Here is a 282976-nt window from a genome sequence, read left to right as displayed (position 1 = left end):
CCATAAAATATTTAATAGTCTATTAGTCACATTTTTTTTTTATATTTTTTTTATTTATCTTAAGGACTCTTCAAGTGACTCACGTTCCTGTAAGGGTATAAATTCACGTAATATTTTGTTCTCGGAAGAGTCTAGATAATCAATCTTGTGAGACTTTGTTCTTATCATCTAATATGTTCTATACCATTTGTAACACCCAAAATATGTGTATAATTTGCTGAGGTATTCATTAATCTGACATAAGATGAGTAGGTAAACCAAGTTTTTTTTTTTTAAATCAAAATGAATATCTTTACAAAATAAAAATAAATTGAACCTTTAAGTTACATACTATTTGGATTGAAAGAATATTAAAAAAAAACCTGCATCATTTATGTACGGCTCTTAGAGTTCAAAAGTCTCCCAATGTCCATTTCAGGGGCCCTGGCAGGCTACATTCAAGACGAAAATGGAAACCTAAAAAACAAACAAATAATCAATTAGGGCTAGTTTGATTCAATATATTTGCTCAATCTTATTTTCTAAGTATCAGTTACTTACCCCTGTTTGATTCAGCACAGCGGCGGATTCAAGGGGTGCAAGAAGGACTTAAGCACCCCCTTGACTTAAGACCATCTCCAACCCACAAACTCATTCTCAAACCCAAAATGCAGTAAACGTCACATCAAACAGTAATTTATCTCCAACCCAAAAACTCATTTCCAAACCCAAAAGAATATTCTTAGAATATTCCTTTCTTATACAAACTTTTTAACCTTATTAATATTATCTATATATTTATCAACTTTACATATTTAACTCCAATCTTTTTTTATTAATTCAATAAAATTAATTATATATCACTACTTTATAATAAATCAATAATATATTTAAATAAACGAACACATTATATAATAACAAACATTATTAATAAAAAAACACTTATACACATAGATATAAAATAAATTAGATAAAATTTAAGTATAATAAATTTAATGATTTAATTATACATTTAAAAAAAAATATAATTTTGTATCTTAAGAGTAAAAAAAACATAAATTAAATAATTAATTTACATGTAAAAAAAATTAGAAGTAAAAAAAAAAAAGTAAAAAGTGTGAGGGCCATTTTTTAAAAATGGCCAAAAATTGGTGATAATGAATAGTCCAAACGCAAATATGCGTCTGAACTGATGAGAGAGAAGATTGATACGCATTATAGGTTTCTTTTTGCCGGTGGGTTGGAGGAGATTGTGCGTGCCGGTTGAAGTTGGTCTAAGCACCTTGACTTTTGTGAAAAATTTGATATAATTTATACAAATTAATTATTATATATATATATATATATATATATATATATATATATATATATATATATATATATATAATTAGAAAGGATAAAAGTGGAACAAAAGAGTGTTGACGAAGGTGGTTATCACTCCTCTATGTATGATCACTATATGTTTTTTTAGGGCTAGTTTCCTATATAGATTGATTTTGAAATATACTCTTAAAATATGTTTATGTGATAAATACCATTAATAAGCTATATTTTGATATTCAATTTTACCATTAAAACTATTTTATTCATTTATACAAGAAAGTTTGTACTATACTTTATAATACTTTATAGTCTATAAACAAAAACATCTTTGTCAATTGGCTTATGTTCAAATAAGAAAAGAGTGATGTTTGGTGAAATGATTGTATTCAATTATAATGGAATATTACTGAATGAAAATTTGTATTATATTGTTTAAGTGTATAGACTTATGTTTAGTATATCTATGAACAAATTAAACTATATCTATATGTTAAAAATGAATTTGTGTTTGTGATGCATTTCATGAAATATTTGTTTGGGATCACAAATTAATTGTCAACTGTTTTACAACAAAAGGATCAAAACATGGTACTAGTTGTCAGTTTGATCAAAACGATGAAAGATAAGTTACATAAATTTAGAGACGAAGAATGTGAGAAATTTTTGGACGACATCAGCACATTTTGTAGTCAGCATATGCATATGATCCCAATACCGAATATGGAAGAAAATATGAGAACTTGTGGTCGAAGCATACACAATGGACAAATATTACTAATTTTCATCACTATCGTGTTGAAATATTTTGTAAGATATTAATTTTCATCACCCGTAGTCAAATAATATATTGAATTTTATTGTTTTCTAATAGCATTTTTTATTCATTTTTTTTATAATAATAGGTTCTTGATACGATGATTCAAGATATGCATTGTTTGTTTAGATCCAAATGACTCATTTTCTCAATTTGATATTGGTAAGATACTCTACATTGCTGAATTTTATTCGGAAGATTTTTCGTTAATTGACTTCAGACTTAAATTCAAAATGTACTAAATGATTTTTTTATGATTCAAGATTTGGAAAGTTTTTGCTAAGAAGATGGTTGAAACTGGGAAACATAGAGTTTCTACATTAGTATATTCGGTTGATTGAGTTAACATAGGTTTTACCTGTTACGACTGTTTCAGTTGAAAATGTCTTTTCTGCGATAAAATTATCAAGATTAATTTACGTAATAGTATAGGTGATGAGTGGATGAACGACAGATTGGTAATAGTATACATCGAGAAAGAGATTTTTGCCACAATTGAAAATAAACAAATTTTACAATATTTTCAATAAATGAACATCCGAAAAACTCAATTGTCTCCATTTGTTTGTACGTCTAGCAGTAGTTGAATTGTAAAAGTATAAATATTTTATTAGTATCGACGTGATTTTGTATTTTTATTATTATAATTATTATTAATTATACTTTTATTTTATTTTTTATATAAATTATAATCGATAATTAGACTGATTCAGCATATTCTTAATTGTAGCTTATTCCTGTTGTATTCTCCGAATCAAACAAGCATTAAGTACAACATCATAGTGAAATAAAAAAACAGACGAATGAGAGTTGACCGGTAGCTGCCACTTTACAGATCTGCTTGTCAGTGTGTAAAAATTGAATCTTTAGTTTTTGGATATCCGGCGAAGGAAACAAACAAACAAAGTCAACAGTGAAATTGAGATTTGAGAGAGAAAGAAAAACAGAGAGATGGAGTCGCCTTACAAATCAGATATACTGAAAGGGAAGGTTGCTCTTTTGACCGGAGGTGGTTCAGGAATTGGGTTTGAGATCTCCAAGCAATTCGGATTGCATGGAGCTTCCATCGCCATTATGGGCCGCCGTCAACAAGTCATCGACTCCGCCGTCTCCGATCTCCACTCTCTTGGAATTCAGGTAAACCATTCTTTCATTTTTGTCTTTCAGCTTTAAACCCATCTTCTGTTCAATTTGTCTGCCAATCATTTTCTCAGGCAGATGGGTTTGCGGGCGACGTTCGCAAACAAGAAGATGCAAAAAGAGTCGTTGAATCAACATTTAAAAGATTCGGCAAAATCGACATTCTTGTAAATGCTGCAGCAGGAAATTTCCTAGTATCAGCTGATGATCTATCTCCAAACGGGTTCAAAACAGTTATGGATATTGATTCAGTTGGCACGTTCACAATGTGTCGTGAATCATTAGAATACATTAAGAAAGGTGGAAAAGGAAAAAGCTCATCTGATGGTGGTGGAATAATATTGAACATTAGTGTTACTATGCATTACACAGCTTATTGGTATCAAATCCATGTTTCTGCAGCCAAAGCTGCTGTTGATGCCATAACCAGAAACTTGGCACTTGAATGGGGCACCGAGTATGATATAAGAGTGAATGGAATCGCGCCTGGCCCGATTGGCGATACCCCGGGAATGAGTAAGCTCTTGCCAAAGGAGATCAGGGACAGCCAATATATTGAGTCTAATAAAATTGGGGAGAAATGGGATATTGCCATGGCTGCAATTTATCTTGTTTCAGATGCAGGTAAATATGTCAATGGCTCGACGCTTGTGGTTGATGGAGGACATTGGTTTGACAAACCTCGTTATCTGCCTAAAGATGCAGTGAAGCAGTTATCACGGGTTGTGGAGAAGAGATCGAGACAAGAGCCTTCAGGACTAGCACCACCGAAAAGTAAACTTTGATTTTTAAGCCTGTAATTCAGATGGACTAACTTGATTTTGTGTTATAAGATGCTTGATTTTTGCAATTGTATTGTACTGGATTTTGACATCTATTTTTGAATTAGTCGAATCCCGATTGATTGGATCAAATCCCTCCTATGGTGGTGAACGTGAACAGGGTAGGGTAATTCACATCATATTGAGTTTTAAAAATGTTTAGGATAGAGATGACCAAACTATTTAACTGTTAAAAATAATAAATAATTAATAATCTTGGAAAACATTAAATGTGATGATGAATCTCAAGAGTTGAAGATCGATCGTGACAGGAAGATGAAGCTCAAGAGATGCATTATTTAATGTCATGAATTGCATTTACTTTGAGTTCTAGATTATTCTATTTTATCATTTAAATTGAGAGTTTCTCATTAGTTTTTTAATATCTCAAAATTAAGTGAGCTGTAGCTACTTAAAGAATTCTATCAATAAAATCCTATTTTCTTAGTTATAATATTTTCCGCACCAACAAATTTGGTATCAGAGCAAAGTTACGTTTCAATCTTGAAATGGCATCTACTCTATTCTCATACTCTCCAAGTCAAGTTCCTATCTTTGAAGGTGAATTCTATGAATTCTGGAGCAGCCAAATGGAAACATTTTTCATATCCCTAGGTCTTTGGGATATGATAGATGAAGAAGAACTCGATGTGCCCGATGAAGACGACGAAGGATATGCGAAATTTGAAAAGGATCTCAAAAAACGAGATGCATTAGCTTTGCGCTATATTCAACAAGGAGTTGGGAAAACCATATTTCCTCGTATTTTTGGAGTAAAAAAGGCTCAAGATGCTTGGGTGATATTGAAACAGGAATTTCAAGGTACGGAGAAGACGATCGCATTAAAACTCCAAGCTCTATGGAAAGATTTTGACAATCTAAAGATGGAAGATCGAGAAAAGGTACAAGATTTTTCTTCTCGTGTTTCTACTATTGTCAATCAAATAAAAAGCAGCGGAGATGAAATCAAAGACAAAAAGGTTGTTGAAAAGGTTCTTCGAAGCCTTCCTCAAAAGTTTGATCATGTTGCTGCTGCGATTGAAGAATCAAAAGATTTGTCCAAAATGACAATATATGAGTTGACTGGATCTCTTCTAGCACATGAGCAAAGAATTAATCGTTCTTGTACTCCATCAACTGATCAAGCCTTCAAATCCAAGCAAGTACCAGAAGCGTTTTCAAGAAGTCATCACAACAAATTTGGTAAGAAAAATGAAAAGGCATTCGGTTGGAAAGGCAAAGCACCACAACAATCTGGTGATTCTTATTTCTGTATCATTTGCAAGAAAACAAATCATGAGTCAAAAGATTGTTATTTCAAATGCAAAAGATGCAAAATCCCTAATCATTCTCAAAGGGATTGTCGATTTCAAAATCAGGAGAAGAAAGAAGATGATGCAAAATTTGTGAAAGAAGATTATGACGTTATGTTTGTTTCTCTGAATGGTGAAGAGAAGTCAAACAGTCGATGGTATCTTGATAGCGGTGCTAGCAACCATATGACCAGCAATAAAGATATGTTTGTGGAGCTCAACTCAGACATTACTTCAACTGTTGTTCTTGGAGATGGTTCTTATCAAGATGCGAAAGGAAAAGGAACCATTGCTGTTCCAACTTCGGGAGGTAATAAAAAGCTTATCACGGATGTTCTTTATGTCCCTAATATTTCATATAATCTTCTTAGTATTGGACAACTTATTAAGAAGGACGAGTTATCTACAATTGAGAAAAATTCAACATGGGAACTCGTGGACTTGCCAGATGGAAAGAAAACTATTGGTTTAAAATGGGTCTACAAAGTAAAGTACAGTGAGGATGGTTTGATTCAAAAACATAAAGCTCGACTTGTCGCAAAGGGTTATTCTCAACAACCGGGAGTTGACTTCTCAGAAACTTATGCTCCTGTTGCAAGAATGGAGACAATCCGTACTTGTGTAGCCATTGCAGCTCAGTTGGAGGTAAATATATTTCAACTTGATGTAAAATCAGCTTTTCTAAATGGAGAAATTCAAGAAGAGGTGTATGTTGAGCAGCCCGAAGGTTTTGAGATCAAAGAAGAAGAGAAGAAAGTTTATCGACTAAAAAAGGCATTGTATGGGTTAAAGCAGGCACCCCGAGCGTGGAACAGCAAAATCAATAGCTATTTCATCAAGAAAGGCTTTAATCGAAGTAAAAGTGAATCATCTCTCTATGTGAAGACTATTGACAAAGATTTCTTGATTGTATGTCTATATGTAGATGATCTCATCTATTTTGGAACAAACAAAGCTATGGTGGCAGAATTCAAGAATCAAATGATGAAAGATTTTGAGATGACAGACTTGGGACTCATGAAATATTTTCTTGGTATACAAGTTAAGCAAAGTCCAGGAAGAATCTTTCTATCTCAAGAAAAATATATTGAAGATCTGCTCAAGAAATTCAATATGAGTCAATGCAAGCCCCTCTCCACTCCTATGGCGTTGAATGAAAAATTTCAAGTTAACGACGACGGTGAGAAAGCTGACTCAACTAGTTATAGAAAGTTGATTGGTTCATTAATCTATCTCAACACGAGACCGGATATCACACATTCGGTAAGCTTGCTTTCTAGATTTTTGAATGAGCCAAGTCAAATTCATTTTGCAGCCGCAAAAAGAATCCTTAGATATCTTAAAGGCACAAAAACTCAAGGCATTGAATTCAAAAAGGAAAGTGAATGTAAGCTGGTTGGTTATACAGATAGTGATTGGGCAGGCTCGATTGATGATCGAAAAAGTACCTCCGGTTATATTTTTTGTCTTGGATCAAATGTAATATCATGGAGTTCAAGAAAGCAGAAATCTGTGGCATTGTCATCAGCCGAAGCAGAGTATATAGCATGTACCGATGCAGCTTGTGAAGCTGTTTGGCTTCAAAGAATTTTAAAGGATATGAAGTTTGAGCAATGTGAGCCGACAATTATTCATTGTGACAATATGTCAGCTATTGCAATGACAAAGAATCCTGTTTTTCATGCTCGGTCCAAACATATTGAACTACGACATCATTTTATTCGAGATTTGGTTACTCAAGAAGTAATTTCCATGAAGTTTATCAAGACAGAGGATCAGCCAGCAGATATCATGACCAAAGCCGTCACGATTGACAAGTTCGACAAATTCAAGAAGAAACTCAAGATTACTAATTAAGAGGGGGTGTTAAAAATAATAAATAATTAATAATCTTGGAAAACATTAAATGTGATGATGAATCTCAAGAGTTGAAGATCGATCGTGACAGGAAGATGAAGCTCAAGAGATGCATTATTTAATGTCATGAATTGCATTTACTTTGAGTTCTAGATTATTCTATTTTATCATTTAAATTGAGAGTTTCTCATTAGTTTTTTAATATCTCAAAATTAAGTGAGCTGTAGCTACTTAAAGAATTCTATCAATAAAATCCTATTTTCTTAGTTATAATATTTTCCGCACCAACAAATTTGGTATCAGAGCAAAGTTACGTTTCAATCTTGAAATGGCATCTACTCTATTCTCATACTCTCCAAGTCAAGTTCCTATCTTTGAAGGTGAATTCTATGAATTCTGGAGCAGCCAAATGGAAACATTTTTCATATCCCTAGGTCTTTGGGATATGATAGATGAAGAAGAACTCGATGTGCCCGATGAAGACGACGAAGGATATGCGAAATTTGAAAAGGATCTCAAAAAACGAGATGCATTAGCTTTGCGCTATATTCAACAAGGAGTTGGGAAAACCATATTTCCTCGTATTTTTGGAGTAAAAAAGGCTCAAGATGCTTGGGTGATATTGAAACAGGAATTTCAAGGTACGGAGAAGACGATCGCATTAAAACTCCAAGCTCTATGGAAAGATTTTGACAATCTAAAGATGGAAGATCGAGAAAAGGTACAAGATTTTTCTTCTCGTGTTTCTACTATTGTCAATCAAATAAAAAGCAGCGGAGATGAAATCAAAGACAAAAAGGTTGTTGAAAAGGTTCTTCGAAGCCTTCCTCAAAAGTTTGATCATGTTGCTGCTGCGATTGAAGAATCAAAAGATTTGTCCAAAATGACAATATATGAGTTGACTGGATCTCTTCTAGCACATGAGCAAAGAATTAATCGTTCTTGTACTCCATCAACTGATCAAGCCTTCAAATCCAAGCAAGTACCGTTAGCGTTTTCAAGAAGTCATCACAACAAATTTGGTAAGAAAAATGAAAAGGCATTCGGTTGGAAAGGCAAAGCACCACAACAATCTGGTGATTCTTATTTCTGTATCATTTGCAAGAAAACAAATCATGAGTCAAAAGATTGTTATTTCAAATGCAAAAGATGCAAAATCCCTAATCATTCTCAAAGGGATTGTCGATTTCAAAATCAGGAGAAGAAAGAAGATGATGCAAAATTTGTGAAAGAAGATTATGACGTTATGTTTGTTTCTCTGAATGGTGAAGAGAAGTCAAACAGTCGATGGTATCTTGATAGCGGTGCTAGCAACCATATGACCAGCAATAAAGATATGTTTGTGGAGCTCAACTCAGACATTACTTCAACTGTTGTTCTTGGAGATGGTTCTTATCAAGATGCGAAAGGAAAAGGAACCATTGCTGTTCCAACTTCGGGAGGTAATAAAAAGCTTATCACGGATGTTCTTTATGTCCCTAATATTTCATATAATCTTCTTAGTATTGGACAACTTATTAAGAAGGACGAGTTATCTACAATTGAGAAAAATTCAACATGGGAACTCGTGGACTTGCCAGATGGAAAGAAAACTATTGGTTTAAAATGGGTCTACAAAGTAAAGTACAGTGAGGATGGTTTGATTCAAAAACATAAAGCTCGACTTGTCGCAAAGGGTTATTCTCAACAACCGGGAGTTGACTTCTCAGAAACTTATGCTCCTGTTGCAAGAATGGAGACAATCCGTACTTGTGTAGCCATTGCAGCTCAGTTGGAGGTAAATATATTTCAACTTGATGTAAAATCAGCTTTTCTAAATGGAGAAATTCAAGAAGAGGTGTATGTTGAGCAGCCCGAAGGTTTTGAGATCAAAGAAGAAGAGAAGAAAGTTTATCGACTAAAAAAGGCATTGTATGGGTTAAAGCAGGCACCCCGAGCGTGGAACAGCAAAATCAATAGCTATTTCATCAAGAAAGGCTTTAATCGAAGTAAAAGTGAATCATCTCTCTATGTGAAGACTATTGACAAAGATTTCTTGATTGTATGTCTATATGTAGATGATCTCATCTATTTTGGAACAAACAAAGCTATGGTGGCAGAATTCAAGAATCAAATGATGAAAGATTTTGAGATGACAGACTTGGGACTCATGAAATATTTTCTTGGTATACAAGTTAAGCAAAGTCCAGGAAGAATCTTTCTATCTCAAGAAAAATATATTGAAGATCTGCTCAAGAAATTCAATATGAGTCAATGCAAGCCCCTCTCCACTCCTATGGCGTTGAATGAAAAATTTCAAGTTAACGACGACGGTGAGAAAGCTGACTCAACTAGTTATAGAAAGTTGATTGGTTCATTAATCTATCTCAACACGAGACCGGATATCACACATTCGGTAAGCTTGCTTTCTAGATTTTTGAATGAGCCAAGTCAAATTCATTTTGCAGCCGCAAAAAGAATCCTTAGATATCTTAAAGGCACAAAAACTCAAGGCATTGAATTCAAAAGGAAAGTGAATGTAAGCTGGTTGGTTATACAGATAGTGATTGGGCAGGCTCGATTGATGATCGAAAAAGTACCTCCGGTTATATTTTTTGTCTTGGATCAAATGTAATATCATGGAGTTCAAGAAAGCAGAAATCTGTGGCATTGTCATCAGCCGAAGCAGAGTATATAGCATGTACCGATGCAGCTTGTGAAGCTGTTTGGCTTCAAAGAATTTTAAAGGATATGAAGTTTGAGCAATGTGAGCCGACAATTATTCATTGTGACAATATGTCAGCTATTGCAATGACAAAGAATCCTGTTTTTCATGCTCGGTCCAAACATATTGAACTACGACATCATTTTATTCGAGATTTGGTTACTCAAGAAGTAATTTCCATGAAGTTTATCAAGACAGAGGATCAGCCAGCAGATATCATGACCAAAGCCGTCACGATTGACAAGTTCGACAAATTCAAGAAGAAACTCAAGATTACTAATTAAGAGGGGGTGTTAAAAATAATAAATAATTAATAATCTTGGAAAACATTAAATGTGATGATGAATCTCAAGAGTTGAAGATCGATCGTGACAGGAAGATGAAGCTCAAGAGATGCATTATTTAATGTCATGAATTGCATTTACTTTGAGTTCTAGATTATTCTATTTTATCATTTAAATTGAGAGTTTCTCATTAGTTTTTTAATATCTCAAAATTAAGTGAGCTGTAGCTACTTAAAGAATTCTATCAATAAAATCCTATTTTCTTAGTTATAATATTTTCCGCACCAACAAATTTGGTATCAGAGCAAAGTTACGTTTCAATCTTGAAATGGCATCTACTCTATTCTCATACTCTCCAAGTCAAGTTCCTATCTTTGAAGGTGAATTCTATGAATTCTGGAGCAGCCAAATGGAAACATTTTTCATATCCCTAGGTCTTTGGGATATGATAGATGAAGAAGAACTCGATGTGCCCGATGAAGACGACGAAGGATATGCGAAATTTGAAAAGGATCTCAAAAAACGAGATGCATTAGCTTTGCGCTATATTCAACAAGGAGTTGGGAAAACCATATTTCCTCGTATTTTTGGAGTAAAAAAGGCTCAAGATGCTTGGGTGATATTGAAACAGGAATTTCAAGGTACGGAGAAGACGATCGCATTAAAACTCCAAGCTCTATGGAAAGATTTTGACAATCTAAAGATGGAAGATCGAGAAAAGGTACAAGATTTTTCTTCTCGTGTTTCTACTATTGTCAATCAAATAAAAAGCAGCGGAGATGAAATCAAAGACAAAAAGGTTGTTGAAAAGGTTCTTCGAAGCCTTCCTCAAAAGTTTGATCATGTTGCTGCTGCGATTGAAGAATCAAAAGATTTGTCCAAAATGACAATATATGAGTTGACTGGATCTCTTCTAGCACATGAGCAAAGAATTAATCGTTCTTGTACTCCATCAACTGATCAAGCCTTCAAATCCAAGCAAGTACCGTTAGCGTTTTCAAGAAGTCATCACAACAAATTTGGTAAGAAAAATGAAAAGGCATTCGGTTGGAAAGGCAAAGCACCACAACAATCTGGTGATTCTTATTTCTGTATCATTTGCAAGAAAACAAATCATGAGTCAAAAGATTGTTATTTCAAATGCAAAAGATGCAAAATCCCTAATCATTCTCAAAGGGATTGTCGATTTCAAAATCAGGAGAAGAAAGAAGATGATGCAAAATTTGTGAAAGAAGATTATGACGTTATGTTTGTTTCTCTGAATGGTGAAGAGAAGTCAAACAGTCGATGGTATCTTGATAGCGGTGCTAGCAACCATATGACCAGCAATAAAGATATGTTTGTGGAGCTCAACTCAGACATTACTTCAACTGTTGTTCTTGGAGATGGTTCTTATCAAGATGCGAAAGGAAAAGGAACCATTGCTGTTCCAACTTCGGGAGGTAATAAAAAGCTTATCACGGATGTTCTTTATGTCCCTAATATTTCATATAATCTTCTTAGTATTGGACAACTTATTAAGAAGGACGAGTTATCTACAATTGAGAAAAATTCAACATGGGAACTCGTGGACTTGCCAGATGGAAAGAAAACTATTGGTTTAAAATGGGTCTACAAAGTAAAGTACAGTGAGGATGGTTTGATTCAAAAACATAAAGCTCGACTTGTCGCAAAGGGTTATTCTCAACAACCGGGAGTTGACTTCTCAGAAACTTATGCTCCTGTTGCAAGAATGGAGACAATCCGTACTTGTGTAGCCATTGCAGCTCAGTTGGAGGTAAATATATTTCAACTTGATGTAAAATCAGCTTTTCTAAATGGAGAAATTCAAGAAGAGGTGTATGTTGAGCAGCCCGAAGGTTTTGAGATCAAAGAAGAAGAGAAGAAAGTTTATCGACTAAAAAAGGCATTGTATGGGTTAAAGCAGGCACCCCGAGCGTGGAACAGCAAAATCAATAGCTATTTCATCAAGAAAGGCTTTAATCGAAGTAAAAGTGAATCATCTCTCTATGTGAAGACTATTGACAAAGATTTCTTGATTGTATGTCTATATGTAGATGATCTCATCTATTTTGGAACAAACAAAGCTATGGTGGCAGAATTCAAGAATCAAATGATGAAAGATTTTGAGATGACAGACTTGGGACTCATGAAATATTTTCTTGGTATACAAGTTAAGCAAAGTCCAGGAAGAATCTTTCTATCTCAAGAAAAATATATTGAAGATCTGCTCAAGAAATTCAATATGAGTCAATGCAAGCCCCTCTCCACTCCTATGGCGTTGAATGAAAAATTTCAAGTTAACGACGACGGTGAGAAAGCTGACTCAACTAGTTATAGAAAGTTGATTGGTTCATTAATCTATCTCAACACGAGACCGGATATCACACATTCGGTAAGCTTGCTTTCTAGATTTTTGAATGAGCCAAGTCAAATTCATTTTGCAGCCGCAAAAAGAATCCTTAGATATCTTAAAGGCACAAAAACTCAAGGCATTGAATTCAAAAAGGAAAGTGAATGTAAGCTGGTTGGTTATACAGATAGTGATTGGGCAGGCTCGATTGATGATCGAAAAAGTACCTCCGGTTATATTTTTTGTCTTGGATCAAATGTAATATCATGGAGTTCAAGAAAGCAGAAATCTGTGGCATTGTCATCAGCCGAAGCAGAGTATATAGCATGTACCGATGCAGCTTGTGAAGCTGTTTGGCTTCAAAGAATTTTAAAGGATATGAAGTTTGAGCAATGTGAGCCGACAATTATTCATTGTGACAATATGTCAGCTATTGCAATGACAAAGAATCCTGTTTTTCATGCTCGGTCCAAACATATTGAACTACGACATCATTTTATTCGAGATTTGGTTACTCAAGAAGTAATTTCCATGAAGTTTATCAAGACAGAGGATCAGCCAGCAGATATCATGACCAAAGCCGTCACGATTGACAAGTTCGACAAATTCAAGAAGAAACTCAAGATTACTAATTAAGAGGGGGTGTTAAAAATAATAAATAATTAATAATCTTGGAAAACATTAAATGTGATGATGAATCTCAAGAGTTGAAGATCGATCGTGACAGGAAGATGAAGCTCAAGAGATGCATTATTTAATGTCATGAATTGCATTTACTTTGAGTTCTAGATTATTCTATTTTATCATTTAAATTGAGAGTTTCTCATTAGTTTTTTAATATCTCAAAATTAAGTGAGCTGTAGCTACTTAAAGAATTCTATCAATAAAATCCTATTTTCTTAGTTATAATATTTTCCGCACCAACATTAACTACAACTCTGTTATTGTTGTTCAATACAATGTTGTAGTAAAAATGAAGAACAGATTCATGAAAAAAAAAATATGTGATGATTTGAACATCCAATGAACTTCTGTACTAGTAATCTATCTAGGCATATATGAAGATGAAAAAACAATGCAACATAACACGAACAAGGAATGTAGACATTAAAGATGATTGAAACAACTAAATCAAATTCAATGATGAACCCACAAGTCTTAACAAGCATAAAATTGATATGTCAAAGGTTTCTTCTTCAAACAAGGAAGATTCAAAGGAACAACCCTAATTGATATGTCAAAGGTTTCTTCTTCAAACAATAAGATTCAAAGGAACAACCCTAATATGATTTCAGAAGAAAGTTAAAGATTATTTGAACAACTAAATCAAATTCAATGATGAACCCACAAGTCTTAACAAGCATAAAATTGATATGTCAAAGGTTTCTTCTTCAAACAAGAAGATTCGAAGGAACAACCCTTATACGATTTCAGAAGAAAGTTAAAGAACTCTTATAAAGAAAGAAACATGAGGGTTTCAACTCTTTCTTCTCGCAAGGTTCCATTGCCGCCGCGAATCGATCGCAAATAGCTTAAACGTTGCTTCGCGTCGCCGGCGACCGTGTAAGGGAGAAAGGCAAAAAAAAAAATTTGGACCATTTCTCGATTTGTGCGTGTCATCCTTGCGCAGGGGCCATGCTAATCTTCTCTGTATCGTTCCAATTTTATCGGATGTCCCCGAAGGGACGAACTCTACTCTTTCGTTTGCTTACAAGAAGACTGTACTGTTCCATTCGAAAAGCGATGTGGGAGAAAGGTCTCCTTACTAGGCCATGTGGAGACTAACTAGCTGGAGCTCATTATTCATTATTTATAAATCGTTTATTAAAAAAAAAAGTTTTGCTTAATTTTGAAACATATTTTAAGAGTTTATTGTACAAAATATATGCATAATTTTAAAACAAATTTTAAGTAACTATATTTAACAATCACTCTTTTTGACAAAGAAAAAAAACGATCAATAAATATAAATATTTTCTTAAATTGACACAAAAAAATTATTCTTAATTTTTCAATGAGAAAACTCTCTAGACATTTAGCCTATATATATTTGAAAATAGAATCGAAAAAAAAAATGTATTAAGTTATAATATTATCTTGTCTACAATAAAATACTCTCTAAAAAACAATTTATTAACATTTTCAATCTCCCCAAATAATTGTCTAGGAGGCTCTCCGACAGTTTTTTCTCTAGTTGTAAAAAGAGGGTATTATTATTACTTCATTTTAATCATCTGTGCTTATCTGGAACTTCTGTTTGGTTTTCTTGAAATCGTGCAGTTTTTATCAGTTTTTTTATTGTCATTTCTCTTCTCTTAAGGTCTTTCTATCAAAATTTCATTTCACCATATGTTTTTGTAGGTTTTACAATGTATTTGAAAAGGGTAAGTTGAAAACAGAACACTAAGCAATCCCCTTATAGATGGAAATAAGAGGTTTAAGTTTTCATTATTCAGGATTCGCGATAAAAGCTCTTTCACCCATGTAATCATTTGCTTCTATCAAATAAAAACCATTAGTTTATTTCAAACAAACCAAAATAAAAACTCATCAACCATCCTTTTGCAACAATGCTATAGAAGGTTGGCTTTTAGTTTAAAATACAAGTGATACACAAACTAACTGATCTCTGCCTGGTAGAGTACAGAAAATTGTTACATCTAACTGAACTTCACTGCCCTGAGACCTCTTACCACCATAGTTAAGAAAGTTTTCTATGAAAAGTAAAGATTTAAGCATTATATAATATAGTTTGTTCAAAGCCGACCTAATCCAGAATAGACAGCTTTTCGGAAAAGAGGATGAACATCTTCTGTTAGCACCTCCGCTTCCAGCTTGTCAACATAATTCCATATCTGTTAGAACAACAAATTCAGCATGTTATATTGCGAGTTACCTTTTGTCATTGCAGGCGAAAGACAGACAGACAGACAAAACATGATTCAGGATTTCCATACCTCAGAAGCATATTGGCGTGTAATTGCCTTCAAATAACCCAGCGTCGTTAAACACCATTGCTCATTTTCAGAAATCTCATAAGAGCTGCTGCCAGATTTTTCTCCAGTTGGATCGCTACCAAGAAAATCAAATTTAAAGGTCAATAGCTTGTTTGATCTAGAGCTTTTTTTTAATTAAACCAATCCTAATATTTCTTGGTATAAGAAAACGTGGATTATTTGGGTTAAATGACTAAATTATCCTTTGTACAATAATTTTAAAAAATCAAGGGTATTTTAGTTAATGATTTGATTGATGATGGTATAAGGGGTTATTTGGATTAACCCTTCATCAAACAAGACCAAGCTATTATTCTACTTTGTCTAGAACAGAACCTTTTATTGGGTTCCGTTTTCTCCTTGTCCAATTCCATTGCAGATGAACCTTCCTCAAGATCAATGGACATTCCATCTGCCTGACTGGATGGCCGCTTTGTGCTGCCTTGAAATGTCTCCTCATTTAAGCGTCCCATCAAAACTGTCGAGAAACTTTTGAATAAGCTGAGGAATAATGTCTGCATATAAAATTTTAGAGTCAAGAAGAATACCAGTAAAAAATCAGATAAGATAAAACATAGAATTTGGAAAAGAGTATGTAGTACCTCATTTTCAGAAAAGGCTTGTGAAATGAGAACCTCCTTTGATGCCAATGATTCTTGAACGGCTACCTCCTCCATTATTGCCTTATCAGCAATAACTTTCAGACGTTTCATTCTTCCAGTGTTTTCTCCAAGAACAGGTTCACCATCCACTAGGGTAATCTTCGACTCTGCAGCCTGTAACTCAGCCTTAGCCTTCGTTGCAACCATTGAAACAGATACAATAACCTTTTTCAGGTTTGAAATCTCTTTTCTCAGATCAGAGATACGATTGTATGTCTTATTAACAGCATTCTGGAGTATCTGTTAATAAAGAAAAAGGAAAACAAAGGAATGTCAATTACTGTCGGTGTTACATAATACAGTTTATAAGTTAATCTAAACAATTAAGTGCTTACTACAACTAAGTTCATTTGGTAACTTTTATCTAAAACCACTTAACTAATTAGATTCATCTCAATCTAAGCTAGAAAATTTGACCCCTGAAATTAATAACAACTACTTGATATTGTAAAATAACAACTTTTAACCCCTGAAATTAATCAAACTACGTGTTATTGTAAAATAGTCTTTTAAGTACTTTCCTGACTTTTTACCTAAAACTTAGATATTGTCATTTGGTTTATTCAACAATTACTTTTAGGATACTTAACTAATTTGAAACTTAAAATTATGTATCCAGTCTTTGGCACTTTATTTTCAGTTTTATCAAATGCTTAAGACTTTTGGTGCCATTACCTCCCATGGACGATCAGAGATGTGAAACTGCTCAATGTTTACAGGAGAAAAGATCCATCTCACAATGGCTAGATTTGAGATCAGACGATAACCCATCATTCGATCAATTGCTAAAGCTGTCATCTGTGAACTGTTTTTCCAACAAGAGCTCACTTCATTTATCAGCATGATCTGCTTATCCTCATCGTCGCACATCCTTCCAATTGTTTGGCCATACCTCTCCAAGACAGTGATCAAATGTGTAAAGCTCTTTGATCCAAAGTCTAGAAGGGTCTGCACAATTACTCTGAGTGTTGTTTCAAAACCGTGAACGGGAATTAAACTTTCTTCGATCCAAACAATTATCTCGCGAACAGTTTTCTTCCCTTTCACCATGCCTCTGAGTTCCACACTAACTGCAAATTCAGTACTATTTTCAGTGTCCTCTGCACTGTATTTGAAGTTCAGACCACCCTTTGGCGGAAGTAGCTCCTCTAACGCAGGGGCATTCTCGATGCTCTGTATGGAAACACCAAAAGCTAAAAATCAACACAACTTACATCGATAATGATAAACAAGCAACTACAGAGAGCAAACATTTCCCTATTTTATAATGCATTTTGTTTGGCAGGAGCAGCAACTGAATACTAGTTGAGAGTCGACAGCAAATGTGAGATTTCTTAATGAAAACTACAGTATTTACACAACATTTAATCAATTCAATGTGGCCTGATGAATGAGTTGTACATTCAGGTCATATGTTCAAAACTTGGTATAGACATTGTTTGTAATATTATTAGAAGCTGTATTTGCAACAACACAGTTAATACAAACTGACATTTAGAAGAAAAAACATTAGTTGTTCAACATTCTAAATGGATCATTACCTGCTTAACTTTGTCCCAGTATGATAAACGAGTTTCCCTTTCAAGAACCTCCTGAACAAAAACACGCTGTGGTGCCCATTTCGGAAGGTCCAGCACAAAAGCCCATTCTTCCCAAGGCCAAATGAATTGAAAGTTTGATCTACAGAAAAACAAAGTGAGCATACAGGTTCAGATTCTTGGAAGAAAAACTAAATGCCCAAAAAAATGACTAACACAGAAATATATATAATCGTGAACTTGAGCACCTTCTCATATCAAGAAGTCATAACCAAAAGAATTGCTAATCGTGAATACCAAGGAATCATCTTCTTTCACATTTGTAATAGCAGAGAACAGAACAATTAAATAAATTCTAATTATAACGTGCAGTCGTCATATCAAATTATGTCATATCTGTATCTTCAGTTCTCAAGACCCACAGGAAGATGGCAGCCCAAAAAGAAAACATTTGTTTTTTCACTTTTACATTTAGATGATTCGCCCAAAAAATATGAAAGTTGATAGGACTTTCAAGTCCACAAAATGATGCTAGGTACAGAAATCGACTTGGCACATGAAAGCATTGGGCTACCACTAAATCCGCAAACTTACAAATGAAGCGAAAACCAAAGGATGAGTCGTGTTCTGCATTCCATGTCCAGATCAGCTATCTTATCAAACAGGGCACGTACAGCACCTGCAACAACTGCTGGGAAGGCACCCGGAAGAGCCTAGTAAATAAACCTTAAATGTTAGGAACTACATAAACATAAGCTTTGTAAGGATTTGAGAAGAGACAAGAGTCCACGCACCTTACAGAGATCCATAATAACCAATGTGTAATACATTGGCTTGAATGGAGGATTAGGTAATAAGAGTAGCTACATGAAGAAAAGAAGGATGTCAAATAACACTTGTTAAATGCAAGAGTTGCCACATAGAACTAATTGAATTCTTAAAATTCTCTTTGGCTTCAATTATTTTTTATTTTTTATTTTTTATTATGTTTTTGTATCTGGGTCCAGATGTAGAAATGTTTGGAAACTAGACTTAGTTAGAGACAGATTGAGAAATTAATTTTTTTGTTTTGTATATGGATCGAGAAACAAAAACCAAAATAAAAAGAGTTTCCATATGGGGTTGGGTTTGCTTAGTTTAGTAGCTTAGCTTATACACATGAATTTAATGTTTCTATAGAGACATTAGAAGTCGAAGTGTACATCCTATAATGTTTCAAAATAACACATGAAAACTACAAGGAGCCTTACAGAAACCTTAGCTACAAAATCTAATGAAGACCCAGAAAAGAAGCAGGAAATCAAATTACCTGAGAGAATATAGTTTCAGCCATAAGATGCTCATATCTGAAAGGCACAGGCAAACCAACCATGTATGCCGCACATTCCTTTCGACTAGCTTTGCATGAACCAAAGAGAAACATTAAGAAACATGACATATCAAATAAGAAACCAGAATCCTGGTATAACAGAAAAAATAAGCAGGATCTGGAAACAACTCAAGCAAGTGGTACAAAAACATAAGCGACTAAAGGCTATATGGTTTATACACAACTAACACAAACTTGTCCATGCCAAGCAAGAAGCAAAAAGCTCCAGCAGGTTGACCTTACAGGCTTACATGAAGTTCAAGCAAAACTTGGCACCTTCTGTAACAGGCAATGCAATTAGTATTTGAAGCCATGATATATCTAATGTAGGTCCAGATGGTTGTCTTTATAATGTACATTTCCTCTAAGTATAAAGTTTTCTTATCCTGTACATTATGTGCCTCAAATCCCAAGGATAATCTTGAAAATATACTACCTAGGTACCAAGCTACAAAGTCAAAAGACAGCATTGTCCCTATTTGAAATGATGCCTGCAATGAATCTGTATGTGAATACAAGCCTCAATGAGAAACCACCAATTTATTTTGAGAAACGCATACAATTTCATTTGGTATAAAAGTGTGGTTAGTTCTATGATGATTATTGGACTGATCTAATTGGGATACACCAAAATAACAAATGGTGTCTCATCTACAGATACATATCCAGATGGGAAGTTAGTCAATGCCTCCTAATCAAATAGGGCCATTATATTAAATAAATCCTGAGCCATTAATAAGACAAATAAATATTCTCAATACTAGGATAACGGTTGGGTCAATATAAGGATCTGGTAGTTAATATACCGCAAGAAAATAATGACCATATCGAAAAACAAGAATTACCAACAAATCATATGAATTAATAATCTCAAGATGATGAAACCATGAGAACAGATGAGTAATTAAGGAACAACATGAACCGGAGCAGGAGTTCATATTCTCCCATAAATTATGGTGCTGATATTTCATTAGAAATCTAATTGGAATAAGTTATGAAAACAAACCAGCCATTTAGGTAGAATAGGACATCCAGTAAATATTCTTCCACAACAAATCGATCTATAGGTTGTAGATCCTGCAATAACCAAAAAGAGACAATATAATTAAACAGAAGTTCAAACACCAGACATATGAAGATGAGTTAACCGTCCAGGACCAGACTGACATCCATAGAATAAGATTTGACATAAGACTCTTCAAGACTTCAATTCAGAATCACCAATAATAGATAAAGATTAACCATAATCACCCCCAAAAGGCTCAGAGTTAATAAAGCAAAATATGGTATTAGACTATTAGTAATAGAAACAAAATTTAAGCAGAAAAGGAGTCAAGTATGTCAACCAATCATAAAACACCAATAGAGTTTACAACATAAATCGCCATAGCATAAAAAAATATAAACACCTCTATTCTATCAGCAGGAAAGATGTTGAGCCGCCTTATCCGCTGAGGATACTTGAACTCCGCCTCATGCTTTTGCTTGCCAGAGATGATAAGAGATGGTACTTCGGGTGGGCCTGGTTGCTCAGGACAGCTGATTGGACCAATATCGTGAGATTTCCCAGCAACCAATTGGGCCTCAAAAGCAAGATGGGGCCTGGGAACTAAAGACAGAAAACGTGGTAGCACAAAATAAGAGTATAATTGCAAAATCTTCAATCCAAATACATTTAACCTATCAACAAGGATGAATTAAAATGTAGACAATGAAAGTAATTCATATTGGTCAGACTGGAGACCAGAAAATAATGATTCTTCTCTACATAAATTACCATGAAAATATTGAAACCACTACTTGAAACACCCTTGATCACTTCATCTACATACAAGGTAACAAGAGAATATAATAGGTGCACATATACTGTAAAAAATGATATTGTAATCATGTCAGTTTTGAGAGTAGAGGCCCAAAAAATACAAAAGATCTGTTCCAATGTGCTCAATTAGTCACAAATAAAAAATAAACATGAATATGCTGACAGAAAAGATCAAATCTGCATGATACATTTTCCAGAAAACAATAGACCAAACAGCACATATAGATCTTCTATCAAATCTTTGGAGAAAGCAGAAGTTCTAGCTAGTTTACAGTGAGCAAATCAAGAGAGATTTAGGAGCAGTAAAATCTTGACCAACGGAAAATAAAATGCAAGTACGGATAAAGTTCAAGTGGATTAGAAAATGAATGATACCACTGTCAGGTTTCCATCCTTTGTTTGAAAGCTCTTCGATTCTAACCCATAAATCTTCTAGAAAATCCTGAAATTTTATGAAACCACAGAAAATGTATTAGCAAGTTAATACAAAATAAACAGTAAACAATATACCAAAATTCATACTGCCAATATAGCAAGCATGGTAAACATTCAGGTCCTTAGATGAAAGAATATTTTAGAAGAAAAAAGTTTCTATCATCAAAACCCCAAAAAGAAATGCATAATGTCTTTGGAAATCATACCTGATCAGTAATCAATTTGTCACTATTGATTACATCCTCGAACACACAGAAACCAATGTCAGATACATGTCTTCTTATTCTTAAATAGGCTTCTATTCCGACCATAACCCGCTCAAACTCCTCAGGAAGTTGCTGCATTTCAGAATATGTCATCAAATAGATGCCTAGTCTAATAATGTTTGTTCAAATGAACTTGTATGATCAATATGATATTGCCACGAAACAATGTCCCAATAGACATATCCTCTACAGGATGAGTACAACTCATTTTCAAGGCTTATAAAGCGCGTGCATGGCATATATTTGAAGGATACATTTATATTCAGATAGCCAGTTATAGAAGCTTCTCTAGAAATAGCAAATCTGTTGAGTTTTGTCCCCAACAACTACCTCTAATCCAACTTTCGAACCTCCACTCCAAAACAAGCTTTAAATAAAAAAACTGAAAGAAACTTGGAAGATTTTATTATGGAATTCATCCCTTATCAAATCTCATCTCAAGGCTTAAAATTAACACTTGTAACAAAAGAGTACAAGTACAAGCACAAGGAAATTCATAGATGTGTTATCTTGAAGAAGTTGTTGGTTTTACATTTAATCTTAAGTGTTTTGTGATACTCAAATATTTATAAAATATTAAATTAAAATAATTCAAGAACGATTCTCTTTATAAACAGATCTTTTATATATTTCTCATTGAATATGGGTGTTTCTATGTAAGAAAAAAAAATAGAGAAATATAACTAGTAAAAAAATGGAGTTTCCAAATAGCCACAGTAGGAGAATTGAAAGTGTAAATTTCATCATTAATCAAATTAGTGATTTTAGATTAAATCCAAAATCTTAGTCAACACTTTTGAAGTAAAATACTATAAGTAAAGTTAGAGAAGATTGCCTGCCTCGCATTTTATGTAGCAAAATTAGTTCAATTTTGGTAATACTATTGTTCAGCAGAATAGCCAACATTATGCATGACATCCTTAGAAAAACAATAGTACAGTCCATGTTTAATGTAAACCACTTAGTAAAAACAACTAAGAGCTTGTTAAATTAGATGTGTTACCAGAATTTTTATCCCACAAATCTTATAGTATAATCAAGATGGAAAGATTAAACCATGATCATTACAAGATCAAATCAGTAACTCAAGAAGTCTAAATAATTTACCAAATAGCACAGGCGTACACAAATCCTTATATTTTTATCAAAAACAGAATAGGATTGAAGACAATTATGTATTTGAACCCAGCATCAAAAGCAAACACTACCTCAACTAATTCAGCTCCTCCCCAAGGTAGGCTGGACAAAATACAAGCTATGTAAAAATCAGCACGTGCTTGCCAGGAGGGATTTCCCTTCTCCTCATCTATAGTTATTGCTGCAGATGACAATAGGGTTTCATAGACAACCACTAAAGAACTTGGTTGAAGAACGTTGTTGCACATCTACCATAATGAAACAGAAGCAAGTGATGAGTAAATTATAGGTTCATATGGTGAATTGTTACCATAATAAACAACTTCGTTTAGTGGAAAACAGAAGAACTAACGTTCTAAAAATAAATCTTAAGCTTTAGGACACTATCTGTCCAGGTACTAAACCATGATCATGGGAACAAGGAAATTCCATAAATGTATCCATTGCAAGACAGGATTTATTGACAGATGAATCACATACCAATACAGTAAGGAACCGCATCAATATACGAACCCTGTTACAATCTTCCACGTACAGAGCCTCCTGAAATAGACAAGCTTTACCTGAGAAGGAAATTATAAAACCCATGCATGCAAGACAATATTTTTCGATGATGATGTGCTTTTTCTAGCACATGTTCCAGCATGAACATGATAGTGACATGTCAATCCAGGAAGAACACCTAACACACACCTCAATGGTTCCTGGAATCCTAAGATAAAAACTAATTACTATGAACTTGTCTGCACAAGGATCTTGACTATAAAACAGACATGTGGTTATAGTTTCCATAGCATACTAAGATTACATCAAATGTTCTGAAAAAGAAAAAACAATTTGAACTGTTTATTCCACATGCTATATAAGAAAGAGCAATAATATTTGAAATTATTCAGGGGAAAAAAGGCTCAAATAACCCATCAAAATTGTACAAAATGCTTAAATCACGCATTAAATGTTAATTTAACCATATTTACCTATTCAACTTTTTCAACCAGGTCAAATAGTCTACTCCATGTACATTAACATAACAACATTAAAATCTCTAAACTTTTTTAACAATCTGAGCACTCATCTAACATCCATTAAAATCTCTAAAAAAAACATTGAGTCATACCCATAAAGATAAGAAAATAAACTAATTTAGTATCTTAACGAGTCTCCAAAAGAGGTTGAAATTTATTTTTAATGGTTTTGTGACTAGAGTTTATTCCTTACAGGAGGCTAGCACTACCTTAATGATGTGGCCTCCCATTTAATTCAGGGTGTTCTTAGTGAGAATCAAACTTAAGATTTTTGGTCATTTATGTAATCTTTCCACTTGAACTAATGTAACCTCATATGGAAAGAGTCTCACGTTCGACTCCCACTAAGAACAGCCTTAAGTTGGGGCCCATGGCAGTGGGGAATCTTGCTAGCCTCCTACAGGGAATAGTCCTTGGTCGCAAAATGAAAAAGTTGAAATTAACTGTTGTGACTAAGATTTTCACATGCAACATTGAAGTAAGTCAACGAATCCTTAATTCCTTATGCATATATTAGGGCTACTTACCTGCAAATTGTTTTGAATGGACTCCAGCACATTTTTGACAAAATTCTCGTTCTCCAAGTTCAGCAAACCAAGCTAAATAGATATAAAGGTTGCACATGAGCTATATGCGAAATGGGAAAGAATAGAATCTTAAGGCAGTAAATAACAATAAATAAATGAAGTGTCAGAAAGACAACATGAGAAATGAAAGCATGAAAACAATTCAAATTCCACGAGCACATAAATTCTGAGAGAAAAGATAAAACATGTTTCAAGAGAGATGATGCAAAACATACCACAACAAACTTCTTATTTTCTTTTTCATTTTTTTGAGAAAATACACTGTCTTCTATTAAAATAAATTATTGTCATATAATGAAGCAGGATGTAAGTATCAATTTTTTAACTTTAGATGGTTGATATTAAGACAGATAACTTGTCAAATGATTGACGATGTGGGTGAGGAACAGCAGGACTTGAAATGTACAGTTGGAGGACATCAGACGACACAACAGCTAAAATCAATGAAAGCATCATAGCAACAACTGTTCTAAAAAAACTACGTTAGGTGCACAGATAGAAGCCATAGTCCAATGGATCTAACCATGAAAATGGATAATATTAGGTAATTAATTCTTGGTAATGCAGCACACTTATCTGTACTATAAAGAAGATGCAGTCCGATGACTATAAAAGAAAGAGCAAGAGAAAGTAACAGAGGTATGAGATGAGATGAGATGTACGCACCACTGTCCCATAAAATGGAATCTTGTGCGGCAGTTGTTCAGCACACTGAATAAGGAACTGCAAGGGTGAATAGAGCAAGATAGAGATTTGATTAGTCAAGAAACTCTAGTTAGAATAAAATAGTGTTTCTGTCCAAGTCAAGAAAAATAAAGTGAACAGCTGAAGAAACATACGCTCAAAATATCATCTTTATAGTGATCCAACTCTCGACGAACAACACCGGAGCATGTGTCCTGCAAATGAAGAAATAACACCTCCTCCAATGAACTCAAAGGAATAGTTGGGGTTCACATAAAAGCTACTACACAATTTTAATCCTAAAGATACTGAAACATGTCATACACATAAAGAGAGAGAGAGAGAGAGGATAATGAAACTAGGGTTTGAAGAGGAGCTAATTAAGAAAGAAACTGACAATGTGATCTTTGAAATCAACATTTCCACTGTATTCTGGGCACTTCTCCCCGATACGCAGCAGAAGACTCCTCCAGCTGCTCATACTGAACAATTCTTCTTCTTCTTCTTCCTCAACCAGCACAAATGGTGAGGCCAAGTTTCTAAAGGCTGGCAAGAGAAAGAACGATTTAGGCAGAGGTTTTAACCGGATTTTATAGTCAAGGTTTTCGCTTAGTAAACCGGTCTAAGGAGGCCTGTTTATTAAATAAATAATTATATATATTTTCTTTTTTTAGATTTTAAAATAGGCTATGTAATAACAGTTCTATATGCTCTTATTTAAAAACCGGACTGGATCTATATAAATAAGCAAATAAATTGCTTTTATATAATAAGAGAGTGAATAAAAATTTACTATTTTTTCAGCCAATTTGAGTTATTGTTCCATCTGTTATCTCTTCTAAATTTTATATCAAAATATTTTTCAAAATAATATTACAACTTTATTGTAAAAACCTTAAAGTTATTATTTTGTTAAAGAATATAATTATGAAATACTTGTCTATCTAATTTTTCTTTTTCAAATGGTTATTATTATTATTATAATTAGTTTAGAGTTAATATTGGTTATTTCTACTAAATGAATAAATATTTTTTTCTTCTCTATTTAAAAAAAGATTGTTAATGGGGATATTTTTTTAATTATTATATTTATTTGGAGTTGTACCACAAAATTATTATTTTATTTTTGTTAGTGACAATGGTATCATAATAATAAATATTCATAACAATAACAATATTGAGTTTGTAAAAATATAAAAAAATTATATATTTGGACATTTATTAGATTTACAGTTTTATTATTATTATTATATTAGAAACTTTGATTTACTTTCCTTTCAAATTAAATTAAAGCGTTTTTATGATTAATTAAATTCGTGAATCTTACTCTCTTATGAACTACTTTTGTTAATTAATTTTATTATTATTAAAAACTTAAAATTATTATTTTGTTAAAGAATATATAATTATAAAAGATTTGTCTAAATTAGTGTATAATTAAATAATTCCACTAATTGATAATTTATAATATGTCTTATTTTTTACTCACACTAAATAGTATAAATAAATATATTTTTTCTTCTCAATTTGAAAGGATTGTCATTAGATATTCTGTCATTTTTTACAGTAATTATTATATTTATTTAGAGTTTCATATCACTATTTTTTTTCATTTTAAGTAATAGTAATTTCATCAAAATAATATTATGCTAGTAATGTACAAATTTTTCGGTTATTTAACTTTTTTCATGAATCTTACTTGAGATCAATATATAAGAAAAAAAACATGTGAAAAATCTCTATGAAAAAATGCACATTTTTGTTATTGTAGATTGTTCACATATTTATACAAATTTAATGATATAAAAAAATATACGTTTTTAGGAGATTGCAAATTTCCTATAAAACATCTTTATCTACCAAATATTTTATTTTAATATGAAAAAATAAAAGAAAGTAGAGACAAATCTTAAAAAAAAGTTTAATAATCTTTTGTCTCACAAACTATTTGTCACGCCTAAACCAAAAACAGAGGTATGCAGTCGCCGCATGTCATTATCCTGAAGCAAACTAGAAGTCTACCATCGTAGTTTGTCCTTTCCACTAAGGATGACAATTTAAAACCGTCCCGCGAAAACCGAACCGAATTGTCCCATTTGAAATGATTTTTCCTCGAAACCGAACGGGGAGGGGACATGAATGATATTTGTGTCCCCCGACCCGAACACCATAAACATAATTAAATATATTAAATTACCAATATATTTATTTATTCATTATATTTTATAAGAGTAGTAAAGTTATTTCTTTATAATAATATAAAATTTAATATATTATAATATATATTATATTAAAAAAATCGTTTATATAGTTTTATTGTATAATTTTTTATTTTTTTTTTAAATTTTTTTTATTAATGATACCCCACGGGTTTCCCCCAAACCGAAAAATATCGAACGAGGCGAAAATGATAAATGTATTCCCTGCCTCGATTCGCCTATTCCCTACCCCGATCCGCTATTGCCATTCCTACTTTCCACGGACTTGCCTTCTTTAACAAGCACTAAATGTATGTCCCAAGCTAAAACTGGGAAAACCAAAACTAACCTGGATATATAACTAATTTAATAACATCTTTTTTCTAAAATGAAGTTAATCATTTTTTAAATAAAAAAAAGATAATAATCTAAGTAATGTCATCTACTTAAATTTAAGATTTTAAAAATAAAAACTGAATTAGTAACTTTTAAACTCTTAAACACCAATTTTGTATCATTGATTTATTTGTATATTATAAAAATAAATTAAATATTGGAATTTTTGTTGTAAAGTTATAAAAGCTGAAATTAGTAAATTTATTGTTAAAACCTTAAAATTATTATTTTGTTAAAGAACATAATATAAAATATTTGTCTATCTAACTTTTCCTTTTACTTTTTATTTTTCAAATAGTTATTACTATTAGTGTAGAGTTAATATTGATTACTTCCACTAAATGGTAATTTCTAATATATCTTATTTTTACACTAGATAGCATAAATAAGTATTTTTCTTCTTAATTTGAAAAGATTGTTAATGCAGATTTTTTTCAAGTAATTATTATATTAAGTGAGAGTTGCGTACCACTAAAAGTTATAATTTTTTTACAGGAAAACAATCTCAAGCTTATATAAATTTACCAAAATAGTAAAAAAAACTTATCCTTATTTTTCAAAAATCTTACTCCACAGTCCACATCAATTTATAGAAAACAAGATGTGAAATATATTTATAAAAGAATGCAATTTATTATTATTATTATTATATTTATTTGTTAAATATTTATACAAATTTAATTGTATCAATAATATAATAATAATAAAAAAATAAATAAAAGAGAGTATCAAACTAATCTTTAATGGATGACAATATTGAACCAAATAATACAAATTCTATTGAAAAATGTGAATCACATTACACAAAATTTAATCTGATAGGTTATTCGTTTGCCTTTCAGATCCTCCTAATTCACAACCAAATTAGTATAATACAAGAACAATATAAATAAAGAAAGAAGCCTATAATAAAACAATTCAAAAAGGGAATCCTTTCCTTACTTCTTTCTTGGAGGATTCAGCCAACCTCTTGACACATTTCATATTTGTATAAAACTCCATAAGTTCTTGAGCAACATCCTGCGGGTAACAATCAATGAACACCTCAATGAATCTCTTCTCCGTCATCCTAATCGCAGACAAGAATCTCGATTCTTCCACCTTCGAAACGAGACCCATTTCTTCAATCTTCTTCACAAGACGAAACCTAGGTTTGAGTTTCGACTCCAAATTCAACTGCAGTAAAACAGGCAGCTTCACAACCACTTGTGGCGACATTTTCATCGTCCCACATACAAAAGTCATGTTCCTTTGAACTTTCTCTGTCGACATTGTCAGCAGATAAGGAGATCTCCCTATAAGACCCAAAACCTCCTCAGTCGACAATCCAAACTTCTCTATGTTGGCTAACTTCTCTCGAATAGTCTCAACTCTGGAGATTGCAACCAGAGTTACCACGTATTTGTACATTTTCGATTCCTTAGACACTCCAGTCTTGTGAATGTAATCCCATTTCTCATCATTCAAAGATGTTCTTGGAATCAAAGTGGGTCGAGACAGAAGCATGAGAACAAAATCATTGCCTGTAATTCCTATTTCCTCATACAAACTCACTACAGGTTTAATTTGATTCTCAAAGTTGTATGTAAGAAGGGAAGGATTACGCAAGATCACTTTCCTCAGAACTTCCTTTGTCTTGAATAATCCCAAGAAATATTCAATCCGCTCATCAAATCTCTTGTTCAAACTATAACGAAACAAACGTGGACGACATTGAACAGTACGAATAAGATCGGAAGCTGTCAGGCCTAAGCTACCGAGAATGTTCAGTTTCGATTGAAGAGTATCGGGACCGTACTTACGCATAGAAGGAAAACGTTCAAACAATTTCCCTATCTCGGATTCACTACAACCCCAACTACGGAGAACTCCTTCGGCGTTGACTGTTACTATATTTCCGCCTAGGGTTTCCTCCGATTCATAGTCTGTTTTAGCGATAGAAGAATCAGTAACGTCTAAGGTTGTTTTACTTGAACACGAAGAAGACGAAGAAACGTACCTAATCCAATTTCCATACAGTTTCAAAAGGATTGGCGTTTTCTGTGTCGGGAGTAAGTTTGCAGATAATGTTAACGTGAAAGAACGCAATCTAGATTTCATGATACAAATACAACTAATGATATCCAAATTTAAATCCAATAAAGAGGTTCCCCGATGAAGAGAAAATCATCTCCTGTCTACGTCATCAAAAATGGAGAAAGAACTGCACTTGCCTGAGTTAGCAGAACCAGCCATTGATCATCGGAAGAAGAAGAAGAAGAAGAAGAGCTAAATCGCTATAGACGGCGGCCTGCCAACCGCTGGATCTATCTTCACGATCAAGAAGGGCAGTTTTAGAAGGATGATAGCGATAATGTTTTTCTATAGAAATGGGCTATTTGTCTTGGTCCATTTAATATTTAAACCCAACTTAAATTACTACATCCATTTGCAAATAAGGCCCATAACATTAATATTATTATTTTTTTTACTTAATTAAGAATTTTTTATTAATATATATTAATAAGAAATTAGTTACGAGGGAATTTGAATGAAGTAATAATTTGACTTAATCGGATTAAAAATATAAAATAATTTATCTATTTTTTTTTTTTTTGGACACCGTTATATTATATATATATTTTTTTAAATGATAAAATTATATAATTTTTTTTAATATTATATATATTGTAATATATAAATTTTTTATTATTTATAAAACTCTTATAAAATATAAAAAATAAAATAAAAAATATGGTTAATATTATATATCTAATTCTCTTTATAGTGTTTGAATGAATCATCACTTTATTTTGGTCAAACTAGACAAATCTTCCCTAAGAATGTAGTTTCAAGTTGTAAAATTGTTATCATTAAGTTAAACTTAATTTTAATTTTATTTATAAAAGTAAAGTGAATTTATATTTTAAAATTTAAAAATAAATTATTGTTTATTTAAATAAATAAAATAATTTTGTAACTATTTATTTCTTTTTAGAATCATGTTTTTTTTATAATACTTAATATATATAATTACTACTTTTAGAGTAAATTCTTACTATTTAAACAAATTCTCAATCATTTTTCAAATGATAACAATATTTTAAAGTTAACTATCCGATTTTGACATTGCACGTGCATAAATCTAATTGTAACAATAATTTTCTTTTTATTAGAAATATTATTCTTTGATTTTTCAATTCAGTATCCTATATATTAACTAATTATTAATAGTTTCTTATGAAATTTAATTGAAGGCATGTTGATGATAGGGCAATTTCTGGAGGGTTATAATCACCAGTATTACCTTCACCTCCCCGCCGGAGGTGGAGGTGGCGGTTTGGGAGTTAAACCGCTACATTTGGTCATGCAAACACACTTGCGCTTCAACAACAACAACACACTCTTACATGTCTCACTTTTTTTTTTCTTTTTTTTTGGGGGGGGAAACAGCTTAGTGCCATTTCATTAAAAAACCCAAAAGAGGGAAAAAAATACAAAAATTTAAGATCAGATCTAGACAATTTCTAGATTTGACAATGAAACAATAATTGAATTACAGACAATAACAATAATCAATTAGCGCATACAACGTTTTTACTTTTATTCTATTTGTGACCTTCTCAAACGAAATATCACATATATGACAGAGCTTTCTATTCTCTTCATTCCTTTCGATTCCTCTCCAGGATTGAATGAGTGCATTTCCATCTGAAGTTATATCTCTCCAAATATCTTCAGCGGTTCTACTTCTTCCACTGTGAGTTCTTGAATTTCTTTCTTTCCAGATATTGTAGATTACTGCTCCAAAGTAGCATTTCAACATACTTACATAGAAGGATCTTCCTTTTGCTTTATTCTTCATCCACTCTTGGATTTCTTCCCATATTCTTGGAAAGTTGATGATGTTCATGTTTGCAGCATACATCTTCCAGATTTGTATTACAAAAGAGCATTCCCCAAATAAATGGTTTATGCTTTCCTCAACTCCCGAACATAGGACACAGTTGATATCAGGAATGTTTATATATTTTCGAATTCTGTCTTTTGCTGTCAACCTTTTCCTGTATACCAACCTGAGAATAAATTGGTGACGATGAATAATCTTTGGAGACCATACCACATTATGCCAATCTACCTCCCGTCCTCTTGTTCTAACCATTTCCATGCCTTTCCTGTAATAAACTTCTCATTGCTTTCTATTTTCCAGCTTATTTCATCATTATTTTCATTGAGTTGCTTCTGCCTCATTAGGTTTAGGATTCTATCACCTTCTGGAATACGCCTCAAAAGTGAATCACATCTACCTACATATACGTCTCTAAATGAGTACTTGATGTATTCTCTTCTAACTCTGTTTCCTTGCATTTCTTCTTTGAATATAATGTGAATATTATTCAGCCAAGGATCATGCCAGAATAGTACCCCTCTTCCATTTCCAATTATGGTTTTCACCATTTGAAAGACATCTTTTCTTATTTTTAGGATTTTCTTCAATGACCATGCCATTCTTTCGTTGATGTTTAGTGTCCAGATACCAACCCTAAGTTCCTGGGTTCGAGCCCGTCAGGCGGCAAGTTCTGCGCCTGGTTAAATGATTAAGTGTGTTTGCGGGCTACATACTTAATCCTTTGCCCCATTATCCCCTCTTCTATCCTAGCGGCAAAAAGATGTGGATACCAACCCTAAGTTCCTGGGTTCGAGCCCGTCAGGCGGCAAGTTCTGCGTCTGGTTAAATGATTAAGTGTGTTTGCGGGCTACATACTTAATCTTTTGCCCCATTTTCTAGGTCTCATAGCTCACCCTCTTACAATATGTTGCTGCAATTTTTGCTATTCGTGCATTTACCTTGAAATTTTTTGCTGTTCCTGAAGCATGTTTTCGCTTGCGTCTCTACCCATAGTTTCTCATCACAATTCCAATTATTAATAAAAATAATAAAAATATTACTTGACATTTTGTATATATTAATATAAGTTAAAGAGTTTGAATTCATGTACACATACGGGCAAGTAGGAGAAAGAGGACGAAGTAGAGGCCAGTGAACTTTATGATCTTGAGTTTAAAGCTTAATCTTGATCTATATATTTTTTGTTTTTGCATGCATAAAGTGCTCATTTTATACTAGAAAGACCTTTCCTAGTTGAGAACAAGCTAGGGAAAAGGAGAGAAAGGAGAGTTTCATGGATCATTTTTATTACTGTAAAACTAGTACTTAAAGCTATAGTTGAACCCTATTTCTTTTTCCTTTCTAGATCTTCTTCTTTTCTGGGTAAAATTAAATTAATGTGGGTTAAATATACATGCTCTAATATGATTGTAGTATATAACTGTTTTATACTCCAAAATATGGTACATTGAGATCTGGCTTGGAAGTTTTTGTGGATAATATTAAATTAATTAATGGAGGCTCCAAGGTTAGCAGATTACACTGGATATGAGCTTCAATTGATAATATACATAACTAATTAGTTATGTAACTTTTTTATATTTCGTTAGGCATGTCTCAATGTTAACTGAGGTTTCAATTAATTAGTTATGTGTTGATTTTTTTTAAATGGTGACAAGACATAATATTAAAAGATCTTTCTCAACCCCACGACAACATATAACACACAAAAAGGAGCCACTACGAAAAAAAAAAAGATGGATGTCAAGTCAAAACTCAACCACAAAAGAAAAACAAATTATGCGAAAAAGTAAAACTATAGTTTGATACCATTTTTATATTAAAAGTAGTCTTAAACAATTTCTAAGCAATATTTATAAATTTGTACAAAAAAAAAAAAAAAAAAAAAATTAAAAAAAAATCTACAAATTAATTTTCAGATCATCAATATTTTAGAAGAAATAACATATTTGTCTACTAACTTGGCTTGATGTCTGATGATATGTATGTATTGAAATTTTTTATTATTATTATTAAAACGAACCTCACAAAATATATCAAATTTATTTAAAGTAACACAAATTTTAAACACCTTTAAAAATTAAATTAAATTAAATTGACATGTCAAGTATAATAATCTTACAAAACTTAACCTTAAAACAAATTTTAACATTAATTAAAATCTCTCTTAATTCTCTCACCCTCTCATTTACCGTTCACTTTATATAAATTTTGTCAAGTTCATTTTCATAAATAGAATATTTTCTAACCATAGGTATATTTAATTAAGATCTCTAGCTAGTTCATAAATAAATAAATAAATAAATAAATATGATATTTGTCTCTTTATAATATTATTTTAAAAAGTGAGTTTCATTAATTAGTAAAGATATATGGTGGCATGGTGAAATAAAGTTAGAGGACATTTTAATGATAAATTAAAATTAAAAACTGTATTATAATAAAATGGAAGGCAACCCATGTATAAAAAAATTAAACAACAAATTAATAATACTTGAAAGTAATTAGCAACAAGAGAGATATTATTTATTAAAGCCAAACAAACAAAGAACAGATAATAATAATAATAATAGAAATCAAGGCAAACAAACAAACAACAAATACTTAAAAGTGAACAATAGAAAGATTAAAGCCAAACAAACAAAAGAGATAATAGAAATGAAGCCAAGCAAACAACTGACAGATAATAATAGAAATAAAGCCAAAACAACAACAACAGATAACTTGAAATTAAGTAAGCAACAGAAGTAAAACATGCGCAACCCACACCCCAACCAAAACCTCGTGTCTTCGTTCATCCTGATCCTGTCATTTCTAATAAAGCATCTGTGGGATCACCCAACTGACCCAAGATAGCTCCCGCCACAGTATTTGCAGCAGACAGCAATTTCAGCGCAATTCGCCGCAGATTGTTCTTCGACCAACTAACCCCCTCCTTCTCCATTAGCAGCAGGATGTCACGAATTATGTCCATCCTGAACTCTCCCATACAATAAACGTGACACCAATAAGCCCTGCACGCAGACTCGTAAGACCACCCCCCCGGCCCCTGTATGTTTGTCCCAGGCACATATAAAGTAGTTTTGTGGCAACGAAAACAAGCTTCGCTTCCTCCAACGACATAATACTTTAGGTTGAAATTTGCACCGGCGAAGCTGATGTTGAGAGGCAGATTGGTCAAGCAGCAAGGGTGGAGGTCCAAGCCACTCATGTATTCGGAACGGTAAAGGAAGCCACTGATCTGTTTTCCGCAGGCAACGCAGAAGCTGGACTGGGAACTGGCGGACGGGAGTTGGAGGAAATAGAAGTTGCGGCCGGGGAAATGAGGGGGGTTTTGGATGGTGAGTGAAGGGTTGCGGCATTTCTCATGGAGGTCGTATTTGCAGGTACCGGTACTATAGCAACAGTAGCGAGAGCCAAAGCCCTCTTCTTTGCAGCCATCGCACTCGAAGAAGTAGTTGAAACTATGGTTGTCATCTCTTGTAGACTTGAGTTGTAGTTCGTGCCCTTCCTTGCACGTGTTGTTGTAGTACTTATCAGCCATTGATCGATATCGATGAATAATGGATTATGAATGAATGAATGAATGATTATGATTATGATATATTATATCTTCTCTTAATTTGAATAATCTCGATCTGCTAGCTAGCTTGCTTTTATACACAAATAGTTCGATCGATCGATCGAGACAACTTTCCAAAAAGGTGCCTTGTGTGTGAAACTGATTAGTCGTTATAACCTGCATGCTGGTAATTACGTACGTACAAATATATATATCTCTCATATATTTTTCAAAACATCCACACATTACGCGTGTTACGCGGAGGAGGAGGAGGGATAGATGAAGGGAAGGAAGAGCTATAGGTTAATTAAATTTAAGGTCAGTCAGTCAGTCAGTCAGTCAAAGAAACCATCCAAATTTATTTATTTATTTATTATATTTAGAATGATCGATCGATCGATCGATCGATCGGACGTCGTAACCCCCCACCCAACAACCCTCGGCATATATCATTAGCATCCACGGGAAAGTTGTTAAGAATTGGTGTCAAGTTAATTAGTCACTAACACAACTAATTAAACACACCACCTTTTACAGTACGCGGAGAGAGAGAGAGAGACAATGCTAACAAAAGTGAGCTTAGTTTCTTTGAATTATATATATATATATATATATATTTATTTATTTATTTTTATTTATCTTTAATTATTATCTTATAAATGAATAAAAAAAATATGAATGCTAGGTGAACCAACAATTAGAAAAAACTCTGAGATTACTCATGACGGTAATGATTCATAAAAAAAAAAATAATAATAATATAGGATGCATATTCTGATTAACATATAATGATGGGGTGAGACAATAACCGAAAGAAAAACTAAGAAGATGTAATTGTCGGATAAAAATAAAACATCGACAGAAACATGAATAAAATAAAAATCATTATTAAAATAAATATAATAATAAATTTACGAGAGTCCTCCATCCATGGCTAGTCAGACAAACGGAAGACTATCTTGTTCTCTGCGCTTAATAACGAAAACAATACTTTGATATAATGTTATAATATTAGAGGAAGATTATATTAAATTACATAAATTACGTCTAATTTAGAATTATGAAATAATTAATATTTTAATATAATAATATTGTGATATTATCCCCCCATATATTAATTTATATATAAATATTAATAACAACCTCAAGTCACCAACAGACTAAAACATGCATCTTCAAACATTCAACCAATTCAGACTCACTTTTACTAATTTTAGGAAAAACACTAATATACTCTGATTTGGCATCAACCGCGTCTAGAAGCCAATTTTAAACTAATCAAACAATATAAGAGTCATGCATGGTTATACTTCAACAATTCTTAAATTTTTTTAATATATTTAAACTATTTTAAAAATATATAACAGGATCGACTTCAATTTATTTATTTTTTTAATAAAATAAATTTATGCAATAATATATGAAAATAAAATTAATTTTAAAACAGAAACTTAAAAAGATGTGGGTCTGAGTATAAACTATCACTATAAAACAATTGAATTATTTTGATTTTTTTTTCACCATCATTTTTTTTTAATTTATCGAAATAAGATTAATAAATATTATTTTGATAAAAAAATTGTAATAAGATAAAATTTTATGTCTTATTTTTTTTTATCATTACTCTAATTTATTTTTCCTGTAATAACAATTTCTTGTAATATAAACATTTAAAAATATATATTATTATAAAAAAATATAATAATAAATTCATGGATAGTCATGGACGGGGTCAAAAGTGGTATATATATATATATATATATATATATATATATATATATATATATATATATATATATATATATATATAATGCTTAATTTTTAAAGTGTCTGGATTGCCGGGTTGAGAACTGTGGTTAATTTGGATATATGTGAGAGTAAATGGATACTTGAGTCGGATTGTGGGTTGACCTGCACATAAACTTAAAACGGTTAAAAATAATTAAAAATGTTATAGGTATGGTTCGAACTTGTAACCTAACAAAACAAATATAACTTTTTAACCAATTAGGCTAATAACAATTTATATTTTAAATTCAACCCAAAATTTGATAAACGCGTTAAATTTTAACAATATAAGTTCAACTTTTTAACTAATTAATCTCTATATATATAATGATGCTTAATTTTTAAAATGTCTGGATTGTCGGGTTGAGAGCTGTGATTAATTTGGATATATGTGAGAGTAAATGGATACTTGAGTCGGATTGTGGTTGACCCGCCCATAAACTTAAAACGGTTAAAAATAAAATTAAAAATAAGTTCAACTTTTTAACTAATTAATCTATATATATAATGATGCTTAATTTTTAAAGTGTCCGGATTGCCGGGTCGAGAGTTGTGGTTAATTTGGATATATGTGAGAGTAAATGGATCATTGGGTCGGATTGTGGATTGACCCGCCCATAAACTTAAAACGGTTAAAAAAAATTAAAAATGCTATAGATATGGTTCAACTTGCAACCTAACAAAACAAATACAACCTTTTAACCAACTAGGCTAATAACACTTTATATTTTAAATTCAACCCAAAATTTGATAAACGCGTGAAATTTTAACAATATAAGTTCAATTTTTTAACTAACTAATCTCTATATTTATAATGATGCTTAATTTTTAAAGTGTCCGGATTGCGGGTCGAGAGCTGTGGCTAACTTGAATATATGTGAGAGTAAATGGATACTTGGGTCGGATTGTGGTTTGAACCGCCCATAAAAAATTTATCGTAATATTTTTTTCACGGTTTTTTATATTATTACTAGTGCAAATGCACAAGATAGATTCTAGTGTTTTTAAGAACTAAAATAAGACTATAATAATATTTTATAATAAAAAAATATTCTATTAAATGGTATATACAGATTTAGAAGAAAAAAAATTAATACACTAATTAATTAATATATATATATATATATAATAAACCACCTCAAAATCCATGTCACCACCACCAGACCAAAGCATAAGTTGAAACATTCAATCAATTCAGACTACCCTTTTAGTAATTTTTTACTCCTTCCAATTTTAATTGAATGATTTAATTATTAATAAAATATATGACCGGAAAAACACTAACAATAACTCCGATTTGGTATCATGCGCGTCTACAAACCAATTTTAAAATAGTCAAACAATATATTCCGATTGATATATCAAACCATTCTTAATTTTTTTAATATATATTTATTTTATTAGTTTATTTATTTGCTTAAACAAACTAACGGTTAATATATATATATATATATATATATATATTTATATATATATTTATATTACTTATTTATTTTACTTACACATATAAAATAAAATAACATTTTTAATATTATTTTAAATTCAACATATTTATTAAACTATTATTTATTTTATTTGAAATATTTGATATTATTAATAATAGTTAGATAAAATTTATTTTGGATATACTTAAAATAATTTTTTAAAATATTTTTATATGCTCTACTTTATTAAAAATAATAAATTTGGAGAACAAAAATAATATCTACCAGAAAATAAATAAAAAGCTTAAGATTTTCTATACTTTTATTTTAAAAACTGAAACGAGATCGTCACTCCTTTGTAGTGCATCATCTATGGGGAAGAACGATATCAAATCCTTGCTTCAACCTTAAGTCTTTCTGCTTTAGGACTAGTTCAATCTTTTCTTTTATATAGCGAATTGAGATTACTAATAATCGGGTGGAGGTTGAGGATAGAACATGTTTGGTGCTTCGCAATTGCCTCCTTCGCCTCTAACTGTGATGTGAATCAATCCTATCGAGAAAGTTTAGGATGCGGATGTGACTAGTCTAGAGAGAGGATGCGAAATGAAATAAAGTGACCTGCCGATAACATGCCGCATCGAATTTGTTGTCTTTTCGCTGTCCCTATAATTGGAATAACTTAAATATAACTAAACACATGTTAAACAAATATGGAGCAGTAGTTGTTGGTTGCAATATCATAAAGTACTTAAAATAACAACTCTTTATGGTATTTGCAACTTATGGAAATTACTTATTCTTCAATCATGAAGTGATGACTATCTATTTGCAAATGAGATGCAATATTATGGAGGGATCCAGAATTTGGTGGTCGGATGAACTTAAAATTTTTTTAGGCGTGATAATTAAAGTAAAAAATGATTTTTTTTTTTTTTTTTTAATAAAACGGGTAAATAAAAATAAGTTTTACAATTTTTTAATAATTAAATAAATAAAATATTGAAATTTGTTGAAATTTTTTAATAATAAAATGGTAATGTCACATTATAACTGTAATTTTATTTTTATTTTTTATATGCTTTCAATCTAATTAATCTGTTGCTCATAACGACATATCTCTATATCTTACTTACACTAGCTATCTATTCAAATAAAGGTCATGAGCAGAGCAGAGGCTTATCTTTCAAATATCTTATAAACAGATCTGTCAAGAACATAAAAAGTTGAATTCGAGGGAGGAGTAACAACAATCAATCATTATTACTACGCAAGAAGACTCTTCTCTTAGTCGATCCATACATGGAATGGAAGAGCGGATTTTGAACATATATTGTTCGCCTATCTTCTTCTTCTTCTTCCAAGTTCCACCATTGACGCCCCAAATGCATCAGCTACGTACATGTCGTTGAAAATCAGCCTTCTGTCACAAGATCGTCACGAACTACATTCTTCTTCTCATCATCCGAGCTGACTTTGATTTCCATATTCTTCTTTTCGCTATCAGACGAGGTTTCGATTTTATCAAGGTCGAGATTAATGGTATGCTTTGAACTTTGCGCTTTCCTGAACCACAAAAAAAATCCAATTGAATATGTAAAAATGGTGGAAATTGTCGAGAAATAAATATATGTGCGCTTACCTTTTTAAATTGCTGGGCGGAGTCTGGACGAGCTGTAGATCAAGACGAACCGAAGGAATACGGAGGATTTGACACTTCAAATCCTAAATACGAGCGAATATAAACCCTAACACTCACCTGAATAATTATGTCAAGATTTGATAAGTTAGCGTGAAGATGAGCAGTACATAGAGAGACAGAGATGACGAAAGATGAAATCTTCAAAGTGTGAATAGGGAGAGAAATGAAATTTTAATTAGAATTTCATCGGTCTTGAAATTTTAGTTAGAATCTTACTTGTCTTACAACATTCAATCATTATGAATTACAATATCTTCATTAATTACAAACATTTAAAAACATTATAAAAAGGGTTATTTTTTAAATTTGACTTCTTACTATCGTCTTTTCATCCAATTTTCCGGTAAATTAGCAGGTGACAAACGCATAATTTTAAATGCGCTGGTAATCACTTAATATTTTTTTTTGACGAAATTATTCTTATCGCGAGACGCAATTGGATGCCATGTGAAAAGTCCACAATCGCGAGACGCACTCCAGTTGTGAGAATCAACCGGCATTTGCGAGAATCAACCGACAATCGCAAGATGCATTCGCGAGAAGCAACCGAAATTTGCGAGATGCAATCGGCAATCGCGAGACTCAACTGGCATTCGTGAGACTCAACCGGCATTCGCGAGAGTCAACCGGCATTCGCGAGACGCAACCGGCATTCGCGAGACGCAACCGACAATCCGATTGTGGAGTTTTCACATGGCATCCGACCGGTTGCGTTTCGCGATAGAAGCAATTTCATCAAAAAAAAATATGAAGTGATCACCAGCGTATTTAAAATTATGCGCTAGTCACTAACTCATTTACTCCCCTTTTTAGGGTATTTCGTCAAATTTCCTAGTTTACCCTATTATATAGTCATTTCGTCAAATTTCCCCTCATGTTGTGTACGTCTTCTTTTATAAAATATAATCAAATATTATTTTATATTTTAAAAATATATATATTACTTAATTTATTAACTAAAATATTTTAAAATTTTAAAATAAAAAATATTTTATTATTATATATTAACATATGTCTTTCTAAAATTTTGTTATTATATATTAACATATCAATTTAAAAAAAAAAATTTTTTGTCAAACTTATCTTCGATCTTTTTTTATTTCTTTTTTTAAGTTATTTCAAATTTATTTAAATAACTCTAAACAAAACAAATGAATTTTATCAAAATATTATTTATTATTAATGATATCTAAATAGATTTTATAGAAAAATAAATAATTATAATTTTAAAGAAAATATTGTTATTTCATATATACAATATAATGGTTTGATATTTCATATTAAATAAAAAAATTTGAGTAATATTGTAGGCCAAAACTAAGTTTTTCTTAAAGTAAAATTATATTTATTTAAAAAGCTAATTAAATTGTTTCACTCTAAATACATTAATTAATTTTGCATGATTAGAAGTGTCAAAATATATATATATATATATATATATATAATAATGCTTAAATTTAAATGGTTTGGTCAAAACATGTGCCTAAGACCATCTCCAACCCATAAACTCATTCTCAAACCCAAAATGCAGTAAACATCTCATCAAACAGTAATTAATCTCCAACCCAAAAATTCATTCTCAAACCCAAAGGAATATTGTTAGAATATTTTTTTTCTTATACTAACTTTTTAACCTTATTAATATTATCTATATATTTATTAATTTTACATATTTAACCCTAATATTTTCTCTTTAATTTAATAAAATTAAAATAAAATTAATTATATATCAATAATTCATAAACAACAAAATAATTCTATTACATTTAAATAAACAAACATATTATATTAAAACAAATATTGTTAATATATTATAAGATAATTTATAAAATTAAAATTATAAAATATAAGTTAAAAATATAATATAAACTATAAAATATAAAATAAATTAGATTCAATTTCAATAGGGATGGAGAAAAAAAGCACCCAAAACTAATTATGGGTGCAGTTGGAAATGTCTAGTTTGAATATTTGTGGGAATGAAAATGAGTACATATCCACTGATCAATTTGAATAAAAAAACAGATAAAATATTTTATAATCCTTCTTTCATTTCATTCCCTAACTAATAAATTAAGATATATATATTAATACTTAAATCTAGATGGCCAGATTGAATCATGTTTAATTTGAAGATATGCGTGAGTAAAAATGGTACGGTACACCGATATAGGTCAAACCGACAAAAGTAAATGAATAAAAAAAATTATAATCTTTCTCTTATTCAATTTTATAACTAATAAATTATATTTTGTTAAAGAATTATTAAATTTTATAAATACAAATTTAATTATATATTATTAAAATAATAAATGTTTATTATATGTTTTAATAAAAACATATATATTTAAATAATTAATAATATAAAAAATAAATATCTATAACTTGAAATATATAATCAACCTTGACAATATAAGAATTAATAAATATTAAAAATAAAAAGTAAAATATTTATTAAATATTTTATAAATACAATTATAAATATATATATATATATATATTTAAATAATTAATAATAAAAAATATTAAATATAACATAAATAATTAATTTTGAAATAAAAAATGAATTTAATTATATTAAAATAATAAGTTTTTATTATATATTTAAAATATAAATTCATATATTTAAATAATTAATAATATAAATTGAATATCTATAATTATATATATATATATATATATATATATATATATATATTAAGAGAGAATTTAATTAATTAATATATTAAATATATAATCACATTAATTATAAAAAAATTAATAAATTTTATAAATAAAAAATATATTATATTATATTTAAATAATAATGTTTATTATATATTTTAAAATACAAATACCTTTAAACTTTTTTTTTTATTTCTTTTCTAATTTAATTTATTAACTGATAAATTTAATATATAATAACGTTAACAATACACAAATTATTAAATTTTATGAATAAAATTTTAATTATAATACATTAAAATAATAAATATTTATTATATATTTTAAAATTCTTTTTCTCATTTAAATCTCTAACTAATAAATTAAATATATAATAACATTAAAAGGAATTAATAAATTTGATAAATACAATTTTAATTATATTATATTATATTAAAATAATAAATAATTATTATATATTTTTAAAATACAAATACATATATTTAAATAATTAATACTAAAATAATTTAAATATTTATAACATAAATAAAATATATAATTAATCTTAATAATGTAAGAATTAATAAATTTTAAGAAAAAAAAATAAATTTAATTATATTAAAATAATAAGTGTTTAACTTGAATTTAATTAATTAATAATTAAATATATAATAACATTACCGATTCAATAAATTTTATAAATAAAAATTTAATTATATTAGATATAATTTCTCTTATATATATTATATATAGTTTTTAAAGTATATATATAATTATATATTATATCTCTAATAATTATTTTTTTATTTTCTCTCTTATCATATACATATATATATATATATATATATATATATATATATATATATATATATAAAACTTTTTTTATATAATTTAAAGATAATAAAATTTATATATATATATTTTTAATTTTTAATTTTAAAAAAAAATATTTTAAATATATATATATATATATATTATGTTATAAAAATTAAGATAAAAATATAATTATTTTTATTATATATTTATATATATATTTTGGTATAAATATAAAAAGTTTATATAATATATATAGTTATTCAAAATTTAACTTATAAATTATATAAATATACATAAAAATATAAAAAGATAAAACTTATATCATTTCATCTCAAAAACTCATTCTCAAACTCAAAATGCAGTAAGTGTCACATCTAACAGTAATTTATCTCCAACCCAAAAACTCATTTTCAAATTCAAAAGAATATTGTTAGAATATTCTCTTTTACACATTTTTACAATTATATCTATATATTTATCAACTTTACAAATTAAACCCTAATATTTTTCAAAATTACACTCATTAAATAAAATTAGTTAAAATCAATAATTTATACACATATTATAATATATGAACAATAAAATTATATCAAAGAAAATATTATTATAAAAATAAATTAAACATTATTAAATAAATTTAATTAAACTAAATAAATAAATAAAAATTATATCAAAACAAATATTATTAAATTATTTTGTTATTAAAAAATATTAATAAAAAATAAAATATAAAAATAAAACATAAAAAACATATCAATAATTAGAGGATTATTTTGTTTTGTTTTTTATTTTGAGTTTGTGAAAAGTTCATACCCAAATTTGCATTTTTATCGGAGAGAAAATGGGTATAAACCCATTTTGAGATTTGTTTTAGGTGTGGGTTAGAGGACAAAAACCCATTTTGGGGTGATTTGCAGTTGGGTTGGGATGCCCTAGCGTTCGTCCAATTGAGTTTCTAAGATCATCTATGAAAGTGTAATCGAATGTTTATACATACCTAAACGCAAAATTATGGTGAGTCAAAATCATAATATTCAAAACTATTAAGTAATTTTAATAAATACAAAATAAATTCACGTACAATACATACGAAAAATATAAAACAAAATAAATTAAAAAATAATTATAATAATTTAAAATGTGTACTCAATGAGTCTTATACTTAATAAATAATCAAAATTCAATGTTTTGATATTTTTTTTCTAAATTATTTTTTTCTTACATAATAGACGTTGTAATTTATATGTTTAATCCGCATACATTATATTTTTCAAACTTTATATACTCAATGATTGAATTTAAAAATAAATTTAGATTGAATTTAAGTTTTACCAACTAAAATCAATTTAAAGATTTGAATAATATAATTTTGATTTGAAATATTTATATATATAAATAATATTTTATTTATATTTTATTTCTTACACATGCACATAATTCTTACTAGTTATATATATTTTTGCATTAACTTGTAATCATGCGCAAATTAGATATGTAACCAATATTTTTGGAGTGTTATTTTTATAGATGCTAACAATTATTCAAGGATCAATGATTGTAAATCAATGGTAGGGCCATGTTCTTCTTAGGTTTTTTAAATAACCTATATTAAACCAATTTTCCAATCAATCATTTTCACACATCACATCACTTATTTCATTAACCAAAATACTAAAATACCCTCTATTAAAAATTATTATTTTTTATTTTATTTATATAAATCAATACCCTTTAAGTCTTTTTATCAAAAATAATCATCACTTCCACAAAATCATAAATCATCATTATTTTTTTTCCTCTCTAGGTTATTTAAATAACCCCAATCCAAACAAGGCCTAGGATAATATGTTAAAGTAAAGAAACTAATAATTGTATTTAATGTTAGAAAAATGACAAATATCTATACTGGAACCATTTCCTGTCCTACCCACCTTTCAAACAAATTTTCCCAAACTACCCACCTTTTCATTCATATTCCCAAACTACCCATCTTTCTCTCTCTAAATCATTAATCAACCTTTTAATTAAACATCTTTCACATTAAATTCACTAATTATTTTATTTTATAAATACAAAAATATATATAATTAAAATTAAACATTATAAATATAATTCAAATAAATATTATAAACTAAAATAAAATATTATACACTAAAATAAATTAAATTACATAATGTTTTAATATTATATTATTTATTAAAATAAAATAAAATATATTATATAAATATTAAAATAATACATATATTACATAAATATTAAAATAACCCGTATATTTTAAAGTTTATTGTAATTTATTTTATTTTAAATTTTTTTAAATTATTATTTTTATAAATATTTTAAGATTTAGGTAATTTATTTTAAGATTTAGTTTATTTTATTTTATTTAAGGTTTATGTTATTTATTTAATTTTAGTTTATAATATTTATTTTGATATTTAATTTAGTATGTTTAGTTTTAATTATATATTATATTTATAAAATTAAGTAGAAATAAAATATATGTGTTGTTTTAATATTTAATGTAATATATGTGTTATTTTAATATTTATATAATATAATATATTTTATTTTAATATTTAATATTAAAGGTGTAGGTAATAATTTTTGTTTTAGTTTATAATATTTATTTGTATTATTTAATTTATAATGCTTATTTTTAATTATATATATTATAATTATAAAATTAAGTAAAAATAAATTATATGTGTTATTTTAATATTTATGTAATATATTTTATTTAATATATATTATTAATTTTAATTATATATATTTGTATTTATAAAATAAAATAATTAGTGAATTTAATGTGTAAGATGGGTAATTAAAAAGTTGATTAATGATTTAGAGAGAGAAATGTGGGTAGTTTGGGAATGTGAATGAAAAGGTGGGTAGCTTGAGAAAAATTGTTTAAAAGTTGGGTAGAACAGGAATTGGTGGGCCAACTATTGGCCTAGCTTTGGTCTACTTAATGACGTAGGTTGAAATTAAAAAAAAAAAAAAATTCTCTCTCTCTTACTAATTAATTAATTTATCTCTCTTCTAGTTAATTAATTTATTTAAATACTAAATTATAAACCCTAAACTATAAACCCTAAATTATAAACCCTAAATTCTAAACCATAAACCCTAAATCATAAACCCTAATTAATATCTCTTATTTAGTTGAATTATGAATTTATCAAAGAAATAAGTGAAAAAAATTAATTGATTAATAATTAGTTACTTGGAGAGAAAATAATTAATGCGTGAGAATAGAAATATTAGATAAACATTTATTTATAAGTAATAAAACTAAAAAAATATTAATAAGTCAATAGAAAAAAATAATAAAAAAAAGAAAAAAGAGGGCATTTAAAAAATAAATAAAAAATATTTGATAAATAAAGGAATTGAAAAGTCATAAAAATAAAATAAAAATAAAAGAGATAAATTCATAATTCAACTAATCAGTGATATTAATTAGGGTTTAAGATTTTTTTTTTTTTTTGGAAAACGAATTAGCGTCATTTCATTAAAAATTCTCAAAAACGAAAAAAAAAAAAACCATGAGTTTAAGAGATCATTCTAGAAAGGCCTAGAATGATTTTGAAGTCGTAACATTCTGAATAAAAGCTAAAAACGTAAATGAATTATCTGTTTACAATGTTTTCAATTCTAGTGAGTTTAAAAAACGGTAAATTCCAGTTCCTGCAGATATTCCAGTTCTGCTCCGTGCTTGGAATTCCTCTCCATGTTCCCGCGAGGGTGCTGCAATCCGATACAATATCTTTCCATAACTCATCAATGCTTCTGCGGGTTCTGTCACATATCCTTGCATTCCGTTCTTGCCAAATGTTATACACCACTACTCCAAAACCGCACTTAAACACGCTTGTTGCAAATCTATTTCCCTTGACTTTGAGTAGTGTCGTTTCTTTGATTTCATTCCATTCGTTCGGGAAACTGATCAGCTCCAGGCTTTTATAGAATCTGTCCCAAAGCTCCAAAGCAATACAACTGCTCCCGAATAGGATTTATGATTTAGGATTTAGGATTTAGGGTTTAGAGTTTAGAGTTTATGGTTTAGATTTTAGGGTTTATTTAAACATATTATTAAAATATTTAATGTGAGAGTTTGTTGTAAATTGTTGAGTTAATTTATCCGTTAAATGAGAGATAATAAATATAAAAGAAATGAGTAAAATAATAATTAATGGGATAAATTAATTTGTAGAGATAGAGAGAAAAATTATTTAATAAGAGAAGAGATAAATTAATTAATAAAAGGATAGATAATATTCTACGTGATAAGCGTGTCTTAATTATTATTATATTTTTATTTATTAATTATACATTTCGCTACCACGTAGACCCAGTAGAACAGTAGAATAAATAAGTTAGGTAATAATATATAAGCATTAGGATAAATATTATCAATTTAGTTTATTTAAACAAAATTTACTCCATTTTTTTTAGACCTAATCTAATTTATTGAATTTTTTTTTTTTTAAAAATTAAGAAGAATTAGCCTGATGTTTCTCCATTTTTACTTAAAGGCTATTGATATTTTGAACTATTTTCGTATGACCACTTTGATATATTTGTAATTGTATTATTATAATATTTATATTTTATGTTTAAAAAACATGATATATTTAAGAATTCTATTATAAATTCAGCAATGTGGGTACGTAGCAGCAAAAATAAGTTTAGGAATTCGACAAGACATGTCACGTGGGAGTAGAAAGAAAAATTAAAAATGTTATATTTTGGGGCCAAATTGTTTTGAAAAATCACATTTCGGATTCCGAAAAATTATAATTTGATCCCAAAATGTATTTTTTTTCAAATTCTGATGTGGGAACAATATGGTCTGCCACATCAAATTGGTAGTCTTATTTCTTTTGATGAGTTTATCATTCCTCCTTTTTTTTATATATATATATAAATAAAAGAAATAACATTAACTAGTAAACATCCCGGCATATATATACATTCTTGCGGCGGTGCTGATAAATATGCAACCGAAAATTCTGGACATAAATACCCCTTCTGCAGGGTTAACAATTATTCTGGTAATTGTTGTTTAATCTGAAAATATATTATTATTTTAATTACATGAATGAGCCACAATGCAAGTACGGTTGTACTTGTATTCATATTATAGAGATCTTATAACAATAAATTACTTATAATTTATTATTCTTAAATCATTTTTATTATTCTAGATATTAATTTATCATGAAACTTGAAGAAAATTGCATAACGCTCCAATGATTCATAGGGAAATTTCGGGTAGCTTAGTTATTATCAATCGCCCACCTTCATCTTCCCGGCATTCACCACCTTCGTCTCCACGTTGAGATGGTGGAGGTCGAGGAGTTGAGCCAAAACCGCTGTACCTTGCCATTCAAACACAGTTATGCTTAAGAGCACCCCTACACCTCCCGCCTAGAAAATGTTCCCTCTTGCAAATGTCGTTGCAATTCTCATTGTTCCACACCTACCCTCAAACTTTTTGCTTTCCCTATAACATGTATTCACATGAGCTCCCACCCATATTTCTTCTGCACAGTTCTAATTATTAATCAAATTAATTTGTTACATCATTTTATTATATATTTCATATAAGTTCATTAGAGAATGAGATATTGATACATACGAGCAAGCAGGAGAAAGAACTTCATGATCGATCTATGTACTAATATGACTCTAAAACTTAATCTTAGATCTATTTTATTATATTTGTTGTTTTGCATGCTTATATTCATACATATACAGGGGCGGAGCCAAGATTTGAAATCTATCGGGGCTAATTTTTTTATACAAAATCTATCGGGGCTAACTTGATAATAATATCAAATTTTAATATGAATGTTGCCCTTTAACGACGAGAAACTTGTTAATAACGACGGGAAAATACCGTCGTTATTGTCACAACATACCAAGTATTTTAAGCTACCCGGGCTACAGCCTAGGTAGCTTTATACATGAATTCGCCCTTGTGCATATATATATTTTGAAATATATAACTGTTTTATACTCCATAAAATCGTTCTTAGTTAAGAACTGGCTTGGAAGTTTTGTGGATAATATTAAATTAGTTAATGGAGGTTCCAAGGTTTGCAGATTACACTATAAATATATGAGCTTCAATTGATAATATACATAATTAATTAGTTCTATTATAACTTTTTTTTTCTTTTATATTTTGTTAAGCATATGTCAATGCTAATTGGGGTTTTCATTAATTAGTTATGCGTTGAATTTTTTTTTTTAAATGGTCACAAGACATAATATTAAAAGAACTTTCCCAATCCCACAATATGTAACACACAAAAGGAGCAATTAGGAAAAAAAGATGGGTTTCATTGTGTTAAGTCAAAACTCAACCACAAAAATAAAGAAAAAATTTATGCTAAAAAGTCAAATTATAGTTCTTTTTTACATTAAAAGTAGTCTTTTAACAATTAATAAGCAATATCTATACACTTGTACAAAAAAAAAGGTTACAAATTAATATTCATGGAAGATCATTAACATTTCAGAAGAAATAAAATATTTGTCTATGAAATTTGTTGTTTGATGTCTCAATTATATTTTTTTGTTTATTTATTAAAACGAACTTGACAAAATATATCAAATTTATTTAAAGTAACAAAAATTTTAAACACTGTTATAATTAAATTAAATTAAATTGACCTGTCAAGTATAATCCAATTGTATAATTACAAAATTTAACCTTAAAACAAATTTTAACATTAATTGAAAATCTCTCTTCTCTCACCTTCCCATTTACCGTTCACTTTATATTTTTCTCGAATAATTTGATCATACACTAACCTACACGACCTTAATCAAATGAGATAGTACCACATGTAAATAAATGGAAATGGAAGATGTCGCGTTGTTATTTAGGGCTAAGATATGTCCCAATATATAATTCAAAACTATATAAATAAAAAAATAAAAAAATATATCTCAAATTAGAGTTAGAGAAAGAGAAAGATAAAGAGAAAGAGAGAAAGAGAGAAAGGGGAAGATATGTAACAGGTGAGAGAGAATTTTAGTCAATGTTAAGATTTTTGTTTGAATATTAATTTTATAATTAAAATAAATAATAAATAATATAAAATTTCGTTTTACTTGATAATTTTGTCTAGTTCATTTTCATAAATATAATATTTTCTAACCATAGGTGCATTTAAGATCTCTAGCTAGTTCATAAATAAATAAATATGATATATTTGTCTCTTTAATTATATTATTTTAAAAAGTGAGTTTCATTAATTAATGAATTATTAGTAAAGATATATAGTGACATGGTGGTGAAATAAAGTTAGAGGACATTTTAGTTATAAATTAAAATTAAAGACTATATATTATAATAAAATGGAAGACAACCCATGCATAAAATTAAACAACAAATTAATTAATACTATTAGCAACAAGAGAAATATTATTAATTAAAGCCAAACAAACAACTGATAATAATAGAAATCAAACCAAACAAACAAACAACAACAAATACTTGAAAGTAAATACTTGAAATTAAGTAAGCTAGCATTAACAGAAGTAAAACATCCGCAACCCACACCAACCAAATTACCTCGTGTCTTCTTCGTTCATGATCCTGTCATCGTTTTCAATAAAAGACCTGTCGCAATATTTGCAACAGACAGCCATTTCCTCACAAATTTCTGTTTCTCCTTCTTCTCAATTAGCAGCAGCTCGGACTCACGAATCTGCATCATCAACTCCCGCATACAATAAACATGACACCAATCATGAGGCTCGCAAGTAGACACGTAAGACCACCCCGGCACCTCTTTGTCGACTGTCCCAGGCCCAGATAAAGTAGGTTTCCAGCAATGAAAACAATCTTTGATCTGGCTTTTAATTCCTCCAACGACTTGATGTAGGGTGAACTCCATATTGGCGGAGGTGATGTTGTGATCCAGATTGTTGCAGCAAGGGTGGAGGTACAAGCCACTGGCGCCCTCGGACTCGGAGTGGTAAAAGAAGCCAAGGATCTGTTTTCCGCATGCATTGCAGAAGCGGGACTGGGACTTGGAACTGGAAGCTGAGAGGTGGCGGTGGAAATTAGGGTTTGGGATGGTGACTGAATTAGCGCGGTAGCATTCCTCATGGAGTTGGTGTTTGCCGCAGTTACAGCAACAGTAGCGAAAGCCAAAGCCAGGTTGTTTGCAGCCATCGCGCACTCGAAGGAGTTGGAAATATGTTTGTCATCGCTTGTAGACTTGAGTTGTAGTAGGTGCTGCCCTTCCTTGCACTTGTTGTTGTTGTACTGATGATCAGCCATTGATATCGATCGATCCATCGATGAATAATGGATTATGAATGAATGATTATGATTATGAATATTATGATTATGATATGATATATATTTTCTCTTTGAATCTCTGCTAGCTAGCTAGCTTTTATACACAAATATATGATTACGTACAATCTCTCTCGTATATTTTTCAAAACATCATAACACATCCACACATTACGCGTGTTACGGGAGGAGGAGGAGGAAGAGGTTAATTAAATTTTAAGGTCAGTCAAGAGAAATTAATTAGTTAGTTAGATAGTTAAAGGCCGTCCAAATTTATTTATTTATTTATTTATATTTGAAATGATCGATGATCATCGGAGACGTCCCCCCAACAACCCTCGATCCTCTTCGCTCGCATATATCATTCACAAATTAATTAATTAGCATCCACGGGAAAGTTGTTAGGAATTGGTGTCAAGTTAATTCCTGTAAATAATTATATCATGAATTGACTAATTAATTAATTAATTAATAGTATTACTATTTAATTAAGAAATAATAAAAATATAACAATTTTCATAACATCACACCACACCACACCGTACGCGGAGAGGGAGGGAGAGAAAGAGACAAGGCTAAGGAAAGACCAATTAGTAGTTCTTTGAAAATTTTGGAATTATTTCTCTTTAACTATTAAAAGTAGTTATTGTTTGAACAGAAGAAGATGCTAGCTAATAGAAGATATTAGGATAAGGCCAGTTTATAAACAAAATTAATACAATAATATAATTTATTAATAATATTGTTATACACATATATTATCTTATCTCATCAAACTCAATATCGAAATAACTTGAACAATTTAGAGTTAAAGACGAGATTGAGAAATAATAATGTTATTAACATTTTATAATCTAACTAACTCGGGAGTGTTGAAATCCATATATTGATCATATAATCAAATCAATATTAAATACATAAATCACATCTAATTTAGAATTATAAAATAATTAATACTATAATATAATATTATCCCATATATTAATTTATATATAATTAATAACAACCTCAAAATCCAAGTCATATAAGCAGACTAAACCATGCATCTTGAAACATTCAACCAATTCAGACTGACTTTTAGTCATTTTAGGAAAAACACTAATATACTCTGATTTGACATCAACCGCGTCTAGAAGCCAATTTTAAACTAATCAAACAATATAAGAGTCATGCATGGTTATACTTCAACAATTCTTAAATTTTTTAAACTATCTTTAAAATATATACTAGGATCTGACTTCAATTTTTTTTTTAATATTAATACTATATATTATATCTCATTCAAGTAAAAAATAATATTCAAAACTCGAAAATATCACAGATTTCTTCTAAGTTAAACATGAGGAAACGCATTTAAGTGAAAATTACTTCACTTTTGTTTATATTGTAAATGAAAATAAATCAAACTTCACTCTTACTTCACTTCTATTAGTAATGTGGTAAATGAAAGTGAAACAAATTTTACTCGATAGCGCTTCACTATTATCAAGTGAAACTTCTATTAACACAGATCAGATCTTCTGCCACCGAATGGGGTGTTCCCATGTTACGGACTAATCAAAACTCAGCATTATTATTATATTAATAAATTAAAACTGGGTTGAAAGGAAGAGATAGAACCCGGAACCCGTATTTCATTCCGGATTTTGTAGAAACGGAAATGAGTAAAGATTTCTTCGCTTCACTTCGTTTTACATGACCATTGAAGAGACGGTCTACACTGTTTTATATGAGGCTGTCCATGTAAAACTGATTGATATATATTCAATCAGTTGAGTGAAGCGAACTTCAACTGACTCTGATTTATAAATTATGTTTATAAATTTATTTGTGATGTATTTAAATGATTAAATAATAATTCATATAATTTTATTTCTAATATATATAAAATAATAATTATGAACTAATATAATTTTATTTCAAGATCAGTTTAAAATAATAATTATAAATTATGTGATTTAAGATATTTAAATTAATTTGTATGAATGATTATAATTATATGTTATAATTGTGATATTTTCAAATGAATTTGTACAAATTATTTGATAATGTATATATATTTATATATTCAATATGCACAAATTTCTTTGTAATGTATTGAAATATATTTTGACAAATTATTAAAAATTTATATAATTATATAATTATATATTTAATATATACATATAAAAACATATTTTTAATTATTTATGAAAGATATTTAAATTATTTTGTAAATATATTTAAATGAATTTGTAAAACAAAAGTATTCAATTTTTTTTTGTAACATATTTAAATAAATTTGTAAAACAAGCACTCAAAAGTATTCACCTGGGTATTTACAGCACTCAAATGTGTGAAACAAGCACTACCAGGTGAAACTTACTTCACTCAATATTTACAACACTGATAGAAGTGAAACAAACTTCACTAGGTATTTACATTTGTAAGATATTTAAATAAATTTAATTTAATTATTTTATATAATTATATTTTGAATATAAATAAAACAATATGTTCAAAATTTTTAGTAATATATTTAAATGAATTTGTAAAACAAAATATTTTAAAATTTATTTCTAAGATATTTAAAAAGAATATTTAAATTATTTTATATTTTATATAATTATATATTAAATATAAATAAATGTTAATGTAAAACCACTAATACATTTATGTAAAAACATTTATACGTTCATGTAAAAGCATTAATGCCTTCACGTAAGTCTGCAAAATAATTAAAAAAAAACAAGCTCTACCAGGTGAAGCTTGTTTCACCTAGGTATTACAACGCTCAAATTAGTGAAACAAACACTACCAGGTGAAGTTTGCTTCCCTCAATACTTACCGCGTTGATAGAAGTGAATCAAACTTTACTAGATATTTATATTTGTAAGATATTTAAATGAATTTATTTTTATTATTTTCTATGATATATATATATAACAACATGTTTAAACTTTTTTTTTAATATATTTAAATAAATTTGTAAAACAAAATATTTTAAAATTTATTTGTAAGATATTTAAAAAAAATATTTAAATTATTTTATATTTTATATAATTATATATTAAATATATATAAATGTTAATGTAAAACCATTAACACATTTATGTAAAAAGTGCTTATTTTACACATTTGAGCGCTGTAAATACCCAGGCTTCACCTGGTAGCGTTTATTTTTTTTAATTTTTTTGCAGACTTAAATGAAGGCATAAATGTTTTTACATTAACGTATAAATGTTTTTACATAAATGTGTTAGTGGTTTTACATGAACATTTATTTATATTTAATATATAATTATATAAAATATAAAATATTTTAAACATTTTTTTTAAATATCTTAAAAATAAATTTTAAAATATTTTATTTTACAAATTTATTTAAATATATTACAAAAAAAAAATTGAATACTTTTGTTTTACAAATTCATTTAAATATATTTACAAAATAATTTAAATATCTTTCAAAAATAATTAAAAATATGTTTTTATAGGTATATATTTAATATATAATTATATAATTATATAAATTTTTAAATAATTTGTCAAAATATATTTCAATACATTACAGAAATTTGTGCATATATACATTATGAAATAATTTGTACAAATTCATTTGAATATATCACAATTATAAAATATAATTAAAATCATTTATAAAAATTAATTTAAATATCTCAAATCACATAATTTATTATTATTATTTTAGACAGATCTTAATATAAAATTATATTAATTTATAGTTATTATTTTATATATATCAAAAATAAAATTATATGAATTATTATTTAATAATTTAAATACATCACATATAAATTTATAAACATAATTTATAAATCAGAGTCAAATGAAGTTCTCTTCACTCAATAGTAAATATATATCAATCAGTTTTACATTGACAACATCATGTAAAACGGTGTAGACCGTCTCTTCAATGGGTCATGTAAAACAGAGTGAAGCGAAAGAAGCTTCACTTATTTCCATTTTTGTTGAACCCGGAATGAAGTACGGGTTTCGGGTTCTCTCTTTTCCTTTTAACCCAATTTTAATTTATTAATATAATAATACTGCTGAGTTTTAATTGGTTCGCAATAGAAGAACACCCATTCGGTAGTAGAAGATCTAATTTGCTATTAACATTGTATATGGAAGTGAAACAAACTTCACTTGATAACTTCACTTGTAATTTATAATATATATTTATATATTATTAATAATTAAATCTTCTATTAAGTTTAGTTGAATAGTTTAAACAAATTCAAAAAATTTCGGTTGCACTCCCAATATTCACTTTCTCTTTCATCGATTTTTCAAACTCTGACACGAATCTTCTCCGCTACAATCTTCTCGCAAAAATGGTCTTTGTTAAGGTGGCGTTGAAATTTCTTTGTGGGCTTTGGGATGATGCTAATGCAAAATTGGATCCCTTGAAAGGTGTAGCGATTTGCTATTAGACCTCTGCGATTTCTCCGATACAAATCGTTCGTCAGGTTTTTGCCTTATTTCTACATATTCGTTTACATAATTGAATAGACTTCGGTCTGTTCTATTGAATTGTCAAGTGCAATTCTGGATAAGTTAATTTCTCTGTGTGCTATTTCTTAGCACTGATATGCACTAGTTGCAGTTAGTTTCTTTATTCTATTACAGTGTTGGTTTTCATAGCCGTTGTTGAAGCACTACAGCAACCGCTGAATGTTGTATCCGACCCTGCATTGGTTGTGGTATCTTGAATCCTACAGTTTCTTAGGATTAAATATTGTACTCGTTTGAGAGTATGTCATCTCAATAACCGGTGCACGCATGTCCGGTTTGTTAAGTCAGAAAATTCACCATGCTAATCTGGAGGGATTCCATCTGTGTCCGCAAACTGTAGGAAAATAGTAAGGAAAGACATATGGCTAAATCTCTTAACAATGTTGGAAAGTCAAGCCAAAATGCAAAGATGTTGTTTCATCAATTGATTGCAAATGTAATTTGAAATCAAGTTCAAAACTCCTTTCAAGCATGTCTTCTCACCTTAAATCTTGATAAGTTGGATTATTGTGCGAATTTGGACTCTGAAATCACGTTAGTGGATTGTAATCATATTAAATGTGGTAGACTGCGTGAAAGTGTTGAGGGGTGTAAATATATTTTTAACCAAACTGATAGCATTATTTTTAATGATTTGGCTAATCTTGATAATATTATTGTTATTCATGAGATTGAAATTCTTAATATGATTAAGACTATAGTTGCACAGGTTTATATGAACTATTTAGGTATGATTATTTCATTTATTTTTAATGTTGAATTGAACCCTCTAGGTATTAATAATCTGCTTGATGTTTATGTTAATATGGTTGATGCTAATTGTTCAGAAACCTTGAATTCTTTCTAAGTTTGATAATCTTGATGGAGGCAGTAATGACTAGGGATGAAAACGGGTACCCTACTCGTCGGGTAGTGAAGTACTCATCTCCGAACCCGATGGGTATATCTATTTGTATTTTCATTCCCGATTCGCCGAGTACCCGATACCCGTCGGGTACCCCATTACCCGATTAAAATATAAATTTTATTTATTATTTTCTAAATATACTAAATACTAAATATTAAAATACATATGAAAATATTACTTACTTGTATAGTTATATTATAAAAGTTGAATAATATACGTACATGAACTTCAACAAAAATTAGAGAGAAGTTCAATAAAAATTAAAGAAAATATTGAAACAAAAGAGATAAGAGATATTAATCTTAAAAATAAGAAATGAATAGAGAAGGAAATTTTTTTTATTAAAGAAAGAAAGATAAAGAGTCATGGGAAATATAAATTAAATTAATTATGGCGCGGAGAGTGGGTGGTTAAGTGTTGGTATAACTAATTAATTAATATATTTAATGTAAATTTATAATGATGGTATTGATTTGAAATTTGAAAACTCAATTTAATTTTTAATATATATATATATATTTAATATTAATATTTCAGGTATCGGGTATTAGGTATCGGGTATCGGGTATCGGGTTTTGCACACTCCCCATCCCTAATTTCGAATCCGATCAGGTAATCATTTTCAGTCCCCATCCCTGACCCCGATTAAAATACCCGAACTCGAACCCGACCATCGGGTATCCACGGGTATCCACGGGTATCCACGGGTATCGGATATACGAGTATCCATCTCGAGTATCCATAAAGGTGATCTGATTTCTCAGGTTGACATGCACTAGTAAAAAAAAGTCTATACCAATCGGTTGTATAGGGTAATATCGATTGGATTTAATTTGATTGTCACCAATCGATAAAATCTCTCTCGGTATTACAAATTCAATGTATACCGTTTGGACTCTAACTAATCGGTATAGGGTAACACCAATTAGTATTGTAACCAATCGGTATATACCTTTTCTCAAAGAAAAAAGATAAATAAAAATCGATGAATCATGTTAATGATCATCCTCTCCATCATCATTTTTGGAATCACTAAAATTTTGTTTTCAAGGTCTGGTTGTTGCCTTTTGTTAAATTCATCTAGGGAAAACTTGCAATAATTAGTTTTTAAACATATAGTAAGGATAAAGGATAGTATGTATCACATGAAACATAGTAAAAAGACAAATGATGCATCAATTCAATAACTTACAAGCAACATCCTATCATGGGACAAATATTGAAGTCTCAAGCTATCAACCATTCAATCTTTCCTGCAATAATCAAAATGTGTAGACATATAACTGGCTAAATCTTTCCTGCAATAGTCAAGTAAGCTCCAAAAAATACTATTCTTTAGGTATCTCAACCTGAAAGAGAAATTACCAAATTTGTAGGTGAGATTTATTTTGGTTTGAGTCTTTGAGAAGGGGTGAGATCACATCTTCTAGCAAATGAAGATGGGTTGGATCATGATTCTAAATTATTTAGTTCATTCTAATCTTAGATCACAAACTAATAGGATTGCTTACAGATCAAATGACATCAAAAGGTAGGCATGGCAATTTAGCCCCGATGGTTGGGTACTCGAAGGAACCGAACCGATCGGTTCGGGTAATTTTCTTGTTTTTCAGTTTCGAGTAATTTCGGATCGGAACTGATCAGTTTCGGTTCGGGTTCGGTTCGGTTCTGGGTACTCGAAAAAAAATCAATATTTAGTTTTTTCTGGTTCTCCCTTTTCCGTTCGTGTTGGCGGCATTCCCGACCTAGCATGAGATTCTCTTCTCTTTTGTATTTCCGCTGCCCTCCGTTTATATAATTCCATTCTTACATATTGAGCTAGAGATGGCAATGGGTACCCGTATGCCCGATACCCGTGGGTACCCGATAGTCGGGTTCGGGTATTTTAAATCGGAGTCAGGGTTGGGATTAGGCATGGGGAGAGGGAGAAGGTACCCGGTCGGGTACGGGGTCGGGGATGAGGAGTGTGCGAAACCCAAACCTGATACCCGATACCCGACTATATTAATATTATTGATTTTTTTTTTTATTAATGTTTAATGTTTAATGTGTGACTTTTTAAAAATGCTTCATCATTGAAAATGTATCATAAATATACATCATTTAATTTGATCTTATCCACACTTCACTCCAAACATAGTCATAAATACACTACACTCCAACTTTAATTATTTTATATTCCCCAAAAAAATATTTCTCTACATAACTTCAATTTTTATTTTAATAACAAAATATTACTCTCTCTCATAATTTTTTATATTCAATCTCTAATTTTTTTTCTATGTTCATTCTACTTTTTCTCTACTATAGTTTATCTTCTTCAAGATTTACAAAAATTATGAGGTATGTAAGTAATGGTTTTATTTTTATTTTTAATATTTCGATATTACTAATGTCAAAATTATTTATTAAAGTCGTGTTTCTTTTTCTTCAATCATTATAATCTTATAAGTAATTTAATCGGGTAATGGGGTACCCGTCGGGGATCGGGTACCCGACAAATTGGGGATGGGTATAGAAGTAGAGATACCCGTCGGGTTCGGGATTGGGATCAAGTAGTAAAATGAATATTGGATTCGGGAATGAGTACTTCACTACCCGTCGGGTAAGGTACCCGCTGTCATCCCTATATTGAACTATACTTGGTTTAAAATAATTTAGGATGAACACAATGACAGAAAAATGGAAAATAAGAGAGAGAAATAGATGAGGAAGAAGATAAATGTTAAGTTAGAGAAAATGAAATATTTTTTTAGTATATCGTTTATTTTATTTAATATAATTTTTATAATGTTTTTATTAAAAAAAATTTTAAAGCTTAAAACACATTAATTATTTATTTATTGTATCATTTAATATTTTAAAATATTTTTTTTAATCTCATCCAAATTATATTTAAACATAAATTAAAAATTAAAAATATATTAACTTGTTAAAATTAATTAAGTAAAACAAAAAAAAAATTAAAAATTTGGCCTAGTTCGGTTCCGGTTCGGGTCTGGGTACCCATCGGTTCCGAACCGATATTTCGGGTAATTTAAATACCCGTTTTTTTCCGGGCAAAATCAGGTCTGGTTCGATTCGGATCAGGATTGGGTCCCGAAACCCGGAAATTTGCCATGCCTATCAAAAGGGGCCATGGCATGGCAAAATCATCACTACTTTATTTCTTATGACATTTGAAAACTGAGAATCAACAACCAGAAGAAGAATATATAGATATTGATAGTCAGTCATATACCGGAAAATAAAGAACTGATTCAATGAAGTATAAAAAGCGCAGATTTAGCGGAGATCCCAATCTCATGAATAAAAACAACCATGGTTTACATTCAAATTCATCAGATCTTTAATTCATAACAAACAAAGTTAATACTGCAATTGATCCAAAATGAAGAAGATAAGATTACTTACTATTAAGCTTTAACCTCCTTGCCGTCAATCTCCAAGCTCCGTGTCTGAAATTCGATGCCAATTGTAGTCTTTGAATGCAGATTAAACTCATTACGAGCGTATCGAGAAAGAAGATTAGATTTGCCAACGGGCGAAATCCCCAATGACTACCACCTTGAATAAATAATCCTCTCTACTCGCTTCGTCGTCACACATATATATATAAAGAGAGTATAATGGATTATAACTTCATATAACTTATAAATCATCTTAACAAAAAGATTATACTATATCTTCTTTCAAGTATCACATTAACAGAACTAAAACTAGATAAATCATGTTTAAAATCAAAGTAAAAACACAAAATTCTTGATTGATAAATGAATGTTGTGAATTAACCTGATAATGCTGCTGAGAATAGCAAATGCGCTAGGATGTAGAAGAATGTGGAAGAAGAAGGTCGAAGGCTCTTGGTGGTCAGAGCAACAAAGAGTGCTTGGTTCTGATAAACTGAGAACTTGGAGGGTTTCGATGGGTAGAAGACGAGTTCCCGCCTTTCTTTGCTCCGACGTTCATGGCGGGATAACTAGGATTTACTCGTATTATTATTACCTTGAGGTAGAGTAGGAGATGATACCTTCCGCGGTTTTTTTCTTCTTTTAATGACAAGCATGCATTACTGAAAACCAATTGGTATTGATATTTGATAAACGCGGTAAATTTGTCGACATTTTTTCGTGGGGTTTTTAGAGGCGGTACCGATTTGTTTTTAAATCAATCGGTATTATATATGGGGTATTCTAATAATACCGATTGATATTTCAACCAATCGGTAAAAATTGTCGTTGTAGACCATTTTTTTACTAGTGCATGTTCAAGGAAACTTATAAATGTGAAGAAGATAATAATATGAATGCTACAGAATCGGAAGTATGTGTGAATAAAATGAGGACCGACGAAGGCATAAAGGCTATAACATAGAGTTAGAAGCCTTATTTACATTAATTTAAATGGAATTGCTACTGACATAAAGTCTAAGAGAATTATAATCTCTTTGGTAGAGGATGTTAGGAACAACAAAGAAGTAGAGTTGTATCTAACTGATTTTAATGTTTTTGTTAGTTGTTACTTTGTCTGAACTATGGACATAATTCTGATAATAATCAATGGACTTTCATTCTTTTTTTGTTTCAGCCATTGTAATGCAATGGAGGGTGCTTCCCATGAAAGAGATTATCCAGATCAACCTCAATCGTCATCTTGGGAGATTGGTGCAGCAACGTCCAAGTACAAAGAGTCTGACCAAAAGTCTTCTTGCCTCCAATAACTTATTCATATCCCTTAGTTCATATTTCATATATCTATCATGTAAAACTATAATTTATTTATCAGTATAAGCGTAAATAGAAGAGATTATCATATAAAACTATCATTTATTCATCATTATAGACATAAATAAAAGAAATTATCATCTAAAAGTATTTTTCATTGCATAAATAGAAAAAATTATCATGTAAAACTATTATTTATTCATCAGTATATGCTTAAATAGAAAAAATTATCATGTATTCATCCATATCTAACGTTTAGACTCTTTAATTAGCTAGCATTGAATGTCTAATATTGTATTTCATCAAATTAACGTATAGACAACGATGCTAATTAGTTAGGACAAATTAACAAATTAATGAGAAATTTTAATTCTCAGCAATATATTCTCATTCATTATTCATTTCACATCACTACATCATCTTATATTTTTTCACTCTAGAATTCCAAATGTCCTCTTCTTGTTTTGTGAGTGTTTTTCGAATTCTTTGATTGATATTTCCGTTGAAACCCGGTGATAGTTCAGGTACGAGTTCTTTGCTCGATATTTCCGTTGAAACCCAGTGATAGTTCAGATACGCTAATCAAGTTCAACGAGTAGTGATTTCGGTGCATAATCACTATTGGATTTGTTGTACCCTGAGAGACAGTCATCTACGATAAGTTCCAACACAAACGGGAGACAATGAAACTGTTTTAAGAGAAATATGTCTAACACATGTCTCGAATCAACATCTCAATCGGTGATTTCGTTCTTTATATATTTAATTTTATTTAATTTCTTTGTAACATCATATGTATATATATTTTAATTTATTTCAAGACAAGATTTCTAACAAAAATAAGATAAATTGAAAGATGGAAATGATATTTTAATTCTTAGAGTAGCTTGTCAAATTCTACTTCTATATCTTCAGGTCCATAGGTTTGATTATTTACAGAAACAAGTCATTAAGGATGAAGAATATAAGGTATAAATAGTTAAGAGGTTATACCTTCTGAATGAGTTTTGTGACTTTCTCTTGTGTGGCAAAAGCTTGATCCTTTAGTGTTTTAGCCATAACAGAGTCAAGTTTTTGATTTCGACTTCTAGAGGATAATGCAACAGTTGTTACCTGTAAAAACCATATCTATAATCAAACTGTTTACAAACACAACTCAAAGAAGAAATAAATAGAAGCAATCCGCTCCCCCATTTGGAAACTCTTTTTCTATGATCACATTTGAAAACAGAAGTTAGTCAAACACAAGTTCAAAATTTTATTGGTAATTTCTCATCTGGATCATCCGGAACCAAAAACAAAAAATATTTCAAATTAGTCCCTTCATCTTAGTCAAAAATAAGATGATCATTAGAGTTTGAACAATTATGTATTTCTATAGCTTGATAACCCAATTTTTGTTCAGAAGGTTATCCTATTCTATCAAAGGAATTAAGATAAATATGAAAAGTAAGGTAAAACAGACCTTAATAACAAAGGAAAGCATTGGATCCACAACAAATTTGGTGACTCAGAAAATAAAATCTTCACGTGTAGATTTAAGACTTTTCTCCCGCTCCTGTAAGCAAGAGAGACTTGTTTCAACCATTAAAATTTTTACATTCCGAAATTAAAATAAATATTCCCGGTGTAGTATGATGATCATATTTTATTATTGGACAAAGGGTGCAAAAATCTGAAATAATTTTCAAAATTGGCTTAGAACGACCCTTCAATAGTGGTCCAAACACCTATTTCCAAAAATACTTGAACTTCAGATGTTTTCATACCTTCAGAATAACCGATTTGAAAAATCATGAACATGGAGCATAATAATGATGTTGGATAAAACAAACCCAAAAACCAGCTTGAGGCTTGTTTGTGCATCCAAACCCCATTTTTCATAAAAAGTATTAATTTGAGAGAACTGGAACGTTCAGATTGATCGGTTCGAAAAATTATGTATTTTGAGTATAATATTGTCGCTTGTAATTTTGTACAAAAGACTTTTAAAAGGGAAAAAATGTCAAAAGGAGATGAACCGGACGAGTCAAGGACGAGTTTTACAACACGCATTAAAAGAATCAAAACACGTACGCTGACGTCATGTTTACGCAAGGCGCGCAATATTTGAAACAATGCTCAAGGTATGTATTTGGCACTTTGATTCGTTGAAGAAATCTTACAAGGATCACCAACATTAAAAATTCACCTAGATCACTATACTTAATAGAAACAGATGATTTTGGGTGATTTAGAAAGCTTGAAAAGTCCTTTACAAGATCTGTTTGTATCCAAAATTGATTCGAGTTTAACCTCTCGAAATCGGCAGTACAAGACAATGTGACCAAGACGGGATCAAAACAAAAATGCTTGCAATGTGAAATGAATAACTGAAATTATAAAGCTTCAAATTTGGAATGTGACATATAGATGGAAATTTAAGACATAGACGGTTCGAATAACACTGTCATTCAATAGCTAAGGTGGTCAATTCATCTTGACAACCTGATGCAAGTTAACCCATGCACTTCGATCTTAAAGTGAATTGAAGCATCGTGTGATTTAAAAAATCATATCTTTGTACTCATTTGACCATATCATGCAAGTGAGCTACCATTGGAAATATATTTGAATTGGATTTCATTTTATAGCAAGTAACACTCGTGATTTGACTTACAACCCACTCTAGATTGCCCGTACACTAGACTATTCCTTTCAAGACCCACAAAGCTCCATCAAGAATTGCATGTACCTGCGGCTTGTGTCGTATTTTTTGGACAAAATGAATTATTTAGCCAACCTCAATACATTTCTAATTCACCCTGGCTCAGCCTTAATGGTATCCCGAGTCAAATGTTATGGATATTTGAAGTTTTAGTTGATCCATGTTGGCTGAAACTAGAAACTCAAAAGAAGCCTGACTTTGAAATTGTGTAACTTTGGTCACACTCCATCATTTGATCTGTTTTAAGTTGGTGAATGAAAGTGGACAGGTTACCTACACATAGGGCTTAGTCTTAGTCTAAATAAGCTTGAACTCAGTCTGGGGTGATCCACTAAGTAAGTTGTTGGTTGAGTCAACTCCATAAATAAAATATCCCAAATATACCTTTGACTAAGAGGTATATAAGGACATTACTTCCTTCAATTGAGGCACAGTTTTTTATTTGTATGGTTTACACTCATCCTTAGAGAGAGCGCGCCTGACTTGAGAGGTAAGTAACCAATTCAAGAACACTTGGAGATCATTCCATCCAGGAGAACAACTACTCCGACAAGTCAATTCTTTCGATTGTTCTTCTTATACTTCAATTCTTAAGGTAGGTTTCTTTAGACTTATATGTTGTAATTCATTTGAGATGTCGGTTCTGTACAACGGCGTCGACATTATGTTGATTCATATAATTCAATGATTAATTTATAGTTTGTTATTAATTAATGAATTGATGAATGATGTTTGAATGCTTAGTTTATATTAGTTGCTAGAGTCTAGGTAGATTGAGTCTAGTTCTAAGAAGAGGTTGTGTCTTGGATATACTCGTTTCTCAAATTTCTTCTCGCCTCGTCATAGCTAGGTCAACTGAGGAAGAACTTCTACCAGTTGTTCGGAAGAGTTGTAGGCCATCTCCTCATTGTAGCGAAGGCACTATCGAAGCTCTAGAAGACGAGGAGAGCACCCGTTCCATTTGTGGAGCTAATGCGTTGACGAATAGGAGATCGTAGATAGTAATCGTTTTCTAATTTTTAGATCTGTATAGGAATCCATTTTGATTCTTTTGTTCTTCATTCTAGTGAACTAAAATCATTGTTCGAAGTCTTCAATGCATTGGCAAGCCTACGAAGCGACGAGCTCCAATCCTCCGTGGCAATGAAGAGGCAGAATGAAGATTCATCTGGAAAACTAGAAGTCCAAATTAGAAGAATAGTGTGTGTCTCTATTCTTCGACGTTGAATTCCAATCGCGAATCAGAAGGCAGCTAGACGACGAAGGTGAAGCTGATTCTGAGACGACTAAGCGAATCTCCCTAAACAGTTGTGGCGTCGAGAACCAGCAAGGTGGAAGAGAACAACGAGGAAGACGATGAAGGTTGCATGTTCCGTTTTCCTCTTTTGTTATTTCTAAATTCCTAAACTTTTGCAAGATGTTCAAAGAGGCTCATGCGCTCTCAATACCTTTAAATTTGTCTAGCAACTTTAATTATGAATTAATTTATTAATTTGAAAATAGTTTGGCCTCCAACTATCTAGATTTGGATTGTTTTCAATAAATTTGAATTAATTCGACCCATGGACTATTGTTTACGTTCAATTCAGCCCTCAAACTTTATATTTGTCCAATTTTAGATATAAAGTTTATTTTCCATATTTTTTGAAATTTTCATATGACATGTTTGGTTCCTTTACACCAAACAACCTTGTTTCTTCAATTGTATCCTCTAAATTATTTTAGAAAAAATTTAAAAATTCAAGGATGTTCAAAAATATTATTTTCAACAATAATAATATCTTTCTATAACTTTTAGGGATCGTTTCAAAAACATCTCATTTTAAAAGTTTATATATTGAGCTCCATATCTCAAAAAATTATGAAATTTTTGCAATAGGTTCACCAAATTATTTTTGACCTTTCTAAATTTTTTTATAATTTTTAGAATACTTTCGTAAAAATACTCATTTTAGCGGGGTCTAGTAATCCTGAAAAGTTCCGAATTCGAGTGCGAAGTGTTTCTAAAAATATGTTCGACGGGCACAAAAACTCTCAAAATTTTCCAACCTATTGGGAAAATCTCTTGATTTCGGGACTCCAATTCCCCTCTCCGATCTTTAATCCACTTCCCAATACACTCATGCCTTTTTGTATAACTATTCATAGTTTAGATCAACAAGAAAACTTCCATGTAAATATGCAAAGAGTTGAGTGCACATTTTGGTTCACATGTGTGCTCGGGGAGAGCATTCAAGGTTCTATTATATCTTCTTTTGTTTAGGAAAATCTAATGAGAGTTCAGAGTCATCTCTAGACTAAATATAGGGCATCTTGTTAAATAGACTTAAGACAAGATAATGAAAACCAAAAGAATTATAATGGTTTGATGTGAACCTTTATCAAATTTAATCAAAGCTAAGATTACTCCTTTTAGATTAGATAAAAGGTTAGGAAATACACAATCAAACGAATTCTGAACTCATAATGTAAACGTGTAACGTACCTTCATAAAAAATGACCAACTACATTCGAGTAAAGACTATCCTACAGGATAGACGCATATGACATAATTGTAACGAACATTTCCTCATGTGTAACCAAACACCGAATTCTTAATCGTTGAATACTCTTATTTTCTTTTTGTAGTTTCTTTGTAAAGTAAACTAAAGTGGTGAATCTTAATGTTAGCCGAATTACTATATTTTTTTACACGTACTAAAATGGAACATGTACGGGCCAAGAAAGAGATATATGATATAGAAATCTACTTTGGCTCCTAATATCAAACATATAAGACAACATCCTATATGAATAGTCTTTTTATCTAATTTTTGTGGGATTCGAGAGGAAGGTAAATCACGGGATTCTATAGCATAATTTTTATAGAAAAAATATTTTTCTAAAAAGTGCACGGGTCTTATTAATTACCATTCAAGTCATTCGTTGTGTCCCTTCCGTGGGCGGAACGCTCGAAAGGATATGTAAGGAATGTGACCGACCAATTTCGGATCGCACAAACCGCTCTTAAAAACATAGCATTTGAATGGATAAATCTACTATTATGAACATATCGTTTTATGCTCTAAAAGAAAAGACGTTAAGTGAACCCTGAAATTGGTAGACACATAAAAAAAAAAAAAAAAAAAAAAAACTGTGTACCAAAAAAATATCTTGGATGTCAGGGAGACGAAATAAGTGCCTACAACTCCTCTCTATATTTATTAGATACACAATTGTTTTAACTCTTTTTCTTATTTTTTTTTTTTAATTTTATAATATTTTTACTAGAATTTTATTTAAATAAATAATTATATATACACATTAATAATTTTATTTTTATTAATTATTTTATAATATATAATTATCTATTAAATTTTAAATAATTTATTTTAAAAAATATTGTTTATACATTCTCTACATATTTATTAATTATTAAAAAATTTTATTCATTTGATTTATTATTCATTAATAATGGTTAAATATATATATATATATATATATATATATATAATTCATGATTCACACGTTGTTGTTGTCTAGTGATTAAAGTGTTCACATTTCAAAACGTAAGATTTAATTTTTAGTTGATTCGAATTTTAGAATGATGGTTCAAATTGAGAGAATAGTGGTTCAAATTAAGAGTGATGTTAAGAATATAATATATGTGAGTCCGAATTTAAAGAACGAGGAAATGGTGGTCTGAATTGAGAGATTATAGGTAGTATAAAGATTAAAACGATAATGATATATGTGAGTACGAATTGAGAGAATGTTGGTTCGAATTGAGAGCGATGTTAATAATGCATCATTGATATGATAATATATGTGAGATTGAATTTGAGGGATGAGGGGATGATGGTTGAAATAGAAAGAGTTTGTGTTCATAATGTTATCTTTGAATATCTTTGAAGTATATGTGTGTTTGAATTTGAACAATTGAGGGCATTGTGTGATTTGAATTGAGTGTATTGATAATGTAAGATATAAGATATGATATTATATGTGAGTCTAAATTTGAGAAATTTATGAATTAAATATTAATAATGTCATCCTCAAGGAGAATCTATGTATTTGGTAAGACAAAAGAGATTTTGTACTTGCCTAATTTTTTTAATTTACAGTATATTTTTTTTTATGTATGTAGTTATATAGATAAGTCGTAAATTTCTTCATGAGTATGATTTTCTTGAAATAAGAATATTTTATCAATTTTTAATATGTCATTTTTTTATTTTACTATTATTTTGAGAAATATTAGGATAACTTGAAAATGTTAATTAGAATATTAGATGAGGAAATTTTACTGTTTATCTTTTATGACTGGAGTTATAAAATTAAAAAAATAATTTAAAAAATAAATAATATAGAGTTCTTCATAAGCATTATTTTTCCTTAATTAAATACATTTTATCATATTTTAATATTTCTTTATATGCATATTTTACGATTATAATGATAAATTAGCATGTATTCTGTGCATTTGCACGTGTAATAATAATATAAAAAATCGTGAAAAAAATATTACGGTAAAATTTTTATGGCGGATCAACCCATAATCCGACTCAAGTATCCATTTACTCTCACATATATCCAAATTAACCACATCTCTCGACCCAGCAATCCGGACACTTTAAAAATTAAGCATCATTATATATATGGCAAATTACCTGGGCGGCCCTCGAACTAGCCCTCGAACTATCTCGATCGCTCACTTTTGGCCCTTAAACTAATTTTTGAAACAAATCGCCCCTTCAACTTTTATAAAGGTAATCAGTGGCCATTCCGTCAACTTTTTAGTTAAACCTAACAGTTTAAGTTTAAAATATTATTTTTTTATATATTATCTTTAATCTTATATTTTATATTTATATATATAATTATTAAATCGCTTATATATAAAATTTAATAATATATATATAATATTATATATAAGCGATTTAATAATTATATATATAAATATAAAATATAAGATTAAAGATAATATATAAAAAAATAACATTTTAAACTTAAACCGTTAGGTTTAACTAAAAAGTTGACGGAGGGGCCATTGGTGACCTTTATAAAAGTTGAAGGGGCGATTTGTTTCAAAAATTAGTTTGAGGGCCAAAAGTGAGCGATCGAGATAATTCGAGGGCCGCCCAGGTAATTTGCCCATATATATATATAGATTAGTTAGCTAAAAAGTTGAACTTATATTGTTAAAATTTCACACGTTTATCAAATTTTAGGTTGAATTTAAAATATGAAGTGTTATTAGCCTAATTGGTTAAAAAGTTGAATTTATTTTGTTAGGTTGCAAGTTCGAATTATACCTATAGCATTTTTAATTTTATTTTTAACCTTTTTAAGTTTATGGGCGGGTCAACCTACAATCCGATCCAAGTATCCTTTTACTCTCACATATATCCAAATTAACCAACAGCTCTCGATCCGGCAATTCGGACACTTTAAAAATTAAGCATCATTTTATATATATATAGAATAACTTCAAAAATTCAATTAAAATGAGTAAAAAATATACGCATCCAAAGAGATGTAAGTTAATGTTTACATATTTTAAATTTTGGTATGCTTAACTTGTCTAGCAAAATAATATATATAATTACTATCAATTTTTTAGTCAATTTTACTGGAATTAATTTTTTTTGGATTGGTTTCACTATTATCTTTTAATTGTGTAATTTTTCTTTTTTTTCATGTTAATTTTAAATAGTCAATTAGAAGATTAAAAAATAAATATTATAAATGCATTCAAAATTAAATAAAATACTTGTTTATTTACTATAAAATTTGACATATTTATTATCTTATTCACTAAAATAAATATACTTTTAATTTATCTATATATTTTTTATCTTTTCATTTTTAACTGTATAGTATTTATTAATTTAATTAAATATTTATTAAATGAATTTTGAAACATGTAATCTTGATTATTAATTTCACATAAAAAAAATATAAGTTTTCAAATTATAATATAAAATATTGATGTTTTACAAATTATTTGATTCAGTTTTGTAATGGAAAGATCATTAGACTAGTTTAACTAAATAGGGTTAATGTGAGGAATTGATGACTACATTTTACATTATGTATATAACTAATTATGAAATATGAAAACTGAAGTTATTTGAAAGCGTGTAATCATAATTTTATTTATTTATAAAATACAGATTTATTCTTTTTGTGTGATTTTTCTTTTTAATAGGTTAGATGGTTCTTAAATCTTAAAGTTGGTGTAATTGTTAGTTTATAATAATACAAAGATTTGAAGTATAGTTGTGATAATTTCATGACTAAGTCTCATTAATTTATTATTTTATCAATTTCACTTAAATTTGTTTTCTATAGCCGACTAAAAATATTATTTAAGTGTATTTTCAGTTTAGTACACTAGTTCTGGCTAACATTTAATATATTCAGTTAATATTATTAATGAATTGATTGAAGTTATCATTGTTTCCAAAATTTAGTTGTCCAATTATCGTTAAAGAGCATTATTTTAATAGATTTTGTAATTAAATATTTTTTTTAATATTTCTATATATCCTTATATTAGCTCATTTATCTAAATATTTAGATTGCAATATTTTATACAAATTTGTTTAAATGCATTATGCTGAACAATTTTTGGTTTGGAATTCTAATTATTCTTCCAAAATTGTTTAGTGTCTAATCGTTCTACTTTTACAGAAATTACATAAGTTCATATTATAAAGTATATAGAGCTAACTATATAGTATTTATATATATATATATATATATATATATATATATATACATATATATATATATACATATATATATATATATATATATATACATATATATATACATATATATATATATATATATATATATAAATAAATTTATATTTTTTAAAATTATTAGTTAAAGCATAAAAAAAATATCCTATTATCGTTTTTTTAAATATAATTTTAACTTTATAAATTTGTGCCTCATAATATTTGTTGATATTTATACCCTTAGTGATAAATTTAGAAATCCATATTCATAATATGATACCTTAAAGTCACTTACCAAACCATTAAAAAAAGTTTGACTAATGTCTCATGAAAATGAAAAATAATAAATTGATCAAATACATGGAAAAGTTAATAAATTCTAAAAATATAATTGATCCAAATATTTTTTTTCCAAATATCTTTCCTTTTCAACTTTTGTTGACTATTTTCATCTTTTTACTTTTCCTTAATCAATAAAATGTAATAACTAATTAAATAAAATGCTATTTCTTACCATTCTTGTAAGATAAAGTAACAATAGAGATTACAATGATCTTTTTCACTATCTATGTAATTTTTTGTTTTTTTTAATCTTTGTTCAATCAAGAACAGCTATAAATGGGGAATTAGTAAAATATAGATAGAGGGAAAAAAAGATAATACGTTATGGCTCTATCTCATTTTTTCAATTTAGGTTCTTTTATGCTCTTTTTGTCATTATTCCGTACCCTCTCATCTACTTACATCAAAACAACCCCTTTGGTTTCTGAAATATGTGCCCAAACTCAAAACCCTATTCAATGCACTCTAGTTTTGGGCTCTGCTCCAAAAGCCTCAACTGCAGATCTCAAGGGTCTGGGATATATATCAATCAATATAGCTCTAACTAATGCCAAACAAACATTGCGATACATTGAGTCTCTCGTCAAGAAGACCATCGATAAAACGCTCAAGAAAAGATATCAAAGGTGCGTTGAGAATTATGCATCCATCATTCATTCCCTAAAGAAAAGCAAGAGGTTTTTGAATAATGGAGATATTACTAGTCTTCAAACCTCCGTAGAGGCCGCATTTGATGGGCCGGAAACCTGCAATGACAGTTTTGAAGGACCACCAGTCGCACCGTGCAAATTAAATAAAGACAACATGAAACTCGTAGATCTTGTTGAAATTCTTTTAACGATTGTAGACCGTTTGAAAGAAAAAAAATAAATAGTTTGCGAAATTTGAAACAATTAAAATATTACCCAATAAAAAAAATATTCTGTTTTTTGGTATAAGATATTAGTAATATATTTGGAAGAAAAGAAATAAATAGTTTGCCAAATTTAAAGTAATTAAAATGTTATCCAATAAAAAAAATGATTCTCTTGGTTGGTATAAGATATTAGTAACATATATTGAATATTATATTCCAATATTAACTATCCTTTTACAAATATATATCCTTTTGAAATAAATATTATACGTGTCAAAATAGGCTCTAGAACATAAAAAAAAAATACAACATACATATTTTGACAATTGGATCTAGGATATAAAAGTCTAAAGGTAAAGGGGAATGACATAACCAATTTAATGTAATTTTATACTAGATATATTGGTATTGTTTAATATATAACTTTGGTATATACATTAAATTATAAATATAATTAATAAATGGTATGTATAAGTACATTTAGAAATTATGTTTGGATTGAAAACAAATAAAACGGTTGGATTTGATTTATTTAAATTATCGAAAAGTAATTTATTCTTCACATGTATAGGCATATTTTAAACTAACTAATAATATATATATTAGCCTATTTATTTGTTTATTCTACTAGTATATAAAATAACATTTTTAATAATAAATTAAATTATTTAAAATTCAACATATTTATTCAATTATTATTTATTTTATTTGCAATACTTTATTTTATAAATACGATATTATTAATCAAAGTAATTTTTCAATGAACACATATAAGATTTTAGAAAATATTTAAAATAATAAACTTTAGAATAAAAAATGAGTGTCTAACAAATAAACAAAAAAATAAATAATAAAATAAAACATGAGACTGCTAAATGTATTAAGAAGTGTGCGAACGAAAAAACATTTTTTATTGAATTTTTTTTACTCTCATATTCAAAGTGGCCTTCTTGTCTTTTCTTTCTCTATGCCATTCCTCATAACTTAAATATAACTAAATATGTTTTTGGAAAATTTTATCTTTCTTTACCTGTTAAAAACGTTCCACTTAAGTTTTCAAATTTCCAAATTTCTTGAAGGATGTGCCTTGTTAAATTATTCTCTAATGTTTTGTTATTTTTAAATTGTTTAATACTATATTTATATTTGTACAAGGGGATAAATCATGTTGTATATTAAGTCATAAAATATAATCAAATATTATTTTATCCTCTCTTAATAAATATATTACTCAAATTATTAACTAAAATATTAAAATATTTTATATTTTTTTAAATAAAAAAACATTTTATTATTGTCTCCTTAAAACAAAACCAAAGAACATTTTATCAAAATTATAATCAATCACTGTTTATTTTTTAAGTAAATTTAAATTTATGTAAATAACCCTGAACAACAAATTAACTCTTAGTGTATTTTAACAAAATATTATTTATTATAAATATCTAAATAGATTTTATCTAAAAATAAATAAATAAATAATTATAATTTTAAAGAAAATATTGTTATTTAATATCCACAATATAATGGTTTTGATATTTCATATTAAATAAAAAAAATTTGGGTAATATTGTAGACCAGAGCCAAGTTTTTCTTAAAGTTATATATAAGATGTTTATTTATTGAAAAATCTAATTATAGTTGTTTCACTCTAAATACATTAATTAGTTTTGCATGATTAGAAGCTTTCAGTATATTTTATATATTTTGCATTAACTATTAACAATCCCGGCGGACCGGCCTACGTACATTCTTGCGGCGGTGCTGGTATATATGTAACCAATATTTCTGGACATAAATGCCCTTTTAGGTGTTATTTTATATATGCTAACAATTACTCAAGGATGACTAATTGTACTTTAATCTGAAAATATATTATTATATTATATAATAAATGAGCTACCATTCCATGCACTTTTGGTTGTATTCATATGAACGTTATAGATGAGTATTATTATTTTATTATTTATAATTTTATACTAACTATTTTGTGAATTAATCTTGGTAGATTATAAAATTGAAAATAATTAGTTAGTACAGTAACTTTAATATATTATTTAAATAGAAAATAATATTTTAAAGACTAATTTATATTTTGTTGTAACTGAAATGAGAATTAGGAAATGATCCTTGATATCTACCACTTTTATCTTGACTAATCAAATTCATGTTGATTCTTCGAGTTTTATTAAACGTATAATATATATAATATATATATATAATATGATGCTTCATTTTTAAAGTGTCCGGATTGTCGGGTCGAGAGTTGTGGTTAATTTGGATATATATGTGAGAGTAATGAATACTTGGATCGGAGTGTGGGTTGACCCGACATAAACTTAAAACGGTTAAAAATAAAATTTAAAATGATATAGGTATGGTTCGAACTTGCAACCTAACAAAACAAGTACATCCTTTAACTAACTAGACTAATAACATTTTATACTTTAAATTTAACAGCAAATCTGATGAACGCGGTGGTTCATCAATAATTTTTAATACATTTTTCCTTTCACTCGTAGTATGGGGACGAAGTGGACTTTAGAGGTCAAACTAATTGAGTTGATGAATCAAATTTTATCAATTATTTTAGAGATCGTTCTGCAATGTGAGAGTAAATGGATACTTGAGTCGGATTGTAGGTTGACCCGCTCAGAAACTTAAAACAGTTAAAATAAAATTAAAAATGCTTTCACATTTTTACCGTAATATTTTTTTCATGATTTTTTATATTATTACTCGTGCAAATGATAGTTAGCTTAATTAGTCTATTGTAGAGATATTGTAACAATAAACTTATTAATTTCATGACTAGTGTTATTATTCTTATATCATTTTTATTAATTCAATTAAGTATCCTAGATATTAATTTATCATGAGACTTGAAGTATCCTAGGACTTCATCCTATGTGGATAATATTAAATTAATTAATAGAGGCTCCAAGGTTAGCAGAGGCTCCAATTGATAATATACATAGTTAATTAGTTCTGTAACTTTTTTTTTCTTTATATTTTTGTTAGGCATATCTCAATATTAATTGGGTTTCAATAAATTAGTTATGTGTTTTTTTAAATGGTCACAAGACATAATATCAAAACATGTTCCAATCCCACAACATATAACCCACAAAGGAGCCACTAGAAAAAAAAAAAGATAGGTATATGCCAAAACTCAACCACAACAAAAATAAAACCGCTAAAACACTATATTTTGCTATAGTTTTTGCATTAAAAGAAAGTTACAAATCACCCTTTTGCAATTTTACAAGGTACTTCTCTACAATTTTCGCACCCACATTATTTGTGACAAAATAAACTAGAATGCAAAATCTGCATTTTCGTTCTACTTCAAAATTTAATATATTGTGTGTTAACATCTTTTTATTGTTTTTGAAATTACAAAATCAACATTTTTCTAACTATATTTGTAACTAATATTATAATGAGATTTGAAAATCGATCAATCTATTAAATAACAATAATATTTTCAATGGAAGATATATATATTAATTAAAAATTGGTTGAGTTGGGCATAGAATATCCTCTTCCCTTACTCAGTACATGTATATTTCAACTAAGATCATTCATATTTTTGGGAGAAATAACATATTTAACTACGAACATGGCTCGAAATCTCAAATATATATATATATATATATATGGATTGATAAACTTAACAAAATATTCAACGAAATTAGGTCTACGAATCCGACGTGGCCTGCCAGGTGTCTCCACGTCCCCAAAACACTCATTTCGGGTCTCAAAAACACTCATTTTAGGAAAAAAAAAATCCCGATATGGCTGTTTCGGGTCCCGAAACCACTCATTTCGGAGAAAAAAAATCCCGAAATGGCCGTTTCGGGACCTCAAATTATGGTTTCAGAACATTTGAAAATTTTCTCTTTCCTACCCACGTGTAATGCCACGTTGATTCGTGAACTTACTTTCATTGAATATTTTGTTGAATTTATCATTTTCCATATTTAAAATAACATAAATTTTAAACCGACATTAAAAACTAAGCTAAGTTGGCAATGCTTCATTGTTCATTATGTGTATATTATTTATTAATTTACTTTAATTACAAAATTCAAAACAAACCTTAACATTAATTCAAATTCTTTTTTTTTTCTTTTTTCTATTCTCCATCACCCCCTCATTAAACCTCAATCCCCTTCCCCTTCCCCGTAATTTCCTCAAACTCTTTTTCTTTCGTTCCCACCACCATTCAATTTTTCAATTATCCACACTTGTTATGAAGATGGCAAATTTTTTACACAAATTATTGAATCTGATTATTAAGATTTTAAGTCAAACTATGACATAATTAAAAAAAATATATAATATCCAAACAATATAATTTTTTTTATAAATATTTCACAAGCAATATATATATAAGCTTGTAAATTTGAATCCTTGATCTTTTTCCAGTCTTGGACTTTCAAGCTAGCTAACCACAAATTTCGCTTATGATCGACCATGTTTAATATGTTTTCTTCAAGAAATTGATCTTTTGATTCTCTCTTTAGATTGACAAGTCAAAATATATTTCCTCTAATCTTTTCAGGAAGAGGAAGAAGAATAAGAAGAAGGGTTTCGGTGAAAAAGGAAAGAAAAAAGGGATGAGATGTAACAAGTGAGAGCTAGTTTTAATTTGTTTGAATTTTGTAATTAAAATAAATTAATAAATGATATATCAGTGAATTATACCTGAACTTTTTTTAATGTTGTTCAAACCTTACTTTAAATAAATTTGATACATTTTGTAAATTCGTTTTAATAAATAAAATATTGTTGATAATTAAATATATAAAATAAAGCCAAACAAATACGAAAGTAAGCAATATATATATAGAATTAAAACATACAACCCATTAGATTATAACTAAAATAAAAAAGACTTAAATTAACTTGATTACAATAGGAAATTAATTAAGTGACTTATTTGGATTCTTAAACAAATTAATTAACCCAAATTGTCTTGGTTCATCTTCATCCCGTAAACATTTCGATGAAAGCAGCAGTGAGCATCGCTGTCGGATCTCCCAAGATAAATCCTGTCAGAGTACTTGCAACCGACAGCGGCTCCCACCAAGATTCTTCTCCAGCACTACTACGACTGATCATCATCGTCCCCGATCTCCTACTAAGCGGCGCCGCCGTCAATCTGGCAGTCTGAAGGGACCGACGAATCTCCATCACCATCTCCCTCATACAATAAACATGACACCAATATTTAGCCCCGCACGTAGACACGTAAGACCACCCCGGCACCCTTTTGTTTGTCCCAGGCCCAATTAAAATAGTTTTCTTGCAACGAAAACAAGCCTTGCTCTTTCTTTTTCCTCCATCCTCATCATGCATATTTTCGTCCGCCTGCAGGATTACTTCTGTATCGGTGAAGCGGATTTTGAGATGCAGATTGTTGCAGCAAGGATGGAGGTCCAAGCCACGGTCCTTGCAGTGGTAAACGAACCCAAGGATCTGTTTTCCGCATGCATCGCAAAATCGGGTCTGGGACTTGGAACTGGAAGGGAGGTGGCGGAGGAAATCAAAGTTGTGGCCGGGGAAATGGGGGTTTTGGATGATGAGTGAAGGGCGGTAGCATTCCTTGTGGAGGTCGTAATTGCAGATATCGCAAGAGTAACGAACGCCAAAGCCACGTTCCTTGCAGCCGTCGCACTTGAAGTATGAATTACTTTTGTTGTTATAATCATGATTTGTAGACTTGATCAGTTCTAGTTCGTGCCCTTTCAGGCAATAGTACTCCTCGTTAATATTTCTAATTGTGGAAGCCATTGATGAATGATATGATACTTGGGAACTGGGAATTAAGTCTATATATATAATTAGTTCGTGATTGTATGAAGAGACAACTTTCCGAGAAGGTTCATGTGGAGTAAGATCAAGTTTCTGGGAATTGGTCGGTTATGTTTATGCCATCATTGCCATGCAAATAATAATATTATTATTATTATTATTTAAGAAAGAATAATAAATAAATAAACCATATTTTTCCACAACAAAACACATCCACAAGGCAGGTAGGTACGCGTTTAGACGAAGTTAAGGGCTTGTTCGGTATGTTAAAAAGATAGAGAAAAAAAATTAATGAGGGTCATGACTCATGATTTTGAGTAGTTAATCATTTATTTATTAAAAACAATCAAAGGGTAAATGAAGTAAAATTTAATAATTTAAAATAAAAGATATTTTTTATTTTATTTTTGTGATAAATAAGAAAGATGTGAAATGATGTTTGAAATATTAAAATAACACAAATCAAACAAGGCCTAATAGAGCTTATTTTCAAGTCTTAGTCAAGAGCTAAACCGTACCCCGCGCGTAGGCTGAGGGAGAGAGGAACGAAAATGATATTCAACTTTTCTTCACTACAAATAATAATTAAATTTATTTTATTAGAAAAAATGAACAAAAATTCAAACTAATTTATATTTAAAATGATTGTCCCCATCCATACCCACATATATGAATATATATATATATATATAGATCCCCAAATTAGCATTTAATGGAAAAGTTGATAGGAATTGATGTCAGGTTAATTCCGTCTTTTGTCAATATGAATTGACTCTAAGAAAGAAAGAATAAAAGATATCAGTTTCCACTTTCCTTAACGGCACGGCAGGCCACGTCAAGCCAAGAGGTAAGTTCTATGAAAATATTGGATGATTTTTTATTGATTATTTATCACAAATAAAAAAAAATCCGAGCATATCATGATTTGATCTATTGATGAAATTCCTGGTTTATGATTGAGACCATATTGGATGTTTTTTTTTTCGTTTAATTTCCTGGTTTGAGAAAGTTTCATTATTTATTTTTTTTCAAAGATGTATGTAATAATAAGATAAATAATTAGGGGAAGAAATTTAGAAAAGCAATCTTCACTTAAAAAATAATAAATTTGTACCCCCAATTCTCTCATTTATAACTCTTTCAAATATTATATGATTTTAATAATAATATAAATGTAGAGAAAGAAACTTAATAACTAAAAGAGGGCGGGAGAAAAAAAAACTATTTTGATAATTATTTGATATTTGATAAACACAAATTGTTATAGAAATGGATACAATTTTATTTTGTTCTCATTTTTTTTATAGTTTTTTTTTATCATTTACTTTTACTCTAATTTTTTTTATATTTATTAATTATGATAAATTTTTATATATTTATTATTATTTTAAATCTTTATAAACAATTTAATAACTAATAATTACACATTATCATTATTTACATCTATCATGTATTTTACACAAATTGTTGCAATAATAAATTAAACATAACTAAACATGTTTTTTATCTTCTTTCTTTACATGTTAAAAACTTTCCAATTAGTTTTTCAAATTTTAAGGAAGTATCTTATTAAATTATTCTCTCATCAGTTTTAAATTAATAATTTGTGGTCATTCTTAAACTAATAGTGTTATCCATAGTTAAATAATATTTTATATTAGTTCTTATTTGATTTGATTTCTTTAAATTTTATTTACTCTCTAATCAATTATATCATTTAAATTATTAACTAAAAGGTTAAAATACATTATATTCATTCGATAATCAACCAACATTTATTAAATATTTTAAAATTTATTTAAATAATCCTAAAACAGAAAAAAAAAATTAAAATTTAAAATAAGTTTTTGTTATTTCATTACTTTTATATTTCCTTTGGACTTGTTTGATGTTTAGTTATTTAGAATAAAACTTAATTTTTATCCCAAAACTTAAACATCATATCAACAATTTAATTAATATTTTTATCCATTTAAATATCAAAACTATCATATAATTTTATCCTCTCTCTAACCATCATTCTCAAGCCCAAATTAATGGTTTCATTATCAAAATTTTGATGCCAAGAAATAAAAAGCTATACATTTTTAGAAAAACTAACATGTATCCCGTGCATTTGCACGAGTAATAATATAAAAAATCGTAAAAAAAATATTACGGTAAAATTTTTATGAGCAGGTCAACTCACAATCCGACCTAAATATTCATTTACTCTCACATATATCCAAATTAACCACAGCTCTCGACCCGGCAATCCGGACACTTATATATATATATATATATATATATATATATATATATATATATATATATATATATATATTAGTTAAAATTAAGTATATCCACATATATCCAAATTAACCACAGCTCTCGACCTAAGTATCCATTTACTCTCACATATAAAAATTAAGCATTATATATATATAGATTAGTTAGTTAAAAAGTTGAACTTATATTGTTAAAATGTCATTCGTTTATCAAATTTTGAGTTGAATTTAAAATATAAAGTGTTATTAGTCTAGTTGGTTAAAAAGTTATACTTGTTTTTGTTAGGTTGCAAGTTCGAACCATACCTATAGCATTTTTTATTTTATTTTTAACCGTTTTAAGTTTATGGGCGGGTCAACCCACAATCTGACTCAAGTATCCATTTACTCTCACATATATCCAAATTAACCACAGCTCTCTATCACATATATCCAAATTAACCACAGCTCTCGACCCGACAATCCAGACACTTTAAAAATTAAGCATTATATATATATATATATATATATATATATATTTATATATATTTATATATATATATATATATTTATATATATATATATATATTTATATATATATATATTTATATATATATATATATATTTACTATTTTTTATATTTTAAATAGTCCAATGTATTTGGATATAATTTAAGTCTAGAGTCTAGACCAACACAAGTAGCCCAAATAGTTTTAAAACCCAAAATACTTTTTTATCAATCAACTTTCAGCCCAATAAGATATTTTTTTTACTTATTATAAAATAAACTCATTTGTTTAGGCAGCCTACAATTATACAATATACATATTAGAGAACAAATTAAAACTACATGATTCTATTAAAAAATATATATATTAGTTTTCCTATATATTTTTTTGTTTGTTTGTTAATTCCTTTATTTTTGGGATTCATGTTTTAATTTAGTTATAAATAGACAATAATTATATTCTCATTTCTTTAATTAATTAATTAAATATTTAAATAGAAAATAACTTCAATTTATTAATCTATTCTTAAGTCTTAACTTCGTGTTATTTTTTAACAATAAATAAATAATTTTTATTTATATTTTCAAACAAATATAAATAGTTCATATTTGTGTTACAAATAAAATTTGAAATATAATTGTATTACTTAATATATATATATATATTTTTTTTAATCAATGGTCTAACCTTTAACCTTCATAACATTAGTTCTTGTGCTTTATTAATAAAGTATTAGTCTAATTCAATAATAAAATAAAATTGAATGTTTGGATTTTTTTTTATAAATTAATTATAACAATTTAATTTTGCATTTTGTTGTATAAAATGTTGATCCTGTCATTTTTATTATTTCAATTCAACTTTGTAATTTTATCCTATCTTATCTACCCATTTTTTTTTATAAATGATCACTCACAAAGAATATAAAAAATTATTAGGTAGGAAATTTTAGAAGATATTTTAATAATAATAATAATAAAAAAGGAAGAAGATAAAATGGACTTAAATGAGTTTGTTGCTGCTGATATCAGCTATTATAGACATGTAAGGAAATTAGGTGTGTGACAGGTAAAACTCTTAAAAGAAAATATTTATTTTAATTTATAAAACATTTAAAAAAAATAATAATAGTGTTAAAAAAAAAATTCTCATTTGATACTATAATAAATACCTATACTAAATGCCATTGAAAATTGATGTAACACCCTGCGTAATCTTTAACTCCTAAAAAGACATCTAACGACATTAAATGTTGCATTCATTATACATGGAATAGCATAAATAAATTTAAAATATATATATATATATATGGCATAGAAACAGATTCTACATATATTTTATTTTGCCTAATATTATTTATAATTGATTCGTTAAACTTACAAATACAAATAATAATTAAAAATATCTTCTAAATTAATAAACTAAATCCTAATCAGATTATTAAAATCTAAATTTAATTATTCTTCCTTTGCAAACCTATGCTATTTTGTCAATTAATTCATTTTTTTTAATTAAAGTCAACCGACAGTTATTGCAAACCTTACATGTGCCAACTAATTAGCATTTAATATTAATTACGGATTATTATTGTTGAATATCTTGTTAATGTAATCCATTTAATTCGGTACAGATATTGTTATTTAATGATGAAATGATATCATGATATTCAATGTAGATAGAAAATCAAATATACCCTTCAACTTATAGAATAAGATAATTATATCTCTACACTTCTAATAGCTTAATTTATTATGTTGAATAATTAATTAGGGATTTTTAAATAGTTAGAAAATTGTCTAATTTTAGATATTAGTATAAGAGGAAGGAAATAAATATATTTAATTAAGAGTTGCATTAGTAATTGACATTAACCAATTAGAGATTATTTATCATTAATTAAATTAATTCTTTAAGATATCTATTATAGAGTGAGACCCACATTTTCTCACAGATATTTTATTTTATAACATGATTGTTGTAATATATATAATGGTCTCAAATTTGAAAGCAGATACGGCATTAATTTATTTGACCAGTATAAAATTGATTTTAGATTAATATCCATATATTGAATGCAGTAATTAATTTTCAAATAAATTGTTACAATTTTACAGAATTAAATATATTTCACACTTATTTCTAAAACAGTGCCCCATTTTGCATCTTAAAAATAAATAATTTTAAATTTTCCTTAAAACAATCAATTGAAACAAAATTTGGCAGGCCTAATAAAGTCAAGACAATCACAGACTTGGCCAAAAAAGAAAAAAAAATCTTGAATTTGTAAAGTCAGATATTTTAAATGGTGATTACACAAATTTAAGTTAATTATGTAAAAGATTACAATTAAATATAAAAATCAGGTAATCCCCAATCAAATATATATAATTTCATTAATTACCATTACCTGTTAAATTTTGAAAATATATTATTTTATTTCCTTTTTGAAAATATATTATTATTATATAGTAAGAAATATGAATATAAAAATTAGTAAATATATTTTTGGTTAAGTACAGTACTTAATTTTCCTTTTTGGGTTTGAGCGAGCAATAAAGCAGAGCTGTCTTCTGCAATTCCAAACTCTGCATTTAATGCCGCCATTAGTGACGGCCCCTTCTTCTTCTCTCTCTTCCTTCCGCCATTAATACCTTCCATTAAATTTCTTCACACACAAAATCACTTTCCCCCTTCAATCTTCACAACCCAATATATATAACGGATTCTATTCCCTCTCCCCTTTCTACCATTGGTGAACTTACTCTTTCTCACAATCATTCAAACTCTCTGTTTATCTCTCTCTCTCTCTCCCTCTCTTTGTCTCCATGGCTGCTGATGTCACAACCTTTATCAGGACTTTGAACGGATACGAAGATCAGAAGAAGCAGAAGACGACGACGATGGAATCAGCCGGAACATCGTCGGCGGCGCTGATTACCCGTGATTTGCTTGGAGGTTGTTCGACGCTTGATTCTAAAGAACTTGACCTAGACTTGCAGGTTCCATCTGGTTGGGAGAAGCGACTCGATCTGAAGGTATTATTGATTTTAAGGGGTTTTATTCACTTTTTCGTTGTTGGGTATGTAGATCCACAATCATGAAAACGAAAAGTTTGATTCTTGCATCTTAATCTTATGACTATTGAAATCTTATGACTATTGAAATGAATTTGTAAATTATTCTCTCTGTGAAAATTCTCTTGGGACTAGGCACTGCATTTATTATAGGAATTATCTTAAAAGTTTGGTGAATGGTGGTGATGCATGTGCATCATTCTGTGTTTACAAAATTCATTTATTAATTCTGGTTTGATTAATCCCCTGTTCTTGATTTTCTTGATTACAGTCTGGGAAGGTATACATCCAAAGATGCAAATCACCAAACAATTCACCATCTCTATCAACAGAGAGCAAAAAACATCAAACATCCTTAAAGCTAGAAGACATAAACTTCCCACCTCAATCCAAGAAAAAACCAGTTCTCAATCTATTGGATGATACAAGCTTAGGTCTCAGGCTCTTCCCATCATCTTCAACCACTATTTATCAGAGTGTTTGTACTCTAGACAAGGTGAAATCTGCACTTGAAAGAGCTGAAAAGGAAACTAAGAAGAAGAGATCAGCCTCATGGTCGAAATCCTCATCACCACCTTCAAATTCATCATGTTCTATAATGGCTTTGGAGGATGTTGATGAGGAGAAATCAGTCTCTTCATTCGCTGCCGGTTGCCCGGGTTGTCTTCTTTATGTGCTCATATCGAAGAGTAATCCTCAATGCCCTCGATGCCATACACATGTTCCTTTGCCTGAAGTAGCCAAGAGAGCAAGGATCGATCTTAACATATCGATATGAAGAAGGTTGTTCTAGAAATTCAATCATGGTCTTCACTTTTGTAAATGATAATTGATCAAAGTTTGTTTTATTATTATAAGGAAAATAGAAATAGGTGGTCGGAGTATACTTTATTTGAAACTTATCTCATCCCTCTCCTTTACTATAACAAAATCTTCAATACAGTTTTTCTTTTCTATTGTGTTCTTATCATTTCCCTTCATATATGTTAGTTGTAAGATTACTCCTTGAGAACGGTTTTTTGTACATGTTAATTGATAGGGCTTCTAGTGTTAATTCTTTCGCGTTTTTTCTCTCAAACTAGCGCAACATCTCAACGTTTATGATCAACAATCTTGAGTAAGTTGCAATTTTCTCTTGGTACCTTGCATTGAGAACAATAAGTTGACTCTGAAGTATTACCTAAAACAATAAAAACTTAATAATGTTATTGTATTGTAGGGTTGGGCATAGGTTGAAATTGAGCAAGATAATTTATTGTAAATATTAAATAAATATAAAATAGTTGGTCCGCATACCTAACGATGAATAAATGAAATTAATTTGTTTCGCCGACGACTATTATGATGCTTCCCTCCCAACCCTTGAGGAGTAGTTGAATGCAAATTTCAACCAATTTATTCACATGGACAATATAACCAAATTGATGATGGATATTTCCAGGAGAGGGGGTTGCCTCCCAACCCTTGAGGAGTAGTTGAATGCAAATTTCAACCAATTTATTCACATGGACAATATAACCAAATTGATGATGGATATTTCCAGGAGAGGGGGTTGGTTTTGTTTTAATATATTGATAGAGACCTATCCATTTTCTTTTAAATGTAATATATTGAATGAATGAGACAACATCGAAATAAACATGAACACGCTAAACTCATCAATATTTCGTGTTCAAGGTTCATTGCACAAGCTTACGACAAATGTTTCCTATAGTTTTATAATAAAGTTAGTGAGGAAATGCGAGATGGACTTTGTCAAAGGTTTGAATTAAAATGTTTATAAATGACGCAAAATAAATAAAATGGCAAGAGCATTATATTATTATTAGTTGTTATTTCTCTATCTATATCAATGTATCATTAAATTAGGTTGAACGGTCATTTTGGTCTAATGTTCAAAAGGCTATATCTGGATGACGTAGGTATCACATTAGGTAATTGTAATATCTTCATATATTTTTATTTTTACCTGCTGTGTTGTTTGTTTAACATATACCTGACGTCATTTCTACATCACCATTAAATACAAAATCTGTTAGATGTTATTTATTTGTAATTGAAAAAAAGGTGACACGTGAGCTATGTATGTGTAGTGTGTACGTGGCAGTCTTTAATTGGAGATTGGGGATTGCATTATTAAGGAAAGAAACTGCTTTGTAGGAAACCATTTGATTATAGGAAAACCAGTACGAACAGGGTCATTAATCATCATCCTCTCATTTAATTAATTAACATCTTATTATATTAATTTAATTTAATAAAACAGATGTGGGATCAAGATGTTTTGTGAGACATTTTATTGGACAAGAGTGTTTTGAGCAAAATGTGGACCAGGATCATCAAGATTAGGTGGGATAGATTGTTAAAAGATCTAAGAAATGAGGAATTCATATATAATGGGACATAAATAGACAACCAAGGGTCCTCAACATAGTATTTGGAGACTTAATAACAGATGTACATAGAAGAAGACGATGTGGTAGATGAATTTTTTGGTCACGGGCTAAGTGTAATATGTCAAAATTTGTTCGGATATGGAAAGTAAAGAATTGGTGACTATGCTCAAACACGGAAAACTCGCAACTTTGATGATTTTATTAGAGGGTTTTAATTTGGGTACATCGAAAATGCTAGCTTGTTGATTAAAAGTTTAACAGGGATGTTGATACCACCCGTGGTACACCTGTCTTATGACTTCTTAATATGATGTTTGAATTTTCGAATTTTGTGAGTGAGTTTTTCTAGTAGTCATAGATGCTAACAATTTTATATATTTTTTGAGTGGAAGACTTATCCGATCATAAATTGTATTGAAATATTTGTTTGATAGATAAATAATTTAATTAATCAGAGAATATGACTGTAAAATAAATAAATAAATATCTATGTGATCCCATCTTGTGGGATGAACCGTCATCAATTGAAAATGAATTTTTAATGCTAGGAGCCACTTAAAGATCAATGGTGTCCGGAGCCCCCCTTAGTTGGGTGAATTGAATGCAAAGAAAATGGAAGTTCCATAGTAAAGAAATAAAACTTGAATTATGGAAAATCAAGATAAATTTTGTTTTAAGAATATTATTAGAGTTGAACAAAGCTAATGGGAACATACCGAAAACGAATTCAATTCAAGCAAAGAGAAGAGAAACACACAAATTTCTTAACATAAGGATCCTGAAAGAAGACGGATATGCATACGACAAACTTAAACTTGATTTAGCTATTACGAATTTGCCAATTATTTTTTCTTTTATGCATTATTTATTAAATGATGCAATAATATTATTAATCCACTTAATACATCGGGTGGATCACCTATATCCGATGAAACGACAAATCTCCCAATAAAACAGTTTAGTGTAAGTTGTGGCCTATTTATTTAAGGAACAAAAAAAATGTTATCAATTAAACAAACAATATCAGTTAATAATATAGTGCTAGGAGTGGATCTATTTTGATTATATTACGTTAAATTAAGATTTTTTTTTAAATGATCAAACTTATGATTAATTTCCGTGACAAACTGAGATAAAAGATTCTCATTTTTAAATAAGAATTTGAAAAAACAATCATGACCCACCATGAACAAGATTTTGATCATGGTGATTTGAATCTATATATGAGATTATTATTACTACGGTGGTTGTGTGTTGAACTTGATATATAATGGTAGAGAAAAGAAGAGTTGCTAGCTAGCTAGTATTAATTAAAATGGGTCCATAAGGCCAATCCTTTGAAAAGAGCACACACCTAAACCTAATATCATTTAAGACTAAATTAATTAAGCCTGTGTTTAAATGCTATCTCCTTCTTACTATTCAATTGATTCGACCTAACTCTTTCCAATGCCTTTAATGTCTATTATTTTGATTATGACCTTCTTTTAGTTACTTCATTAGATATATAGTTGGTGTTAGGCACAACAATTTTGAATTTCATCATTCAAATTTTATTTCATTCACATTATGTATAAATATATATTAGGATATTCGGTAACAACATTAATAACTTCTTACAACGAATAAATAAACTTTGTTATAGAAAAAGTAAACATACGACAAATAACATATATATATATATATATATATTAATATAATCGATTTTTTGTAACATAACAATTCATAACTAATCGTTTTATATATTATAATCAACTTTCATAACATAACAATTGACCAATTTTGATAAACAACTCAAGAACTTTTATACATAACCAACCATGCATGTTATTTCTATACATAACAAAGGATTATTAGTAACAGCATGAACCTTAGTTATGATCCAAATTCAACAAAGGTGTTAAATTCAACGAATTACTTAATTCTCAATATATAAAATCAAACTAAACAAAAAGTTAAGAACGGAAAGGAAACCATATTAAATATTAATTGTGGGTAACTATGATATAAAAAGTGGACTCATAGATTAGTCATAGAATATAGAACACGTGTCCACAAGATTATGAATTCCTAAGATTGAATTAATGTTTTTTTAAACTTTATTTTGTAATTTATCATTAATTTGTTGCAGTTCAGTGAATTGTATAATTTCAATTTTTTTATCCTTCCTAGCTAGTTCCTGCTACTATTAAAAGGAGAAAAGGAAAAAAAAAAAAAAAAAAAAGTTAGATCGGCCAAGTTAATAATCATTAATTTGTACACCATTTGCAGTTCCGTATGATATGAAGCATGCATGCATGTTGCAGGATAGCATCTCTCTTTTCAAATATTTGACTCTTGAATTTTATTTCTCTCCTCATTTTGTGGTATTCAATTCAACTACTATTTCATATTTATTTATTATACTATCTTTTTACATTTTGAATAATGATTTTTTTTAATTGATTTAATTGTTGATTGAACTTGTTAATAGTTATCTCATTTATCTGTGCATTTCATTTATAATTATTCTCAAAATGATTTATAGGAATTCAATTGTCAAATTAATAAATAAACAGTTTTCTTCTAATTAAAAATAGAAAAAAAGGAATTTGATTATTTAAATAAAGAAAAGAAAAAAGCAATTTCCAAATGAGATTCCTTATCAGACTTGAAGTTATAATTAATGATGACTATGGTTTGTGTCAACTTTGTGGTGTTGGGGTTGGGGGTCCTCTCATTTAATGATGAATTAAATGCAAAATTTATTATTATTATTATTTTCTCATCCAACTTTAAATTCATCTGCCATCCCAAGACTCCAAGCACCCACTTTATAAATATAAAAATTAAAAATCTCATTATTATTAATATATATATATATATATATGAAATTTTATTAATTAAGAGGAGGGTGGTCCACAAGTTAATGTTTCTTCTTCTTGATGCGTAGGTCAATTCATCATTATTATTATTATTATTATTATTATTATTATTATTATTATTATTATTATTACTACTACTACTACGACAATGACTTATATTTTGTATTTTCTTTATTTTATAATTATGAATAATCTCTCTATTATTAAAGAATATGTCCAAAGAAAATGAAAGTAATGTAATCCGACTATCCGAGTTCTAGACAATATATATGTAAAGTAATATCTATATATGTATTCCAATTAATATTGAGAATTTTAAAAAGAGTACTACCCATTTTATTAATTTAATAAAATAAAACATTTTTTAATAAATTATAAAATAATGAATAAGTCTTGACACGAATTGAATGATAAATTCACCGTAATGAATTTTTAATTATTTATTATTATATTAACATAATAAATCTATTGATAATTTCATTTTATTTTAAAAATGAAAATTACTTTTGATTTTTTAAACACAACTCTTGAAATTCGAACTATCTAGTTAAAGAAAATTTATTATATAATACAACGTTGACAACAAACAAAAGTAACAAAATTAAGACAGGCCTAAATCGCTAAAATAATTGTTGATAATAATTCTTTTAGCACTGAAATTAGTCTTTCACGGATAGATCAAATTAATGAAAAGTTTTTGAGATTTAATTTGTTTTTATATTCATTAGTTTATTAATGGAATATATGGTTTAGAAAGGTTTTCATTTTATTATATATATATATAAGTTATAATTATTAATATTTTTTTGAAAATTGTCTTTGTAAAGACTCGAACATACTAACTAAGTTCATGTTAATGATATTCCACAAGTTATAATTATTTTTGTTCTACAAATATTTTAATAGTACTACTATTGTGAATCAAAATTTACATATAGCCCTTGCAACTTAATTAATTACTCGCTAGCCTTGTTTGCAAGATTCTTGTTAATTTAATCGGGAAATTAATAAAGAATTATTCAAGTTAGGTTAAGGGTGCATGTTTCTCACTATTAGCTTTAATAACGCCTAACCTTTTAGCAAATAATAGAAAAAGATGAAAAAAATAATAACTTATAGCATATTTGCAAATCAAACTTTTATTGATTTAGAAATGACATTTCTTTATTTTTATAATTTATTAGGGTAGTTTAAATAGAAATATTTTTTTTTTGTCTAGAAGTCTCTGTGAATAATTTGACTAAAAAAAATGTATAACATTCGGTAATCGCATTTGATTAATGTGTTTATTCTACAACGCTATTATTATATCGATATGAGTGTTCTCTTCTAAAAATGGGTGGAGGCGGCCGGTAAACTCATTCATTTTTTTTAGGATTTCTGAGTTCGTTAATTCTAGATTTTATGTTACGTTGTTAATAATCATTTTTTTACTTATGTTTTCATTTCTCAAATAATTAATCTCATAATTAATCTCGTTGTGTTTAAAGAATTTGATAATATTATTATGACAATATGAGAAGTCTCTTCTATAAACAGGTTAACTCATTAATCTGTTGAGGATTTCCAAATTCGTTATATGCTCAATTTTATGTTACATTTTTATGATTATTTTTTTCTTATCTTTTTTTGTTCGTACCTAAATAATTAATTAGGCGATTCTTATTTATATAATATTGAAAATATATATATATATATATATATATTTTTGTCTGACACCTGAAATATTTCAAATTTAATTTATAAAAAAACAAAAACAAAGCCTGCCTTCGTTGGGCTAGGCTGATAACAAGAGGCCCAAACTAAAAAGAGAATAGAGGTCATGGGTATATATAATGGGCCACAAAATTAAGCCTTTAGTCCTTTACTCTCTCCATTTTTATTAGAATTTTTATTTTATGATAAAATGAGTATAAATAGCTTGAAGTCAATGGACAGAGTGTTAAATCTTAAGGCAAATTTTCTTGAATATATATATATATATATATATATATATATATATATATATATATATATATTGCCGGCCCCAAAAATAAAAGAACATTTAGGTTACGTTTGTCAAAATTTCATATTACCTTATCCCATGTCATTTGTTAATCTTTGCTCTTAATTATGGTTAAAAACTTAATAAAATGAAAGTAAAATAAAAAAACTTGCAACTCTACTTCTAGTCCTGGCTAAAATTTGAATATAGTGAAAGTAAAATTAATTTTGTATAAAAAAAACACCGAGTTAGAAACACGCATGACTATCAATTTTATGTGAATAAATAAAAATATTTTAATTCAAAAAAATTAAAAAGGGTAAGTATTATTAAAAAAAGATATATTAATTATTTGTAGTGTGAAATCATGTGAATATAAGGCATGTGCGGTGGATTGGATGGGCAGCTGGCTCTTAGATACCCAATCATTATTCCCCTGTTTAATTACTTAATTAATTAGATATCTTGTAAATAAATAAATAAATTATTAACTTTGTTGTGAGGAAATATTAATTAATATAAGATAAGATTTTTAATTATTTTTTCAGGTTGATTATTTATTAAAGAAACTCTCACATTCAACTGCAATTTTTAAAAATGATAAAAAATATTTAAACAAAACAATAAAGAATATGACGTAAAATATATGTATAATACAGTCTTGGTTAACGAGTTTGTAGATTCTCGAGAAAAATGATTAAACTCTCCAAATTGATTACACCGTTTTTTCTAAAAAAAATCATAGTTATAACATTATGAATGATACATATTTGACGATTATAGTCATTAAAAATTCGACGATTTTCTCTCCAACTAAACAGTGTATTAAAAAAATTAAGATAGTAATTCAAATATATAAACTTGTCATATCAACCGCATCAATCTAAACTTGTCAGTAATTGCACGAAGACTCGGGAATCACTTAGTGAATTCGAGTAATACTACACAAAAGATCAAATACTAGTCACTCATCGACAATACAAAAATAAATGAGTTTTCGATTCCGCTCCTCGCGAAACATACGATTTATCATAATACAACATTTTTTCATTCATATATCATCCGTAAAACTCTCAATGTTTCTCCCAACAAAATTATATAGAATCATCTTAACGAATAAATTATAGCAATGTCCCACATTGAAATTATCAATGTCTTGGAACGCATAACGTCTTGTTTAAACGGGACACTTGTTTGCGTTTTATCAAAAATAAAACTATGGTACGAGAACTCTCTCTAATGTTTATTCTCATATATTCTATATCTAATTCAGCTAAAAAAAATCACAAGACCAATGTTCAAAAATCTTTAACTCGGGTATTTCTATATATATAACAATGAAAAAAAGTTAAAAATTCGTCGTAACTAGACTTTTGACACTGCACACAGTGTTGTCCCAAAAATTAATCAAATATCCATCACAAAAATAAATCTAGACTGCTCGCGAAAACTCTTTTATATAGAATAAATTCTCTATCAAATGCTACACTCGCTAAATGATTAGACATTTGGTTGAACTAACTAAATCCTGGACAATATTTAAATTTGATCATTGATGCCTAAATTATAGAGCTCCGTCCTCCGTTGAAAATTTATTATACTATATCGACAAAAGAGTTTTATTAAATGAAATAAAATCTCGAATATTTAGGCCTCCTTTATCTTTAAAATATTTAATATTATCTCAATTAATTAAATTAAAAAAATATGATATAGAAGATCTCAATATAAATTTATTACCATTTATCAATAATTGATAGTATCAATAGAATATATATAAAAATATAGATAAGAAAAAACACATAACATAAAATTTGTATTGATAGAATTCAACAATAATAATCAAGAACATAATTAATTCATTAACAATGTTCGAATTGTCTATGTTCAATAAAAAAAAATATACTGTCGTGAATTGATGGATAGATTTAACTAAACTTCTTTAATTTTGTTTCTTAATTTATCTTCAATAGTATGACAATAAAATAGTTAGGTGTCAAGATAATAACATAAATAAATGAGATCATCATGCATGGGACGTGTTAACAAATAATCCCATTATTAATATAAGTAACTAATTAATATTAACCTTAGACCAAACAAAGTTTTTAAATTCATCGAACTTGGAAGCATCAACCGCTGTCGAGATAACAGCTGTGTGATTTGATTTTGATCAAACTCATGAATCAATTTAAAATACCTAATTAAATAATATTGGAAACGGTTAATCGCTGCTAGCTTGTCTAATTAAGGTATAACTAGTACTTATAACGTACTTGTAGTTATTTAAATACATCTTAATTGGCTAATTATATATGCTTACAATATCAAATATGATTTGTTAGCACCTCATTATCTTGTTAATAATTATGAGATTAGCTATAATCACAAATGGACTCATTTAATTATACAAACTATTGGTACTGGTGAAGAAGACTGTCATTTACATATATTCATAGTATCAGCTCAAAAAATTCAATTGTTATTCACTTTGGGTATATAGTTTGTTAAACATTTATCCAGTTTAATAAATTTCTAAAATCTTTCATAACAGTTTTTGTGACTTTTATGTATGTAATTGTGAACTAGTTCTAATGAAATTTTCTCATGTTAAAAACAATAAAAAAAAATAAAAATCTTTGTACATTTTAATGTTCAAATATAAATAAAATGGGCATGAATGTGCAGAGTCATTTTAGATTTTTTAATATAATAAACTTATTATTCTTTCTTCTCTCTAACGGTAATAAGAAGTGGATATTTCAGTCTTCTTGAGAGGTACTAAGTTAAAATCTGTCCATCAGCAAGTTTTGCGTCTGGTTAAGTGTGTTTGCGGGTTATGTATTTAACATTTGACCATATTTTTTTTTATAATAAACTCACTTATTTTTAATAAAATAAAAATAAAGAATGTTTCACATGTTGAACTATCAATTACTTAAAAAGAATAAATAAGATAATTACTAGGTTAGGAATAAGGTAAGAAATTGCTATCACAATGATGATAAACTAGGAGGAGAATAAACAATCAACATCATCAATAATTTAAAAGAAAAAGTAATTAATTATTAAAAGGACTAAAAACAGCTAAGTTGCACGGTATAGTACTACATATTAATTCCAAAAAATTGTCTTGATTAATTTGCGTAATGTTTATCTATTTAAAATCTGGTTGGAGCTAGCCATGGTTGTTTAAGCTACTAATTACTCCCATAAGTACTATTAAGATCACGTTATCTTCAATTCACCATAATACAATAACAACGGGTGTGGTTTTAATTAGTCGGCTAAATCTTTTTGAGAAATATTTGTTTAATTAATTATATGAGCGTAAGCTTTCCTATGAACTATGGCCGGCAATTCCTGCAATCTTGCAGGTTAGCCAGGGTCAGGTATTTATTGGATTGAATCAAAATTAGGTAGATAGATTGAACCTGAAAATTTCAGTCAAAATTGGGTTTATTTGAAATAATTAAAAATAGACCGATAACCCATTTACAAATTTTCTTTTGTAAGGGTTTTTGTTTGTCATTTCTTACTCTCTCGTTAATTAATTTTATTTAGAGGTTTCTGACTTAACTTCATTCTTCATTTTTATTTATGTCATTTTAATCTGAAATATACAGACGTAATATTAAGTATATTCAGGTTGGTTCAAGTTAGTCAGTTCAATTAAATTGGGTTCAGGTAAATTACAAATAAACATGACACAAATTTAATTTTAACCTGAAACAAAATGAAAGTAAAATTATAGTTGTGGGGTGTCATTTTATTTTTTCTTAATATTAGAAGAAGTAAAACAAATATAGATATTTTGATCTGCATTACTAACCGAAAACCCAAACTCAAACCTGCAAACTCGATTTTGACAAAGCTCCACATATATATATATTTTATTAAAAGTTTTATTTTTTATATTTTATAAAATAACTCATTATTATTTTGTTTTTTTCCTACCAAACAAAATGGATCGGGAGTAGATCTTATCAATTGTATCATCAAATTGAATAATATTTTTTAATTTCATTTAAAACGATACATATTTTTAATTTTAGGAAGTTATATCCTAACCAATAAAAAAATTATTCATTAAATTAAAACGACACTTACTAGTTAAACTATTATCATTTGTAAAAGTCATAATATAATATATATATATAGTAAGAAAATTAGTGGCATAGAAGAATTGTATTTTTAATTTGTGAGCTGGCCATGTGTTATTTTTTCTGTTATTTCTGCATGTCTTAATATTGATCTTTGAATGAATTCTCTCTGTTTCTTCATTTCACATTAATGTGCGGATAACACTAAAACTGTTCATCAACATGGCAGGGTCGACAGTGTGGAAATTTATTTTAAGATATACCTTTTTCATTTTTTAATTTACCGAAATTAATTATCTTTATTATTATAATAATAAATAGTTTTCTAATTAAAAGAAAAACAGTTACTTGAATATCGTTCTCTGAACGGTATCGATCCTGAGAATTCCGGTGAGACAGTTACAACTAATTATCAGAAGGAGAGATAATAAGAAAAATGAATATATAGTAACAGTAATTTTGCGGTTACTTACTGCTTGATGAATTGAAGAAAAATTAAACTTAATAATTTCTACAAGAATAATCAAACACATGAATTAATGAAATCCTCTTCGATCCTGTATAATAATATATAATCCGAATTCCGAAGCTAGCTGTAACAGAGAGTCTGTACGTACATGATTGATGATTAACGAATAAAAATAATCTCGCAATATCACCAGATCATGAGGCGATCGATCGATCGATTGATTGATTATAGGCTAGCTTGCTAGCTAGTGAACTGAAAGTCATCGGAGATGGAAATGGAATTAAGCAGATCTTGAAGGATAGAAGAAGAACGGTGATCATCATGACTAACTCGGAGAGCCTCAAGGATGCGTTCAAATACATGGACATGGCAGGGTATCCTAAGAGCACCTTCCTGATCGTAACCGTATTCCTGCGCCGATTTATTCAAAAGCTTCACGAAGATCGGATGATTCAGGAGCCGAGCGCTGATTATAAACCGCTCCATCTCTTCTCCAACGTACAAAGGAACATGTCCTTCCGGCACCGGTCTGGATCGACGAGACTTGACAGAAACTGCTCCGTCGACGGAAGATTGGAGTAGACTGTATTGCGATGAGTCCATAACTCGTGAGAATCGCCTCATCAAATTCTTCATCGTAAATAGCTAGAAGGATAAGAGAGTAGAACTGTAGAGAGAGTATTTGAGTGTGTGTGAAAATTGTAAAGTAGATAGAGAGAGATTGTTAATGGTTTGAAGAATGAGAGAAAAATATATAAATACTGGAAACGGAAGGAAGTAAGAAAGGAATGAAGACGTGTGTGAACAGCTGGGAAGAAGACGTACCATTATCAACAACAACGCGTAGTTCTTTCTTACTATCCCAAACAAGTCCTTAATTTAATTTAATTTAATTTAATTAATTTAATTTATACCTAAGCTTCTAGCTTCTAATAACATGTGTTTATTCTTGTGGGCCAAGGCAAGTATATATCGCCATTGCCTCATTGGCCCTTGGCGGAGCTTATGAATTATTTTATTATATTATCAGTTATTTTCAATCATTTAATTAAATAAATAAAATTATTTTCAAACGACTCTTTTAAATTTAGAGACGTTGTCTTAAAATCCTAATAATTCATCTCAAATTTGTGGAAATTTTGAAACTTGAGAGAGGTCAAAGTCAAAGCTTCTTTTATGGGAACATCTTAACTAACGGTTAAATATTCATTTGATTTTATATATCCTTATAAAATTTACATTTAACTAATTAAAAGAAAATGTTAATTCTCGATGCTTACCGAATTCACTATAGGAATATCAAAAAAGTTTTAAAAAAAAATTAAATTATAAAATCAAATGATATCTGAAATTCAAGAAGATTAATGACAAAAGTATAAATAAGTAAATATTGAGAAAAATCAGATCTCTTGAGATAAATAAAAAAGCTTCAAAAGGAGAGGGAACAGATGAAAATTCAAAAAGTTTATTTTTATTATTACATAGGAAGCCTAGTTTATAATACATTTTTATTTATAACAAAGTACTATAGATTTTACTAACCATTAAATAATTAATATAAAAATCTTATTGATTTTAAAAAAAAAATTGAGATACATAAAGATTTGATAGATAACTATTTTTTTAGACTGATTTAGGTTCAGTACAATCTCTATATAAATTTGTGTCATGGTGTGATATAGTGTTGTGGTTAAATGATAATATATTTTTAAATATAATTAAGTTGTAAACTTTAAAATGAGGTGTTATATATATAAACTTAGTAGATTAATTAGTTTATTTTTCATTTTTATTAAAAATATTTTAAGTTAAAATTAAAGGTTATAACTATAAGAACATATTTAATTTTCTAATTATAAATATATATATATATATATATATATATATATATATATATATATATATATATATATATATATATATATATATATATATATATATATATATATATATATGTAATTAAAAAGAAGAGAGAGTTAGTTGGATTTTATAAGGTTTTATAATAACATGATATTTATAATATATAATCACAAATTTCTAATTAAAATTGTGACTTAGTGTACATATTATAATACCAATTACCAAACTTTTAATATTAAATATATGAAACAAAACAATCTACATATAAAAATAATAATTCAATTATCATCATTGCTTAGAACTATTTTTTTTTTTTTAAGTTATGGAGATGGTATATAGACCATATGTGGAATCATTGCCCCCTTATCCCAAAAAAAGGGTTGGAAGTCATCTTGAATAATAATGTTAATTATATTATAACATGCAAAAATTTAAATGAACAGATTTAATTTAACCTTGATTCTACTACATCAATACTATTCTCTTAGTTAAGAAGCAAATTATAGTTAATAATGAATCCACATGCTAAATTCCAAATAATTAAATAAAGATATAATTCAAAAATAAAACATTTTGTGTTCTTGGCCAATGGGGGCACCGTCTTGATGGCATGGTCCATGAAAAGGCATTAAATATTTGGCACCACCGTCGTCTGTCTCATTTCCGTATGAACCGTACAGACCCACCGGTCCTCTTTCTTATTATATAATAATAATAATCTTTTATTATTAATAAATAAGCTACGCGTTTCTTTTGCACATGAAAGGTCATATACTGGCCCACACCCTCATCATTAAGTCACCCATATTTTTACGGATGTTAATTTTTACTTATTCTAAACCATTTTTTTATTTTTTATTTTTTTTTTCTAATTTTCATTAACTTATTTATATTAGTTTGGCTGTAAATTCGATTAAAACTATACTTTGACTTCACTGAGTTCGAGTGAACTTAAGCTGGTTCGTTTAATTTTTTATTCGAGTTCAGATTCGACTAGACTCATTTGCAACCTTAATAATACTAGTACATGATTAGCTCTAAAGTCTGGTGTGCCCAAATATATTGGTTTTTATTATTTTTTGTAATTGGTATATTTATATTGAAAATATATAATAATTTTGTACTGAAGATAATAAAAATAATTAGTTAAAATTGAGGTTTAAAATTTGGTAAAGAGTAGTTTCTTCATTTTTGTTAGGAGGTATACTCATATACTTTATTGAAAAAGTTTAAAGAGAGTATTTGTTCTTAAATCTTAATTATTATTGTAAGAACAATAATTAAGTTTTTTTTTTTTAATTTTTAACTTATTTGGCTACTTTTACTTTAATGTATTGATTTTTTTTTGTCAAACCAAGGAAAAAATGGTAGGGAATAAAATAGAAAACAAAATTGGAGTATTTATGCTGGCCCAACTTCAATGGTCCATTTTCAACTTAGCATAAGCTACAGAACCATATTTATAATTTTTGGAAAGAATAAAAAAAATCAACGGTCCAAATTTAAACGGTAACTAAGCTGGTTTGAATTTTGAAAACATAACAAATATTAATCAGAGACTAAGAAGTCAATAAAATTCTTTAAAGGTAATGTATTGTGAATTACAGAGAAAATCAAATAACTTATAATAATAATAATAAATTAAACAAGATAATAGCAGAACAAATTATTCTGCACAAATTAACCCTGGCCAAAAACAAAACAGAGATTTCAGCTACAGAGGATAACCCTAGTTAAACCAAGAACAAGACATGAACTTGCAAAGAAGAAGAGAGAAACAAAGTCCTTCGCCGACCATTTTCCGACAGCTTTCGTCTCCACCCTCAAACTCTTAGCCCTTCTAAGAGCATCAACTTCCTTAAGCAAATCAAATTCAGTACCTTTCTTCTTCAATTCATCCATACACTTCCCCAATAACATCCCATCTTCTTTCTCCCTTTCCAGAAGCTTCTCAACATGTCCCTCGACATCTGTCTTATACCTGACAGCCCAGATGATACCCATCGAACACAAAACAGAGCAGACGCAAGGGATCCAAGATCTACCGCATACCAAAGGGTTATTGATTCTTGAAGCGACGCTGAAGAGGATAAGAAGGGCCATGGAATGGAATAGAAAGAAGATACAGTAAAGTTGAGTGATTTCTCTACGGACTGAATCTATTTGGGTTTCCTTGAACGCGATTCGATTTAGAATCAGTTCTTCTTCTTTAAGCCATTGTTTTAGAAGAAGTTTGTGGGTTTGATTTTCGGCTATTTGGTGAAGTGGGTGTGGGGGTTTCGATATCATGATTCTGCAATTCGGACTGGAATTTCTCTGTTCAGCCATAGTCGAAAGAATCAATATAGAGAGAGAAAGTGAAAGAGATGATGAGGCGCGGGGGGATTCGTGAAATTGTTGAATGGAAATGTACAATTTTAAGACTGTAGATTGAGGCAAATGTAACGGTCGGATTTCAAATAATTTAATAGTTTTCTTCTAACGTTCCTTTTTTTTTATTTGTTATTTAAGTTTAAATAATGGAATAAAGACATAATTTCCCTAGAAGTATTATTACTGATGCACTTTTAACCTGAACTTTGTTTATGCAGTAATTGACACCTTGACCTATTAAATTTGACTTCTTGAATTCACCTCTTAAATTTTAACTACTGAATTATATTATATTGAAACATTATGCATTTTAATACAAAATATCAAATTACTTACCTTACATTTTACTTTATGATTTTAAAATATTAAATACAAATCATTTTTTTTTATCTAAATGAATCAAATTTTATTTTTGAGCATTTTAGTTGGGTTAGTTTGATTCATGTATATTTGCAACATTAACTAGCCCAACAAAACAAAGTTGTGTATACCAGTTTGATTATTTTTAAATGTTGGTCTCAAATATCGATTTCATTGAGCTAAATGTTTATCTTTCAATATTTGGTATTCTTGTGTATACAATTTAAGGACTTATATATCAAGAATTTTGTTGAATACATCTGGGCCTTATTTTTTAGATTTAAATAACCAATAGATCCATCTCTATAGTTTTTGTTTTAGTTTTCAATTGGATCTGTACCCACCCAGAAATCTGAATTCATTCATGGTAGGACTTATTTCATCTAATAGACCAGACCGCCCAACTTCCTTCTAGCCCATACATATTCCTCAATGTTTCTTAATTATTAAATATATATATATATATATATATATATATCATTAATTTATAATAATTAAAATTACAAAATAACATTAACAAAATCAAAACAACTAAATAAAAATTTAATTTTAAATAATATCACAAATTTATAATAATTAAAATTTAATGAAGTTTATTCAACAAAATTGTAATTTCTTAAAGTTGATTATAAAGATCAATAACATTGAATAATGAAATAGATCAAATCGAACAAATCAATCAAACGTGTTGAAATAATCTCTATCAAATATCCTAAGCCAAAATGAAAAAAGTTCTTTGACCGAGGTTAGTTAAACAATAATTGAAAAAGTTTATGGCAAAGTGATAACCAAAATATTAGTTTTAATGACACGGTTACTAAAAAAAATAAAAACAATTATAGATCCGATAATTTAATCTTATTTGACACTAAGAAAGAGACGAATAAAGATTCAATAAATGATTGGACGGTATGAACAACAAACGATCCATTAAAATCTAAGAATATTATTCGGATTATAAATATTCGGGATAAAAAATCTGATAGGACTAAACAATATGTCGCACTGAATAAAATAGAACAACAACTCAAATATGAATATGAAAAGAAAAAACTAAACGCACACTGATTTAGTGTTAAATAAGTTTTTTTTTTTTAAAGTTAAATAAAGTATTGTAAGTAAAAAAATATATATTACTTTACAATTTTTGTTATTAATTTATTTTATTTTATTTTTGTTAGAAAGTAAAACTATTAATAATAATTGAATGTTTCAAATTTTTTGATTTTTAGAATAAATATATTTACATAATTCTATAAAATAAAAAGTTGTGTTTATAAATTCACATCACTCATATATAAATCATGTCATTGCTTTCAAATTCTCTCTTAATCATTTCTATATATATATATATATACTTCAATTTCAAAGTTCGTTGTTTCAAATACTATAAAATTCACCAAGCAAGCAAACAGCACTAGTACCAAGACAAAACACATTAAAATAGAAACTAACAATGTCACACCAAAAACTATATATTAAATATCATAATTAATTAGAACAAAATACTCGTAGTAATGAAAATTGAACACACCTCCTTTAATTATATATATGTTCTGAGCATCTAAATATATATATTAATTACATATGGTTAATGATCCAATATTTCCACCATCTTAATTCTTCTCTATGTCAAGAGAGATAGAGGTGCTTTTTCTTTAGTATATATAAAAGTTTCAAAAAAAAAGGCACAACCAATCCGGTGAGGCAGACAAGAAAAAAGCAAGGCCATGATAGATATGGTGGTGGAAAAGTGAAGGCAAGACAAAAGGGCAAACTGCATGCGAGCTAGAGAGCTAGCTAGCTCTGTTTTTCAAAAAGCTAATATCATATATATATATATAATATCATTAATTAATTGTTCTTGTTTTCATTTAATTTATATGTATATTTCTTAGCAGGACCAAAGAGACTCCCCCATACTGGCCTGGTCCACGGCCATATGATCAACTCCTCCTCCTCCAAATAGTGAACGTGACACTGCCCCTTGTTGAGAAGACATCGGGGTCAGCCTGGATGGGGGCGACCCGTTTTCAGGCGACCCCGAAGAAGTCGCGGGCATTGAGAACTGGCGCATCCTCATGTGCACCACTTCTGCCTGTGCCAGTGCCAACTGTGTCTGAAGAGCATCGATTTGGTGCTGCAGAGACGAGATTGCCCCTACGCAACCGTAAACCGGGTCACGCACCCTCGCGTTCGCCTCGTAAACCATAGAGCTCACCGCGTCTCCTCGTTGGTGGGCCGGCAATTCCTATAAGTTTTTTTATTTTATTAATCAGGGTAGATTAATACTTTGCCATTAATTGAATAAATGTCACATTTATATTATATGAATATCTAGCTTAAGAGATGATGAGTACGTACTTTTATCATGTAAAACTAGTATGGGTGGGGAAATTTTACTAATTTGGGGGAGACATAATGATTTTAGTTTGAGAACAAATCATACTTAAAATGGAAGAAAGTAATTATCGATTTGAGTCAAACGTTAATTAGTGGAACATTCATTGGGACAAGAGAATCCACTGTTTTCTTTTTTAATCATAAAAATATAGGGCCCCAAAAAGATTAATTACCTCTCAGATATAATAAACTTTGCTTAATTACTGCATCACTAACCCTTAATAAGTAATTTGAAAACCCTAATCCCCTTTCACAATTTAACTTTCATTATTATTATCTATGAGTGTGTAGGTTAGTTATGCCTTTCCCACCGACGTAGGTATAATAATTAGAAGAAATTGCCCTTTTTCCTTAATTTTTTTTTGGCGGGAGAAAGAGAATAAAAAAAATAAAGAAATAAAAGCAGTGAATATGGTCTTAAAGATGCAAACCCACTTTTCTTTTTTCTTTTATGGTGACTATATATATAAAATATATTAATTATTAACCAATTTATTCACTGTATCAGAAAAATGTCACTCATGGGAAGACTTATTTTGTTTATAGTCTAACATTATTATTCTATTCAGACATATGATCCATTGGGACACAACATTTTTCAATCATAGCTATAGAAAAATAAATAAATAAATATTTCACAGTTTAAATCAGTTTATTAATTAATTTTATTTTTTAGTCAACTTATATTATATAAAGGACCTCTTGTAATGATTTTAATATAACTCAGTTTAATAATACTTAATTCAGTTTTCTTCTTATCTTCTACGTATTAATTCATTTTGTTTTAAATATTGATGTATGTAACATTTTAAGGATTAATTCCTTAATTATAAATAACTACATCCCAACTTCAGTCATTTCGTTTTATAAATAAACAGAAAAGGAATATATTTAAGTACACTGAACTAATTAACAACTCTGAGTTAGAATTGAACCTGTAACATTTTATTGACATTGCTTGCTCCGAAGACCTTGTGGACACTTGCGAACTTCTGAGGTTCGTCGGCGGGAAAATAAGGGGCGAAGACGCATTCTTGAGAGCACCGCCTCCTGAGGAGCTTGCAGGCGGCGCACGGGGACGCCGACCCTAATTTCCGACCGTTCTCCTTCATAAAAATAATAATTAATCTTCTCGAATGCAGAAACTTAACTTAACTTAAGCCTTTGTTTTCATGTAATAATAACACTAAACGTCTTCAATTCCCACTACTCTGGCTCAACCAAAAAAGAGCAGATGCTATTTATAAATAAGCAAAATAGTAAAGCATTCATTGAGAAAGAAAAAGAGAGAGAGAGAGAGGGAGAGACAAAAGTAGCAGGGGAGGAGGAAAATGTTATATAGAAAATAGAGGCTATTTGATTAAATAATTAATAAATTCTCTATCCATATTATTTTCAAATTGGATTAGATTCTTGGAATTTTCATTTTATATAAATAAATGTTTGAAATTTAAATCAATAACTTATCCTCATCACCACTCATTATAATATGGTATTTTCAATCAAAATTCAATAATAAACCTTTTGATCCAAGGTAGCTAAAATAAATATTTAAGGTCATTAGAATTCATAATTTAATATTTTATAAGTGAACTAAACACCTTTCTTTTATTATTATTATTATTATTATTATTATTATTATTATTTATGTGATTGACAAATCTATCTATTTATACAATATTAATACTCTTTAAAGATATAAGAAAAGGATAGATCGACATGTGTATCTTTGATGGGTCCTATAGGATTGGGACCCTTAGATTTGGCTGGGACAATGTTATATTTGTTGATATCTTTGTCTCGTATTTTATTATTATTACTTTATTTAAAATAAAACAAAGAGTTAATATTATATTTGGGATCCATCAAATTCAATTTAATATTTTATATTTATAAGAAAAACTAACCCATTACTTTTTTTTATATTATAACCAGAAGAAAGTGTCAGGTTTGATTTTGAACAAGAAAATCATAAGTTGAAATGCTCAATTATTCACGTGTTAACTTCTTTTAAAATATATATATATATATATATATATATATATATATATATATATATATATATATATATAAACCAAATTATTTAATGTTTAGACATTTATAATTGTTATAAAAATAAGAATTAAAGATCCGACCCGATTTGGGGGCATTGATGTAAAAGTGAAAAAACGAGGCAACAAATCCCAAAAAAGAGGTCGATGCACTTTAAGAGGCACACTTGCTTCTTCCATTGCTCAGTTGTGGGGGGTCTAATCATCTCTATTCTATTTGTTATTTATTTATTTATTTATTTATTATGAGTTAATATTTAATTTACATTTTTGATATAATCTCATTTTATTTAATAGTTAAGTTTGAATATGTTTGATACAGTTTATATGTCTAATTTATTTATTTTTAATATTTATAATATATTATATAATAATTAATATTATTTAATAATTAATATAATTTAATAATTAATATTATATATAAATATAATGTTATATATATTTATTAATTTAATTTTAAATATTAATAAATAATTTAAATTAAAAATTAATATATATTTGAAAATAAATTATATTAATATATTTTTTTTATAAATTTATGTTAATATATAATTTTAATTATTAATAAATGACTTAAATTAAAAAATAATATATATTTTAAAATAAATGATATGAATATATTAATTTTTATAAATATATAATTTTAAATATATTTAATATAAATATGATATAAAAAATATATAGATATATATATAAATATTTAATAATATATCTTTTTCACATTTTCACACTCCCCTCTTTGACCCAATATTTCATTGTTAATTTATTTTCGCTTTCTTACGCTCTTAATATTATCATTCATTTCGTTATTCATCTCAATTGTAATCTGTATTTTAAATAGTTAATTAAGGCTAGTTTGAATTTTAAAACTATAATTATAAATATAAAATATAAAAATATATTTTATATTTTGCTTAATTATTTTATATATTAAAATACATGTATATTAAAAATATATTTAAATGTATGTTTTTTATTACAATAATTTTTTTTAAAAATATTATAAATATATGAAATAAATGAGAAAAAATAAATAAAATGATTAGAAAAAGATTAAATAGTAATCTCAAACTCAGAGGAGGGAGGTAGAGAGAAAATTTAGTTTAAACGTAAAAGTGTGTTTTTTGTTCCTACGCTGTTTATAAACACTAAATCAAACTAACCTTATGTTAATGTTGATGTTTTTTAAGAGTAATGATAGGGGAGCAAAAGATTTGTAGCGAAAGTGAAAGTGCAGCGAACTGATGTGGAAGGCTGACTAGGCATGATGACTCAACATTTCAAATTTTTTATTTCTCTCTCCGTTCATTAATAATTTCTCTCTCTTCTCTATATTAATCATTTATTTTTTTATTTTTTCTTCGATCTTTATTAATAATTTATTTTTATGGTTAATTTGTAAATATATGTTTATATATTTTATTATTTAACTTATTTATAATTTATTAATAAAAAATATATATTATATTTGATAAATTAAGATAATAAAAAATTAAATATAAAAATTCTTAATTTTTTAAAATTAATTATTTCTTCTCTCCCTATATATAATTTATATATTTATTTGATTTTAAAATGAGTTATAATAGGAAAATAAATAAATTAAATATATAATTTTTTAAATTATATATTTAATTTTTCCTTTTTTCTATCTTTAATTATTTTTTTCTATTTCATTTTCTTGTGAATTGTATTATAAACTTAAATAATTAATGTTATATATTCTCTTTTTATATTATCCTATTGAGTTAACTCTTATCAAAAACATTTTTATTTACAATTATCATATAGTTTGAGTTATATTTATTTTGAATATTAGTATAATTTGATTTAAGTTAGTTTATCTTTGACAAAAAAAAAAATTCTATTATAACTTATTTTAAAAATTAATAAATAAATTATTAATATATATATATAAATATATATATATATTAACCGAGAAGAGAAATAATTAATTAAAAAATTAAGAATTTTATATTTAATTTTTTATTCTCTTAAATATATATTTATCAAATATAATATATATTTGAATATATATATTTTGTTATTTTTAAAAAATTAAGAAATTTTATATTTAATTTTATATTCTCTTAAATATATATTCATCAAATATAATATATATTTGAATATATATATTTTGTTATTTTTTATTTAATTTATTATTGTCTCTATTATTATTTTAAATTTTATAAACAAGTTAAATAATAAAATATATAAACATATATTTATAAATTAACTATAAAAATAAATTATTAATAAAAATCGAAGAAAAGATAAAAAATAAATGATTAATAAAGAGAAGAGAGAGAAATTATTAATGAACGGAGAGAGAAATAAAAAATTTGAAATGTTAAGTCATTATGCCTAGTCAGCCTTCCACATCAGTTCGCTGCACTTTCGCTACAAATCTTTCGCTCCCCCTATCATTACTCGTTTTTTAAATGGTGAAATCTGATGTGTGTGGGGGTTAGTTTAGGTTATTAAATGTTTTTGTTAAATTTAAACTGTTTTTATTTATAATAGGCTTAGACTTTTAGAATAATTGTTTTAAATGTTGTAAACTTAATTTCACTATTAACTTCCTTTTATAAATTGGGAATTGTTTGAAATTATATTATTTTGAATTTACTTAAAAGATCCATTCTATTGAGATTAATTTTAAATAATTTATCAAACAATGATACATAAATTAATTATATAGTTAAATTATTAACTAAAATATCAAACCAATTAATAAAAAAACATATAGAAAAATTACAATTATTTGATTATCTTTAATTAATGACCTATCAAGTTATATTTATTAATGATAAATAATTATTTTGATTTATCAATTAAAATATTTATATAAAATTTAATTATAATAAGTTAATGCAAATAATTTTTATTTAACATAATAAATTCATAAATAAAAATCAAGTAATCCATAATTGCTCTTAGGATTTGTTTGATGTTGATTATGTAGGACTTTTTTTATACAAAAAATCATGTTTGATAAAAAAAAAAGTTATTTATGTTTTTAATTAGTTGAAATACTTATATTTAAAATTTAAATTTTATAAATATTAAGTAAAATATTTTGATATTTTTATTAATTAATTGAATAATCTGATAATTAAAAATAAATTTGACAAGATTTTAAAAAATTTAAAGAAAAAAAACTCAAAATCAAAATATTTAAGGCCTTACTAAGTTTGAAATTTTAAACTCAAACAAAATTAATTTTTCGATTAATCATTTTTCATTAATTACATCACTCATCGTTCATCTCATTAAGCAAAATACTAAATACTATATATTATTATTTATTTCATTAAGCAAAATATTAAATACTATAAATTTTAAATTATTATTTATTATTTTATTTATATATATTAATACTGTTTAAGTATTAAAAAAAAAAAAAAAAAAAAAAAAAAAAAAAAAAAGAGAAAAAATAGAGTAAAGAAACAAAGCTAGGGTCAGTAATGACATGACCGTTGTATTCACTACAAAAAGTGCACGGTTTGTCACAAATTTATTAATTAAGAGCTTGTTTGATGTATATATATATATAATTTGATTATTTTCAGATTATTTAAGCCAAATGACTAAAATATTTTTGACATCTAATATTTTAAAATATCCCCAAAAAAAATTATAAATATTTAAATAATTCAATAAACAAAATGATTGATAAATATAAGGAGTTATTTGATAAAAAAAAAACAAACAAGGCCTACATGATTTGGTCCAGGCTTAATAGAAATGAGTAATGTAATGTACCGACACATAAATTTATAAGCAGCTAGCTTGTTGTCGGGGTCTTCTAAAAAGCAATTGAGAATTAGGGCTTTCAGAAATTAAACAAAGTAATTATAATTAGTGAATTAATAATATACTAATGACACATAATAAGAAATATATATATATTAAGTATGTATACATAATACATTAATGTGATCAACACTAAATAATTAATTTATTTTATTTTATTATAGGTGACAAGTTCAATATTTATATGTATTTTCTTTCACCCCAACCATTATTAAAAGAAAAGATAGAGAAAATAATTATGAATGACTATAGGTATCTAATAAAATGGACTCATTCTTTGATTTGGAGGCATGTTACATCAACTTAAGATTCTAGTGTTTTCAATTGCGCACATCACTGGTCATTTAATTCAATATTTCTTCTAACTTAACAAACTAATAATATGATCCATGTTTGCTTGAAATTAATAGATGCAGACATAAATATATTTAATATTATGAACTGCTGACGAAATCCAAATCTGCAAACGTGTGGAAATAAGATCTTGTGTATTCTAATAATGTCTATTAAACTTGTGTATGAACAACAACTCAACTACAATGACAAGTTAATAATTAAAATAACTTGACATCTTATATTAATTAATATATTGCAGCACAGGCCAACTGAGGTACTTGTTTTGACAATTTAGATAAATGACCTTTCAAGGAATTGATAACACACCAAAAAATAACATTTCAATTTTCAACTATGATAAAAAAATAAAAATAAAACAAGGGATCTAGTCTGAAGAAGACAATAACGTGTGTAAACTAATTTTTGACAGATTTAAATGTGTGGATGGCTATTTCAAGGGTGGTTATGCCTTAACAAATATAATATGTTGACTATATAATTATTATAAACGAAATAAAGAAATAAATTAGTATAATGAATTTATTTAAAATTGTATAAAGAGAGATATAAAAAAGAAAGTAAAACAAATCAAAGCAAATAAGAGTTTCTGGAAGTCTGACGCATCCAAATTGTAAATGCTTTATCCTCAAAAGTTAACTAAATATATTATTGTAACATTTAAAATATCTTTTAAATATTTTCCATTTTTTTCTCAACATCTATAAACAAAACCAAACCGCCTCTAAGAGCTTTTCGATGTTGAGTTATTATAAATTTTGATTGGATTATTGGAAAAATAAAATAAGTTGTTTTGAGTTATTATTATATATTTTAATATTTAAATTTATAAAATTAAATTATTTGATATTTAGTTAATACATTAAAGTGATTGAATAGTTATTTTTTTTGTTACAGATGATTTCTTTTAAATAAAAAAGAATTGAGCATGAGCCTAGCTCTAGGCCTTGTTTGATCTTTAGCTTTTTTTAGGTTTTGTTCGGATTCAAGTTTTTTTTAAAAACTAGAGAGAGAAAAATAATAATGATTGGTAATGATTTTGAGGAGATGATGATTATTTTTGGTAAAAAGACTTAAAAGTAATAATATATATAAATAAAATAAAAAATAATAATTTAAAATGAATGGTATTTTAGTATTTTGATTAATAAAATGAATGATTTAATTGTTGAGAAGTGATTGATTTTAAAAATGATTTTATTTAGTTTTTTTAAAACTCAAAGAGAACAAAGTCTTAGTTTTTATGAATTTATATCCAAAACTCAATCATTACTTCATACATTTTATCACGGTTTTTATTTCAACATATATATATATATATATGAATATTTTTGTCCTTTAAAAATATAAAACTTGTTTTCTTAAAAATTTAATCAAATTAGATTTTTTATGAGTAAATCAGGAAAAACTCAAGAAAATAAAAAATAAAAATCTAAGAAGCTCTAAGAGTTTGTTTGATGTTAGTTATTGGGGGTTTTCATATGATGTTATGATTAAAAAAATGTTTGATGAAAAATATGTTATTTGAATTATACATTAAAAAATGTTTGAAAAAAGTGTTATAAATTTTGTTAGTAAATATATAATTAAGATATATTTTAAAATATAATTTTCTTTTTGAAAAAAAATGTTGTAAATAAATTAAGATTTCTTTTTGGTTCAAATTCATATCTAATTATATGAAAATATCATTTTATATTTAAAATTTATAAAAATATTTTAATTGATAAATTGAATAATTAAATGGTTTAAAATAAATATTATAGATTATAAAAAATTTATTATTTTGCTTTCAATTATTTTTTTTAATTTATTCTTTTAATTTATTAATTTTTTTGTCGTTAAACATGAACGAACTCTAATTTATATCATTTTGCGTGGATCATTTTTAAAAAATGAAAAATATTATATAAGTTTTGGAAAATTTCTATAAATAACTCAAATCAAACAATTTTAAATAGATGTGTCTTACAAATTTATATATTTAAAATCAATTATAATTAATAAACTAGTAGATATTCATCAAATATTACCTTACAAATTTTGTTTATTCAAATACAAAATTATAATTACTTTTATCATAGTTTAAAATGTTAGATAACGAACATTTATGCCTTTTTTACTCCAACAATCCAATATTATTTTACATATTTTTCTAAAAAACAATTATATCAAACATACAACATGCTCTTATTCTGAGTATATAATTATATGTTTTTCTTCCAAGGATGATTTGAATATTTTGTCGTTAGAAAAAAAAAATCCATTCAAAAGATACAAATAGGGATTAAAAGTGTCTTTGGTTGAAACACATAATTATTTAATTAATTTAATAAGATTATATTAGTTTATTTGCTATAGGCTAATTTCATGATTATACTCTTTTTAAATATATTCAAAATTAGATTTATTGATTTAAAAATAATTTAATTAAATATATAACTAATATTCCTATATTATATAGTATATTATATTATATAATAATGAAAATGTCAGAGTTGAGCATGACCGACATAGAGGGCACTGCCCTCCTTTTGCTTTTACCTACAGTGCAAAAAATGAAAAAAAAACAATGACTTGCCATTTTCCACGCTTTCCGATCTAGGCACAGGTAGGGGTGAGCAAACGGGTAAACCCAACCCGTATTACCCAACTCATATTCAACCCAAATTAAATTTACCCAACCCATAATTCAACCCATATTATTTATTAATATGGGTTGGGTATGGGTTGGGTTGAGTATGGGTTGGGTAACCCAAATTATTTTATTTTTATTTTTTTATTTAACATTTATTTGACTCATTTAACACATTTTTATTCGTTTAACACGTTTTTCACGTTTTTGACATTTTTAATACGTTTTTCACACGTTTAACACGTTTTGACACGTTTAACATGTTTTTGACACGTTTGACACGTTGAACACGTTTTTCATGTTTTTGGCATGTTTAACACGTTTGACACGTTTTGACACGTTTTTTCACGTTTTCGACATGTTTAACACATTTTGACACATTTTTGGCACGTTTAACACGTTTTGACACGTTTAACATATGATTCACATTTTTTACACATTTTACACGTTTTCACATTTTGGGCACGTTTTGACACGTTTCACACGTTTTTCACGTTTTTGACACGTTTAACACGTTTTCGACACGTTTAATACGTTTTTCACATTATTGACACGTTTCACACGTTTTTCACATTTTTGGCACGTTTAACACGTTTTGACACGTTTAACACGTTTTGACACGTTTAACACGTTTTCCACGTTTTGAGACGTTTAACACATTTTCGACACGTTTTTCACGTTTTCGACACGTTTAATACGTTTTCGACGCATTTAATACGTTTTTCACACATTCAACACGTTTAACACATTTGACACGTTGGACACTATTTTCATGTTTTGACATGTTTAACACGTTTTTAACACGTTTGACACATTTTTCATGATTACGACACATTTAACACATTTTGACACATTTTTCACGTTTTGGCATGTTTAACACGTTTTGACATGTTTAACATGTTTTTCACGTTTTTCACATTATTAACACGTTTAACACGTTTGTAACATTTTTAACATGTTTTTACACGTTTTTCACGTTTTTGGCACGTTTAACACATTTTGACACATATTCCACGTTTTTGGCACGTTTAACACGTTTTCCTCGTTTTTGGCACATTTTAATACGTTTAACACGTTTTTGACACGTTTAACATGTTATTCACATTTTTGACACGTTTAATGTCAAACGTGTTAAACGTGACAAAACGTGTTAAAACTTATCAAAACGTGTTAACGTGCAAAAAATATGTTAAACATGTCAAAAATATGTTAAATGTGTAAAACGTGTTAAAATGTCAAAAACGTGTTAAACGTGCCAAAAACGTGTTAAACATGTTACAAACGTATTAAACATGTTACAAACATGTTAAACGTGTTAAGAATGTGAAAAACATGTTAAACATGTCAAAAACGTATTAAACGTACCAAAATGTGAATAATGTGTTAATGTGTGAAAAACGTGTCAAATATGTGAAAAACGTGTCAAATATGTCAAAAACGTGTTTAACATGCCAAAAACGTGAAAACATATTAAATGTGTGAAACACGTGTTAAACGTGTGAAAAACGTGTGAAAACGTGTTAAACATATCAAAAACGTGTTAAACGTGCCAAAAACGTGATAACCGTGTTAAACTTATCAAGAAAGTGTTAACGTGCTAGTTATGTTAAAAACGTGTTAAACGTGCCAAAAACGTAAAAAAAAGTGTTTTATTTGTCAAAAACGCGTTAAACGTATTAAACATGTCAAAAACGTGTTAAACATGACAAAAACGTGTTATTAGTATAAAAACGTGTAAACATGTCAAAAACTTGTTAAACGTGCCAAAAATATAAAAACGTGTTAAACGTGTGAAAAACATGTTTTAAGTGTGAAAACGTGATAAAAATATGGAAAATGTGTTAAATGTGTGAAAAACGTGTTAAACATATCAAAAACGTGTTAAAATGTCAAAAACGTGTTAACGTGCCAAAAACTTGTTAAACGTGCCAAAAACGTGAAAATCGTGTTAAACTTATCAAAAACGTGTTAAATATGTTTAAAACGTGTTAAACGTGCCAAAAACGTGAAAATCGTGTTAAACTTATCTAAAATGTGTTAACGTGTTAAATATGTTAAAAACGTGTTAAACGTGTCAAAAACGTAAAAAACGTGTTAAACTTGTCAAAAACGCGTTAAACGTATTAAACATGTCAAAAACGTGTTTAACGTGACAAAAACGTGAAAAACGTGTTATTAGTATGAAAATGTGTTAAACATGTCAAAAACGTGTTAAACGTGTCAAAAACGTGAAAACGTGTTAAACGTGTCAAAAACGTGAAAACGTGTCAAAAAAGTGAAAACGAGTGAAAAACGTGTTAAACGTATGAAAAATGTGTTAAACGTGTTAAACGTGTGAAAAACATGTTATAAGTGAAACGTGTTAAAAATATTAAAAACGTGTTAAACGTATGAAAAATATGTTAAATATGTCAAAAACGTGTTCGACTTAAAGTTGAAAGATGATTAGTTAATATTGAATTAATAATAGAGAATTAAACTAAATTTATATAATTTGGGTAACCCTAACCCAGCCCAAATTAAACTCAACTCATACTCAACCCAACCCATACTCAATCCAACCCATATTAATCAACCCAAATTAATATTTTGGGTTTGGGTTAGGGTTGGGTTTGGGTAAACCCATATTATGCTCACCCCTAGGCACAGATCATGCGTTGGAGATGCTCTAACCAACCTTGCCTCCATAAATCTGAATACAAATTAAACTTAAAATGAAGTCATAAAAGTTCAAAATACAATAAATTCAATGATTGTGGATATTGCTTTCTAACTAGGGGTAAAAGCTAGGTATTAAATATTAATTCACTAAAATGTTAGAGGTTGTTGACATATAACTAATTAACGGTTTTCTCTTAAAAAAAAACACTAAAAACAGTTAAACTTTAGTAGTAATTATTAATTTTAAAAATGTATTATAATATATATTTTTTCACAAAGAAAGTTGTTACCTACACTATTGCCAAGGACCTCAATTGATTATTTAAATTAAAGAGCAAACTTATTAAATACATTACATTTGAAATATTTTATCTTCTTTTTGGATTAGATTTGATTTTAGAGAATGAAATGTTCATAATTTTTCTAAAAATATTTTTTGTCAAAAATATTATTAAAATATTAGATTATATAATATGTATTATCATAAGATACTAGGAAGATCCTCGTGCGATACACACGGATAAAAATATATTGTTAATTAAATTTTGGTGTTGAATTTAAAATATAAAGTGTTATTAACTTAGTTGGTTAAAGAGTTGTAGTTGTTTTATTAGGTTATGAGTTCGAAATATTTTTAATTTTATTTTTAACCGTTTTAAGTTTATGAACGGGTTAACCAAAAATCCGACCCAAATTTTCATTTACTCTCACATATATATATCCAAATTAATTCATATATATATCCAAATTAATTACAACTTTCAACCCGACAATTCGAACATTTTCAAAATTAACCATCATTATATATATATTTATCAGAACTAAACCACTATATTCATAATATCCGGTAACAAAATATTAAATGTTATAAAAAAAAAGGTCTTCAGTCATAATTACTGAAGTTAATTAAACAACATTGATCATGGAACGTTCCTTCCAATTAATTACAGGTGATAATAATTAATAGTTTACATATGTCTTTAATTAGAGTGGTCGGGAGTAATTAATATATTTTTGCTTTATTTCCATCATTATTAGTTTAGTTTAGTTGATAGTATTTAAATTATATAAAATGATGACTATTCCGACATTAATAATTTAAAAAAATAAAAAATATATTTTTGACGTAAAACAGTTAATAGGGAATTGATTTGATGGCAGTTGTGAAGTTGGACCCTTTGCGTTATGATCAGGTGGCATCATCATTGCCCATGCGTCGTCTACAATCGCATGCCTTCAATCTATTCAATTATTTTTATATTATTAATTAAAATTTAATTTTATATTCCAATAAGAGAAATTAAATTAATAAATTTAAAGATAGGATACGTTCACCTTTTTATATTTTCTTTAACAAATTATAAATTAATAAATTTAAAGATAGGATACGTTCACCTTTTTATATTTTCTTTAACAAATTAGTATATATTTGTTTGAAGGTTGAAAACAACCTTCTTTTTTTTTTTTTTTTTTTTTTTTTTTTTGTTACGACTCTCAATTAAACTTAGAGCGAGTTAAAAATAATAATTGAATTTGTGACCTTTGATAGATAAAAACTTTTGACATCTATATATATAAAATGAAGCTTAATTTTTAAAGTGTCCGGATTGCCGGGTCGAGAGCTGTGTTTAATTTGGATATTTATGTGAGAATAAATGGATATTTGGGTCAGATTGTGGGTTGATCCGCCCATAAACTTAAAACAGTTAAAAATAAATTTAAAAATATTATTTGTAGGTTTCAAACTTGCAACCTAACAAAATAAGTACAACCCTTAACCAACTAGGCTAACAACACTTTATATTTAAGATTCAACACCAAATTTGATGAACGCGAGACATTTTAACAATAAAAGTTCAAATTTTGAAACTAACTAATCTATATATATATAACGATGCTTAATTTTTAAAGTGTCCGGATTGCCGGGTCGAGAGTTGTGGTTAATTTGGATATTTATGTGAGAGTAAATGGATACTTAGGTCAGATTGTGGGTTGACCCGCTCATAAACTTAAAACGGTTAAAAATAAATTTAAAAATGTTATTTGTAGGTTTCGAACTTGCAACATAACAAAACAAGTACAACCTTTAACCAAATGTGATTGAGATGTGGTTTGTCGATGGATAATAGACCGGTATCATTTGAAAGTGGTTAAAGAAATATGAATTAAATATTTAATTGACCAAAGTGTGAGGTCACGATGTTAATTATTAAAAAATATGAATCAAATATTTGATTGACAAAGTGAAAGTGTAAAGACACGAAATGACAGATTAATTCGAAAAAAATATGTGATGAAACATGTGAAAAAATAAGTTGTTTTATCGAAGTGAATAAAATGTGAAATGAGAGCGTTATATTTATTATTTTAATAATTTTAAACATTCAATAAATATTATTATAATTTTTTAAATTTATTTTATATATTTTATTTTTATCATTATCCGTGTGACTCAGCACGAAAATTTTACTAGTTTAAACTAATTCTAGTATATTTAATGAGTGTAATAATTTTTGTTTTGTAAACTAAGAGACTAAATAAAATTATTTTAAATTTCAGTTAAACTGTCTTAAATGAATTTGAGGTAATAACAATAAGGATCATAATAATTTTGTTTTATGAAGTAAATCATAATTTAAAAATAATTATTGTTACATAAATAAAATTCATTCTGAAGAGCTTAACTTTTTTTTAGTTCATTACTAATCATGCTTTATGTGGAAAAAACAATTTAAATTAAATCTATATCAAGAGAAAAATTGACACTAAAAACAACTTTCAATAAATCTCAAAAAATAAAAATAAATTAAGAATGTAAAAAATAAATGACTATTAATTCACAAGATTCCGGTCCGGTTCTTGACGGGTCTATCTTTCAAGACTGGAGATGCGGTTCATGTGGAGACCCTAGCCTTTTTCCATGGTTGGTGCTCAATGGCTCAAGTAATTTTTCCGTTGACATATTTCACGTATCCATGTCCGTTGTTCGCATGAGACCCATCTAATTACACAGTTTTTTCCGACTCCATGGAGAATAAACACATTTCGATCGAGTGGCGAAACAATGATGCAATTCTGAAAGTGTATAGATAAGTATAATAAACTACTGAAATTGTCGACAAAATTTACTTATAAACTAATTTTTCAGTGAAACAAAATTGTGACTTTAACTTATAGTAACAAACTTTTTGAAAATCCGACATCTAATATCTATTTGTTTTAAAAAATATTTCTAAAGAAATTCATATACTTAGAAACCAAACTACATTTACAATCATTATGTTGACATTCCTCAAACACAAATCACTTTTGGATAAAAAAAATGTGAAGTTCTTAATTCCCACATAGATATATTTCTGTTTATTTTAATTTGATATTATAATATTCACCTCATTTATTAATGGGAAATGGGGAAGATATAATTCTCACATCTATGGGCACGCACAGGAGTGATAAGTAATTAAGCATGATTAGTTAACCACCTGAATTAATTAATTAATTACATTAATTTATGTGAGTATGCACCACATGAAATGTATATATTATCCATCCACCCAACAAAACAAAAAGTTACATATTCGAATGATATTAATTAATTAAACAAAGTTATTAATGCTGGGAATCATATCGTGTGGTTTGAGGTGACAACATTAATTAAGACTAGTACTACATAAAGCTCCTTTTATTTTTTATTTTTTTTGTTTTCATTAATGTGACGTATACCGAATAAATTAAATGGAATAAACAAATCGTCCATCTAAATTGAAAAGAAAGCTCGAACCGTCCATTGCACTTTGGTGTTATTTTTATGTCGTGACATTGCATCATCAATAATTTACAAGGATCATTAAGGGTTTTAAAATTTGTGGAACAAAATATTCTTATTATATATATATATATATATATATATATATATATATATATATATATATATATATATATATATATATATATATATATATATATATAAATAAGTGGTTGATTTAGCCTTTTAGGTCAAATGACCAGAATAACCTTAATTTTGTAAGAGGTGAAGGAGATATTATTGTTTCAAAAGATTTATATCCCCTCTTTAAGCAAAAGTTAGGGAGTTGGTTAGAGATAATGTAATTTAGTCATTCTAAATTATAAGAAACAATACTAAATTGTAGTGAGAAAAAAGCCGTTGCTTAACATAGATTTTGTAGGACCTGAGAAATTTTAAGTCTGGCCAGAGCATGAAAATGCTGTAACAATTAAGAGAATGCAAAATTGAATTTCTCACATAGTCGACTTCATCTCTTATTAAAAGTCTATATGCCCTGAACTCTAAATCTCGGACCTTGTACCCCAACCTTAAAATAATATATATATATAATATATATATATATTTTTGATAAGTAACTCCTAGTTCATAGTTCAGTTGACTTTATAACCTAACTGAGTGGAGATGAGATTAGGTGATTAAACTCTGGCCATACCTTCAATTTTTATTTATTATATTTTAAAAACTAATTCATAATTATATTATTTTAATTTTAAATATAATTTTATTAAAATAATTATTATTAATATTTTATTTTATACTAACAATATTTTCTAATATACAAATATTTATAATAATATATAAATTTTAATTAATATTTAAATAAGATTTATTTATATAAATAAAGTATAAAAAATTATATATAAAATAATATAAATCATATAATAATATTATTTATTTTAAAATTATATAATAATTGTACATTATTTTTTATTTATTTCAATATAATTAATAATAAAAATTACTTATAAGGGTAAAATATAAAAATTAAAATAATAATAGTGTTTTATATTTTTTAATTTTAAACTATTTCAAAAATTTATAATAAAATATAAATTAATATTAATAAACAAGTTAAAATAGTTACATTGGTTTAGTTCGGTATCTCAAGTGTTTATTCACTTGATAATACGTTTTTGTATTTTCATTCTTATTTATATTTTTTATTTTTTTTATATTCTCATAAAACTAAGTTGAAATCTATTAAATTAGATTTTCATAATTTTTTTATATAGTCAGTGTTTTATGAATTTGTTTTTGTGTTGCATTTGATGAAAAATTTATTGGGAATTACAAGTGAGTTGCCACTTTGCCTACAAGGAGGAGATTAAAATATAGTTCAAGCCATTTCATTGATTGCGAGTTCGAAAAATCAATTACAAAAATTTAGAGAAGATGAATGGCATGATATTTTGGATCAAGTTAACAGTTTTTGTCAATTACACTCGATCTCGATACTTGATATGAATGAACATATAATAATTGATAGTAATGGTAAACGGAGAGAAAAATGGGAACTCATCACTAATCTTCATCATTATCGTGTGAAAATCTTTTGTCAAGTATAATAAAAATTATTTCTTATTTATTAATAGTTATTATTTCTTATCTATTAATAATTATTATTTATTATTTAATGCTAGGTTGTTGACATGATTATGCAAGAAATGAATAATCGTTTTTCAGAAGTTAATGCAGAATTACTTGGATGCATATAATGTCTTCATCCCAGAAATTCATTCTCCCAATTTGATATTCGTAATCTCATTCGTCTTGCTAAACTTTATCCCGAAGATTTCACAGGCAATGATTATTTATTTTTGAAATAACAACTTCGGACTTACTTATTTAATTTGCGGGATGATCCTCAATTTTCTTCAATTGAAAACTTGGGATTTCTTGCTCAGAAATTGGTTGCAAAAGAAAAACATATAGTCTTTCCATTGGTTTATCGATTGATATAATTGGCTTTAGTTTTACCAGTTGCAACTGCATCCGTTAAAAAAGTTTTTTCTGCAATGAAGACCGTGAAGACTGATTTGCGTAATCGAATGAGAGATGAATGAATGAATGATAGTTTAGTTGTATATGTTGAGAAAAATATTTTCTCAACAATTGAAAATGAGCCAATATTGCAATATTTTCAATAAATGGAATATCGTAGAATAAATTTGTCTTCTTTTGTACCGACTCATGGACAAGAATAATTTAGTAATTGTGCTTATTAGTATTTTAAAATTGTGTTTGTTAGTATTTTTATGTAATTACCGAGTAAAATTTTAATTAAAAAATGCATTTATTTGATCGCCAAAAAAATGTTACGTTACTATGTATTGGGCCCCCGAAAAAACATTTTTGAGTCTGCCACTCCTAAATTCTACGCCCTTCTGACAAATAGGGTAAAATTTACAATATAAATGTTTTAAAAATGAGGAACAATAAAAAACAAAAAATAAATAAAAAATGTTATCATAGTTTGAAGGTCTATCGTTAAGTCAATTGGCTCTCCAACATAATTATTTGTCCTTAAAAAAATCTTGGTCAATAATATTATGATCGGGACATATTAATTTTTTTTATTGTCAAAAGTTTTAAACATATAAAACAAAATAAAATGATTTATTAAGTTTTTGAAAAATAAAATTTTAATTTACCTATACCAAATTAATAAAAATTCATTTAAGTTAAAGCAGCTTTATACAGATTAAGTTATTTAGGCGGTGGAGATTTTTTTTATAAAATAAAAGAATTAAATAAAAAATAGCATTTTGATTAATAAATTGAGTGATAGTGATAAGTTTTAATTTTGTTAATTAAAATAACTCAATAAATCCTAAAATTTTGTTTAATTAACTTGCAACAATTGAAAAACATTTCTTTTTTACTTTTTAATTAAATTTTATTTAATTTAACTTATTTTAAATGTTAGTTTGTTTTACCTCTCTAACCAAACAAAATTTACATAAATTAAGTATTTCAACAATTATTTTATAGCTATGAACACCTAAATTCAAGTGAAAGTCGTGACAATTTTATTGCGTTAGTTTTGTCGACTTTGCATTAGTTTTCAGATTCAATTTTTTTAAAAAAAAAATCTTAAATCGAAATGAAAAACATGACAGTGGATAAAAATAAAAGGATATTTCAAGCCTTACTTTTATCTGATGTGTGATAGCTGATAACGATGGATAGATAAGAATATACAATGATTCATTTTTTGGCAGCATAAAAAAGAAAGTGTGACATGTACTTCACGTTGAGAAAAAAAAAAAAAAATAGTCATGAGGCTGGTTCTTAAATTTCGTATCATCATGAGCCATTTTAAAAAATGTTTTGTTATGTTTTGTTTGGGAAAATTAGCATATGCCAAGGCCAAGTTTCTTTGACTTACTTAAATCATTTTTTTGTATTTGTTCATAATAAAACAAAAACAATATTCCATTTCAAAATAATTAATGTTATGAATATAAGACCGTTTATTTAATTAAATGCGTAACTAACCTAATAAATTGAAATTGAAAAATGTAGATTTAGTTTGACCATTTATGTTATGTAATGTAATGTAAATTGTAATTAGTTTGTTTCACGTGCAATGTACATATGTTTATGTCGTTTTGTAAAAATGTCAAGCTAATGATTCATTTTTCATTGACTGTGAAATAAAGCATATTATAGTATGCTCGGGATTCGTTAAGGTTGAATTTCTTGTGCACTATCCTCGACCGAAAATTAAATTAGCTACCTAGACTTAATTATTAGCTTCCCCATGTAACTGACGCCTACTTTTGACTTCTTTTTTACTTATGCTTTATGTTTTTTTTTTTTTTTTTTAAATTTAGAGCTTGTTTGATATGTATTTTTAATTTTTATTTTATCTAAGTTTTTTTATATAATTTTTTTCTATCACATCACTGTTATTTTAACCATCATATCACTAATTTTATTTAAAATACTATAATTTTTTATAAAATTTAAATATAAAAAATTCAATAATTTAACAAATTAAAAACTCAAATAACAAAAATTTCATTAAAAAATATTTTTTTTTAAACCCTCGAATATTTATCATGATTCCATTTGAGAAGACATTTGTAAGTTGAAATCGATTTCACCGTATTTGTAACTAGTTTTGAAGTTATACCGTTTTTTGTTTTTCCGAACATTTTTTTTGTTTAAAATCATTTATAGAATCAAAGATGAGAAAAAAAAATACTCCTGGTATATACCTAACCGTCCAAGACAAATATCCAAATTAGAATATAATTGAGATTAAGAACATTCGCAAATTTTTTCATATATTTATGCTCAATCGAGATATTGATATCAACATTATATATTATATAGTAGTTGAATTCCTACAAAATATTCGGTTACTATTATTACAACAATTATTAGGGACATAACAAAAATTAGTTTGGTGAATAACATAAAAGTGAAACAAAAACAGAATTTTAGAATTAGAAACTGAAATTCCACGACAATATCTAGCTCAAGTGCTTAATTGGACCATTGTATGGTGCTGAATTTATTTTGGGACAGTAATATAACCATTCTCATTGAGTAAGAAAATGAAGAAAACTTCTTACAACTAGAAGCATTTCATCGATAATTTTGACAAAACCCAATACGATAAATTCGATAGTTGAATAATTGGATCATGATATCGACCAATCAAAATAAATATACAATAGTTGTGATAAGTACTCCCTAACATTTATTACTCTAAGTCGACTGGAGTACCTTAAAAAATTATAAACGATTTTCTTGTAATTTCCAAACTTCCTTTTATTATATCTTGTGTGCTTGTATTCCATTTTGGTTAACTTAAGATTATTTGATGTAAAAGTCACATATAAAAATATTCTCACTTTGGGAAACAACATACCAAATCAACACCTCACCAGCACTACTCAGCCAAAGATACATTAATTTGCTACAAGTTGAGTTGAATTCCCTTGGCTGTAGATCAACCCTAGATTAGATATACATTCTAATTATAGTAAGTTTGTATATATGTATTTTTATTTTTGGGGGTAGAAATGAATTATAGTGATATTGTCTTGGACTTTAAGGTAGAAAGAATGATTAGTAGCAACTAGCTAGCAAGCATGTAGATACTTTTTTTTAATATAGACAGTATTAAGTGGAGATTATATCGATCGGTCCCCTCTCCCTCCAATATCCCATTTCTTTTATTTTATTTTATTTCTTTGGCTAGAAGAAACATATATCATCTAGTATCAGTATGTAAATAAATATAATACATGCGTGAGTAGAGTGTAGTGGAAACCTTAATTAATTATCTCATGAAAATGTTTCCCATTCTTACTTTATTCATATTCCTTTTCTTTTTTATTTTGTCTGCCATCCATCAATGTTGTATGCATTTTGTTTCTTTCCTATACTTTGTTAAGAACAAAAATTAGGGAAGAATATTTACTATTTATCTTAAATGATAATTTTTTTTTAAGTGGGCTTAAACCTAATAAAAACCCTACATATATGCGCCCTAAAGGTAAACATTTGTGAAAGGTCATATATATATTTTTATATAACCTAAGAACTTTCTCAACATTTGTGAAAGGTCCTATATATATTTTTATGTAACTTAAGAACTTTCTTGTCTTAGTTATTTGTTTTTACTTGGAACAAATCTAGGATTTGAAATTAGAGTGCCCTTTAATTTAAAAAAACATTATAAATGAAACGGATAAATTAGTGTAGATTTTTACCTATTTTTGAAAATTAAAAAAGTAAATAATAAATTAAATTAAATAAAATTAGAAAAATTGGTGATTATGTCAATGTTTTATCATACAAAATAAATAAATAAATAAAAATTTCGTAGTGGACTTTAGCAACCCTAAGACAGATAAATTCACACTAATAAAATTAATAATATTCTACACCAACAACAAAAAAAAAAAAAAAAAAGAAATGAGATGGGCCAATGTAGTTGGGAAGTTGGGCTTACTCCCATGGAAATAAATAAATAAGATGGACCAATATATGAGTTGGGCTTACTCCCAGGGCCCATAATATGAATGACTTATATTTCTCCTTTTGGGATAATACATATTTGAATATGTTGCTTGGTTTGGGGACTGGGAGTGCCATCTTTCAACCACTGGTAGGCGTTGGGTCATTAACACCACCTTCTTTTGAATGTTTTTTAAAGAAGGAATACCATTTATGGATGTTGGACAAAAAATTGGTATGTGACTTTAATTTTAATTACATGTTTATATACCTTCAAATCATGGGTCACAAGTTTATACCTAATTCATTTAAGTGTGATGGTTAATTATTTAATAAGGATATCTTTGAATGAATGGTTAAAATTTGAATTAGAATTGACATTTTAATTATAATTCAACATCGATTTAAATTCTCATGTTTGAAATAATTATATTATATTATAATTCAATTCTATTTTTATATTTTATAAAAATATAATAAATTTAATTTGAATATATGACATATATATTATTAAGATATTGATTTGATACCGTCTATTAGAATAATTAAGTATTAAGAATCTTTGTTTAAATGTCGATTTTAATTAAGCAAAAAACAAAATATCGATTCAAAAAGTTATTATATTAAATTAAAAACTATTGGTTCGATATTTTAAAATTTTAATTTTAAATAATGTGTTAACTTTTTTAATTTTAAACCAAATATATATATATTAATTTGAAAGGTTAAGTAACTAAACTAACAAAAATATATGTCTGATATTTTAATTTCAGAAAAATAATTATCGGTTTGAACATATTAATTGTATTATAAATTATAAAATAATAAAATATTTTTGTTTAAAAAATATGTATAAATTAAATATCTTGAATTATCATTCCAATTAAAAAATAGTAAAATTATAAATTATAAAAACACTTGGTTTGAATTTTATTAGAATTTTAATTTTAATTCTTAATTTTAAATAGTAAATTAAAATTATACCTTAAATAGTTACCAAACACACCTATTTGATTTATGTTAGGTTAGTTTGAGTGTTCGTAAATAATAACAAAAAAATAAAAGTTATTGGCTAGTCATATAAAACAAACAAGGCATAACTTCAGTTTGTTTTTTATTTTTTTATTTTTATTTTGGGACTTTTAGGATTTAAAAAAATAAATTGTTTGATATTTATTTAAGATAAATGATTAAAATGTATATTTAAAATCAAATTTTAAAAAGTAAAAGTATTTTTAATAATAAATTAAATGATGATAAAGAGAATATTTATAAAAAATAAAAGTAAATTAATTAAAAGTAATAAAAAGATCTATAAAAATAAAGTAAAAATGATTTTTAGAGTTTATATTTTTTTAAAGAAAATATTGTTTCATACAAAATATATGTAATTAAGTTTTTAATTGATTTAATTATTAAAATATATTTTTTATTGTAAATTTTAAATTTAATAAAAGTATTTTAGTTTATAAAAATAACGATTTTAATTTTCAACATTATAACGATAAATATGTGAGCGAGAATTTAGAATTTTATAGATAATTATTGGAATGTATTTTTTTACCGTTAACATTTAATAAATTAATATTATTTTGATATTTTAATTGGTAATGATAATTAAAATAACAATGACAGTATATAAGGGTTTTAAAAGAAAAAAAAAGAGTCTGAAATCTTGACATCAAACGATCTCTTTGAGAGAATCCAAAATCACCGGTTCGATAGTCCTACATTACGTGAGAATCTCACATTGAAACTTCTTCGCTGTGGCCATCTTCAGTTTAGGAGATCAAAATCAAAATCAGAATCAGAATCAGAATCCTATCAAGTAAACAAAGAGATGACGAAGAAGATTGTAGGCACCGACTCAGAAAAAGAGATGTTCCTCAAGGAATTCGGCGATGATTATGGCTATCCCACCGCTCCTAAGAACATCTATGAGATTCGATCCACTGAGTTTAAGAGACTACTGGACAGTAGTAAGTTTCCTCTTCTACTAACTATAATTCTACCTTCCCCGAGGAGGACGATTGAATTCGACTATCATTACCTGAAGATAGATAGTTTACAGTTTTGTTAAACTAAGGAAAGTAGATAAATGCTCAGGTTTGAATATTTTAATGTTTCTTAGCGACTCAGCATTTATTTAGGCTATATTGTTTTTGTAATGCATGTAGATCGTGTATACTTGGATCATGCTGGGGCAACTCTTTACTCCGAGTTACAAATGGAAGCCGTTTGCAAAGATCTTACGTCTAATGTCTATGGGAATCCTCGTATCCTCTTTTCTCATTCTTCTTCAATTCCTAATCACTATTTCTAATTTAGTTATGATTAATTATAGTGATCTTGTTACCAAGAATGTTTTTCAACTTTTTTTTTTATAATTATGGAATCCAACAATTACGCCAGAGACAGAATAAATGTGAAATTTAGCCATACAAGGTGTGAATCAGATCAACAACAATATGAAAACAACTCTAGAAAATGATCCCCAGAGATCAAAGGGCACTGATCTGGCCCCTTTTTTTTACATCATAATATACACCTTTGTGTATTTATGTTTTACCTTGTAATTATTTGAGCAATACCATTGTTATTTCTGCTGCTTTATATTTCAATTGAAAGATGGTGCAAAAGGAGTCTTGTTTTCTAGATAGGGATAGTTACTAAACTGATTTATCCTTAACCTTGAAAAAACTAGATAGTCAAAGTGACTCCAGCTTTTCCACCAGTGAAATTGTGAGGAAAGCACGGGAACAGGTACCTAACAAATTCTAAACTATTCAAACTCTTACTTGTGTTGGGATGCAATAGATGTAATGGGATACATCTACCTTTTATGCCTTTCCTTTATTTGTATGCAGGTCCTTGATTTTTGTAATGCATCCCATAGAGACTATAAATGCATTTTTACTTCCGGAGCAACAGCTGCACTTAAGCTTGTCGGTGAGGCCTTTCCCTGGAGCAATCAGAGTACCTTCATGTACACTATGGAAAATCACAATAGTGTTCTGGGAATCAGAGAGTATCCTTTAATTATTGTCACCTCCTTGTTTGAGTGTCATTATCACTAACATTGTATTCTAGGATACTTCAGTGGATAGAAGAGGTTTTTTTTATAATATTTTCTTGTGTTCTCATCTAGTCAGAGTATGATTCCATGATAGGAAATACTGTCTTCCTATGAATAACTTACATATTCCATATCCTTTTTTCTTACCTTTATGTAGATAAGGATTGCAGTAAATTCCTCTTTAGGCCTCTTGTGAATATCTTGATATGATCAAGTAAACTGTGTAAATTACTTGGATTGATCCCCCTCTATCTTCGCTAAAGTGACATTTCTTGGGGATTTCTACCACATGGTAGGTATCGTTTTGTTAACAGAACTGATTATTCAGTAACTTGATTTGTCCTCTTTGTATGTGCTTGTAACTTGGTTCATCCTACTTCTAATTTTGTTGTTCTCATCTTTTGGAAGCATTAACATATCTACAAAAAAATAGTATCTAGATTAGATTAGGTACACAATGTGGATATAATGTACCTTGACAATTCAAGATATGCTCTCAGTAAGGGAGCAACAGCAATTGCAGTAGATGTTGAAGAGTCTGCATTTGATACTGGAGTTTCTGGTAGCCTTTCATCCTCAATTAAGGTACTACGACATCCTATTCAGAGGAGAAAAGAAGCTATCCTTCCACCAGAGGAGCTTATAGGTAAATTGTGAGTCAGAATTCACAAACTGACATCATCAACCTATTTTCATCAGTAAGAATTGCTTAGCCTAGTTGCCTGACACTCTAACCTAAGATTGTCATGTAATAGAGAATGCCATCATTCTTGTATGGCTAGTTTTTGGGTCTCAACTGTGTTGCCCTATTTTTCTTGCGAAATGATCTACTAGATCAGGATTTAAATACAAGCATGATATTTTTTAAATGATGAAATGTACTAGTCAAAGGAAAGACTATAATGGAAACAAATCTACTTACTTTCCAAAGGTATACTTAGCAGTTTCTCGGTCTTTTTATGCTTAATGCAGGGGATGTGCACAATCTATTTGCCTTCCCATCAGAATGCAACTTCTCAGGCATGAGATTTAGTCTCGACTTGGTGAACATTATAAAAGGGGACTCGGAGAGAATTCTGGAAAGGTATACACTCTCACATGTCATTCCTCGTTCAATCACGTATTGGAGATGTTCATATTTGAATAACAACCCATACTGAAATCTGTAGTAGATAACTGCATAATTGCCCTCCACTTCATGTGGGTCTGAAGTGAGCTTAAAGATGTAGCAGATCCAGATATTTAGTTCTATCAAGCTAACTTGAAGGATGAACTTATCATTGTTATTGGCAATTGACTAGCTTAATGTTTATCAAGTTATATAGTACCTTGTTATCCTAAAAGATTTTTTCCTCTATATATAGTTTTAATGGTCTGTTATCATTTGATTCGATGAATAAAAGCAGGGGAAACTGGAAGGTTTTAATTGATGCTGCAAAGGGATGTGTAACCAAACCACCAGACTTATCAAAGTATCCGGCAGATTTTGTTGTACTCTCATTTTATAAGGTATTAATGTATCATTTCTATATATGCACTATTGGTTAAGGGACTGCTGGATATAGATATTGATTGCTTTTCTTTTTCCAAGTAGATGTTTGGTTATCCAACTGGACTTGGAGCTCTTATTGTCAGTAATGGTAATCTTCTGATTGGTTTAATGTTATCAGTATATAATCAAAGTTGCTTTAAGCACCAAAAATCACTGTGATATGGCTAGAATGACCTCTACAAGGCAACTTATTCCTGGTTTTATCTTAGCTGTTCGAATTAAAATATATGCCCACAGATATCAGATTTGTTTATCCTAAGCAGCATGCCATACATTTTTAAATTTGTTGAAAGAAAGTGCTCCCTTCATGGAATTTTGTTTCTGTTTCCTCTTTTGTAGATTTATGGTCGTTTTGTTTGCATGCACTTCTTTCATTCCTTTGTCTATTGTAGTACATCAACAAGCTACTTACGAGTTCCATAAATAATCTCATGTCTTTGGGTTTCTGGATGCAAGTATAAAACGATAGTTGGACTTTTTACTATTATTAACTCTCAATGCAAGATTTGCAGCTCCAACTTAGTTCAGGCAGAGGCCTGGTTTCTTTCATATTGAAGTTCCCCATTCCCATTTGAGATGAGACATTTACAACAAAAAAAATCTTCTCTTTTTCATTCCACAGAAGCTGCCAAATTACTCAAGAAGAATTACTTTAGTGGAGGTCTGTGGTCTAAATAATTTCTCATTTTGTACAAGCTTATTGCTTTGTACTTACTTCAAATTGGAAGCTTTGCAGGCACAGTGGCTGCATCAATTGCAGATATTGATTTTTTCAAGAGGAGAGAAGGTGTTGAAGAGTTCTTTGAAGATGGCACCATGTCATTTTTGAGCATAGCATCCCTTCAGCATGGATTCAAAATATTGAGAACATTAACAGTTTCTTCAATAAGCAGGTACATAATGCCCTATTAGGGCGCTCTTCCTTTTATGGAGTAGATTGTGTCTAATTCTCTATAATACCGCAAAAGCTGACAGGAGCACACACAAATTTACTTGCTGAAGAGTGTATTCCATTCCATATATATGGTGTATAATCATAAGTTGCTTGGAGTATGTTGCATCCTTCAATAGCAACAATATGATCATTCAGAAAGTTATTCTTAATATAATAGGAAGCTAGCTGGCTAGGACGTGCACAAGTTCAGTCACTGAAACATCTGTTCCTATTTATAGTGTTTACAATATACTTGGAATTGTTATTTTACATCCTCCAATAAAATTAATATTATTATCTTTTTTGAAGTGTTAAATAACTAGTACAAATACGTGAGTTATTGTTAAGGTCATAATACCTCATTAACAAGTAGAATAAAATCTTGTCAGATCAACGATAGAAATAAAATAAAATAAAATAAATGGGATGTAATAAAACAGAGAATAGAAGCACCCTCCTCCCGGAACAACATGAATCCATAGAAAAACAATAGATGATTAATGGAATCATTAACTCGCCCATGCCGAGGATGAAATATTCTTATCTAGCTTTCACATTTCATCCATGTTTACCTTCCAATCAAGGTATTTCTGACAATATATAAGTTACATAGTTCTTTATGATGGGCTTGAAAGAAAACTGACTATGGTAGTGAAACATTCATTCAAGGTAGAGTAGCTGTAGAACTTGTTTCATGTAAAAATTGCATGGTTTGATAATACCTAAATAAGTTGTATTTCCTGTATGGCAAAGGCACATGGATTCACTTGCCAATTATGTAAGGAGAAAGCTTGCAACATTGAGGCATGGAAATTGTGAGCATGTCTGCGTACTTTATGGGAAAGCTAAGTCAAAGGTCAGTCTCACAAACAAACTGCAACTTAACATTGTTTCTAGTAACTTCTTTAGTTTTTACTCAGTATCATCAATATCAAACATATATCATCTTGACGTGTCTGTTACATTTTATTTTATCTTCCACAAATGTCTCCTAACCTTGTCCTTCCTGAATTACAAAGAAAAACTGTGACATCCTGCACGCGACAGTTCTATGTTATCAAGTTGTTCTGGTACCAGTTGAATCTTAACCTTGTCTAAGGTAGCACTTTGGCATCTTTGTTATGCTTCTCTAGGCAAGGAGGAATATCTTATGAGATGAAAGTAGATGATGCCTGCAATATTTTTCTATTTCTTATGCATCCTTTAAGAAGCTTTAATGGCTATTTCGTATGCTCCCATACAAGAGTGGTGGAAGGAGCTAGGGATCTTTCCCTCATTAGTTGTACCACTATGTAATTTCCATCCCCAGACACCACTTTGCATCTTCTAAGTTAAGTTCTAATCTTCCTTAGGTTCTATTTAATGAACCCGGATCTGTAGTCTCATTCAACGTGAGAAGACCAGATGCATCTTGGTTTGGACATCATGAGGTGGAGAAATTGGCTTCTCTATCTGGAATTCAGCTGCGGGTAAGATTAACATTGAGTTCTAGTGCATTTGTATATTTACCTAATTTTCCTGGTTTTACAGACAGGATGCTTCTGTAATCCTGGTGCATGTGCAAAGTATCTTGGCTTGTCGCATTTGGACCTTGTTTCAAATATTCAGGTATAACGTGTATGTGATTTTATGTCACCTTTATGCAAATGAAGATATTTATTATTGAGTGTAGAAATAGCTCCACTAGGCACGATAAAAACAAATATAACTTGGATAATGAAACCCTCCTCCAATAGGAAGTGGAAGAAACTAGTTATAACCTATAGTTGTGGTATCATGTGGAAACGCAAGAAGATACTTCCAATAGATAAAGAAAAAAACGGTTATTTAGAATGGGTTGACTTACATAATAAAGATAACTACATATATGATACCTCAAGGTAATATCTTAATCAAATCCAGTTACATATAATTATCCTCATATGATATTATGAGATATTGTTCTAATATCTTAATTGTAGAATCACACCATATCTTGTGCTCCAGCAAAACTATTAACCTGTTTTAATTTAACGAAGGCAGGGCATATCTGCTGGGATGATCAAGACGTAATAAATGGAAAACCATCTGGAGCTGTAAGAGTGTCTTTTGGTTACATGTCTACATTTGAAGATGCAAAGGTAAATGTTTTGTTTAAATTCCTTTGAGAGGTTTTATTTGATAAATTGATCACTGGTTGATAACATAGTGGAATAGTACTGTTGTAAATTCCCACAATTAAGAGATAAACAGTTATTGATGGTAATGCATATAATCTGGTTGAACACAAAACTATGAACTCTTCCTGATTTCCCCGCTTTGCCTTCTTCTGTATGCAGAAATTTATTGATTTCATTGTCAGTTCCTTTGTGTCATTGTCATCTCCACTAGGAGATATATCAAGAACCGGATCTATACCTTATCTTGCTGAAGGTGAATGATATCTCTCATTCCTGGTTCTTTTATTTCATTAATTAATGAGTTGTTTCAATATTTAATTTCATTTATTGACCCAAAAAAATGTATATTTAATTTAATTCTGCACTTATTCTCATCTTTTGGCGAAAGTCACCATCACAGATTGAAACCCTATTCACATTAAATAGTTCTAGCTTCATATGAGCTGTTTTCCTTTTGAATTTCCACTGAAATAGCTTTCAGTGGCAAGGTCAACATAAATGTGATTGCATGTGTACTTGTTTATCAGCATATATTTACCATTAACTACGTCTAGAACAGATAGAAACATCAACCACCAAGTAGGGCCAATCTCTAAAAAGAGATGATCATCTTAAGTGACTCACTCGTGTCAAATTCGATGATATAGAGTTCCTTAAGGAGGTGAACTTTATAGTGTTCCAACAACCAAGCTAATATCATAAGTTAGATGTCCAAAAGAACATGAAAGGCTGAATTCAGTTGTTAATGCAAACTTGTGATGTAGTATAAGAGAAATTATTATATTCATTGTTCATTCCTTCACATGTTTGCTAAATATGCGCTGGTTGATGGATTGATACTACTAATAGTCTAATAAGGAATGAAACATATAAGTTTGCTTCGTTTGTATGGCTTGAATGCATGTTGAGTTGATTTTCAATTATTGGTCCATTAATCATTGTATATCAGGTGAAAACTAGCTTTTTTGTAGACTACAATATTTATTTGTTCTACTGTCCACAATCCACTTAAGTTTGTCTTATTCTTGTCCTTTCCGTCATGAATCTATTAGATATTTTCAGTCAGGCTAATTATCTAACTATTAACATATATTTATTATTACTAATGTTGCAGAGCAGGGAAGCTATTCCAAGACATTGGTTAAAGTCTTTATTTGTCTATCCCATCAAGCCATGTCTAATGTTGATAGCCAATAACTGATAACACATGTTTACCATTGCTAATGTTGCAGAACAAGGCAAAGTTATTCCAAGATATTACTTGAAGTCTATTATTGTCTATCCAATAAAGTCATGTGCTGGGTTCAGCGTCAATAACTGGCCATTAAGTGACACTGGTAATGTAAGCTATGTATTATTTTAAGTTTTTCTCCCTAAAATCCTTACTTCATGATATTATTGGACATTTTCTTATTAGATAAACATGACTAATCCTGCAACAAAGTTCAAGAAGTTTGAGTCTCTTCTTGAAAGCATTAGCTTAATATGCTCTATGGTATGAACCATGAGAATGAATTAGGACTAAGGGAAGTTTGAAGTTAAAGCCTCTCTTGAAGAAAACATTTTGCCATCTCATTTAACAAAAAAAAATTAAGAGACTAGACATGCAAGTATCTCATAACTGCCTTTGGAGGAAACCTTTTACGTATGCGTAGTCATATATTGACTGTGGGAATCTACTATTATGACAAAATAAATATCATTGGCTTAGATAACAGAATGGAATCTGTGGGAAAGTTATCATGTAAAGTTTTATTTTTATCACCTTTTCCTTTTTCCATATGTATTTGATAATGTTCTTCTCTATCTACATGGAGGTTAGGAATCTGATAGGCTTGGTTTTATAGGTTAGAAGTAGGAGATACGATATACAGAATTTTATATGAGAATAGAGAGAAATATAGATGAGAAACAGAGGAATTGGAGATGAGAAACAGAGAGAAATAGGGATGGAAAACAGAGAAATTGGAGATGACATATTCATTGATAATTCTAGTATCATAAGATATTTAGCGAATGACATTTATCTTGGGTATACTGGAAACCAATTCCCCTCACCATGTGGTGGATAATCTGGAAAGAAAGAAATAGAATAGTTTTCAAAGGGAAAAGTTATGGATACGAATGTTTCAAAGGATTTATGTTACACGCGTTCGCCTCAATCCGAAAAAGAGGGGCTTGTACGGGATTATAATTTTTCGATCTTATAGGCATTTAAAATTCTTATGTTATTTTCCTATTTATTGTTTTTGTTTTTTCCTTCCCTTTTGTAACGTTTGAGCGCATCTTGCGATTTTTTAATAAAAGTTGACCTTTTTCAAAAAAAGAATTCTTGTATCATAAGATATCTAGCGAATGACATTTATCTTGGGTATAGTAGTGGCAAGAGGCCTGGACTAAGGAATTTACTATCACGAGGTCAGGTTCGATTCTCATTAAAAAAACACTAGATTGAAGTGGGAGATCGTAACAGTGGGTTGTTGTGGCCTCCAACAGGGATTAGTCAAGGTGCGCAAAAAGGGGCCCAAACACCATGGTTACAATATATATATATATATAATTTCTACTTTAATCCTATAATCTATTCTACTAATTCGAATAACATATGTATCTTAATCTAAATTGCTTCAATCCTTCGTCCACATGTTGTCTTCAAATTGGCTCTGGTATGCCCTGATCTTTATCTGTATCAGAATCATCCAAGAAAGCATAAGTTATAAATGTCCAAAAACATTTATCCACCTCAGGCTTTTCACACAATTTTCATTACTGTGCTCTGGCATTTTGAGCAGGCTTGCTGCATGATCGAGAATGGGTTCTCAAAAGCTTAAATGGGGAAATTCTTACACAGAAAAAGGTGATCAGTTTATTGATATACATATGACCCTCCAAATGGCATATTATAATTTTTTTTCTTTGAATTTGTTTACGTGGGAATTATAGCAGCAGAGTATCAGAGGTTCAGTCATTTTTTTTTTATTCCATAGAGTAATAATTCAAATCTTGGTTTAGGGGTTGATGATTCTAATCTTATAACGAACTTTACATCACAGCAGAATGTTACAATGATGACCTCTAAAGTCTCATCAGAATGATATGACAGTTATGAATGATAGTATGCCTGAGAGTATTGAAATTAATTAGTCTTTATTTTATCTAGGTTCCTGATATGCGCTTTATTAATACATTTATTGACTTCGAGTCGGGAATGTTATTGGTCGAATCCCCGCATTGCAAGGCTAAACTGCAGATTGGGCTTCTTTCAGATCCTTTTACAGCTGAAAGAGACAAATCGTTCCCACATCAAGGAAGGTCTGAGATTTATAACTAAAATATCTGTATTTCTCCGGACTTTGAAATTGAACATTGCTGAAGGTTTTAGCATTTTTTGCACAAACAGGTACAATGGGCAACATTACAATGATGAAGTTGACAGTTGGTTTAGCAGTGCTATTGGTCGACCTTGCACTTTAGAAAGATCCATCAGCTCGAATGAGCGTTCTTGCATGAACAAGGCTAGAAGAGGAGGAAATTCCACAGATATGGAGGCCAAACTGAATTTCGTTAATGAAGCACAGTTCTTATTAATATCTGAGGCAAGCATATCAGAACTAAACAACAGAATAGACTCAAATATCTCCTCATGTACTCTTTCTCTCTCTTTATCTCAAAATATGTGCTTGTATGTTCCCATCCAAAGCGGGGTATCTTCAGATCTTTATATATTGAAATGCCTTGTAACCAAAATATGTGTTCCGGATCAAATTGATGACACAAGGTTTTGCTTTTGCTAGATGGCCATGGACCTCGACTTGAAGTTGATTCAATGAGATTCCGTCCCAACCTTCTCATATCGGGTGGTGAACCATATGCAGAAGATGGATGGAAGAGTCTTAAGATTAAGGGAAAAAAATTCCAGGCAAGTTCTCTTAAAATAACTTGAAAATGTAAGTGACATAAAAAGACACTAACAACCAACCATTACGCCTTCTATCTTATTAGCATCAGGGGAATCACCTTGCTAGTATAATCATGTTATCCACTGCCTGCCAGACTTTCTAGATTAGCGAAGCTAGTGTTAGAGTTTGTTTTCAATTATTTGTAAAAAAATATCCTTCAATGGAAATAGTTGATTGTTTGGGTTAAATTACTAGAATATCCTTTGCATTTTATATTTGAAAATGTTATAAAGGATAAAGTAAGGGTCTTTGAGTAACTTAGTTGAAGTGATTATTGATGATAGGATAAGGGATTATTTGGATTCATCAAACAAGGCCTTAGTGTACCAAGAAGTTAGAAAAAAACAAGAAACAAGGTCTGAAAGTAACTTCATTAAAATCATGGCATTGTTGCTTCTTAATTGTCCTCTAATTATTTTCACCAAGGAAAAGCAATTGTTTTGTTCTTCTGGCGTCACTCACCTACTTCAGTGATAAATTCCTAATAACATGATGCCATTTTGCAGTCAGTTGGTGGATGCAATCGTTGCCAGATGATCAATTTGGATCCCCAAGCTGGATTGCAGAAGTCACCAGAGCCTTTGGCCACTTTAGCGTCCTACAGGAGGATGAAAGTGAGTATCATCAATCAATCAACTCCGTCATTAGTTAAATTTCTTCTTTAGCTTGCTGGTTTTGACATTTTCTATCGGTGGTTGCAGGGGAAAATTCTATTTGGAATATTACTAAGATATGAGGGCACGGATGCAGGGAAAGACAAAGAAACATGGCTTGAAACAGGAGTGGAAGTGCATCCTCGTACAGACTAACAACATAAGAACTGTATGTTTCTGATAGTACATCATAATAAGTATATCACATGAAGAGTTAAATTACATTTAAAATCCAAATATATATATATATATATATATATATATATATATATATATATATATATATATATATATATATATATATATATATATATATATATATATATATATATGTCTAAGAAGAGATATGGTTGTTATATTTAACTAGTACCAATAATTCACCATGTTATCATCCTAATGTGTCCAGAGCCAAATGACTAAAATATTGGATTATTTGAATTTTACAGCACAATAAGGTTTTCATTGGTTGGTCTAGAAGCATATATATTTGACAATTCTTGTTCTTTGTTTTGGCTAGTGGACGGACTGACTGACTAGTAAAAAGAACAGAGAAAATACAAAAAAAAAAGGTGTAATTTTTGCAGCAGAATATTATAGATATGGAACCAACCAATTAACTCATTATAGAGGAATTTGTCAATCAGTTTGACTGCTAAATAGCCTTTGATTGAGTAAGAATATTCATTTCATAATTAAGCAGGCAGACTATTCTATTAAAGATTATATTCTATTCTCATTGAATTAATCCATAATCCAAATAACATTTATTAAATTATTGGCAAATATAAACATTTTTCATTGATCAGGTCAGCTAATTAGACTGAGAGTCCTCTGTCCAAACTCCAATAGATACTTGGTATTTCTGTTGTTTAATAAACAACATTGAAGTCATATTCAAGACTCATTATTTGTATAATTATAATTCTTAAACATTTTAAAACTATGACAAGCTTTTTTTTTTTTTTTTTTTTGTTCTTCCAAGAGTTTGAGTGATCTTGCTCTTTTATTTTGAGATTTTATCAAAAAAAAATGTTTGATAAGAAAATCAAAAGAATAGGTTATTTAGGTTTTTAATGGATTAATTATTAATAAAAAAGTTGTATATAGAATTTAAGTTTAATAAAAATAAAAATAAAATATTTAATGTTTTGTGAATGAAAAGTGATTTAATTATTAAAATAATAGTGACTTAATAAAAGAAAATTTAATAAATTTAAATAAAATTCAAAATACCCTCTAAACCAACATTAAATAAGCTACAAATCATCATAATTCTTCGTGTGCCCTGCAAATGATCTTTCAGCTTAGCATCGATACACTCTCGATTGCGATGTTTGTAGAGACTAGAGAGATCAAAGCAAACTCTAATCCTCTTTGAAACTTGCTGGAGAAATCATCGTAATTTGTCGTCGAAACTCGTCGTGCAATCGTCGTGCAGTGTTGCGTCGTGTCGTGCAATCGTAAACGTCGTGTTGTGCAATTGATCTTTCTGCTTAGCATCGATCCTAATCTATTGGAATATTAAAAATACACCCTCGATTGTGCGATTTTTGTTGTGATCATCTTTTAGGGTTTCTCTACTCTTGGAAGACACAAGGTCATATAGAGAGCTCAGACCAAAACCCTAATGCTCTTTGAAACTTGTCGGAGAAATCATCGGAATTCGTCGTCGCAACTCGCCGTACAATCGTCGTGTCGTGCATTCTTTGTGATGTGCAATCGTTGTGCCGTGCATTCGTTGTGTCGTGTCGTGTCGTGCTATCGCAAACGTCGTGTCGTGCAATTAATCTTTCTGCTTAGCATCGATCCCGACCTCTTGAAATATTAAAGAATACACCCTTGATTGCGGTTTTTGCTGTGATCATCTTTTATGATTTTTCTACTCTTATCATCAAGAGTCATTCATCTTGAAATCCTTGTATTCTTTTTGAACTTCTTGTGCAAAATATATAATTAGGGATTTTTCTCCAATAACAAGATATACATATTCTTTTTGTTGTATTTGCTCTAATCTTCTGCTATGAGGAAGAAGAACAAAAAAAATTAAAAAGTAAGGGAGTTTATTTTGAAAAAATTAAGAATGTTGTTAAAAAAGAGATTGAGAGGATAGTTAATGAAGTTATCTAAGAAAAATGCAAGAGGAAAGCAATGTTAAATCAACAAATCTTGCAGAAATTCTTGTAAAAAATAAAACAGGGAAACAAGGAGGGAGTATGGAAGGTTGATTATAATAAAAGAGCCAACATGTTTGGTCTTAAAAAATAGATTACCAAACTCTTGATGCATGCTAAAAAGGGAGAAATCACAATCAGTAAAGAGAAAGCTCAGTAAATAATAGTCAAACTCAATATTCATTATTTCTAGGACTAAAATTTGCTGAAGAAAAAAAATATGAGGAGATAGTTAAATGGTCAGTTGATGGACTGAAGGAGCTGATAAGAGCTCCTAAATCGAAAACCTACATTATCATTAGGAATTCAACATGAAAAGTCAACAAGGTATGAAAGAATAAAGTAGAAAAAAAAATCTTAAGACCATGCCTACAAAGAAAAAGTCTACCTAGGAATATCCAAATAAAGATAGAGGTACTCAACTCTATTTTTGAATTCAAACTGTCTTATAAAGTAGAGAAGAAATGTATTGAAAATTGGGAGTTTGTGATGGTTGAAAATTTCATTTGGAAAAACAAAGTATCATTCTTAACTACCAAAGAGCTCTAATTAAAGAGTGAGGAGAAAAGGAGCTTGAAAAAGTTTCTGTAAACATACATGACATCTACTTCTGCAGTTCAAAAATGACTCAAATTTGAAAAAAATCTTGGAGAAATAGCATACTTTTTTTTAGAGAAAAAGAAATGACATAGTTACGTATGATCAAATTGCATTAAGCTGAAAAAGTAGTCAAAAGAGATTAATCTACATTCTAAAGGAAACGGTCCAGTTTTGGTCCAAACTCTAGAACATTCTAACCCACATGTATAATGCTGAAACAATTAGTCATTTTGCAGGTACAGTTGGGAAACCATTATGTTTGGACCCAATAACTCTATGTGCAATTAGCATTGAAGTGTATCCTAAGAGTATCCTACCAATGAAAATGACAGTTGTTGATAGAAAATGAAAGCACAATGTCATTAAGATCTCTTATGAATGGAAACCAAAGAGGTGTGTTTTTTTATAACACTTTACTGCAAAATAATATGATAAAACTAAAGAAAAATAGTAGAAAATTAGAAGTATAAAAGAAAAAGAAGAAAACAGAGAAGACTAAATGAAAAGGATCGGGATGGAAATAGAAGATAAACTTCAAGTTGTTGAGGAGACTCAAGAGGAAGACACCCAGAATTTCAAAACTGAAACAAAGAATTCTAAAGCCGATAAAAAAGATTCCAAAACTGATGTGCAGTTTGAAGTTGAAACCAAAGATAAGGAAGATAAGAACACAAAAATTCAAGTTGAAGATAACAAAGAAAAAAATCCTAAAATTTTCAAAAATAATTTATCAAATCAGAACGAGTTCGTACAAAGAAAGAATTTAAAATGAGAAACAACAATACTCATCATACTCTTCAATACAATTTTTTTTCATCGTAATAAGAAGGGGAATAGAAAAAAGGAAAAACAGACCTCTCGATACAAATAGATGACATACGATAATGTCAGGCTAAAATGGTTTGGTTTGAATGTAGTATTTTATGTTTGTAATCTCTGTTATATATGAATTTTACTAATCAATTTTTAAATATTTTTAATTTATCATTCTTAATTATAGATAAGATTTGTCTAATTTTGATTCTCTCAATATTTTAAATAAATAATTCTCACCATTAAAATATATATATTTATATAATATATATATATATACATATATATATATATATATAATATATATATATAAAGTTTGTTAGGAGCTTGATTGAGTTTTGGAAAAAAAATATTTAATTTTTAAAATTTAGTTTTTATTATTTATTGACTATTTTATTTTTTAAATAAATGTGATAGAAAATATATTTTAGTAAAAAGTATTTCGTAAAAAAAAATATATATATGATAGATGAAATAAAAGAAGAATTTTTTTAATTTTTAATAAAATTAAAAAAAAATCAATGTTAAACAAGTTTTCATTTATATATTTTATTTAAAAAAAATAAAATTATTAATATATATTAATATCCTTATAATACTTTTAAATAAATAAAAAAATTATTTAAAGCCGAACAAACTCTAAAGTTGAGAAAACAATATAAATAATTTTACTAAAAATCAAATAAATGGTTGGGCTCCACATTTATCAACCCGACTATAATTCGACAGAACGAGCAATAAAGTCAAACAAATATGTCCCCCCAAGGAACAGTCAAATTAGCCAATATATATATATATATATTCAAATCTGCCTGTATAAATCTGATTGATTTTTCATTTGATTTAGAAGAAATAATAATAAAATTAATTAGGCGCCACTTCTTTCAACTGGCGGAATTGGATGAGTTTCATTTTTTTTTTTAAATTGATTTTTGTCTTCTTCTTCACTGAAGATAATTAAGTTTAGTTGTAATTTACAATTAGCCAAGTCTTTACCTAGTTAGAAAGAAAATATAATCTAATTTGTACCCCATTACATTGTTTTTAACTATATATATATAGAACCTCTTTTTATTAAACTAATTAAACTATAAATATTTGATGCATTAAATAAAAACTTGATATTAAGAATATGATTTATGTGATATATATTATTATTTAATTTGAAAACAGGAATTTATAATGTAAGGTCAACAATAAATATATATATATATATAATCATTGATATTCAATAGTAATGATTCCGCTTAAAATTTTAAAATTTAATTAAACTTGTGACATTTTGGTTTCTTAAGCAAACTCTTAACACTGACCTGGACTATCCGATAGGTTTTTATTATTTGTTATATTTATATAAAATAAATATTTTATATATTTACACCTAAAATATATATAATAATAAAAAATATATAAATAAATCAACACCTAAGCAGAGTTTCTTTGTCGGCATGTGGTGCAGAGTTTATAATTTCTCCCATCCCTTATACTTGTTTGACAATGGATTATTTAAATAAAAAAAACTTTATTCCATTTCTACTATTTCTGTTCGTATTTAATTATGCAAGTGTAAAAGAAACAATATTAATATTTCAATAATTTTAATAAAGTTAAATTTTAAATGCAAGAAATAGATAGTAATTTATTGCAAAAACAAAAATATATAATTTCATAAATAAATGGTGTAATAAATAGAGCTATATATATATATATTCAACGCGAAAGACTTGTTCAGCGAAAGCAATAATGGATCATCCTTTAGTGTGTGTGGGCCCCAATCATGTTGTTGGTTTGACTCAAACCTTACGGCTTGACCCAGTTTGGAATTGTCACTTTTATTATATATATTATTTTGCTGTCTAGCTAGGATATTTATTACTTTACACTAGAAAATGGTTTCCCGTTTCAGACCATAAAAATGAGAATTGAGATCAATTTATCCACGTCACATACAGTCTCCACATATTTATATATATATGATCATCGATTGTAAATAATAGATAGACAGATGATCTCTACAAACAAATATATGTATATTCTTTCTTAAAAATAAACAGATCGACAATTAAGAACACAGATAATACAGTAGTACTAGCTAGCTAGCTAGTACTTGAACTAGAAAAAGGTGATGATGAATTCTGTTACTGATCATCATAACGATGTCGACAACAAAGTGGTGGTTGTGGGAGAAGAGGAGGAGGAGGATGATGATGTTCCACTTCCTGGGTTTCGGTTCCATCCAACAGATGAAGAGCTTTTAGGGTTTTATCTTCGGAGGAAGGTACGCACGCACGTTCTTTTAATCTGCTAATTCTTCTTTCTTTCTTTTTCTTCAAAAAAGTATCTTAGTGAGTTAAATTAATCCGCGGTTCGATTCTTTATTTTCAATATTCATGCATATTATTATAAGTATAAAGTACTGCTGTGCTGCACTGCAGGTTGATAAGATACCCACTAGTATCGAGCTCATCAAACATGTTGATATCTACAAATACGATCCTTGGGATCTTCCCACATGCAGTATGTCATCAAAGTTAATTAGCTATATAGGTTAATTAATGGATTAGTTAATAATAATAATAATATAGAGTTGGTTATTGTTATTGAAGAAGACGGGGGCAGTAACATTAACGTGGGAGAGAAGGAATGGTACTTTTATTGCAAGAGAGGTAGAAAATACAAGAACAGCATAAGGCCCAACAGAGTAACAGCCTCCGGATTTTGGAAGGCCACCGGAATCGACAGGCCCGTCTATGGCGCCACAGCTGGAGGAGGCCGAGGAGGCCACCGCCGCCACTGCATAATAGGCCTCAAGAAATCTTTGGTTTTCTATCGGGGAGCTGCCGGAAAGGGTACCAAAACCGACTGGATGATGCACGAGTTTCGCCTCCCACCTCCTTCTTCTTCTTCTGCTCCTGTTCAAGTTCATGATCAAGAAGCTGTAAGTAATTTATATATATATATATATATATATGATATGTGGTTGAATTAATTGATTTAATTTGTAGGAAGTTTGGACACTTTGCCGCATTCTAAAAAGAAACTTAACCTACAAGAAGAAGAAGTACTCATGCATGCCTCATCATGATGATGATCATACGGCCAAACAATTAGCTTCGAAGCCATGCAGCAGCAGAAGCAGAAGCAGCAGCAGCTTGGAATCGGACATTAATAGTAGTCAAGCCTTGAATATAATTAACTTCAGGGATCCGCTTGCAGCAGGAGTACAAAAGAATTATAAACAAGATTTACTTATTACCGATTGCAACCAGCAGACTAGCAGGACAACCACAGTTTTGGACATGGAAACTAGTAACAATAATTCAAATCTCGTGAATAATTACTACTACAACTACAATAATATTATCAAGTATGGGAATTGGGATATGCTTTCTTCTGTTGTAGATCCTTGCTTTTCCTCTGCTGCTGATGCTGATGCTGCTGATCATGATGATCCATATCAACCTTTTCTAGTATAATTAATTAATCAATCTTCAATTTAGTGTTACGCATCCACATGCAGTTGATCAGCTACATCTTATAAGACTGACTGACTGACTCATTGCCTTTGAGATGTCAATTCAATCACACTACTATATTCATCATATGCATGTAACTCTCTATCTATCTCTATCTATATACAGCTTTTTTTTATTAACATTTCCTTCTTTTTCTTAGAGATACTTTAGGTACATGCACATTTCAATTTCAGTCCTCATCATTATGATTTTTGATTGAATTCTTTTAAATATTATTATAAACTTGCCCATATATCTACTATACTTATTGCAAACAAGCTATCCATTTTCAAGTTTATCGGGCAATAAGATTGTGGATACCCAAACCTCCTTAAGAGGTCATGGGTTCGAGCCCATCATACAGTAATTTCTGCGCATAGTTAAATGTGTTTGCGGACTACGTGTTAATCCGTCATTTCACTTTTTTTTTTTTATTCCAACTGAAAGTGTTTTGAATTTAAGCGAAGGTCATGGATATAGAATATTAAACTAGTTCTCTTTTAATTTAAAAAAAAATATCAAATTACATATTTTTTTAGTCTTATGTATATATTAGGATAAAAGTGTCATGTCGGCCCAATTGGGAACACTCATATCTAGGTTTATGAAAAAAATAAAAATGAATTTGTTTAAAAACATTTTTTAAATATTTTATTTATATATTAATTAAATAAAATAACATTATGAAATATATATATATATATATATATATATAATAATGCTTAATTTTCAAAATGTCGGATTGTCGGGTCAAGAGTTGTGGTTAATTTAAATATATATATATATATGTGAGAGTAAATGGATACTTGGATCGAATTGTGAGTTGATCCACGCATAAACTTAAAACGATTACAAATAAAATTTAAATAACTCGTGCAAATATATCCTCGAATACATGCTAGTATATTCTAATTATATATATTTTAACAAATTTAAGATTTGTTCTTTCAAACTCAATTCACTCCAAATCAAATACACATATTATATACAGGGCCGGCACTGGGGTAAGCCCGACAAGCCCTCGAGCTAGGGTAGCCCACTCCCCAGGGCAGCCCATTTAATAAAATATATAATTTATATATAAATAAATATATATGATATATAGATAAATTTATGATCTGTAAACATATAATATTGTAACATAGTGGTTCCATATACAAACTTAAATTTTTGTTTAAGTTAAGAGTTCAAATCCCACCAAAAACAATATTTTTTTTTTATCAATTTTTATTATTAAATCTAGGAAAACAACAACAAAAAATAAATAAATAAATAAATAAATAAATAAACTTTATTTTTATCGGGGGGCTGCCGGCACTGATTATATATTATGAGGGATGAAGTAAAATTATAATTTACAATATCATCAACAGATATATTATGAGGGATGAAGTAAAATTATAATTTACAATATCATCAACATTAATATCATCAACATTGCAGAGCAAAGTTAGTGTATAACTCTCGGTTTGCCAGTAACTAGCCTTTCTTATTTGTTCATTTTTCATTAATTATTTGATGTTCATAAGTGTTTTATTTTGTATTTTTTTACAATGTTAATGCCTAAATTAATCTAAATAATTAATTCATAATTAAGGGCTTAAAGATTGTAATTTCATTACTTAATTCCAGCATTATTATTTAATTTTCATTGTAATTGTGAAAGAGATCATTAAAAAAAAAATGTTTTGTTCAAAATTTGATAAAAGTAAATAAAATTGGATGTAATTAGGGACGGACAATTTAAGAATTAGTTCGGCATAACAAAATAATTGGAAAAACAATAATGATTGTGGTAAAAATGGGTAAAAGTGTTAAAAGTTCAAGGACAAATATGCTCTTTCTTTCGCTTATAGGGCTTGGGCCTTGATGATTTGAGAATTCAGACCCGCCCAATCATTAATCGGGGTAGTTCGGTAACTCCGAGTCTTGAAACCCGACTCCGACTACCGCGCCGCCGCGCGTCACTGGTTTCCCTTTGTAGGAAGAGTTGGCGATTGGCTCTCTTAGTAGGTCGCTGGCCAAGCTCTCGCTCTCTCTACCCGTTTCCGGCTGCAAGACAATCACTTTCTGTTTTGAGTAAGTAATGGTAGTGTCGGGTCACCGGTGCTTCATCATGGATGCTGTCATCCTAATTGATCGATGGATTTCTTAGTGGGTTTCGTCTTCACGTCAGTATGATTATGAATCGAAGACCTTTTGTTTTGTCATCGCACATTTGTTGTCCCGGAGCTTCTATCAGTGCTATTTCGTTTGGAAAATCATGGTATATGTGGGTATCAGTCATGCGAAAATCAGGTGGAGGAGCAAGGCCTAAGAAGAAACTCTATCACAGAGTCCAGGATCTTGACAGAGTCATGGATCTTCAAAAGAAACCATGTGCAATCCTGCAGTTAAAATCCATTATACAGGCTCAGAAGAAGCAATTTCTCCTTCTCAGAGACCTAGAAAAAGAAGTTGGGTTTGTTCGGAAATGGAACTTCATGGCTGTAATCGAGAAATACAACACAATCTTTCATGTCAGTAGTGGTCACAGAACGCCACCAGCAGTCATGCTGACGGAGAAAGCCAAATTGATTGCAGCAGAGGAAGATGATGTGAGAGAGCAGATGGAAATCCTCTTGGTTAAGAAACTGCGGAAGCTGTTAATGCTGTCGGTCGAATGTCGAGTTCCAATCGAAACTATTGAATTTATTGAAAGTGATCTTGGTTTACCTTTCAACTTCAAGGAGTCTTTCGTTCCAAAATACCCTGAGCACTTTTCCATCAAAGATATTGACGGAAGGGCTCATCTAATTTTGGAAAGTTGGGATTCAAGTCTAGCAGTAACAGCTCGTGAGGAAAGATTGGCTCAAGAGGGGATTCTTAGCTCAAGTAGTAGCTGGAAGAAGGCTAGAATATCAAAAGATGGTAACTTTCCCGGCCCTTATGCTTTCCATACGAAGTTTCCTCCTGGGTTTAGACCAAACAAAAGCTACCTTGAAGAGTTTGAGAGATGGCAGAAGATGGAATTCCCTTCTCCTTACTTGAATGCGCGAAGATTTGAATTTGCTGATCCGAAAGCTAGAAAACGCGTGGTAGCAGTACTTCACGAACTACTCAGTTTTACCATGGAGAAGAGATTAACATCTTTCCAGCTAGATGCTTTCCATGTTGAGTATCGATTACCAGCTAATTTATTACTGTGTCTGATAAAGCACCATGGTATTTTTTACATCACAAACAAAGGTGCAAGAAGCACTGTACTCCTTAAAGAAGCTTATGAGGGTTCAAATTTGATTGGAAAATGTCCCATGTTGTTGTTTCAAGATAAATTTGTTTCACTATGTGGTAGGCATGGTAGTCTGGAATGAAAAAAAATCAATTTTTAGACTAACTGTTTCATTTACTGAACATGATATTGTTTTTTGCATGATCGATTGTCTGTCTGATTGTGCTTGGACAGAGTGTATGTACTCCAAGAAGGCCGAGACCATAGTTTTATTTGATGCTTTTCTACTTTAGGTTTGTCTTGCAGGTTTTGGCCTTTACGTTGTACTACATGTTCCTTGCACACCACACACTCAAGATGAAGCATCTATCTTTTTTTTTCAGTGGGAAGGAGAAAAGTTTGTTGGCGTGACATTATTAGGTATAATTATTTCTTTTTTCTATTATGTTCATATGGATTATATCCAAGATGTGATGGTTTGACTTGATTGTTCTGAATTCTAATATGAGCTAACAGCTATATGTTGATTATCTTATTGTTGAAAATCCTGGCTCGATGGTGCATCATCATCTAGATAAAAACCCAATCTTGTCGGATACATCATGTTTGGATTAATGTTAGGAAAAAATTGGGAAAGATAAGGACTTTATGGCCCACACATACAATGACAAACCTAACCTAACCGTGTAGACCTGAGATTAAAGGATTCAATACCCCACTCATGCAAAAAGCCATGGAAGGACCATTTTTCAATGTCCATAATCATGCAACTTGGAATTGAATTCGTATCTGTAGTTTCTTCTATGGTCCATCAACTGTGGGCCGAGAAATTCTTTCATTTTTATTTTACGCGTAAATGCACATCATCACTACTACTACTACTATTACTTTGATCTTGATGATCAAACCATTGAATTTACTCCTAATTTACTTGGAAAGTGCAAGTTTCAGAAAAAAGTAGGAAAACTATCACTAGTGACTAATGTAATTGTATTAAATGGGCACTAGTAAAACAGCCATAATGAGTTTCTCCTTTGTTTGGTGATGGTCCACATAACCAAACAACATAGTAAAATATATTTTTTTGAGTGGTGAACTTTTTACTGTGGTTAATGCTGGAGACATCAAAGAAATTTGATAAAACACGAAAATCTGTCATAATCTAGGGAAAGAATAGTGGAAGAAGCTGATATCCTCTTTTCACTGTTTGTTTTGTTGTTGAAACTTTGCTTTTAAGTGCTTTCATCCATATATAGTGGCTTTATGGATTCAAAGTTGCAATATATATTGTCTATTATTATTATTATTATTATTATTATTATGCCTTTAGCCTGACTCCACTTGCAAGGGAACCATCCGAGTAAAGTAGACCAATTGAAGTGGGATTGAAATTCTCACAATAAAGGTTTGTTTGCTCATTATACAAATTGAAATCTATGATGATGTGTATTAGAATGGGTCATTGATATTTTCTCTTTTTTTTTTTTTCTTCTTCTTTTTTATGTCCATCCCTTAATATCAATATTGACTGCCTCCTTTCATTTCTCCTTTTATTTATACCTATCTATCATACCCAAGTTGAACTTTATTTGAAAACACATGCTATGAGTGGATGTTTTGGTATCAAATTTTGTGCAAAAATGTAATACATTTGTTGTGTTTGATACGAATGGAAAGAAATAGTGTATAAAAGACATACACATAGAGCCATAACAATAATAATAATAATAATAAAGCATGATGATTTGTTTTTCCATTAACAGTAGAAAGAATTGTAAAGAGTAAGCATGCCTATATGGGTTGGTTGATTCTTGTGACAATCACGGACAAAAGAAATGTTTGTTTCGAGGGGCATCCCTCCATCCATCCATTAATCCATAGCCTGACTTGACCACTGAACTGTGTGTGTGTGTGTGTGAGAGAGAGAGAAGTGATATTTGGGTGTCCTTTTTAGTGTGGTGGGGACTGGGGACATGTTAAAGAAGAGAACAATGAGAAGATGCACAATTCTTGGATGGTGGGATTCTTATAACTACTCAAATTTCAAAACATTAAAATAAAAGGACAAAGTTGGCTTATTTTACACACATATGCACGTTGGAAAGGAAAATGCAGAGAAAAGATGAGGAAGCCACTATACTATTATTATTTGATTCTTTCATGTGTTTAGATCAGGCAGAGTCTCAGACAATATTAATAATAATCATAATAATAATAATGTAGGTCAATTCATCATTAAGACCATTATTATATATATATATATACTAATCTAAATGATCAAGTGTTGTTGTTACCTTCAAAAAGGATGGATGGATGGATGAATGGGTATTCAATTCATATTTTTTTTATATTTTCAATTAAAATTGGTGAGGATTTAGAGTAAGAATAGTCGGCAAATGGTTGGCCTGAGTGATGATGATAATGATGATGATGGCACAATTTGGAACCTCAAACAAGAAAAATGGAAGCATAATTAATGGCTAATGAGCCAAGAACCATCATCAAGGACCCACATTATGAGTGCAGCACATATCTACCATTCAATTCATGGCTCGATCTGTCTCTCACCTTTATTTTATTTCACTTCTTTAATTAATTAGTCAGTCCATATTCTATGTATATATAGCTTATCACTTTGTTTGTTAAAAGGATGATCATCATCATCATCCATATTCCATATATATATACCCATAATAATTAATTAATTAATTAATATGAGGAGTGCACCACTTAACCAAAACACTCTCCACATGATGTTTGTCATTTTGGCACCTCATATTATTCATTTCTTCCCCTTTTCACATGAATCCCAATTATAATGGACTAAAAAAGATAACATTTTTTAACAACCCTCCATGGTTCATTCATTACATTACATTAATTAGATCTTGCTAATTAACCCCCATTATGTTGAAACAGTCCACTATTCTTTATTAGAATATTTTATTAGATTAATTAAGTTGATACCTTAATTAATCATATTGTCTACTATTCATCCATGATGCTTTATTTATTCGATGTATTCCTTAAACAAACTTTTGTCTTCATTGCAATTCTCTAGCTAAACCAATACCTTTCTTTCTTTATTTATATATAGCATGTTCTACACAACCCAATAAGATCGAATTTCTCTACTTTCATCATGTTAGGTTGAGATTTTATTCTTTAATTTCTTTATTATTAATTATATTTAATTACACGTCTAATTAATTTATTGTTTATTCCTATATGTGTTTTGTTTGTTTAAACAAATACATAACTATCATGGTCATGGCTCAAGTGATAAAAAAAATTGAAATTTCAAGTTTAATTCTTATCATTTATGACAGAGACAACACCAACGAACAAGGTTTGAACATTCCAATTAAATATGACTCATGTGATGTTTGACGCTAAAGAAATCTTTATCGTAACATGTCGACAAATGTAAGAGAGTTGATAAAATTTGCAATGTCACAATGAAGGTAGATGATGCCCCCACTTTGAATGCTACATTTTATTTGTATTCTAATAAACAAAATGAGATATGTTAGAGCTGGTGGTGTATAACAATGTTAAGTGTATAAATATATTTACAAGTCAAAACCTAATTAATTAGATAAGTATGTAATGTATATAGAGTTGATTATGACTTGTAAAAATTAAGAAATTTGTTAAGGCTTAGGGGGAAGGGGGAATTAATTTGCCTAAATTTGGCCGTTTCTGACTTTTAAGCTTTTTCAATTATTATTTTATTTTTATTTTTTTTATTTTCATTTGTAAACCTTAATCTTTGTGACATCTACAAATTAGTGGACCAACACCTATATATCTAATCTAGCTATCTACTACTTATGATGATATTTGTGTTTTGATGACAGCTTGTAAAATAATTATTGTCTAAATCTGCATAATTTAAACAGTTGTTCATATCTCACAATCACTTATACATATTCATTAATAATATATAAAAATATAAATAAAAATAATAATAATAAGATAGTTTAAAATATATAAATACTTAGTCAACTTGTAAGTGGGGAAAAAAAGGAGAGGAAATGAGGTAAAAGTGTATGTAGGAATCAAAATTCACGTGGGTAGTAAAATAGACCCACCCACTCACCCATGACCCACCCGCATTTATGTTTTTTTCTATTCAATATTATTATTATTATGATTATGATTCTTTAAGTGCAATAACATGCTAGAAAAAAGAAAAATATTTTAATTAATGAAACCATAAACAAGAAACAAACTCAATAAATATGGACGACAGGTCTGGTCACCACCACACCACCCCTGTCCGGACCGGACCGGCCCCTAACTAGTTATCCGTTTTTTTTTTCTTTTTGAGAAAATTAACTAATTATCCATTTAAAGGTACCATCTTTAATTTCATATATATATATTCTCTCACCTTTGTCCAATTAATTTCCTTTATCTTTCCATTATTATAGAATTAATAAATATGGTAGTGGTGGTAGTAATCACATCACGTCTTCCAAAGCGGTTAATTTTATTCCGTTTTTGTTTATTTTTTCAATCTATTGACCAAATAAATAAAATTTGTAACTTATTATGGTAAAGATCATACATTTTATTCCTATGGGTTGTTTGTTTTGATTCTCTTTTGGAGCACGGAATCGAGTTTATTAGGGGTATTCATCTCTTGTTAAACCCGGAAAATTTGTAAATCTTAATGAAATCAAAACTATAAGTTCAAAAGTTTTGGGTTTCGTTCGTTCCTGACCCGACAAGAAGGCGAGACAAAAGTGGTCCCATGAGCCTTTTGGAGAAATCTTGAATCCGAATAAAAGTAACCATCTTTGTGTCCTTTTTTTGGTTCAACTTTCTAAACCAGGAATAAAGTTAGGGATGACCCATAACGCATACTCTGATCACCGTCGTCTAACATACGCAATTATGTACCCAACTTCAAATTACACATCTTTTTTTTCCACACCCTTATCTCATTTACGGTCCCCCCATCCATCTTAATTAGATCATGACCAAATTAAAAAAAAAAATAGTTTAAAGAATAGAATGGAATGGGGATAATATTGATTGTTGTATCTATTTATCTATCTATTTATAATTGTTTTTCAAGAAAAATTAACATGGACACTTGCGTTCTTAATAGAGTTACAAACAGGACAAATATGAACCGACGAACCACAAACTGTACACAAACACAGATGCCGACATGGCAAAACCAAAACGCACGATTCCATCTCCCCACAACATTTGCAAACTCTATCATCAATAGTACTATTGTAATTCTTTCTACTAACACCGCCGACCAATTCTCCTTCATTATCATAATCGAAGTTGCTGCCGCAGCAAGACTCTGCCGTCTCATGGTCATCATGATCAAACAACAATGGGCCGCCGACAGTTTGAACATCATCTGATCTTACCTTAGCTAGAACCTGGTCAAGATTACTCCTCAAGGCATTGGCTGTGGCCTCATTAGCCTGAGCCAGCTCTCTCCAAATCTGATTCTCAATCATTAAAGATTTCACCTTTTCTTCCAATACCCAGTTTAATTTACCAATATTCTCAATCTCTTCCTCCTTACTTTTCAAAGTCTTCATCATCCCTTCCTCCACCACCGCAACTATCCTTCTCGCATATTTCTTCCTCCTCTCCTCCATATCCAATCTTAACTTTTCACTCTGCAAATATCCAAACACATTCATTCAATCTCTACGTACAAATTAAAAAAACAATCTTTTTTAAGTACGGCCACTGGCCATGTTCTTACGTGTAAGGCAATTATCCTGTCAACTTCAAACTGATACTGTTGCTGATGGATCTGTGAATACATGTTATTATTATTGTCGCTGCTTGTAAACTGATGAATATCAGTAAAAGAATCTGTTCTCGATCTCTTTCTTGATGATATTGCAAAGTTACAAGTAAGCCCACTATTGGTAGAGCCACCACCAGCAGCAGCAGCAGCTCTAGCCATGGAAGAGTCATCGATTGGAACCAGATCAGTTTCAAACCCTATCTGATCAACATTATTGAATGTGTTCATCATGTTTTCATTAACACCGTTCATCATCATCATCTCCCTTAATAAACAAACACAACAAAGGATGGATTAGTTTCCATTCTTGACAAAAACAAATAATTTTAAATAACATATAATTAAAATATATATATATATATTACCTCATCTGGGCGTTACAAAAAATAGAGCGTTGAGCTTCAACAGCCATGAACATGGAAGGAAGAGGAAGAAGAAGAAAACGAGGAGGAAATGGGTGCAGAGGAAAATATATATAGGAAATCGGACCGTAACGTTTGGGTTTTCTTTTTTAGAGAGATTGTTTTAGTGTACTTTACGGGTTGAGTTAAAAGCGGGTATAATCCATGTAGGATGTACCCCACCCATTAGATTACCGATAATCTCTCCTCAATTTACTTTTTACTTTTACTATTACTCTTTCTTTCTCACCAACCGTCCTTCAAATATATTTAAATATCTTTATTATGTTAATTGATGATAAATTAAGTAATATAATTATACATTTACGGTTGTATGGAAATTGGAAAGTGAATTTATGTTGAAATAACTTTAAAATCATGTTTCTAATTTCTATTAATATTATTATTATATATTTAAAAAAATATTTAACTTAAATAAACTCAAAATTAGGTAATCAAAGTCTAATTATATTTGGTAGTTAAATTAGTTAGGAGAAGTCAGACCTTATATCTCGTATAGAAAGTTTCAATATAAGAAAATTAATATATTTACGATATCGGTATATATCATTGATATCGAAAAAATTGATATTTTGCGGTAAGGTATAATATTAGTAATTTTATTATTCTTAAAATTAAAATTAGTAATATTAATATTTTATTTATTTATTTATAAATATAATTTAGGTAATATATTAAGTTTTAAATCATTAATTATGTATAACTATAAACAGTAATAAACTTCAAATTGTGGGATTGAAAAAAATATGGAATATCAATTATTTTGGAATAAATAAAATTCCAATTTGACAATTATATATATAATATATATATATATATATATATATATATATATATATATATGATTTTATTTAACTTTATTAGTTTCTAAATAAAGTGAGTATTGGTTTTTAATAAAATAATGTTATCATCTTTTATTTTATTTGGCAAATGAGATGTTAAGATTTTGAAATAATTATGTTATTTAAGTATAGTACAGTTTTATACCATTTGAATGTATTAAAATAGTTTAATATATGATATTTTTATTCTTATATATTTTCAAATACTCATTCAAAATGTCAAACAATTTGAATAAATATTCAGTCATGTTGATTTAATTTACTACTTACTATATTTAATATTGTTTATAATATTAAACAATTGGTCAGATGACATGACACACATGGATATTGCCACGTACGTGTCAGAACCGCGTCCCTAACTTTTTTTTTTCTTTTTTCGAAAAAATAAAATTGTTTACGACCAGCCATGTTACCTTTTTTTTTTTTTTTTTTTTCCAAATTGTCTTAATAATTTAGTAAATAAACTAAACAATGTTATGAAATTGAAATTTAACAGCTTTTAATTATTCATCTCGATAAATACAATCCATAAACTAATTTTTATATTAATGGAATCCTTATTTGAAATTTAGTATTAAATTTGGACAAGAAATTAGTCAAGTTGAATTTTGAGATTATACTTATTAATGTTTGACCATTTTTTTAAAAGATATTAAAAAGAAAGACGAAGATTAATTGAAAACAAAGGCACGTAGATTTTGAGATAATTAAGAATATATTTTAAAACGGTCACATTATACCTTTCTAAGTCAATTATATGAATTAAAATATGAAATAATATATTTAATAAAATATTTATTAATTATATATTTTTATTCAAAAAAATTTAATTGTATTTTTTTTTTATAATATATATTTTGTAAGTATATTTATCAACTAAATATAAAATAATCATTTTTTTTTGTTCATGGGAAATTCTTGGTGGTAATAATATTTCAAGGGATGTTTTTAATATGTTATTTTTTTAGTTTAGTTTTACTAATAATATTATATATATTATAAGTAAAAAAATTATAATCATTTGGATTTCTCGCCAAAAGTATTATTTTCCTTAAATAATTTTCTATATTTAAAATGTATGTATATTACTAAATATAAAATCATTGAATGAGATTACTCAAAATAATTATTTCCTATATATTTTATTGTTTTTAATATACTTTTATCATAGTTTAGAAAATTATAATTTAATAATAGTAAGGTTAATAGTAATACCTTTTAATAATATTGTTATTTATTTTTTTTTATTTTTTATATATATATATATATATATATATATATATATATATATATAAAGTTGAAACGTATAATACTATAATATTATTATATAATAGAGAAAATATCTCAAAATTGATTCTCACAATAAAAAAATCTTATATTTAAATAAGAGTCATACCTATTTTGTGGGTTATAAATAATTAAATTTATAATTAAAAATCCAAAAAGAAATTACCATATAAAAATTATAAATTTTACTAGGTAAGTTTGTATATAAAGAAGACAAGTATTATAATATTGTAAATAAAATTGAGAAATTATTATTTAATTCAAAACTCTAATTAAAGCTTATATTTCTTTTAAGTGATATCTCACCATACCATTATTTAAAATCTCATTAAAATTATTACAAGCTAAAAAAAAAGTAGTTCTTAAGAAAAACTAAATACTTATTATGAAACTATATACATTTTAAATAATTATTATTTAAATTATTATTAACAAAGGACATTTTAAAATAAGTATATATTTATTTATAATATATTTTTTAATGTAAAACAAATACCAAAAAAATAATTTTCCATAACCTAACTACTTTTTTTTGAAATTAACACATTGGGATAATCAATATCCTATCATCAATTTTCATATCAATTACATGATTGAAATATCATCAAACAAATAACATAATAACATTTTTAATTAATAATTTATACCTCACAATTATTTTTACACAAATAACATAACTTTTATAAAAAGCACTTAATTATTCAAATGTCCTAAATTAAAAAACAAGCAAAATTATTTCTTTACTTCACCAAATTGTTTTGGTAGCATGTTAAATATATATATTTTTAATTTATTTAATTAGTCACACACTACATACATTTATTTTAGAATAAAAACTATTATAAACTAATTTTATTTGTATAATCCTTTTAAGTTTGTATTTAAATTATATATATTTCAATACTCAATATATTTATCTATATATTTACTAGGTGGACAAACCTACTAATCCGATCTGATCCAGTATTTCGGATTGGATATCCGCCTTAATATTTTTTTAATTTGTGATTCGTATCCGACCTGATATCCGATCAATCTGATCCGAAAACACCGGATTAGAACAGCCAAAAGAATACCCGTCGATCTGATTTTGTTCATATGTTAAAAAATATAAACAATTCTATTAAAGATCTAAATTATGAATTTAACTCATAACTACAATACATATAAAAATATAACTAAATGTCAAAATGAAATCAATATTTCTTTTAAAATAAAAAGATATCGGTTGATTACCAAAATACTATTTTAGACAAATAATTAAAATAGACTAATTATTGTTTAGGCCCTTAGAGTTGGTAATTTTTATAAATATGTAATTATATTTTTAAATTTTAAAACTCACCGGATCGGTTTTGGGATATCCGGTAAAAATATTGGATCAAATCGATATCCGATCCATCGGATTCGGATTTTTTCGGATCAGATCGGACGGATCAACGGATCAAAGATTTCGGGTCGGATTTTTTTGTTTAACCCTAATATTTACAATACACAAAATGAAGTAGAAATCGGTCTACTCCTTTTAGGGATATTTGAATAATTTGAGTTATTTAGAGTTATAAAAAAGTGAAGAATTTAAGTAAAAAATAAATAGAATGTAATAAATTGTATTAAAAAAATAAATTTATTTTAATAATAAAGGACTAGTTTAGTTTATGTTATTTGAATGCTTAAATAATTCATTCATCTTTATAGTTATATCTTAATTAATACATCAATTAAAATTAGATTTAAATACGTTTTATTATATTAATTAAAAAAAACAATTCTACCAAATAACTTACACTGTGAACAAAGATATTTAAATAACTAGAAACAAGGCTTAATTGTTCCAAGACCTCTCATTGTAACATGATTTAAGTGGTAAAACTATGATGAGAAAATAAAATTACAAGTCATTTTTTATTAAAAATGTTTTTAAGTTAAATAAATAATAATAAATTATTAGAGTAGTAATGTCATACATTAGGTTACCCTCAATATGAAGGGTGACTTTGATAGTCAAAATTTATAGCCTAGTCCAACAAAGGATAGACTCAAGACTTCCAGTCCCTAAGACTTTTCTGTCGTTTTTCTTTCAAATCAATACCTAATTCTTGCAACATTTTTCAATCAAAAGTAAGGCTTAAAATCTTCTATTATAACCACAAAAATCAACCTACGGTATATAATAACAATTTAATGCACAATATTGTTTTATGTAATTAAATAATAATTGAAGAAAGTAACTAATAATGGTTAAAATGTAAATGGGCTAATATATAGATGGGTCCTTAAAGTATGAATGTATTTAAAAATCGTTCTCAAAATATATATTTTTTGTATGACATTAAAGTATTATGCAGTTTGAAATACTACCTTTTTCAATGTTACAATAGTAAATTTGGGCTAATATGTATGTTAAATTTGAATGTACCTCATATATTGGTGGTAGGCGGTAATGACTATCCACTGCCTCGGTTCAACTAGACAGTGCCTAAGCAATTGAAATAATTTCACTATATAAGTAAAAATAAATTTTCAGCTACTCTTTTTCATGTATATTTAGAGATAACCTAGTTTTCACAATTTCTTGCTTCAAAACTTTTAGTGATTAACGCCAATATATATTCGACAATTGAACGACGAAAGTAAAACAGTGTCGAAGACAACAATATATGGCGGTTGAAAGGTGTGGACAGCCAGAGAAAAGAGAAAATGAATGAGGAATTATGGATTTAATTTAGAGATTTAGTAAGAGGCCATGATAATTTAATATATAATATGTAATAAGTTATATAATAAAAATAAATAATAATAATAAAGAATAATAAAAATGAATTCGGTTTTCGGTTTGGTTTTCGAGTTGAAACCTAAACTCGAAAACCAAACCGAAAACCGTATTTGAATTCGAATCGATTTAAAATTCGATTCGAAAACCGAAAATATAATTCGAATTCGGTTTATTCGAATTCGGTCGGATATTCGGTTCAGACCAAATATTGGACACCCCTATTCAAAAGTGACTAAATTGGAATTGAAGATAACCTAGTTTTATCAACTTCTTGTTTCAAATATTATATATTATATAAATATTATAATAAATAATTAAGGTGTATACATAAGAGTTTCAAGAGAAGCAAATATATCACCTGTAAGTAGTGATTAATATTGATTCTTTCAAATGATTAGGTAAGTAGTCAAATAAATGAGAACACAAATATATGATTGCATAAGAGAAACAAAATAAGACAAAGAAAGAACATTATTTTTTTTTGGGAAATTAGAAAATTATTGTTTTGAAAATGTGAAAATGGTTGGAAACATATATAGTAGTAGTGTGATAAAAGGGTCCATGGTATAGTTTAAGGCTTTATGAACAACATGATCAATGAAGAAAATGGAAGAAACCATTGTGACTTAATGCAATAAGTTATAATAAATGACAGAAAACAGTAATTAAAGAGTCAAAATAAGATTAATTATAATGATCTACTAAAATCCTTGACATATAATTGTATCAAAACCACTACTGCGATGACACAAAGAGTAAGTCCAGAAAAGATAATAAACTGCATTACACCACCATAAACCCTAACATGTGGATGATAAGGAAAATGGAAGCCATAAAAAAACTCTCATTATTTGTGACCAAGAAGATGATCATCACTCTACTTGGATCGCTGTCTCATCTTTCGACGCTTCCTCTTCAACCTCCTCATTCTCTTCTTCTTCCACTGCAATTTAGTAAACAAAGTTAAATAACGCACAAAGAGAATACAATATTTTGATGAATGGATTCATACTATTGACCCAAATGAAAATCAGTCATACTGAGAAAACAAAGTTATATGAACTTCTAATGTTCAACAATTGATTCTTACCAATTGTTCAACAGAATGAATTAGATCCAATGTACAAAACGAATCTATGATCCGTTCAAAAGCAAACAAGAACCCTTCTTCCAAGATTATAAATTTAAGAAACCAAGATTCAAACAATGAATATCAGGGAAATATTTTGTAAAACAGGATTTTGAAACAATGAATTTCAATGGAAAACACTATCATCATGAAACTGTATCAAAATCAAACAAATGTTCTCATGTAATTCAATCTAGAACAAATTTCCAATATGTACAAAAAAAACTATAAGATTAATAAGAACATAGAAAAACAAAGCTCCACCTCCAGCAATTGAATCAAATATTAAAACATGGCCGAAAGAGGTCCAATTTATGATTATATACGATATTAACATCGGAAAACTAAATAATTGTTTAAATAACATACTAATCTACACAAATCTACACAAACAAGAACAAGAAATCGATAACTTCTTCTCGATCTGTCAAAAATCTCGTTCAAATGTAATTGAGATCCAACAATACAACTAAAATCAATCTAAGGTACGATCAAATTGAAGAAATCTAACCTTAGCCCTCATTGTTGAAGTGGATCTCGCTTACAACTTGCTTAACTCGTTGATATTTCTGATGAAACCCCTCCTTCCTTCCGCCGCGCGATAAGTGAATGACCTACGCCTGCGATATATATATAGGAGTACTATGTGGCGAACTGACCTAGATATAAATGGGCTAAATTTTAAATGGGCCCTATTATTTAAATACAATTTTTATGGACTTATGTTTGGGCCTACAAAATAAATAAGTTTCTTCTACTCTTTTACAGATCTTCATTGATCTTTTGATCATCTCTGATTCTCATCGGAAATTCAGATTGATAGCTAATGTCCACCGGAATCTCGCAATCTACTGATCCTGTACAATCCACGGTCGGCGATTCGCCGTCTGAAAATGATGTAGTTGAACCCAGCGCATCGGAAAGACAATTACCTGTTAGGGATTCTTCCGATGCTGATGAAGTTCCGGCTCTCGATGAATCTACATCCGGCGTGGAAGATTCGGTAGGAATCGAAAATGAATCTTCTGGAATAGCTAAGGCTCTCTCGTCCATGTTGTCCTCTGTTATTAGGGATTTTGATTCAAAAGCTGAAGATGCGAGCCGCAGTCAAGATCAGCTCTCTTTCTCCCTTGATCGCCTTACTCAAGGTAATAATTCTCTGGTGAGAAATCAGACTAGTTTTATTTTGCTGTGATTAGGTCAAATACTTATCATTAGCTGGTAAATTTTGATTGAGTTATGTTTCAGAACTTGATCAATTGCTAGAAGATGCGCCACTTCCATTCATAGTGCAGCACGCTGTGAAGATTTCAGGTGTTAGGAGAAGAGTGTCATCATTGAATTCTCTCTTAAGAAGTATACAACGCCGTGTTGATAATATTGATCGGATGCTTTCTACAGGATCTACTCAAGGTAGTTTTATCCATTACATGAGTATATTGCAATATCTGCTTCTATTTTTCCCATGATTGGAATATTATATTCACTGTCAAGGCTCAATTTCATGAATAAGGTTAGAAATGATTGGTATGGTTAGTAAATTCATTTACATGTGTGCATCATATCATCTCTCCTTTTTTCATGTTATTGATGAATAACTGCAATTAGGATGCTTCACTGCTTTCAAAGACCTTGACTTTGTTTTAATTTGCAGAGACACACCAAATGGGAATTGCAAGGCAACATTAGAGTGGGCTGTCATTGAGAGGTATTTTTTAAGGCACGAGACTTGCTTAACCCAATTAAACGCTTCATGCTGTGTTTTCGTAGTGTGTATAGAGAACTACGTATCGATAACCATGAAAATTGCATATGGCTTTAGATTCTTTGGGTAAAGTTAGTTTCTTTTGAAAAGCAAAATGCACCTTGGGCAGAAAAGACTAATTGTGCTTACTGTGTATGGAAATACAGGCTTTGGTTCTGAACAGAAATGTGGATCACATAGTGAAGTTTTAGCTTTTCATGATCTGTGATTGACACGGCATTAACTTGTATGAAGTGTATGTGCTTTTAATTCATATAGCTTGATTGAATTATTTCAAAAAAACCCAGAATTGATTTCGTAGAGAACTTTTGTTCAACTTTACTTGATTATTTTCAACTCTTTTGTTATTTTGCTTTTGGTGAAGATCATATCATGATTCTGAAATATAATGCTGCTGCAATTGCATTTGTTTATTAGTCATGAGATTGGCCAGCCAGATGTCATCTTACTCTCCTCTAATTTTGATTCTTTCAATCTTTTGTCGATTATGTAACTTATTCAAATTCAATGAACCCCGCACTTTTTTAACACGTAAGGCCTTGTTTAGCTACTAGCATTTGCATATGTCAATTTACTGAAAAGAACGCGGTCCTTCCTTTTGAATCGCTTTCATAAAGAATAGTGGTAAAGCATTATCCTTTTATTGAATGAGATTTTTAAGCTGTTTTTAAACATTGACAACCTTTTTTTGTGCTCCTGTTCCATCTCTATCGGGTTATGCATAGTAAGTGATGTTTATTATCACTGCTGTAACGAATTGGAAGTGATACTCGACTCGACTCGTGTACACAAAGGCTTCAATAGCAATATAGTCAAAATAAAATTAGTTACTATGATTTATTTGTGCAGATGCCCTTGAAACTGTTTTAGGAGTTACTTTTGTTGTTGGGTACAAAAATAATATATCTTTGAACAAGTTGAGATTGAATTTTATATTATTATCAAATATCAATCATTGTCAAATTAATTAAAGTTCCACGTGACATGATAACTTCTTTTGTTTCTTTTAAAAGAGAAATGTGTGGTTTGATCCTTATGAGTTATGTATGACTCATAACCCAATTACAAGTTTTCGTTACAAAAATGATATTTTTATTGTAGAGAATATTATGTTATTTAGGAGCTTATTTAATTAAATTTATGTATTTGTATTTTGTTTTTTCACGAAGACTTTTTGACTAAGCTGTCTGTTATTGATCTCTTTAATAATAAATATATTTTTATGTGTTAGATTTATTGGACTAATAAATATAAATAATGTGTTTGGGCTATTTTTATTCGGAATTTAATAAAAATAAAGTGATCATTAAGTATTTATTATTTTTTATTGAATAAGTCACATAATTAATTATATTAATTATGTGACTTATTCATGATCACTTTATTTTTATTGAATTCCGAATAAAAATAGCCCAAACACATTATTTATATTTATTAGTCCAATAAATCTAACATTATGGTGTTAAATGAAACCCACTAATAGTTGATTCGACAATCGACATTGATCAGACATGGATCAATCGATGTCAAGTCCTTTTTAAAAAAAATAAAAAGGAAAATGAACATTATTGCAAAGATATAGATACAAACAAGATTCAATACTAATGGCAAACCATTATTGGTTCATTCTCCACCACTAATCATTTCGATAATGATTTTACACGGGAAAGAAAATGAACCTCAAAATTTAAAAAGTATAATATTTAATTGAAAGGTGTTCTCAGTTATATAACAAAAATATGTGCTACCAAATGCCTTCAAGGTAGTTTGATCACTATTTTGATGAGGTTTTTAAGTTTGAATATGTGTAAAAATCAAGAGTTTATTTAAATGTGTGAAGTATGTAAAATCAAGAATTATTTGAAATTGAAAATTTTATTTAAAAAAATATAATTATAAATTATTAATAATTATATATATAATTAATTTAAAAAAATAATAATAAATAAATAGCATTCAAAAAATAATTATTATATTATTTCATTTATTTGAATAAATCATATTTTTTTTAATAATTTTGAAAATATATATTAACTTTATTTTCATAAAATCGTGAAACAAAATAATTTATAAATTCTTATAACAGTAAAATTGTAAATTTAAAATTGTAAAAAAATAATTAGTTTAAATTTTATACTTAAAATCAAAATCATTATACTCTTGTTTTGAGATTTTAAGAATTAAATTGATAATTTAGTACACTTTATTTTATTTTTTGGTTTTGAATTATGGTTATATTTTTCTTTTCTGAATTTTAACGTTTTTCAAATATAGTTTAGTCGGTAAAATGAACATATGAGAAATTAAATAGACTTAAATTAAGTCATATTTTTAAACAACATTTTGAACGTGAAACTATCTCCCACCTCATTTGTCATTGTTTTATTTTCTATACCGTTTCGTCAATTATCATTTGTGTTCAAACTTAAATATGTTTGTTCGCTTAGTTTTGTTTTTTTTCGGTTCTTTTAATAGACTTGAAAAAATAAAAGTTTTTAGTTTAGTTGGCTCTTCTAAATTATGGTTGTATATATGTTAAACTATTTTTTTAATTGAAAAATGAAACTTATTAAAAATGATATAGATTATTGATTAAAAGCACAACTATTGGTCATATTATTATGGGTTATTGATTGAATTTGATGGGCACACTTATTATTATTATTATTATTATTTTCTTTTTCTGGTTAGATAAGGCATTTAGACGGTGTAAAGAATTGTGATCATTTGTCTTTCTTTCTTCTTTTAAGTTAGGATCAAAATTGACATCTTACTTTACATACAATATTGACTCTTTTGGACCGGTCAAATTAATTTATTTTATAATTTCCACCGTCACTTCTTCATATATTTTACTTACACGTAATTACAACCTAACTAGCTAGCTATTCTTATTTATTTATTAATTATTTATTTCCAATACTAACTGTATAATTTAAACACTGATCACTCTAATCATATCATACATTCCCATTTATAATTTTGAAAACTTATTTTTTATTGCAAAACAGATAAGGGATGTTAGTTGACTTCTGGGCATTTAATTTTAAATTTTAATTTTGTTGATCAATTCTACATTATATTATTTAATTATTTAATGAATTCTTTGCCTTGTATAAATAATCATATATCTGAATTTTGTATTATTAGTGGAAATCTCACTTCTTTCTTCTTTTTCTCCAGATTTCCCGCTAGCTTGTTCTTAGTTTTAGTGTAAGTAATGAGCAATTTGCGTGCGGTGGAGGCGAGGTTGCCGCCAGGGTTTCGATTTCATCCAAGCGATGACGAGCTCGTATGCGATTACTTGCTGAAGAAGAAGCTGTCTTCCTCCTGTGAAAACCTTCTCCTAATTGAAGTTGACCTCAATAAGTGCGAGCCATGGGATATCCCCGGTATGTATGTATGCATGATTGATTGAAATTCACGAGATTACTCTTTCTTTATCTCTATCGAATCGATCGATCAATCTGCTGTTTATAGTTAGTTATAGATGATCAGGAAATTCAATTTCATTTGGTATTTACATGGAAATCTAGTAATAATAATAATAATATATTTGATCGATCATAGTTATTGTTTTCAACATCTGAACTAAATTTATAACATTATCTGATCAATAAAGAAGTTGCAGCAATGATTGGGGTTCAAATTTTAATGTTCAAGTTGTTAAATACATACACTATTTGTCCAGAAAAATGACAGCCAACCAGCTTTATATTATCATTGTTAAAAGTTAATGCCATATATATATATGGAATGCCAATTATTCTGATATGATTGCTTGCCTTGAAGTTTAATTATTTACTTAATCTAAAACAAGTAAAATAACTTATGCAGAAGTGGCTCGAGTGGGAGGAAAAGAATGGTACTTCTACAGCCAACGCGACCGCAAATATGCAACTGGGGTGAGGACAAACAGGGCGACAATTTCAGGGTATTGGAAAGCCACGGGAAAGGACAAGGCAATATTTAGGAAGAATAAGCTTGTTGGGATGAGAAAAACTCTGGTTTTTTACCAAGGAAGGGCGCCAAAAGGGGGGAAATCAGAATGGGTCATGCACGAATTTCGCCTACTAGATGGTCCAATATCCAGACCACCACCTAAATTCTCTTCTAATAATCAGGAACAAGATGAAGAAGACTGGGTGATATGCAGAGTGTTCTGCAAAGACAAAGACAAAGAGAAAGACAAAAGAAATTGCCATGGTTTTGATGATGATCACTCAATTACAAGCTCTAATAATTCAATCCCAATATCATCAGCATCGCCAATAATAATGGATGATGAGACGGCTTACATCAACTTTGACCAGGATCATCTTGTTCAAAATCAACCCATACCCAATACATATCATCAGCAAGTGCCCTGCTTCTCCTCCACTTTGAACCCAAACCAAACCAGCCATGTTTTCTCACACGTGGACCAACCCACTGGATTTGAACCCATCCCTGTCAAGTATGACACGGCTAATGATTCCTCCTCCTCAACTTCCATTAATCATCTGCTTCCATATGATCAGAAGATGATAACAGCTTTCTTGCATCAATACACCAAAATGGAGGACGTCGGTATTAATAATTCCTTAGACACTATTTCTGATGTGGGTTTGCCATCTTTGTGGAATAATTATTATTAATACAACTGTACGATCATCGACTTTTATTATTATTATTATTGTTTTGGATTTGGAGAATATATATCTACTAATTAGGATTTGCTGATCGAACTTTGATTTCTTGTTTCATAAGTTTATATATATAATATATGGTTCATTGTTTACTTCGAATGTATAAAGAATGTCTCAAATCTCTTAATTACCAAAAGCCTAGCTAATTTGTTAAGCAAACAATTATTAATATTATTATTTATTTACTTGAATTAGCTTAATAATTAGAGTTAGGTAAAGATACAAAAATAAAAAAAATACACATATTGGGTGCCCATCAATGACAGGTGCCACAGGTATGTATTGCTGAGGTTAGAACGACGACCCACAATTTATTTAGACATTTAAGGGCATAATTGTGAGTCAAATTTGGTATAAAAATGATTTATTGGGTAAGATTTGGTATGGTGATGCAATTATTTAATGTCATATGTACTTGGAAAACAGTTGGGTCTGATTTTGATAGTGCAATCAATAATTAATTATATTTACATATGTATTCAAGAGTCAAATATAGACATTCCGTCAAACTGTTTTATGAACCAAAATCAACTGTTTTGTAATTGTTTTATTTAATTAATTAGTAATGTGTACCAAATGAACAGTGATCAACTAGTCTAGTAGACTCTGGATATATTAACTTGCAAAACAAAAGGCATTTTTTAATTAGAAATTAAAAAAAAAATATTTGGTGGGAATACACTTGGTATCCACGCACACACTAGTATTTAATTAATTAATTAGTAGAAAATAGAAATAACGGATATTATATAGGATTGAAGAAGATTAGTTGGTTATTCTGGATTATTTTAAATAAATAAATAATGAATTTTGTAAACGCTTGTTTCGTCAAAGGCAGAAAATAAGGGGATTAATAATTAATAATTAGTAATTAAGTTCACACGTGTGCCTGCCGGAATCTCTTCCCAAGATGTCTCATCATGGTTGGCTGAACACCCAACCAAATTCAAGAAACATATATATATTTTTTAAATGAAAAAAAAAAAGAGTAGTTTAAATTTAAGAAATTAGTATTAACCACATCAACTTAAAAAAAAATAAAAAAAATCCAACTCTCAACCTTAGTTGAATGAGTTTTACGTGAAAATTGAACTCCTCAACTAAGACTCATAGACACTTCATTTTGACATTTGAATTACTCTATTATATTAAAAACGAACTACATAAATTAAATATTTTATTTTATTTTATTTTATTTAAAATTTTAATTTTAAATTAAATTTAAACAAATATTATAATAACTTAATCCAAAAATTACCAAAAAATAATTATATTTTTTTTGTCTAATAATATTAGATTTTGATTTTCATATATTTTTTTTTAAAATAAAAAAATAATCATATATCAAATAAGCTCTAAGATATTGGTTGGAGTGATATAGGGTAGGGTGTGAGTCGGGTCGAGTAGAGTATCATACTACTCAAACTCGACTCGATTTGTATTATATATATACTCGATCGAGTATTAGAATTCATACTCGAACTCGACTCGTTAACAATTCGAGCTACTCTACTTTGAACTAAAAAAACTTGAAATTAAATTTTATTACTTAGGAACTCGAAAATCAGTTTGTTCATTTGCCTGAAATATAGAAAATCAAGCATAAAAAGGATGAAATGTCTAGGTTTTTATTTTATAAATATATATATATATATATATATTATAAATATAAACGTTTAAAATATTTATAATTAAAATGAACTAGTCGAACTAGAAATATAAAGCTCAAACTCAAGTTCGATTACAAAATCGAGCTACAGTCGAGTTACAGTCGAGTTCGATCAAATCGAGTTCGAGTCTAGTTTTGACGAAATTACTTATGAGCAACTAAACTCATTACCCCTCTAATATATTAGCCCTCTAATATATTAGGATCGCTTTTAGATTAGAGTGTTTCTGGATGATTATAATTTTAGTTCCAATTTTACAATAATTACAATTTAATTTGTATGTTTGAAAAATTATAAAATTATAAAATTCTAATTTAATTTTAATTGTTATGTTTGAAAATTTATAATAAAAATAATTTGAATATATATTATTTATATTAATTAGATATTGGTTTGATATAACCTAATACGATAGTTCAAGTGTCAAAAATTTTGTCAAGAATTTGATTCTCATTTAAAAAAAAAAAATATACATGTTAATTTCCTAAATTAAAAAATATAGGCATGTTAACTTCCTAAATTAAAAAATATGGGCAGTTAACTTTCTAAATTAAAAAAACTAAAATATAGGTTCGACATGTTAACTTTTCTTAAATTTTTAAAAAAAATATAGATTTAAAATTAAAATGAGTAATTTTTTTTGTAAAATTATATTAATTTTAATTATAATTATAATTTTTATTTTAATTTTAATCCTTAATTTTAGATGATACGTAAAACTTAATAATTTGAAATATACCTATCAAATTAAAATTCAAATGTTACATAAACATACCCAAATTGATTTATTGACCCAACCCAATGTTTTTTTTTTAATTCAAATGTTACAAAAACATACCCAAAGTGATTTATTGACCCAACCCAATGGCCTTTTTTTAAGACACAATTTAATTTATAGCCATTGCTTTAATTTCATTATTACTATTGATTTTGATATGGAGAGAAGAGAATGATTCTCTCCTAACTGTTATCATTTTATAAAAAAATATCAAATTTTTTTATTTAATTTAAAATTTTATAAAAAAAACTATTATTTTTACCCACTTTTAACTTAAAATAATTTTATTAAATTTAATCAAATTATTATTATTATTATTAACAGTGGTAATTAGGGCTGCAAATAAATTAAGTCGAGTTCAAGTCAGCATGAACTTAAGTTCGACTCTATTAAGTATTTATTAGCTTGGCTCGAACGAAGTTATAAATTTGAGCTCGAACTCGACTATTTATCTTAAAACTCAGGTGGACTCTAAAAGTTTGAACTAAAATTATTTTTTCAAGCTCAAACCAAGTATAAATTAAATATATTATGTTTAAACGTAATAAAAATATATATAAAGTAATTGTTCGTCGAATTTCATAACATGTTGTAGAAATCGAATAATAGCACCTGTTTAGCAATTCAGAAATAAACAAGCTACAACAAGGCCTAACAATTCTTTTTCCCTTTTGTGTAATCAAATAGGCAGCCAAAACAATTGAGCATCAAACAATCAAACAATCAAAGAAACAGAGAGCAGAACACCAAGATTTTACGTGGAAAACCCAAATTAGGTAAAAACCACGGGACACTTCGGCCACTTAAATCATCCACTATATCAAATGGGTATACAATGTAGTTCAATACAAGCCTAGAGGTAATCTAACAAAAATTATCAATTGACCTCATCCTAACTTGTCATTCACATACATTATCATCATCACTAAAGATGGCTAACAAAATGGAGAAGAGATAAAGGAAATCAGAAGAAGAACCTGCTACTGCAATGGAGGAATTGCTGTTTCACTGGAGAAAGAACGGCTGGAAGAGAGAGAGAAAAACCAGCCAAAAAACTGCTGTGTTTTTTTTTCCTTAATTAAATATGTCATAATGGCTTTATTAATTTGTTAGGCCCAACTGCCAAATGAGCTGAGCCAACACATAACAATAATTATCAAAGAGTAAACACAATAAAATAGATTATGAAATTTGATATTGGGATATTGAATCTAAACATCTAATCTCCTTCAATGAAATGAAAACCATAACCTGGCTTGTTTGAGGAGTGGTTTTTGGGGTTTTACCTAGGTTTTCTCCTAAAAATCATTGTTTGATAAAAACTAAAATAAAACTTGTTTTTGAAATTTTAAAACTATTTTACCTCTAAGTTGAAAAGGTAAGACGAATGTGAGATAATTGTGGATTATAGAGAGAAATGATAAGGTGACTTAGAGAGAGGGATAGTTTTAGTATTTAAATAAATAAAATTGATAATTAGATTGTTGATAAGATGTTTAGATTTTGGGAGGTTTTATCCCAATAACTAAACATCAAACAAGCCCAAAAACTCTACAGGTTAAGTGATTATCAAATTTAACTAAAAAACAATAGTTTACACTATATTGGAGAAGAGAAAATAAATATTAATTTACGCTATATAAAACAATTCCAAGAGAATACTCAATTTTTGACATAAAAGAAATGGTTGAGTAACATTAGTTTACTGATTTTAAAATGAAATAATACAAAAGAAATGAAGTGAAATGAAGTGTTTGTAAATAATTGAGAGAATTGTGAAGAATTGAAATGATCCTTTATGAATAAGCATGAAAAATGGGGAAGACGAAAAGATATAGAGCTGGTTTGGTTTGGGTTATTTTAAAAATTTAGAGGGAGAAAAAAAATAATGATTGGTGATAATTTTAAAAAAGTGATGATTATTTTTGGTAAAAAAAACTTAAAGGGTATTGATATATATAAATAAAATATAAAATAATAATTTAAAATAGAGAGTATTTTAGTATTTTGGTTAAAGATTTGAGTAATGTGATAAATAAAAGGGAGTAATGTGATAGATAAAAATGAATGAAATAATATTTGATTTTGTATGATTATTTTAATCAAACCCATCCTAAGTAAGGTCATAACGATGCATTATAAAATTAGGGTTTTGACCTTCTTACTGACATGTAATGATGATTTATTGTGAAATATGGAAGTCGTACAAATTTTGAAAAAAAGATTGAAGAAAAAATATTTATTTTTAATTTTAAAATAAATAAAAACTATATTATACATTATAATGCTCGAAATAATTTTACAAGTTATCAAATATTTCAAACTTAAAAGATGTTAAAGCAACATAGAAGGGACTGCCACCCAAATGAAATTCAAATGATGCACTTGTTAAATGATACATCTATATTATAAACAAAATAAATTAAAGTAGCCAAATGTAATAAAGTTGTTTCATATAAAAACTCACGACTAATTATTGTATTCATATATGTTTTAGCAAGTAATTAATTAAAATAGTTAAAGATATGTACATAGTAGCTAATTAATTTAACATTTGAACATGGTAATTAATTTAATTAAGAAGCATGGTAACACACGTACGTAGATGTAGATGATATTATCTTAATGTATTTTGAAAACATTGATATTAATATGTTCAATGACAGGAATAAAGTAGTAACAGGAATACCAAATAATTATTACAATAATAAATTTATTGTGCCAAAGCACTGGTGTTGTAAACGAGGAGTGCTCCACCGGCCAGAATTGCCGTCAAAGTAATTGCCCATATCAACAACCCAGTTTTACCTAAATATATTTAATTCATCAATTAATTATATAAACTCATTCCACAAATTAACATTAATATATATATATATATATATATATATATATATATATATTTCTTACCGCCAACATAAACATCGCCAGTGGGTGACCACTCATCCTCATTGTAGATGGGGCTGCATTAATTAATTAATTAATTAATCAATTAATTAATAGCTCGAAAAAAAGGAAACATGCATATTGGTAATTAATTAAACTAGCTAGCTAATTATGAGTTTAATTACCTGTATCCATCAACATTAGCTCCATACTTGTCTACATATTGGTAAACACCCTTTCCCTGAAAATTAATTAGGTCATATTTCAAATAGTATTAACATAACAGTTAATTGATAAATTCATAATTTATTTAAAACTTTCATATCATATAATATCCTTCAAATTAAATGACCTTTCCCTTCCTTCCAGATGCATCAAGTCCATCCCTCAAAGCCATGCTCCCATTAACACCTGCATGCATCGATCGATCCCATTTAATTTCAAATTTTAATCTAGATCTACCTATCCCTTACCAAAATCAATCAATCAATTTCTATACAACCCAAATTTTATTTTAATATTATTATTATAAAATGATCGAAGAAATGAACTGACCGTAGGGCTTGTCAGTTTTGAGTTTCTTGACACCACTGGCTTGAACTTTGAAGGAGGATGAGGTCCTGGCTAGAGAAGGAACACCCTTCACGCTCTGATCAACTGTGAACCGAGCTGGCTTCAGGTTCAACGAGCTCACCACTGAGGCCGCCATTTAATTAATTTCACTTCACTTCACTTAGATCAGATCGATTAATTTCTTCTTCACTTGCTTGCTTGCTTGCTGTGCTAGAACTATAACTAGAACTAGATTTTATATTTTCTTATTTTTCTTTTTAATGTGCAATTAAAGAATGATGACCACAGATTCTAGATTTCATTTCCATACGTGGCGTCAATTCTATGGCTCTAGTTCGTATGTAAGTGATAGGGCACATTATCTACAATAATTCATCTCTCCACAATTTTAACAGGCCATACACCGTGACACGTGTAGAGATCCCATTTGTCAGTTATACGACTTTTATTTTTATCTTTTTAAATCTCTCTCTATATAGGTAATTAAATTCAAGGAAAATACATTTTTGAATTTATCAAAATAAAATATGCTAACTTCTTACTTTGAGATATTATTGAGCTAGGTTTAGTTTCCTAACCTCAAATTTCAACAAGTCTTTGTCTATTTGTTGTCGCATTTTAGGACTAGTTACATTCAGTAGGGGTATTTTAATTAATTTAGTAATTATATTTTGTATTTATTAAATAAATATAATAAGTTTGTATTAATTTTATCAAAAAGTAACATAATTTAGTTTGTTAGATGTTATACATGTTAACACTTAATGATTTAATGATCAAACCTTGTTGGTGTTATTAATTTTTAATTTGTTAATTTTGTGTGCATTATTATGAGAAGAGTTGATTAGATGTTATGTTAACATATAGTGACCTAATAATCAAACTTGATTGGTGCTATTTTTTCTAATTTTAGTTGCATTGTGGGAGGGTTTTTGGGCGACGTCTAGCTGACCTTACTTAGAGCCATTACTTTTAGATATTTTGATTGACTCAGAGAAATATATATATATATATATATATATATATATATATATATATATATATATATATATATATATATATTATATATATTATATAGGCCTAATGATTCATGTTTATTGCTCCCAGTTCTTTTTTCTTGGCTTTATATTTGTTTTTTCTTTACAAATATTGTTTATCTTTCTACCTAAATGAAACTTGTTTTGAATAAAAAAAAATCTCATCATATGGAAAATAAAAAATAAATTAAAAAACATTTGTAGATTATTATTAATATTTTTTTAAGTGCAAGGGGTTAAATGAGACTTAGACAAGTTCAGCCCAAAAAGTCTTTTTTTTTTTTATATATATATATTGTAAAGATTAATATTTTTTTATTATATTTAACATAAGTTTAGTTTAGTTGATTAATGGTATAATACTTTTAAGAGATCTTAGGTTCAAATCTTGCTAAACTATTTTGTTTTATAATTTTTTTTAAGATCCTAGAAGGCTGGCTGTGTTGCCCAAGGGCCACTCAGGTTTATATGTTTTTGGAATTAAAAATACTCCAAATATTGTTGGGCCTTATGGGTCCAGCCAAATTAGGTAATATAAAAACCAAATAAATTTTAATTTTGTTTCTCACTCTACCATAATTTTCAGTGAGAGTTCTGTGAAAAGATCAAGAGAAACAGAGTGAAGAAAATACAGAAGAAGAGAAGAAGATATAGAGGAAGAAGAAGAGAAGGAGAACAGAGTATCACCTTCTTTGTCTTGATTACCCTCAGGTTCATTTCTCTCTTATTTGTAAAGGGAATTTTATGTTTTCTCAAACCTAGATTTGTTTGGGTTTGAATGAAATTAGTTTCTCTGCATGTATATCTCAACTTTAGGTTTAAAGTTGAGAAGAACAATTGTATCGATTTCTTACTGATTAGTGAAATCTGTTGGTTTTGCCCCGTGGTTTTTTACCCTCCGTGTTGAGAGGGTTTTCCACGTAAATCTGGTATTCTTTATTACTTTGCTGATCTGCTAGTATGATTTGGTTGACTTGTGAAATTAATCAGATCAATTGATTTCAATAGGAAGGTATTATTCAACTTGAAATTCCTAACAAATATTCTTCCCTAGTTACACCATGAAAGAAAAACGTGCGTTAAGGAGTGAAGTCCTTTAATTTACTCCAAGGCGTTCTTTTGTGTGTCTGATTTTCTCAAGAATTTGTTTAGCTTCATATTTTTCCAATTAAGATTAAGAATGTTTCTTATAGAGTCGGATAAAGAAAAATGTGTATTTGTGCTCTATATTTTGGAAAGATAGTTTTGTTGGAATTAATTTCTAACATTTGTGTATATATATTATATAATAATTGTATATTAATTATTATTATAATAAAAAATAAATTTTAATGAGAGTGATCTATTAAAATATAAATATTATAAACTGTTTTAAACATTTATAATAAATATTGAATATATTAAGTTCTCAACCTATAAATAGTTTTTCTATTATATTAAACTCATGAGACTAGAGAGAGATAGAATGTCTAAACCCCCACTGACATCAAACGTTCTAATTTAAGTCCAAATTCAGACCAAGAATTGAGAGATCTAAAATCAGGAGAATATCTGATTAATGAAATGAACCGTTCTTCGTATGTATGTTTCCGCAACTACAATTTATCTCAATTTATTGAGATATAGTATTAAATTATAGACTTAAAAAATAAAAATTTAGATTAAAAATTTATCAATTTTATTTAAAAAAAAAGAAATATTGAAAATCTATTAATTTTATTTCTTAGTTGAATTGAATTTGCTTAGTATTATTAGGAAACTATGATTGGAAACCACTATCCACTATCATAAAAAAAAATTGTATCTTCATTGCCCAATGACAGAGTGATCATTTTAAAAGAAATTGTTTGCCACGGTATGGGGTGTGGTGGAGTGGACGCAGTTTCGCTGGGAGTTCATATACTCGGTTGGTGTTGACAAACTTAATTTGAATTGTTGACGTTCCATTAAAGTGTATAATTGCGCATTTTCTAAATTGTATGAATTATGATTGAGAAATAATATAGTTTATTATAATGTAACATTATTTTTATCTTGAAATGACTGAATACTAGACCAAGTTCATAAAATCAAGTTCTTATTTAAAATAAAATTTTATGATTCAAGACAACTCATGCAAATGGACGTTCAACAAATATATGAGATGTTAATTCTTGCTCATGCTTGACACATTCTATCATTTAAAAGTCAAAATTTGCTTTGAGAGGAATATATATGTTTCAATATATATTTGAACAATGATTATTCTTTTTTTATTGATTTTGTGAAGTTTTTTTTTTCTTCCCTTTCTTGTGTGTATTTTTTAAAATATTCTTTTAATATTTTCAAAAACTAAATTGTATATTTCCATTTTTTTTAGATTTATCAATTCAAGCTCAACATCAAAATAATATTAATGAAATAATTTCATCGCGTATGTTTTGAGTATTTCCCCATTGGTTTGAACGTTTTATTGTCTCTATTGCTAGGTGTTATGTTTGTCTATTTGTGTGGTATTTGTGTGGTATTGTAATTCATGATTTATCAATAAATAAAATATTTTTCTATAAATAAATAAAAAAAAACATTTTTACTTTTGGGTTCATTGTGTTATTCAATAATAGTGTAAAAACTTTATTAAAAATATTGTTTTTATTTATGACATTCTTTTATGGTTGTATACAAATGTTGTTTTAAATTAACGTGTAAATATGTTATTTAAAACTAGTAATTTTGTTTTAAAAGAAAAAATAAACTTAAAATCTTGAGGTATTTAATTTTATTATCACTATATATATATAGTTAAGGATCTTGATTAGAGTAGAGTTATTATGATTAACTACAACTGGAACAAAAAAAAAAACCATGATTTCAATTAAAATAATAAAAATGAAAAACTTGGCTAAAGTAAAATAGGTCATAAAAGGAGTGCTTGTGCTTGAAAGTTGAATTAAATGTGAACTTGGTTTAATTACAAGCCCTTGATTAATTTGTGGTTGACAATTAGTAATTAATCAAACAAAATGAAATTTCAATGGATAATGAGAGGATTGTTGACATGTTTACATTCTTTGGTTATTAATTAATAGGACATTCACATCGGTCCAACTGTAAGTATATTGACATACTTTAATTTTAGTTTAGTTTCATTTGTCTTTCATATATATATATATTGAAATTAATTAGGAGTTAGTACTATTCTCATTTACAACTAATAATTTTTTTAATTAAAATTTTCATGACTTAACATGTACCACACATGTTTACTATAACACATCTCTTCCTTACTTTATTTATTTGTAAAAAATCTCCACATGACTTAACAAGTAACACACATTTTATTTTTAATAGTTTTTTATTAAAAAAATAATTTATTTGAATTTTTAATTGTTATAAATATAAACTGTATTTAAAATTTATATAAAATAAATATTTTTAATTAATGAATGAAATTAATTAATAATAAATAAATAAATAATATATAGAGGAATAATTAAATTTTAGAAAGAAAAAAAATCCCCAAAACCATTCACATCAAACAAGCTCTAGAAATACAAATGCATATATATTATAGATTAGATGTGAATGAAAAAAATTGTATTATGGTGAGTCATATATATCACGAGAAAGTTGAATCGATAACTCACTTATTTTTATATTTTTGGGGATGACTAGTACGTGAAGTCTTTTGTGGAGTATTACTGTGATTAATTGGGTGATGTCCGAGCCTTTGGATAGTTGCTCAGAAATTTAGATTGATGCGACTGATATGACAAACCTATATATTTGGGTTACCATCCCAATTATTTTTTAGTAGAGTATCTGGTTATAAAAAAATCGTCGAACTTTCAATGATTATAGTTGTCTGATGCGTATCATTTATGATGTTTTTTTAGATTCGTTTAGGAAAACCGGTAGAGTCTGTTGGGGAGTTAATCGTCTTTCTCGAGAACTTACGAGCTCGATAACTTATTTAGTAACATTATTATTTTTTTTTTATTTTTTTCCTAGCATGACTTTGTCGTTATGATTATATGATTTTTATCATTTTTAATATACACAACTTTTTTTAAATAAAATAATACAAATACTCTAAGATCAACATGATCTACCATAATTGAATAATAAAGTTGCACGTTGTAATAGTCATTATCCCTCAATAAAATAAATGTGACCAAGTTGAGCATGTGAATGCTAAAGAGCGTGACCTTTTTCATATACACGATACTTAAATGAAAAAAATAAATTTCTTACTTCACTAAGTATATTTTATGTTACATTGAATAAATATAATAGTTTTATATTATTATTATTAAACACTGCTAATTGTATTATGTTCTCCATATTACATATTATGAGTGAATTATTAATATATATATATTTTGCCTTATTGTTCAAACATTTTTTCAACCCATGAGTCTCTTTTACGAATGAAAATATATGATAAATATGAAGATTATGGAGAAGTCCTAAAAAAAACATATAATTCATTCAAATAATTTAAAATTGGACACCTAATCCAATTATAATTTCAGTTTCACTGAAAAAAACCACAACCTAACAGTAAATAATAAACAAACCACAAATTATTTGGTCTTTATTTGGATTAAAACTATAATTCATTCATTTATTTAGGTAGGTAAGGGAAATGATAATATATTTTAAGTTGAAAGCCTATATTTTTTCAATTGATTAAATAATAAATATAAAAGTATATTTAAAAAATCTTAAATGGTGATTGGTAGGTTATATTTAAATTTAAAAAAATGAATCCCTAAAATAATTTTAATTTAAATAATAATTTATGACGATAGGGATGATGATGAAACAATGTAATTGAAGAGCAGTCTATGTCAGATTAATATAATATAAGGATGTATGGGAATGAATCATGGGACCCAGAAAGACTTGCCTTTTCTTCGATTCACATGGGCTCTGGTCAATGAATGGGTAAGAGGAAGGTGGGAAGTTCTTTCTTTCTTTCTGGGTAAAGTGTAGAGAAGAGAGAAATGATGAACTAGCTAGATGGGAATACAAATGTCTAAGGCAGTCAATCTGCTGACCAGATGGACGCCTGCGCCTATTGACATTTTGAGCCGCCATGGAATTGTGTAGCTTTATTTGTTTGTTGTAAAGCAGACGACACTATATTCAACCTAAGAGCATTGTTGCCTCAACACACGTGGAGGTAGAAAACCGACTTCCTAATCTCCTTATTTAATCAAAGTTTGTCATATCCTTCACAATTTGTTCATCGGACTCCTCTTTTTCTTGCGTTTCTCTAATTTTCTCTGGTGGGTTTGCTGAGTTTTAGCCTGAGAGTACCTTAAACATCTTGCTTCACTGTTTCGGTACGTCTGTTGATTTGATTTACTCTCTTACTTGAATCTATTCACACATTTATCTTGATCTTGATCTTGATACTGTCTAGCTGTCATTTTGTGCAAGTTTGTTTTGTAATCTGATCTCGAAATTCAGCTCATTAGGGATGTGCTTGATTTCTGTAATTAATATGAGTTGGTTGATTTGGGAATGTTTTAGGGTTTTGATTCATATGCTAAATATAGGAAACATTCAATGTTGATTGTCTTTTGAATAAATCTGTATGTAAACATGCTGTCTCAATGAAATGAACAGAGGACCTGAAAATTTGTATTAATTTTTGCAGGATTTTAAACAGCTGAAATAGTCTAAAGAAGAGGATTAATTTATATATCATACAATTATGACTACATGTTTCCCTTTATTATTTGGAAGGAGAGTAAATCTTGTAAGGCTGTCTAATGAGTTCTCCCAAGGTAATCTCCCTTGTTCATTTTGCCCATGTTTTCTGCCTCTTTTTTGGCATTTCATTACACCCTTTTGATTATATAAGTCTAAATGGTTATGTCATTTATTCATACATACACAGAACTCTCAGACATCAACAAAGTCAATATTTACTCGTACAGAGAGCTAAGAAATGCCACAGATGGTTTCTCGCCCGCCAATAAGATTGGAGAAGGTGGTTTTGGTTCTGTTTATAAGGTAATTGTATGTTTATTGATGATGATAATCCTCAAAGCCCAAATGGTCTAACATCTTGCTTTCAGACCCTCTATTTCATCCGGATAATTCTCAGATTGAATTGAATTTTTAAAAACAATTTCAACAGGGGAGACTTAGAAATGGGAGGCTTGCTGCCATGAAGGTTCTTTCAGCTCAGTCAAGGCAAGGGGTACAAGAGTTCTTGACAGAGATTAATATTATTTCGGCAGTCAAGCATGAGAATTTGGTGGAGCTTTACGGCTGTTGTGCAGAAGGAGACCATAGAATACTTGTCTACAACTACGTCGAGAATAACAGTCTTACGCAGACACTTCTTGGTAAGGGTCAGAATAGTAACATCCAATTTAATTGGAGAACAAGAGCTAAAATATGCATTGGGATTGCTCGGGGGCTCGCCTTTCTTCATGATGAAGTGCAGCCATACATTGTTCATCGAGATATTAAAGCTAGTAATATTCTCCTTGACTGTGACTTGACTCCTAAAATTGCGGATTTTGGTCTGGCAAAGCTTATCCCAGCTCACATGACCCATGTTAGCACCCGCGTAGCAGGAACATTGTAAGTCTTAAAATTTGTTTCTATCGATTTCTTTTGATTTTCTTATGCTAAACGCGTTAATTTCTATTGCAGAGGCTATCTGGCACCAGAATATGCGATAAGGGGACAATTGACAAGAAGAGCAGATACATACAGTTTTGGTGTACTCATTGTGGAAATTGTTTGTGGTAGAAACAACACTAATACACGCCTTCCTTTTGGAGAACAATATCTTCTAGAAATGGTACTGACACCTTTTGTTTTCTTTCTAGACAACCATTGTGTTTTGTTTTAAATCATGTCTAATCATTTGTTTTGTAATTTCATGGTGCAGGCATGGAATCTGTACGAGAGAAATGAACTAGTAACAGTTGTGGATGCATCTTTAGAAGGGCATTTTGATGCTGATGAGGCCTGCAGGTTCTTGAAAATTGGTCTTCTCTGCACACAAGACTCTCCGAAACTTCGTCCATCCATGTCCACAGTGGTCAAGATGCTGACAGGGGAGATTGACGTTAATGAGAAGATGATATCGAAACCAGGCTTGATATCGGATATGATGGAACTCAAAGTTAAGAACAACAATCCTGATCCTAAGATTGGTAAAAAGGAGGCATCTTCTGATTTCAATTCAAATTTCAATTCAAATTCAAATTCCACGTTATCGTCGGGAACCTCATCTTGTCCAACCATGACATTTACTGATATATGTGATCGAAGCATATGAGAGTGATTTTTCATCGGTCATATGAACCAGTTTTGTGGGTTGAGATGCTTGTTTTCTTGTAAATTTGTAGAAAAATGTGTGTTGTTCAATTGAAGGATTGAAGGTCATATGTTGCTGTCCTGTAAGTAGGATTTTAGTAGAGTTTTGTAATATTGTGTGTTACCAATCAATTAATTAAGCCATTCATTTAATCTTTCTCTAAAGCTTCCATTTATTACACCATTAAAAACACTTTATAATTGAATTAATGATTCAACATATTCTATGTTGTGGGTAGAGTTTAATAAGAAAATAAAAACCATACAAGATGATCAATGAGAATGACATTACTCTAAAAAAAAAGATAACTTTAAAAAATAGAAACTCATAACAGTCAAAGAATAAACAAATAATCAAGGACAAACCCTAAATAACTAATCACGATTATACCCTTGATGATCTGACTTTTCTTTTGCTTAAACTTGATGATTTGACTTAATTACAATTACAATATTATTTATAATGGTTGGGTTATTGAAAAGCCAAAATGGGTAATTTTATTTAATCCCAAAAATACAGGCACAAGAAAGAAGTACATAACTAAAATAAAAAAAACTGTCGTTTGCCCATTAATTCTTAAGTGATGAAAGATCCCACATGACATTTCTTTTATGTTCTTCCTTATCTGACCATCCTTCTAGCTTATTGAATAAGATGAAGAACAAAAAACATTAAATTAAAGAAAATAATAATAAGAACAACACTACTTGTAACAATAATAAATAATACATTCCTCCTAGTTACTAATAAAAAGGGTCTTAATTAATTAAAAGAGTACTGCCATAAACATTCTTTACTGACCTAATTAATGAAGATCAACAACAACCGCAAGATCAAACTAGATTGTATAATTTTTTTTGTGGGATATATTCTAATCATAATCACCCTTGAATATATAGATTTGGAGTCCATATCTATGTTTTGATTACTTTCAAATCCAAACAAGTCCTTAGTTCCCTAAATTGAAGGTTTATTAGGGTTCATTGACTTAATTTAACCAAGACTTTTGACCTAATCAAATTCAAACATTCAAGAAGAAGGATGATGATAATTTAATGATCTTAAGATATACCCTTTCAATTTTAGAGTGTTATTAGTATAAAAATATTTACTTGATTTTTGTATGTAATTTCTTTAAACTTGTTTATATATGGGAAGAAATTAAAAAGTTTAAATTCAATTTTTACTCTTAAATAAATTTAGAGTAATGATTGTAGGTGTGAGAATAAATAACTTTCTAAATAAAAATGATAGCATTTATAGTTTACAACAAAAATAAATAAATTGATTTCCATTTTGGTAAATGAACTAAAATTTCCAATTTTAACCCTAATATCAACAGAGCATTATAAAAAAAAAATTAAAAGCTCAAAAAACCAATCTCTCTCTCTCTCATCATCATTGCTCTTCTCAATCTTAAAAATATAGTCACTGCTCCATTTTCTCTCTCTCTCCCTCTTTCTCAACTTTTTGAAACTTTGTTGCTTGAGTTCCCTTTTTCACGAGCAATGGCTGAAAAAGCTAGGGTTTCCGTAGAAAAGGCCAAGACTTGAGATTAGCTTAGACGGGTCTTCGTGAGAATCCATTAAAGACATCAACTTTTGCCATCATAAGAAGTTGGGGGAATTACTTCAACCATAGAGCTGTCGGTGCTTGTTCCCAGGTCGGATCTTGTGTAGATATTCTTCTATACATGAATGAATGTTTGTATTTTAGAGATTTATGCTTCTACATTTTGTATTGACTATTCTTTCCCCTTTTTACCCGTTTAGAGGTCGAGCATGTGAAGAAACCTGACCTCATTTGGAGTTAAATAGCTGAAAAACAGGCAACATTTCTGGCATTATTTCGTCAAAAAAGCCCAGAAACGAACTTCTTTCTGCTTTTGTGAATCTTACATGTGAAGCAATTTATTGTTTTCACGCCCTTCCAACCGGTTGTTTATTTAGTTTAACACAATCTAGGATTGAGATTGTGTGGAAATGGGGGTTTCTGGATCTATTATTCTAAGAATCTGTCTTCGTCATACTTGGTGAATGAAGTAATGTCTTCCTTTGTGTTTATGGAGATATCCGATGACATTTTGTTCAGGATAACCAATGATTCTGTTTAGTAATTTAATTTTAAAGAGATTTGATTCTGTGATGATGGATGATATTGGCCTATTCAAGCAAGGATGGAAATGGCTGTTATCCAGAAGGCATTGTTATCCCATGGCTAGAACTGCCTTGATCTCTTTCAAGGACAGGATTGGTCTAGTTATGGAGCGTCATTGGCCGATGCTTTGCAATGGATGTTCAAGCTTTGGAAGGTTTTTATTCGTTTTGCTAATTCATTGGAAGGTCTGTATTACAAGGGGAGTTCAATCACTTATTGGGTTGAGATCTGTTGCACTTCTCTTAATAATGTGGAGTTGCTTTCTTAGCTTGACATCCTTATCTTGCCTGTTCTATGTTCTCATTAGTATGGTAAGCTTCTTTAACTTCTCATTATTTGGCTCTGATTTCATTTCACCATTGCTAATGAACTGTATGTTAAACCAGGGGGGTGCTGGGATTGCTGTTCAATACTTGGGATACACCCCTGGACTCTTTATTGTAGGATTAATCGCTATTTTGATTCTTTGGATGTGTGCTAACTTTTGGATAACGGGTACCCTTTTTATTGTTGGAGGTATTTCTGTTTCCTTGGTTTACTAAGATGCCCTTAATTTATTTTTTATAACGTTTTAAAATATTGAATACAAAGGGTATATTTAGTCATTCAATCCAAATAATCCACTTTTTTCATCAAAACAAGCTCTTACATTTTGCTTTTTTCCATTTTGTGGATAATTGCAGGGTATTTGTTTTCACGAAATCATGCCCGTTTGCTGGTCTTAATGGCAATGTTGTATTCCATTTACTGTGTAAAAGTTAGGGTTGGATGGTTTGGGGTTGCACTCTCGATTAACCTTGCTTTCCTCTCCAATGATATACTGAATTACTTACTTCAGTGCTGTGATAATTTAAATGAAAGCACACATGTTGAGGAACAGAAGGAAACAGAGTCATTTACAGAAGCTAACTTTTCTGAGGAGAGTGAGAGTGCATATTCTGTTCATCCTGATGAAGATGAGAAATTAGATTCCTGTAAAACTGCAACCAAACCAGATGATATGCCATCTCCTTCCATAATAAACAAACAGAAAGTCTCTCCTACTCAACCGGTGGTCAAAGAAGAAACTACTAGTTCGATCGATGAGATAAAACGGATATTAAATTGTTCAGATCATTATGAAGCCTTTGGGTTTTCCCGCCACAAGAAATTCGATGCTGTTGTTTTGAAAAAAGAATACCTGAGAAAGGTGTCTAATTTACACACCCATTGTTTAATTTCTTTAAGATGTAACTATTTTTAATGAAAATTGGTTTATAGGCCAGGCTCGTACACCCTGACAAGAATATGGGAAGTCCGCTGGCAAGTGAATCGTTCAAGAAGCTTCAGTGTGCATATGAAGTCGGTGACGAATACGGATCTTAAAATTGAATCACATGCTTATGTTGTTTGACTGGTGACCTGACAGTTACTTATATTCCAGGTTCTATCAGATAGTACAAAGAAAATTGACTATGATGCTCAGCTGAGGAAAGATGAACTGAAAAGTGTTTCTCAGAGATCACATCAGGTCTATGGTCATATAGAATCTAATCATTTGTAGTTTCATTGTTTTTTGTTAGTGGATTTGCTAACTGTTTTTGAGAGATTGATTCAGGATGGGCCTGCTTACTTCTCTGAAGAATCGAGGCGTATACAGTGCAGCAAGTGTGGGAACTCACATATATGGGTTTGCACCAATAGAAACAAGACTAAGGCGGCTAGATGGTGTCAGGTTGGTTTGGTTTTCTGACCGACTGCAGTCGAAAGTAGAAACTTTATGACAGTCTTCTATAATTGTGTTTCTCTCAGGATTGCTGTCAATATCATCAAGCAAAGGATGGAGATGGATGGGTGGAGTACAAAGGATCACTAGGCTTTGATGGCTCTCAAAAGAAGGTGCATTGTGATTCCATTACCATTCCACCTCTTTTGTGTTTAATATTACAGTTTCTTTCTACATGCTTGGCGGTTAATGTTGGTTATAGAAGTTTCCCTTATTACAGTTTTGTTTATCTTTTTGAATAAACACTTCTGTTTCTGAAACTGGATTTGCGAGAGAAACTGTCATTGAATTTCTAAATATGTGAGAACAGAGGCCTTGTTTGATCACGGGTTATTTGAATAACCAACTAGTTAGTTCTAAATAGCCTTGTTTGATGTAAGTTATTGAAAATCATGTGTTTTGGGATAATAATACATTAGGGGTATAATGATCACGGGTTATTTGAATAACCAACTAGTTAGTTCTAAATAGCCTTGTTTGATGTAAGTTATTGAAAATCATGTGTTTTGGGATGATAATACATTAGGGGTATAATAAAAATATAACGAACAAACGTTGATTCATTAGAAAAAGAGAGAAGATTAGATTTCAGTTAATCATTTTTCTAGAAGATATTTTCGTTTTCTTATTTTCCTTTCAGTTATTGTAATAGCTTATATAAATAGACATAGATATCAAAACAATTATTTAAGATAATCAATACAACATCATGAACAGTTATTGACTTAGTTGTTTGTTTTTAAAATAGAGGGAATTTTGGTCTTTTGCTTGATGATTGAATGATGAGTAGATTGTTGATTGGATAGTGGGGTTATTTGAAATTAATCTCAAATAATCCACACATCAAACAAGGCCAAAACTTCATATACACCCTGTTTCCAAATTTCCATATGTAATTCCATCTGGATCCACTTCTAGATGAGAAATCTAGTAGAAATGATGTTAGCAGTGAACACATAGTTTAGCTCTCAATCTTCATTTGTTTCTTTTATAATTTTCTTTTTTTTTTGGGTGTATTTAGATGGAAATTCCCCGGGCTTTTGTTTGTGCTGAGAGCAAAATCTTTGATGTTTCGGAATGGGCAATTTGCCAGGTAAGTGTACCAAGCCACATTTTTACTAATCAGATTGATGGTGGAGAAATTTATGAGAATATTGCTGACCACCGATTAAGACAAATTGTATTGCAGCTTATGGAAAATGAGGCAGGGTTGTTTTGTTATATGCAGGGAATAGCTTGCAGGCCAAACACTCATCGGCCAAGCTTCCATGTGAACATGGTTGGTTTGGAGAAGACAAATTCCACGGGTGAGAGGAGTAATTCAAGCAGATACCCATGGGACTTGGATGCAGAAATGATGGAGGATGAAGAGGAAGAATTTGAGATGTGGCTACAAGAAGCTTTAGCCTCTGGTCTTTTCTGTGAAACTTCCAAACGTCGAAAAAGCTGGAGTCCTTTCAAACTCCCTCAGAAGAAGGGGAAGAAGCAATGGCGAAGAACATCTCAGTGATTGTAGTAAAAAAAAGAAGTCTTATCTATGATTGGAAACATTTTTTTTCCCCTTTTCTTCCAGCAACATCCCCAATGATGTTACTTAAAATTGCCACACACGCTCTAAGAAGAACAAAAGATTCATGTGGATGGTTGACAGCAGAACTCGCAAGAAAGACAAACAGACAGAAACTAGAATGAACCACCAGGCAGAGACATTTGTTTTCCCTTTGTAAAATGTAAATACCTTTGCTGCCCCCTGATTGTTCATGTAGAAGGTTTTTTTATTGAGTCTTGTCTTGGTCATGGAAGAAGAACATCTCTTATTGTACATTAGTAGTCATACTTTTCTCTTTTGCATGCTCAGTAATAAAATTTACAGACAAGTTATTTATTTCCTTTATCCTATCATGAGATTTGCATATAGCTGAGCAATCAAAAAAAAAGTAACAGAAGGAGAAAAACATTCAAGTTTTCTTTGATTATTGTAAGAAGTGAATACATAAAAAGAACCCATAAGCATAAGGAGAGAAACAGTACCAATGGTAATGGTAATAGTATTATTATTAAAGAAGAGGAAGAGTGATTTTAAACAGAGAGCTCAGTCTTTGAGACTAGAATACCATCGCTGTCAGCATAAAGCCATTCACCATTGGATATAAAGGTACCAGCCATATGAACAGGAACATGCTTTTCACCCAGACCCTTCTTATAAGATTTCTGAGGATGAGATGCCAAAGCTCTAACCCCAATATCACAGCTATTGATCTCATCTACATCTCTGATGCATCCATTCACAATTATCCCTGCCCATCCCATGTTTTGGGCTAGCTGTCCTAAATTCCCTCCAACCAAAGCACACCTAAGGCTTCCTCCACCATCTATCACAAGAACTCTTCCATCTCCCCTGGTTTCAAGAAGCTCTCTTACCAATACATTGTCTTCAAACACCTTTAGAGTCACAATTGGCCCTGAAAATGCTCTGCACTGCCCGTATACTTGGAAAATAGGCTGCAACACCCGCAAATCGCTTCCAAGAAGGGCTGCATTGGAATCACAAAGTTCTGCGGTTGCCAATGCCATCTCCCTGCTACCAATTGCGTATTCAACTCATCTTTTAGCAGTTTGGTTATTAAGAATTTAAGATAAGAAGACCAAAACCACTACTAATTTAACCAAACAAACATACAGACTAAAACAACTACTTGTATATATCTACTAACTAGCTATAACAACTACTTGTATATATCTACTAACTAGCTATAGCTGATTTCATCTCAGTCTTGCATGTACAGGAATTGAAGCCAAATTGTGATAAACTGATAATAATTATAACTAGTAAATGGTTTTAGTTTACTTTACCTCTTCTTTTCTGAATTCTGCTAATAGAACTTTCGCCGCTACTGTTGAAGAGAGAGAGAAAGAGAAGAATTCAAAGAATTGAGAGCCGCCGACCGACGGTATTTTCTATCCATGTCTTTGAGATACGTGCCAAAGAAGAACATCTGATTGACCATTATTATTATTATTTTTTAAAATGGTTCACTATTTCATTATTTTAAAATAATCTCTTTTTTCTTTTATATAAAAAAAGATTTATTTTAAAACAAATATCATACAGATGAGAGTTTCTTCATGTTAGATTATTATAATAAACCTAGCTTCTTTTAAAGTTGTTGAATGGTTTTGAAGAGAATTCTATTATTTAGAAGATTCAAATTATAATAAAAAAAATATTGTAATTAATTAATTAATTGAGTGATATAATAGATGAGATAAAACAAATATTTGATTATGATTGAATTATTTAAAAAACAAAAACCAAACAAGTTTTAATAAAACTTGTATTTTTTTAGATTTTTTTTTTACAAATGTGTGTTTGTAAATGTGAGTGTCAAACACATGTCTCTCTCTCTTTCCACACCATATTTTCTTCGACACCTTTTTCTTTTCAATAAAAAAATAGAGATATTAAGATAGAATTCATATTAAATATAAAAATATATAAAAGTATAAATAATAAAAAAAATATAAGTTATATATATCTTATTTCTGTTTGATTTAATTAATTAATATATATATAATTTATAATGAAATTATAATGTTAAAATTAAATTATATTAATTATTGTATAATAATTATATATTTTAAATAAATAATAATTATATAATAGTAAATGTAAAAATATATTTTATTTAATGAGTTATAAATTATAAATATAATTTATTTTAATATAATAATTTAAAAATAAAATAAAGAGTATATACAAATAATATAATTAGAAAATAAAATTAATATATATATTTTGATTTGATTAATTAGACCTAGCTAATATTAGTTATAAATTTATATCTACAGATTAAGTTGTATTTGATTTGAAATGTTACCAAACAACATATTACAACTTTATTAAGTATGCAAATCCTACAAATATAAATAAGAGAAAATAAATTAAAATATATTTTGGTATAATTATAATTGATATTGATGAGTTATACACTTAAGATTGTCCTAAACATTTATCTGAGTTATAATTATACTTATGTTTTGTTTTGTTTTTAGTTTTTCAGTTTCTATCTTTTCATAAATTTATAAAAAAAAAAATTGATTTAAAAAAACAAAATATACTTATGTTTTAAGTATGATATAGGGAGCGACGGGTAACAACTACCCCACTAGAAAATAAAAATAAAAAATCATTTTTAAAAAAAAATAATACATCTTTCTCTTTATCTAACCCTTCCCACCAGACTCTAGCCCCCTTCTCTCATTCCATTTCCGCCTTCTCTATCTCGACTTTTTTTCTTCCCCTTCGCCATCTACGATTTCTGTTCTCCGTTCTACTGTTCTGATTTCCTTCATCTCATCATAGATTTTTTTACTAAATCAATTAATGTATAACTCTCCTTATAGGAAGACTTTGCCAACAACAACAACTTCGTCGACCAAATCAGTTAGACGATGGAGAGATTGAAGACTAGTTTTCCCACATCCAAATTCTCCGTTGTTATGACATTCTTTCTTGCGTCGATTGTCTCTATGCTACCAGACAATCAATTTTGTACATAATACATGATTTTATCATCTTCGTCTTGTAAATTGTTTGAGTTTGGACCAACTATTTTATGTTTCAGGTTGTGACAAGATGTATAGAACAAAATGCTACTTACCAATCTTCTTAAGAAGAATGCTAAACAAATACATTTTGTTTTTGATCAAACGTATAGACAAGTGGTTCTTGTAGTTAAGTATTCAATAAAAATAGAACTATTAGGTTTTAGACTAAAATATCCATTTATTATGTTGTTGTATGGTGTTAGATAATTACCTACATACTATTGGTTTATGAGCATATAATATTGATTCACTTTATTTTATTTTGATTTTCCATCTTAACTGTTTCATACATGTTTCATACATTGATTTTGATTTTTGTTGTTTTTTTAACTATAATATTATGTAAATTAAAATTTAATATTTTTTAGACTGAACTATAATATCTTATAAATTGAACTGTAACGTTTTATATAAACTAAATTTTAACATTTTTTAAACTGAATTATAATCTTATAAACTGAATTGTAATGTTTTTATAAACTGAACTTTAACGTTTTTTAAAAATGAATTATAATGTGTTTTAAACTTAACTTTAATATTATTTAAACTAAAATGTAAAGTCAATTGTAATATTTTTTAAACTTGAATGGTAAGATTTTTTAAAACTGAACTTTAATATTATTTAAATTGAACGGTACATTTTTCTAAAACTGAATTATAACGTGTTTTAAACTGAAATATAAAGTCTTATAAATTTATAATGAAATGTAATGTCTTATAAACTGAAATGTAACATTTTATAAGCTGAACTATACAAAATTGAATTATAATGTTATTTAAACTGAAATGTAATGTCTTATAAACTAAACTTTAACGTTTTTAAAAACTGAACTATAATATGTTTGAAACTGAACTTTAACTTTTTTTAAAACTAAATTATAATGTGTTTTAAATTAATTGTAAAGTCTTATAATTAAACTGAAATGTAATGTCTTATAAACTGAAATGTAATGTTTATATAAACCGAACTGAAATGTTATATAAATTGAACTGTAATGTTTTTTTAAAATAAACTGTAATGTTAATTAAATTGAACTTTAACGTTTTTTAAAACTGAATTATAATGTGTTTTAAACTAAAAGGTAAAGTCTTATAAATAGAAATGTAATGTCTTATATAAACATAACTTAAATGTTATATAAACTGAACTATAATCTTACAAACTGAAATGTAGTATTTATAACCGTTTACAAATATCCAAATATATTACAACAGTGACGAATTCAGATCCAGATTTCAACGGGTGCTTCAAAATTTATCAAGTATAATTTTTTTTACTATACAACACTTATATAAAAAATAAAAGTATAATTAATAATGATAATAATAAAGATACAAAATCACGCTGATACTAATAAAATATTTATTCTTTTACAATTCAACTACTACTAGACATACAAACAAATGGAGACAATTGAGTTCTTCGGGTGTTCATAATTTGTTAAAAATGTTGTAAAATTTGTTCATTTTCAATTGTGGTAAAAATCTCATTCTCGATGTATACTATCAAACTATTGTTCATCCACTTATCACCTATTTTATTACGTAAATCAGTCTTGATAATTTTCATCGCAGAAAAGACTCTTTCAACAGAAGCAGTCATAACAGGTAAAACCAATGTTAACTCAATCAACCGATATACCAATATAAAAACTCTATGTTTCCCAGTTTCAACCATCTTCTTAGCAAGACTTTCCAAATCTTGAATCATAGAAAATTCATTTCGTACATTTTGAATGTAAGTCGGAAGATGGTTCTCAAGTGCTATACGATCAGTTAACGAAAAATCCTCCGGATAAAGTTTAGCAAGGTAGAGTATCTTACCAATATCAAATTGAGAAAATGAGTCTTTTGGATCTAAACAAGCAATACAAGTAAGCATCTCCGTAGTTGATTCCGAAAGCCGATTGTTCATCTCTTAAATCATCGTATCAAGAACCTATTATTATAAAAATAAAAATCGAATAAAAAATGATATTAAAAAACAATAAAAGATCTTTTTGCCTATACACTATACAGTATAGTATAAATTTTCTTGCAGTAAGTCAGTAACATTCAATTATAAATTAATACAACAGTTTTAATGGTAAAATTGAACATTAAAATGTAGCATATTGAGGATATTTAGTTCCCTAATCCCCAATATCAAAAAATGGGATGAGAGAGGCTCGAACTCTCGATCTCAGGATTACAGTTCCCCAATCCTCACTATCAAAATAAACCAGACAAAACACATTATTCAAAAAATGGGGTGAGAGAGGCTCGAACTCTCGACCTCAGGATTACTCGAAGCTATGAGACCTACGCGCTAGCCAACTGCGCCACCACCCCTTTGTAGTATCACTTCTCATTTCTAATTATATATAGAGAGAAAAATATATAATTCATAATTAATTTGTATAAATTATACTCAAACTTTTCACAAAAGTCATGGGGTGCTTAAGCCCCTTCTTGCACTCCCTTGGATCCGCCACTGATTACAACATACAACATTTTCATATAATTACTATTTCGTTGAATGTTGTCCCCACAAATATTATTTTCGAAAAAAAAATTATCGGCTACATGAAAAAATTGAGATGACAAAAGTGATGTGAAGGAAATTTGAGTCGAGACTGAATCATTTCATTGTTGTTGTGCTGATATTAGATCATATGCACTATTGCGGTTGCTGTCACCGAATTTGTCTAATACAAAAAAATGGAATTTGCCTTAAATATATTATTTATAACACTTTGCAAATATCCAAATAACATCACAACGCAATTGAACATTACAATACATTACAGTTCAGTTAAAAAAACGTTACGGTTTACTTTAAAATACATTTTAGTACAATTTAAAATATATTACAGTTCAATTTTAAAAAATGTTATAGTTAAGTTTAAATAAAATTATATTTTAGTTTAAAAACATTACAATTCATTTTAAAACGCGTTACAGATCAGTCTATAAGACATTACAGTTCAATTTATAAGACATTACACATCAGTTTAAATGACATTACATTTCAGTTGATCAAACATTACATTTTAGTTGAAAACACGTTACAGTTTTAGTTAAAAAAATGTTATAGTTCAGTTTAAAATATATTATAATTCAGTTTAAAAAAACGTTAAAATTCACTTTAAAAAAACATTATATATAGTTCATTATATATAGTTCAGTTTAAAACACATTCTAGTTCAGTTTTAGAGAACGTTACAGTTCAATTTAAATAACAATATATTTTAGTTCAAAATACATTAAAGTTCAGTTTAAACCACGTTTCAGTTCAGTTTAAATAGCATTACAGTTCAGTTTATAAGACATTACAGTTCAGTTTAAATGACATTAGATTTTAGTTTATCAAACATTACAGTTCAGTTAAAAACACATTAGAATTCAGATTAAACAAATTATAGTTCAGTTTTAAAAATATTACATTTAAGTTTCTGACATACTTGTTAACGTATTTAGTATTTGGAGGTACTCGGGTCCGTAGAGAAACTTGTCTAATGATCCACCTTTACAAACTCGTTCAAAAACTCGGTGTCTGAGGAATGGTAGTCTTTTTCGCGATAGTCTTCTTTGCTTTGGGTTTTCATATAGAGAAATTTTGAACTCGATCAAATCTTTTAATGTGAATTATTTTTTTATAGGAGAAGACTATGATTTGATGAAAATAGACAAAGAGCCGCACACTTATTTATTTATTTATTTACAATGTTTATTTTTGGCATTGCTGGGGAAGTCGCTCTCTATATATTACTCCACAAATAAAATGTTTTTCCTTAATGGGTTAGTGACTGCTTTTTATTAATTAATTTATTCATAATTTTCAATGAAGTATCAAATTTTCAAAATACTTTTAAAATAGTCTTTTTTAAAGTCTGTTTAGTATTATATTGATTTTTTGTATTAGGACTATAACGTTAGTTCTTCATAATTTAAAAAAATAATAATAACACAGCAAAACTCTGCAGCAAAACTCGGAATATTATTATAATTTCTCCGCAATAATAGTTGACATATTCTCCTTGATTGATATGATAATGTTGATAATAAAGCTAATAAAAAAGAACTCATTTTGGTCAAAATTTATAAAGATTTAAACTTTATTAATGCTTAAAAAGAGGATGATTTCGGGATAATTTGATATAAAATTATCTTGAAACATGTAAAATAGAAATGAAAGTAACTAACTAACTTATAAAACAATTTGATAATAAATGAAGGGTAGTCCTAGAGTGTCGGCATAAGTTGTGTAATAGCTACAAATCCCACCACCCAACACTTAGTAGTGACTGTGCAGGGAAATCGGACCGCAAACGAAGTTAACTGTTTGTAAGCAGTAAAGATAAAACCGTAAATTCTTAACAGACATACTATGTAATAATCTATACGTATATATATTCAAATTTCATTGCTTTTAACTGTCACTCATCGGTTAAACGAAATTTCCATTCATTTCCTTTTCCCAAATTCTGTCAAAAAGTCATTGGATCATCCACCTCAATCAATGAACAAGGTAAGAATATATCTATATCTATCTGGATTATCATTTTCTTACTAGGGTTTTCTCTTCAGATGCTGTGATGTGATGATTTCCAACGCCATGGAAAGACATTATTAACTTTAGTATGTATGGTAAGTAAAGTTTATATCTTGAATTGAATTTATATATGTTTCAAATTCAACCATTTTCCTGTTTTGATTTGATGTATTTAGATGTATATAGATGATATCATGATGATGGGCAAGTTTGATCAACATGCTTCTTCTTTCCTACTTGAAGATTGGATGTCGAATCCTATGATATTCTCATCTTCTGACATTTTAGATGAAGAAGATATCAGTTGTTCTACCTATGTACCAGAGATTCCTCTAGACAATGATATTATTGATAAAATCCAAAAACACTATTTGAGTCCTGAAGAGAATTCCACGTCAGAGTGCTTTGAATTAGGAGGAGGAGGAGGAGAGGAAGATTGGGGTTTGGATTTGGATTTGGATTTGCCCAAGACAGAAGCTTTAGAAGGAAGGATTCGAGAAAGGGTTGAAGCCAGAAATGGATTTGATTTAAGATTGAATCTAGAAAATATCAAACTGTCTGATAGTTCTGATTCTGTAATCTATGATGCTGCATCTACCTCTCATTATTTCAAAACTCCTTCTATTAGTCCAAGGGCGTTTCTAGACTCCCCAACTTTCCTCTCCAATCCATTGGTACTCATTGCATCATCTAAATTTGATCAACTTTCCATGTTCAATTCAAGTTTTTTAATTCATTGGTTCTTGTTCAGGTTCTTCAGCCTTCTCCAACTACAGGAAAGTTCCCATTTTCATTAGGCAAAAACTCCACATTTGCTGCTGGAGAACATGATTCCGTCAGTTTCTTTGATGATTTCGGTTCTTCATCATTCGAATCCAAACCAATCGATGATTCTGGTCCCTCCTTCATTCCTGCCTCCACAAGCAGAGTAAGGATGGATATACACACACTTAATTATCAGCAATGGAAAAAATAAAAATAAAAAGTTTATCAATGAAATTAACAAATGATATTTGATTTCAGCTTCTAATGGGTGAATATGATACCACTATCATTCCCTTAACAATAACAGCGAATGAAGATAAGATTTCACTTGATCATAATCAGCAGCAGCAACAGCAGCAGCAACAACAACTGCAAGATGAGGAGCAAAAGAGTACTACAGATTTGATGATGTTGCAAGATGAGGAGCAAAATACGAGTGGAGATCATGTGGGGATGATGATGCATGGTGCTTCTTCTAGCGGAGAAGACTTTTACAACTGGAGAAAATATGGACAGAAACATGTGAAATGTAGCGACTATCCAAGGAGTTATTACAAATGTACACATCCTAATTGCCCTGTCAGGAAGAAAGTTGAAAGGTCCCATGAAGGCCTCGTTACTGAGATCATATATGAAAAAACCCACAATCACCCTGAACCAATTAATCCCAACCGCAACAGGTTAACAACAAACATTAATATTGGATCCTCCAGCCACCCAACAACCGACCCACACCATCAAAATGGAACTGGCGATTCAGAAAATTCTTTGCAGTCATCAGTTGATCATGGTTTGCCTCCTAATCTCTCCAATACCGACCATGAAGAAGTTAACCAGCAAGTTGTTGGCCAAGAAGATGAACACGAGTCAAAGAGGAGGTAAAAGTAATTGGTTCTTTATTATGCAAGTCTCCTTTTCATTTGTTTTAATGCGAGATTATCTATATATAGGAAAATGGAAGCTTCTTACACAAATGAGCATATGAGCGGTGCTACTAGAGCTATTAGGGAGCCGAGAGTGGTGATTCAGGCCACAAGTGTCGCTGATATCCTTGATGATGGCTACCGTTGGCGCAAGTATGGCCAGAAAGTTGTCAAGGGAAATCCAAACCCCAGGTTTAATTAAGTAGTGAGATTTTCTTTTTAGTTTCATTTCCTATCTAGCCAAAGAAGCTAAATGCATATGAATGCATGAATGCAGGAGTTACTATAAATGCACGAGCGCTGGTTGTCCAGTGAGGAAACATGTGGAAAGGGCATCAGACAATCTTCGATCAATCCTCACAACATATGAGGCAAAACACATTCATCATGTTCCAGCTGCTAGAAACAACAACAACAACAATAATAACAATAACAACAGCAACAGCAGCAGCATCAACAACCATATTAATAATCTTACAAACCAACCTGTGGGGTTTTCGACTGCATGTCCTGTTCAACCTCATAATCAATTTCTTCAGAGGGTAGATCACCAATATCATCAGATTCAAAATGAAATGTTGAGGTTCAATAGTAGACCAGTATCCCATCTGGGCGGCACATATGGTATGAACGGGAGGCAGCTGATGGCGGCAGGGCATCCTAATGGGGGGTTTAATTATGGTATGAACCAGTTTTCAAACAACTATATGGGTATGGCCGGACTAGGGTCATCTTCTAACCAACCTGGAAACATGGCATCAGTTTTGGCAATGCCTAACTATTTGGGACAACACAACCAAATGGGGGGTCTCATCATGCCAAAAGGAGAACCCACATCAGAATCTCCCATCAACAACAGTATCGTCAACAATAACCATAATGGACCATCATCATCATCATCATCTGTTTATCATCAAATCATGACTAGGCTATAATTAACCGGTTGGACCACAAGTTTAAATATTCCTTAAACTAATTTCCTCTTTGCCGGCTTAAGGGAGTACGGCAGAAGCAAGATCAAAGATCAAATTTACTTTCATTTACTATTTTCTCAGGGTAGTTCAAGTTTCTTAGAGCTGAACTTGTAGTAGGCACACAAAAAATAATAAATTAACTATTTCATTCAAGTTTCACAAAAAGGGTCATCTAAATTTATGAATTGCAGTGCCTAATTTGCTTCTTTAATTCTTCAAGTTGTTTATCATTATTATTTACTTTTTTAATCATGGTGGGTTGGTAGTACTAGGTACTAACTTTTTAAAATAAAAGAAGAATACATCTATTTTTCACAAAATTTTAATTAACAAATGATTTAAAATTAATTATTTAAAATATTAAAATAAATATTAATATATTTAATACAATATTCTTTTTTGTCTTTTATATTTTGAAATATTAATTATTCTTATATTATATTATATATATATATATATATATATATATATATATATATATATATATATATATATATATATATATATATTCTCACCTAATTAATGAGAGGTGTTTATTTAAACCTACTTATATATGAACATGATTGATATGGAGATATAATGTCTCAGTTAGAATTTTTTTTTTTTATAGAAATTACGAGTTCGGTTAGATAGAGTCGATAAATTTCTATTCTGATTATTTTCCAGTGCACTATTTGGCTTGAAAATAACTGCATGAATTTTAGTGACCGCGGTCGATCGATACGTTTATGACGATATAAGAGATATCTTTAGGAAAATCAGTTTGAGTTTTTAGGATTTTTAAGCTCGTTAACGTTAAATTTTATGTTATGTTTATTTTTTGATAAATATTTTTGACTTGTCCTCAAATGGTTAATATCGATTGTATTTAATGATAATATAAACCTTCAATGTTTTTTTATTATTTTTTATTGGCTGTGGTTAATACTATAATTTTTTTAATATTGCATTAACCTTTTTAAAATAAATAAATATAAATATATATAATAAATTCATAAAATATAATAAATAGATAATATACCAGAGATTAAAATAAAAACAATTTATTTATTTATCACTATATTTTAGTTAGTATAAATATTTATTATTTTAATTTATAATATTATTTTAAAATAATAAATATTTATATTATTTAAAAAAATATATTTTATGAAATTAATATTGAATAAAAACTATAATAAATAAATATTTTTTATAAATAAATTTAAAAATTGAAAATAAAATATTAAAAATTATTTAAGTTAATTTTTTTAAATATATTAAATTGTAAAATAAAAAAAAGACAGTTGAAATTTGATAATACAATATAATATATATAGTTTATAATTTTTTTCCTTATATAAAATAAGTAAAATTATTATTATTGATATTATAAATAATATTAATTATTATTATAAATTAGTGTAATATTATTATTTAATAATTAATGTAATTTTTAATTAAAATATAAAAAATTAATTATAATGTAAACATTAAATTATATTGATTAATTTAAACATAATTAATAATTATAATAAAATAAATTTATAATAAAAATAATATATAAAATAAACTATAATATAAATAAATATATAAAATAATAAATAATAAAATTATCGTTATAAAAAAAATAATTTTTTTAATTAAAATATTGAATTATTTAAAATTTTTATATTAAAAATATTATATATAATAATAATATTAAAACTAAATAAAAATATATTTAATATATTATATAATAATAAGTTATATATAATATTAATAGAGTATAATGAGAAATTTAAAATGAAGTGATATAAGAACAGTGTTGTATATAATAAGGGCCGGCCTTAAGGTAAGCCCAGCTAGGACTAGGGTTTGGACTAGGACTAGAGCTAGGACTAAAGTTAGGGCAATCCATTCCCCGGGCAATCTATTTATTTAAATTAGTGAGATATTAAATTAAATTTATTGTAATTTTAAACCTAAGATGTTTTTTTTTGGTTTAAGATAAAATTTTAAAATATTTGTTTTTTTTATCAAATTTTTTAAATTAGACTTAAAGCAACAAAATTATAAATTTTTTTATCGAAAATTGGGGCAGTGTAAATACTATCAGTATACTATTCTCATTTATATCATCAACCAAACACTACTAACTAAAATATGAATTAATCAAAAGTTTGAGTTAAAAATGGACTATCCCTTCAAATAAGTAATTAAAGAAATAATTCATAGAAAAAAATAGAAATGAAAATGAAACGACTGTTTGTACACGTGTATATAGATCGGAAATTTTCAATACTAGAATGAGTCCTCGTGTCATAAAAATAACAAGCCGCGAAGAAATATAAGGAAATAGATGAAAAATAACCTAGTGAATATCGACATTTTCCTCTTTCATCTTCTCTCATGCAAAATTCGAACGAAAAAGCCGCCCCCTTTCGATCCTAAAGGTTTGTAAATTCTTAATCTATAGGGTTTAAACGTTTCTTTAATACTTCTTCTGAGAGTTTTAATTGTTTTACATTGTTGATGGAGTTAATTTTGGGTATTTTTTCCTATTTTATAATGTAATTATTAACTCAAATGGGTTATTAGATTTCTCTGTTCATCTTTATCATCATCGTCCTATCTAATTAACTCCGTGTAAGTGTAGGTGCGGTGCTGTGCTGTGTTTTATTACTGATCTGAGATTTTTTTCATAAACTTCATCATTAGTTGATTTCTTAAAACTCTAACTAATTTATATTCATGGATTTCGATTCTAATGTGTTCACTTTGTTGTGTTTATGTGTCTTGTATGTATTCTGTTCACATAAAGTAACTCTTTTGATCTATATCTGGTTTATTAGAATATTTTTTTAACCATGCCAGTCACATAAAATAACAATCGGATGAGTTTGCTGCAGATCGATCATCCATATGTGGAATTAGAGATGGGTAAGTTTTGTTTTAATGTGGATCGATAATAATTGATGCATGCAATTGTTGTAGCTATGGATTCGAGCAATAAAGGTTTGGCAAGTTGTAGTTCTGGGAAGAAGATGACCAAACTGCGTAGAACAACAAAGGCAGTGAAGAAGATGAGACTGATTGTGGACATTTATACCACTGCACTACATTGCACGGTGGAAGATCTTGACAGAAGAAATGGTATACAGAATCCTGAACGGGTAATTCTAATTCATTAATCTAGCTAGATTTATATATATGTTTCAATTTATAAAGCTTAATTATGAATATATTTTTTTATTATCTTTATTTTGCAACATTTATTCAACTCTCTAGCATTTAATTAAATGTATTAATATGTTCTTGGAAATTAATCATTACTTGGTTATTAAGAAAAAAAGTATATTTGTCTTTTGTTGTAATCTTGTCTATAATTAATCATAACCGGCTTCTGTTTTTGACAGATTGATAGAGACAAAGAAGCAAAACTGGTCAATGTTGATGGGGAGAAAAAGATCAATGATGTAGCAACTACGAGTAAATCAGTGGGTATCAAAGGAAGCAAATCCTCAAATGGTGAAACCAGCAACAGCGTAGTAGCGTTTGAGAACAAGAGGAAGAAGCTAAGAAATCAGCAAAACATCTCTGAGAACAAGAGGAAGAAGCTAAGAAATCAGCAAAACATCTCTTCCGATGATAGTTCCAAACAGCCAAGGATATTGATGAAGAAGAAGCATACTACCAAAGAAGAAAACAAAATGGAGTTACCTGAGAATCTTCACACAATATCAGATCCATCACCTGTAAAAGATCAAGCTCCTAATCTACTACAATTATCAGTTTCACTTGAGAATTTTGACTGCAAAAAGGAGGTTTCAGTGGATTCTAAGACCGAGAAAGGAAGTAATAGCATCCTGGAGGAGGAGATGCACATTCCTGGACCTCCGGGATCATTATTGCCTAGTCTTGATCATGATTGTGGAAATACATTATCCTTGGCAACCAGCAATGATCTTATTGAGAAAGATTCATCAGATTCTTTCATGTCTGCTGCAATGTCATTCGTCTTGGATATTCACAAGAAACCTGCAGCAGTTCCGGTGCTTAGGCTAATGGGGAAAGATCTAATTGTGATCTTGCCAGAGAATAACATGTAGTCATTTGTTTTAATTGAATTGTACTAGTGCTGGATTTAAATGTTGGTTTTGTTGACTGAAATAAAGACGTTGGAAAAATGTTCATTCTATTCAAATGTCATACAAAAAAAAAGAAAAAGAATCAAATCTTGCTTCTCATCCTGACTAACTTTGCTAATGTTTCTTGAGCAGCCAAGGTTTGTGAATGGTTATGTCCCAACATCACTGTTCTTATACTAATGCAAGTTCTACAGAGCTCTTCACCGCTGTCAAAGAGTCCGCCTTTCAGAAGTAGTTTTGCTCTCGTCTCGAGCAAAGCTGCTTTCAATAACGTCACGTCTTGCCACAAATACTCATCCAATTTCTGGTTCGACTGTAACAGCAACTTCTTCTTCTTCCAGCAAAGCGATCCATGGCACCAATCCTGTATCTGAGATACAAAAGACTTCTCCACTTCCTCCAGAACGTTCGTGCACACTTTGAGAAGCTCCAACGCTGCGTTACATCTTGAGAAAACCGTAAACGCTCTGATTGCTAGAGGCAGAGCGGTTTTCTTTATGAACAGAACCATATCAACCACTTTCATTTGTACGAGAGGAGGTGCAGATTTGAATCCAAATACCAGAAATGCGGAAGCCCAGAGATGGTCCGAGTTGGCGAACGGATTCCCAATCTTTCTCACTCCTTGGACGGTTGCCTTGGCGGTTAATGAACCGCCTTTTCTCCTAGAGTATATTTGAGTTATCGGATGGAACTGGATCCAGCAGCCGGATTGCTTATTCGCCCGTCGAGCTAAACCTAGCTTAACCAACAGGAGAGCCGAATCCTCTTCACTCTTCCATGTCGAGCTTGATAACCGACCGCCCAAGCAACAACACTTGGTCCAATTCCTGAACCGGTTTTTGGTGTTTGGCATGCTTTTAGCTGCCGCGACTAGTAGATTACTCGAAATGGGCGTCGGCGCAAACCAACCCCCGGCTAGAAGCATTTGTGATGTGAGAACGTTCGATTTCTGCACGACAGCGTCACAAAAGGTGATCACTTTCATTATGAATTCATCTGCAACGCTCAAATTAGAAGCTTCCTCAATCTGGATATTGTTTATAGCTTCGAAGAGGGCCGAAGGAAGAATTTGCAGTTCGGAGAGTAGGGAACCGATGACCCATAAACCGAAACTCGATCTGCCAACTTTCTCATCAAATTTCCCAAGATAATCAATCTCCTCAATTGAGTAATCCTTCTTTCTTCTTCCTTTGATCAAATTCATGGCGTCTGTTAACGGCAATGGCTGAAGCTGCATAGGATCGAAGTTCATCACTCGTGATAGCCTCGTCGTAACTATGACATGAGTCCCACCTGTATTTCTTGGTATCAAGTCATGAAGATCTTTCCCTTCCCACCATTCTTTCTCTGTCTCTAGATTATCAATGATAAGCAAATAAGGCATATCGCGAAACAATTCCCTCTTGACTCTCTTGAATGCTTCCCCTTCTTGCTCTTCGAAGCTTCGAATTCTCCCCCTTTCCTTCTCTGCGTCGGCACTCACGTCCAGTCCTAAATTAAGCGACAGATTGAGTATGTTCTGTCTGAAATACTGAGCTTCGCCTCCAACCCATAAAACCATCTTGTATCTCTGGCAATACCTGTGAGCAAATTCCAACGCTAGTTCAGTCTTTCCAATGCCGGCAGCTCCGTTTATGCAAACAATACTGCTTCCAAAGCTTTTGTATTTTCCGCTCTTTGATTTATTATACTTGTGTCTCTTAATTGAGTTTCTTCCAATCACGGGTTCAACCCAAGCTTCTAATTTTGGTTCCTTTCGTCTTCCCACTTCAAGACATATGTATCTCCCTCCTCTGCTAATGTCAACTTCACTTTCTTCATCTGATTGCCCATTATTCTCTATATAATCCCCATTCCCAAAGAAGGCAGTTTCAATCTCCATGATCTCTCTTTCTCTATCCACAAAGAATTTGTTACGAAGAAACGGCAACTCATCGTACCCACTTTCAACCTCCCTCTCCGCAACACTCTTCCGACCAAGCTTTGCCGTCAAAATCCCAGCTGCTTTACAGACGCAGCTTCTCCAGTTACCTTCATTTGCTTCAAGCATGAACTCTTGAGATTTCATCAGTCCTTCGATGGCTTCTCTGTTGTCTTTATAATCTGAACCATGTTGAAGAAGATCGGTGATTTCTGTCTGGTCTGTGTCGAAGAACAGGGGAATCAGATTCTTCTTCTGAGCGAAGAATCTGATCTCCTCTAAGGTAACAGAGTTGAGAACACTGAAAGGAGTAATAACCACAACTCCGAAAGTAACGGAGCAAATAACACGGTCGGCAATCTCGTGACTCTGCGTGTCTGAGTACTTTGCCCTGTCGGCGGTGAAACAAGCAATCCCTTGAAGCTCGAGTTCAGATTTGAGCCACTTGCAGAAGCGAGTTAGGTTTGGGTTTTGACCATGGTATCCTATGTAAACGTCGCAGCTTCTCAGCTTACCATTTGATGCGGGTGAAACCGGGTTTTTGGCGAAGGAAATCCGTGGAACTGGGAAAGAGAAGGAGATTCGAGGAGGGGCGGAGTCAATCTTGAGCTTTTGGTTAGTGGGTTCGTCGCAAAAATCGTCGGCTTCCGGCGGGGGAGTGTAAGAAGTGCTGGGAACGTCGTCGGACTGTGAACCGGAATAGGAAACCGGAGGTGATGGGTGGGTGAGAGGATTAGGATTAGGATTAGGATTAGGAAGAAGATTTATTGGGATTTCGATTGCTCTTGGGGAAATGTAAGGGGACTGAAGAGCAGAGACGAATGCAGATGAAGGAGGAGAGATGAGAGGAGAACCGTATGGAGATGAAGCCGTTGACAAGTTGCTAGTTTGAACATGTTTTGCTTCAGAATTTGAAATCTTGATGGTGAGGGGTTTGGTAATTTGAAGCGGAGCATCTGGTTGTGGTGGTGGTGCTTCTATTTCCACCATTTTTTTTATTTGAATCTGAGGATTGGAAGAGAAAAGATTCAGGTTACCAAATCAGGAATGGAGAGACATTTTTGGATGGATGGATGGATTCAACAAAGACTGGAAACTTTGATGATGATGATGATGTTGCTAGCTAGCTGGCTGTCTGGATGTTGGATTCGATCGCTGTCTGCATATATCTATCTCATCTGTGTGTGTGTGTGTGTGTGCTGACAAATGTATTTGAAAAGAGAAGGAAGATTGAATGCAACAGTAAGGAGGAGGAGAATGAGGATTAATGGTATTTCAATTCATCTCTTCCCCCGGTCTTGTTTCTTCCGTAAGTAGTGGGGCCTCACAGATATTAGAACTGGCCCGACCGGTGTACTGGAAGTCTGGAAAGAAAGAAGATATCAGTTTGATCTCTAATAATGATCATGATGAAGAACAAGAAGAAGAAGATAACAGTTCAGGCTATGGAGCTATGGATAGTTCCATTTGAAAAGTTCAATGAATGAACAATGTTGATGAAAGGTTTTCCATTATATTTTATTATTAGAATTCATATAATAAACTAATGAGAATCTAAATATATGGGTTGGATCTGTAGCAGGCAGGGATTTGAATAAAAAAATATTCCTCTAAAAAGAAGTTTGGGCCTTTGTTTGAATGTGGAAATGGCAATGGGTGATGATGTATTGATCAATGTGCTTTTTTTTTGTATTTTTGAAATGGGTATTGTGAGGGTTGGACTACTACTACTTTGTATTAGGGTTTAGAATGGTGGGTGGGTATTATTTATTTAATATTGAAAACAAAAAAAAAAAGTAATAAAATGAGAGAAAGATTTCCATGGGGGCATTGAGCTGTGTTTACTGTGCAAGGTTTTTGTACTCTTTCTATATGTCTGACACATCTGTCTCTATTTTATTGCAGTGGTAATTGGACCAAGACCAGTCCTCAGTCCAAACAACTGATGCCCATTTCATTTCTTATAATGTTTTGTTTGGTTTTATTATAAAAACTTTCAAATTTCAACATCTCCTCTTCAAGGAATATTTGAATGATGAATTGCATGGGTCACCCTCTTCCTCTTCTTCTTTCTTCATCACCAATTTCAACATTTATTATAGATTCTGTCGGTGTATCATATCATCATGTGAGAACCCTGACCAAAACACACACACTTTTGACTATAGTAATAATAATAATAATAATTCATTAGATTTTTTAACTATATAGTTAAATTTGAACTAATAATGATTGATTGGTTCTACTTATAATAGTACTCTTCTTCTTAGATTAACTAATTAATTAGCTAGCTAACCTTGATGATCATGATCAATGATAATAATGATGATGGTGAATACCTACCTACCTACTGACCATTAATCATCATCTTAATTATGCTTAGCTGAGGGGATTATATATTAATTATATATGGACACCCACCAAACGGTCATAACTTTTTTAAACAAAATGTAAAATGGATTCGATGTACAGTGCAGATAATGTAAGCTGTTTGTCTGTCTTAAAATAACTTCCCCATAAATAAATTGTTTATATACTTGTTGAGAGACACCACCCACCGGCAGTTTCTATTTTCATAAATTTATCCTCACTTACATTATTACCAATAATAATCAAACCTGATGTCTTTTATCTTCATGGTTTTAACTTTTCACTTTTTATTGTAAGATAATAAGATGATTTATATAAGATGTGGGTAATTAATTGTTAATTACATTAATTAATTGATTAATAATAATGTTATATTATCCAATTTGGGCAATCTGGCACCATGTGGCCGGAAGACTTGCAACTAATAAAGCTGGATTAATTTAATTATAATTATTAATTTATTATTCTTGGGTTTGTCAAAACAATTAATTTAATTATAATTGTTTGTGCATGCACGGTGCCCTAATATCCCTCCTCTCATAAATATATATAAAATAAATACACTTCTCTCACACACACACACCTTTTGTATTTTAAAAATTAAATTATAAGACATTGTAATATGAACCGAGTTATCTCAATTATATTTAGATAATTTTTAAATTGATTTATTAATACAATTGTGATCATTTTTTTATATTTAGTTAAGAAATTCTAATATTATTCTGTAAACTTAGATTTGAAATATTTAAGATGTTAGCTTCATAGTTCATAACAAGTTATGAATGATAGTTTTAAGAGCTTAACTAAATTGTCTAATCCAATTAATACAATTTTTCTTATTGAACCTTTAAGTTGTTTTAACTTTTAATATTCTTGCATATTATAATATGATTTGTTTTACTTTAATTTTATCAAATTATTATTAAAAAATATATTATGATAGAAGATTTTGAGTTAAAATCGACTTAATTGGTTTGAATATATAAATATACTATCCATTTAAAGAATGATGCTATATGTTATCGATTCAAACAAATTCATTTAAACAATTATTTAAGCTGTGCAAATGAATTAAAACATTTAAACAAATTTATAATAAATGACATTTAAATTATTATTATTGCATGATTTAGAGCTTGTTTGAATTGAGTTTTTGAAAAACATAGAGGAAAGAAAAATCAATGACGGCGGATTGTTGATGATTTTGAGGAAGTAATAATTATTTTTAATAAAAAGACTTTAAAATATATTTATATATATAAATAAAATAAATAATAATTTAAAATAGAGAGTATTATAGTATTTTTAATTAATGAATTAAGTGATGAAATAAATGAGGGGGAAATTTGATGAAATAACCCTCATAAGAGGTGTTTACCATATATAACATGCATTTACTAATTTTTTCATTTTTAACCTTTTGCCAAGGCAAAATGTCACTTTTGCCCTTTATTTAAAAAAAAAAATGATTTTCTTTTCCGTTTCCCTTTCCTTCTCCTTTCCCTCTCTCTCTCTCTTTTCAACTTCCCCTACCCCCGAAGACGATCGATCAAGCCGAAGACGACGACGACGATGAAAAGCCCACGAAACATCGACGACAAAACTGAAGGAACCAACGAAGCCACCATCATCTTCTTCTTCTTCTTCTCCTCTCCCCCGACGACGAAGCCAAAAGAACCAACGAAGCAACTCAGAACGAAGCCATCATCATCATCTTTTTCTTCTTTTTCTCCTCTCCACCGACGACTATCCGGCCCCCGACGACGGAAAAAAGCAGAACGAACGAAGGTTGAGGTTGAGGGTGAGTTTTCTCCGAAGCAACGAACTCCGAGGTTGAGCCCCCGATCCTGTCGTAGACGAATGCGCATTCGTCTACGACAGATGCGCATTCGTCTGCGACAGATGCAATTGTCTTTTCCACCTGCCTTGGAAAATTTGAGAGATATTAGCAGCAGTGGTAGTTGATTATAGCAGCTTATTTCAGGCATGTAAGAGTGAGATGGTAAACCTTCGCATCATTAAATATTGGATAGCCAGTTACATCTATTCCATCCAACACAAGTGACCCTGCACAACTTTCGGTAACACTTTCAAACAAGGCAATCAATCCCTAGATAGATAGATAGATAGATAAAGTAAGAATTGTAAGAAAAAAGAAAAGCCTACCAGGTTGCTCCTCAGGTTTTGGCCACGGGAAAAACTCACATTACTGTTGCTTCGTTGCTTCGTCGTCGGAGGAGAGGAGAAGAAGAAGATGATGATGATGGTCGTTTGTTGCTTCTTGTTTCGAAAATATGAAAAGAGGAGAGGGAGAAAAAACGGAAAGGGAAGGAAAGTGAAGGAAAGAGAAGGAAAGAGGAAAGAGAAAATGTTATTTTTTTAACTTAGGGGCAAAAGAGTCTTTTCCCATTGACAAAAGGTTAAATTTGAAAAAATTATATAGTCTATGCTAAATTTGGAAATAACCCTTTTATGAGGGTTATTTCGTCAAATTTCCCAAATGAGGAGTGGGTGAAATAAAACTTAATTTTGTTTGAATTATTAAAATAACTCAAACCTAGACTTAGTTTATTGAGTTTGATTTGGGTTTTTTAAATAATTCAAACAAAATTAAACATTATTTCACAGTTACATTACTTAAATCATTAACTAAAATATTAAAATATTATTTTTTTTTAATTATTATTTTTTATTTTATTTATATATATCAATATCTTTTAAGTTAAAAAAAAATTTTTTCCTCAAAATTATAAATAATTATTTATTTATTTTTTTTTTCTAAGTTTTTTCTGAATTGAATAAGGCCCTTGAACTTAAATTATTTTTATTAATTTTAATGTTAATAGTATTATATTTATATCACTAATATTTTTATAAACTTAAAAGAAAAAAGAAAAGTTGTGAACTAACACTGGACTTGGCTAGCATTTTCTATAAGAAATGGTAAAAAAACAAAAAATCAAGTTTGTCTTGGAATGTCTCTACATGTGTTAAAATTAGAAAGTATAAGATACAATTATTTTATTTAAAATACTAAGATCTTTCTTGTAAATCTCTTAACAATTTGAGGACTAAATACATATTAAGGAGAGGCATATAAATTAGAAACCCTTATGAAAATATAAAAAAACCCTTATTTTCTCCTTCGTCTTCTTCTTCTTCAACAATAGAAGGTTCTGAACTGATCGTTCTTCTTGACCCACTTCGATCAAGAAAGCTTATTTTTCTCAACTTACAATTGAGTAAATATTGTTTTTGCCTAGAACCCACAATGAAATTCTCATCAATTGTTACTTCCACGATTCTCCTATTCCTTCTCATACCACTGGCTAGTTGTGTTCTGAACTCAGATAGACAGGCTCTTCTGGACTTCATCTCGGCTATTCATCACGACTTTAGACTGGATTGGAATTCTAGTCTCCCAGTTTGTAGCTCTTGGTTGGGCATTTCCTGCAACAAAGAGGCCACGAGAGTAACTGCTATTCATCTTCCAGGCATGGGTTTAAGGGGATCAATCCCATTGAATAGTATTGGTAAGATGGATTCTCTTAAAGCTCTCAGTCTTCGGTCTAACCATCTCAATGGAACTCTTCCTTCTGATATCTCTTCAATTCTCTCGCTCCAACAGGTGCATCTTGAACATAATAATTTCTCTGGCCAAATTCCGCCTTTCTATTCTGATAAACTGAGAGATTTAGACATGTCTTTTAACTCCTTCAGCGGTACAATCCCAAATATCAACATCACAAGACTTAGACATCTGAATTTGAGTCATAACATGCTTACTGGTACAATTCCAGACCCACTTCAGGAATTCCCTGCATCTTCCTTTTTGGGTAATTCATTTGTATGTGGGCCTCCACTTGAAAACTGTTCTTCTCCTTCTCCAGTTCCTGCTGTTGTTTCCCCACCCAAACAGGTCTCTAGAACACGAAAGAGGCTTGGGAATGGCGTTATTGTTTCTATTGCAATAGGGAGTTTATCATTTTCATTCATTTTACTTCTGTTAATCTTTTTTCATTATCCAAAACCAAGAAGCGCACGTGTTTGCGATGAACCGTCAGCAAGAAGGATGGAAGTTCCTAATGAATCGAGTCTGAGTACTACTACTAAACCCCAAGAAGAGAGCAAGAAGCTGGTATTCTTTGAAGGATGTCCGTATACATTCATAATCGAGGACTTACTAGGGGCTCCTGCTGAAGTTCTTGGGAAAGGAACGTATGGAACTGTATACAGAACCATCTTTCATGAAGGAACGGTGATGGTAGTAAAAAGACTGAAGGATGTTTTGATTGACAAGAAGTCTTTTGAAGAGCGGATGGATTTTCTTGGTTCGTTTGAAGAACATCCTAACTTACTTTCTCTCCGAGGCTACAGCTACTCTGTCGACAACAAGCTCTTAGTTTACGACTACATAGCTGATGGAAGCTTGGCTGCTCGCATGCATGGTAATTAAATTGTTTTTGTTTGGAAATTGTGATTATGTATATGTAGTGTGAAACATGAAACATGAAACGTGAAATTAACAGGTGATAGGAAAAGAAGTAGCAGTCCATTAGATTGGAAGGCTAGATTGAACATTGCAATTGGAACAGCAAGAGGAATATCCCATATACATTCAAAAGGAGGTGACAAAGGCAAGAAGATTACACCACATGGAAACATAAAGGCAGCAAATGTTCTCCTGACAAAAGACAACGAATCTGGAATTGTGTGTGATTTCGGGTTGCTTTGCATAACGCGTTCTCCTAAAGGAAGAACATCGCGTCCAGGATACTATGCTCCTGAGATGGTTGTGTACGAAAGAGCAACGAGTAAAACAGATGTGTACAGCTTTGGAGTAGTGTTGCTGGAGATTTTGACTGGTAGGTGTCCATTGAGAGTGTTGGGAATGGAGAAGAATAGTTGTATGTCTGATTTGGTGGAGTGGGTACAATCGGTTGTAATGGAAGATTGGACCTGTGAGGTTTTCGATGCTTGGCTGCTGGCTCAGAAATGTATAGAAGAATATGAAGAAGAGATGGTGCAAATGCTGCAGATTGCACTTGCATGTGTTGCTAGGTTACCTGATTCAAGACCCACAATGCAACAAGTTGTTAGCATGTTGGAAGAAATCTAAGAAATTACTTCTTTTTTTTGCTTATTAGAAAAAGCTAACTAGCCAGCCTTGTGTTTTGGTTCTTTAACAGAAAGAATTTTGTATATAGATGATAGATGATGCATATATAGTCAAAACTCAAAACATTACTAGTTTCAAACTTTCAATTTTCAAATAATTGTAATGAAGGAGCTACATCCAATACAAGTATGCAACAGTATCCATATAAGGGTTTAGAGGGGTTATGAATTCCATTTTAGGCTTTATGTTTTTTTAATGGAAGATTCTCAATTTCCACCACCCTTTCAAGTGAGATTCTTTTCTATTTCTTCTTACTTCTTTCTCAAAATAATTAGAATTCGAAATTGGAGATCAATTTCAATTTCTAAATTTGGTAGACTTTTTAATATTAAGAATTCTTCCTAAATTTGGTAGACTTTTTAATATTAAGAATTAGAATTGAAATTATAATTATAATGAAATTCAATAGTGTAATTTTATAATTCTTAAATTTATTATTTTTAGGTTAAAATTGTAATTCTAATTTTTTTTTTAATATTTTTTTTTAAAAATATTTTATTATTTTATTATTTAAAATACAATAAAAGATTTTAATAATAATAATTTTTTAAAAATTAGAATATTAAAAGATGGTGTATTTTTATTTTTAGTAAGTTAACATTTTAAATTAATATATATATTAAGATATTGAACCAATATTTTATTTTTGTATTGAGTTAGGTCAAAATAAAATAAATAATATATATTAAAATTATTTTTATTATATATTTTTTTTCAAACATAAAAATTGTGATGAATTAAGATTTAAAGTTTATGATTGAATTACAATTATATAGTTTTTTTACATTGAATTCTAATTTAATGTCAATTCTAATTGGTATTAGAATTTAATTATAATTCTAATATAAATTATTAAAAATTAAGTTATTTGAATAAAAAGTAATTATGAGTATAAATATTATATTAAAAAAAGAAGTAAAAATGTATTTTATTATTTTGATAGATGAAATAAATTAATGAATTATTTGAAATTAATTCAAATAAATTAGAGCAAACAAAACTTAGATTATACCAAATTAATTATTTGAGTTATTTAAAATTAATTCAAATAATATAAAATAAAGCTTAAATACCTAAGGTATATTTTGAGTTATTTAAAATTAATTCAAATAACTTAAATCACATAAAATTAAGTTTATTTGTGGTTATTAAAATTTTTTAGGAGTATAAATATATTTAAATGATTTGATCGTATAAATAGATTGATAATAGGTTATTTATAAATATTTATTTTATTATAAAAAATATATATCCGTTTTATACATGAAAATCAAATTCATAATGTATATATAGTTTGGGTTTGGGGGTTTATACGAAGAATCCCTATTTGCGACACTCTCCGGCAACCCTACCTACCTTCTCTCTGATGGAATTCTTCGACATGAATGTACCATATTACGAGTCCGATAGAAATATCTCCGACAAAGACAAGGCTTCAAGAAAAGCTACGCGATTGAAGCTCCTTGTTAAAGCAATCGAGCTCGGTTATGGCGGATTAGCGTACAATCGTGTTTTGAAGGGCGTGATGTCGGATTTGGATCGCTGTTCAATCCCTCTATTCCCTTTCTCATCCCTCACTAAGATCTCTCCTTCAATTTCCTCCTCCGTTAAACTCCATCGCCAAGTCCTCGGCCTTCCCTTGTCCGCTCCCTTCCGTCAGTTCACTCGATTGACGGTCATTGTGGAAAGTTCAAGTCAAGCTCTTTCTCTCAACTCCGGCAATCCAATTTTAAAAAGCTATGATATTGTCGCTGTTCGCCCCATGAATCAAAGTGCTTTCGAGCAAGCATGTCAGACATCTGAGGTTTGTTTGAACCCTGCTCTCAATTTGAATTTGAATTTGAATTTGAATTTTCTCTCTTTCTGTTAGAGGAGAGAAGTAAACTAGATTGAATGCTCTATCCTTGTTTTCATGTTTAGGTGGACATGATTTCGATTCATTTTTCAGATAAGATGCCGTTTAGATTGAAACATCCCATGGTCAAAGCTGCAATTCAGGTATGTTGGTTTCATCTTTAGAAGATTTGAGCTTCTTATTCAGATAATATACATATCTCATGTCCTGCAAATCTCTTTGCAGCGTGGTGTTTATTTTGAAATAACTTATTCAGGCCTCATTACGGATGCTCAGACAAGGAGACAACTGATATCTAATGCTAAGGTTTGTTTAACTGGCATACATGTTACTGTCAATTTCTTTATCATCAAATCTTATGTCAATTGGTAAACTGTGTAAATAAATCCAGCTATTGGTGGATTGGACTAGAGGAAAGAATCTGATTATATCGAGCGCTGCTCCTTCTGTTAGTGAAATGAGAGGGCCATATGATATTGCAAATTTAACGTCGTTGCTTGGACTTCCTATGGAACGAGCCAAAGCAGCTCTTTCCAAAAATTGTAGGTATGCAATTCAAAACCATAATTGCATTCATATTATCATCACATTCTACTTGTGAGCCATTATTAGAGAAATTTTAATTTTTGCAGAGCTCTTTTAACTCATGCTGTAAGGAGGAAGCATTATTACAAAGAAGCCGTCAGAGTTGAATTAATTCCATCAACAGGGAATTCTGATGAAACAAAGGAAAAACTGCTCAATGATTGGTTGCTGAATTGGGATCCTATCTCCAGTGGCGACGGTGATTTGCTACTAGATGAAATGAAAAACTCTGTTTCCGCTTCCAATTTGGTATCTAAAACTGTGAAGGCGATTGATTTTGCTTCAGTTATGAATAGTATTGCGTCTGCGGCAGAAGAGGCAGTAAAACACCCGTATACAGTTAGTGAAGAAACTAACCGAGATGGTCTCAACTCAAAACCTATAGATTGTGCTAACCATTTGACTGATGTAGAAAATACTAATGTTTTGGAAGATACTAAGATCCCAGATGCAAGCTTAGTTTTGGAAGATGATAAAATGGAAGAAGACTTGATTTTGACTGTTAGTTCCGGACCTTCTATTCTAGAGTCTTCTGATTATCATACACTCAAGAAACATGTGAATGTGGAGGGCGAGGAGCAAGGGATGGAAACAACAGAATTCAAGGGCGAGGAGCAAGGGATGGAAACAACAGAATCCAAGGGCGAGGAACAAAGGATGGAAATAACAGAATCCAAGGGCGAGGAACAAGGGATGGAAATAACAGAATCCAAGGGCAAGGAACAAGGGATGGAAATAACAGAATCCAAGGGCGAGGAACAAGGGATGGAAATAACAGAATCCAAGGAAATGGATATGGTGGTGATGGGAGAACTAACATACGATAAAGATGATGATTTAGTCAACACGGATCTAGCTACACAGGAGCAAAAGAAAATTGAAAATCAGGCTGAAACCAGTTGTACAGTAACGTTTGACAAATTTCCAGGTAACAAATGATCTTTCATGAGTAGCTTAACAAATGTTTCATATATAATTGATGTACCTCATAATTTTCTTTTATTCCCAAAATGCAGGGAAGATTATATTAAAGCCAAGGAAACGTCATAGGGGATTCTTGTTTCCTTTGAGACGACTACTCACACCTATAAATTTCAAGCGGAAGGCTAAGAAGTCAAAAGCAGTTATACAATTGATGTAAGAAAGAAGCGGTACATTTTTTTTATCGAGTTTATTCCTTGGGTGGGTAGTTTCTGAGCGTTATTAGGGAGAATCGAATATGATCTGAGCTACAAGTAGAGTTAGAATCGATACTTTTTTTTATTGAGTGATATAGGAGTTCTTATGTTGTTTATTTATGGTGACTCCATTGAGGTTCAAATTTTGGTCTTCTATTTTATTTTGTAACTACTATTTATTTTTGTTTAATTAATTTATTGTTTTTTAAATTAATTTCATACTTAGTTATATATAAAAGTAACCATGAAGTCAATATTTGAAGTTATAAACTCTCAGTTACAGTCACAATATGATGGGATTCTACTGGTTTGATTCTAAATATGATAGTAGTCACATTTGGGTTTTCCAAGATGATATTTTAATGTTATTTATTTGTTTCATTTTAATTCACAACAGTTATAACCATAAAACTGGTATGATATAACTCACATCTATGTAATATTTATATGTTGCAATTTATGGACTCTCATTTAAAAGAAGAAAATAAAATAAAATGGTGTATGCGTTAGTTAGCTAACCTTCTGAAATAATAAAATAGAAGTGATAATTGTATCTTGTCAACACGTTAAGACATGATATCATTTGGATATGAGGTATTGGGTACCGGCCAATCAGGAATAGAAACAGAGATACATGTCGAGATCTGATAGTAAATAAATATCTTGTTCGTCCCACAGTCGGATATCAGGTACCGGTGAATCAGGAATAGAAACAAGATATATGTCGGGTCGGAATCTGGGGAATCAGGAATAGAAATAAGATACATGTCGGATCTGGATCTGATAGTAAAATAGAAATCGGGTTTGTCTCACGTCGGATATCAGGTGATGGAGGATCGGATACCAGTCGAATGAGGAATAGAAATAAGATACATGTTGGGTCGAGATCTGATAGTAAAATAGAAATCGGGTTCGTCCCACCGTCGGATACGAGGGGATGGGTACTCGTTCGGGATCCGGTACCCGACGAATCAGGAATATAAATAAGATACATGTCGGGTCGGAATCTGATAGTAAAATAGAAATCGAGTTCGTCCCACTTTCGGATATCAGGTGATGCGGTCGTGAATCAGGAACAAAAATAAGATACCTATCGGTCGGATCTGATAGTAAAATAGAAATTGGGTTCATTCCACTATCCGATATCAGGTAATGGTTACCGTTTAGGATCGAATACCCGGCGAATCAGGAATAGAAATAGAGGTACATATCGGGATTTGTAACAAATATAAATCGGAATTTGTAATAAATATAAATCGGGTTCATGATTTATAGTAAATAAAAATTGGGTTCGAGATGGATACTTACTGCCCGACCGGACATTTACCTGAGTAGCCACGGGTAAGTATCCATTTTCAATCCTAACTCTACCACACATACTGTGAGTCTATGAGTGACTGAGAGTGAGTCAGTTCTTCCCTTTTGAAAACACTTGAATGATGATGGCTTTTCGTCGAGCACCTGCAATTCGAAAAGTTCTTACTAAACTAGGGCTTGCTTCTAGTGCCGCCGCTCCTCCCCGCGCCTTTCAGACCTTCTCCCTTCCCGATCTCCCTTACGACTATGGCGCACTGGAGCCAGCAATTAGCGGCGAAATCATGCAGCTTCATCACCAGAAGCACCATCAAACTTACGTTACCAATTACAACAAATCCCTCGACCAGCTCCACCACGCCATCAACAAGGCCGATTCCCCTGCTATCCTTAAATTACAGAACGCTATCAAATTCAACGGCGGAGGTCCGATTCTCTCAATCCAGATACTCCTATTTACACCTCCAATGCGGGTATCCCATTTATATTTCCGATTTCTTATTTAGGGTTTGTTAGAGAAATAAAAGCCGGATGTAATCAACTATCAAAATCAGATTCATAGTTATGCTTTTCTTGAGAAAATTATTGGAAAATGAAAGTGGTGCCATAATGATGATGATATAGATAAATAAGAAAGATATTGACTCCATTTGAGTTGATGAAAAATGCATGATCAAGATCTTATCTTATTATACAAGCAGGTCACATAAATCACTCAATCTTCTGGAATAACCTGGCTCCAGTCAGTGTAAGATTATATTATTGTTACCTTGTTTGATTTCCATATAACTATGTATGATCGATCATCTTGTTGTTACAGGAAGGAGGTGGTGAGCCCCCAAAGGGTTCTTTTGGATGGGCCATTGATGCTGATTTTGGTTCCTTTGAAGCACTGGTCCGAACTATGACTGCTGAAGGTGTTGCTTTACAGGGTTCTGGATGGGTTGTAAGCTCCCTCCCTATTTATTCTAACATTATTGTACTTAGGTTTGTTTATTCGCGGGTTAGTATGTTTTCAAAGAGATTCTTCTTCTCTATGAAATAGTGGCTTGGTTTGGACAAAGATCTGAAGACACTAGTCATTGAAACAACAGTGAATCAAGTAATGAATTAAGCTGTTTTTATTCACAGCCTGGATTGAAGCACAATCCTACAAATTAATTCTTCTGTAATTTTTGTTTCTTTTCAGGATCCTCTTGTGACAAAAGGGCCTAGTTTGGTTCCTTTGATTGGGATCGATGTTTGGGAACACGCTTACTATTTACAGGTATGTACAGTTGATCATTGAACTAACTCGATCATTACATGAAATAAGGGAAAATGATTTAATGTTAGCTAGGTGTTTTTGCAATTGGTGGTGTTATGAAAACATATACACAATTGATTGGGTTTTGGGGTGAATATTTATTTCCTTGCTTAATGCAGTATAAGAATGTGAGACCCGACTATCTTAAGAACATATGGTCTGTTGTGAACTGGAAGTATGCGAGCGAGGTGTATGCAAGAGAGTGTCCTTTTGCACAAGCAGTTCCTCGCTGTTCTTAACAGGATTGAGTACCATGACAGCAAAGAAGATGTTCTAAATATGTGAAATTTATTGATGTGTTTTCTTTTACAGAAAAATAAGGAGGATACATTATATCCTTGAAACTGAATGTAATCAAACAATGTATGGGAATCTTCATTTCTTAATTATTCAATGAAGATAAATATTGTTTTAATAAACTAAAAGATAAATACTATGATATATACTAAATAAGTAATCTAGATTCATGCCGATCATATATAAGAAGATATGATTTTCCTTTAATGATTGGAAGATGGAACAAGTTTCATGTGTGATCAGTTTTGGTCTCTTTTTTTTATATATAAATAAAATTTTCATATATAGGCACACAAAATTGAAAAATTAAAATAAAAAAGATGGGGATGAAATATAAATAGTTGATATTAGAAAAGAATCCAAATAAATTTGAATATATATATATATATATATATATATATATATATATATATAATTAGAAATAAAGAGTTAGGAGCAAATAAAAATAATATCCAATCCTTTTTGCATATACCAACAAAGCTTATTTAATATCCAATCATTAATTAATGTCGGCGTGATTATGGGTGCTAATTAATTTCATACCTTAAAAAGAAGTCTAGGAATTAGATGAGAGTGATGATAACTTGTCCACTTGACCTAACCAACCATGCATGTCATATGAGAATTAATTAATTAATGGCGAATTTTATACATTAAGGCTTTGTTTGGATTCCAAAATCACCTCTCCCTAAGCTAGGGTAAGAACTAAGATGACCTTAATAATATTCTAATTAGAAGAAGACTTTCAATTTGTTATGCATTTGTACCACCAATCCGATTAACTGCTATGGTTTATTAATTAATTAATTAATATTCTAAGCTAGGGTAAGAACTAAGATGACCTTAATAATATTCTAATTAGAAGAAGACTTTCAATTTGTTATGCATTTGTACCACCAATCCGATTAACTGCTATGGTTTATTAATTAATTAATTAATTAATTAATTAATTAATTAATTAAATGCCCGAAACAGTATGAGCTTAGAAGATCAAGGTCAGGTCATGAGCTCAAGTATTCTTAATAATTTTGTTTTTGTGTTACTACTTCAGTCACTAGTTCAAGGAAGTTACAGAAAAATGTATGTGGAATATATAAAGGTCCCACACTATGAAGTGCATTATTATTATTGTTATTATTTATTAGAAAGAAGTATATTCCTGACCTTTTTTCTATTTAAATAAAAAGGATGATGGCTACTTTCTATAAAGGTTGTCTGATGGTAGGTAAGTTATAATGCACGAAAATAAGATGCGGGGGGTTTAATTGATTGATAATAATTATTATTATTATTATTATTATTATGTGCATTCATTGTGAATGAAGAATCTACCTCCCAAAAGTCTCTACTACTAAACACGTCATATATGGCTTGATCTGAACCATCAAACGATCGAGCTATCCTACAACAAGAAAAACCAAAAATGACAAATTTTCTTTTCTACCCAGCACTAGCTGCTAGCTAGCTAGGATCCACCAAAGGGGAGGAGGAGGATGCAAGAGAGAGAAGACAAGGGTTCTCTTTTTTGGACCATCTCTAGAGACTGCTACTAATTACTACATGGCATTATATACCTAATTAACCCCAAACTAGCTAATAATGTATATATATATATGTTACTAATTGATCTGAATCTAATTAATACATTCACGATCCATCTGAAAAGTTCAATATTCAAATATGCCAACTAAAAGTCAGTTATACAAAAATAAAAAATAAAAAACCAACGGTTAGAACATTTGATTAAATAAATCATTAGTAGTAAATAAGCAGAATGTAGTAGGAATGGGGTGCGTGGGTCCCTCCTTCTTCTCCTTCCCTTTGATAAAGAGAAAGTAAGGAAGTTCCAAGAGACGGAAAATTGTGAAAAAAAAAACTAAAAGAAATTTAACTTGTGGTGGCAAAAACACTGTGGTTGTGAGTAGTGAAGTGAGAGAACATGTTCTACTCACGTGGCAGTCTCACTCTGCCCATTAACACACAGAAAGAGATCGATCGATCTATATCATCTCCTCTCCTTTGCTTTGCTAATCTCCATTCCTCATTTCCTTATCTATCTTATAATGTTGTTCAAGTTTTGAATCTTCCTTTATCTGTCTGCTTCTTCTTTGCTTAACAAGAACAACCAATCTCCAGATAAGATCTTGTAAGTCTTTCTGCTAAATTCCAACCAAACCAAACATGCTTCTCTTCTCTTCTCTTCTCTGCAATCTTGAAATCTTATCTACTTCTTTCTTTCTTTCTTCATTCAAGAATAAAATAAATAAACAAAACCACCCACCCTCCCAATACAATATTCTTTCTCAACCTCCTGTTCACGGCCCCCTTTTTTTTTTTTTTTTTTTACACCCCAATTATCATGTTGTTGTTGTTGTTGTTGGGTCATGTGACAATGGTGTCTTTCCTCCTTGTTTCTTTCCCGCATGCTCTTGTTCCTTTGTCTGTTTTCTTTTCTCCTCCCTCCACTCATACCAATTATGCCATTATTGTTTCAGAATACCTTCAATTTTACATCTGATGCCTGCTGCTCATGGATCTTGACTGTCGAAAGTTTTGGACTTGTTCCAACAAGGTTTGTTGCTTGCTCCCCTCCTCCTGTCCTCCTTCCCATATATAATATATAGATAGATAGATAGATAGATACATACATAGTGTGTAGCAGGAGTACTCTAGCTAGCTAATTAATTGAGGTGCAGCAGAAGCAGCAGCACCAGCAGAAGAAGAAAAAGGAGTCTTGGAAAACAACTCTTCTTCTAGCCTATCAAAGTCTTGGAGTGGTCTATGGGGATTTGGGCATATCTCCTCTCTATGTTTACCAGAGCACATTTGCTGAAGACATTCATCATTCCGAGACCAACGAAGAGATTTTTGGTGTTCTCTCTTTTGTTTTCTGGACTCTAACTCTGGTTCCCTTATTCAAATATGTCTTTATAGTGCTTAGAGCTGATGACAATGGTGAAGGTGGGACTTTTGCCCTGTATTCTTCAATTTGCAGGCATGCTAAAGTCAGCATTCTACCCAACCATCAGGTTGCTGATGAAGCGCTCTCTACTTATAAATTGGAGCATCCTCCGGAGAAGAAGAACACTTCGAGGGTAAAAAAGTTGCTCGAGAATCACAAATTCCTGCACACAGCTCTGCTTATCTTGGTTCTTCTTGGCACTTGTATGGTCATTGGGGACGGATTGCTCACTCCAGCCATTTCAGGTCCTGCTTTTCATTCTTACAACATCCATTCCACATTTAATGTTGTTGTTCATCATTCCTGAATCTTCCTTTTTCCTTTTGCAGTTTTCTCTGCAGTTTCTGGGCTTGAACTATCCATGTCAAAGAATCAACACCAATGTAAGTGTATATATGTTTTCTATTTTCTGTTCTAGCTCCATGTATAAACTATTTTTCCTTTTACTTCAGATGCGGTCATTCCTATTACTTGTTTCATACTGGTTTGTCTATTTGCATTACAACACTACGGAACGCATAAAGTGGGATTCTTTTTCGCCCCAGTGGTATTAGCTTGGCTTCTATGCATCAGCGCACTCGGCTTGTATAATATAATCCAATGGAACCCACGTGTATACGAAGCTCTATCGCCATATTACATGTTCAAGTTCTTGAAAAAGACCAGAAAAGGCGGTTGGATGTCCTTGGGTGGAATTCTCTTGTGCATAACCGGTACGCTTCAATTCCATTCATGAATAATAGAAACTAACTTTCAGAGTTCTGAACTTTGAAAATGAACCTGTGTAGGGTCTGAGGCTATGTTTGCAGACCTTGGTCACTTCTCTTATACTGCAATTCAGGTTAGGTTCGACCTGGCTATGGACAAGAGATGAAGTTGTTTGGATAATAAAATATGTTATGTTGGTCTTGCAGGTTGCTTTCACATTTCTAGTTTACCCGTCTCTTATCTTAGCATACATGGGTCAGGCGGCTTATCTATCGAAGCATCATCATAGCACTCACAAGATCAGTTATTACGCGTCGGTTCCAGAAAGCTTGAGATGGCCTGTTCTCGTGATAGCAATACTTGCCTCAGTTGTGGGAAGTCAAGCTATAATTAGTGGTACATTCTCCATTATCAACCAAAGCCAGTCCCTTGGTTGTTTCCCTAGAGTGAAGGTTATTCATACATCTGATAAGATACACGGTCAAATTTACATCCCCGAGATCAATTGGATTCTTATGATCCTCTGCATTGCTGTCACCATCGGGTTCAGAGACGTAAAACACTTGGGAAACGCCTCCGGTTTGGCTGTCATGGCTGTAATGTTGGTTACTACGTGTCTAACTTCATTGGTGATCGTCCTTTGTTGGAACAAGCCGCCTATACTTGCGCTCGCGTTTCTACTCTTTTTCGGGTCTGTCGAGTTACTGTATTTCTCGGCTTCAGTGATTAAATTCCGAGAAGGTGCCTGGCTGCCGATACTGTTAGCGCTGTTTCTCGTAACGATAATGTTCGTTTGGCATTACGCCACCATCAAAAAGTACGAATACGACCTTCACAATAAGGTTTCGTTGGAATGGCTGCTGGCTTTAGGCCCAAGCCTCGGCATTGCACGAGTCCCTGGAATCGGTGTAGTGTTCACTAACCTAACCTCGGGTATCCCGGCGAACTTCTCCCGTTTCGTCACCAACCTGCCCGCGTTTCATCGGGTGCTTGTCTTCGTTTGTGTGAAGTCGGTTCCTGTACCTTACGTTCCGCCGGCAGAGCGGTATCTGGTGGGTCGGGTGGGTCCCATGGCCCATCGGTCTTATAGATGTATTGTTCGGTATGGATATCGCGACGTTCATCAGGATGTGGATTCGTTTGAAACGCAGCTTGTTGAGAAGCTGGCTGATTTTATTCGCTACGATTGTGGCGTTGACGACGGCGGCAAACAGTCGTCTGGTTCTGCTAGTGAATGTCGGTTGGCGGTTATTGGGATGGTGTCGCTTTCCAACGGGTTGAATTGTGAGATTGAGGAGAATCTGCAGCCGGCTAGCGTTTCGGTAGAGTTCACCACTGTGGAGAGTGTGACTGATCTTATTGAGATGGAGCCGGTGCAGAATAAGCAGAGAAGAGTGAGATATTTCTTGGACGATGAATCGGAAGAATGTGATGGGCAGTCGTCTTCTTCGAAGAAGGAGGTTCCATTGCAAGAAGAAGAGTTGAGAGAACTGTATGCGGCTCAACAAGCTGGAACTGCGTTCATTTTGGGGCATTCTCATGTGAAGGCAAAACAAGGGTCTTCCTTTTTAAAGCGGCTTGCACTCAATTATGGTTACAACTTTCTTAGTCGCAATTGTCGTGGCACAGACGTGGCTCTTAAGGTACCTCCGGTGTCTCTTCTTGAAGTTGGGATGGTCTATGTCGTCTAAATCCAAAGCTAGTGATTTTATTTGCAGATTAGTAAATGCAGAGTTGTTTTTCTTTCTATTTTCCTTCACTTTTATTCTGTGTATTCTCATTTCTCTCATCTTCTTTCCATTTCCCCCTTCCCCCAGCATATACACAATCAAGAAAGTTAGAGTGTGATGGTAAAAAATACATTTTTATTTTGAACTTATAAACTATCCTATCAATAAACCACCCAGGATAGACAATTTCAAGCCACCCTAGGAGTTAAACAGAGCAACAAAAATCAATGAAATCCGGATTAATCACCTGGTTAAGGGAAACTAAATGTTACACTGCCTCAACTCAGAATTGTCACGTCCTACTGTTTTTTTTTCCGGTCAATAGTCCATCAAAAAAATAATCGGGATAGGGACCATCGACTCAATCCAACCGAGCTCGCGATTTATATCCAAACATCTCAGCAACTGATTGACACAGGCATCACCCACTCAACGTTAATAATGTTTCAGAGTAGGCTCTAATTCACAGTGTCGTCTCATCTCTTCGCAACACATTATGCATCGACTAACCATAATGCACTATTTTTTCATGCACCTATCCTCCGTCAAAATTCTTTTATGCATGAAACTCCATAAAAAGAAAATGTGATTTTTGAAGTGGTTTACTGTTACTGTTATTACTTATCTTTTTATTGATATTTATTAATATTTCAGTCATATATTACTTATATATTCAGTGTTATAACACTTTTTTAGATAATATTATTTTTAAAATAATAGATTTTGGACTTATCTTATATGTTACTTGTTACAAGAATAAATATTTGATTATACTAAGATTAGTTAGAGTTTAGTATATAATTATTTCAAATAAATTATATAAAAAAGTGTTTGACTTATTAGCATTTTAGAAGACTCTGTATAATAGAATAAAATTTTGGTTGAAATATTATAGATTTTTTTTGAAAAAGTGAAATGTTATAATAGAATATAAACAAGGTCCACATAATTTTCTGAACCCTATGATTAAAGGACTAGGAACTAGGATGCCTGACACACACACACACTATAAATGAAGCCCACAAATAAAGATATTAATTTGCGAAAAGGGGAACCACCCATTACAAGTTTTGTCTGAATGATCTACAATGGAGAAAGGAGCCACGTACCATCTTCTAAACCCACCAGTTTCTAAACTAACTGAACTGGTGGCTCTAGTCCTAAGTGTATATAAGCAGCAGATGATTCAGGTGTGAAGTGATCAGAGCAAATTAGAAATGGGTCTAAAGGCTCTTCTTCCTTTCTCTCCCCCCTCATATAAATATGTCCCCAATCCGATGCCTACTTATTCTTCTACCATTAACATCAGAGGAGCTTCTGCCACTGTGGTTTCTGTGAAAGCACAGGGCGAGAAAAATAATCAGAAGAAGGAAGAAGAAAGCAAACCCAAGAAGGAACAGTCCTTGTTGGGTAGCGTGATGGATGCTCTGGATTTCTCCCAGGTCCGATCAGAGAAGGACGCAGAGCTCCTTCAGGAGGCTAGAGAAACCACCCAGTCTGGTGAGAGGATGACAAAAGAACAGTACGGAGCTCTGAGAAGGAAGATTGGAGGGACATACAAAGACTTCTTCAAGTCATATGTCGAAGGTAATTAACTAAACACTTTAATGCTAACAACTAGCTAGCTAGCTACCTCTTAATTATTACTAATTATTATGATATTTTGTGTAAACAAAACAACAGTGGATGGGGAGTATGTTGAGGAAGGATGGGTAGACAAAACATGCAAAGTTTGCAAAAAGGACACAAATAATGAGCCAAGACAGGTTGATAAGCTGGGAAGATACGTTCACATCGCTTGTTTGAATAACAAATCTCAATCCCCAAACTTTTTTACTAAGCTATTCTCCCTCTGACCAATTACAATATTGTTGTTGTTATACTATTTTTAATCCATTTTGCTTATAATATCAAGAATCATATTACGGTTTTTATCCTTCTTACACAAACTAAAACTTGCATGATCCAAAATTAGAAGAATATACTGATATTTGACTATGTGGTTAGTATATGATGCTTACTTGTGACAAAGGGTGTTTCTAATCAGAATCCCCATCAGACGCCTCTTCAACTGTCAATTCAAACTCATCAACTTCTTTGAAATAGGATCTCTGCTGCTCAATAAAAATATCCGTCTCTTCCTTCAGCTATTCATTAACAGGTTCTCAAGTGTAAGAAGATAACAAACAATAACAAAGAAGAATAAAACAGGTGGTTAAAGACAAACCTTTTTACACTTTGATTTGACAGGACTAGTACCTTCAAATGTGTTCAAGTTGTCTCTGTTCATAACAAAGTTAAACCACAATGGTGTTAAGACAAGTTGAATCAATACTGTAGGCATTTTAATGAATTAAAGAATTATTTAATGAAGTCATTTGTGAATTCACATTCGCAAGCATAAGATTTATTTCAATCCTGATGCTGTCACACCTTCTAAAAATGCTTTCAAATAAACTCTATATCTAACAACTCCATGCATCATTAACAAGTCACAATTTCCTATCATCATGTCAGGCATAAAACGTTCTCCAGTACTAATAATTTACAGGTTAAAGGTCACATATAAAGGATCAGACAGGTCCAACAAAATCATAATGACAACTGATAATTAAACTTCAATAAAAACCTGCAGAAAACGCAAAGATTTTATAGAGTTTTATGATTGTACAATCAAATTAGGCAGAGTTATAGTGAGACCTAAACTTGTTGCTTCTTGACATGGAAATAGCCTTCCTTTTGGTATTAAGATTCTCTGGAAGAGGGGCATCTGGTGTCTTCAATGCAGGGATCTCAGCATTCTTACTTTTGCGATCATTTGCTTTCTCCAAAGTAAGGCAAACATCCGATGCAATTTCTGTCTTCCCTTTATCCTTACGACCCTTCTTTCGATTCCATGTTCTAGAAACTGGTGAAGGGCTGAATAAATAAGTAGCCACATTTGCATCATCCACACCAATTCCTCGACCTGCCTTATTATTTGTCTTCTCCACAGTCGACCCTTTTGTACTGTACTCTACAAGTGAATCATATATTGCTTCATTCCCTTTGCCTTCATGGACGAAAATAGTACACCATCGTCAGCCATTGTCTAGATTCTAATTTGAAAACATTTATTATAGTAAAATTGTGAACCACTACTCATTCTACTTTAGATTTGGCATACACACCACGATATAGCAACATGCAAACACAGTCACAATAGCAATTATAACTCTTAATGATTTGGGAGCGTTTTTCTTAAGATTTAGTTGTGACTGCTTATAAGTGTATTCACATCCTGGATCTAGTAATCAATCTGGATCATGAACCTAGGGACGGCATTTAACCAGCCATTTCGATAAATATAATCAAATAATTTCTTAACATATCATCAAGCCGGTGAGACAAACTCAAATTCATAACCATCAATGTAAAACACATCAAGCAACGGAAATCGTTAGAATTCAGAATACCAGTTAGCATTGGAATAATGGTCCTGGAAGACGTCCTGAATTTACATGGCCTAATGCTTGTATTTGATGCAGATGAGTTGCAATGAGCTTTTGATGTAGGGACATTGGAGGATTCTGAAGTCAGTTTTGAACTTGATTGCGGAAATTCTTCACAAATTGGACTTAGAATTTGCGGCTTCTCGGACAGCGTTGACGATAGCTTGGGAAAGATGGTGGCGGGAATAAGATTGGTGGTGTCTAAAAGCGGCTTTCTCTTAAGTGACAACTGCGTCGTCCTCTCACTTCCCTTTTCGATTTCCATGGCTTCTCCAACGATGGAGAGCTAACAGAACTGATGGATCACCCTCATCTAGGGCGGGAAGTCGAGCGCTAACTAAAAGAGTTTGTTGAGAAAGGTCGTCAATGGCGGGAGAACTATTGTCGAGTGTTTTCAGCTTCATAACTGAAAAATGTTGAAACCCTTATTTACAAGTCCTGATCAAGTTTGAGCCCTGTTTTGATATTTCAACAGTTTATTATTTCTAGCTCAACGATTCGAACTTTGGGTCGTTTTTATAGAACGGGTAAAACGTTAATTATATTATTTTAATAAATTATTTTTGTTTATCTAATTAATTTTTCATGTTTTCTAAATGAAAAAATATATTTTTAAAATTTGAGTTTTATCTTTAGAATTTATGTTTGTCAAAGTTAGTTTAGATGACTAAATAAATGTATAATTTACATAGAGATTTGAGAAAATTTAAATATAAATAATTTTTATTTATTTTTAAAAACTTCATAACAACATAATTTTATGTACGATTTATCAATTTAGAAGTATTTGTATTTTAAATTAGATATGTTTACCAGATATACACATTCACAGTAGTCAATAAGGATTTAAACTTTAAAAAAGTTTTTTAAAACATGTAAAATAGTTGAAAATCAAAAAAATAAAATTATTATTTTGTTTTTATAAATGTGGTAAAATATTTCAAAAAAATAAAATACTAATTTAAAGTAAGAAGACCGGTGACTTTATTCATTCATTTGTGCAAAATAATTTAAATACTAAAATTATGATAATTAAAATTCTATATTATTCAAAATTTGAACCCAAATAACAATTGATCGTATATATTAGTTGAATGGTTCGGGTCGGGTCGACCTTTTGATAGGAAAATAATTGGAAAAACCGATATAAAAGAAAAATGTTATTTTGTTTTTCACAAATCCATCAAATTATTATTTCCATAAAAAAGAAATATTATGTGAAATAATCTTAAATACTAAAATGTTGATGATTCAACATTTATAGTTTGAACTCATCTAATAAAAATACCCAAATTTGAGCCCCAGATCATAAATGGGCGTAAACTTTTAATTGATGGGTCGGGTCGGTCTTCTCATCGGACGGATCTATCCCCACCTATGTCCAAGCAAGTTCTCAGATATCTTCCAACGCCGATCACAGCAAACAATGAGGTAATCTAAAAGACGGTGCTGATAAACTGCCTGCGTTCTAATCATGAGCAAGTTGGCTCAGCTCTCTATTGTAAGATTTATTCTTCTCATCTTCTTCTTCCTCGTAATCTTCCCAGTTACATCCATCCCAAACGCTTCAAAACCCTAATTCTTACTCTTAATTATCATCATATTGTCTTTGTTTCCGATTCACTTTATTTCTTCAGTATCTCTATAGAAGGAAACCGGTGAATGTGCAGTCACGCAGATTTTCTTCGTCAAATTATGTAAAAGGTCTATCTTTCTAACAACCCTTTTGCTTTCTACGCTTGATCGAATGTTTGATTATATGTAGCCGGATTCAATAAGTATAGAATTGAAATGCTTTCTCAATATGGTGTGTCTAGATGAGCGTGCTATGGAAGAGGAGGCTGACAGAAAGATAGGATGGTTCCTCAAATTGCTATTTGTTGGAACGGCTACTGCAGTTGGATATGAATTTTTTCCATACATGGGTAACCCCTTCATCAAACAGATTGTCCTAAATATTTCTGGGTTCTTTCTGATTATTGGTTTTCCAGGTGATAATCTGATACAGCAGTCTGTATCGCTTCTTCGAGTCAAAGATCCTCTGTTTAAGAGGATGGGAGCTTCGAGATTAACGCGTTTTGCAGTTGATGGTAATGTTAAACTTCCAGGAAATTATATGCTTTGTGCCTGGTGTTCTTAATACTAATGATGAAGTATCTTTGTTGTGATTATATTACAGATGGTAGAAGGTTGAAGATAATTGAGATGGGTGGTGGTGAAGAGCTTCTAAGTATGCTTGAATCTTCGAAAGATGATAAGACTCGGAAGGAAGCATTGAAGGCTCTTGTTGCTCTATCATCTTCAGGTCTTATACCTTGTTGAATTTGATTAATTGGTTTCTTTACTTTTTGAAAACTGAATGATGGATAAATATATTGGAGTTTGATACTTGTGATTGTAGAGGAAGTAGTTGGAGCTCTTCATAAAGCTGGAGCAGTGTCTATAATAACAGGTACTCCAACTTCCTCCATGGATGCTGAAATTGAGAAGTACAAGCTGAGCCTACTCAATAAATTCCAAGTTTGATATTTTCATCTCGAGACTTGTTTTACTATATTAGACTACATAATGACAAGTTTTGCGTCTGAATAAATGGTTAAGTGTATTTGCGGGCTATGTGCTTAATCTTTTGTCTTGGACTACGTAGTTTTTAAGAGTCTCCCATCTTGATTAGTTCACCTTCGATTGCTTTTATGAAAATAATTGGGAATCCATTGTAGATGGAGGGTTTCAACTTTCAACGATGTGTTGTGTGTGATTCATGAATTCTTTGAAGAAATAAGTTTCTTAACTGGTTGTGGCTAGGGGTGTGAATGGGTTAAGGTCTCAATGGACCCTATTTTGACAAGCTGGTTTTGCAGAGCTTGATTATACCCTACCCTTAGTGGCTCATCCTGATATTGCCACTGCCTCAAATATGGAAACAAACAAACTGCTCATACATATTCATACTCTCATAAGAGGCGGTCCCTGATCCGATTTGTTCTTCTTTAATAATTTTAAATATTTGGTGGTCAGATAGTACTCTATCTATCAAGATCCCGCAGGACTATTTTGAGAGGATCGGTTTGTTAATGTTTGGAATGATAATTTTAATCAACTATAATAATATTAAACAAACTTAATTATAAAAAACTTAATAACAATTTTTTTATTAAATAAAGATAAGAAGATTAAATTAGCATATTTTTAAAATTTATTAATACATTATAACTTTAATTAATTTGTTACATTAAAGTACAATTTCAATTTGTTTGAAAAGTTATACAAATTTAATTTTAGTTCTTATTTTTAAATAATAATAATAATAATAATAATTTAAATATATATTATCTATATTATTAAAAAATTGGTTTGATATAACTTAAGTTAGTTCAACTATCAATAATTTTTTTTATTATATTATATATTATAGATTATATTATATTATATTATATTAGACTGACATGTTAAATAATATTATTGCAACTAGTTAACCTATTAAATTTAAATTTTTAATTTTTTAAATTAAAAAATAATAAGTTCAATTGAATATCATAACAATATCGAATTCATTTTAATTGTCACATTTCACATAATAATTATGATGAAAGTATTTTATATATATAATCAATGGGGTAAAAAACAAAATATGGTTTCATATTATTAGAGACATTTGCAGTCATATGACCAGATGTTCTATGAAAAAGTTAAAGTGTGGCACTGAAAAATAAAATTATTTTTTTGAAAATTAAAATAATTATTTAGTTATAACTTAAAAACATATTTTCAATAATTATTATAAATAAATATATATATATATATATGAAATTAAGTATTAAAAAAGTTACAATTTTTAAAAGTGATAAAAAAAATTAGATTGAGACAAATTGTGACTTATAGGTAATTTCGGAATTAAAAAATTATAATATATAATTTTATAAAATAAATATATCCATTTATATATATATCTACTCTTAAAAATGTACATAAAGGGTGAGGTGAGGTGAGATTGAGAAAATTGTGTGTTTATTAATTGTTTCTTTCAGGTCTCTTCCATAATCTTTTCTTTTATATTTATTAACTATGTTTATTTTTCCTCTTCTTCCCTCATTTATATTTTTTAATAAATATTAAAATTAATTTATAGTATATTTATATATAGTTTTTAATTTTAATATAAACCAAATCTTATTTTTCACTAAAATATTTAGTTGTATATTTATAAATTATCTAAATTTATATATCAATTTAAATTTAAAATATTATTTTATTTAATATTATAAAATATGTTAATAAATTATTAACAATATCCATATAACACCTTATCATAATAACATAATTCAAATGAATCAAAAAAATTGATACATTATTAAGTATAAATTTATTTTATTACCTTCTCTTACGAGCTATTAATTATTTTTTCAACTATTTATTATTTAATTTTTAAATTATATAAATAATTTAAAATTGTATAAAATTAATTTAGTTTAGATTTTTTTATTCAAATAAGGTGTCAACTAAATTATTTTTCAAAATATGTTATAATAATAGATAAAATAATATTTAAAATATAAATTGTTTAAATTTAAATAATTTTAAATGAATAAAACTTTGACTATAATAAGAAATTATTATAAAACTATGATTGTAATATTAAAGAGAGAAAGAAAGTATTAAATATAAATATTTCAGTTAATTAATTAATAAAAGATAAATAAGTTAAAACTAAAACAATCAATTTTAAATAGAGTAAACATAGACAAACAAGATTTTAATCTAAGAGAGAATATGAAATAAATATTAATATTTTTTATATATTTTTTTTTTCTCTTTTTATAATTTTATATATATATATATATATTAAATTTTAAAAAATATAAATATTATTTTAAAATTGTAAAAAATGTTATATACATAGTAAAAGTTTGAAAAAAGAAAAATGATAGAAGGTTAAAATATAAGTATACATCTGTTTATATAAAATTTTAAAAATTTATAATTTAAAATGAACTTTTCTTTCTATAGCATAACATGAGGATCAAATTACTTTGGGCTCCTTTAATCGCTCACTTTTTACTCTTAAATTAATTTTTGAAATAAATCGCCAATTCAACATTTATAAAGGTCACCAATGACCATTCTGTCAACTTTTTTTAGTTAAACATGACGGTTTAAGCTTAAATTTTTTTTTTTATATATTATCTTTAATCTTATATTTTATATATTATTATATATAATTATTAAATCGTTTATATATAGTATTATATATATATATATATTATTATTAAACTTTTTATTTATATAATTATTAAATCTTTTATATAATATATAGATAATATATATATTATTTATTTTTATCTATATTTATATAAAATATAGTTTAAAATAATTTATATAATAAAAATATATATAATTTATATATATTATCTTTAATTAATTTATATATAATATTTATATAATATATATTTTAAAAATTAATTTAAGAGTTAAAAGTAATTAAGTAGTTGAAAGGTTAATTTACTTTTAAAATAAAATATATATTCTATAAATTTATTTATATATATATATAAATAAAGATATTTAATAATTATATAAATATAAAAATTAATAATAAAAGATATATATATATATATATTATATATAAGTAATTTAATAATTATATATATAAATATAAAAAATAAGATTAAATATAATATATAAAAAAAAATATTTTAAACTTAAGTCTTAAGCTGTTATATTTAATCAATAAGTTGATGGAAAGGCTATCGGTGATCTTTTTAAAAGTTAAAGGGGCGAATTGTTTTAAAAAATTAATTTGAGAGCTAAAAGTGAGTGATCGGAATAATTTAGACTAATATGATTGACCATAGCAAAATAGAATTATGAACTATGAAGTGGTCATAAACTATTTGATTATTTAAGATTTATTTATGGTAAAATTTATAAAAATAAAATAAAACTATGTTTAATATTTTAATTAAATTAAATAGTTAAAAAAAATAAAGCATGATTGAAGAATTTTTAATAAAAAAAATACACACCCATAATTTTTTGAACAAAGTGATGTATCATTAATAATCATAATTTTTAGATCTTAAATGATTTCCCTAGTAACCACTCCGGCCCCACTCTATACCCGCCAGACAGCCTATATATTTATTTATTTTCCCCATAAAATATTATCTTCTTACAAATTATAACTAAAATATTAGCTAATTAGTTTCTTTCTATTTTAAAAACCAAATTTAAGTGGTACACTTTTAAACTTTTAATTATTTGTTACAGTTTTATTCCTGTAGATTCTATTAAGCCAGCCAATATAAAGTTAAAAGACTCGGGTCTTAATCGCCATTTTTAACAATCATTGATGAACAACAGGACAACGCGATAACTGAGAGCAAGAAGAGCAAACTAGAGTTCATCATGAAAATCGAAGCCGATTCCGATGTTCAAGCTCCTCTTCTTCCAGAAATACTCCAATCGGCGACTGAGAACTCCAATGCTTCGATTCTCGGCGCGGTTTTCAATGTATCCACCACTATAATCGGCGCAGGAATCATGTCTATCCCTGCGACTTTCAAGATACTCGGAGTGATACCGGCTTTCGTCTCAATGACAATCGTTGCCTTCTTGGTGGATATCTCCGTCGAATTCATGCTTAGATTCACTCATTCAGGTCATTCGACGACTTACGCTGGCTTGATGCGCGAATCCTTCGGATGGCCAGGATCCATAGCTGTACAGGTTTCTGTTATGATCACCAATCTCGGTTGCTTGATCATCTATTTGATTATTATTGGTAATCGTGAATCACTTAACACAATTCCTTCAATTTCGATCAAATAGCTTGTGCTGATGAGGCGGTGCGCCCTAATTACAATTTTATTCCTGTTTCTTCAGGAGACGTTTTGTGCGGTAATCAACCTGATGGAATAACGCACTTTGGCGTCCTGCAAGAATGGTTTGGCGTTCATTGGTGGAACGCTCGCGATTTTGTACTCTTTTTAGTTGTTGTCTTTATCATGCTACCATTAGTGATGGTCCGTCGTGTTGGTTAGTCCCTTCTTTCACCTTTCTATGATAAAAATTTATGAAGAAGCTTGTTTAAGGTGGATTATTTGAAATTATTTATTTTCAAATAATACATCATTTTTTCTCAAAATTACACAACTATTGATGCATTTTTAAAATATAAAATGATTAGGATAGTTTTATCCAAATGATCAAGTTTTGTTTTGTTAATCCAATATGAAATAAAGATGCAAAGATGATGCATTGCCCCTAAACATGTCACACACTTATATTTTCAAATGTGTTTGGAAATGACTAATTGTTTCTCCTATTGAGTTTTAATTTTGATTTGATCTAAAAATACCCAATTTATAATTATTAAAATTCATACATAGAATGAGACACAAGCTAGCAAATATTTCTATTTAATGATTTAAAACAAAGAAAAATAGAAGAATTTTGTCATCTATTTGCCTGTCTCATTTATGTACAATGGTCCCTCTATTGCTAAATGCTAATAAACCATATAAAACATGCACTTACTGTGGTGGGTTGTTTTTTTCTTTTCAGAATCTTTGAAGTTCAGTTCTGCTGTGTCGATTTTTCTAGCACTTGTATTTGTGGCCATATGTTTTGCAATGGCAATTTCTGCAATATTTGCCGGAAAAACAGAGACCCCCAGGCTAGTACCTCATTTGGACGGCCAAGCTTCCTTCTTCAATCTTTTTACTGCCATTCCAGTCATTGTCACTGCCTTCACTTTCCATTTCAATGGTAGTAACTAGTAGTACTAAAAAAACTTTGATTATCATACATTAATTATTCGTTTTATGGAAAGATTAATTTTTCATGCAGTTCATCCAATTGGAGCCGAGTTTCCTAAACAAGATCAAATGAGGTGTGCAGTTAGAATCTCGCTCGTACTCTGCGCATCCATCTACATTGCTGTTGGTATATTCGGGTATCTTCTATTCGGAGATTCCATCATGTCTGACTTACTCATGAACTTTGATCAGAGCTCCGATTCTGCATTTGGTTCGTTGATGAACGACGCCGTTCGACTGAGCTATGCACTCCATCTAGTTCTAGTGTTCCCTTTACTGAATTTCTCATTAAGGGCTAATATTGACGAATTCTTGTTCCCAAATCAACCTCCATTGGCAACAGACAATTCGAGATTTCTCCCCATCAGTTTCATCTTGCTGAGCATATCTTACCTGTTAGCTATAACAATTCCGGATATATGGTATTTCTTTCAGTTCATGGGATCCACTGCAGCCGTCTGCCAAGCTTTCATCTTTCCTTCTGCAATTGTTCTAAGGTACTTAATAATTACCCTCTTCTTCCTTGACTGCATTTGTTCTCTTATATAGTCTTGTAAATAATGAATTAAAATGGCCACAGAGATGTTCATGGGATATCATCAAGGAGGGACAAGACGATTGCTACTTTGATGACTGTTCTTGCTTTAGTTACAAGCACAATCGCGATTGTCACAAATATCTGTAATCTTTTCGGAACCAAATCCTAACCATTGTTCTCTATACTTTTGGGTCATGGTTCATTTTTTGTATTGTATCAAATTCTATACAAACTATGTATGAATGTATTTTTATATTCAATACCATGTTTTATATTCTTTTGTATGTTACTTTCTTCACTACAATGAGTAAAAAAAATGAAAAACTTATGTCTAAGCCCGGGTTCGAACCGGGGACCTTTAGTGTGTGAGACTAACGTGATAACCAACTACACCACCCAGACATTTGTTGAAATAACTAAGTCAAAACAACTTAGATTTTGGTCACAAATTGAAAAGTAAGCATTTTTCTTTTGGATCCAAAGAACAACTTACGTTTTAGTGTCTTCCTTGTTTCGTTTAACTTTCCACCACCGTCTGCCTGTAAAATACAGAGAAAAGTGATCTCCAAACAACAAATGGCAGATCAGATTGCTAGAGGAGAGGAATTTGAGAAGAAAGCGGAGAAGAAGCTCAGCGGCTGGGGTCTATTCGGCTCAAAGTTTGAAGACGCCGCTGAATTGTTTGACAAAGCTGCCAATTCTTTCAAGCTAGCCAAATCATGTAATTTCTTCTTAGGATATATATAGTTACTCGTTATCTACTTTAGATTCTTCATAGGTTGCAGCATATGAGAGATTTTAGAGGAAAGGAACAGTTTATTGAAGCTGTTGATAAATATTTTAGCTTGGAACTTTTCTGTCTTTTGCCTTTTCGGATCTTAAATTAGGCATTTCAGTAGTCCGATCTCAGATGATCCTTTCCTATAGTAAGGATTCCTCATTCGTATGGAAGAACTGTAGCTAACTAGCTTTTAACTTCAATTCAGTTATCTTTTATCAGTAATTGATTGATTCTTGTGGAATCTAAATGGGCAAGTGATTCGTGAAGTTTACTTTTTCAGGGGATCGAGCTGGAGCAGTATATGTGAAACTAGCAAATTGTCATTTAAAAGTAAGGTTTACTGAAATTTAGGAGTGACATTATTTAGTATGCCGTGGATTTATATTCTTATCTAATGCTGCAATTGGGTTTACAGTCTGATAGCAAACATGAAGCAGCTAGTTCTTATGCGGATGCTGGTCATTGCTATAAAAAAATAAATTCCAAGGGTATGTATTTGTGTATTCTTTTGATTCATTATCTTATCTCTTACTGTAGGCATGTTATGCATGTGGCCCACCAGTGTAAACCTAAGTCAATGTTTCAAATCAAGCCTAACACAACAATAAGAAATCTTCTGCTTGTTATTATTATTTTTGTTATTACTGTCATTGTTTTGTTTGAATATTTCAACATTTTGATGCATCTTAAAGCTTAATCACTAATATAAGCATTAGGCAAACTCTCAAGTCAATCACTGAGATTTCAAAGGCTTTTGCATTGTAAATTGAGAAGCTAAAGAAGTCATTGTCTCCCATGCAACTTGCCAATATGTTGGTTAAGATTGTAAACTCTATATTAAGAGCTAGAAAAGGTATTGGAGGCCTCCGTCCTAGGAATCACTACTCTGTGCTTCTGGAGCAACTTTTCTATTTGACGCACACTCATAATCATGTCTAAATGAGACCTACCATGTTAGATTATTAAGAATTTTGCACATGGCACATGCTCCAGAAGTATTTAAGAATAATTTAACATTACTAGTAGCTTATAATAATTTAACAGTAGGAGTATAAGGATAGTAAGGGTACACGGGTAGTTAGTAAAATAAGTGGGTTAATGATTAGTAGCTTATAAATAGGAGTATGTAATATTTAGACATTTGACTATAGATTATCTCTCTCAGGCTTAGGCCATTCTTAATCTCACCTACATTTCTTTCAACACATCCTAGATCTCTAGGCCAGTACATAATAAATAAAGTATCTGCAGGGGTCCTCCAAATGAAAATTTATCTTCTCCTTTTAATCTGCTCTTTGGATGAGTCTTATGGTTATCCTCATTGTTATTGGGTCTCTCATGCTGTCATTTTACCAGTCTCTCATTGTACGTTGTTTTCACTCTTTCTGCACCCTTATCAGTCACCACACTTCTGTAACAGATTTGATTGAAACAAGGTTTGTTTAAAAAAGTTTGAAACTCCAAGCCCTTGGAAACCTTATAATAAATATGTCAATAATGAGTCCCAAAGTAACTAACTTCCAAAGATTAGACACACCTGTTGTGAATTACCTACGCGCTCCTTACATGTGAAGTGCATTCATTACATGTGTTTAAATCATAGGTAGCTTAAAAGGAACAAAATGGAGTTTGTTGCTATCTAACTTCTCAGTGTCTATACATGATATATTGTAGAGAGCATTTAAGGATAGCACATTTATTTGGGAAATATATAGCATGTTCAGTTTTAATTAACATCCTGACCCATTTTCAAGGTACTATGGTGCTTAAACCAACGGGATTGAATAGTTCTCTAGATGTTTTTTATGCAATAATACATTAGAAATTAAAGGAATGTAAAACATGTAAGCAATGTCCATACTTCTATGCGATCTTTCTTGAGGATGGGCGATAATGCCCCCTTTATAGTGCTCCATCTATCTTGGTAGTTCCAAATTGTGATGTGAAAGATGGTATTAAAGTATATTCTCTTGCAGTATTTGTCTGCATATATTTTCCAATTTAAGCTTTCTGCTCTCAGAAATTACCCCCTTCCTATGCAGCTGTAATACTTTTCTTTATGAGGACAGAACAATCTCTTTTCTTTATTGTTACTCAAGTAACTCAACATTGATTTTTTTCTTCTATTTGTGACAAAAAATATTAACTTTCCTCAAAATTGCAGAGTCTGTTTCCTGCTTGGAGCAATCTGTGAATTTGTTTATGGAGATCGGGAGACTCAATATGGCTGCCAGATACTACAAGGTATTATGTCTTCTTAAGTAGTCAGTAAATATTATTGTTGAGGCAGCTTACGGAAAATCGTCTCCAGAAGGGCTTAGTAAGAGAATTATTGATGCTGGTTACCCACCACTCGGCAGTTAACCAAATGTTAATTTGAACAACTCTTTACCATTAAGGCGGATATCCCAAATCTCAATTTTATTCACAAATATTCAAGAAGGGTGGTTAGTGTTGGTTACCCAACTATTATATTTAAATGGAAAAACCCACAGGATATTGATGGATTGTCTTATGAAGAGGATGATTTCTGCTGATCTTTTCTGATTTGATGTGCAGGAAATTGCTGAAATTTCAGAATCTGAACATAACTTGGAGCAAGCTATTGCCTACTATGAAAAGGCTGCGGATCTTTTCCAAAGTGAAGATGTATCTACTTCGGCAAACCAGTGCAGGCAGAAAATTGCTCAATTTGCCGCTCAATTAGAACAGTAAGAACCTCCAATAATATACAAACTATGAAGTTATCTTTATGAAATCTATACTGCTAATTCATCAATTAATGCATGTTCTTGAATGCTTTAGGTCGATCACATGATATCTCTGTTGGAATCATAATAATGACAGAACATGTATTTTCTATTTCTCCAGTAATTCAACATTAAAATATTCTTAATAATATTTATCTTCAGGTATCAGACATCAATTGAAATATATGAAGATATTGCACGACAATCATTGAACAACAACTTGCTGAAGTATGGAGTTAAAGGACATCTTCTTAATGCTGGGATTTGCCAACTTTGTAAGGGGAAAGGGGAGACAGTTGCAATCAGCAATGCTTTAGAGCAATATCAGGTTCTGTACTGAACCTTCTCAGTAATTATGGTTAAATCTTAGTGCACTTATTCTCAATGCAGTATATGAAATTTGCACTATTGGCATGGCAGGACCTCGATCCAACATTTTCTGGGACACGTGAGTACAGATTATTGGCGGTATGTATCACCATAATAATAACCTACTATAGCTTCTTTGAAAGGCTTAAAACCTCATGAATGTTTTTGCTTGTTTTTATCTTTTCTCATGGCAGGATTTGGCTGAAGCAATTGACCAAGAAGATGTTGCAAAGTTCACTGAGGCATTGAAGGAATATGACAGCATGACTCAGCTGGTATTTTTAATTTGTATTCGAAAATTCAGAAGTTTATTAACGGTTTCTCATCTATATCTCTGGATGTAAACCGAGATATCGAACATGAAGCATTTAAGTAGGATGTATGAAGGAGGGATTGTGTTTTATGGGCATATATTACTATTTGGCAGGATGCTTGGAAGACAACACTTTTGCTGAGAGTGAAGGATATGTTGAAGGCTAAGGAGCTGGAGGAGGATGATCTTACATAATAATAATTAAAGATTCATTTGGTGGTTTCTTTTCTGTGTTTCTTACTGATGATATGATGATTGATACTTACTTGGATTCTCTTTTGTGCTTTTACTTCTTTTTTTTTACATTTTCCATGATTGGAACCTTAAAATATATGAGTATTGTTTTCTCCATAGACCCACCTCACCTTATTTAAGTTCTTTCTTAAATAAAACTGGGTTATATAATGGCAACCTATATTCTTAATTTTATTTGTCTTTTTCTTTTAATAAATGGAAGAATTTTATTCTATTTTTCTTTTTAACACTGAATAAATGTTTGAAAGAAATGGGTTTTCAATGACCTAAATGTTAATTTTATTTTATTTTTATTTGAGGGTTAATTTCAATTTTAAACTAACTTTTTTTAAATCATTGGACTTATAGTTTATTTTAACAGAAACTAAGTGACAATTATAAATAAATTAGAGGATTGATAAGAGCGCAATTGGGAGATAGCGACTGAGAGAGCGATGGTCTACGTGGCCCCTACTGGAATTAATAAATAAATAAAAATATAATAATAATTAAAACAATATTCTCTCCTCTTATTAATTAATTTCTCTCTCCTCTTATTAAATAATTTCTCTCTCTATCTCTACAAATTAATTTATCTTTTACTCATTTATTTGATATTTATTATCTCATTTAATAATAAACTCAATAATTTACAACAAACTCTCGCATTAAATATTTTAATAACATGTTTAAATAAATTCTAAATCCTAAACTTTAAACCCTAAACTCTAAATTCTAAACTCTAAACCATAACCCCTAATTAATATCACTGATTAGTTAAATTATAAATTTATCTCTTTTATTTTTATGACTTTTCAATTCATTTATTTATCAAATATTTTTTATTTATTTTTTATTATCTCTTTTTTTTTTGTTATTTTATATGATATAAATTATTTAATAAGAAGAGAGAAAAAATAATTAATAATAGAAGAGAGAAAATAATTAATAATAGGAGAGAAAAATAATTTTAGTAATATTAATTATTTATTTATTTATGTCACATAAATAATTTTAAAAAAAATTATACTCTTATCACTAAGAAGTCTACTAAATTGAAGAATTCCAAGATGCTGCCTATTATTATTATTAACAAAAACCCTTAAAAAAAATTAGATGAAAAAGGGGAAATTTGATGGAATAACCCTCGTAAGAGGGGAATTTCCACTTTTAACAGGTGATTAATAAGTTTATCATTTTTGACCTTCAGTTTTACCCTTTATTAAAAAAAAAAAATTTGATTTTCATTCTCCCCCGTCTTCCTTTCCCCAGTTCTCCTTTCACTCCCTCTCTCTCGTTTCCAACTTCCCGAAGACGACTGATCAACCCCGAAGACGACGACGCCGCCGAAGAGCCCCCGAAACATCGACGACGTCCTCTCCCTCGAACCCTCCCTCGAACCCCGACGAGCTCCGACGACAAACAAGAGCCCCCGACGAGAATCTCAACTCCAGAACGACGAAGGTGAGTTTATCTTCCCCGTTTCTATCCGTTTCTATCCTAGTTCTCCGTTTTATATCCATGCATGCTATAATGGAGGAATGGTTTAGGGTATTGTTTAGGTTTAGGTATGTGTTTAGGTTTAGGTAGTGTTTATTGTTTAGATTTATTGTTTAGGTTTAGTTTTGGGTTTAAAATGCTTCTGTCGAAGGCTGTTGCAGGGTTTTGGGTTTATTGTCGATGGCGACGATGCATTTTCGCAGGCGACAGTGCATCTGTCGCAGACGACAGTGCATCTGTCGCAGACGACAGATGCATCTATCGCAGGCAGAATATACTATTCGCCTGCGACAGATGCATCTGTCGTCTGCGACAGATGCATCTGTCGTCTGCGACAGATGCATCTGTCGTCTGCGACAGATGCATCTGTCGTCTGCGACAGATGCACTGTCGTCTGCGACAGATGCACTGTCGCCTGCGAAAAATGTCATATTTCCTTTAAATTAGTGGTATTTACTTTCATTATTCTGACTTATTGATTTTTTGCAGATGGCACCAACCAAATGCAAAAACAAAACTGTAATTGAGAACTTTCCTGGACGTGTTTCATGGAAATCTACTTGCACCTGCTTGTTAAAGACCAAGGACAAGTTTAATCACTTTGGTCTTATGGAAAGGGCTATGAAGAGTCAATTTCAGTATCTATTGAAAGCCCCGACTGTCATTTTCTCAGGAACAATAATCCACCAGATGTTGATCAGGAAAAGCAGCTCCAATTCGAAGGGAATAAGTTTCTTAGTCAATGGTCAGCAGCTTTACTGGGGCATGAAGGAATATGCCTTGGTAACAGGCCTAAATTTTGGAAGATTTCCTTTCATTGAAAACTGGAACGCTGAAGAATGTCCACCCCTAGTCCATAAATACTTTGGTGGCAAAACAGTTGTTAAAGTGACAGAAGTTCAAAGTGTTTTCCTCAACTGCTCTGAGAAGGAAGATGCATGGAAGCTTGGGCTCATCAACCTTATCTACCAGTGTCTCTTTGGATCTGATAATAGGAAGAGGGTATGTTTGAAGATCTTCAGCATGGTGGAGGATATGGAATTGTTCCTTCAATTTCCATGGGGAAAGGTGTCATTCAATTCAACTTTGAAGGGTATTGACAAGGACATGAAACATCTTCGGCAGCTATATGTGGAGAAGAAGGAAACTTGCAAGGGGAACTGTGATGTTGCTTATACTATTAGTGGCTTCGCCATAGCCTTCCAAGTTTGGACATATTTGGTTATGTCTACATTTGTCCCCAAATTTGCGGATATGATCGAGGAAAAACATACATGCCCAAGGATATTACTTTTTACAGCCTCCAGAAGCAACACCAACACTAGCCAAGAGGTATCCAATGCCCTTTTCAAATGCAATGTCTTTAACAAGATTCATGAGTCTGAGGAAGAGAATAGGAACTACTGTGGGGATGACTTTGAAGAAATGGGAGATTACATTTATGATGATTTATTTGAGGTGGATGGTAGGAAGAGAAAGAATGAAGATGGTACTCCCAAACAAACGCCCAAGAGGAGAACAATTAAAAGGACAACAATTAAGATGATCGAGTCTAGTGATGAATCTAGCGAAGACAGCTCTCGGTCTACTACTCGTGAATCAACCCATGTCCCTTCAGCAACGAGTCCTCAAAAGAAAGAAGACAGTTCTCCTACTAGGCAAGACAAGTTTGACAATCCGGTGACTAAAGCCCAGAATGATGACAAGTTTGATGAGCTTACAAAGGATGTGAAGGAGTTGACAAGGGATGTGAAGGAGCTGAAAACTGAAATGAAGGTAATGAAAGAGGATCAACGAGTTATGTTCAAACACATAATCCAATTATTGGATGAAATAAAACAATAAAAGAATGATGTTTCTGCTGCTGATATGAATGATGTTGGGTTGGAGGATGCTGTTGCTGCTACTGATATGAATGATGTGGAGAAGGATTTGGAAATCAACAAAGATGTTGCTGATGAGAATGATGATGTTGATGATCTGCCGAATGAAAAAGAAGATGTTGCTGATATGAATGATGTTGGGTTGGAGGATGCTGTTGTTGATGGTTTGGAGATGATAACCAATGATGATGTTGGGTTGGAGGATGCTGTTGTTGATGGTTTGGAGATGATAAACAATGCTGCTGTTGTTGATGATGACAAAGATTCTTCTGCTGTTGATGGTTTGGAGATCAACAAAGAAGCTGTTGTTGATGATGATCAAAACAAGGATGCTTCTGCTGTTGATGGTTTAGAGATGAACAAAGAAGCTGTTGAAACTGTTGAAACTGCTGTTGTTGAAATTGATGATGAAGAGGCTGTTGATGAAGAGGTTGTTGATGGTTTGGAGATCAACAAAGAAGCCGAGCAGAATGAAAACAAAGATGAAGATGCTGAAAACAAAGTTGAAGAGGCTGTTGATGAAGAGGCTGTTGATGGTTTGGAGATCAACAAAGAAGCCGAGCAGAATGAAAACAAAGATGAAGATGCTGAAAACAAAGTTGAAGAGGCTGTTGATGAAGAGGCTGTTGATGGTTTGGAGATCAACAAAGAAGCCGAGCAGAATGAAAACAAAGATGAAGAGGCTGCAGCTGTTGTTGATAAGAATGCTGAGTTGGGAAAGAAAGAATTGGCCACGAAGAAGAAGAGGAAGGTAGTTTTGGCCAAAAATAAGTTGGGCAAGAAAAGGAAGATGAATGAAGAGGCTGACATGGGAAAGAAGAATGATGAAGAGGATGACATGGGAAAGAAGAATGATGAAGAGGCTGAGTTGGGAAAGAAGAAGGATGATGATGTATTGGTATTGACTCCAACAAGATTTCAGGGACAAAGTTTTCGGAGAAAGAAGAGGTCCACACAATTGGGGAACTATACAGATCCTAATGGAAAATCCTTTAAACTCATTGATCCAGTAACTGTAAATCCTCTTTTAGATTATAGTGAACTGTTGGATGATTTGAAACAATGGATGAAGCTGGAGGATGATGACAAGATAAATCTGGTTCTTTTCCATGCTGGTCGAGAATTGTTTAACAGAATGTTGAGGCCTCAGAATTGGCTACATGATTAGGTAAGTTTTTGTTGTTGAAACTGTTTTTTGGGTATTGTATTAACAGCAGGTTAAAGAGAAATGCATCTGTCGCAGCAGGAAGTGCATCTGTCGCAGGCGACAGTGCATCTGTCGCAGGCGGGAAATGCATCTGGCGCATGCGACAGATGCATCGTCGTCTGCGACAGATGCACTGTCGCCTGCGACAGATGCATTTCCTGCTATTTCTCTTCATGTTCTTGTTACGAAAGGAATTGAGAATTAGGGCTGTAAGCCCTAGTTCTCAGGGCTGTAAGCCCTAGAATAAGCTGGCGGATATAATTGTCAGCATTTATTTTACAAATAAGCTGTTTTATCAGTAAATATTTTATATTTTAGTAGTTGGACAACTGTAATTGGTTTTGGAGGGAAAAGGAGTTAGAATTGGACAGCTGTAATTGGTTTTGGAGGGAAAAGAAGTTTGATTGGACAGCTGTAATTGGTTTTGGCGGGAAAACTTGGAGGGAAAAGAAGTTACAGCATTTGAATGATTAAGAAGGCAGCAATCTGAGAATGCAATTCATTCAATCAATATTTCAATCTAAGGTTAGTAATAACTCTCTCTCCTCAATTCCTATTCTCCTCTACAATTCTAATCTCATCTATCTGATTGCAGAATCTGTAATCACAAATTCTCTCCTTATCTCTTCTCATCCTGTCCAATCTCAATCTCTTGCTAAGGTACTGTTCTGCCCTAAATCTAAACATTACTGAATCTTAATTCATAGCTTATCACTGGTATCAGAGCACCTTTCTTGGCATTATGGTGGAAACGCGTATGGAAACGGAATTGAATGAAATTCGAAGTCGTAGTCAGGCACAGGATGAAAGATTGTCGGCACAGGATGCTCGTTTTGATCGGATTGAAGCACTGATGACTTCCATGGATGTGGCAATTAGACGTTTAACTCCAGCATCAGGTAGCAATAACCGTGAACCAGGAGGTGCAGAGGAAAGGGACTTTCGAGGCGACAATTTTCCAGATCGTAGGCGAGCTGAGGAAGCGAGAAATCGGAATGGTGATCGGGACTATCGGGATCATATGTACCAACCGCCAACGAGACTTTCGAAGATGGATTTCCCAAAATTTAACGGCGATGAGGTAGATGACTGGATCTATGGAGTAGAGATGTTTTTACAAGTAGATCGAACGCTAGAAGAGTTTAAACTGGAGTATGCCTGTGCACACCTGTATGGACGAGCTCGCTGCTGGTTTAGCTCGCATCTACAACACCGGATACCTAGACGAGCTATGACTTGGACAGAGTTAAAAACGTTGGTCCTAAAAGAGTTTGGTCCAAGCGAATTCGATGATCCTTTAGACGAATGGAAGGGTCTCAAGCAAACAACAACAGTTAAGGAGTATGGTAAGAGTTATCTGGATGTGATCTATAAACTTCCTCATCTAACTGAAGAATACTCTATTAAAGGCTACCTGAATGGTTTAAAAGAAGAAATAGCTAATCCTATTAGAATTCAGAAACCAAATTCTTTATCAGAAGCTATGGGCATGGCCAAGCTGCAGGAAAGGACTAATCAGAAATTACAAGATGCATTCTGTGAATCATTGGCGCGAAGAGGCTACTTATCTAATAAAGGAAATCCACTTTTGCCTACACCGAGACAACCTACATTTGGCAATAGAAATAACAGCAGTGGAGTCTCCCTTAGACCAGGTACGCAATATTCTGGTACTTCGAGCAGTAGTAGTGAAATTCATAAACCTGTAGCAATCGGTCAGAATCCTAGGAGGACTAATTTGGATCAGAAAACCATGGATGAACGAAGAAGGCGGAATCAATGTTTTAATTGTGATGAAAAATGGGAGTATGGACACAGGTGTAAAACTGACCCAATTATTATGAATATTGATGTATGTGAAAGGGATGTACAATTGGAGGAGGTAGCTGAATACGGAAATGAAGAAATCCTAGAAGAAACACCTTTGTTTAACATAGAAGGATGTCAGAACTTTGAAACCATGAAGGTTAAGGGTACTGTGGGAAAAAACAGTGTGTATATGCTGATAGATTCGGGTAGCACTCATAATTTTGTGAATCCTCGGGTACTTCGTAATACTGAGTTTGTAAAGACTGCTGCTGAACAACTAATGGTAACAGTGGCAAGTGGACATCGGTTAATGAGCAACAGTGAATGCGTTGGTCTTAAATGGTCTTCTCAAGGGGCTGAGTTCGTTATAAATGCCAGAGTATTATCAATTCCAAAATATGATATCATTCTTGGAGTGGAATGGTTATCAACTCTTAATGGTATAAGTTGGAACTTCAAAGAATTGTTAATGAGTTTTGAGTATTTGGGAAAAGTGGTAAAACTGAAGGGTGACACTACAAGGAAGGTAGAACTGTTAGATGGCAACATGCTGAAAAAGACAGTTAAAAAGGGAGCTGAAGTAGCAGTTCTTACTATTAGGGAGGACGAGATCAATCCAACAGAATTATACTCTATCATAGCTTCCTTACCTGAGAAAGATGTGGAGGACCAGCTGAAAAATCTGTTAATGGAATTTGAAGACTTGTTCCAGGAGCCGACAACGTTACCTCCAATTAGAAGTTATGATCATCAGATACGTTTAAAGGAAGGAGCAAAGACAGTAAGCTTGAGGCCTTACCGGTATCCGGTTCTACAAAAGGATGAAATGGAAAACATGGTGAAGGAAATGCTCGACGCGGGAATAATCAGGAAGAGTTATAGTCCCTTTTCATCACCAGTCGTGCTTGTTAAAAAGAAGGATCAAACCTGGAGATTATGCATTGACTATAGAAAGCTGAATGAAGAGACCATTAAAGATAAGTTTCCTATTCCTTTGATCGAAGAGTTAATGGATGAACTGTATGGTAGCTCTATTTTTTCTAAACTTGATTTGCGTTCAGGCTATCATCAAGTACGGATGAATGAAGAAGATATTTGTAAAACAGCTTTCAAAACGCATTAAGGACATTATGAGTTTGTGGTGATGCCTTTTGGGCTAACCAATGCCCCATCGACATTTCAGAGGATGATGAACGATATTTTTAAACCTCATCTTAGAAAGTTTGTGTTAGTATTTTTATTTTTTGATGACATTCTTATCTATAGTAAAAGCTGGAATGATCATATCAAACATCTAAGATTGGTTTTTGGTCAACTAAGACAACATCAGCTGGTGCTTAAGTATTCAAAATGCGCTTTCGCTTGTCTGGAAATTGATTATCTGGGGCATGTGATATCACAAAGAGGAGTAGCAGTAGATATGTCCAAAATTACCGCTATCAAGGAATGGCCAGAACCGAATAATCTGAAGCAGTTAAGAGGTTTTCTAGGATTGACTGGTTACTACCGACGGTTTATTAGAGATTATGGGTCAATTGTGGGGCCATTGACAAAACTGTTAAAAAAGGGAAAGTTCGAATGGAATGATGCAGCTACAGTAGCTTTTGAAAGACTCAAGGAAGTGATGACCAGACCTCCAGTACTTAAACTACCAAATTTTGAAGATGAATTTGTAATTGAAACAGATGCAAGTATGACAGGAATGGGGGCAGTTTTGACACAACAAGGACATCCGATTGCATTCATCAGCAAAGGTTTGGGACCAAAATTACAAGCTCTATCAGCATATGAACGAGAAATGTTAGTTGTACTACATGCCATTAAAAAGTGGAGATGCTACTTAAAATTCAAACCATTTGTGATTAAGACAGACCATGAATCACTTAAACATTTGCTAGAACAGAAGATAAAACATCCAAGCCAGGAGAAGTGGCTATACAAGCTGGTGGGGTTTGAATTTTCTGTCCAATACAAGAAGGGTAAAGAGAACCTGGCAGCAGACGCTTTATCTAGAATTTCGTCGGAAGGATCATGTTCTGCTATTTCTGAATTTTCATCAGTCTTAATGAAGAGAATCATACAATCATGGGAGAATGATGAGAATTTGAAAAAGATTATACTCACATTGGAAAGAGATGCTTCAGGGGTGGCCAGGGGTGGCAGGTTTCACCTTCATTAATCAACAATTGAGGAAGGAAGGAAGAATTGTAGTAGGTGCTGACCAAGGGTTAAGAAACTATGTAATTTCTACAATGCACAACTCAGCGGTGGGTGGACATTCGGGGGTGATGGTCACATATCAAAAACTTCGACAAGCTTATCATTGGCGAGGATTGGAACGGGATGTCCGAGAATTTGTAAGAAATTGTGATGTTTGCCAACAACAAAAATGGGAAACTCAAGGTTACAAAGGTTTGCTGCAACCTTTGTCTATTCCTAAGTCAATCTGGACAGACATATCTATGGATTTCATTGAGGGTTTGCCTAAATCTAATGGGTACTCGGCAATTTTGGTGGTAGTAGACAGACTTTCGAAGATGGCACATTTTATCAGTCTTCGACATCCATATTCAGCAAGTACAATTGCTCAGGTATTCCTTGACAATATTTTTAAACTCCATGGTATGCCCTTAACTATTGTTAGTGATAGAGACAAGATCTTTGTAAGTACATTTTGGAGAGAATTATGTAAGCTGCAGGGCATTCAACAAGCCATGTCATCGACATATCATCCACAAACTGATGGTCAAACTGAGGTAGTCAACCGGAGTTTGGAAACATATTTACGTTGTATGGCTGGTCAAAAGCCTAAGTCATGGGTTAATTGGCTTTCTTTAGCAGAATGGTGGTACAATACCAACTTTCATTCGGCAGCTTTATCATCACCGTATGAGATTGTATATGGTCAACCTCCACCAATCCATTATCCTTATCTGGCTGGGGATTCAAAAGTAGAAGCAGTTGATCGTAGCCTATCTGCTAGGGAAGAAGCCCTTAAGTTGCTGAAATTTCATCTTCAAAGAGCCCAAAACCGCATGAAACAACAAGCTGACAAAAAACGGGTGGACTGTGTGTATGAAGTAGGGGATTGGGTGTTTGTTAAATTACAGCCATATCGACAATTGTCAATTCGAGGAAAAATGCACAAACTTAGTCCAAAGTTCTATGGACCCTTTCTGGTGGTGGAAAAAATTGGAAAAGTTGCATATAGGCTGGACATTCCTTCAACTGCACGAATGCACAATATTATACATGTTTCACAGCTGAAGAAAAGAGTAGGTTCTGTCTTGGCTACTCCTCATATTCCAATCTTGTGCACTAATGATACTTTAAAACCAGTGGCTATTCTGGATGAAAGATTGGTGTGGAAAGAAGGAATAAGTATGGGCCAATTCTTGATTAGATGGTCTAATTCCTCCGATGATGATGCAACATGGGAAGAAGAATCTTGGTTGATGGATCATTATCCCGATTTTGTGCTGTCAGTGGGGAAAACTGCTTCTGATTCTCAGCTTGTTCGTGGTCGAACAAGATGTGATGGAGAGGCTAATGTTACGAAAGGAATTGAGAATTAGGGCTGTAAGCCCTAGTTCTCAGGGTTGTAAGCCCTAGAATAAGCTGGCGGATATAATTGTCAGCATTTATTTTACAAATAAGCTGTTTTATCAGTAAATATTTTATATTTTAGTAGTTGGACAACTGTAATTGGTTTTGGAGGGAAAAGAAGTTGGGCTGAACAGCTGTAGTTGGTTTTGGAGGGAAAAGGAGTTAGAATTGGACAGCTGTAATTGGTTTTGGAGGGAAAAGAAGTTTGATTGGACAGCTGTAATTGGTTTTGGCGGGAAAACTTGGAGGGAAAAGAAGTTACAGCATTTGAATGATTAAGAAGGCATCAATCTGAGAATGCAATTCATTCAATCAATATTTCAATCTAAGGTTAGTAATAACTCTCTCTCCTCAATTCCTATTCTCCTCTACAATTCTAATCTCATCTATCTGATTGCAGAATCTGTAATCACAAATTCTCTCCTTATCTCTTCTCATCCTGTCCAATCTCAATCTCTTGCTAAGGTACTGTTCTGCCCTAAATCTAAACATTACTGAATCCTAATTCATAGCTTATCAGTTCTGTGCTTAATTCATTCGATGCTCTGTGCTTACTTCATTTTCTCGAATCTGTCGCAGGAGATAGATGCAGCATGTTACATTCTTAAAAAAAGAGTTGTCAATTTTCCCAAGACTTATCAACCGATGGATTTCTCAATATGTGACTGTAATGTCTCTACGAGGTTGTCGTTACGTTATTCAAAGTTCTCCAAAAATCCACAAACATACACATTCGACGATGACTTGATGGAATATTTCAGGGGTGATGAAGAAAAATTGATGACTTCTTGGATGATTGTAGATAAGATATATTTCCCTATGAATCTTAATATGAAGCATTGGGTCCTTTGTGAGGTGCAACTACAAGATTGGTGCATCAATGTTTATGACTGCGAACAAAGATTTATCAAAAAGAATCACTATGACAAGTTCATGAAACCACTATGTGAAATGATTCCATATCTCTTTCTATTTGGAACGACCGAGTTTGACAGGATCAAGTATCCTAAGTTCAGTTTGGAAGGAATGTCATATGTTGTAATACCACACCCAAGAGTCCCCAAGTGCACGAAGAGTGGAGACTGTGGTCTTTTTACAATCATGTATTTGGAGTACCTTACTGCAAAATTGGATATATCAGCTGTGACATCAGAGAACATTGTTTTTTGGAGACAAAAATGGGCAGTTAGGTTGTTCCACCATATAATAGACCCATAGAAAATGGACATAATTTAGCTATGTATATTTTTGAATGTAAACCTTATGTATTTATTTTTGAATGTAATTTAGTTTGTTATTTTGAATTCAAATATAATATAGTATATATATATATAATTAAGCACAAAACATATGCGGAGAAAATGAATCTGTCGCAGGCGACAGTGCATCTGTCGCAGGCGGGAAATGCATCTGTCGTATGCGACAGATGAACTGTCGCCTGCGACAGATGCATTTCCCGCCTGCGACATATGCACTGTCGTCTGCGACAGATGCACTGTCGCCTGCGACAGATGCACTGTCGCCTTCGTCACCTTCGTCGGATGTATATTTCACTGTAAAACAAATCAGCCAAGCTCTAAAACCATTATTCCATGACCTAACCTACATCCTAGACTCTAAACAACAAAACCCTAAAAGAACGAACGTCTAACCTGAATGTTGAAGACGATCGTCGATGATGAAGGAAGGATCCGTTGATGATGAAGGAAGTTTGATGATGAAGAACTTTGATAAAGGAAGCGTTGATGATGATGAAGGAAGGGAAAGGACGGCTGGTGGAGAGGAGGGAAATGGGTGAAGATAGTGACATTTCAACTGAAATGCGCACTACTGAATCAAAGCAAAAGGTCAAAAATGATAAACTTATTAATCACATGTTGTCATAATTATATTAAATAAAAAGAGGCTTCTTCTTCTTCCTCCCATGAACTGACTTATTAGGGTTTAGATGATCACAATCCAAAGCTTGTGTAATAAACATAAAATTGAACATTGAAGTTCAATGAAGATATTAAATACTGCTAATATTTGGCATTTTATTTAACGTTGTAAGCGATTTACAGAGATGATGATGATGATATGGAGATAAAACCGAAAGTTAAAAGGAGAATTGGAGATTCACTGTACATGATAAACTCCAACAACTACTACTAAAGAAGTTCAACAACAAAAACAATCAGAAAGAAGAAGAAGAATCTCATTCATTAAACTCCCATCTCTATCTCTGTAATTTTCATGCTAGTCGTCAAGATCTGAATCGGCCTCGGACTTACTTCCTTATATATCTCTCTCTAGCGCGGTTGCTGAATCGGCCTCGGACTCAGTTTCACGTTCACAATCTTCGCCGGCTTCTGATTGTATTTCGGCGCCTCAATCGCAGATCTAACCTTTCGACGATTCTTCAAAGAAACAAGATCTCTCTGTAAGTTATCATCATCATCCTCTTCCTCTTTAAGATTCAACAAAGAAACAACGAAAACAATGAGAATGTTATTTGCAAGAAGTCAGACGGATCAGACCTAGTAAATAGTTAAGAACACCGATCCGATCCAAAAATAAACAATCAGATGACAGATCGTTTGAAGATCTACTACTTACGGTTGATGATGGAGTTAAAGTCGAAGAAACAATCAAGTTCAGCGAATGAGGATTCATCATCATCATCTTGATCGTCGAATAGATCAGTTTGGGGATCGACGAATCGTTCTTGCAGCCAGTAGTCGTGGAACCAAGGAGAAGAGTGTACGAGTGACCACCACTCATCGGAAAAGTCCTCAACCGCCCTGTATGCCGTCGGAACGTACATCGGAGCGTCGGGATTCAAGGTTGACATCATCGGAGCACATGGCGAAATAACTTCCATTACAAATCTATAAAGAATCAAAGTTTCATTCATCAATCATCAACAAATAATAAAGAAAGAGAGAGAGATAAGAAAGAGAACTCACCAATTTGGTTGTTGATAGGAAGGGAATGAGAAAGGTATTATTGCAGTTTGCTTTATTATTACAACGGAGATGGAATGATCTAGAATATAAATAGGCTGGTTTTTTTTATTTATTTTCTACTAGAAAATTAAAAAATTAAATTGCAAGAATCGGTCATTGGTCAATAGTCAATGTATGTATCCCCTTAATAAATTGTATATGTTATTACAAGAAGGAGGATAATATTTTAATTTTTTTTTTTTAAGTTACAAGTGTTTTTAATACAAACTTTCACCATGGAAGAATGGATACCATTTAGCATTAGATATATATGCCTTTGTTTAGTCGGAGTGACTTAAGAAATTAAACTTTATATTTTTATTAATTTGATCATTCAACTGGTTGAGCTGGTTGAGTTGAATGATCAAATTATTATTATTATTATTATTTCATAACCCAAATAATTTAATAGTTGAATGATCAAAATATTATTATTATTATTATTTAATAACCCAAATAATTATTAATAAAAATGAACCCAAATAATAATTTGATAGTTGAATGTGATGTGAGAAAGGTATTTTTTTTATGCAATTAATTGCAACCAAATGAAAATCAATACTACTTGTAATAATTCTCAAAAAAAATAAAAATAGAAATTAATTATTGGTGTGCCACGCCGCAAAACAAATATATTGCAGATGCTCGGAAATTTCTTTTTGCTGCGAAAATTGGAATGAGAAACCAGATATAATTACTTCTTATGTCGGTCATATAGATATTGTTATTCGTTTCATTATCATACATACATACTGTGGGTATTTGTTATTCGTTTCATTATCCTACATACATACTGTGGGTATTTATTTATTTATTTATTGAGATTGCCAATAATTTTCTTCATTAATTATTCAAATAAACAATTATTCACAAAATTAATAATATTGTTTAGTCTTTTTACCTTATCCTAAGCGCACGGAAAACACCTCATCATTCTTATCCATTCATCACGTGTCTGACCCCACCACGCATTCCACACTTTATTAATTAAAATCATTACATCTATTATTTACCGGTTACTTTAATTTGTACATATTTAATTTAAAATTTTATATCTTTTTTAATAACAAAATATTTAATAATCAATATCTTATGTTTTATATTATTATTTACAAATATATATATATATATATATGGTAGTAAGCTTGTTTTATGTATTATAATCCACATTCTTAGAGTATTGTCCTAAAGAAAGATATTATTGGAGTCCAGAATATTCATAACAAAAATGAAAGAATATATTATAGGAGGGACCCTCTCTCTCTCATATTATTGTCCCCCACACCTATTTCTTTTTGTTCTCTAACTTTGGAAACAAAATTATATTTAATATTGAAAAAATTGAGATTTGTTGTAATACATATTATTACATAACATGTTACCTCTCATTGATTCTTCACTTCATCTATTATACCACTCCCCGCCTCTTCTGATGAATGATTTGGAAGCTGCTCTGGTGGATCTTGCACAGCAACTGTTGTTTCAACTTTCCTAGTCTGCAGACCCGTTAATCGAGCCAAATCGATCCATTGCTGCCAACCAAACCCACATCAATCAGATCCTCCATTAAAATCCTAAATCCACATTCATTTAAAAACAGTATAACAACAGAATAATCAATCAATCAACTCACCTGTGTTCCCCAATATGAGTTGATTGTCCGAACAACAAAAGACAGCACATTTACAAGCAACGGTTGTGATATCAATAGGTCAGAAACTCTATGCTCTACTATTCCTGCGATAACCTGATAGCGAAGATTGGCAGATGTTCCTAGGAAGCAACTATAGACAAGGGCAGTCTTAAGTATTGGCGATCGTTTGTTCTTTTGATTGGAAGTCGCGGATGGATTCAGAAGTCCACGCGTTGCATATAATATGTTTGAAGAAGCTACAGCCCCTATACTAGAAATAAACCCAACAGACGCAAGCTTCAACCCACCAATGACAACGGATGCAATTCTGTGATTCAAATTCCAGTCTCTTCCAACCATATTCTTTTGAAATGCATTGTCAGGGATGGACCCAAGAAGACCCTTCAATGCATCCATGTTGTCTGGAGAAGCCGTTTCATCAGAGAAGGACAGGAAAGACAAAGTTGGAGCAGGAAGCCACACTGTGAAGAAATCAACTACTGTTCCTCTCAGAGTATCTGTTATCACGTAATCAAGTTCATCAAAAAAGTTCTCTTTACGCTTTTGATACTGGGCTATAAGTGTTGTGGTGATTGATATAGATTCCTCTATAGCCAATCTCTGTAAGAATTTGGGGTCAGCCAGTAATCTCTCCCTGAATCCCTGAATGATGGACAAAAATACATCTATCAGCATTCAGATTCAAGTGGTTAAATATAAATAATAACCATCTTATTCTCCAACCTCTGCGCATAAAAATATATTTACCTGAAAATGATGAGTAAGCTCCGAAATTACTGGATTTTGCTCCAGATCGAAGAGATTTTGCAGTACTTCAGGAGACACAACACCAAGATCAAGTCCCTTTTGAATATCCTGATGGCAAGAAAAAATATTCAATTTCATCCAGCAACTAAGCATTAGTAGTAAGAATTATAAAAAAAAAGTGTGACAACAGGCCTGACGGGCTCGAACCCAGGAACTTAGGATTGGTATCCACCTCTTATTGCCGCTAGGCTAGAAGAGGGGATAGTAGTAAGAATTATATATATGCACCTTCAAGTGTAAAATACCAATTTCTATACAAAAATGACCCTAGATTATCATTTAAAGTGACTCTTAAAATAATCTCGAGTATAATTTGAATCATGATCTAAAAAAATATGGTTCGTTATAAAATTAAATAATCTTATACCAAACCGAAAAAAAAAATCACTTTCAATTTCATTTTGGCAATCTTCCAATGAGATTGTGATTGTGACAGGATAGCATTTTTCAAATAGGTACCATTAAGAACAAAGGACTTGATTTGCACTAAAATCAAACTCCAATATCATTAATGAATCTGCACCAAAGTACTACAAACTAAGAAAAAATGAGTGAAAGATTCTTGAAACAAGGAAAAATGCTTTTAACAGCAAAGATTCCATCAGCAGAAGAGCTGTTTTAATTGGGGAGGAACCAACATGCTATTTTCAACAGATATACTAGGAAATTAGGAATCCTAGGACATTAGGATACAAGTAACATGCTAAATTGTCATAACACCTCATCATGTCAATGAGAACTGTAGTCATTGTCAGGGGTTTCAAATGTTACTCTAATAGAATAATATATTCAGTAGAAAATCTATATGATGAGCTATATACTGAAGTTCAATATTCATCCAGTCCATAAGATTGATCCACATAAATGAAAGAAGTATAGAAGAAAATAGATGTGATTCAACTTGCGCCAAAATGTCTAAATTTGTCAACAATGAACCAAAACAGAAGTTTAACACACGTGGAACAACTCACCTGAGGCAAGGCATCACGTTTCCTCCCAGCCGCATTCATCACCCTTGCTATTTCGGCACGATCAAAGCAGTTTCTACTGCATGGCCTAGCAGCAGAATACCAAAGGAAATCTGCGACAGGAACTTCCCCCTCCTTCCGTAAATACTGTCTTTCTGGATCAAGTAAGACGACAATTTGATTTTTCTTTGATATCTTCTTAGAAATTCTTGCTGGTAGCCCAGTACCTCTGCTACCATATATTACATGGCTTGCACCAGTCACAACTACTAGCATACCAGACGCACCTCCATCAGCCATTGCCTTAAGGATAATCTGGGACATGGTATAATCCTCAACTACTCTTGATTGCACGGAAAGATATGAGCTTGGACCAAAAGTAGAAGATTGAGAGGAAGAGTACATGTCAATGGATGATCTGCGCATGACAGAAGGAAAGCCTGAGATAAAGCCAGAGCCAGCTGGAGGAGTATAGGTTTTCCGATCTGATTTGGAAAGGCCACTGATACCTTCAGCTTGGACAGTCCTCAAGACCTAGTTAATATCATTCTATTAATATTAAAAACATCATGACAACTAGTACGACTATACTGACACTTACTCCAACAATTACTCAAAATAATGAGATCAGGGTACTTCTAATTTCACATATAAAAGTCAAATACTTCAGTTATATTGTCAAACTAAATTGCAGATAAAGAAATTTCCTAGTTCAGACATTAAGAAGATGACATGATGTGTCAGTACTTAAAAGGAATTTGATGTCAAATAATTTTTTTCTATAAGCATAGAGTTAGAAAAAAATTACTGATACAGTTGTAGCAGTAGCCAGCCTATAGTCATTTACCCAAGAAGAGATCATAAGCAACAAATGACAGACAAGTAAATAAGGCTAAAACTAACCAAAATCATTATAGTTGTCTCATTGTCAAAGTCATCATGTCTCGCTAGCAATAAATCAGTTGGATAACATTAATATGGAATGCAGAATCACCTCTAGGGGGGTACCACAAGCAACAAGCTTAACACCATTATCACGGCAATAGCTTAATATTGGCTCGTACTCCGGCCAGTGTTGAGGGGGCCAATGCGACACAAAAGACTTTAATGTTTCTCCATCAATCCTACATTCATCAAATGTCTTACCATAAGCAACATGAATATAAAGTAAAATGACAGCAATGAGCAAGGATGACTGGTTTTCAAATAATGCTCTTCTATAATAATGTTTCCAAACAACAATAGATTTCGTTCATAGGATATCATGATGTAAAATGTGATAGCATAAACAACAACAAAAAGAAGTCGATGATCCCCTTTATAAAACCGTGTTAAAACTGAAGTGCCTATCACGAATCTATGAAAATGGCAAACATGAAGGGTATAGCTTTCAAGATTGATACATAAATATCTTTACCAATCTTATCTGAAACATAAAACATGAAAGACTCAGAGGAGTCTTATAGTGTTAACAAAACACTGACAAGCTTGAAGATGTCTAATCCTTTCAGGTGATCATGTATTACCTATTCGGTAAGATATGTTTGTTTAAGTTAAACTACATCAGTAAACAATTGTACTAGTAACTAGTAATTCATATAGAAATTGTTATCATCACAATTTTCTCTTAAAATCTTAAAAAGCATCTTCTAGCTAAGTAGTAATGAGTCAATTTTACTTCATTGATTGTTGCGTTTCTCGATGCAAGCTCTTGATTTGAAGAGCGATGAGTTAAACTAAAAGTAGTGGAGCAGACTAATACTAGAGTTAAGCGTTAGGTTTATGAATTAAACCTCGAATCCATGAATTGGTTGAGCTGTTCCTGGAGTGTACAAGGAAATGCTTCCAAAGCCAAGGAAATAGGCCGTTCAGCCTCCAAACATCTTTTCCTCAAGTTCTTCACAACCTCAAGCTCCAATTCTCTATCGTCACGGATCGGAACTTGTTCCGCTTCGCCTAAATACACCACCCGAGCATTCATCATTTTTTCCCAAACCTTCTTCTTATCCTTACCCAACGCCATCGGCTCTCCAATAGCCGTCGCATCATAAATCCTCGAGCCTATCACCTCTTCCATCTTCTCCACCGGAGCAGCTTTCAGCGTCTGATCCTCCACCGGTGTAGGAGGAGGTGCGCCACTCTCCGCTGATTTCTCATCCGCTCTAGCGACATAAGATTTCAATAAGGTGGCCCCGAGGACCAGAAGCGGAGTGACGAGCACATCTCTCCTCCTCGCTGTAGGATCCCTCCGGGATGAGACTTCATCATTGGAAGAATTCCGACATAACCGGACGGAGAGAGAAGCGCAGCGTTGTTCTCCGCCGTAAATTCGCCTCAGAAGACAGATTTCGTAGGCCAAAGGCCGACGACGGTGAAGGCCGTGGACGCGAGCAGCGGTTACTCGTAGAACGCAAGTGGAGGAGGCACCTGAGGAAATGTGTGGCTTCATGCTCCACAGCTAGCTCCGGCGTCCCAATTCCAGTCCAGGCGACCGATGTCTTAGTTAGCTCATATTATAGTCTCAGAAAAAATTAAAAGAAATACTGTAGAAGAGAATTGCTTGCTTTGTATTTGTGGCGTATGAAATTCGACCTCAAAAATATTATTGATTTTTTTATGGATGGTGGGTTTTGTCATACGTGTCTGGATAAATATTGGCCGGCTTTAAAAAAAAAATTTTTTTTTTTAATTCCTGTGTGAAAAGTAAATGTGTTTAGAGAAAGAAACAAAAGTTCTTCAAATTTATTATTCTGAAAATTAAAAAAAATATTCAATAATAAATAAGGCATTTATTTATTAACAACTTATTCAGATCAGGCAATAGAATTGATAGATTTTAGTGAGCAAAAGTAGAAAGTGAAAGCGAATGGAGCAAAGATAACCATATTTTAGGCCATGCAATAATGAAAATTGTCTTTCTAATGTTTTTAATTATTATTTATTGAAACTAAAGTTCATTATTCGCTTATTACTATTAGTTAGTGTCTTTTCATTCAACAAAAAACTTTCCACCAAATGAACCAACTCTTATGGGGAGGAATATAACACAAACATATTGCAAACTTAAAACAAAACAAAAAAAATCATCACCCCGCCCAAATCATAGGCTTAACGCGACGAGGGTATAACAGCAACAAGGGGATCTCCGTAGCCAACAGCTTCTGTTGCAAGGAAGAAAAATCACAACCAAACAAAACTTAGTTCCATGGAATTTTTACTATAATGAAAGTTTTATCAACTGCAAGAGAAGCATACCTCCGTCTTTGAAGAGGACGCGTAAGACTTCTCCAGATGTATCGGACTGCTCAAACGAAAGTTCATTTGGATTGGTAAGAAATGTCATTCTTTAAATGGACTAAATAAAAAGCACATAACCTATGTATATAGGTCAACTAACTAACCTTCACAGGGAGTTCAGTGCCAAACTGGTCCAAAAAGCCAATCACTTGTCCCTCTTTGATTACATCACCCTAAAGATATATAAGCCAGCATTTTATAAAAATCTCAAAGAAAGCGCATATGTAATGGTGATGTTAAAATGGAGAAATGCATCAAACTGTAATCCAGTTTTTCACCTCTTTGCATGCAGGAGGCTGTTTCTTTCCTTTCAAAGTTCTTCCTCTCCTGAAAGATCCAACCTGGATATATATATATACCACAACATATTGATATAACTTTGTTTAGGATCATTGGAAACAAAGTATTAAAACTGTTTGAAGTAAGATCCAACCCATCCAACACGAGGAGACAAAACACAAATGCGAACATAATTCCACTTAAGCTTTTGTCCAACACGCAATAAGACACAAATATCAATTACACTAAAACAACTCACAAAATGACATTTTCTTAATGGCATTCACAACCCTAATCTCAATAGAACACACACAAACAGGCTTTTCTAAAAGTGGCGAGAAAATTCTACCTCATTAGGCTTTTAAACTAGTTACTCCTAATCTCTGGTTCCATTTCTTGGACACAGACATCCTTTCCTCAGTTTCTTTTCTGCTTTTCTTTTTCTTTTAATTTTAATTTTAAACCAAACCAACAGAAACCCAAGTAACAGGAAGAGAGCTTGCAGAACCTAACTAAACAAAATAAAAACAAGGGCAGAGTTTGTAGAACTTACTATTGGAGAAGATACTATAACATATCCACTAGCTCCAGAAGCATCTAATGCTGATAATTTTGTTGATTTTTCTGCTGAGACATTCGTAAATGGGCTGACTTTATCTGTTGAAGATTTAGGGGGAGGTGCTGGAGTAGTTGATACAATCACTGGTTTGGTTGTGACGGGGAGGGCAACAGAAACAGAAGGTTGTGAAGCTTCAATATTCCGCCTCATATGCATTTCAAAGTCAGCAACCTACATTTAGCATGAATAAGAATTTACATGCACATCAAATACAAAAATTCAAGCCTATTAAAATTGACAATTAAGGCAATACATTTTCAACGAGTTCAAAAAACAATGAAGACATGATAATAGATTTGTGGTAATAACTATTGATTTTATTTAAACATATTACATAGCATTTTGTAATATAATCAATGTGCACACTACTATATCTGTCATCTTTAGCATTTCCATTCTAGAAACAGATTAGCCATCAATATCAGGCACACTTCTAGAGGTTATCCTCAGAGTCCATTGCCAAAATCCAACATGAGGGCCTGCAATTCATTCTCATGTAAAATGTCATAAGAGGCAACAACCTAAAGAATCCAATTTCCCGGTGCCATCAATTCACTCAAATTTTAAACTTTAAGATATTACATGAATATTTATCATTTTCAGGTGTGGAAAGCATTTCTTGCGTTTTTTATTTAGTAACTCATGTTAATAGGAGTAATTATCAGTACTTCCAAACAGAAAATTACCTTCAGTTTCAGCTCAGTGATCTCTGTACCATCACAAACCTCCAGGATTAATGCCTGAAAGATTATGAATTCACTGCTTAGGTTGGACATCATCCTATGAAAATGAAGAAGAAGAAAGAAAACTCAATAGACAAGCAAAATAATTGGCCACTAGCCCAGTACTTCTAAATTTAAGGTGCACTCCTAAAAAAATATCCCCTTTAATGCTCATGACAGTTCCATTAATTTGCTAGAAAAGTCAAAATGGGATATGGAGATAGTATATAAGTCATATCGATAATAGTATGAATCATTGTAATAGAGCACCTATTACAAGCACAGGCATGCACCTACCATCTCTTTGCAGGTTTCAGATTAAGGTATTGTATGTTATCTACAAACTTGTTTGCCAGCCCATAATCAAACATGATAAAGCCACATGCCTATAGATGTTAAATGTTGGTTTTTATCTGGAGCATGATAGCTATTACTTAAAAGAAAATTGAGTTTAAATCTTGGCTAAAAAATAACCTAACCAGGGCAATGTGCCTTTTTCCCTGCCTGACAGCAATTGAACCTAGAAACTAGTAATCCTCAAGTGCAAATTGCAAGGTAATTTTATTTGAGTTAGAACAATTCCAAAGCGAGCTATAATCTGTTACGGCATTATATTCCATACAAGCTATGATGTTATCACAAAAGAAAAGGTTAATGCCAGATAATGAAAACATCAAAACTGATTGTTCCCAAAAAAGAAAAGGTATTCACCTCAAAACCATTAGGAAATGTGCCCCTTCTATGTCCATTCTTCCCTAGCAACCCTTGTGATCTATCTGCTGCTGCTGATCCGTTTTTTAAGTCAGAAGTTTCTGTTTATCCATGTCCCCAAAGCTAAGAAATTAAACCCAGTAATGTTTGTGTAAAGCTACAAAGTTCACTGAGCTACTTGCATATATGTCGTCAAACTCTTCTAGTTCACACGTTCAGAAAATTACAAGGATGGGAATGCAACAGAAAAAACAAGAATGACAATTGAATTTTTGTTGATTTAAATATTCCACTTACCACAACAAACATGAGTTACCATCAGATCAGAAAGAAAGAAAGGCATTGACACTATGAAAATACATTGACAGTGAAAATGCATATACTAAAGTTTTAAGGTTGGATGTCATCCTTCAGTCTTACCGGCAGTATTAACTATATATGAGGTAGCAGATGTCTTTGCACATGGTGCTTGAAGTCCTTCCTGCTTGAATGATGATAACAAGAAGTTCTTGCCAGAAGTCAGGCTGAGGGAGGACAATTGGCCACTAGAAGGCCAGGCAACATAAGGCAAATGAGCAAGACGAAGCCTCTCAACTGCATATTGTGGACGAGAACCTATGCCTGAAGTATTTGGAACACAAATCAACCCCATGTCACATCCCAATATTCAATCAATCAATCAACAAATGTCGTCAAACATGAGAAATGATGTTATAAGAACACTCCAATTAGAGCAGCCTGCACACATTGATGAGCTCCTAACTATAAAATACATAAATATTGTTATGAGCTCCTCAGATCTCTTCCCATTCCCTCGCATCCCTTTTTAAGTTGCTAGTGCTAATATCTATAGTGTAAATTGAGTTTATATAATTAGACCGAAACCTTGTAAACAAAATCATCGATCCACATGCATCAAGTTGATAGAGAAAGCCGATTCCAATTTCAAATTAAGCAGACATGGAATTCTTCAAACTTAAAGCTAGGTGTCTTACTTCCGAAAACTCAGGCACAGCCATAGGCAAATAATATATTCGATCAAAATGAGAGATCGAGGAACTTACACTGGATGGAACGAAGAACGGATACAGATTCCATAACTGTTACCTCACCGTATGGGATGAGGATGGGGAGAGAGAGATGATATAATAGGTAATAACGAGGAATGATTATTAGAAGGAAGAAATGGAGATTTGAGCTGGTTCTAGTGACGGTGACATTGAAATCTCCGTTCACAATCTCATCAGTTTCTCCACCTTTCTATATCACTACTCTTTATCGCCATCCTCATCCAGCTCTCTATCATACGCCGCCGGCAAAATCAATAAGCAACACACCACATTTATTAAATTAATAATTATGCATTACAATTTTAAATTGAGAAATTTTAAAATAATATTAAAAAAAATTAAATCTTCTTATATAATTTTATAATTATAGACTTACAGTTGATTAAGGGAAATTTGAGGAGATCCCTTAAAAATGTCTTAAATCCAAAAAATGCAGAGTTTAAAAAAAAAAAAAAACATTGGTGACCTCTTTTACTGTTTTTGGACGAAAATGTCCCAGTTGCGTCACGCAATTTTTTATTTTTCAAAAATTTTTAATTATGAATTTTTTTGGACGAAAATGCCCCAATTGCGTCACGCAATCGCGAGACGAAAAAAAAATTGAAAAAAAAATATTTGGTTGCATCACGCAACTGGAGTTGCGTTACGCAAGGGTAAAATTGTCATTAAAGAAAAGTAGGTCATCAGCGTTATTTAATTTATGCCCCACACTATCGGCTAGGCCTATCAGTGGGTCATTTCTTCAAATTTCCAGTTGATTAATACCTTATTTAACACTTTTTTATTTAAGCTTTTTATAACTTACACTATAAAAATTTTTATACAATTATATTAAAAATATATATAAAAAAATAAGAAGAATTAATTGAGTTATCAGTGGATTATAATTATAAAATTTATATTATTATATAATAATATTTAAAATGTTATTATTTAAAATTTTCTCAATTTAAAATTCTAACGTGATAAAATAAAATATTTTGTCAATTTTTTAAATCCCTTTATTAATCTTCAAGCTTTCTAAAATTTTCAAAAGAATATTAGAATTATTTATTTTATAAATTTAAATAAATTAATAAACTATTTGAAAAATTATATTATAAAAAGGGTATATACAATTATGATAAAGACTGCATATTTTAAATCATTATTATTTTGCCTTGGGTATATGCTATAACTCAACTCCGCATTAACCCATTTAAATTAGAAAAGATAATGTATACATATTTCTAGAGAGAAAGGAGTATTTTTAAGATTCTCATCAACTTTAAAATAACCAATTTTTTCATCCAATAATGTTTTTTAATAAATATTCTCAAATAACCATCATCAAGAATAATTAGTAGTGGTTATTCATATAAAATTACTAATATATATATTTATATATATTAAGAGTTAAAAATCATTATTATTAAAAAAAATAACACACTTAATAAATTGTAAAAAAATTATTTTAAAAATTATTTTTTTCTTAACCTCCAATAATTTTTAACCTAATAAGGTGTGTGTTTTTTTTATCACTCAGATTTGAGTTGGTGTTATCTTTTGTTCGATGTGCGTTATTTTGTTTATCATAATCGAATTTTTATAATCTGAATAATATTTGCAGTTATTGATGGGTCGTTTGTTGTTTCATAACTTCTGATTATATTAGTTATAATTTATCAACTTCGGAGTTCCCTTTTTAACTGTAGATTAAAGAAAATGAAGTAACAAAATATGAACTATTTTTTATTTTATTTTTGAATAAAAAATAATTAAAATCAATTTTAGTTCAAGATCTTCTTATAGGGTTCTCTCATTGTCTATATGCATTTAACCTTTTTTTTTTATATATATATATATTGCCAATTATCATTTAAAATAATTTTTTTGGCATTTTGATTGAGAACAATTTTCACAATTGAAAATATTTAGTAGAGTTTTTTTTATTAATTTGTTTGACTTTCTTTACTTTTCACTTGTTGTTACGGAAATTTAGGGTAATCTTAAGAAAATTACAAAATTAATTTTATTTATTATAAATTTATCATATTATTTAATATATATATTTTATTTAGTAGTTTTGATTTTGTTAACAATATTTTAAAGAAAAAAACTTTTAAATGTAACTATTTATTTGAATTAACTAGATTAATTTTTTTTAAAAATCATTACAACGAAACTAATTAGCAAACATTCAAGGAGTTGATTTACACGTCAAAGAAGTTTGTTGCGCAGTTGGCTGACAACTGGCTTGATATAGGGTATGCGATTTATACCTTTTTATTTTCAATCTATTTAAAATATAATTTTGAAACTTAAGACCTTAAATTTGAAAAAAAAAAGGAAAGTTTGTTAATGAATATAAAAATTTCGAAATAATTTAAAACCTTAATTTTGATATTTTCTGTTTCTTTGTCAACCTCGGCATTATTTAACACGTTAAATAGTATTAACTATTTTTTTTATTAACATTTAATATATTTTTTTTGAAATGTTAAATTCATCCTCATACAATAAATTACATAAATCAGCTTGAAAGAATACAAGTACAAAATCAAACAAGGAAACCAATCATAAGAAATACAATTATTATGTGACTTCTAAATCCAATATATAAGTCACTTTATTGAAAATAAATATCAAACTTATGGTAATAAAAGAGATGGTAATCGGTTGCATCAATAAAATTAACATCTAATTAAACCAATAAACTTATTTTTAAAGTAAAAACAAAGCATGCATGCATGCATGAATCATTATGGATTGAAGTCACGGCAGGGTAAGCTTGAGAATTTCCCTAAACCTCATATACTTAGTCTCAGTGTAAAGTGTTTTGTGTTTATTAGGCCAATAAGTTAACCAAACCCTTCCAATCAATTCCCAATCCATGGTCTCACCATTAATACTAATATTCTTCTTCTTCAACTTCCAACAAACTTTTTCTCCATATTCATCTTGAGCAAATATTACCCCTCCTTTTCGAGTGAAAGGCCTATAAACTTTCGAATATCTATGTTTAAACCAAGCCTTGGGTTGAAACATTGCCATTCTCGATGGCTTTGATGAGAATACCTCCCTTCCATCCATGCTATCGTGGAGAAACCAATTCAAATCCACGCTATTTCCATGCACCGATTGCTCGAACTTCCATGGTCTTAAGCTCATTGACATTGTCTCACCAGCCGAAACACTTAGTCCTAGAAACGAGTTTGGATCGAACGAACCTTGGATGCTCTTTTCCATGCTGATCTCTCTTGTGGGATTCTCTGATGATTTGCTCACTGATATGCTTAAAACACTACTTGTTTCAAGTGTTGGTGTGAGTTGTAATGATATTCTTGATGGAAAATACTTCTCGGTTGTTCCAGCTCCTCTTTCTCTTATAAGAGTCTCGTTGATGAGCCGAGTTACGTCACACCTTCCCGTCGTTGCAACAAAAAGAAAACAAACCGGTTGATGATCATATGTTAGAAGAAGTAATTAAGTGGTTTGAAGATATTTGTAAATTAATTACCAAGAAATCTTATAATACATTACAAATCGTACAATTTAAATCAATAATCAAAATACTTTCTATTTTTGAAAAACAATATCACTGTATATTCATACTTATGATGTCTTAATTTTTACCTAAATAAACATTAAATAATCTCAAATAACAAGATTTTCAATTAATCTACATTAAAAATGTATAAATGCTTAGAATAACCACACTTGATATATATAGACCTATTTAGGTTTAAAAAAAAAAAATCCTAGATTGGTGTTAGTTTTTTTGTAAGATGACCCTTTACTATTAAACTCAATTCTTTAGCACATTAATAACTAACCGGGGTCATCTTAAAACAAAATAAAAAGGATCATTTATGGGGTTGGATCAAGAAAATCATATATACCTTATGTTATCTATATTGACAATTACATCAATCCATGTGTCGCGAACTATAACTTTGTAATTGAGTTGAATAACACTTTCGAGTTGATGGTAGTTCAACGAGAACCATAACCTTTCATCGGGTGGAGAAGGAGGCCGAGTAGAAGGATAATATGTTGAACTCTCTATGTCCATGTCAATTACAGGACAATAGACTTGAACTTTCCATAAAGCGGATGTTGACAGCGCATAAGAGAAAAGACACGACGATGGATATGTTCTGATCTCGGTTTGGTTTTCAGACAACCAATTAGTAATCGCTAAGTTCATCGTTCGTATCCATTTCTCCTCTAAGTTAGATCCCAACAATCCGACGAAAATCTTCATTGTTTCCCTAGAATACGAACATGCTAGTTGTTCTCTTAAGATATTAAGACATTCTGAGCGGATATCCTTAGGAGCATCGTAAACACAAATGAGGAAAGTGAGAGTTAGAAATGAAATGTTGATGATCATGGCCATCATGTCCTTGAAATTGTTTATTATAACCAATTGATCATGATCATGATCTATTCTCGAGGCATTTTCGTTTGAGTCGGGGCAATATTTGAGCTCATCTTGTATTATATTGGTTAAAAGAGGGAACATAATCTCATCATTTACCAATCTGGTGGACATGATAAGATCGGTGGGTAGTTTGATTGGTTTTGAAGTCCAAAGAGAGATGGGAATGCTGAAGTTGGCGACAACAATGGAGAAGCAAATAGAAGATGACCCGTTTTTCGTAACTTTAAGGTTAAGGTATGGTTGGTTAAGTAGTATAGACATGGAAGAATCAGATTGCCATTGAGTTATGGGTGGAAGCTTTAGAAACCAGGCATACACATCAGGGAATGAAGAACAAGAAGAAGAAGACATTGATTAATTAATGTGGATAGATGAGTGAATGAATATATTATTTGTAAGGGTAGATAATGAAGGCTTTATATATATATATGAATGATATTGCAATGAATTGTAAATAGAAATTATTGAGGAATGAATATGTGGAGTTGGCCTAACTAAATTATTGCTTGATTAATCTTCTACAGCTGGATGATTGGACTCTGAACCCATCAAGCTTGATATCTAAATAATATGTGAACACCATAACTGATTCTTTAGAATCTTGATGCACAAGGAATTAGCCCAAAAGGAAAATTTGAAAATAAATAGAAAGATAATGGGGGCTATTTCCAAACATGAATTCATATCATATTGGACCCCATTTAAAGACAAATATATTTAATTATTATCTACATAGACATTGAAATTGAATTATATATATATATATATATATTTTGAAAGCTAACTATCTCATACTTTAGTATCATTTTTAGTTATGACTGATGATCTCCATTTCAACTTAACACCACCAAAGTAGCTCAGTAGTAAGAGTCGACTTAAGAAACCAAAATGTCACGAGTTCGATTACATTTAGAAGCGTTTTGAGTTTAAGCGGAGAGTCATGGTTGTGGGGTGTCATGCTAATTCTCCTTTAATTCCAAAAAAAATATGAATTAAACACGTAACATTTGATCTCTTAAAGTTCGAATTTAAATTCTATTTAAAAACATGATTTTTTTATTTGTCTCAAGTTTAATTGTTTTTCAAAAGGTAATTATATATTGAATCCAAATGTAGATGCATAAACAAAAATTATTTTAAATAGGGCATTATATTTGTTATTGTATTTTTGTCTCATGCATGACGATGATACAAAGATCTCAAGGGGGGCTTGTTCTTGATGCTCTATGACGAGAATTGATTTGTTAGAAGAGGAAATTCAATAATGGAAGAAACATATACTCAGACCAAGAAGAGAAGTTGGAGACTATTGTGTATGTCATATACATTCAAGAATATGTGGCTATTATTGACAAAATTTGTAAGAATGATAAAAGAAAAGGAAATTTTGAGCTAAATCGAAGCTTTCAAGCTTCTCAATGGGGTAAATTGGACCTAAATTACACATGTGATAAAATGTATTTGTACTAATTTGATTTTTCCCACATAATATGACACATTTGAAGGAAGTGAATTGATGCTTCTTTTTTTATATTTAAAATCTATTATCATATTATTTTCAATTCATCCACTAAAATAACGAAACACATTATTTTATTTTTATAAAATTTAAATATTAAATAAAAATATATTATAATAAACTAATTAAAAATATAAATATCGTCCTAACTACTTTACCATCAAAGCAATTTTCTTTATAAAAAAACCAATAAAATTCTTTAACTCTACTAATTAGTGATATATATGCCACATTATAAACACACAATTAAATAGTAACTCCCGACTATAACTAGATTCTTATATGTATTTTGAGTTTGAGTTGTGCATGTAAATTGATCGATTAATTTATTTAAAAGTATTTATAATGTGGTAAGTAATGCACATTTTTTTGGGGTAATCTCTCTACATAGTCAAATTAATTTGAAGCATATGTATAAAATAATTTCATATCTAGTCATTATAATTGTTTTGACATTAATCATACTTGAATCCAAATTCCACCTTTGTAACTAGTTACCTTTTTACTTGGATCCAAATTCCACCAAATTGTAACTAGTTACTTTTGTTTTTCTTTAGTCACCAGGGTAGTGGTACGTAAAAGTGGTATATATATAATTATCGATTGTCGTTCCGATTTTTCATCTATAATTCCGTTCCATTTCAATTGAAAACTAATGTTCATGAATTTGATAATATAGGTATGAACTCAAGTTACCAAAGTGTTTTCTTTTTAACTTAATGCTAAAAGATGTCTAAGCATTAATGCAATGCTTTATTCAACAACACATTATTTTCTGATCACCTTCTTCCTTAGGTAATTAAGCACATTTATTGTCACTTGACTTTGTCTACCAATTTAACATTTTTCCAAAATAAAATGACACACTTTTATGTTTAGCTCTTTCTACACTTTCTTTGACAAAATAAAGTGTCGGGCCAATCATTTTGAATGCCAAAAATAATTTAGAAAGTGGATCTTATAACCGATCTAAATGAAAGTCAACACGTAGTCCATTATCTCGACTCCTTTACATTAAAGGGTCGATAAAAAAAAAATATAAAAAAGTGTCATTGAGACCAATTATTGCATCATGCTAAACAAAGTAGTATGCAGGTCATTTCTTAAATCAAAACCGATATGAGGTAAGACTATCATTTATCTGAAAATTAATGACAATTATTAATGTTTAGATATTAAATGAATGCATATTCAAGAGTTAAATTTATATACTCATTTTGATTTCTAGTTATAATAGAGACACATGCATGCATTTTAAATGGGAAAAAGTTAAAATAAAAAGAACCCAGAAAAGCTACATATATCTAATTCCTTACTAGGCATGTGGAAGTTATACAAAGAAAGCTATTTTAGCCTTAGTGAGAAAGAGATTATTTTGATATGTGGTTTTAATGTTGTATATTTCTTTCTTTCTTAAAGTTGTTACGTGGACGGATTGAACATTAAAATTTCATCGATTTAATATGGGTAAGGCAGTGTATTAGATAACAAACATTTTGATCATAATATTTTTCCGGTTTTATTTTGTTTGCTTATAAATCGTACGTGTTTATCGCTCATTCTTTCAACAAAATTACTGGTGTAGAGAAAAAGACGAAGAAAGACGGAACTTATTAAACGGTTTCTTGTGATAACATCCTTACCACGTCGTTTCCTTTTTCCTGACTTAAAATCATTTAGGAAATAGAAGTTATGTATAGAGTACTAGTCAAGAAATGCTCTTTTAAGATGAGTCTTTTGGACCCAAAAGGGTAATTAGCTAAAAATAAGTAGGAGAACAATCATTGAAAATTTATTGCTTTCTTTTTAGTAAGGATCAATTCTTTTTTTATGGATGTAAACGTTGTAAAACTAAATAAAAATATTTCAATACAAATTATGACATGATTTGTCAAGAGTTAATCAAAATAATTTCACTTTATTAACAAATGTATGTCTCAAAATCACCTTTTCACTATAATAACATCTCATTCTTCTTGTGCATAGTTATACTTTCATTTGAATCATCACTTCCCTCAAATTTTTATCTAGATATATAGAGAGGTTATATTTAAAAATGAAATGTACCTAATATTTATAAGTATGCATATTTAAATTTGATAGTTGTCAAATGATCCTGATTCAAATTTTCAAATAGAAATGTGACTATACCTTTTTTTTAAATGTTTTGAAAATGATTATAATCAAATATAAAATACATTCAAATAAATTGAGGTAAGTTTTATTATATGGGTATAAGTTTTCATTGACGTTATCAAATTTTGTTATTTTTTAAAATATTTTTATGGGTTCTTTGTGTTGTGAGCTCATTATTAAGAAATAAATGTTTTTTTATTGGGGCTTGTTCTCGTTGGTTTTTCAAAAAAATTCAACCAAAATTAATTTTTAAATCAATCACTTGTCAACAATTACATTACTTATTTCATTAACCAAAATACTAAAATACCATCTATTTTAAATTATTATTTTTTATTTTATTTATATATATCAATACTCTTTAAGTCTTTTTACCAAAAATAATCATCACCTCTTTAAAATTATCACCAATCATTATTTATTTTCTCCCTCTAGGTTTTTAAAAAAATTTGAATCCAAACAAGGCCTTGGTTAATATTTTAATGTAATTATTTTTCTTATTTAAGTTCAAATATGTGACTTTTGATTTCATAATTACCTAATTAGTGGTTTATATCTTATATCTCATTCATATTATACATCTTGATTTTATGATATTTTATTGAATTTCTGTACCTGTATATGGAGTTGGTCGAAAAAACAAGAAAAGTTTTTTTTTTTCTAAAAATGAAAAAGAGAAGTTGTATTAAAAAATATTATTATTATTTTTATATTTTTTCACTTAGTTTGAAAAATGATTTGACGTTGATTTAATGTTTTCTATTTGTCATCCATAAATATCTCATGTTTAGTTTGGTTCTTCTTCCAATTCTTGGTTGGATGGTAACTGAATATTTATTGAGTTTTTAGCCAGAAATAATTTTAATACCTAACAATTACGATAAATACTGTCATTAAAGGTTACGTACTATCAATAATAATTTTAAACGGTAGTATCTTAAATTTTTTTAAACATTTAGGAACCGTTGAAAATTATATTTGTTATACAGTTATTTTAATTATTCATAGTTTTTTATTATTTAAAAAAATATATATGTTAAATTGTTGTTAGAGATAGTATGATCAATTAATAAAACATTAACCTACCAAGGAACAATGACTAGTTATTCTTAATTAAAAAAAAATTTAATAAAACAGTCATTCATATCTTACCAAAAAAAACTTACTTTGTATTTTTAATGTATTAAGGATGCTTTTAATATATCGTATTTACAAATGTATTTTTTAATTTTATATTAAAAAATAATATTACTACATTTAACTTTTTCTAGATATAATATGAATCAGTTTGTTCGGGTTTGCATTATAGTTCCATTTTCAGTCCTTGCCAAGGGATCACAAGTCTGGTTTTGAAATGATTTTTTTCTTTTACAAGCTCATTTAGATACATATACTTGTATAACTAGCTCACTTAGAGTAAGTGCATCTGTTACTCTAAACTCAATTATCTATGTTATATTAGATTTTTTAACAAAAAAATCTTCAAAAAAAACCATACATCAGTTAATCTAAACATTAATTCTAAAATAGAAAATTCTAAAATTTTGACTTTTCTAGTTTAAATTTAGCCTACCAAATATAAATTCTATAATTTTTTAATAATTCTTTCTCTCTCCTCTCTCTTCTATAATTTTTTAATAATTTTTTCTCTCTCCTCTCTCTTCTCTACCATTATTTCTCTCTCCCCTTTCTTTCTTATTATAATAATAGATTTTGGAGGGAATGAATATTTTATAATTTTGTAAGATAGAATTGTAAAATTTAGAGTAGTTGATGTATTGACTAGTTAAAATTTGAGGTGCTAAAGTAGGTTTATGTTGTTTTAATGTATTTTAGATACTCAGATTTAGAGTAGATGATGCAGTTGCTTTTAGACGTATGCACTAATAGAAGGTCATTTAAACATATGTACTATCAAAAATTGTTTAGCCTCTTTTAATAACTATGGTTAATTTTTATTTTTAAATTTATATATTTATTAATTAAATATTAATATATTTTCTCTCCTTATTTTTCATTAATTAAACTAGATAATTTATTTTATTTTTAAATTTTTTATTATTTTAATATTAATTTCTCTTTTATATTTTTTTTATTAGTTTTTATTTTTCATATTTCTTAAATTCTCATTTTTTTTAAATTTAACAACTTATTTATGAATTTTATGTTTTACTGTAATATTTTTTTGAAGGATTTTTTCTTATTTAATTTAATATAATAAAAATGAAAAAGGGTTTTTTCTTATTTAGTTTAATATAAATAAAAATGAAATTAATAATTTTTATTTAATTTTTATTCACGACTTATATTAGTAGTAAATGAATTGTTTTATCTAATATTTGATTATTCCTCTTTTAGTGTTTGATGAATGAGTTTTTATTATTATTCAATTCTTAATTCTTAATTAATTTATTTTTACGTTGAAGGATTTTTATTGCTGAAAGAATTTTTATTACTGAAAGAATTTTTATTGTTATATTCAATTATTGGGATCAAATAATTTTAAAATAATTAATAATTAATGTGAATATAAAAAATATATATAAAAAAGAAGAAGAAATATAGAGTTAAAATAATTAATAATAAATGCTCATATATATATATATATAATAAAATTAAAATAATCAATTATAAATACTCATACAGAAATAATAAAAAATATAAAAAATATAAAAATAAAGGGTTCATTTATTAGTAATAAATGAAAAGAAAAGAGAGAAAAAATATTAATATTTAATTAATAAATATATAAATTTAAAAATAAAAGTTAACCATGTTACTAAAAGAGGCTAAATGAGCCAATTTTTGATAGTAGATACGTTTAAATGATCTTTTATTAGTACATACGTTTAAGTGAGCCAATTATACAAGTACACGTCTAAGGGAGCTTTTTTCCTATAATAAAATATTTTTTTATTACATTTTTTTTAATTAAACGACAACAAGTAGCATGACACCCACATTGAGACGTATTTAAAATAATTAAGATTTATTAAACAAACTCAACCGAACATATCTTAGAAGGAAAAAAGCTTTAAATAATATATATTTAGTTAAAATACAATATAAAATAAACAAAACATAAATTTCAGTAAAAGTGATGAAAATTTATCAATGATCAATTCTAAAATGAGTAATTAGGAGCTTGTTTGATTATTTAGAAACATTAATTTTTTTTATAAACTTCTTTTATGTAAAATAATTATTGAGAATTGTTTCCTATATATTAATATAATTACTTAATAATTCCATTCTAGACTCGGTTTCCAATATTACTTTATCTAAGATTCAATTTTCGAACTAGCATAATTTTTTATTTCAAAATTAACTAAACTTAAGTTCAAACTCAATTTTATTTAATAATTATAATTTATTATTAAATATCTCATAAATTTATTTATTTATATTATATATATATATATATTTAAATTATTATTTTTATAAATTTGACTATTTATATTTTAATATATATATAAATTATTATCTTATATAACATAATATAATAAATATTCACTCCCATGAATAATTAATAAATACTAAAAATAAATTAAAACATTTTAATCATAACAATATAATAATTTAACCACTTATAAAAATTATTACAGTCATCTCTTTTTAAATATGGACTGTATTGTACATGTTTTATTTCAACATACTAAGATGTATAAAGAAGTGTAGTCAAAATGTTACATGAGAACGTTATCTTAAGCAAAATCATAAATAATTTAAAATGAGATGATTGTATTTTTTTTATGAGTTATTAAATTATTGTATTGATATTGTTAAAAGATTTTAAATTTATTAGCACTTAATAACTATTTATAAGAGTAATGAAGTGAATATTTATCGTATTATATTAAATAATAATTTAAATACATATCAATTAAATTTATAAAAATTAATTTAAATATAAATAATAATTTATATATATAAATATAATAAAATAATTTAGATGTATTTAATAATAAGTTATAATGGTTAAAAGGTAAAACAAAGTTTAATTTAAACAATAAATTAGGATAGTTTGAAAATAAATCAATAAAATTTGTTAATTTGGAGAGTTAAATTCCAAAAAAAATTATATTAGAAAATTGACTTTTATTTATGAATAATGATAGAGATTAAAAATTTGGTATAATGTTGGGAATAATATGACAACACATTGAATTTGAAAAATATAATTTTTTTCTCTTCTATTAAATTTAAGTTAATCACGTGTTAACGTATCATTCTCGACCTCCTTTATTACATCAAATTTCACGCAATTTTTAATAATCTAAATTTATTGGATTATTCATATATTATATTTTATCTTCTTTTTTAAGTATACTACTTTGTTAAAAAAATGTATATGATTTTTTCATAAAATTTCAAAAAAAATATTAATTATTCCTACTAAAATCTTTAAAGAACTCATCTGATATATATATATATATATATATATATATATATATATATATATATATATATATATATATATATATATATATATATATATATATATATATGACATTAGTTAGGATACCATTTATTTTACTAGTGTTATTATAATAAAAAAATGAAAAAAATATAAATTAAAAATAATCTTTCTTAAATTTAGAATATTTTCATAATTCTAATATAATTCAATTTATAATTTTTTTATTAAGAATAAGTAATTAATGTCTTAATTGAATTCTTAACATTTGAGTTATACTAATTAGTTTAGTTAAATATTTTTTAAGAATAAAATAATATATTTTTAAAATATAAAAGTAATCATTATTCTATAGATTAATAGTTAATATAATTAAATTTTTTTTATTTTTAGAATTTATTAATTTTTTTGTATGGTTAAAGTTGAATATAATTTTTTATATTATTAATTATTTAAATACATATTTTTAAAATATATAATAAATATTTATTATTTTAATATAATATAATTAATATTGTATTTATAAAATTTATTAATTTTTATCTTTTGAGTGTAAGAAAATAAAGTTAATTAAGAAAAAGAAATTATGAAAAAAAATAATATATATATATATATATATATATATATTTGGAGAGAAATATATATATATATATATTATGAGAGAGAATATGAAAGATAAATTACATTATGATAGGTGATAGGAAGAGAATTTGTTATACATTTTTTCTATTTTAAATCAAGAGTCATTGTATATAGATAACACTATATGTATTTATAATAATTTTAAACAATAACGATATAAAAATCGAATAAAAATTAAAAATAAAATAAAATTAATTATCTATTTTTATTAATATTAATACTTAGAATTTTGTTAAAAATCTTGTTTGATGCGTTTGGAAAATACCTTTTTTTTTTATATATAACTGCTTTTTTGTAAAGGAACTTCACACATGAAAAATAATAAAAATTATCATTAGTTAAAAATTAATATTTAAAACTAATTTTGTCATATCAAAGTAAATTACACTTAAAAATTAAAATCACATTGAAATATTTTGATTAAAAAAACATGACAAGTGATTAAATAATGATAATTTATATGAATAGCCTCAAATAATCAAAATCTCATTTATTGAGTCATACATATATATATATATATATAAAAAGGGAAATTTGATGGAATAACCCTCCTAAGAGGGGAATTTCCACTTTTAACAGGTGATTAATAAGTTTTTCATTTTTGACCTTTTGCCAAGGCAAAAGGTCAGTTTTACCCTTTATTAATAAAAAAATAAAAAATTTGATTTTCATTCTCCCCCGTCTTCCTTTCCCTCGAACCCAGTTCTCCTTTCACTCCCCCGTCTTCCTTTCCCAGTTCTCCTTTCACTCCCTCTCTCTCGTTTCCAACTTCGACGACGTCCTCTCCCTCGAACCCCGACGAGCTCCGACGACAAACAAGAGCCCCCGACGAGAATCTCAACTCAAATACGTCGAATGTGAGTTTATCTTCCCCGTTTCTATCATAGTTCTCCGTTTTATTGTTTAGGTTTAGTTTTGGGTTTAAAATGCTTCTGTCGAAGGCTGTTGCAGGGTTTTGGGTTTATTGTCGATGGCGACGATGCATTTTCGCAGGCGACAGTGCATCTGTCGCAGACGACAGATGCATCTGTCGCAGGAAGAATACACTATTCAAGGAGAACTAATCCCACAATCATCAGTTTTCCAGTCTCCATCAAAGAGTAGAAAAACACCAACATTCATGTGATCTGCAATTGAAAAAAATTCAAAAAAGTTAGTGACAGTGACCAGTCAGTGTTAATTGCAAGGAGGAAAATGCAAGGAGGAAAATGCATCTGTCGCAGACGACAGTGCATCTGTCGCAGACGGGAAATGCATCTGTCGCATGCGACAGATGAACTGTCGCATGCGACAGATGCATTTCCCGCCTGCGACAGATGCACTGTCGCCTTCGTCACCTTCTTCGGATGTATATTTCACTGTAAAACATATCAGTCAAGCTCTAAAACCATTATTCCATGACCTAACCTACATCCTAGACTCTAAACAACAAAACCCTAAAAGGACGAACGTCTAACCTGAATGTTGAAGACGATCGTCGATGATGAAGGAAGGATCCGTTGATGATGAAGGAAGCTTGATGATGAAGAACCTTGATGAAGGAAGCATTGATGATGATGAAGGAATGACGGGGAAAGGACGGTTGGTGGAGAGGAGGGAAATGGAGAAGAAAGTGACATTTCAGTAACTGAAATGCGCACTCACTTACTGATTTTTTTTTTTTTTTTTTTTTTTAATAAAGGATAAAACTGACCTTTTGCCTTGGCAAAAGGTCAAAAATGATAAATTTATTAATCACATGTTAAAAGTGGAAATAACCCTCTTATGAGGGTTATTCCATCAAATTTCCCTATATAAAAGGATGTGAGTTATTTAAATAGTTAAAACCGAACCGGGGGTTAGAATTTGTTGAAGATTTGGCAGTTGACAGTAGTCAGAGTAACGATGAGTTTACTTATACTTATTTACTACAGTCGTAAATATTTTTTACCGCGTCATCGTCATCTTCGCCCCCCACATCCCTCTTTTTCTGTACATTTTCTGCTCCTTTTCTCGTGTTGTATCCCCTTTACATGCAGAAAAAGGTAGACAGAACACTCAAAAAGTGATTGATTGATCGGCCCAAGATTCTCCATAGATTTCTACGCTCCCTCTCCTCCCTCCTCATTCACCGACTCTCTCCTCCTCTGTAACTCTTTCTCATAAATCTTTTTGCCAAATAGCCTTTCCCTCGATTATCATCGCAATTTCACTTTACCGTCATCGATTTTACAGAGCTCGACTAAATCGCAGATATCAGGTCCAACTTTCTTACTATCTCTTTATACTCTCTCCATTTTTAGGAAATAAAGCTTCTGTTCATGGCAGGCAATCCTTTCAGGTCAAAGCGTTTGTTCATATCTTCGTTTAGGTCTCACTTTTTTGCTATTCTTGTTCATTTTGCTATAGCTTATGGTCTAGTTCCTTGTATTATCTTTCCTCTTCAGTTCTAATCGATATGCATCCCCGTACATTTTGCCTAAACTAAACTTGTAGCAGGTCTTACGCTATCTACTGCAGTTTGGCTGAGGTTAGACAGAGAAATTTTAGCTTGTAAACACAGAGTACATGTACTTGGGGTTTTCCAATGGCTTTTCAGAATCAAAAGATCCAAATGAATTTACTAGTATCTTCAAAGAAGAATGTTTCCATTTTTAGTATCCTCTTTGAACAATGCTTTTGGTTGAAACTGATCTTTAATCTTCTTTCGCTTCACATTCTTATTAAGAAATTGACATTTTCTTATGTACATTCATCATTCCATAACAATATTGCAGACTATGCAGAGTTGTATACAAACTTCCATTTTAATGGACTTCAAGATTTAAATTAACTTATGGATATGTTTTAGGTCAGTTTACTTTTGTGGTAATCTAACTAATAATTCCAAAAAGAAGCGTTTCATAAAGCTATAGCTAGTAGCTATGATGCGAGAAGAATCTTATTTTGAAATTCTTGTTCTTCAGTCTTCAAATGCTCAGATTTTTTTTACAAAATTACTATAAAAGTATGATAAACTTTCCTTTTCTTAATTTCTTAGCAAGTATGAAAATAAACTTATTATAAATAGTGGATGCCACATCACAGATGCAGGGCAAAATGTTCTCAAATGTAAGTTATTTCTGTATTTAGGTAACCTTTATTTCAATATTCTATTGTGCAGGCCATGCTTTTTGCATAAAATGGATAAAAAACACCCATAAAGCTGGTTGCTGGAGTGGGGGTAACTTTCAGTAACTGGCCACTTGTGATAACACTGAAACTAATAATTGCTACGCAATCATGAGAAAAAGGTCTTTACATCAAAACACACATCCATTTGATGCAAAGCGTAAGCATCATTACTTTCTCAGTTCCTCACAATATTCTTAATTGGTTTTCTACCTTTATATGTTTTAGAATTGCTACAGTTTCATTCAAGCATGCATTGAAGTTCTGAATTAGCTGAGTTAGTTTATTAAACTTTACTTGGATCTGGTAGAATTTAATCAAGTATGTGCAGTCATGTCATTGAAAACTGAAATGACCTGCTTCGAGTATTAGCTTGAGCAAAGTTTATTACTATGTTGTTGGTTTGTTATGCTTTTTATAAGCAATTAAGCTCTGAGATTATGAAAACTCTATTTTGGTGGATGTTTATGCTATAATTCCAGTCCTAATTAGTAAAGTATATGGATGTCAAAGAATTGGCTTTTTCATTGGGCTTCAAAGTGCTTTTAGCACATTCCCCACTTTTATTTTTGGAGATTCTAGCTGTTATAAGCCTCTAGATATTATAACATTCTGTTTCTGCATTCATTCACAGCTTTTGAGGTTTATTGTGATGACTCATGGCACACTGTGGAACATTTAAGCATTGGAAGGGGAGCTATATCCATGCACATGATATATGGTGACAATGTAATTGTAGAGCAGTTGCCATTTTCCAGTATCCGAATAAAGTCTAGAAAAACTACTTTGGCAGACTGTACTTCACTTTTAAGGCCCGGCCTCGATGTTAGTGTGCTTTCAACAACTTCATGCGCTAAAGATTCAGATGATGCAGAACTGCTGGAACCTGTATGTGGTTCTCATCACTGTTTTTGACCTTTCACGTGTTCATTTCATTACCTTATCTTCATTAGATTATTGTTTTCGTTGTCTTTTCCTAGGACTAGGTGATTTTTTATTTATAAAACCAAATAGATACTAATTTTGGTGCATCTTAATGCATTGCTACTGCTGGTTTAAAAACTATTTCCTGAAGGGTCAAACATATAACTATGATTACTTTGGCTAAACGGGTCTAGTTTATTAATAGCTCATTTTTAACATGCAAAAGCTTAAACTAAAAGTATATTAATTGCTAAAATTTCTAATTAAGAGCTTGTTTTGATGTGATTATTTTAAAATTACCTCACTTTAATCCTATAACATTTTAAAGTATTAAATATTAAGGATATCTTAGTCGTTTTTTTCCAACCAAATACACTTTTTACATCAAACAAGTTTTTTTTGCCAAATAAATCTACATCAAAAGAGCTCTATGTTGATATGAAACAGGTAACAAAGATACTATATAAATGACTTGATATTAGCATAACATTTGTCCATAATTTAGTGATTTTCCGAGTTTTCTTTGAACTGATGATTGTTTTATTTGGACAAATAGGATTGATTGGGTGTTGGGGGTTTCTTTTTAGATGCTTTGACTGATTGTAAGAGTTTGCTTGCGGGGCATTTACATGCTTTTATCGTTGCACTAAAACCTATCAACATGTAAGCAGACAAATAATTCTGTTTATTATTCAATAAGGCCTTGTTACTTGTTTATATCAGAAATATATTTTTTTGTAAGCTCACAAGCTAAGGTTTGAACTTGTATACATCAAAGTTTCAGACCTGAAAACCATTCAGGCTCAGCTTGGCTAGACTCGTTTATAGGACTACTTCCATCATATTTCTTGATTGAATTCACTTGGTTATGCCCCATAATTATCATGTTGATCAGCTAGAATCTTATTAATAGGTCATCATATTCTTTTCTTTGATCATGAGCTTTTTGCTTTCTCTGGAAGTGGACATTCCAATATTTGTTAAGATGGTAACTGTCTTTATTGTGAAAGGTCTGGAGGGATGCTAAAATTACTTCTGTTGAGAGGAAGACTCACGAATGGGAATGTGATTGCCAATTTTTTGTGAGGATATATGTCAATCAAGGTCCTTTAGGTGTGTTCAAGAAAGCACTCCATAAAGATATCATTCCAGTGAAGATCAACCAAATTTCTGTTCTTCAAAGGCTTGATAGGAGCCCATGTGAAAACAAGCCTTACAGATGGGACTTCTCTGAAGACTGCTTATCCATTCAAAAGTATAAATTATTCACAGGAAGATTTGGCTCAGATCTTTCATGGCTAATCGTTGCATCTGTTAAATGTCAGGCTACATTTGAAGTTAGGTCAATAGATCATAGGCTCGTCTATCTAATAACGGATGAGAATTTTGATGGGATGTCTTCAAATTCAGAGAGCAGCATAAATACCCTGAGCTTCAAAGCAGAAAATGAAGTATCAGTCCCCATCATTGTGCCACTACTTCCACTTAATTCTGTTGAGGGTGACAGAAAAGATCCTGAAGCTGATTTGTCTTATGATTTATTGGAATTAAGACGATCAAAGCGTCGTTTCGTACAACCTGAGCGCTATATGGGTTGTGATTTTCTCCCGGAGTCTGAAATTGAGATCAGTCGAGCAGGAACATATAAATACAGATTGGAATACGAGGAAATGCCAATGGCACTTTCAATCCAGGCTGACCATGCATATAATTTGGAGAAAGAAACAGAATTCAAAGAGGAAAAGAGCTACCGATCATGTAGACCAATTTCCTGTGACACTGGGTTAAGAGCAATACAATCAGTTCCATCTGATCAAATAAAAGATCAACATTATGTAAGAGATCAATCTCGTCTTGCCATTGTTCCTTTCCATGAGGAAAAGAAGGAACACGTTTATGATGATGATCCTTTAGATGCAGAGATTCCAGATAACTACTCTAAAGAACTAGGTGATATAGTTTCAAAATATATTTACATAAATTGTAACCCTAATTTAGAAAGACCACCTGTGCCTCAGTTGGATTTGGCAGTAGTTGAAAGTGTACCAGATAACAGAGGTCAAAGAAAAAGAGGGTTCCGAAATATGGGTTCAGGAAAAGAGAGGGATAGTTTTCGTGATTCAGGACCGACTGGTTCAAAGAAATCTTTTACTGTGCATATGTACAGGGATATGATAAAGAAATGCATGGAGAACATACAATCAAACGTACACAAAGAACAACCTCCAGTTATCGATCAATGGAAAGAATTCCGTGCGACCAGTTTCACAAGTCATAGCGACTCACCTGCAGTTAAGGAAGACTATGAAGAAGAAGAAGACCCGGAAATTGAGTCATTGTGGAAGGAAATGGAACTCTGCTTGGCATCTATGTATGTAGAGGATAATGAGGTAAGCTAATAATCTTTTTCCAAACATTAAGCCTATTTTAAAACAGCTATAGATTCATGGAAATATCATTGCAGGAATCTAAGGAAGAGGGTCCTGTTGAGATTGACCCACTTTCAGGTAACCATGGTGGGATGTGCAGACATGAATTCATTCTCAATGAACAAATTGGAATTTTATGTCAAATATGTGGCTTTGTCAGCACCGAAATAAGACATGTCTCGCCGACATTTGTAAGTACAGACTTTATTTTATACTTATTTCTTGTTCAGATTGGTAATGCCAAATGATGTTAAACATGCAGCTACAACATACTAATGGGACTAAGAGAGGAGGAAGCAAAGAGGAACCGAATCATAAACAAGTGGATAAAGACCTTGCAGATCTTTTAAGCATCCCTTCTTCACTGAACATACCCTTATCTGACTCTGATGAAAATGTGTGGGCACTCGTACCCGATCTGAAAGACAAATTGCATATACACCAAAAGAGAGCATTCGAATTCCTTTGGCGCAATATAGCTGGTTCTGTAATCCCATCACTAATGGAGCCCGCCGTTAAAATGAGAGGCGGTTGTGTCATCTCTCACGCTCCTGGAGCCGGCAAAACGTTCCTTATAATTGCATTTCTAGTCAGTTATTTAAAGCTATTCCCTGGCTCCCGACCTTTAGTGCTCGCACCAAAAACGACACTCTACACCTGGTACAAGGAAATAATCAAATGGAAAATTCCCATTCCGGTTTATCAAATCCACGGTGGTCAGACTTACAGAGGCGAAGTCTCCAGGCAGAAACTGAGGGCATCAACTTCTAAAGGACCCAAGCCAAATCTGGACGTCATGCATGTTCTCGACTGCCTTGAAAAGATTCAAAAATGGCTCACTCATCCGAGCATTCTTATCATGGGATACTCCTCATTTCTAGCATTAACGCGGGACGATTCAAAATACGCCTACAGACAGCATATGGGTCAAGTTTTGAAGCAAAGTCCCGGAATCCTGGTCCTCGACGAAGGCCACAACCCGAGAAGCACGAAATCGAGATTGCGGAAAGCGCTGATGAAAGTCGATACGGGCCTTCGTATCCTACTTTCTGGCACACTGTTTCAAAACAATTTCGGCGAGTATTTCAACACACTGACACTAGCCAGGCCGAGATTCGTGAATGAAGTGTTAAAGAAGTTGGACCCGAAGTTTAAGAAACGAAAGAAAGGCGCCATTACTCGATTCTCAATTGAAAACCGGGCGAGGAAACTCTTTGTGGATAAAATATCGAAACAGATCGACTCGACCAAGTCGAAAGAACGGAAGAAAGGGTTAAATGTGTTGAGAGAGTTAACAGGCGGATTCATCGACGTGTATGAAGGTGGAGCTACAGAGAATCTCCCTGGCTTACAATGCTACACTCTAATGATGAAATCATCTCCTTATCAGCAAGAGCTTCTAGTAAAGCTTCAAAACCAACGGCCGCAATACAAAGGATTTCCTTTAGAATTGGAGCTATTGATAACCCTGGGATCAATACATCCATGGCTAATCCAAACAACTACATGCGCCAACCTATACTTCAGTAAAGAATTACTGGAGAATCTGGAAAAGTACAAATTCGACCTGAAGATGGGTTCAAAAGTCCGATTCGTGATGAGCCTAATCCCACGTTGCATGATCAGAAACGAAAAGCTGCTAATCTTCTGCCACAACATCGCCCCCATCAATCTGTTCCTGGAGATATTTGAAACGTTCTACGGGTGGCGAAAGGGAGAGGAGGTTTTAGTCCTACAAGGGGATATCGAGTTGTTTGAGCGAGGAAGGGTGATGGACAAATTCGAAGAAGCGGGTGGGCCGTCGAAAGTAATGCTGGCATCGATAACATCTTGTGCGGAGGGGATAAGCTTGACGGCAGCGTCGCGGGTGATATTGCTGGACTCGGAATGGAACCCGTCTAGGAGCAAACAAGCAATTGCCAGAGCTTTCCGTCCGGGACAGGACAAGATGGTGTATGTGTATCAGCTATTGGCTAAAGGAACATTGGAAGAAGAGAAACATAGTAGAACAACATGGAAAGAATGGGTTTCATGCATGATTTTCAGTGAGGAGCTTGTTGAGGATCCATCAAAGTGGCAGGCTGAGAAGATTGAGGATGATGTGCTTAGGGAGATTGTTGAAGAAGATAAGGCCACTCTGTTTCATATGATAATGAAGAATGAAAAGGCTTCAAATGGGGTGGTAAGAGGAAAAGAGTAAACACTATAATAATAATAATTACTATCTAATAATTATGAATGTCAACCAATAATCACTATTTCAGCTTATCTTGGTCAAAAAGCTCTAGACTGAGTGAGATTGTTTGAAGCTAGCTAGCTCTCTAAGCTAATTAGTCTCAGTCTAGATACAAACAAATGGCTGACGGCTTGGTCTGTAATTTTTCTTCTCTTTTTATCGGTTTCTTATTGGATATTTGGCTGAAAAGAAGGCAATTTTGAAACTTGAAATAAGAGAATTTGTGTCTCTTACACAGCCTTCAATGACTTATTTCTTGTTTCATCTTTTTACAAAATTTTGTTTAAATGTATGACGAACAAGTTAGAAAGAGTTCGTTCTTGTGTCAGTGATCTCGACAAATTTCTCGACGGCCAAATTCTCTATAATTGTGAATAGAAGTACTAAAAGTTTTTTCGCTTGAGAGGAATTAGACATTGTGATCCTTT

General features: G+C 30.2%; 38 protein-coding genes, 1 long non-coding RNA gene and 3 other non-coding genes across 51 annotated transcripts; 20 read left to right on the top strand and 22 right to left on the bottom strand.

Annotated features, from left to right (window-relative positions):
• The first annotated feature begins 2982 nt into the window (after positions 1-2982).
• Positions 2983-4154, top strand: LOC124929309 (peroxisomal 2,4-dienoyl-CoA reductase [(3E)-enoyl-CoA-producing]-like). The gene is made up of 2 exons (XM_047469639.1): positions 2983-3253; positions 3331-4154. The coding sequence occupies exons 1-2, from the start codon at positions 3068-3070 to the stop codon at positions 4039-4041; spliced, it is 897 nt and encodes a 298-aa protein (XP_047325595.1). The 5' UTR covers positions 2983-3067; the 3' UTR covers positions 4042-4154.
• Positions 4155-14172: 10018 nt separating this feature from the next.
• Positions 14173-14275, bottom strand: LOC124933132. Its single transcript, XR_007098844.1, has one exon. It is a non-coding gene; the product is annotated as a U6 spliceosomal RNA (small nuclear RNA).
• Positions 14276-15125: 850 nt separating this feature from the next.
• On the bottom strand, positions 15126-25677 carry LOC124932799 (nuclear cap-binding protein subunit 1-like). Its single transcript, XM_047473479.1, has 19 exons — positions 25507-25677; positions 25265-25324; positions 25092-25148; positions 24366-24437; positions 23294-23356; positions 22885-23061; positions 21617-21748; positions 21351-21417; positions 20563-20762; positions 20160-20230; positions 19094-19178; positions 18579-18647; positions 18379-18497; positions 17788-17926; positions 16922-17419; positions 16187-16486; positions 15921-16099; positions 15546-15660; positions 15126-15443 (listed from the first exon to the last, which is right to left on the bottom strand). Exons 1-19 carry the CDS (start codon positions 25588-25590, stop codon positions 15345-15347), a joined length of 2586 nt encoding a protein of 861 aa, XP_047329435.1. The 5' UTR covers positions 25591-25677; the 3' UTR covers positions 15126-15344.
• A 2803-nt stretch (positions 25678-28480) lies between these two features.
• On the bottom strand, positions 28481-29810 carry LOC124930911 (transcription termination factor MTERF9, chloroplastic). The gene is made up of 2 exons (XM_047471279.1): positions 29703-29810; positions 28481-29628 (listed from the first exon to the last, which is right to left on the bottom strand). The coding sequence occupies exons 1-2, from the start codon at positions 29716-29718 to the stop codon at positions 28622-28624; spliced, it is 1023 nt and encodes a 340-aa protein (XP_047327235.1). The 5' UTR covers positions 29719-29810; the 3' UTR covers positions 28481-28621.
• A 4576-nt stretch (positions 29811-34386) lies between these two features.
• Positions 34387-35136, bottom strand: LOC124929668. Its single transcript, XM_047470069.1, has one exon. It carries the CDS (start codon positions 35134-35136, stop codon positions 34387-34389), a length of 750 nt encoding a protein of 249 aa, XP_047326025.1.
• A 42485-nt stretch (positions 35137-77621) lies between these two features.
• LOC124929667 lies at positions 77622-78428 on the bottom strand. The gene has a single exon (XM_047470068.1). It carries the CDS (start codon positions 78426-78428, stop codon positions 77622-77624), a length of 807 nt encoding a protein of 268 aa, XP_047326024.1.
• Positions 78429-83797: 5369 nt separating this feature from the next.
• LOC124931489 lies at positions 83798-85246 on the top strand. The gene is made up of 2 exons (XM_047471967.1): positions 83798-84239; positions 84550-85246. Exons 1-2 carry the CDS (start codon positions 84030-84032, stop codon positions 85054-85056), a joined length of 717 nt encoding a protein of 238 aa, XP_047327923.1. The 5' UTR covers positions 83798-84029; the 3' UTR covers positions 85057-85246.
• Positions 85247-96007: 10761 nt separating this feature from the next.
• On the bottom strand, positions 96008-96805 carry LOC124932729 (auxin-responsive protein SAUR71-like). The gene has a single exon (XM_047473400.1). It carries the CDS (start codon positions 96728-96730, stop codon positions 96335-96337), a length of 396 nt encoding a protein of 131 aa, XP_047329356.1. The 5' UTR covers positions 96731-96805; the 3' UTR covers positions 96008-96334.
• A 2695-nt stretch (positions 96806-99500) lies between these two features.
• Positions 99501-100337, bottom strand: LOC124932888. Its single transcript, XM_047473600.1, has one exon. It carries the CDS (start codon positions 100280-100282, stop codon positions 99665-99667), a length of 618 nt encoding a protein of 205 aa, XP_047329556.1. The 5' UTR covers positions 100283-100337; the 3' UTR covers positions 99501-99664.
• Positions 100338-102351: 2014 nt separating this feature from the next.
• On the bottom strand, positions 102352-104321 carry LOC124931640 (LOB domain-containing protein 4-like). Its single transcript, XM_047472154.1, has 2 exons — positions 104026-104321; positions 102352-102938 (listed from the first exon to the last, which is right to left on the bottom strand). Exons 1-2 carry the CDS (start codon positions 104200-104202, stop codon positions 102582-102584), a joined length of 534 nt encoding a protein of 177 aa, XP_047328110.1. The 5' UTR covers positions 104203-104321; the 3' UTR covers positions 102352-102581.
• Positions 104322-126091: 21770 nt separating this feature from the next.
• On the top strand, positions 126092-137187 carry LOC124930487 (molybdenum cofactor sulfurase). Of its 3 annotated transcripts, none has more exons than XM_047470824.1 (23): positions 126096-126370; positions 126569-126667; positions 127096-127154; positions 127259-127419; positions 127956-128113; positions 128440-128551; positions 128871-128976; positions 129062-129107; positions 129642-129680; positions 129756-129912; positions 130707-130809; positions 131306-131422; positions 131484-131561; positions 131972-132073; positions 132272-132365; positions 133345-133449; positions 134905-134969; positions 135273-135424; positions 135513-135757; positions 135907-136031; positions 136578-136685; positions 136773-136960; positions 137043-137187. In XM_047470824.1, the coding sequence occupies exons 1-22, from the start codon at positions 126232-126234 to the stop codon at positions 136878-136880; spliced, it is 2478 nt and encodes an 825-aa protein (XP_047326780.1). In that variant the 5' UTR covers positions 126096-126231; the 3' UTR covers positions 136881-136960; positions 137043-137187. The 3 variants fall into 3 exon arrangements, with proteins under 3 accessions (XP_047326782.1, XP_047326780.1, XP_047326781.1); XM_047470825.1 differs by having other exon boundaries at positions 126097-126370; positions 128874-128976; positions 137043-137186; XM_047470826.1 differs by lacking the exons at positions 136773-136960; positions 137043-137187 and having other exon boundaries at positions 126092-126370; positions 135513-135708; positions 136578-136684.
• A 5143-nt stretch (positions 137188-142330) lies between these two features.
• On the top strand, positions 142331-143784 carry LOC124929666 (transcription factor JUNGBRUNNEN 1-like). Its single transcript, XM_047470067.1, has 4 exons — positions 142331-142586; positions 142744-142825; positions 142915-143246; positions 143314-143784. Exons 1-4 carry the CDS (start codon positions 142434-142436, stop codon positions 143782-143784), a joined length of 1038 nt encoding a protein of 345 aa, XP_047326023.1. The 5' UTR covers positions 142331-142433.
• Positions 143785-145652: 1868 nt separating this feature from the next.
• On the top strand, positions 145653-147195 carry LOC124931619 (protein WHAT'S THIS FACTOR 1 homolog, chloroplastic). Its single transcript, XM_047472129.1, has one exon. The coding sequence runs from the start codon at positions 146001-146003 to the stop codon at positions 147174-147176; it is 1176 nt and encodes a 391-aa protein (XP_047328085.1). The 5' UTR covers positions 145653-146000; the 3' UTR covers positions 147177-147195.
• A 4904-nt stretch (positions 147196-152099) lies between these two features.
• LOC124932333 (probable BOI-related E3 ubiquitin-protein ligase 3) lies at positions 152100-153289 on the bottom strand. Its single transcript, XM_047472954.1, has 3 exons — positions 153191-153289; positions 152778-153090; positions 152100-152688 (listed from the first exon to the last, which is right to left on the bottom strand). Exons 1-3 carry the CDS (start codon positions 153241-153243, stop codon positions 152116-152118), a joined length of 939 nt encoding a protein of 312 aa, XP_047328910.1. The 5' UTR covers positions 153244-153289; the 3' UTR covers positions 152100-152115.
• Positions 153290-158823: 5534 nt separating this feature from the next.
• LOC124932754 lies at positions 158824-159932 on the bottom strand. Its single transcript, XR_007098775.1, has 2 exons — positions 159796-159932; positions 158824-159098 (listed from the first exon to the last, which is right to left on the bottom strand). It is a non-coding gene; the product is annotated as an uncharacterized LOC124932754 (long non-coding RNA).
• Positions 159933-160063: 131 nt separating this feature from the next.
• On the top strand, positions 160064-161494 carry LOC124932753. The gene is made up of 4 exons (XM_047473431.1): positions 160064-160432; positions 160533-160697; positions 160939-160992; positions 161196-161494. The coding sequence occupies exons 1-3, from the start codon at positions 160111-160113 to the stop codon at positions 160971-160973; spliced, it is 522 nt and encodes a 173-aa protein (XP_047329387.1). The 5' UTR covers positions 160064-160110; the 3' UTR covers positions 160974-160992; positions 161196-161494.
• Positions 161495-164216: 2722 nt separating this feature from the next.
• On the top strand, positions 164217-165735 carry LOC124932751 (NAC domain-containing protein 21/22-like). The gene is made up of 2 exons (XM_047473430.1): positions 164217-164441; positions 164887-165735. The coding sequence occupies exons 1-2, from the start codon at positions 164270-164272 to the stop codon at positions 165684-165686; spliced, it is 972 nt and encodes a 323-aa protein (XP_047329386.1). The 5' UTR covers positions 164217-164269; the 3' UTR covers positions 165687-165735.
• A 5058-nt stretch (positions 165736-170793) lies between these two features.
• Positions 170794-171869, bottom strand: LOC124931766 (photosystem II 10 kDa polypeptide, chloroplastic). The gene is made up of 5 exons (XM_047472318.1): positions 171627-171869; positions 171424-171482; positions 171257-171312; positions 171096-171148; positions 170794-170993 (listed from the first exon to the last, which is right to left on the bottom strand). The coding sequence occupies exons 1-5, from the start codon at positions 171778-171780 to the stop codon at positions 170899-170901; spliced, it is 417 nt and encodes a 138-aa protein (XP_047328274.1). The 5' UTR covers positions 171781-171869; the 3' UTR covers positions 170794-170898.
• Positions 171870-177602: 5733 nt separating this feature from the next.
• On the top strand, positions 177603-180165 carry LOC124932706 (cold-responsive protein kinase 1). Of its 2 annotated transcripts, none has more exons than XM_047473372.1 (6): positions 177603-178013; positions 178328-178458; positions 178572-178687; positions 178815-179266; positions 179339-179489; positions 179580-180165. In XM_047473372.1, the coding sequence occupies exons 2-6, from the start codon at positions 178386-178388 to the stop codon at positions 179970-179972; spliced, it is 1185 nt and encodes a 394-aa protein (XP_047329328.1). In that variant the 5' UTR covers positions 177603-178013; positions 178328-178385; the 3' UTR covers positions 179973-180165. The 2 variants fall into 2 exon arrangements, with proteins under 2 accessions (XP_047329328.1, XP_047329327.1); XM_047473371.1 differs by having other exon boundaries at positions 177604-177848; positions 178329-178458.
• A 1232-nt stretch (positions 180166-181397) lies between these two features.
• Positions 181398-185810, top strand: LOC124928993. Its single transcript, XM_047469243.1, has 10 exons — positions 181398-181674; positions 181784-182479; positions 182555-182684; positions 182852-183357; positions 183429-183509; positions 183592-183678; positions 183766-183882; positions 183960-184046; positions 184955-185026; positions 185162-185810. The coding sequence occupies exons 2-10, from the start codon at positions 182111-182113 to the stop codon at positions 185441-185443; spliced, it is 1731 nt and encodes a 576-aa protein (XP_047325199.1). The 5' UTR covers positions 181398-181674; positions 181784-182110; the 3' UTR covers positions 185444-185810.
• A 70-nt stretch (positions 185811-185880) lies between these two features.
• Positions 185881-186913, bottom strand: LOC124928994 (putative 4-hydroxy-4-methyl-2-oxoglutarate aldolase 3). 2 transcript variants are annotated; one of them, XM_047469244.1, is made up of 2 exons: positions 186787-186913; positions 185881-186511 (listed from the first exon to the last, which is right to left on the bottom strand). In XM_047469244.1, exon 2 carries the CDS (start codon positions 186505-186507, stop codon positions 186013-186015), a length of 495 nt encoding a protein of 164 aa, XP_047325200.1. In that variant the 5' UTR covers positions 186508-186511; positions 186787-186913; the 3' UTR covers positions 185881-186012. The 2 variants fall into 2 exon arrangements, with proteins under 2 accessions (XP_047325200.1, XP_047325202.1); XM_047469246.1 differs by having other exon boundaries at positions 185881-186514; positions 186787-186904.
• Positions 186914-189982: 3069 nt separating this feature from the next.
• On the bottom strand, positions 189983-190456 carry LOC124929665. Its single transcript, XM_047470066.1, has one exon. It carries the CDS (start codon positions 190454-190456, stop codon positions 189983-189985), a length of 474 nt encoding a protein of 157 aa, XP_047326022.1.
• A 332-nt stretch (positions 190457-190788) lies between these two features.
• On the bottom strand, positions 190789-190872 carry TRNAM-CAU. The gene is given in 2 exon segments: positions 190789-190824; positions 190835-190872. It is a non-coding gene; the product is annotated as a tRNA-Met (tRNA).
• Positions 190873-193057: 2185 nt separating this feature from the next.
• On the top strand, positions 193058-195899 carry LOC124932392 (probable WRKY transcription factor 33). 2 transcript variants are annotated; one of them, XM_047473010.1, is made up of 6 exons: positions 193058-193170; positions 193262-193749; positions 193827-194003; positions 194099-194718; positions 194791-194955; positions 195041-195899. In XM_047473010.1, the coding sequence occupies exons 1-6, from the start codon at positions 193164-193166 to the stop codon at positions 195696-195698; spliced, it is 2115 nt and encodes a 704-aa protein (XP_047328966.1). In that variant the 5' UTR covers positions 193058-193163; the 3' UTR covers positions 195699-195899. The 2 variants fall into 2 exon arrangements, with proteins under 2 accessions (XP_047328966.1, XP_047328965.1); XM_047473009.1 differs by having other exon boundaries at positions 193061-193170; positions 193252-193749.
• Positions 195900-198047: 2148 nt separating this feature from the next.
• On the top strand, positions 198048-202790 carry LOC124932181. Its single transcript, XM_047472797.1, has 3 exons — positions 198048-198151; positions 198693-198871; positions 199115-202790. The coding sequence occupies exons 1-3, from the start codon at positions 198058-198060 to the stop codon at positions 199805-199807; spliced, it is 966 nt and encodes a 321-aa protein (XP_047328753.1). The 5' UTR covers positions 198048-198057; the 3' UTR covers positions 199808-202790.
• On the bottom strand, positions 199878-202760 carry LOC124932180. Its single transcript, XM_047472796.1, has one exon. It carries the CDS (start codon positions 202758-202760, stop codon positions 199929-199931), a length of 2832 nt encoding a protein of 943 aa, XP_047328752.1. The 3' UTR covers positions 199878-199928.
• A 4597-nt stretch (positions 202791-207387) lies between the features above and the next one.
• Positions 207388-209408, top strand: LOC124932600 (probable inactive receptor kinase At5g58300). Its single transcript, XM_047473257.1, has 2 exons — positions 207388-208591; positions 208673-209408. The coding sequence occupies exons 1-2, from the start codon at positions 207415-207417 to the stop codon at positions 209260-209262; spliced, it is 1767 nt and encodes a 588-aa protein (XP_047329213.1). The 5' UTR covers positions 207388-207414; the 3' UTR covers positions 209263-209408.
• A 1255-nt stretch (positions 209409-210663) lies between these two features.
• LOC124931551 (protein GAMETOPHYTE DEFECTIVE 1-like) lies at positions 210664-212989 on the top strand. The gene is made up of 6 exons (XM_047472040.1): positions 210664-211126; positions 211243-211320; positions 211403-211483; positions 211569-211723; positions 211810-212690; positions 212779-212989. The coding sequence occupies exons 1-6, from the start codon at positions 210689-210691 to the stop codon at positions 212901-212903; spliced, it is 1758 nt and encodes a 585-aa protein (XP_047327996.1). The 5' UTR covers positions 210664-210688; the 3' UTR covers positions 212904-212989.
• A 1302-nt stretch (positions 212990-214291) lies between these two features.
• On the top strand, positions 214292-216001 carry LOC124930666 (superoxide dismutase [Mn], mitochondrial-like). Its single transcript, XM_047471001.1, has 6 exons — positions 214292-214680; positions 214956-215002; positions 215075-215200; positions 215300-215356; positions 215444-215521; positions 215680-216001. Exons 1-6 carry the CDS (start codon positions 214377-214379, stop codon positions 215797-215799), a joined length of 732 nt encoding a protein of 243 aa, XP_047326957.1. The 5' UTR covers positions 214292-214376; the 3' UTR covers positions 215800-216001.
• A 1852-nt stretch (positions 216002-217853) lies between these two features.
• Positions 217854-221452, top strand: LOC124928682 (potassium transporter 2-like). Of its 4 annotated transcripts, none has more exons than XM_047468937.1 (7): positions 217854-218003; positions 218353-218429; positions 218557-219064; positions 219149-219202; positions 219272-219532; positions 219608-219660; positions 219734-221452. In XM_047468937.1, exons 2-7 carry the CDS (start codon positions 218388-218390, stop codon positions 221216-221218), a joined length of 2403 nt encoding a protein of 800 aa, XP_047324893.1. In that variant the 5' UTR covers positions 217854-218003; positions 218353-218387; the 3' UTR covers positions 221219-221452. The 4 variants fall into 4 exon arrangements, with proteins under 4 accessions (XP_047324893.1, XP_047324891.1, XP_047324894.1 ...); XM_047468935.1 differs by having other exon boundaries at positions 218554-219064; XM_047468938.1 differs by lacking the exon at positions 217854-218003 and having other exon boundaries at positions 218122-218429.
• A 986-nt stretch (positions 221453-222438) lies between these two features.
• On the top strand, positions 222439-223191 carry LOC124932123. The gene is made up of 2 exons (XM_047472728.1): positions 222439-222844; positions 222941-223191. The coding sequence occupies exons 1-2, from the start codon at positions 222475-222477 to the stop codon at positions 223111-223113; spliced, it is 543 nt and encodes a 180-aa protein (XP_047328684.1). The 5' UTR covers positions 222439-222474; the 3' UTR covers positions 223114-223191.
• Positions 223192-223296: 105 nt separating this feature from the next.
• Positions 223297-225013, bottom strand: LOC124929664. The gene is made up of 4 exons (XM_047470065.1): positions 224713-225013; positions 223958-224309; positions 223485-223539; positions 223297-223404 (listed from the first exon to the last, which is right to left on the bottom strand). Exons 1-4 carry the CDS (start codon positions 225011-225013, stop codon positions 223297-223299), a joined length of 816 nt encoding a protein of 271 aa, XP_047326021.1.
• A 1102-nt stretch (positions 225014-226115) lies between these two features.
• Positions 226116-227486, top strand: LOC124932122. The gene is made up of 6 exons (XM_047472727.1): positions 226116-226249; positions 226386-226452; positions 226566-226673; positions 226740-226838; positions 226928-227053; positions 227150-227486. The coding sequence occupies exons 1-6, from the start codon at positions 226223-226225 to the stop codon at positions 227272-227274; spliced, it is 552 nt and encodes a 183-aa protein (XP_047328683.1). The 5' UTR covers positions 226116-226222; the 3' UTR covers positions 227275-227486.
• Positions 227487-231081: 3595 nt separating this feature from the next.
• On the top strand, positions 231082-233387 carry LOC124932120 (amino acid transporter AVT6C-like). Its single transcript, XM_047472725.1, has 5 exons — positions 231082-231529; positions 231631-231783; positions 232312-232515; positions 232597-233062; positions 233146-233387. The coding sequence occupies exons 1-5, from the start codon at positions 231154-231156 to the stop codon at positions 233270-233272; spliced, it is 1326 nt and encodes a 441-aa protein (XP_047328681.1). The 5' UTR covers positions 231082-231153; the 3' UTR covers positions 233273-233387.
• Positions 233388-233431: 44 nt separating this feature from the next.
• Positions 233432-233505, bottom strand: TRNAV-CAC. Its single transcript has one exon. It is a non-coding gene; the product is annotated as a tRNA-Val (tRNA).
• A 91-nt stretch (positions 233506-233596) lies between these two features.
• Positions 233597-237740, top strand: LOC124932121 (alpha-soluble NSF attachment protein). The gene is made up of 9 exons (XM_047472726.1): positions 233597-233824; positions 234165-234214; positions 234300-234372; positions 236049-236128; positions 236444-236595; positions 236797-236962; positions 237055-237102; positions 237198-237278; positions 237431-237740. The coding sequence occupies exons 1-9, from the start codon at positions 233680-233682 to the stop codon at positions 237509-237511; spliced, it is 876 nt and encodes a 291-aa protein (XP_047328682.1). The 5' UTR covers positions 233597-233679; the 3' UTR covers positions 237512-237740.
• An 11831-nt stretch (positions 237741-249571) lies between these two features.
• On the bottom strand, positions 249572-250614 carry LOC124930948 (protein EARLY RESPONSIVE TO DEHYDRATION 15-like). 2 transcript variants are annotated; one of them, XM_047471323.1, is made up of 3 exons: positions 250504-250614; positions 250154-250425; positions 249572-250004 (listed from the first exon to the last, which is right to left on the bottom strand). In XM_047471323.1, exons 2-3 carry the CDS (start codon positions 250416-250418, stop codon positions 249847-249849), a joined length of 423 nt encoding a protein of 140 aa, XP_047327279.1. In that variant the 5' UTR covers positions 250419-250425; positions 250504-250614; the 3' UTR covers positions 249572-249846. The 2 variants fall into 2 exon arrangements, with proteins under 2 accessions (XP_047327279.1, XP_047327278.1); XM_047471322.1 differs by lacking the exon at positions 250504-250614 and having other exon boundaries at positions 250154-250449.
• Positions 250615-251722: 1108 nt separating this feature from the next.
• On the bottom strand, positions 251723-256490 carry LOC124930949 (protein RETICULATA-RELATED 6, chloroplastic). Its single transcript, XM_047471325.1, has 6 exons — positions 255765-256490; positions 254966-255095; positions 253975-254505; positions 252944-253051; positions 252176-252838; positions 251723-252074 (listed from the first exon to the last, which is right to left on the bottom strand). Exons 1-6 carry the CDS (start codon positions 256418-256420, stop codon positions 251928-251930), a joined length of 2235 nt encoding a protein of 744 aa, XP_047327281.1. The 5' UTR covers positions 256421-256490; the 3' UTR covers positions 251723-251927.
• A 376-nt stretch (positions 256491-256866) lies between these two features.
• On the bottom strand, positions 256867-260923 carry LOC124930947. The gene is made up of 8 exons (XM_047471321.1): positions 260664-260923; positions 260020-260220; positions 259600-259700; positions 258853-258906; positions 258101-258337; positions 257547-257609; positions 257373-257441; positions 256867-257272 (listed from the first exon to the last, which is right to left on the bottom strand). The coding sequence occupies exons 1-8, from the start codon at positions 260695-260697 to the stop codon at positions 257189-257191; spliced, it is 843 nt and encodes a 280-aa protein (XP_047327277.1). The 5' UTR covers positions 260698-260923; the 3' UTR covers positions 256867-257188.
• A 2474-nt stretch (positions 260924-263397) lies between these two features.
• On the bottom strand, positions 263398-264188 carry LOC124929663. The gene is made up of 2 exons (XM_047470064.1): positions 264169-264188; positions 263398-264072 (listed from the first exon to the last, which is right to left on the bottom strand). Exons 1-2 carry the CDS (start codon positions 264186-264188, stop codon positions 263424-263426), a joined length of 669 nt encoding a protein of 222 aa, XP_047326020.1. The 3' UTR covers positions 263398-263423.
• A 352-nt stretch (positions 264189-264540) lies between these two features.
• LOC124929662 lies at positions 264541-265446 on the bottom strand. Its single transcript, XM_047470063.1, has one exon. The coding sequence runs from the start codon at positions 265444-265446 to the stop codon at positions 264541-264543; it is 906 nt and encodes a 301-aa protein (XP_047326019.1).
• A 10345-nt stretch (positions 265447-275791) lies between these two features.
• On the top strand, positions 275792-282774 carry LOC124932518 (SNF2 domain-containing protein CLASSY 1-like). The gene is made up of 6 exons (XM_047473166.1): positions 275792-276048; positions 276952-277119; positions 277594-277847; positions 278894-280273; positions 280348-280503; positions 280575-282774. Exons 2-6 carry the CDS (start codon positions 277071-277073, stop codon positions 282510-282512), a joined length of 3777 nt encoding a protein of 1258 aa, XP_047329122.1. The 5' UTR covers positions 275792-276048; positions 276952-277070; the 3' UTR covers positions 282513-282774.
• Positions 282775-282976: the final 202 nt, after the last annotated feature.

This window comes from Impatiens glandulifera, chromosome 3, assembly GCF_907164915.1.
Source record: "Impatiens glandulifera chromosome 3, dImpGla2.1, whole genome shotgun sequence".
Lineage (NCBI taxonomy): Eukaryota > Viridiplantae > Streptophyta > Magnoliopsida > Ericales > Balsaminaceae > Impatiens > Impatiens glandulifera.
This window is presented reverse-complemented; position numbering and strand designations above follow the sequence as displayed.

Excerpts from the sequence above, each read along its gene's own strand:
- LOC124929309 (XM_047469639.1), top strand. The coding sequence starts at position 3,068 with ATGGAGTCGCCTTACAAATCAGATATACTGAAAGGGAAGGTTGCTCTT. Across the intron at positions 3,254-3,330 it reads TCCACTCTCTTGGAATTCAG|GCAGATGGGTTTGCGGGCGA; the intron begins GTAAACCATTCT and ends TCATTTTCTCAG.
- LOC124932799 (XM_047473479.1), bottom strand. The coding sequence starts at position 25,590 with ATGAGCAGCTGGAGGAGTCTTCTGCTGCGTATCGGGGAGAAGTGCCCA. Across the intron at positions 15,661-15,920 it reads AAAACGGAACCCAATAAAAG|CGATCCAACTGGAGAAAAAT; the intron begins GTTCTGTTCTAG and ends TTTTCTTGGTAG. Across the intron at positions 15,444-15,545 it reads CACGCCAATATGCTTCTGAG|ATATGGAATTATGTTGACAA; the intron begins GTATGGAAATCC and ends TTGTTCTAACAG.
- LOC124929668 (XM_047470069.1), bottom strand. The coding sequence starts at position 35,136 with ATGGCTGATAAGTACTACAACAACACGTGCAAGGAAGGGCACGAACTA.
- LOC124929667 (XM_047470068.1), bottom strand. The coding sequence starts at position 78,428 with ATGGCTTCCACAATTAGAAATATTAACGAGGAGTACTATTGCCTGAAA.
- LOC124931489 (XM_047471967.1), top strand. The coding sequence starts at position 84,030 with ATGGCTGCTGATGTCACAACCTTTATCAGGACTTTGAACGGATACGAA. Across the intron at positions 84,240-84,549 it reads AGAAGCGACTCGATCTGAAG|TCTGGGAAGGTATACATCCA; the intron begins GTATTATTGATT and ends TCTTGATTACAG.
- LOC124932729 (XM_047473400.1), bottom strand. The coding sequence starts at position 96,730 with ATGAAGAATTTGATGAGGCGATTCTCACGAGTTATGGACTCATCGCAA.
- LOC124932888 (XM_047473600.1), bottom strand. The coding sequence starts at position 100,282 with ATGGCTGAACAGAGAAATTCCAGTCCGAATTGCAGAATCATGATATCG.
- LOC124931640 (XM_047472154.1), bottom strand. The coding sequence starts at position 104,202 with ATGAAGGAGAACGGTCGGAAATTAGGGTCGGCGTCCCCGTGCGCCGCC. Across the intron at positions 102,939-104,025 it reads ATGTCAATAAAATGTTACAG|GAATTGCCGGCCCACCAACG; the intron begins GTTCAATTCTAA and ends AAAAACTTATAG.
- LOC124930487 (XM_047470824.1), top strand. The coding sequence starts at position 126,232 with ATGACGAAGAAGATTGTAGGCACCGACTCAGAAAAAGAGATGTTCCTC. Across the intron at positions 135,758-135,906 it reads AGACTCAAATATCTCCTCAT|ATGGCCATGGACCTCGACTT; the intron begins GTACTCTTTCTC and ends TGCTTTTGCTAG. Across the intron at positions 136,686-136,772 it reads CGTCCTACAGGAGGATGAAA|GGGAAAATTCTATTTGGAAT; the intron begins GTGAGTATCATC and ends CGGTGGTTGCAG.
- LOC124929666 (XM_047470067.1), top strand. The coding sequence starts at position 142,434 with ATGATGAATTCTGTTACTGATCATCATAACGATGTCGACAACAAAGTG. Across the intron at positions 142,587-142,743 it reads GGTTTTATCTTCGGAGGAAG|GTTGATAAGATACCCACTAG; the intron begins GTACGCACGCAC and ends GCTGCACTGCAG. Across the intron at positions 142,826-142,914 it reads TTGGGATCTTCCCACATGCA|AAGACGGGGGCAGTAACATT; the intron begins GTATGTCATCAA and ends TTGTTATTGAAG.
- LOC124931619 (XM_047472129.1), top strand. The coding sequence starts at position 146,001 with ATGATTATGAATCGAAGACCTTTTGTTTTGTCATCGCACATTTGTTGT.
- LOC124932333 (XM_047472954.1), bottom strand. The coding sequence starts at position 153,243 with ATGTTCATGGCTGTTGAAGCTCAACGCTCTATTTTTTGTAACGCCCAG. Across the intron at positions 153,091-153,190 it reads TTTTGTAACGCCCAGATGAG|GGAGATGATGATGATGAACG; the intron begins GTAATATATATA and ends TTGTTTATTAAG. Across the intron at positions 152,689-152,777 it reads ACAGGATAATTGCCTTACAC|AGTGAAAAGTTAAGATTGGA; the intron begins GTAAGAACATGG and ends GGATATTTGCAG.
- LOC124932753 (XM_047473431.1), top strand. The coding sequence starts at position 160,111 with ATGTCCACCGGAATCTCGCAATCTACTGATCCTGTACAATCCACGGTC. Across the intron at positions 160,433-160,532 it reads CCTTGATCGCCTTACTCAAG|AACTTGATCAATTGCTAGAA; the intron begins GTAATAATTCTC and ends GTTATGTTTCAG. Across the intron at positions 160,698-160,938 it reads TTCTACAGGATCTACTCAAG|AGACACACCAAATGGGAATT; the intron begins GTAGTTTTATCC and ends TTTAATTTGCAG.
- LOC124932751 (XM_047473430.1), top strand. The coding sequence starts at position 164,270 with ATGAGCAATTTGCGTGCGGTGGAGGCGAGGTTGCCGCCAGGGTTTCGA. Across the intron at positions 164,442-164,886 it reads CGAGCCATGGGATATCCCCG|AAGTGGCTCGAGTGGGAGGA; the intron begins GTATGTATGTAT and ends TAACTTATGCAG.
- LOC124931766 (XM_047472318.1), bottom strand. The coding sequence starts at position 171,780 with ATGGCGGCCTCAGTGGTGAGCTCGTTGAACCTGAAGCCAGCTCGGTTC. Across the intron at positions 171,483-171,626 it reads CAAAACTGACAAGCCCTACG|GTGTTAATGGGAGCATGGCT; the intron begins GTCAGTTCATTT and ends CGATGCATGCAG. Across the intron at positions 171,313-171,423 it reads CATCTGGAAGGAAGGGAAAG|GGAAAGGGTGTTTACCAATA; the intron begins GTCATTTAATTT and ends ATTAATTTTCAG.
- LOC124932706 (XM_047473372.1), top strand. The coding sequence starts at position 178,386 with ATGACTACATGTTTCCCTTTATTATTTGGAAGGAGAGTAAATCTTGTA. Across the intron at positions 178,688-178,814 it reads GTTTTGGTTCTGTTTATAAG|GGGAGACTTAGAAATGGGAG; the intron begins GTAATTGTATGT and ends CAATTTCAACAG. Across the intron at positions 179,490-179,579 it reads AACAATATCTTCTAGAAATG|GCATGGAATCTGTACGAGAG; the intron begins GTACTGACACCT and ends TTCATGGTGCAG.
- LOC124928993 (XM_047469243.1), top strand. The coding sequence starts at position 182,111 with ATGATTCTGTTTAGTAATTTAATTTTAAAGAGATTTGATTCTGTGATG. Across the intron at positions 182,480-182,554 it reads TCTATGTTCTCATTAGTATG|GGGGGTGCTGGGATTGCTGT; the intron begins GTAAGCTTCTTT and ends ATGTTAAACCAG. Across the intron at positions 184,047-184,954 it reads TTGATGGCTCTCAAAAGAAG|ATGGAAATTCCCCGGGCTTT; the intron begins GTGCATTGTGAT and ends GGGTGTATTTAG.
- LOC124928994 (XM_047469244.1), bottom strand. The coding sequence starts at position 186,507 with ATGGCATTGGCAACCGCAGAACTTTGTGATTCCAATGCAGCCCTTCTT.
- LOC124929665 (XM_047470066.1), bottom strand. The coding sequence starts at position 190,456 with ATGAACAATCGGCTTTCGGAATCAACTACGGAGATGCTTACTTGTATT.
- LOC124932392 (XM_047473009.1), top strand. Across the intron at positions 193,750-193,826 it reads CTTTCCTCTCCAATCCATTG|GTTCTTCAGCCTTCTCCAAC; the intron begins GTACTCATTGCA and ends GTTCTTGTTCAG. Across the intron at positions 194,956-195,040 it reads AAGGGAAATCCAAACCCCAG|GAGTTACTATAAATGCACGA; the intron begins GTTTAATTAAGT and ends GCATGAATGCAG.
- LOC124932181 (XM_047472797.1), top strand. The coding sequence starts at position 198,058 with ATGAAAAATAACCTAGTGAATATCGACATTTTCCTCTTTCATCTTCTC. Across the intron at positions 198,152-198,692 it reads GCCCCCTTTCGATCCTAAAG|CTATGGATTCGAGCAATAAA; the intron begins GTTTGTAAATTC and ends CAATTGTTGTAG. Across the intron at positions 198,872-199,114 it reads GTATACAGAATCCTGAACGG|ATTGATAGAGACAAAGAAGC; the intron begins GTAATTCTAATT and ends TGTTTTTGACAG.
- LOC124932180 (XM_047472796.1), bottom strand. The coding sequence starts at position 202,760 with ATGGTGGAAATAGAAGCACCACCACCACAACCAGATGCTCCGCTTCAA.
- LOC124932600 (XM_047473257.1), top strand. The coding sequence starts at position 207,415 with ATGAAATTCTCATCAATTGTTACTTCCACGATTCTCCTATTCCTTCTC. Across the intron at positions 208,592-208,672 it reads CTTGGCTGCTCGCATGCATG|GTGATAGGAAAAGAAGTAGC; the intron begins GTAATTAAATTG and ends TGAAATTAACAG.
- LOC124931551 (XM_047472040.1), top strand. The coding sequence starts at position 210,689 with ATGGAATTCTTCGACATGAATGTACCATATTACGAGTCCGATAGAAAT. Across the intron at positions 211,484-211,568 it reads AACTGATATCTAATGCTAAG|CTATTGGTGGATTGGACTAG; the intron begins GTTTGTTTAACT and ends AAATAAATCCAG. Across the intron at positions 212,691-212,778 it reads AACGTTTGACAAATTTCCAG|GGAAGATTATATTAAAGCCA; the intron begins GTAACAAATGAT and ends CCCAAAATGCAG.
- LOC124930666 (XM_047471001.1), top strand. The coding sequence starts at position 214,377 with ATGATGATGGCTTTTCGTCGAGCACCTGCAATTCGAAAAGTTCTTACT. Across the intron at positions 215,357-215,443 it reads TTGAAACAACAGTGAATCAA|GATCCTCTTGTGACAAAAGG; the intron begins GTAATGAATTAA and ends GTTTCTTTTCAG. Across the intron at positions 215,522-215,679 it reads AACACGCTTACTATTTACAG|TATAAGAATGTGAGACCCGA; the intron begins GTATGTACAGTT and ends TGCTTAATGCAG.
- LOC124928682 (XM_047468935.1), top strand. The coding sequence starts at position 218,388 with ATGGATCTTGACTGTCGAAAGTTTTGGACTTGTTCCAACAAG. Across the intron at positions 219,203-219,271 it reads GTCAAAGAATCAACACCAAT|ATGCGGTCATTCCTATTACT; the intron begins GTAAGTGTATAT and ends CTTTTACTTCAG. Across the intron at positions 219,533-219,607 it reads AATTCTCTTGTGCATAACCG|GGTCTGAGGCTATGTTTGCA; the intron begins GTACGCTTCAAT and ends GAACCTGTGTAG.
- LOC124932123 (XM_047472728.1), top strand. The coding sequence starts at position 222,475 with ATGGGTCTAAAGGCTCTTCTTCCTTTCTCTCCCCCCTCATATAAATAT. Across the intron at positions 222,845-222,940 it reads CTTCAAGTCATATGTCGAAG|TGGATGGGGAGTATGTTGAG; the intron begins GTAATTAACTAA and ends ACAAAACAACAG.
- LOC124929664 (XM_047470065.1), bottom strand. The coding sequence starts at position 225,013 with ATGGAAATCGAAAAGGGAAGTGAGAGGACGACGCAGTTGTCACTTAAG. Across the intron at positions 224,310-224,712 it reads CATTATTCCAATGCTAACTG|GCAAAGGGAATGAAGCAATA; the intron begins GTATTCTGAATT and ends TCGTCCATGAAG. Across the intron at positions 223,540-223,957 it reads TCAAGAAGCAACAAGTTTAG|AGACAACTTGAACACATTTG; the intron begins GTCTCACTATAA and ends TGTTATGAACAG.
- LOC124932122 (XM_047472727.1), top strand. The coding sequence starts at position 226,223 with ATGAGCAAGTTGGCTCAGCTCTCTATT. Across the intron at positions 226,674-226,739 it reads TGAATTTTTTCCATACATGG|GTGATAATCTGATACAGCAG; the intron begins GTAACCCCTTCA and ends TTGGTTTTCCAG. Across the intron at positions 227,054-227,149 it reads TGTTGCTCTATCATCTTCAG|AGGAAGTAGTTGGAGCTCTT; the intron begins GTCTTATACCTT and ends TTGTGATTGTAG.
- LOC124932120 (XM_047472725.1), top strand. The coding sequence starts at position 231,154 with ATGAAAATCGAAGCCGATTCCGATGTTCAAGCTCCTCTTCTTCCAGAA. Across the intron at positions 231,530-231,630 it reads CATCTATTTGATTATTATTG|GAGACGTTTTGTGCGGTAAT; the intron begins GTAATCGTGAAT and ends CTGTTTCTTCAG. Across the intron at positions 233,063-233,145 it reads CCTTCTGCAATTGTTCTAAG|AGATGTTCATGGGATATCAT; the intron begins GTACTTAATAAT and ends AAATGGCCACAG.
- LOC124932121 (XM_047472726.1), top strand. The coding sequence starts at position 233,680 with ATGGCAGATCAGATTGCTAGAGGAGAGGAATTTGAGAAGAAAGCGGAG. Across the intron at positions 236,129-236,443 it reads TGGCTGCCAGATACTACAAG|GAAATTGCTGAAATTTCAGA; the intron begins GTATTATGTCTT and ends TTTGATGTGCAG. Across the intron at positions 236,596-236,796 it reads TTTGCCGCTCAATTAGAACA|GTATCAGACATCAATTGAAA; the intron begins GTAAGAACCTCC and ends ATTTATCTTCAG.
- LOC124930948 (XM_047471323.1), bottom strand. The coding sequence starts at position 250,418 with ATGGAAGTTATTTCGCCATGTGCTCCGATGATGTCAACCTTGAATCCC. Across the intron at positions 250,005-250,153 it reads CTTTAACTCCATCATCAACC|AGGAAGAGGATGATGATGAT; the intron begins GTAAGTAGTAGA and ends TGAATCTTAAAG.
- LOC124930949 (XM_047471325.1), bottom strand. The coding sequence starts at position 256,420 with ATGAAGCCACACATTTCCTCAGGTGCCTCCTCCACTTGCGTTCTACGA. Across the intron at positions 255,096-255,764 it reads AACCAATTCATGGATTCGAG|GATTGATGGAGAAACATTAA; the intron begins GTTTAATTCATA and ends TGATGAATGTAG. Across the intron at positions 252,075-252,175 it reads ACTCATATTGGGGAACACAG|CAATGGATCGATTTGGCTCG; the intron begins GTGAGTTGATTG and ends TTTGGTTGGCAG.
- LOC124930947 (XM_047471321.1), bottom strand. The coding sequence starts at position 260,697 with ATGGAATCTGTATCCGTTCTTCGTTCCATCCAGT. Across the intron at positions 258,907-259,599 it reads CATTTCCTAATGGTTTTGAG|GCATTAATCCTGGAGGTTTG; the intron begins GTGAATACCTTT and ends ATAATCTTTCAG. Across the intron at positions 257,610-258,100 it reads TTATAGTATCTTCTCCAATA|GTTGGATCTTTCAGGAGAGG; the intron begins GTAAGTTCTACA and ends ATATATATCCAG.
- LOC124929663 (XM_047470064.1), bottom strand. The coding sequence starts at position 264,188 with ATGTATTATAAGATTTCTTG. Across the intron at positions 264,073-264,168 it reads ATGTATTATAAGATTTCTTG|GTGTGACGTAACTCGGCTCA; the intron begins GTAATTAATTTA and ends AACGACGGGAAG.
- LOC124929662 (XM_047470063.1), bottom strand. The coding sequence starts at position 265,446 with ATGTCTTCTTCTTCTTGTTCTTCATTCCCTGATGTGTATGCCTGGTTT.
- LOC124932518 (XM_047473166.1), top strand. The coding sequence starts at position 277,071 with ATGAGAAAAAGGTCTTTACATCAAAACACACATCCATTTGATGCAAAG. Across the intron at positions 277,120-277,593 it reads ACATCCATTTGATGCAAAGC|CTTTTGAGGTTTATTGTGAT; the intron begins GTAAGCATCATT and ends ATTCATTCACAG. Across the intron at positions 280,274-280,347 it reads TGTATGTAGAGGATAATGAG|GAATCTAAGGAAGAGGGTCC; the intron begins GTAAGCTAATAA and ends ATATCATTGCAG.